The 288,358-nt window shown below is 42.6% G+C and overlaps 1 protein-coding gene across 1 annotated transcript; it reads left to right on the forward strand.

Annotated features, from left to right (window-relative positions):
- Positions 1 to 9,110: 9,110 nt before the first annotated feature.
- Positions 9,111 to 195,587, forward strand: RNF40 (ring finger protein 40). The gene is made up of 17 exons (XM_053694814.1): positions 9,111 to 9,159; positions 9,408 to 9,629; positions 9,749 to 9,867; positions 11,579 to 11,725; positions 11,893 to 11,967; positions 48,815 to 48,934; positions 49,018 to 49,197; positions 50,082 to 50,217; positions 50,293 to 50,414; positions 74,317 to 74,648; positions 88,605 to 88,722; positions 116,322 to 116,471; positions 176,753 to 176,965; positions 177,045 to 177,170; positions 193,678 to 193,818; positions 193,888 to 193,989; positions 195,230 to 195,587. The coding sequence occupies exons 1-17, from the start codon at positions 9,111 to 9,113 to the stop codon at positions 195,404 to 195,406; spliced, it is 2,529 nt and encodes an 842-aa protein (XP_053550789.1). The 3' UTR covers positions 195,407 to 195,587.
- Positions 195,588 to 288,358: the final 92,771 nt, after the last annotated feature.

Consider the following 288,358-nt stretch of genomic DNA (forward strand, 5'->3'; position numbering starts at 1 on the left):
AAAGTGTGTATTAGTTATCTGATAAAGACAATTAGTTAGATATGTAGCAGGGTTACACACGGTCATTATGTTAGTATAAAGTGTGTATTAGTTATCTGATAAAGACAATTAGTTAGATATGTAGCAGGGTTACACACGGTCATTATGTTAGTATAAAGTGTGTATTAGTTATCTGATAAAGACAATTAGGTAGATATGTAGCAGGGTTACACACGGTCATTATGTTAGTATAAAGTGTGTATTAGTTATCTGATAAAGACAATTAGTTAGATATGTAGCAGGGTTACACACGGTCATTATGTTAGTATAAAAGTGTGTATTAGTTATCTGATAAAGACAATTAGTTAGATATGTAGCAGGGTTACACACGGTCATTATGTTAGTATAAAGTGTGTATTAGTTATCTGATAAAGACAATTAGTTAGATATGTAGCAGGGTTACACACGGTCATTATGTTAGTATAAAGTGTGTATTAGTTATCTGATAAAGACAATTAGGTACAGATATGTAGCAGGGTTACACACGGTCATTATGTTAGTATAAAGTGTGTATTAGTTATCTGATAAAGACAATTAGTTAGATATGTAGCAGGGTTACACACGGTCATTATGTTAGTATAAAGTGTGTATTAGTTATCTGATAAAGACAATTAGTTAGATATGTAGCAGGGTTGCACACGGTCATTATGTTAGTATAAAGTGTGTATTAGTTATCTGATAAAGACAATTAGTTAGATATGTAGCAGGGTTACACACGGTCATTATGTTAGTATAAAGTGTGTATTAGTTATCTGATAAAGACAATTAGGTACAGATATGTAGCAGGGTTACACACGGTCATTATGTTAGTATAAAGTGTGTATTAGTTATCTGATAAAGACAATTAGTTAGATATGTAGCAGGGTTACACACGGTCATTATGTTAGTATAAAGTGTGTATTAGTTATCTGATAAAGACAATTAGTTACATATATGTAGCAGGGTTACACACGGTCATTATGTTAGTATAAAGTGTGTATTAGTTATCTGATAAAGACAATTAGTTAGATATGTAGCAGGGTTACACACGGTCATTATGTTAGTATAAAGTGTGTATTAGTTATCTGATAAAGACAATTAGATATGTAGCAGGGTTACACACGGTCATTATGTTAGTATAAAGTGTGTATTAGTTATCTGATAAAGACAATTAGTTAGATATGTAGCAGGGTTACACACGGTCATTATGTTAGTATATAAGTGTGTATTAGTTATCTGATAAAGACAATTAGTTAGATATGTAGCAGGGTTACACACGGTCATTATGTTAGTATAAAGTGTGTATTAGTTATCTGATAAAGACAATTAGTTAGATATGTAGCAGGGTTACACACGGTCATTATGTTAGTATAAAGTGTGTATTAGTTATCTGATAAAGACAATTAGTTTCAGATATGTAGCAGGGTTACACACGGTCATTATGTTAGTATAAAGTGTGTATTAGTTATCTGATAAAGACAATTAGTTAGATATGTAGCAGGGTTACACACGGTCATTATGTTAGTATAAAGTGTGTATTAGTTATCTGATAAAGACAATTAGTTAGATATGTAGCAGGGTTACACACGGTCATTATGTTAGTATAAAGTGTGTATTAGTTATCTGATAAAGACAATTAGTTAGATATGTAGCAGGGTTACACACGGTCATTATGTTAGTATAAAGTGTGTATTAGTTATCTGATAAAGACAATTAGGTACAGATATGTAGCAGGGTTGCACACGGTCATTATGTTAGTATAAAGTGTGTATTAGTTATCTGATAGACAATTAGTTAGATATGTAGCAGGGTTACACACGGTCATTATGTTAGTATAAAGTGTGTATTAGTTATCTGATAAAGACAATTAGGTACAGATATGTAGCAGGGTTACACACGGTCATTATGTTAGTATAAAGTGTGTATTAGTTATCTGATAAAGACAATTAGTTAGATATGTAGCAGGGTTACACACGGTCATTATGTTAGTATAAAGTGTGTATTAGTTATCTGATAAAGACAATTAGTTAGATATGTAGCAGGGTTACACACGGTCATTATGTTAGTATAAAGTGTGTATTAGTTATCTGATAAAGACAATTAGTTAGATATGTAGCAGGGTTACACACGGTCATTATGTTAGTATAAAGTGTGTATTAGTTATCTGATAAAGACAATTAGGTTCAGATATGTAGCAGGGTTACACACGGTCATTATGTTAGTATAAAGTGTGTATTAGTTATCTGATAAAGACAATTAGTTACAGATATGTAGCAGGGTTACACACAGTCATTATGTTAGTATAAAGTGTGTATTAGTTATCTGATAAAGACAATTAGTTAGATATGTAGCAGGGTTACACACGGTCATTATGTTAGTATAAAGTGTGTATTAGTTATCTGATAAAGACAATTAGTTAGATATGTAGCAGGGTTACACACGGTCATTATGTTAGTATAAAGTGTGTATTAGTTATCTGATAAAGACAATTAGTTAGATATGTAGCAGGGTTACACACGGTCATTATGTTAGTATAAAGTGTGTATTAGTTATCTGATAAAGACAATTAGTTAGATATGTAGCAGGGTTACACACGGTCATTATGTTAGTATAAAGTGTGTATTAGTTATCTGATAAAGACAATTAGTTAGATATGTAGCAGGGTTACACACGGTCATTATGTTAGTATAAAGTGTGTATTAGTTATGCTGATAAAGACAATTAGTTAGATATGTAGCAGGGTTACACACGGTCATTATGTTAGTATAAAGGGTGTGTATTAGTTATCTGATAAAGACAATTGGTAGATATGTAGCAGGGTTTACACACGGGTCATTATGTTAGTATAAAGTGTGTATAGTTATCTGAAAAAGACAATTAGGTAAGATATGTAGCATGGGTTACACACGGTCATTGATGTTAGTATAAAGTGTGTAATAGTTATCTGATAAAAGACAATTAGTATAGATTATGTAGCAGGGTTACACACGGTCATAATGTTAGTATAAAGTGTGTATTAGTTATCTGATACAAGAACAATTAGGTACAGAGTATGTAGCAGGGATACACACGGTCATTATGATAGTATCAAGAGTGTATTAGTTTGTCTGATAAAGACAATTAGGTACAGAGTATGTAGCAGAGTTTACACACGAGTCATATGTTAGATATAAGTGTGTATAGTTATCTGATAAAGACAATATAGTTAGATATGTAGCAGGGTTAACCCACGGTCATCTATGTTAGTATAAAGTGAGGTATTAGTTATCTGATAAAGACAATTAGTTAGATATGATAGCAGGGTTACAGCACGGTCATTTGTTAGGTATAAAGTGTGTATTAGTTATCTGATAAAGACAATTAGTTAGATATGTAGCAGGGTTACACACGGTCATTATGTTAGTATAAAGTGTGTATTAGTTATCTGATAAAGACAATTAGTTAGATATGTAGCAGGGTTACACACGGTCATTATGTTAGTATAAAGTGTGTATTAGTTATCTGATAAAGACAATTAGTTAGATATGTAGCAGGGTTACACACGGTCATTATGTTAGTATAAAGTGTGTATTAGTTATCTGATAAAGACAATTAGTTAGATATGTAGCAGGGTTACACACGGTCATTATGTTAGTATAAAGTGTGTATTAGTTATCTGATAAAGACAATTAGTTAGATATGTAGCAGGGTTACACACGGTCATTATGTTAGTATAAAGTGTGTATTAGTTATCTGATAAAGACAATTAGGTACAGATATGTAGCAGGGTTACACACGGTCATTATGTTAGTATAAAGTGTGTATTAGTTATCTGATAAAGACAATTAGTTAGATATGTAGCAGGGTTGCACACGGTCATTATGTTAGTATAAAGTGTGTATTAGTTATCTGATAAAGACAATTAGTTAGATATGTAGCAGGGTTACACACGGTCATTATGTTAGTATAAAGTGTGTATTAGTTATCTGATAAAGACAATTAGTTAGATATGTAGCAGGGTTACACACGGTCATTATGTTAGTATAAAGTGTGTATTAGTTATCTGATAAAGACAATTAGTTAGATATGTAGCAGGGTTACACACGGTCATTATGTTAGTATAAAGTGTGTATTAGTTATCTGATAAAGACAATTAGTTAGATATGTAGCAGGGTTACACACGGTCATTATGTTAGTATAAAGTGTGTATTAGTTATCTGATAAAGACAATTAGGTACAGATATGTAGCAGGGTTACACACGGTCATTATGTTAGTATAAAGTGTGTATTAGTTATCTGATAAAGACAATTAGTTAGATATGTAGCAGGGTTACACACGGTCATTATGTTAGTATAAAGTGTGTATTAGTTATCTGATAAAGACAATTAGTTAGATATGTAGCAGGGTTACACACGGTCATTATGTTAGTATAAAGTGTGTATTAGTTATCTGATAAAGACAATTAGTTAGATATGTAGCAGGGTTACACACGGTCATTATGTTAGTATAAAGTGTGTATTAGTTATCTGATAAAGACAATTAGTTAGATATGTAGCAGGGTTACACACGGTCATTATGTTAGTATAAAGTGTGTATTAGTTATCTGATAAAGACAATTAGTTAGATATGTAGCAGGGTTACACACGGTCATTATGTTAGTATAAAGTGTGTATTAGTTATCTGATAAAGACAATTAGTTAGATATGTAGCAGGGTTACACACGGTCATTATGTTAGTATAAAGTGTGTATTAGTTATCTGATAAAGACAATTAGTTAGATATGTAGCAGGGTTACACACGGTCATTATGTTAGTATAAAGTGTGTATTAGTTATCTGATAAAGACAATTAGATACAGATATGTAGCAGGGTTACACACTGTCATTATGTTAGTATAAAGTGTGTATTAGTTATCTGATAAAGACAATTAGGTACAGATATGTAGCAGGGTTACACACGGTCATTATGTTAGTATAAAGTGTGTATTAGTTATCTGATAAAGACAATTAGATATGTAGCAGGGTTACACACGGTCATTATGTTAGTATAAAGTGTGTATTAGTTATCTGATAAAGACAATTAGGTACAGATATGTAGCAGGTTACACACAGTCATTATGTTAGTATAAAGTGTGTATTAGTTATCTGATAAAGACAATTAGTTAGATATGTAGCAGGGTTACACACGGTCATTATGTTAGTATAAAGTGTGTATTAGTTATCTGATAAAGACAATTAGTTAGATATGTAGCAGGGTTACACACGGTCATTATGTTAGTATAAAGTGTGTATTAGTTATCTGATAAAGACAATTAGATACAGATATGTAGCAGGTTACACACAGTCATTATGTTAGTATAAAGTGTGTATTAGTTATCTGATAAAGACAATTAGTTAGATATGTAGCAGGGTTACACACGGTCATTATGTTAGTATAAAGTGTGTATTAGTTATCTGATAAAGACAATTAGTTAGATATGTAGCAGGGTTACACACGGTCATTATGTTAGTATAAAGTGTGTATTAGTTATCTGATAAAGACAATTAGATACAGATATGTAGCAGGTTACACACAGTCATTATGTTAGTATAAAGTGTGTATTAGTTATCTGATAAAGACAATTAGTTAGATATGTAGCAGGGTTACACACGGTCATTATGTTAGTATAAAGTGTGTATTAGTTATCTGATAAAGACAATTAGTTAGATATGTAGCATGGTTGCACACGGTCATTATGTTAGTATAAAGTGTGTATTAGTTATCTGATAAAGACAATTAGTTAGATATGTAGCAGGGTTACACACGGTCATTATGTTAGTATAAAGTGTGTATTAGTTATCTGATAAAGACAATTAGTTAGATATGTAGCAGGGTTACACACGGTCATTATGTTAGTATAAAGTGTGTATTAGTTATCTGATAAAGACAATTAGTTAGATATGTAGCAGGGTTACACACGGTCATTATGTTAGTATAAAGTGTGTATTAGTTATCTGATAAAGACAATTAGTTAGATATGTAGCATGGTTGCACACGGTCATTATGTTAGTATAAAGTGTGTATTAGTTATCTGATAAAGACAATTAGGTACAGATATGTAGCATGGTTACACACGGTCATTATGTTAGTATAAAGTGTGTATTAGTTATCTGATAAAGACAATTAGTTAGATATGTAGCAGGGTTACACACGGTCATTATGTTAGTATAAAGTGTGTATTAGTTATCTGATAAAGACAATTAGTTAGATATGTAGCAGGGTTACACACGGTCATTATGTTAGTATAAAGTGTGTATTAGTTATCTGATAAAGACAATTAGTTAGATATGTAGCAGGGTTACACACGGTCATTATGTTAGTATAAAGTGTGTATTAGTTATCTGATAAAGACAATTAGTTAGATATGTAGCAGGGTTACACATGGTCATTATATTAGGGACAAAATAAATGTTATATTACACAGAACTAAAGTGTTTATATACGAATCTCTCTAGCGATAAAAACAAGGCACAGATCTGGCAGGGTCACAGAATTATCGCGCAGACCACTGTAACCCTTCTAGAATCTGCTGGTTCCCGCTGGGTAACATTTCTATAAAGCTACTGTTTAGTCTTAGTTACTAAACCCATCTCTTATATATTTATTTACATCCCACCCTTATATGACTTGTATACGTAATGTGCACATCGTCCCCCATATGACTTGTATATGTAATGTGCACATCGTCCCCCATATGACTTGTATACGTAATGTGCACATCGTCCCCCATATGTCTTGTATACGTAATGTGCACATCGTCCCCCATATGACTTGTATACGTAATGTGCACATCGTCCCCCATATGACTTGTATATGTAATGTGCACATCGTCCCCCATATGACTTGTATACGTAATGTGCACATCGTCCCCCATATGACTTGTATACGTAATGTGCACATCGTCCCCCATATGACTTGTATACGTAATGTGCACATCGTCCCCCATATGACTTGTATACGTAATGTGCACATCGTCCCCCATATGACTTGTATATGTAATGTGCACATCGTCCCCCATATGACTTGTATACGTAATGTGCACATCGTCCCCCATATGACTTGTATACGTAATGTGCACATCGTCCCCCATATGACTTGTATATGTAATGTGCACATCGTCCCCCATATGACTTGTATATGTAATGTGCACATCGTCCCCCATATGACTTGTATATGTAATGTGCACATCGTCCCCCATATGACTTGTATACGTAATGTGCACATCGTCCCCCATATGACTTGTATATGTAATGTGCACATCGTCCCCCATATGACTTGTATACGTAATGTGCACATCGTCCCCCATATGACTTGTATACGTAATGTGCACATCGTCCCCCATATGACTTGTATATGTAATGTGCACATCGTCCCCCATATGACTTGTATACGTAATGTGCACATCGTCCCCCATATGACTTGTATATGTAATGTGCACATCGTCCCCCATATGACTTGTATACGTAACGTGCACATCGTCCCCCATATGACTTGTATATGTAATGTGCACATCGTCCCCCATATGACTTGTATATGTAATGTGCACATCGTCCCCCATATGACTTGTATACGTAATGTGCACATCGTCCCCCATATGACTTGTATACGTAATGTGCACATCGTCCCCCATATGACTTGTATACGTAATGTGCACATCGTCCCCCATATGACTTGTATACGTAATGTGCACATCGTCCCCCATATGACTTGTATATGTAATGTGCACATCGTCCCCCATATGACTTGTATACGTAATGTGCACATCGTCCCCCATATGACTTGTATACGTAATGTGCACATCGTCCCCCATATGACTTGTATATGTAATGTGCACATCGTCCCCCATATGACTTGTATATGTAATGTGCACATCGTCCCCCATATGACTTGTATATGTAATGTGCACATCGTCCCCCATATGACTTGTATACGTAATGTGCACATCGTCCCCCATATGACTTGTATACGTAATGTGCACATCGTCCCCCATATGACTTGTATACGTAATGTGCACATCGTCCCCCATATGACTTGTATACGTAATGTGCACATCGTCCCCCATATGACTTGTATACGTAATGTGCACATCGTCCCCCATATGACTTGTATATGTAATGTGCACATCGTCCCCCATATGACTTGTATACGTAATGTGCACATCGTCCCCCATATGACTTGTATACGTAATGTGCACATCGTCCCCCATATGACTTGTATATGTAATGTGCACATCGTCCCCCATATGACTTGTATACGTAATGTGCACATCGTCCCCCATATGACTTGTATATGTAATGTGCACATCGTCCCCCATATGACTTGTATACGTAATGTGCACATCGTCCCCCATATGACTTGTATACGTAATGTGCACATCGTCCCCCATATGACTTGTATACGTAATGTGCACATCGTCCCCCATATGACTTGTATATGTAATGTGCACATCGTCCCCCATATGACTTGTATATGTAATGTGCACATCGTCCCCCATATGACTTGTATACGTAATGTGCACATCGTCCCCCATATGACTTGTATACGTAATGTGCACATCGTCCCCCATATGACTTGTATAGGTAATGTGCACATCGTCCCCCATATGACTTGTATATGTAATGTGCACATCGTCCCCCATATGACTTGTATACGTAATGTGCACATCGTCCCCCATATGACTTGTATATGTAATGTGCACATCGTCCCCCATATGACTTGTATACGTAATGTGCACATCGTCCCCCATATGACTTGTATATGTAATGTGCACATCGTCCCCCATATGACTTGTATATGTAATGTGCACATCGTCCCCCATATGACTTGTATATGTAATGTGCACATCGTCCCCCATATGACTTGTATATGTAATGTGCACATCGTCCCCCATATGACTTGTATACGTAATGTGCACATCGTCCCCCATATGACTTGTATATGTAATGTGCACATCGTCGCCCATATGACTTGTATATGTAATGTGCACATCGTCCCCCATATGACTTGTATACGTAACGAGCACATCGCCCCCCCAGTATGACTTGTATACGTAACGCGCACGTCGCCCCTCCCGTATGACTTGTATACGTAACGTGCACATTGTCCCCCGTATGACTTGTATACGTAACGCGCACGTCGCCCCCCGTATGACTTGTATACGTAACGTGCACGTCGCCCCCCCAGTATGACTTGTATACGTAACGCGCACGTCGCCCCCCGTATGACTTGTATACGTAACGAGCACATGGCCCCCCTAGTATGACTTGTATAAGTAACACCCCCGCCCCCCTCCCCTTCCCCGGTATGACTTGTATACCTAGCGCACACGTCATGGTTTGTTACTTATTGTGCCAGGTCCCTTTATTTTGCAGCCTCCCCAGGTCCACCCCCTGCACCAGCAGCTTCACCTGGGAGCCTCCCTGAGTCCTCGCTTACATTCCTGGCCACACTGGCTCACAGTACCTCAGAGGAGATTGAGCTCCAGCTGCAAGAACGCATGGAGTTCAGCAAACGAGCCGTGTCCTGTGTATTAGAGACATCCAGCAGGTTGCACCGTCGCATGGAGGAGCTTTGCGAGCGCTTACAGAGTGGAGGTGAGATCCAAGGCTTGCGGATAAGGGGGGGGGGCACAATTAAGAGCTGGTGTCAGGACGACCAGATTAGAGCAGGTGGGTGTATTTCACGCACTGATCTTGTCTTCTCTATTTGGCAGACTTTGAACAGCTTGATGAAGTGATTCGGAATTTAAACAAAGATTTGATCAGCGAGAACCACAGATTGCAGGATCTTGCCATAGTGCTGCAAGAGAAACATCACCGCATTTCCCTGCAGGTGAGGGAGAGATCAACATAGTGTCTGTTTACCTGAGGGAGGGAGGGAGGGAGGGACGGACGGAGTGTCTGTTTACCTGAGGGAGGGAGGGACGGATTGTCTGTTTACCTGAGGGAGGGACGGACGGACGAACAGAGTGTCTGTTTACCTGAGGGTGAGGGAGGAACGAATGGAGTGTCTGTTTACCTGAGGGAGGGAGGGAGGGACGGACGGACGAACAGAGTGTCTGTTTACCTGAGGGAGGAACAAATGGAGTGTCTGTTTACCTGAGGGAGGGAGGGACGGATTGTGTGTTTACCTGAGGGAGGGACGGACGGACGAACAAACAGAGTGTCTGTTTACCTGAGGGTGAGGGAGGAACGAATGGAGTGTCTGTTTACCTGAGGGAGGGAGGGACGGATTGTCTGTTTACCTGAGGGAGGGACGGACGGACGAACAGAGTGTCTGTTTACCTGAGGGAGGGAGGGAGGGACGGACGGACGAACAGAGTGTCTGTTTACCTGAGGGAGGGAGGGAGGGACGGACGGACGAACAGAGTGTCTGTTTACCTGAGGGTGAGGGAGGAACGAATGGAGTGTCTGTTTACCTGAGGGAGGGAAGGAGGGAGCTGCTGCCTGCGATTGAGGGAGGGAAGGAGGGAGCTGCTGCCTGCGATTGAGGGAGGGAAGGAAGGAGGGAGCTGCTGCCTGGGATTGAGGGAGGGAAGGAGGGAGCTGCTGCCTGCGCTTGAGGGAGGGAAGGAGGGAGCTGCTGCCTGCGCTTGAGGGAGGGAAGGAGGGAGCTGCTGCCTGCGATTGAGGGAGGGAAGGAGGGAGCTGCTGCCTGCGCTTGAGGGAGGGAAGGAGGGAGCTGCTGCCTGCGATTGAGGGAGGGAAGGAGGGAGCTGCTGCCTGCGATTGAGGGAGTGAAGGAGGGAGCTGCTGCCTGGGATTGAGGGAGGGAAGGAGGGAGCTGCTGCCTGGGATTGAGGGAGGGAAGGAGGGAGCTGCTGCCTGGGATTGAGGGAGGGAAGGAGGGAGCTGCTGCCTGGGATTGAGGGAGGGAAGGAGGGAGCTGCTGCCCGGGATTGAGGGAGGGAAGGAGGGAGCTGCTGCCTGCGATTGAGGGAGGGAAGGAGGGAGCTGCTGCCTGCGATTGAGGGAGTGAAGGAGGGAGCTGCTGCCTGCGATTGAGGGAGTGAAGGAGGGAGCTGCTGCCTGGGATTGAGGGAGGGAAGGAGGGAGCTGCTGCCTGCGATTGAGGGAGGGAAGGAGGGAGCTGCTGCCTGCGATTGAGGGAGTGAAGGAGGGAGCTGCTGCCTGCGATTGAGGGAGTGAAGGAGGGAGCTGCTGCCTGGGATTGAGGGAGGGAAGGAGGGAGCTGCTGCCTGCGCTTGAGGGAGGGAAGGAGGGAGCTGCTGCCTGCGCTTGAGGGAGGGAAGGAGGGAGCTGCTGCCTGCGATTGAGTGAGGGATTGAGGGAGGGAAGGAGGGAGCTGCTGCCTGCGATTGAGTGAGGGAAGGAGGGAGCTGATGCCTGCGATTGAGTGAGGGAAGGAGGGAGCTGCTGCCTGCGATTGAGTGAGGGATTGAGGGAGGGAAGGAGGGAGCTGCTGCCTGCGATGGAGGGAGCGGCTGTCTGTTTGAGGGGGAAAGAGGGCAATAGGGAGTGTATCCCCCTGGAGTGAGGAACAGTCTTCTCTTTCTAATCTAGTCAACATTCTGCTTCCTTAGCACCATGAACTGCAGGACCGCGTCATATCTTCTGAGACTAAAGTGTCGGAGATGGAGCGGTGCATTGAGGACTTGCAGTGGGACATCGAGAAACTGCGCAAACATGAACAAAAGCTAAATCGGCACCTTGCAGAGGCTCTGGAACAGGTAGTCACTGTGCACATGTATTACTGTATAATCATCACTGTTGTCCCCAGGTGTTGTGCTGCATATTGTGGTCACATGGTCTGTTATAATAATGTCACATTTATTGTTAGTGCAGTTGTCACACTGATGCCACCGAGAGATACTCACGTATTGTTTTCTTCCCGTAGCTAAATTCTGGCTATCACGTTTCAGGCAGCTCCGGAAGTTTCCAAGGAGGACAAATCACCCTTAGTATGCAAAAGGTAAAATAGTGCCGGCCATATACGCAGCTCTTTCCATCCCTCTCTTCTTTATTCAGCAGAACCCTCACTGCTGCCCTGCTCTCCCTGCAGAACACACGGCCACCCACTCCTGTCACCCCTCTCTACCCACAGAGCACACTGTCACCCCCTCTCTACCCACAGAGCACACTGTCACCCACTCCTGTCACCCCCTCTCTACCCACAGAGCACACTGTCACCCCCTCTCTACCCACAGAGCACACTGTCACCCCCTCTCTACCCACAGAGCACACTGTCACCCCCTCTCTACCCACAGAGCACACTGTCACCCCCTCTCTACCCACAGAGCACACTGTCACCCCCTCTCTACCCACAGAGCATACTGTCACACACTTCTGTCACCCCCTCTCTACCCACAGAGCACACTGTCACCCCCTCTCTACCCACAGAGCACACTGTCACCCACTCCTGTCACCCCCTCTCTACCCGCAGAGCACACTGTCACCCCCTCTCTACCCACAGAGCACACTGTCACCCACTCCTGTCACCCCCTCTCTACCCACAGAGCACACTGTCACCCCCTCTCTACCCACAGAGCACACGGTCACCCCCTCTCTACCCACAGAGCACACTGTCACCCCCTCTCTACCCACAGAGCACACTGTCACCCCCTCTCTACCCACAGAGCACACTGTCACCCCCTCTCTACCCACAGAGCATACTGTCACACACTTCTGTCACCCCCTCTCTACCCACAGAGCACACTGTCACCCCCTCTCTACCCACAGAGCAGAATGTCACCCACTCCTGTCACCCCCGCTCTACCCGCAGAGCACACTGTCACCCCCTCTCTACCCACAGAGCACACTGTCACCCACTCCTGTCACCCCCTCTCTACCCACAGAGCACACTGTCACCCCCTCTCTACCCACAGAGCACACTGTCACCCCCTCTCTACCCACAGAGCACACTGTCACCCCCTCTCTACCCACAGAGCACACTGTCACCCCCTCTCTACCCACAGAGCACACTGTCACCCCCTCTCTACCCACAGAGCATACTGTCACACACTTCTGTCACCCCCTCTCTACCCACAGAGCACACTGTCACCCCCTCTCTACCCACAGAGCACACTGTCACCCCCTCTCTACCCACAGAGCATACTGTCACCCACTCCTGTCACCCCTCTCTACCCGCAGAGCACACTGTCATCCACTCCTGTCACCCCCTCTCTACCCGCAGAGCACACTGTCACCCACTCCTGTCACCCCTCTCTACCCGCAGAGCACACTGTCATCCACTCCTGTCACCCCCTCTCTACCCGCAGAGCACACTGTCACCCACTCCTGTCACCCCCTCTCTACCCACAGAGCATACTGTCACACACTTCTGTAACCCCCTCTCTACCCGCAGAGCACACTGTCACCCACTCCTGTCACCCCCTCTCTACCCGCAGAGCACACTGTCACCCCCTCTCTACCCACAGAGCACACTGTCGCCCCCTCTCTACTTGCAGAGCACACTGCCACCCACTTCTGTCACCCCCTCTCTACCTGCAGAGCACACTGCCACCCACTTCTGTCACCCCCTCTCTACCTGCAGAGCACACTGTCACACAGTCCTGTAACCCCTCTCTACCTGCAGAGCACACTGTCACACACTCCTGTAACCCCTCTCTACCCACAGAGCACACTGCCACCCACTCCTGTCACCCCCTCTCTACCCACAGAGCACACTGTCACCCACTCCTGTCACCCCCTCTCTACCCACAGAGCACACTGTCACCCACTCCTGTCACCCCCTCTCTACCCTCAGAGCACACTGTCACCCCCTCTCTACCCTCAGAGCACACTGTCACCCACTCCTGTCACCCCCTCTCTACCCGCAGAGCACACTGTCACCCCCTCTCTACCCGCAGAGCACACTGTAACCCACTCCTGTCACCCCCTCTCTACCCACAGAGCACACTGTCACCCCCTCTCTACCCACAGAGCACACTGTCACCCCCTCTCTACCCACAGAGCATACTGTCACACACTTCTGTAACCCCCTCTCTACCCGCAGAGCACACTGTCACCCACTCCTGTCACCCCTCTCTACCTGCAGAGCACACTGTCATCCACTCCGGTCACCCCTCTCTACCTGCAGAGCACACTGTCACCCACTCCTGTCACCCCCTCTCTACCCACAGAGCACACTGTCACACACTCCTGTAACCCCTCTGTATCACCCATCTCTACTTGCAGAGCACACTGCCACCCACTTCTGTCACCCCCTCTCTCCCTGCAGAGCACACTGCCACCCACTCCTGTCGCCCCCTCTCTACCCACAGAGCACACTGTCACACACTCCTGTAACCCCTCTGTATCACCCATCTCTACTTGCAGAGCACACTGCCACCCACTTCTGTCACCCCCTCTCTACCCGCAGAGCACACTGTCACCCCCTCTCTACCCGCAGAGCACACTGTAACCCACTCCTGTCACCCCCTCTCTACCCACAGAGCACACTGTCACCCACTCCTGTCACCCCCTCTCTACCCACAGAGCACACTGCCACCCCCTCTCTACCCACAGAGCACACTGTCACCCCCTCTCTACCCACAGAGCACACTGTCACCCACTCCTGTCACCCCCTCTCTACCCACAGAGCACACTGCCACCCCCTCTCTACCCACAGAGCACACTGTCACCCACTCTCTACCCACAGAGCACACTGCCACCCCCTCTCTACCCACAGAGCACACCGTCACCCACTCCTGTCACCCCCTCTCTACCCACAGAGCACACTGCCACCCCCTCTCTACCCACAGAGCATACTGTCACACACTTCTGTAACCCCCTCTCTACCCGCAGAGCACACTGTCACCCACTCCTGTCACCCCCTCTCTACCCGCAGAGCACACTGTCACCCACTCCTGTCACCCCCTCTCTACCCGCAGAGCACACTGTCATCCACTCCTGTCACCCCTCTCTACCTGCAGAGCACACTGTCATCCACTCCTGTCACCCCCTCTCTACCCGCAGAGCACACTGTCACTCACTCCTGTCACCCCCTCTCTACCCGCAGAGCACACTGTCACCCACTCCTGTCACCCCCTCTCTACCCGCAGAGCACACTGTCACCCACTCCTGTCACCCCCTCTCTACCCACAGAGCACACTGTCACCCACTCCTGTCACCCCCTCTCTACCCACAGAGCACACTGTCACCCACTTCTGTCGCCCCCTCTCTACCTGCAGAGCACACTGTCACACACTCCTGTAACCCCTCTGTATCACCCATCTCTACTTGCAGAGCACACTGCCACCCACTCCTGTCACCCCCTATCTACCTGCAGAGCACACTGTCACCCACTCCTGTTACCCCCTCTCTACCCGCAGAGCACACTGTCACCCACTCCTGTCACCCCCTCTCTACCAGCAGAGCACACTGTCACCCACTCCTGTCACCCCCTCTCTACCCACAGAGCACACTGTCACCCACTTCTGTCGCCCCCTCTCTACCTGCAGAGCACACTGTCACACACTCCTGTCACCCCCTCTCTCCCTGCAGAGCACACTGTCACCCCCTCTCTACCCGCAGAGCACACTGCCACCCACTCCTGTCACCCCTCTCTACCCACAGAGCACACTGCCACCCACTTCTGTCGCCCCCTCTCTACCTGCAGAGCATACTGTCACACACTCCTGTAACCCCCTCTGTATCACCCCTCTCTACCCACAGAGCACACTGCCACCCACTTCTGTCGCCCCCTCTCTACCTGCAGAGCACACTGTCACCCACTCCTGTCACCCCCTCTCTACCCACAGAGCACACTGCCACCCACTTCTGTCGCCCCCTCTCTACCTGCAGAGCATACTGAAACACAGTCCTGGAACTTCTGTGTCGTCACTCTCCCTGCATACCTCCCCTACCCTCCCACCTTGTTTCCTGTTGCTCTTTCTTTCCTAAGATATGAGTCCACAACGTCATCATTTACTAGTGGGAATATCACTCCTGGCCAGCAGGAGGAGGCAAAGAGCACTACAGCAAAGCTGTTAAGTAACACTCCCCTTCCCACAACCCCCATTCATTCTCTTTGCCTTGGTGCATGGAGGAGGTGAAGTTTTGGTGTCTGATGAAAAAAAAAAAATTTTTTCGCTTCAAGCAAGATTTTAAATATTTTAGAAAGCCAAAGTAGGTTTACTCTGTTCTTTCCCTCTTTTCATGGATTGGGTATAGCTGTACTCAACGTCAGTCTCTTCAATAGGGCAGTGGTGGCTTTAAAGCAGTTAGGAACTTGTGAGGTGGGCGTTTTCCTAACATGCTGCTGCCCTGGTACAGAAAGCCAGAGTAGGTTTCTTCCACAGGTCTCTGTGATGAGTGGCGTCCTCTCATACCGTGTGAGCTGTCCTCCTGCTGGACAGCTAGAGGTGCAGGTAAGTGCCTTTTCTTTCTAATGACACGATGAGTCCACGGATCATCTATTTACTAATGGGAATATCACTCCTGCCCAGCAGGAGGTGGCAAAGAGCACCACAGCAGAGCTGTTAAATAGCTCCTCCCTTCCCTCCAACCCTAGTCATTCTCTTTGCCTATGTTAGAGCAAGGAAGTGGTAAAGTTAGGTGTTAGTAAAAGATTCTTCAAGCAAGATTTTATTATTTTTTAAGTAGTGCGAGATTGTGCTGCTGTTATAGGGTGTAGCCGTAGAGCAGTGGTGGCTTTAGAGTAATGGGAACTGGTGGGACATAATTCTCACTGCGCCTCCCATGTAGTTTATGCTGCCCTAACTCTGAAATCCTGAGTAACATTACTCTTTATCTCTTTTTCCACAAGTCCATGTGAGGGAGAGGACCTCTCAAACCTGGTGAGCTGCCTTGCTGTCTGGCAGATTTATGAGGTAAGTGCTAACTTTATTTTCTGGGGAAATAAAAAGAGACTCATTTACAAAGAATGGGACACATACATTATCCTATAGATATAGGAGAATTTAGGCTCAGGTTTCTCGGGGGTTTTCACTGCTCCCGGCGGTTTAACCCCTGAGCTCACGGGTGGAAGGTAAATTTGGAAAAGAGCTCCTTAGTTCCAAGTACAAGAGAAATTTTCTTGGGAACCGTAATAGATTCCTTATCAATGAAGATTTTTCTGAAAGAAGTCAGGAAATCAAAGATTTTTGATTCTTGCCTAGCGCTTCAGTCCTCTCCTCGGCCATCAGTGGCTCAGTGCATGGAGGTAATCGGTCGGATGGTAGCAATGGACATCATCCAGTTCGCCCGTTTCCACCTCAGACCTCCTGCAATTAGACATACTCAGTCAGTGGAACGGAGATTATGCGGATCTGTCTCCACGAATACAGCTGGAGCAGGAGACAAGGGAGTCTCTTCTTTGGTGGTTGTCTCAGGATCATCTTTCCCAGGGAACTTGCTTTGCAGACCCGCTTGGGTGATTGTGACAATAGACGCCAGCCTTCTGGGATGGGGAGCAGTCTGGGGCTCTCTAAATGCTCAGGGAACTTGGACTCGGAGTCTTTTCTGCCCATAAACATTCTGGAGCTGAGAGCAATCTTCAATGCTCTTCTGGCCTGGCCCTCAGTTAGCCTCGGCCCGGTTTATCAGGTTCCAGTTGGACAACATAACTTCAGTGGCTTACATCAACCATCAGGGAGGAACGCGGAGTTCCTTGGCCATGACAGAGGTAGGCAGGCTATTTCAGTGGGCGGAGACCAACAATTGCTGTCTATCGGCGAGCCACATTCCAGGAGTGGACAACTGGGAGGCGGACTTCCTGAGCAGACAGACCTTTCACCCGGGGAAATGGAAACTCTATCTGGAAGGGTTTTCCAGCCTGATTCTCAATTGGGGTCAGCCGGAATTGAATCTCATGGTATCTTGGCAGAATGCCAAGCTTCCTAGGTACGGATCGAGGTCAAGGGACCCTCAGGCTGTACTGATAGACGCCCTGGCGGTACCTTGGAATTTCAGTCTTGCATACCTATTCCCTCCGTTCGCTCTGCTACCTCTGGTCATCGCTCGAATCAAGCAGGAGAAGGCGTCGGTGATCCTCATTGCACTGGCGTGGCCTCGCAGGATTTGGTATGCAGACCTGGTGGACACGTCATCTCTTCCACCTTGGAGACTTCCGTTGAGGAAGGACCTTCTACTTCAAGGGCCCTTCCTTCATCCAAATCTAGTTTCTCTGAAGCTGACTGCTTAAAGATTGAATGCTTAATTTTATCCAAGCGTGGATTTTCGGAATTGGTAATTGAGACCATGATTCAGGCTCATAAACCTATGACTAGAAAGATTTACCACAAGATATGGCGTAAATATCTATATTGGTGTGAATCCAAGGGCTACTCTTGGAGTAGAGTAAGGATTCCTATAATTCTGTCCTTTCTCCAAGAAGGTTTGAAGAAGGGCTTATCGGCATGTTCCCTAATGGGTCAAATATCTGCCTTGTCTTTTTTGTTACACAGACTTCAGGCGGACGTACCAGACGTGCAATCGTTTTGTCAGGCCTTGGTCAGGATCAGGCCTGTGTTTAAACCAGTTACTCCTCCCTGGAGTCTTAATTTAGTTCTTAAGGTTCTTCAAGGGGCTCTGTTTGAGCCTATGCATTCCTTAGATATTAAGCTGTTATCTTGGAAAGTTTTGTTTCTTGTTGCTATTTCCTCTGCTCGTAGAGTGTCAGAGCTCTTGGCATTGCAGTATGAGTCTTCTTACCTTATTTTTCATTCGGATAAGGTATTTTTACGTACCAAATTAGGATTTCTCCCTAAAGTAGTTTCTGACCGGAACATTAATCAGGAGATTGTTGTTCCTTCCTTGTGTCCTAATCCTCCTCCTCAGAAGGAACGGCTTCTGCTCTGTTTGTGGTATTCTCTGGGAAGCGTAAGGGACAGAAAGCTACGGCTACTTCTCTTTCTTTGTGGTTGAAGAGGAGTATTCGCTTTGCCTATGAAACTGCTGGACAGCAGCCTCCTGAGAGAGTTATGGCTCATTCTACGAGGGCTGTTTCCTCTTCCTGGGCATTCAAAAATGAAGCTTCTGTGGAACAGATTTGCAAGGCTGCAATTTGGTCCTCTCTTCACACTTTTTCGAAATTCTATAAATTTGACACTTTTGCCTCGGCTGAGGCTGCTTTTGGGAGAAAGGTTCTTCAAGCAGTGGTGCCTTCTGTTTAGGTTCCCTGTCTTGTCCCTCCCTTATCATCTGTGTCCTCTAGCTTGGGTATTGATTCCCAATAGTAATTAGATGATCCGTGTACTCATCGTGTCATTAGAAAGAAAACAAAATGTATGCTTACCTGATAAATTTCTTTCTTTCTTGAGATGAGTCCATGGCCCGCCCTGTTCTTTAGACAGGTTGTTGGTATGTTATAAATTTCAGACACCTCTGCACCTTGTTGCTTCCTTTCTCTCCTTTACTTCGGTAGAATGACTGGGGTTGGAGGGAAGGGAGGTGATATTTAACAGCTTTGCTGTGGTGCTCTTTGCTGCCTCCTGCTGGGCAGGAGTGATTTTCCCAATAGTAATTAGATGATGCGTGGACTCATCGTGTCAAGAAAGAAAGAAATTTATCAGGTAAGCATAAATTTTTGTTTGTCTTCTGGCACTAGGAGGCTGGCACTGAAGGGGTTAAGGACACCCTGTATTTCGTGTGGGACACTAAATCCTTAAGAAGGATGTTTTATGGCAGTGGGCAGGCACTACAAGTGTATGTGACATGGAGACATACGTTTTAACCTTCACGGCCCAGAGGGGGTTTATGGGGACTCAGTTTAAATTTTATTTGCTTTAAATCTAGAACACTGTTGTTTGTGTGCATCAGAGGTTAATCATACCCATACCCAGAGTCTGTTAGAAGGGCGCGCTCTCTCTTTTAGAGGCGCCATTCCTATGGGGCTGTTTCAGGTGTTCAATTATTTTCCGCTTGTTAAGCGGAGCGGAGTGATTGAGGCTTGATGCATATACGTGCTTCATTTCCTTGCTGCGTTTATGTTCCCGCCTCTTTTCTTCCTCAAAGCAGAGCTGCGCCATTTTTTGGTGTTCGTTAAGGCTAGAATGTATCCCCGCCTCGTTCTCCGGCAGGAGAACGGAGCGGCATTTTAGTTCTAATTGTATTTTTAGCTAATGAAGCAGCTATGTACTCTCTTCGTTAAGAGGCCATTGCTTTAAGTTTAGTACAGCGTTTTCACACGTTTTTCTATAAGCTTATATGTATATGCCATACAGTATTTGTACAGCTTAATAAAGAGTGAATATTTAATTATGTTATATACCACTTAGGTTTAGTGGTAGACATTCAATTGGTCTTGGAACAGGGATATGATTATGGCTCTTGAGGACAAATTGTTGTGGCAAACATTTATGTCCCTTTTATTTTTATAATATTTTCTTTCATGTAAGTGGCAAGAGTCCATGAGCTAGTGACGTATGGGATATACATTCCTACCAGGAGGGGGCAAAGTTTCCCAAACCTCAAAATGCCTATAAATACACCTTTACCTCACTCATACCTTAGTTTTATAAACTTTGCCTCCTTGTGGAGGTGGTGAAGCAAGATATGTTTGATTTTCTTCTGTGATAGGCGCTTCTAAGTATATTGAATCCCAGTTCCTCTAAAAAGTTGTTTGTCTGAGGGATGTGAAGGGAGTATTGCCTGATGATGCCATGTTTTCACCTATGGGAAATCTATTCTAAGGCTCTCTGTAAATCGGTCTCTGCCTCCCTTTTCAGATCGACATTGTACTCCTCTACCATTACCTCTGCTTATATGTTTCACTACTGGTTTGGCTGTCTGCTATATGTTGATGGGTGTCTTCTGGTAAGTATATATCATTTTTGAGACACTCTCCGCTATGTTTTACACTTTCTTATTAAGTTTTAAATGTATATTGTATATATTTTGCCATGAGTCAGGTCTGTGTATTTCCCTTTGCAGTCTTAACAGTTTCAGCATGGATATTATGTTTAGGAGTTTTTTAGACTTGGGGTTCCAGATTACTTGTAAACTTGGAGTCTGTTTTTTCAAATTTTCGTGGGCTTAGCCTCGCGATGAGGCAGAATGTAAATTTTTATTGATGCATTTTTAGCGCGAAATTGCGCCTGCCGTGACGCGAGTTGGGTCATTTCTTGCAGAGTTTTTTTGGCGCAAAGTCACGTTGGTTATGACGCGAGTGGCGTCATCTCTCTTGTTAAAGCTTTGGCTCCAAGTTATTTTTTCTGCATTTGCACCTTTCTTGGCGCCTAAATTTGTTATATTAAGTCTCTCCTTCTTTTGCTCTCTTCTCTCAGTTGTTCTCTGAGGGCTAGGTTGCTTGCTTTTGATTTTTACCTTAATTTTATCATAAGCATTTTTCCCCATTCCTGAAACTGTTACTTTGAGGAAATTGGATATTTTGTTTAAATGTTGTTTTTTCTTTTTTGTTACATTTTGCAAGATGTCTCAAACTGATCCTGTCTCTGATGTTACTGTAGGAACCAAGCTGCCTGAAAACAATTCTACCAAAGCTAAGTGTGTATGTTGTAAATTAGCTTAACTTCTTCTGCTCAAATATGTGGCACTTGTTATGAAAAATTGTTTTATGCCGATAATGTTTCTATAAGTACAAATACATCTACTGTTAAACCTTCACAGTCTAATGCACATGGTATTCCTGTAGAGATAAAAGATTATATTGCTACAGCCATTAAGAAGACTATGACTGCTATTCCACCTTTAAATAAACGTAAAAGGTCTCTCCTAACTTCTCATAAATCTGATGAATTTTGTATTGATCAACGGCATACTGTGAAGTATCTTCTGCTGAGGAGGATCTCTCTGGCTCAGAGGATCCTACAGTCCAAAAGCCAGTATGACTAAAACTTTCTTTATTCCAAAAAATTATGATTATTAAAACATGGCTCATAAAGTGAAAATAAAAATAGACACACACTTTGGACAGACTAGTCTGAAGCGTTTCGGCCCCAAGTGGCTTTATTCATAGACCCGTATTGTCTCTTACAATCTGATTGGTTGTCTCAATACGTGCCCATTTACCTATCCCTAGAGTTAAAGGTATAGTTAACCCTACACATAAGGTTGATATCATATTATTATAGCTAGTTGTATAGCTAGGACCCCAAAATTCTTATAGCCTCTTTAACATAATTCATACAAATATATGTGAGTGTGTATATATATATATATATATATATACAGTGTGTATGTGTGTGTGTATATATATATATATATTTATTTGTGTTAATAATGCACTTACAAGTACAAAACACTGTTTACTGACACAGTGTAGAATCTGTCAGTTTATACTTAGCTAGTCATTACTTTTTTATTATAATCATGAAAGCATGTCATTCGATGGTATCATATTTAATCCGTTACATTATAATGGAGCATTATTCCTAGCAAAGGTATTTTATAAGCAGTCAGCTCTGCTGACCTCCCCACTTATATTATTACATTACTGACAATGTGTTTTCTATAGTAATTATTTCCGCTGTTGTTTATTTGTAATTACAGATGTTCTATTTTTCTATCATTATTTAACCCTATCTGGGTACTGATAATGTTACCCCATTAGAGTGGACCTTTTGGTTACCATCTCTAGACTTAATGTTCTCATTTAAGGTGTTCATTAAATCAATATACTCACTATTTAATTTCTCTGCAATAAAGAACTCAATTACAAAAATGCAAATTCCCTAGGTAGGAGAGTATAGTTAGATTATATTACATAAACAACCTTAATCATTTGTTACATTTTCCATTCACGCTAAAAGAACAACTGGCTATGAGGGAACTTGCTATTGCCAGTAGTTTATTAGATCCCCCTCAATGTTCATACCTAGTGGCCTATGTGTATGGAGTTTGAAGATCCAAAATGCTTCCTTTCTCTTTTTAAGTGTATCCAGTCCACGGATCATCCATTACTTGTGGGATATTCTCCTTCCCAACAGGAAGTTGCAAGAGGATCACCCACAGCAGAGCTGCTATATAGCTCCTCCCCTAACTGCCATACCCATTCATTCTCTTGCAACTCTCAACAAAGATGGAGGTCGTAAGAGGAGTGTGGTGTTTTATACTTAGTTTATTTCTTCAATCAAAAGTTTGTTATTTTTAAATGGTACCGGAGTGTACTGTTTATCTCAGGCAGTATTTAGAAGAAGAATCTGCCTGCGTTTTCTATGATCTTAGCAGAAGTAACTAATATATTCTGAGGAGTGAGGTAACTTCAGAGAGGGAATGGCGTGCAGGTTTTCCTGCAATAAGGTATGTGCAGTTAATATTTTTCTAGGGATGGAATTTGCTAGAAAATGCTGCTGATACCGAATTAATGTAAGTAAAGCCTTAAATGCAGTGATAGCGACTGGTATCAGGCTTATTAATAGAGAGACATACTCTGATAAAAATGTAATATAAAACGTTTGCTGGCATGTTTAATCGTTTTTATATATGTTTGGTGATAAAACTTATTGGGGCATAGTTTTTTTCCACATGGCTGGCTTGAATTTTGCCTAGAAACAGTTTCCTTAGGCTTTCCACTGTTGTAATAGGAGTGGGAGGGGCCTATTTTAGCGCTTTTTTGCGCAGCAAAAATTAGACACAGACATCCAGCTTCTTCCTGCATGATCCAGGACATCTCTGGAGGGCTCAATAGGCTTCAAAGTCGTATTTGAGGGAGGTAAAAAGCCACAGTAGAGCTGTGGCAGTTGTTGTGACTGTTTTAAAAAAAACGTTTTTGTCATTTATTATTCCGTTTTTGGTATTAAGGGGTTAATCATCCATTTGCAAGTGGGTGCAATGCTCTGCTGACTTGTTACATACACTGTAAAAATTTTGTTAGTGTAACTGCCTTTTTTCACTGTTATTTCAAATTTTGACGAAATTTGTGTTTCTTAAAGGCGCAGTAACGTTTTTTTATATTGCTTGTAAACTTCTTTAAAGTGTTTTCCAAGCTTGCTAGTCTCATTGCTAGTCTGTTTAAACATGTCTGACACACAGGAAACTACTTGTTCATTATGTTTGAAAGCCATGGTGGAGCCCCATAGGAGAATGTGTACTAAATGTATTGATTTCACCTTAAACAGTAAAGATCAGTCTTTAAATATAAAAGAAATATCACCAGAAGATTCTGACGAGGGGGAAGTTATGCCGACTAACTCTCCCCACGTGTCAGACCCTTCGCCTCCCGCTCAGGGGATGCACGCTAATATGGCGCCAATTACATCAGGGACGCCCATAGCGATTACCTTGCAGGACATGGCTGCAATCATGAATAATACCCTGTCAGAGGTATTATCCAGGTTGCCTGAATTAAGAGGCAAGCGCGATTGCTCTGGGGTTAGGAGAAATACAGAGCGCTCAGATGCTGTAAGGGCCATGTCTGATACTGCGTCACAATATGCAGATCATGAGGACGGAGAGCTTCAGTCTGTGGGTGACATCTCTGATTCGGCGAAACCTGATTCAGAGATTTCTAATTTCAAATTTTAGCTTGAGAACCTCCGTGTATTGCTTGGGGAGGTATTAGCTGCTCTGAACGACTGTAACACAGTTGCAGTACCAGAGAAATTGTGTAGGCTGGATAAATACTATGCGGTGCCGGTGTGTACTGATGTTTTTCCTATACCTAAAAGGCTTACAGAAATTATTAGCAAGGAGTGGGATAGACCGGGTGTGCCTTTTTCCCCACCTCCTATATTTAGAAAAATGTTTCCAATAGACGCCACTACACGGGACTTATGGCAGACGGTCCCTAAGGTGGAGGGAGCAGTTTCTACTTTGGCAAAGTGTACCACTATACCGGTTGAGGACAGTTGTGCTTTTTCAGATCCAATGGATAAAAAATTGGAGGGTTACCTTAAGAAAATGTTTATTCAACAAGGTTTTATTTTACAGCCCCTTGCATGCATTGCACCTGTTACGGCCGCGGCGGCATTCTGGTTTGAGGCCCTGGAAGAGGCCATCCATACAGCTCCATTGACTGAAATTATTGACAAGCTTAGAACACTTAAGCTAGCTAACTCATTTGTTTCTGATGCCATTGTTCATTTGACTAAACTAACGGCTAAGAATTCCGGATTCGCCATCCAGGCGCGTAGGGCGCTATGGCTTAAATCCTGGTCAGCTGACATGACTTCGAAGTCTAAATTACTCAACATTCCTTTCAAGGGGCAGACCTTATTTGGGCCTGGTTTGAAGGAAATTATTGCTGACATTACTGGAGGTAAGGGTTATACCCTGCCTCAGGACAGGGCCAAAGCAAAGGCCAAACAGTCTAATTTTCGTGCCTTTTCGAAATTTCAAGGCAGGTGCAGCATCAACTTCCTCCGCTTCAAAACAAGAGGGAACTTTTACTCAATCTAAGCAGGCCTGGAAACCTCACCAGTCCTGGAACAAAGGCAAGCAGGCCAGAAAACCTGCTGCTGCCTCTAAGACAGCATGAAGGAACGGCCCCCTATCCGGCGACGAATCTAGTAGGGGGCAGACTTTCTCTCTTCGCCCAGGCGTGGGCAAGAGATGTTCAGGATCCCTGGGCGTTGGAGATCATATCTCAGGGATATCTTCTGGACTTCAAATCTTCCCCTCCACAAGGGAGATTTCATCTTTCAAGGTTATCTGCAAATCAGATAAAGAAAGAGGCATTCCTACGCTGTGTGCAAGACCTCCTAGTAATGGGAGTGATCCATCCAGTTCCGCGGACGGAACAAGGACAGGGTTTTTATTCAAATCTGTTTGTGGTTCCCAAAAAAGAGGGAACCTTCAGACCAATTCTGGATCTAAAGATCTTAAACAAATTCCTCAGAGTTCCATCTTTCAAAATGGAAACTATTCGGTCCATCCTACCCATGATCCAAGAGGGTCAGTACATGACCACAGTGGACTTAAAGGATGCCTACCTTCACATACCGATTCACAAAGATCATCATCGGTTCCTAAGGTTTGCCTTTCTAGACAGGCATTACCAATTTGTAGCTCATCCCTTCGGGTTGGCTACAGCCCCGAGAATCTTTACAAAGGTTCTGGGCTCACTTCTGGCGGTTCTAAGACCGCGAGGCATATCGGTGGCTCCGTATCTAGACGACATTCTGATTCAGGCGTCAAGCTTTCAAATTGCCAAGTCTCATACAGAGATAGTTCTGGCATTTCTGAGGTCGCACGGGTGGAAAGTGAACGAGGAAAAAAGTTCTCTATCCCCACTCACAAGAGTCTCCTTCTTAGGGACTCTTATAGATTCTGTAGAAATGAAAATTTACCTGACGGAGTCCAGGTTATCAAAACTTCTAAATGCTTGCCGTATTCTTCACTCCACTCCGCGCCCTTCGGTGGCTCAGTGTATGGAGGTAATCGGCTTAATGGTAGCGGCAATGGACATAGTGCCATTTGCGCGCCTACATCTCAGACCGCTGCAATTATGCATGTTAGGTCAGTGGAATGGGGATTACACAGATTTGTCCCCTCTGCTAAATCTGGATCAAGAGACCAGAGATTCTCTTCTCTGGTGGTTGTCTCGGGTCCACCTGTCCAAGGGTATGACCTTTCGCAGGCCAGATTGGACAATTGTAACAGATGCCAGCCTTCTAGGTTGGGGTGCAGTCTGGAACTCCCTGAAGGCACAGGGATCGTGGTCTCCAAGATAATTCGCTGGGCAGAGACTCACTCTTGCCACCTGTCAGCAATCCATATCCCAGGCGTGGAGAACTGGGAGGCGGATTTTCTAAGTCGTCAGACTTTTCACCCGGGGGAGTGGGAACTCCATCCGGAGGTGTTTGCTCAATTGATTCTTCGTTGGGGCAAACCAGAGTTGGATCTCATGGCATCTCGCCAGAACGCCAAGCTTCCTTGTTACGGATCCAGGTCCAGGGACCCAGAAGCTACGCTGATAGATGCTCTAGCAGCGCCTTGGTTCTTCAACCTGGCTTATGTGTTTCCACCGTTTCCTCTGCTCCCTCGACTGATTGCCAAAATCAAACAGGAGAGAGCATCAGTGATTCTGATAGCGCCTGCGTGGCCACGCAGGACTTGGTATGCAGACCTAGTGGACATGTCATCCTTTCCACCATGGACTCTGCCTCTAAGACAGGACCTTCTGATACAAGGTCCATTCAATCATCCAAATCTAATTTCTCTGAGACTGGCTGCATGGAGATTGAACGCTTGATTCTATCAAAGCGTGGCTTCTCCGAGTCAGTCATTGATACTTTAATACAGGCACGAAAGCCTGTTACCAGGAAAATCTACCACAAGATATGGAGTAAATATCTTTATTGGTGTGAATCCAAGAATTACTCATGGAGTAAGGTTAGGATTCCTAGGATATTGTCCTTTCTCCAAGAGGGTTTGGACAAAGGATTATCAGCTAGTTCCTTAAAGGGACAGATTTCTGCTCTGTCTATTCTTTTGCACAAGCGTCTGGCAGAGGTTCCAGACGTCCAGGCATTTTGTCAGGCTTTGGTTAGAATTAAGCCTGTGTTTAAACCTGTTGCTCCCCCGTGGAGCTTAAACTTGGTTCTTAAAGCTCTTCAAGGAGTTCCGTTTGAACTCCTTCATTCCATTGATATTAAAATTTTATCCTGGAAAGTTCTTTTTTTGATGGCTATTTCCTCGGCTCGGAGAGTCTCTGAGTTATCTGCCTTACAATGTGATTCTCCTTATCTGATTTTTCATGCAGATAAAGTAGTTCTGCGTACAAAACCTGGGTTTTTACCTAAGGTGGTTTCTAACAAGAATATCAATCAAGAGATTGTTGTTCCATCATTGTGTCCTAATCCTTCTTCAAAGAAGGAACGTCTTTTACATAATCTGGACGTAGTCCGTGCCTTGAAGTTTTACTTATAAGATACTAAAGATTTTCATCAAACATCTACCCTGTTTGTCGTTTACTCTGGACAGAGGAGAGGTCAAAAAGCTTCGGCAACCTCTCTTTCCTTTTGGCTTCGGAGTATAATCCACCTAGCCTATGAGACTGCTGGACAGCAGCCCCCTGAAAGGATTACAGCTCATTCTACTAGAGCTGTGGCTTCCACCTGGGCCTTTAAAAATGAGGCCTCTGTTGAACAGATTTGCAAGGCCGCGACTTGGTCTTCGCTTCACACCTTTTCCAAATTTTACAAATTTGATACTTTTGCTTCTTCGGAGGCTGTTTTTGGGAGAAAGGTTCTTCAGGCAGTGGTTCCTTCCGCTTAATCCCTGCCTTGTCCCTCCCATCATCCGTGTACTTTAGCTTTGGTATTGGTATCCCACAAGTAATGGATGATCCGTGGACTGGATATACTTAACAAGAGAAAACATAATTTATGCTTACCTGATAAATTTATTTCTCTTGTAGTGTATCCAGTCCACGGCCCGCCCTGTCATTTTAAGGCAGGTCTAAATTTTAATTAAACTACAGTAACCACTGCACCCTATGGTTTCTCCTTTCTCTGTTTGTTTCGGTCGAATGACTGGATATGGCAGTTAGGGGAGGAGCTATATAGCAGCTCTGCTGTGGGTGATCCTCTTGCAACTTACTGTTGGGAAGGAGAATATCCCACAAGTAATGGATGATCCGTGGACTGGATACACTACAAGAGAAATACATTTATCAGGTAAGCATAAATTATGTTTTTTGTAGAATTCTGTAATTCTACTGCCTCCTTTAGGGTTAGAAATAATTAAATCTATAACCATCCAGGTAAATGTCTTTACATCTCCTTCATGGTCATAAATAAAATGTTTTGCTGCACCTGTTATTGCCTTACCTCTATCTATATCATTAAGGTGTTCACGGATCCTGACACAGGTCTCCTGTGTCGTACACCCTATATATTGTATTTCACAGTAGGTACAAGTTATCATATATACAGCGTATTCTGATTGACAGTTTGTACAGAAATTACAATCGAAACCTGTTATGTGTATAGTGACTGAAAAACTTTGCTAATTTGTGTATTACATGCTATACAACTGCGTGTCCCGCACTTGTAGTGCCCTTTGCAAGTAAGCCAGCTACTCGGTTTCTTTGGTTTTCTTAATGCACAAGGTGAAACTATGTTCCCCATTGTGATATTCCTTTTGGAGACAAAGCGACAACCCTTGTCGATTACATTCTTAAGTAGTTCATCTGCTTTAAGTATTGGTAAGTTTCTCTTAATGATGTTACACACTTCCCTATATTGATTGGAATAAGTGGTGACAAAAGAAATCTCACTTATCTGTTTATCAGCACTCTTTCTGCTCTTTTTGGGTTTGAGAAGATCCAATCTGGCTATTTTTAGGACCTCCATGTATGCCTTTCTAATTGGCCCATCTGGGTACCCCTGAGCCTTCAACTTGCTCCTTAATACCCTGCTTTCAGCCAGGAACTCAGACTCTTCTGAACAGTTCCTCTTTATTCTTATGAACTGCCCCATAGTCACTCCATAATTAATGTGGCAAGGATGGCAACTCCTGGCATGAAGCAGGGCATTCCCAGTTATTGGTTTGACATATAGTTTACATATAGTGACAAATCACTCTTTTGCCCACGTTATCACCTTCCAATTCAACATCAAGGTAGGCCACCTTATTTTCATTGTATACAGCTGTAAATTGAAGACCCACTCTATTATAGTTCAAATATTCCACAAACTGTTGGCCCTCAACATCAGACCCTGACCATACCAATAGGAGGTTGTCAATGTACTGCTTATATGCAATAACTGATTATCTGTATGGATTAGTATCTGAGTAGACGTGGGACAGCTCCCACCATCCCATTATAGATGTTGGCAAAATCCGGGGCAAATTTTGCCCCCATGGCTGTCCCACGTCTCTGCAGATAGAATGTTATTGAATTCAAAATAATTGTACGTCAACAGAAACCGTAGGGTCCTCAATATGACGGCTTTTAAGTTGTCACCATAATTACTAAACATATTTAGCATAAATTCCATAGCTTCCAACCCTTCTTTATGTGGTATGGCTGAATATAGACCTACAACATCTATAGTTAACCAGCTGTAGTTTGTCATTCCATACAAAACCCTCAGATGTTTTGTATCTTTCAAATAGGAAGGTAATTTCCAGACAATGGGCTGTAGCAGAGATTCTATCTAATTGGAAAGATTTTCAAACAGTGATCCAATCCCTGATATAATTGTGTGTCTTTTGACGTCCGTAATGGACTTGTGGACCTTTGGTAAATGGTGGAAAATTGGTGTTACCGGCTCTTTCACAATCAGATAGGTCAAAGGTCACTTGATCAATCACTCCCAGCTCAAGCCCATTGTCTAGCAAACCCCTAAGATCTCTCCCATAGATCAACGAAGGATTCTACTTCACAGACTGAAACTGATAAATCTACCTTTCTTTTTAAGATTGAATATATTCGTTCTTTATTAAAGGAAGCATTGTTTACTTTGGGTATTGAGGAATCTAGTCCTCTTGATAACAAAAATAGCAAACATTCAAATTCTGTTTTCAAAACTTCTGAGGTTACTCCTGAAGTTTTTCCTATTTCAGACTCTATTTCTCATATGATTACTAAGGAATGGTCTAAACTTGGTGCTTCTTTTAACCCTTCTTCTATGTTTAAAAAACTATATCCTTTATCTGTGGCTAATTTAGAGTTTTGGGAAAAAGTCCCTAGGGTTGATGGGGCCATTTCTACTCTCGCCAAACGTACTACTATTCCTATGGAAGATGATAGTACTTATTTTAAGGATCCTTTAGATAGGAAGATTTAATCCTATCTATTTACATACTGGCTATATTCTTAGACCTGCCATTTCTATGGCTGATGTTGCTGCTGCTTCAACGTTTTGGTTGGACAATTTAGCTCAACAGTTTAATTAGATCCTGAATTGTCTAGCATTGTTCTTTTACTTCAACATGCTAATAATTTTATCTGTGATGCTATATTTGATGTCATTAAGATTGATATTAAATCTATGTCTTTAGCTATTCTTACTAGAAGAGCTTTATGGCTTAAATCTTGGAATGCTGATATGGTGTCTATATCTAGATTACTATCTTTATCATTTCAGGGTAGTAATTTATTTGGTTCTCAATTAGATTCTATTATTTCCACTATCACTGGGGGAAAGGGAGTTTTTCTGCCCCAAGATAAGAAATCTAAGGGTAAATTTAAACTTCCCAATCGTTTTCGTTCCTTTAGTCAGAATAGAGAACAAAAGACCTCTCCTTCCCCTAAGCCCTTTGGCTCTAATTGGAGACTATCTCCAAATTGGAATAAATCTAAGCCTTATAAAAAACCAAATCCAGTCTCTAAGACTGCATGAAGGTGCGGCCATCAAACCAGTTCAACTGGTGGGGGGCAGATTGAAATTATTTCAACACATTTGGACAGTTTCTGTTAAAAATCAGTGGATTCAGAATATTTTTTCTCAGGGGTATTGAATAGGTTTTAGAATAAGACCTCCCATGGGAAGATTTTTTTCTTTCTCATGTTCCAACAAACCCTGAGAAGGCTCAGGTATTTCGGAAATGCGTTTCAGACCTAGAGTTTTCAGGGGCGATTGTTCCAGTTCCTCTGCAGGAACGGGGGTTTGGGTTTTTATTCAAATCTATTCATTGTCCCAAAGAAAGATTCGTTCAGACCAATTCTGGATCTGAAATTTTTAAATTGTTTTGTAAAAGTCCCAACTTTCAAGATGGTTACTATAAGGACTATTCTGCCTTTTGTTCAGCAAGGTCATTTCATGTCCACAATCGACTTACAGGGTGCTTATCTTCACATTCCGATTTATCCAGACCACTATCGGTTTCTTAGATTCTCTTTTCTAGACAAGCATTTCCAATTTGTCGCTCATCCATTTGGCCTAGCGACAGCTCCGAGAATCATTTCAAAGTTTCTCGGTGCCCTTCTATCTTTGTGAGTCTCCTTTATCTGATTTTCCATCAAGATAAAGCTGTTTTGCGGACTTCATTTAAATTTTTCTCCTAAAGTTGTGAATTCTAACACAATCAATAGGGAAATTGTTGTTCCTTCCTTGTGTCCTAATCCTAAGAATACTCTTGAAAGGTCTTTACATTCTTTGGATGTGGTAAGAGCTTTGAAATATTATGTTGAGGCTTCTAAAGATTTCAGAAAGACTTCTAGTCTATTTGTTATTTTTTTCTGGTTCCAGGAAAGGTCAGAAAGCCTCTTCCATTTCCTTGGCATCTTGGTTGAAGCTTTTGATTCATAAAGCTTATTTGAAGGCAGGGAAGTCTCCGCTTCAGAGAATTACAGCTTATTCTACTAGATCAGTCGCCACTTCTTGGGCTTTTAAGAATGAAGCTTCAGTTGATCAAATTTGAAAAGCAGCAACTTGGTCTACTTTGCTTACTTTTACAAAATTTTACCATTTTGATGTGTTTGCTTCCTCGGAAGCAGCCTTTGGTAGAAAGGTTCTTCAGGCAGTTGTCTGTTTGATTCTAGTGCCTTTTGATTTGAGTTTTTTTTTTTAAATTCTTTAAGAAAACTTAATTTTGGATTTAATTTCTCAGCGGATTTAGCTGTTATTTTATCCCTCCCTCTCTAGTGACTCGTGGTTTTCCACATCTTGGGTATTATATCCCATACGTCACTAGCTCATGGACTCTTGCCACTTACATGAAAGCAAACATAATTCATGTAAGAACTTACCTGATAAATTCATTTCTTTCATAGTTGCAAGAGTCCATGAGACCCACCCTATTTTTTGTGGTTATTTTTTTGTATAAAGCACTTTATTTCTCCTGTTAAGTGTAGTCAGTCCACGGGTCATCCATTACTTATGGAATATTTCTCTTCCTAACAGGAAACTGCAAGAGAATTACCCAGCAGAGCTTGCTATATAGCTCCTCCCCTCACCTATCATATTCAGTCATTCTCTTGCAGCCTAACTAAAAAGGAAGCTGTGAGAGATCTGTGGTGTTTTTTTAACTTAGTTTATTTCTACAATCAAAAGTTTGTTATTTTTAAATGGCACCGGAGTGTGCTGTTTATTCTCAGGCAGCATTAGAAGAAGAATCTGCCTGGGTTTCTTTCTATGGTCTTAGCAGACGTAACTAAGATCCACTGGCTGTTTCTCATCTGAGGCGTGAGGTAACTTCAGAGAAGGGGAATAGCATGCAGGGTCCCCCTGCAACAAATGAGGTATGCGCAGTAATTTATTTTCTGAGGAATGGAATTGACTGAGAAAATACTGCTGATACCATTGTAAAGTAAGTTCAGCCTTAAATGCAGCGATAGCGACTGGTATCAGGCTGATGTGTGTGTGTGTGTGTGCACTGAATGTATTTTCTAAGGAATGGAATTGACTCTGAAAATACTGTTAATACTGAAATAATGTATGAGCCTTAACTGCAGTAAAAGCGACTGGTAGCAGGCTTATTAATAATAATACATAGCTTTCAAATGTATGTTTAAAACGTTTACTGGCATGTTAATCGTTTTTTGTGAGGTACTTGGTGATAAAACTTATTGGGGCATGATTTTTACCACATGGCCATTTTTGTTTTCTGCATAGAAACAGTTTCTGAGCTTCCCCACTGTTGTAATATGAGTGGTAGGGGCCTATTTTAGCGCTTTTTTACACAGTAAAAATTCAGTCACAATCTGTCTACTTCATCCTCCATGATCCAGATCGTCTCTAGAGAGCTCAGGGGTCTTCAAAATCCATTTTGAGGGAGGTAATCAGTCACAGTAGTCCTGTGACAGTGTATTTGACTGTGAGAAAAACGTTAATTATATAATTGTTATCCGTTTTTGGGTACTAAGGGGTTAATCATCCATTTGCTGGTGGGTGCAATCCTTTGCTAACTTAATACATTTACTGTGAAAATTTGGTTTCTATAACTATTTTTGATCATTGTTATTTCAACTGTGTTAGTTTTTCTGTGCTTCTTAAAGGCACAGTAACGTTTTTTATATTGCTTGTAAATTAATTTTGAAAAGTATTTCCAAGTTTGCTAGTCTCATTGCTAGTTTGTTTAAACATGTCTGACTCAGATGAATCTCTTTGTTCACTATGTTTAAAGGCCAATGTGGAGCCCAATAGAAATTTGTGCACTCAATATATAGATGTTACTTTAAATAAAAGTCAAACTTTATATGTTAAGAAATTATCACCAGACAACGAGGGGGAAGTTATGCCGACTAACTCTCCTCACGTGTCAGTACCTTCGCCTCCCGCTCAGGAGGTGCGTGATATTGTGGCGCCAAGTACATCAGGGCGGCCCATACAAATCACTTTGCAAGACATGGCTACTGTTATGACAGAAGTACTGTCTAAATTGCCAGAATTAAGAGGTAAGCGCGATCACTCTGGAGTTAGAACAGAGCGCGCTGATAATGGTAGAGCCATGTCTTATACTGCGTCACAATTTGCAGAACATGAGGACGGAGAGCTTCATTCTGTGGGTGACGGGTCTGATCCGGATAAACTGGATTCAGAGATTTCAAATGTTAAATTTAAGCTTGAGAACCTCCGCGTATTGCTAGGGGAGGTATTGGCGGCTCTGAATGATTGTAACACGGTTGCAATTCCAGAGAAAGTATGTAGGCTGGATAAATATTTTGCGGTACCGGTGTGTACTGACGTTTTTCCTATACCTAAAAGGCTTACAGAAATTGTTAACAAGGAGTGGGATAGACCCGGTGTGCCCTTTTCACCACCTCCTATATTTAGAAAAATGTTTCCAATAGACGCCACCACACGGGACTTATGGCAGACGGTCCCTAAGGTGGAGGGAGCAGTTTCTACTTTGGCTAAGCGCACCACTATCCCGGTGGAGGATAGCTGTGCTTTTTCAGATCCAATGGATAAAAAGTTAGAGGGTTACCTTAAGAAAATGTTTGTTCAACAAGGTTTTATATTACAACCCCTTGCATGCATCGCGCCTGTTACTGCTGCGGCGGCATTCTGGTTTGAGTCTCTGGAAGAGACCATTCGCACAGCTCCATTGGATGAAATTATGAACAAGCTTAAAACCCTTAAGCTAGCTAACTCATTTGTTTCTGATGCCGTCGTACACTTAACCAAACTTACGGCTAAGAACTCCGGATTCGCCATTTAAGCGCGCAGAGCGCTGTGGCTTAAATCCTGGTCAGCTGACGTGACTTCTAAATCCAAATTGCTTAATATTCCTTTCAAAGGGCAGACCTTATTCGGGCCCGGCTTGAAATAAATTATTGCTGACATTACGGGAGGAAAGGGCCATGCTCTACCTCAGGACAGGGCCAAATTAAAGGCCAAACAGTCTAATTTTCGTGCCTTTCGTAACTTCAAGGCAGGAGCAGCATCAACTTCCTCCGCTCCAAAACAGGAAGGAGCTGTTGCTCGTTACAGGCAGGGCTGGAAAGTTAACCAGACCTGGAACAGGGGCAAGCAGGCCAAGAAACCTGCTGCTGCCCCCAAGACAGCATGAAGAGAGGGTATCCGGAAACGGATCTAGTGGGGGGCAGACTTTCTCTCTTCGCCCAGGCTTGGGCAAGAGATGTCCAGGATCCCTGGGCGTTGGAGATCATATCTCAGGGATATCTCCTGGACTTCAAAACTTCTCCTCCACGGGGGAGATTTCATCTTTTAAGGTTATCAGCAAACCAAACAAAGAAAGAGGCGTTTCTACGCTGTGTACAAGACCTCTTACTAATGGGGGTAATCCACCCAGTTCCGCGGACGGAACACGGGCAGGGATTCTATTCAAATCTATTTGTGGTTCCCAAAAAAGAGGGAACCTTCAGACCAATCTTGGACTTAAAAATCCTAAACAAATTTCTAAGAGTTCCATCATTCAAAATGGAAACTATTCGAACCATCCTTCCCATGATCCAAGAGGGTCAGTACATGACCACGGTGGACTTAAAGGATGCCTACCTTCACATACCGATTCACAAGGACCATTACCGGTATCTGAGATTTGCCTTCCTAGACAGGCATTACCAGTTTGTAGCTCTTCCCTTCGGATTAGCTACGGCCCCAAGAATCTTTACAAAATTCTAGGATCACTTCTGGCGGTACTAAGACCGCGAGGCATAGCGGTGACTCCGTACCTAGACGACATTCTGATACAAGCGTCAAGTTTTCAAACTGCCAAGTCTCATACAGAGATAGTTCTGGCATTTCTGAGGTCGCATGGGTGGAAGGTGAACGTGGAAAAGAGTTCTCTATTACCACTTACAAGAGTTCCCTTTCTAGGGACTCTTATAGATTCTGTAGAGATGAAAATTTACCTGACAGAGGCCAGGTTATTAAAACTTCTAAATGCTTGCCGTGTCCTTCACTCCATTCCACACCCGTCAGTAGCTCAGTGCATGGAAGTAATCGGCTTAATGGTAGCGGCAATGGACATAGTACCATTTGCGCGCCTGCATCTCAGACCGCTGCAATTGTGCATGCTAAGTCAGTGGAACGGGGATTACTCAGATTTGTCCCCCCTACTAAATCTGGATCAAAAGACCAGAGATTCTCTTCTATGGTGACTCTCTCGGCCACATCTGTCCAAGGGGATGACCTTTCGCAGGCCAGATTGGACGATTGTAACAACAGACACCAGCCTTCTAGGCTGGGGAGCAGTCTGGAATTCCCTGAAAGCTCAGGGATTATGGACTCAGGAGGAGAAACTCCTCCCAATAAATATTCTGGAGTTAAGAGCAATATTCAATGCTCTCCTAGCTTGGCCTCAGTTAGCAACTCTGAGGTTCATCAGATTTCAGTCGGACAACATCACGACTGTGGCTTACATCAACCATCAAGGGGGGAACCAGAAGTTCCCTAGCGATGTTGGAAGTCTCAAAGATAATTCGCTGGGCAGAGTCTCACTCTTGCCACCTGTCAGCGATCTACATCCCAGGCGTGGAGAACTGGGAGGCGGATTTTCTAAGTCGCCAGACTTTTCATCCGGGAGAGTGGGAGCTCCATCCGGAGGTCTTTGCTCAACTGATTCGTCGTTGGGGCAAACCAGATCTGGATCTCATGGCGTCTCGTCAGAACGCCAAGCTTCCTTGTTACGGATCCAGGTCCAGGGACCCGGGAGCGGTGCTGATAGATGCTCTGACAGCCCCTTGGGTCTTCAACATGGCTTATGTGTTTCCACCATTCCCAATGCTTCCTCGTTTGATTGCCAAGATCAAACAGGAGAGAGCTTTGGTGATTCTGATAGTGCCTGCGTGGCCACGCAGGACCTGGTATGCAGACCTAGTGGACATGTCGTCCTGTCCACCGTGGTCTCTGCCTCTGAGACAGGACCTTCTAATTCAGGGTCCTTTCAAACATCCAAATCTAATTTCTCTGAGGCTGACTGCATGGAGATTGAACGCTTGATTCTATCAAAGCGTGGTTTCTCGGAGTCGGTTATTGATACCTTAATACAGGCTAGGAAGCCTGTTACCAGAAAAATTTACCATAAAATATGGAGTAAATATTTACGTTGGTGCGAATCCAAGAGTTACTCATGGAGTAAGGTTAGGATTCCTAGGATATTGTCCTTTCTACAAGAGGGTTTAGAAAAGGGCTTATCTACTAGTTCGTTAAAGGGACAGATTTCTGCTCTGTCTATTCTTCTACACAAACGTCTGGCTGAAGTTCCAGACGTTCAGGCTTTCTGTCAGGCTTTAACTAGGATTAAGCCTGTGTTTAAGTCTGTTGCTCCGCCGTGGAGCTTAAACTTAGTTCTTAATGTTCTTCAAGGCGTTCCATTTGAACCCCTTCATTCCATTGATATCAAGTTGTTATCTTGGAAAGTTCTGTTTTTGATGGCTATTTCCTCGGCTCGAAGAGTCTCTGAGTTATCTGCCTTACATTGTGATTCTCCTTATCTGATTTTTCATTCAGACAAGGTAGTCCTGCGTACTAAACCTGGGTTCTTACCTAAGGTAGTTACTATCAGGAATATCAATCAAGAGATTGTTGTTCCATCTCTGTGTCCTAACCCTTCTTCAAAGAAGGAACGACTTTTGCATAATCTGGACGTAGTCCGTGCCCTGAAATTCTATTTGCAGGCAACTAAGGATTTTCGTCAAACTTCTTCCCTGTTTGTCGTTTACTCTGGACAGAGGAGAGGTCAAAAGGCTTCGATATCTCTCTCTCTTTTTGGCTTCGTAGCATAATACGCTTAGCCTATGAGACTGCTGGACAGCAGCCTCCTGAAAGGATTACAGCTCATTCTACTAGAGCTGTGGCTTCCACCTGGGCCTTTAAAAATGAGGCCTCTGTTGAACAGATTTGCAAGGCTGCGACTTGGTCTTCGCTTCACACTTTTTCAAAATTTTACAAATTTGGTACTTCGTCGGAGGCTATTTTTGGGAGAAGGGTACTTCAGGCAGTGGTTCCTTCTGTTTAATGTTCCTGCCTTGTCCCTCCCTTCATCCGTGTACTTTAGCTTTGGTATTGGTATTCCATAAGTAATGGATGACCCGTGGACTGACTACACTTAACAGGAGAAAACATAATTTATGCTTACCTGATAAATTCCTTTCTCCTGTAGTGTAGTCAGTGCACGGCCCGCCCTGTTTTTACGGCAGGTCTAAATTTTAATTAAACTCCAGTCACCACTGTACCCTATGGTTTCTCCTTTCTCGTCTGCTTTGGTCGAATGACTGAGTATGATAGGTGAGGGGAGGAGCTATATAGCAAGCTCTGCTGGGTAATTCTCTTGCAGTTTCCTGTTAGGAAGAGAAATATTCCATAAGTAATGGATGACCCGTGGACTGACTACACTACAGGAGAAAGGAATTTATCAGGTAAGCATAAATTATGTTTTTTTCCAGTTCCTCTTTTTGTATGCTTTTTACTCCTTCTTTTACACCTAACTTCTTGGCTATGCGTTAAACTAAGGTATGAGTGAGGTGGGAGGTGTATTTATAGGCATTTTGAGGTTTGGGAAACTTTGCCCCCACCTGGTAGAAATGTATATTCCATACGTCACTAGCTCATGGACTCTTGCCACTATGTAAAAAATTAATTTATCAGGTAAGTTCTTAAATAAATTATATTTATTTTTTCTTGAGCCTCTTGTTCCTAAGGACAGATTTCTAGACAGGTTCTTTTGTCTATGCAATTCGGTGCTGCATATATTAGACAAAGCTATGCAATGTACACCTAGTTTGTTGCTCTGAGTCTCATGTCTCCAAGGATGATGCTGTTCCGGCATTGCCACAGCTTTCTCCTTAAACGTCCCAAGCCTCAATGGCGTCACAGGCAGTGCCCTGCGGTTCCTCTCAATCTCCTGGAGGAGTTTATTTGCCTGCAGATTTTCAGCTCAGATATTCTTTGTGATATCTGTAGCTTTATCTGTTTTTTCCTATCCTATTGGGAAAACGCAAGAGGACATTTCAATGTTCAGATAGTAAGGTTCCTGCTCCACATTTTGCTACACAGGTAGCACTCTCTCCTAATCCTGGTAAGGAGAATTTGCTGGTAGTTTTTGAGGGTGAAATCTCAGATCTGGACAGTATAATTCCTTCATCTAATTCTGAAGGGGTGACCTTCAGGTGTATTTTTAAAGGAGGTTTTGGCTACTTGAACGACACCGATACTTCTGTCGTTGTAAACCTTGGAAGTTTTTTAACCCATGAAGTTCCTTCCTATGAGGAAGTGTTTCTAGATGTGTAATGGATATTTTCAAAGGAATAAGAGAAGCTATGGATCCCTTTTTTTTTTTTTTCCCTGTCTCCCGTCCTTGAAGGATTTGCCTGTCGCTGACTCCATTAAAATGCACAGTGCCTCAAGTAGAAGGGAGCTTTTCTACTATGGCTCAAAGAATTTCGATCCCTATAGAGGATAGCTGCTCCTTTACGGATCCATGAACCAGAAGCTGGAGGTTGGTTTGATCGTCTAGGGTTTCATGGAAACTGACGGTTTGTGTTGCCACTGTGTCAAGAGCGGCATCTTTTTGGTGTGATGCCTTGTCTAATTTCTCTTGCTGCCTAGCCCGCGGGGCGTTGTGGCTGAATTCTTGGTCAGCTGAGAAGCCTACCTGTGGCTTAGTGATACAGCCTAGGCTCTGCGAATCTGCAGATTCAGGTTCAATATTCTATTTGTCCAAGACTTGTGTCAACTGGTGTCATATTTAAGGTTACCTCCAAGTCCAAGCTTCTGGTGCTTCCTTAGTGATACCTTGTTTGGACCTGGTCTGGAAGATTTAACTTCTGTCTTACGGGTGGAAGAGGGCCTTTTCTACCTTCCATCAGAGGAATAGACTAAAGGAAAGTCTTCCTTTTCCTTTTACTGCTGGGTCAGTCCAGTCGACTGGGTTACCCAATCAGTCTTGGTCCTGGAGAAAGCAATCTAGCATCTGCAGTACAGGTATGATGAGGCATTCTGGTTCAGGACCTTCCTCCCTGGAAGTGTCAGTTCTAGTTCCGGTAAGGGAACGGGATTGAGGTATTTATTTTCAAGTTTCTCAGAGTACCTTCCTTCAAATAGAATTACATTATCTACAGTGTCTGTTCATGAAACATAGACCTGAAGGATGTGTATCTTTATGTCCTATTCTATGGGATCTTCTTAAGTTCTGAGATTCGCCATCCTAGAAAGACTCTTTCATGTCTCAGGGAGTTGCAGAGGTGTTTTCCTGGACTATATTTGGTCCAGGTGCCATCCTTTCTTCTAGCAAACTCTCTTTCAAGAGGATCTGGTCTCTTCTTCATGGCTCCCTTGTTCCGGCTACAGGGGTGATTTTCTCAGGGACCTTATTAGATTCTTATATATAAGAATATGTCTAGTAGAGGTTAGATAATTTGAGATTTCTTCCTCTTACCTCTTTCTGCAGTCTACTGTTCGTCCAAACAGCAAGCTCTAGTGGTCCGGTAGATAGCTTAACCATCTTGCAACCAGAGGGTTGGGAGTTTGAATCTTGGCTTCTTGGCTATTCGTTAAACTGAATTGTTGGTGTGGTGGGGGGTGTATTTATAGGCATTTTGAGGTTTGGGAAACTTTGCCCCTCATGGTAGGAATGTATATCCCATACGTCACTAGCTCATGGACTCTTGCCAATATGAAGGAAATGAATTTATCAGGTAAATTCTTACATAAATTTGTTTTTTATTATGGACCGCATGGTGTGCTTAGACGTTCAGACAGCGACATACAGATTGCGGTTATGTGTATGACGCTCTGGGACTAGTTAACGCCCAAGAAGGGCGGAGTTATTCTCCCACGCTCCCTGAGCGGGATAAGACTTGCCTTTTTCTTTAACCCTTCTTCTTATGTCCGTGTATAGTTTACCTAGAGTGTGAGTACTGTTTGCTTAATATATTTTAAAGGCACAGTTACACGTTTTGCTTCATCTAATTTAAAGACATAGAGGAACAAGGAGTTCCTTAGTGATGACAGAGGTATCCAGGATTATTCAGTGGGTGGAGTTGAACTCTTGCCATCTGTCTGCGATCTACATCCCAGGAGTGGAAAACTGGGAAGCGGATTTTCTGAGCAGACAAACGTTTCATCCGGGAGAATGGGAACTCCATCCGGAGGTATTTTCCAGCCTGGTACTCGGATGGGGCAGGCCGGAGTTGGATCTCATGGCATCTCGTCAGAATGCCAAGCTTCCGAGATACGGGTCCAGGTCCAGGGATCCTCAGGCCGAGCTGATAGATGCCTTGGCAGTTCCTTGGTCCTTCAAACTGGCTTATGTTTTTCCCCCGTTTGCTCTTCTTCCCCGGGTGATTGCGCGTATCAAACAGGAGAGGGCATCAGTGATTCTTCTCACTCCTGCGTGGCCTCGCAGGACTTGGTATGCCGATCTGGTGGCCATGTCCTCTCAGCCTCCGTGGAAGCTCCCATTGAGGAAAGACCTTCTCATTCAGGGACCCTTCCATCATCCAAATCTAGTTTCTCTGCAGCTGACTGCTTGGAGATTGAACGCTTAATTTTATCTAAGCGTGGGTTTTCGGATTCAGTTATCGATACTTTGATCCAGGAGCGTAAGCCTGTTACTAGAAAGATTTACCATAAGATATGGCGTAAATATCTTTATTGGTGTGAATTCAAGGGCTACTCTTGGAGTAGAGTTAGGATTCCTAGAATTTTGTCCTTTCTCCAAGAAGGATTGGAGAAGGTGTTGTCTGCGACTTCTTTGAAAGGTCAGATCTCTGCCTTATCTGTATTGTTACACACGCGTCTGGCGGATGTCCCAGGCGTACAATCTTTTTATCAGGCCTGTATTTAGACCTGTTACTCCTCCTTGGAGTTTAAATTTGGTTCTTAAAGTTCTTCCAGGGGGTCCGTTTGAACCTATGCATTCCATAGATATTAAGTTATTATCTTGGAAAGTTTTATTTTTGGTTGCTATTTCTTCTGCTCGAAGAGTATCTGAGCTTTCGGCGTTGCAATGTGATCCTCCTTATCTTATTTTCCATTCGGATAAGGTGGTGTTGAGAACCAGACCTGGTTTTCTTCCTAAGGTTGTTTCAAATAAGAATATTAGTCAGGAAATTGTTGTTCCTTCCTTATGTCCTAATCCTTCGTCTAAGAAGGAGCGTCTGTTACATAACCTAGACGTGGTCCGGGCTATGAGGTTTTATTTAGACTAAGGATTTTCACCAATCATCTTCATTGTTTGTTGTTTTTTCTGGGAAACGTAGGGGTCAGCAAGCTACGGCTACCTCTCTTTCTTTTTGGCTGAAGAGTATCATCCGCTTTGCATATGAGACTGCTGGACAGCAGCCTCTTGAACGAATTACGGCTCATTCCACTAGAGCTGTGGCTTCCTCATGGGCATTCAAAAATGATGCTTCTGTTGAACAGATTTGCAAGGCAGCATCTTGGTCGTCTCTTCATACTTTTCCAAATTTTCCAAATTCGATACCTTTGCCTCTTCTGAGGCTGTTTTTGGGAGGAAAGTTCTTCAAGCAGTGGTGCCTTCCGTTTAGGTTCCCTGTCTTGTCCCTCCCTTTTCATCCGTGTACTATAGCTTTGGTATTGTATCCCACAAGTAAGGATGAAATCCGTGGACTCGTCGTATCTTGAAAAAGAAAAGTAAATTTATGCTTACCTGATATATTTATTTATTTTTCGATACGAAGAGTCCACGGCCCGCCTTGTTAATTTAAGGCAGGTTATTATTTTTTGTTAAACTTCAGACACTTCTGCACTGTGGCTTTTCCTTTCTCTTCCTAACTTCGGTCGAATGACTGGGTTGGGAGGGAAGGGAGGAGCTATTTATACAGCTGTTGTGGTGCTCTTTGCCTCCTCCTGTTGACCAGGAGGCATAATCCCACAAGTAAGGATGAAATCCGTGGACTCGTCGTATAGAAAAATAAATAAATTTATCAGGTAAGCATAAATTTCCTTTTTTCCGGATATGGTGAGTTTACGACCCCACACTTAAAATTAAGACAGCTGTTTTTGACTAAACCTCATGCACCTCTACACCGTTTGTGTAATTCTTTTTCTTTTTAAAGACACGATGAGTCCACGGATCATCTTCATTACTTATGGGATATTCACCTCCTGGTCAGCAGGAGGCGGCAAAGAGCACCACAGCAGAGCTGTTAAATAGCTCCTCCCTTCCCTCTCACTCCAGTCATTCTCTTTGCCTACGTTTGTGATAGGAAGAGGTAAAGTGAGGTGTTAGTTTTAGATTCTTCAATCAAGAGTTTATTTTAAAGTAGTGCCAGAGAGTGGTACTTTGTCCTGGGGTGTAGCCTGGTTCCATTTCAGTCTCTAAAGCCACCAAAGCTCTACTGTAGAGCAATGGGAACTTGTGGGACATAATTCTCACTGCGCCTCCCATATTTGTGCTGCCCTATATCCTTCAGTCTGAGGTACTCACTGACTCTGCATTTGCTTCCTTCTCAGGCCAATGTGAGGGAGAGGACCTCTCAAGCTTGGGAACTGCCTTCCTGCCAGGCAGTGATTAAGGTAAGTGCTGCCTTTCTGGGACCTAAGGAGACTCAGTACATTTATTTAAAAATAGCACTATGGAACATAAGGGGTTAATGGTAAAAGCCTTTTTTTGTTGGGACTCTTTTTAAACTTTCAAGCGAAAGTTTTGGGCAGTGACTTATAGCAGGCACTGGGGCTGGACCAAGAGGGTGTGCAATATGTTACATGTGCTTTGTGTCTGGATGCAAATGTGGAACCACCAATCCCCTTCTGTCCTACATGTATTGAAAGGACTGTTAGTTTTAGGGATAACATTTTTACTGAACCAATCTCCTCTCAGGCAGATGTTGTCCAAGAGTCTTCTGATGAGGGTCAATTTATGCCGCAACTTTCTCCCCAAGCGTCCCAAAAATTAACGCCCCCACCAGCAGTGCCCTGCGCTTCAGCTGTAGTCCCTTCTGGGATTTCATTACAGGACATAGCGTCTCTCATGCCTTCCACTACCTCTGATGCCTTGTCTGCCTTTCCCATGTTGCAGGGCAAACGGAAGACCATTCCTGCAGTCAGTAAGGTCTCTGATGCAGTCGTGGCTATTTCGGAAGTCTCTTCTCGCCAATCGGAAGAGGAAGTTAACGTTCTAGCATCTGAAGGTGAAGTTTCAGATTCAGAGGATTTTTTACCTTTGACAGATTTGTAGGTGGTATCCTTTAGATTTAAATTAGAACACCTTCGTCTCTCACTTAGGATGGTTTTAATTACCCTAGATGATAGTGACTCCACAGTGGTGGTCCCCCTCCCAAAGTTTAGTAAACTAGACAGATATTTTGAAGTTCCTTCCTTTACGGATGTCTTTCCAGTTCCCAAGAAAGCCTCTGAAATCATTGCTAAGGAATGGGAGAGACCGGGTATCCCTTTCTCTCCCTCTCATATCTTCAAAGAAGATGTTTCCAATAGCTGATTCCATTAGAGAGGCTTGGCAGACTGTTCTTAAGGTGGAAGGAGCTGTTTCAACCTTGGCTAAGAGAACTACTGTTCCTATAGAGGACAGTTGTGCCTTTAAGGATCCAATGGATACGAAGTTGCAGGGATTACTCAAGAAGATTTATGTACACCAGGGTATGCAGTGGCAACCGGCTGTGTGCATAGCTACCATTACGAGTGCGGCAGCTTATTAGTTTGACGCTCTATCTGAGGCCCTCAGGAGAGAAACTCCCTTGGATGAGATCCAAGACAGGATAAAAGCTTTAACTTGCTAATACATTTATTTCGGACGCTTTCCTTCAAGTTATTAAACTGGGAGCTAAAATTTCCAGTTTCTCTATTTTAGCTTGTAGGGCCTTATGGCTAAAGCCTTGGTCTGCCGATGTTTCATCTAAGTCTAAGCTCTTAGCTATTCCTTACAAGGGGAAAATCTTGTTTGGTCCGGAGTTGAAAGAGATTATTTCTGATATCACGGGAGGTAAGGGTCATCTTCTCCCTCAATATAAGAGAAATAGACAAAAGGGACAACAGAGTAATTTTCGTTCATTTCGAAATTTCAAAGGAAATTCTTTCTCTTCCTCCTCTAAACCAGAACAATATAATACTACTTGGAGACCCAACCAGTCTTGGAACAAGGGTAAACAATTCAAGAAGCCTGCTGTTGAATCCAAAACAGCATGAAGGGCATGCCCCCGATCCGAGACCGGATCTGGTAGGGGGCAGACTTTCCTTCTTCGTTCAGGCTTGGGTTTGGGATGTTCAGGATCCCTGGGCAATAGAAATACTGTATCAGGGATACAAACTGGAGTTCAAAAGCTTTCCTGCCCAGGCAATATTTCTTCTTTCAAGATTATCTGCAAACCAGATAAAGAAAGAGGCGTTCTTACATTGTGTAAGAGACCTCTCCTCCCTGGGAGTAATTATTCCTGTTCCAGTACAGGAACAGGGGCAGGGGTTTTATTCAAATCTGTTTGTGGTTCCCAAAAAGGAGGGAACCTTCAGACCTATCTTAGACCTCAAGAGTTTAAACAAGTTTCTCAGAGTTCCATCATTCAAGATGGAGACTATTCATACCATTCTTTCATTGATCCAGGAGGGTCAATTTATGACGACAGTGGATTTAAAGGATGCATATCTACATGTTCCTATCCACAGAGATCATCACAGGTTCCTGAGGTTTGCCTTTCTGGACAAACACTTTCAGTTCGTGGCTCTTCCTTTCGGCCTGGCCACGGCACCCAGAATTTTCACAAAGGTTCTGGGGTCTCTGCTGGCGGTTCTAAGACCGCGGGGCATTGCAGTGGCACCTTATCTGGACGATGTTCTAATCCAGGCACCATCTTGTCATCTCATACCAACATTGTGCTTTCCTTCCTAAGAACTCACGGGTGGAAGGTAAATCTGGAAAAGAGTTCCTTAATCCCGAAGACAAGGGTGACCTTCTTGGGAACTCTAATCGATTCTATATCCATGAGAATTTTTCTGACAGAGGTCAGGAAATCAAAGATTCTTGATACCTGTCGAGCCCTTCAGTCCACTCCCCGGCCGTCAGTGACTCAGTGCATGGAGGTAATCGGACTGATGGTGGCGGGAATGGACTTCATCCCATTTGCTCGGTTCCACCTCAGGCCTCTGCAGTTGGACATGCTCAGGCAGTGGATTGGAGATTATGCAGACTTGTCTCCTTGAATAACCCTGGAACAGGAGACGAGGGACTCTCTTCAATGGTGGTTGTCTCTGGATCATCTGTCCCAGGGAACCTGCTTTCGCAGACCGTCCTGGGTGATTGTGACATCAGACGCCAGCCTTCTAGGGTGGGGAGCTGTCTGGGGTTCCCTAAAAGCTCAGGGAGTATGGACTCAGGCAGAGTCTGTTCTTCCTATAAACATCCTGGAACTAAGAGCGATCTTCAATGCTCTTCTGGCCTGACCTCAGTTGGTTTCGGCTCAGTTTATCAGATTCCAGTTGGACAACATAACGTCAGTGGCTTACATCAATCATCAGGGACGAACGAGGAGTTCCTTAGCGATGACCGAGGTAGCCAAGATAATCCGGTGGGTGGAGGCCCATTCTTGCCATCTATCAGCGATCCACATCCCAGGGGTGGACAACTGGGAGGCGGACTTCCTGAGCAGGCAGACTTTTCATCCGGGAGAGTGGAAACTCCATCCGGAAGTGTTCTCCAACCTGATTCTCAAATGGGGTCGGCCGGAGTTAGATCTGATAGCATCTCGTCAGAATGCCAAGCTCCCGAGATACGGGTCGAGGTCCAGGGATCCCCAAGCGGAACTGATAGATGCTCTGGTGGTTCCTTGGCTCTTCAGCCTAGCATACCTATCCCCCCGTTTGCACTTCTTCCTCGGGTCATTGCTCGAATCAAACAGGAGAAGCCATCAGTGATTCTCATTGCTCCTGCTTGGCCTCGCAAGATTTGTTATGCTGCTCTGGTGGACATGTCATCTCTGCCACCTTGGAGACTTCTGTTGAGGAAGGACCTTCTAATTCAAGGGCCCTTCCTTCACCCAAATCTAGTTTCTCTGAAGCTGGCTGCTTGGAGATTGAATGCTTAATCTTATCCAAGCGGGGTTTTTCTGATTCGGTCATAGAGACCATGATTCAGGCTCGTAAGCCTGTCACTAGAAGGATTTACCATAAGATATGGCGTAAATATCTCTATTGGTGTAAATCCAAATCTCTGCTTTATCTATTTTGTTACACAAATGTCTGGCAGATGTCCCAGATGTACAATCTGTTTGTCAAGCCTTAGTTAGGATCAGGCCTGTGTTCAAACCAGTTACTCCTCCATGGAGTCTGAATTTAGTTCTTAAAGTTCTTCAAGGGGCTCCGTTTGAGCCTATGCATTCCTTAGATATTTAGTTGTTATCTTGGAAAGTTTTATTTCTTGTTGCTATTTCTTCAGCTCGTAGAGTGTCTGAGCTCTCAGCGTTGCAATACTCTTCTCCTTCTCTTATTTTCCATTCAGATAACGTAGTTTTGCGTACTAAGCTAGGTTTTCTTCCTACGATTATTTCAGATAACAACATTAACTAGGAGATTGTGGTTCCTTCCTTGTGTCCTAATCCTTCTTCTCAGAACGTCTTTTGCAGAATTTGGACATGGTCTGTGCTTTAAAATTTTATTTACAAGCATCTAAGGATTTTCGTCAGTCCTTTTCTTTGTGATTTTCTCTGGAAAACGTAAGGGTCAGAAAGCTACAGCTACCTCTTTCTTTTTGGCTGAAGAGTATCATCCACTTTGCATATGAGACTGCTGGACAGCAGCCTCCTGAGAGAGTTACGGCTCATTCCACTAGGGTTGTTGCTTCCTCATGGGCATTCAAAAATGAAGCTTCTGTGGAACAGATTTGCAAGGCTGCAACTTGGTCCTCTCTTCACACTTTTTCTAAATTCTATAAATTTGATACTTTTGCCTCAGCTGAGGCCGCTTTTCGGAGAAAGGTTCTTCAAGCAGTGGTGCCTTCCGTTTAGCTTCCCTGTCTTGTCCCTCCCTTATCATCTGTGTCCTCTAGCTTGGGTATTGTATCCCATAAGTAATGAAGATGATCCCTGGACTTGTGTCTTTAAAAAGAAAAGAAAATTTATGCTTACCTGATAAATTTGTTTTGTTTTTAGACACGATGAGTCCATGGCCCGCCCTGTTCTTTTAAGACAGGTTGTTAATTATTGTAAACTTCAGACACCTCTGCACCTTGGCTTTTCCTTTCTCTTCCTAACTTCGGTCGAATTACTGGAGTGGGAGGGAATGGAGGAGCTATATATACAGCTCTGCTGTGGAGCTCTTTGCCTCCTCCTGCTGACCAGGAGGCGTAATCCCATAAGTAAGGATGAAATCCGTGGACTCATCATGTCTAAAAAGAAACAAATTTATCAGGTAAGCATAAATTTTCTTTTTTCCATTTTCCTTCGCTGGAATGACTGGGGATTGTGGGAAGGGAAGTGATACTAAACAGCTTTGCTGTGGTGCTCTTTGCCACCTCCTGCTGGCCAGGAGTGATATTCCCACTAGCAATTGACGTTGTGGACTCACCATATCTGGAAAGAAATACATTTATCAGATAAGCATAAATTTTCTTTTTCCGCGTTTCATTTACTGGACTTGTCCTCTTCCCAGTTTGAGATGCTGAATGCAGAGCTTGAACAGAACCAAGAATTGGCCAATAATCGGATGTGTGAGTTGGAGAAGCTGCAAAATGAGCTGCAGTCGGCCGTTCGTCTGAAGGAGAAGCTGAAGGTAAGAGCGAGAGGAGAGCACAGCAGTGATACTGTATATCTGTATGTTCCATCCCTTGTATCTCACTCCTCTCCTTTCTATAGCTGGATCTGCGCACTCTTCCGGAGGAGGCGGTCAGGGGCACTCAGGATTTCCGCTGCCTGCAGTCTCAGTTCTCTCTCCTGTATAATGAGTCTTTACAAGTGAAGACTCAGCTTGATGAGGCCCGGGCACTGCTGCTGAGTACAAAGAATAGCCACCTACGGCAGATAGAGCGCATGGAGGTAAAGGGGTAGTGGGGATCTTTTGGTGAGGTTGGCATTGGGTGTGTATTTCTGGTGACCTCAGGTAGTGGTGCTGATGAGCTGGGGGTGTGACAGAGGGATGTCGCGAAACAGGTGGAATGGCGTCATGGTACTGCTGAGTTCTGATACCATGTTAGGGGGAACCTCATTGTGACATGGCAAGTACGTCACTGGTTGGGAAGTTGTGGGGTGCACGCGCAGGTACGTCACTGGTTGGGAAGCTCAGTGGGGCGCACGGCAGGTGCGTCACTGGTTGGGAGGTTCAGTGGGACTCACAGGCAGGTACGTCACTGGTTGGGAAGCTCAGTGGGGCGCACGGCAGGTGCGTCACTGGTTGGGTGGGTCAGTGGGACTCACAGGCAGGTACGTCACTGGTTGGGAGGGACAGTGGGGCTCACAAGCAGGTACTTCACTGGTTGTGTGGGGCTCATGGGCAGGTACGTCACTGGTTGGGTGGTTCAGTGGGGCTTAGGGGCAGGTACCTCACTGGTTGTGTCAGGCTCACGGGCAGGTACCTCACTGTTTGTGTGGGTCAGTGAGACTCACAGGCTGGTACGTCACTGGTTGGGAGGGACAGTGGGGCTCACAGGCAGGTACGTCACTGGTTGGGAGGGACAGTGGGACTCACAGACAGGTACGTCATTGGTTGTGTGGGTCAGTGGGACTCACGGGCTGGTACGTCACTGGTTGTGTCAGACTCACGGGCAGGTACCTCACTGGTTGTTTGTGGGTCAGTGGGGCACAGGGGCAGGTACGTCACTGGTTGTGTGGGTCAGTGGGGCACATGGGCAGGTGCGTCACTGGTTGGGAGGATCAGTGGGGCTCACAGGCAGGTACGTCACAGGTTGGGCTTTCTTTTGCAGAGCGAGGAATTGTCTGTGCAGAAAAAGCTGCGCACTGAGGTGATTCAGCTTGAGGACACATTGGCTCAGGTGCGCAAGGAGTACGAGATGTTGAGGATTGAGTTTGAACAGAATTTGGCAGCTAATGAGCAAGCAGGTGGGTGAGCGGTAAGTCAGTGAATGACAAGACAGTGTTGGGAGGATTTGAGGTCTCACTTTTACAATCTCACAGGTCCTATTAATCGTGAGATGCGTCACCTCATCGGGAGCCTTCAGAATCACAACCACCAGCTGAAGGGTGATGTCCAGCGATACAAACGCAAAGTACGAGATGCTCAGGGGGAGGTGACAAAGGTACGAGATGCAGCCGCCCCCTTGTATTGCTGTTGTCATGCCTAGTGTAGTGTAAGGAGGACATCCTGATGGCACTTGTCCTCCTACTCACCATAAAAGGGCTACTAGATACCGCACGAGTGAATGAGCTCACATGTAAATGCACAGACTTATAGGTTTGTACGGAAAGGGTTAACTTATGGTTCACAGGTGAGCAGGAGACCAAGCAGGCTTTTGGGATATTTGTCTGATCAGTGGTTGTGCTGCCGGACACTGCACCTCGTGACTAGCTTGTTATTGGGTTAGCACTGCTAGGTTCTCCTGCTTCCCATCTCTACTGAGTTGTCTCTTCCAATACAGTTAATGGTTTCAAAAATTGTTGAATAACGACAATGATGGTGAAATCCACTTATCATAAAAAGACAGAGAATCAATCACTCGTTTAACCTTTTATTTGTATAGCTATAAGGTTTTGCAATGCCAGTTTTCATTTGCAAAAATCAAATACAGAGACACTCTCTCGCAGAAAGTACCATACAACAACTAGCATTACTAAATCAATTCTAATATTGATGTTAACCAATAAAGGAAATGTAGTAAAAACATATACAGGGAAAACAAAAAAAACACTTCACAATGAAAAATGTGACGTCACAAAAAGATCGTTACTGAAAGGACAAAAACTTGTAACACCTTACCAAAGGGCGGCGCCAACTCTGTGTGGAAGGGAGTAGCTGTCATGGATGAAAGTCGGATCTATGCAGTTTTATATTATCCCTTTAATGTGGAGTGTATCCACTATAAACACTTCTAAACCACAACAGCACTCAGGGTTAATGTATTACCAAGCAACGGTATGCACATATAATATCTAAACCCTGTGCTGTAATATAAACATTCAGAGAAATGTATAAACAGTGGCAGGGTTAATATGTTGAGTGTAATCAAATAGTGGATTTGAACATGGTTCTGTCCATGAACCAATAATTGAAATACATATCCCAGTGTATGCTCAAAGTAGCAGTGATGTTTCCAGGCAAAAGTTTCCTTTTCATAGAATGGTCGTGTTGCAAAAGCTTCCAAAAAGCACGAGCAATGATAAGGCTGTAGCAAACCTAGAATCCAGCACGCAAGTGTTCATGAATGAATGCTAATTGAAGGTTGAGGCTGGAAGCAGCATGAGCAATTAGCAACAATGTAGCAGAAATGCTGCGATTTCAAAGGAAACCTTTAATGTTGATAATCCTTCCCCATATCAACTGCACACAACAACAAGGAATATTCCCCCCAGGGTAGTCATTGCCCGAGGCCATGCTGTGATTGGAGGAAGCCGGATTAGTCATTGCTGACATGTGAAGAGAGGATTTCCAGGAGGGGGAAAAAGAAACAAAGGTCATTTAATCAAAACGACTGCTTTGTAAACTTTGATGAATGAAAGTGCCCTGTGTTTAATAGTATTTTTAAAAAATGGGCTTTCATTCACCAAAGTTTACCTTCACTTTAATGTTGATTAATCCTTCCCCATATCAACTGCACACAACAGCAAGGAATATCTCCACAGCTCTGAGGAAGTCCTGAGTGATCCAAGGGATGAAACACGTGTTGGCTTGATCACGTGACGTCACGCTGTGCACGGCTGGTTGGAGAGGTCGATACGGTTTGTGGAGTTTACATTATTTCCAGTTGCTCCATGAGGAATTCTGGATGGTATTAAAGTCCTTGATACAACCCCAGCACCTAGGTATGTGAGGTGGAGGTATTCCTTGTTGTTGTGTGCAGTTGATATGGGGAAGGATTATCAACATTAAAGGTTTCCTTTGAAATCGCAGCATTTCTGCTACATTGTTGCTAATTGCTCATGCTGCTTCCAGCCTCAACCTTCAATTAGCATTCATTCATGAACACTTGCGTGCTGGATTCTAGGTTTGCTACAGCCTTATCATTGCTCGTGCTTTTTAGAAGCTTTTGCAACACGACCATTCTATGAAAAGGAAACTTTTGCCTGGAAACATCACTGCTACTTTGAGCATACACTGGGATATGTATTTCAATTATTGGTTCATGGACAGAACCATGTTCAAATCCACTATTTGATTACACTCAACATATTAACCCTGCCACTGTTTATACATTTCTCTGAATGTTTATATTACAGCACAGGGTTTAGATATTATATGTGCATACCGTTGCTTGGTAATGCATTAACCCTGAGTGCTGTTGTGGTTTAGAAGTGTTTATAGTGGATACACTCCACATTAAAGGGATAATATAAAACTGCATAGATCCGACTTTCATCCATGACAGCTACTCCCTTCCACAGAGTTGGCGCCGCCCTTTGGTAAGGTGTTACAAGTTTTTGTCCTTTCAGTAACGATCTTTTTGTGACGTCACATTTTTCATTGTGAAGTGTTTTTTTTGTTTTCCCTGTATATGTTTTTACTACATTTCCTTTATTGGTTAACATCAATATTAGAATTGATTTAGTAATGCTAGTTGTTGTATGGTACTTTCTGCGAGAGAGTGTCTCTGTATTTGATTTTTGCAAATGAAAACTGGCATTGCAAAACCTTATAGCTATACAAATAAAAGGTTAAAAGAGTGATTGATTCTCTGTCTTTTTATAAGTGGATTTCGCCATCATTGTCGTTATTCAACAATTTTTGAAATACATTATATATGGGTGTGCACCATGTCCTCTAAAGAGAACAATACATAGCTTGTTTCAGTGACTCCTCTTACATTTGCACAGTTAATGGTTTCCTTGTAGCAAAGCCTCATCAGTTGCTCTCCGAGGAAAAAGCTAATAAAGTCGCACAAGATCTGTCTGTGCCTAAATAGGAGCTCATTGCCATTTACACTTTCACTGCACTTCTGCTCCAGAATGTGCTGCTCTGTGTTGCTTAAAGGGACACTGAACCCAAATTTTTTCTTTCGTGATTCAGATAGAGCATGACATTTTAAGCAACTTTCTAATTTACTCCTATTATCACATTTTCTTCATTCTCTTGGTATCTTTATTTGAAATGCAAGAATGTAAGTTTAGATGCCGGCACATTTTCGGTGAACAACCTGGTTTTTCATCCACCAATAAAAAAGTGCTTTCCAGAGTTCTGAACCAAAAAAAGCTTAGATGCATTCTTTTTCAAATAAAGATAGCACAAGAATGAAGAAAAATTTATAATAGGAGTAATTTAGAAAGTTGCTTAAAACTGCATGCTCTTTCTGAACCACAAAAGAAAAAATTTGGGTTCAGTGTCCCTTTGAGGGACATGAAACCCAAAATGTTTTATTTAATGATTCAATTAGAGCAGCAATCTTAAAGGAACATTATACACTAGATTTTTCTTTGCATAAATATTTTGTAGATGATGCATTTATAGAGCCTATAGTTTTTTGGTTTTTTTTAAAAAGTATAGTTTTGCTTATTCATTTCTAATGACACGGTGAGTCCACGGATCATCAGTAATTACTATTGGGAATATCACTCCTGGCCAGCAGGAGGAGGCAAAGAGCACCACGTCAAAGCCGCCAAGCACCACCTTCCCTCCCACAACCCCCAGTTATTCTCTTTGCCTGCGTTGCAAGGAGGTTGTAAAGTTTAAGTGTCTGATAGAAATTTCTTCAATCAAGAATTTTTTATTTTAAAGCAGAGCAGGTTGGCTCTGATCTTTCCTGGGGTTTAGCCGTAGTCCACTTCAGTCTCTTCAGTAGAGCAGTGGTGGCTTTTAAGCAATTGGGAACTTGTGGGGTACAATCCTCACTACGCCTCCCAAACAGTTGTTGCTGCCCTGTCTTGAAAGCCTGAGTAGGATTAATCAGTCTTACTTTGCTTTCCACAGGTCCATGTGAGGAGGTTGCCTCTCAAACCAAGTGAGCTGCCCTGCTGCCGGGCAGTGTTGAATTCAGGTAAGTGCCTAATTTCATTTTCTTGGGTCAGGAGAATATGGCACTTTTACAGTTAATCCTATTTAGGCTTAATGGGATTCATATGGGCCGTTATGCAGGCACTGGGGGCTTGAGGAGTAGAAGCATATTTATTGGTATTGCTGCGGTTATGTGAGTGGTAATTTAAGAGGCTCAGCTCCGGTTTAATTCCGGACTTGGTGGTATGTGTTTTGTATGCTTTACTTCTGTGATGGCTACAGGGAGGCTAATGGCGACCGGGAGTTCAAGTTAGTCACGCCCACGATTAGGAGGGCGGGCTTTTCTGAGGCGGCAAGATAGTGTTGCGCACATCCGGTTTCTCCTTCTGTGCGGTCCAGTATAGAGGGGTTTGTTGCGGCTCTGCTAGTAAGGAACTTGTCGGCTGGTAGCTGCAACTCTGGGTCCGGATCGTTCAAATCTCCTATTTCCGTTTTCCAGCAGGACTGGTAGGCATTGTGCTGAGGTAAAGAGGCTGTCTGAGGTTGCGAGTGAGCAGCTGCTCTGCGGTTGCAATTTTGAATATAAAGTTTCATTTTAAAATTTAAAGTGACAGTAACATTTTTTTTTTTTTATAATTATTTTAAAATTAAATAAAGACATTTTTATTTAATTTGGACCAAGAGGCCCTGCAAAACGTTACATGTAGCTTGTGTTTTGATTCCAATGTTGAACCACCAATCCCTTTTTGTTCCTCATGTATTGAGAGAACATAACATTACAGGGATAGACTTTGATTCTGAGCCATCATTATCTAAGGCAGATGCTGTTCAGGGGTCTCTTGTTAAAGTTATGCTGCAGCTTTCTCCTCAAGTGTCCCAAACATCATTGTCCCCACATGCAGTGCCCTGCGCTCCCTCTCACCCTCCGATTGGAGTTACCTTGCAAGACATTGCTACCCACATATCCTCTGCGGTAACTGATGCCCTGTCTGCTGTTCCCATGCTGCAGAGAAAGTGCAAGAGGAAATGTAAAGGAATGTAAAGGTTTCTGACACATTTGTGGCTATTCCGAATGTTCCCTCTCAGAAGTCTGAGGAGGAAGATACTTTGGTGGCATCTGAGGGTGAAATACAGTGTAATTCATTTTTCTGATGCTGAAGTCGTATCCTTCAGGTTTAATTAAGCTGGAACACCTCTGTTTGTTACTTAAGGAGGTTTTGGCCACCTTGGACGACTCCGACACGACTGTCGTAGTCAATCCTAAGAAGTCTAGTAAGCTAAACAAATACTTTGATGTACCTTCCACGGTGGAGGTTTTTCCTGTACCAGACCGGGCTACAGAGATTATTGCAGAAAGGATGTCAGAGTAATTTTCGTTCCTTTCGAAACCTTAAAGGTAAGCCTTCATCTCTCTCTGCCAAGCAGGAACAGTCCAAGTCTTCCTGGAAGTCCAATCAGTCTTGGAACAAGGGGAAGCAATCTAAGAAGCCTGTTAATGACTCAAAATCAGCACGACGGGTCTGCCCCCGATCCGGGAGCGGATCTTGTGGGGGGGCAGACTTTCTTCGCTCAGGCTTGGGTTCGGGATGTTCCAGATCCCTGGGCGGTGGACATCGTGTCACAGGGATGCAAACTAGAGTTCAAAACCTTTCCTCCCAGGGTAAGGTTTCTGCTCTCAAGATTATCTGTAGACCAGATAAAGAGAGGCGTTCTTACACTGTCCGGGACCTTTCCGTCCTGGGAGTGATAGTTCCCGTTCCAGTACAGAAACACGGTCTGGGATTCTACTCCAATCTGTTTGTGGTTCCCAAAAGAAGAGTGAACTTTCAGACCGATTTTAGATCTCAAGAGTCTAAACAAGTTCCTCAGAGTGCTATCCTTCAAGATGGAAACTATTCATTCCATTCTTCCCTTGGTTCAAGAGGGTCAATTCATGACAACAGTAGATTTAAAGGATGCGTACCTGCATGTTCCCATCCACAGGGATCATCACAAATTTCTGAGGTTCTTGGTTTTTAGACAAACACTTTCAGTTTGTGGCTCTTCCATTCGGGCTTGCCACATCTTCCAGAATTTTCTCAAAGGTCCTGGGAGCACTGTTGGCGGTGCTCCGTTCGCGGGGAATTGCAGTGGCGCCTTATGTGGACGACATTCTCGTTCTGGCGCCGTCTTTTCAACAAGCAAACTCCCACACAGAGATGTTATCTTTCCTGTGCTCACACGGATGGAAGGTGAATTTTGAAAAGAGTTCCTTGATTCCAGCTACAAGGGTAGTGTTCTTGGGAACCATAATAGATTCCTTATCAATGAAGATATTTCTGACAGAGGTCAGAAAGACAAAGATCTTCGACTTTTGTCTTGCCCTTCAGTCCTCTCCTTGGCTGTCAGTGGCCCAATGTATAGAGGTGATTGGTCTGATGGTAGCTACCATGGACATCATTCCGTTTGCCCGGTTCCATCTAAGACCTCTGCAGATCTGTCTCCGTGATTACAACTGGATCAGGCGACAAGAGATTCTCTCCCTTGGTGGTTGTCTCAGGAAAATCTCTCCCATGGAATCTGCTTTCGCAGACCTACCTGGGTGATTGTGACCACTGATGCTAGCCTGCTGGGATGGGGAGCAGTCCAGGGCTCGCTAAGGGCTCAGGGGATATGGACTCTGGAGGAGTCGGTTCTCCCCATAAACATCCTAGTGCTGAGGGCAATCTTCAGTGCTCTTCTGACCTGGCCTCAAGTAGCTTCAGCCTGGTTTATCAGGTTCCAGTCAGACAACATAACTTCAGTGGCTTACATCAACCAACAGGGAGGAAATCAGAGTTCCTTGGCCATGACAGAGGTAGCCAAGATTATTCAGTGAGCGGAGACCCACAACTGCTGTGTATCTGCTATCCACATACCAGGAGTGGACAATTGGGAAGCGGATTTTCCGAGCAGACAGACCTTTCACCTGGGGGAGTGGGAACTCCACCCGGAGGTGTTTTCCAGCTTGATTCTCAAATGGGGACAGCCGGAGCTGGATCTCATGGCATCTCGACAGAATGCCAAGCTTTCGAGGTATGGTTCAAGGTCAAGGGATCCTCAGTCTGTAATGATAGATGCTCTGGCGGTCCCTTGGAATTTCAGTCTAGCATACCTATTTCCTCAGTTCGCTCTCCTTCCATGGGTCATTGTTCGAATCGTTGCTCGAATCAAACAGGAGAAGTCGTCAGTGATCCTCATTGCACCGGCGTGGCCTCGCAGGATCTGCTATGCAGACCTTGTGGAGATGTCTTCTCTTCCACCTTGGAGACTTCCACTGAGGAAGGACCTTCTACTTCAAGGACCCTTTCTTCATCCAAATCTTGTTTCTCTGAAGCTGACTGCTTGGAGATTGAACGCTTAATTTTATCTAAGCGCGGGTTTTCTAATCAGTCATTGAGACCTTGATTCAGGCTTGTAAGCCTGTGATGAGAAAGATTTACCATAAGATTTGGCGCAGATATGTTCTGGTGTGAATCCAAGGGGTTCTCGTGGAGTAGAGTCAGGATTCCTAGAATTTTATCTTTTCTCCAGGAGGGTCTGGAGAACGGTTTGTCTGCGAGTACTTTGAAGGGTCAAATATTTGCCTTATCTATATTGTTACATAAACGCCTGGCGGATGTACCAGATGTGCAATCCTTCTGTCAGGCCTTGGTCAGAATCAGGCCTGTGTTCAAATCTTAACCTTGTTCTTAAAGTTCTTCAGCAGGCTTCGTTTGAGCCTTTGCATTCCTTAGTTATTAAGATGTTATCTTGGAAAGTTTTTTGTTTCTTGTTGCAATTTCCTCTGCTCGTAGAGACTCTGAACTCTCGGCGTTGCAGTGTGAATCCCCTTACCTTATTTTTCATTCGGATAAGGTAGTTCTGCGTACTAAGTTGGATTTCCTTTCTAAAGTGGTTTCAGTTAGGAACATTAAACAAGAAATCGTTGTTCCTTCCCTGTGTCCTAACCCTTCTTCTCATAAAGAGTGTTTATTGCAAAACCTAGATGTGGTGCGTGCGTTGAAATTCTATTTACAGGCAACTAAGGATTTTCGCCAGTCTTCTGCTTTGTTTGTTGTTTTCTCTGGGAAACGCAAGGGTCAGAAAGCTACGGGTACTTCTTTCTTTGTGGCTTAGGAGTATAATTCGTTTGGCCTATGAAACTGTTAGACAGCAGCCTCCTGAGAGAGTTACGGCTCATTCCACGAGGGCTGTTTCCTACTTCTGGACATTCAAAAGTGAAGCTTCTGTGGAACAGATTTGCAAGGCTGCAACTTGGTCCTCTCTACACACTTTTTCAAAATTTTATCAATTTGATACTTTTGCCTCGGCTGAGGCTTCTTTTGGGAGAAAGGTTCTTCAAGCAGTGGTGCCTTCTGTTTAGGTTCCCTGTCTTCTCCCTCCTTTATCATCTGTGTCCTCTAGCTTGGGTATTGATTCCCAATAGTAATTACAGATGATCCGTGGACTCACTGTGTCATTAGAAAGAAAATTAAATTTATGCTTAGCTGATAAATCTGTTTATTTCTTGACACGCTGAGTCCACGGCCCACCTTGTATTTTTCAGACAGGTTTTTTTGTTGTGTAAACCTCAGGCACCTCTGCACCTTGTGTTGCTTCCTTTCTCTCCTTTTCCTGGGGTTGTGGGAGGGGAGATGGTGCTTGGCGGCTTTGCTGTGGTGCTCTTTGCCGCCTCCTTCTGACCAGGAGTGATATTCCCAATAGTAATTACTGATGATCCGTGGACTCGCCGTGTCAAGAAAGAAAGCATTAATTTAGTTTTTTAGTTAAATTTTTTTTATTAACGTAGAAACTGTGCACAGTTCACATCAATTACATATAGTAAGCAGTTGTAGATACAATCACATATCACGTAAACGAGGCACAGACTCAAACTTTTCATTTGAACAGGTGATAACTAGGTATAATCAAAAAACAATTACAATAAATAACGCAATAACAGGAGGGGGTACGTCCAGTCTCGGGGGCCAATTTATAGTGACACCTAAAAAAAAAATGAAAAAAATTGCTCTCTTGAGCTATAGTAGCCTATAAGAAATTAATTAGTTTCCCATAATCACATATTCGCCTCAGGAGAAATAGCTGGAGCTCTGTTATATTCATTCCAGATTGCTTGTATGGCAATAAAGTTTTCTGTATTCCCTTTCTTATAGGCGGAGTATTCTTCCAACTCCAATAGCTCTGAGACCCTATCCTTCCTCATTCCCAGGGAGGGGACATCCCTCGCCTTCCAGTGTCTGGCTATCAGTGTTTTAACACTATTTGTAAATATCCGAAATAGGGGGAGGAGGGACTTTAGCGGAAGTCTGACAGACTTGTTCAGCAGCCATATTAGGGGGTCGGGTGGAATTTGCATATGAAATATTTTCCCTACCTCGTCTATTACCTCGTACCAAAAGTGGTTCAGGCGAGAGCAGCACCACCACATATGGCCCATACCGCTACCCACATGACCACATCTCCAGCATCTATTGTTTGTGCTAGGGTATAGCCGGTGTATTTTGCGAGGCGTTAGATACCAACAGTGTAGGATTTTATAATTAGTTTCTAAAATAGATGCTGAGATAGAGAATTTTTTTAATGTTAATAAAAATGTTAACTGCTGTTTGCGGGAGAATGATCACACCCAGTTCCCTCTCCCACATCTCTATGGAATAAGGCAGGTTGCCTGGTAAAGGCTGGAGGATAATTTTGTAAATGGCAGAGAGAGAGTATCAATTTAGTTTTTTAAATAACATTGTGCTGATTTTCAGACTCCTAACGAAGCCCTAAAGTTTTAGGAGAATACCGACGTATACCTACTCCAGCTTGTTGTGTACCTGTATAGTAGTGTCTATTACATGCAGTTATATGTAAATAGGTATATACTGTCCCTGTATAGTAGTGTCTATTACATGCAGTTATATGTAAATAGGTGTATACTGTCCCTGTATAGTAGTGTCTATTACATGCAGTTATATGTAAATAGGTGTATACTGTGTCTGTATAGTAGTGTCTATTACATGCAGTTATATGTAAATAGGTGTATACTGTCCCTGTATAGTAATGTCTATTACATGCAGTTATATGTAAATAGGTGTATACTGTCCCTGTATAGTAGTGTCTATTACATGCAGTTATATGTAAATAGGTGTATACTGTCCCTGTATAGTAGTGTCTATTACATGCAGTTATATGTAAATAGGTGTATACTGTACCTGTATAGTAGTGTCTATTACATGCAGTTATATGTAAATAGGTGTATACTGTACCTGTATAGTAGTGTCTATTACATGCAGTTATATGTAAATAGGTGTATACTGTCCCTGTATAGTAGTGTCTATTACATGCAGTTATATGTAAATAGGTGTATACTGTCCCTGTATAGTAGTGTCTATTACATGCAGTTATATGTAAATAGGTGTATACTGTACCTGTATAGTAGTGTCTATTACATGCAGTTATATGTAAATAGGTGTATACTGTCCCTGTATAGTAGTGTCTATTACATGCAGTTATATGTAAATAGGTGTATACTGTACCTGTATAGTAGTGTCTATTACATGCAGTTATATGTAAATAGGTATATACTGTCCCTGTATAGTAGTGTCTATTACATGCAGTTATATGTAAATAGGTGTATACTGTATCTGTATAGTAGTGTCTATTACATGCAGTTATATGTAAATAGGTATATACTGTCCCTGTATAGTAGTGTCTATTACATGCAGTTATATGTAAATAGGTGTATACTATACCTTTATAGTAGTGTCTATTACATGCAGTTATATGTAAATAGGTGTATACTGTCCCTGTATAGTAGTGTCTATTACATGCAGTTATATGTAAATAGGTGTATACTGTCCCTGTATAGTAGTGTCTATTACATGCAGTTATATGTAAATAGGTGTATACTGTCCCTGTATAGTAGTGTCTATTACATGCAGTTATATGTAAATAGGTGTATACTGTCCCTGTATAGTAGTGTCTATTACATGCAGTTATATGTAAATAGTGTATACTGTACCTGTATAGTAGTGTCTATTACATGCAGTTATATGTAAATAGGTGTATACTGTCCCTGTATAGTAATGTCTATTACATGCAGTTATATGTAAATAGGTGTATACTGTCCCTGTATAGTAGTGTCTATTACCTGCAGTTATATGTAAATAGGTGTATACTGTCCCTGTATAGTAGTGTCTATTACATGCAGTTATATGTAAATAGGTGTATACTGTACCTGTATAGTAGTGTCTATTACATGCAGTTATATGTAAATAGGTGTATACTGTCCCTGTATAGTAGTGTCTATAACATGGTTATATGTAAATAGGTGTATACTGTCCCTGTATAGTAGTGTCTATTACATGCAGTTATATGTAAATAGGTATATACTGTCCCTGTATAGTAGTGTCTATTACATGCAGTTATATGTAAATAGGTGTATACTGTCCCTGTATAGTAGTGTCTATTACATGCAGTTATATGTAAATAGGTGTATACTGTCCCTGTATAGTAGTGTCTATTACATGCAGTTATATGTAAATAGGTGTATACTGTCCCTGTATAGTAGTGTCTATTACATGCAGTTATATGTAAATAGGTGTATACTGTCCCTGTATAGTAGTGTCTATTACATGCAGTTATAAGTAAATAGGTGTATACTGTACCTGTATAGTAGTATCTATTACATGCAGTTATATGTAAATAGTGTATACTGTCCCTGTATAGTAGTGTCTATTACATGCAGTTATATGTAAATAGGTGTATACTGTACCTGTATAGTAGTGTCTATTACATGCAGTTATATGTAAATAGGTGTATACTGTACCTGTATAGTAGTGTCTATTACATGCAGTTATATGTAAATAGGTGTATACTGTACCTGTATAGTAGTGTCTATTACATGCAGTTATATGTAAATAGGTGTATACTGTCCCTGTATAGTAGTGTCTATTACATGCAGTTATATGTAAATAGGTGTATACTGTCCCTGTATAGTAGTGTCTATTACATGCAGTTATATGTAAATAGGTGTATACTGTCCCTGTATAGTAGTGTCTATTACATGTAGTTATATGTAAATAGGTGTATACTGTCCCTGTATAGTAATGTCTATTACATGCAGTTATATGTAAATAGGTGTATACTGTCCCTGTATAGTAGTGTCTATTACATGCAGTTATATGTAAATAGGTGTATACTGTCCCTGTATAGTAGTGTCTATTACATGCAGTTATATGTAAATAGTGTATACTGTCCCTGTATAGTAGTGTCTATTACATGCAGTTATATGTAAATAGGTGTATACTGTCCCTGTATAGTAATGTCTATTACATGCAGTTATATGTAAATAGGTGTATACTGTCCCTGTATAGTAATGTCTATTACATGCAGTTATATGTAAATAGGTGTATACTGTACCTGTATAGTAGTGTCTATTACATGCAGTTATATGTAAATAGGTGTATACTGTACCTGTATAGTAGTGTCTATTACATGCAGTTATATGTAAATAGGTGTATACTGTACCTATATAGTAGTGTCTATTACATGCAGTTATATGTAAATAGGTGTATACTGTCCCTGTATAGTAGTGTCTATTACATGCAGTTATATGTAAATAGGTGTATTATGTCCCTGTATAGTAGTGTCTATTACATGCAGTTATATGTAAATAGGTGTATACTGTCCCTGTATAGTAATGTCTATTACATGCAGTTATATGTAAATAGGTGTATACTGTACCTATATAGTAGTGTCTATTACATGCAGTTATATGTAAATAGGTGTATACTGTCCCTGTATAGTAGTGTCTATTACATGCAGTTATATGTAAATAGGTGTATTATGTCCCTGTATAGTAGTGTCTATTACATGCAGTTATATGTAAATAGGTGTATACTGTACCTGTATAGTAGTGTCTATTACATGCAGTTATATGTAAATAGGTGTATACTGTACCTGTATAGTAGTGTCTATTACATGCAGTTATATGTAAATAGGTGTATACTGTCCCTGTATAGTAGTGTCTATTACATGCAGTTATATGTAAATAGGTGTATACTGTCCCTGTATAGTAGTGTCTATTACATGCAGTTATATGTAAATAGGTGTATACTGTCCCTGTATAGTAGTGTCTATTACATGTAGTTATATGTAAATAGGTGTATACTGTCCCTGTATAGTAGTGTCTATTACATGCAGTTATATGTAAATAGGTGTATACTGTACCTGTATAGTAGTGTCTATTACATGGTTATATGTAAATAGGTGAGTACTGCCCCTGTATAGTAGTGTCTAATATATGCAGTTCTATGTAAATAGGTGTATACTGTCCCTGTATAGTAATGTCTATTACATGCAGTTATATGTAAATAGGTGTATACTGTCCCTGTATAGTAGTGTCTATTACATGCAGTTATATGTAAATAGGTGTATACTGTCCCTGTATAGTAGTGTCTATTACATGCAGTTATATGTAAATAGTGTATACTGTCCCTGTATAGTAGTGTCTATTACATGCAGTTATATGTAAATAGGTGTATACTGTCCCTGTATAGTAATGTCTATTACATGCAGTTATATGTAAATAGGTGTATACTGTCCCTGTATAGTAATGTCTATTACATGCAGTTATATGTAAATAGGTGTATACTGTCCCTGTATAGTAATGTCTATTACATGCAGTTATATGTAACTAGGTGTATACTGTCCCTGTATAGTAGTGTCTATTACATGCAGTTATATGTAAATAGGTGTATACTGTCCCTGTATAGTAGTGTCTATTACATGCAGTTATATGTAAATAGGTGTATACTGTCCCTGTATAGTAGTGTCTATTACATGCAGTTATATGTAAATAGGTGTATACTGTCCCTGTATAGTAGTGTCTATTACATGCAGTTATATGTAAATAAGTGTATACTATACCTTTATAGTAGTGTCTATTACATGCAGTTATATGTAAATAGGTGTATACTGTCCCTGTATAGTAGTGTCTATTACATGCAGTTATATGTAAATAGGTGTATACTGTCCCTGTATAGTAGTGTCTATTACATGCAGTTATATGTAAATAGGTGTATACTGTCCCTGTATAGTAGTGTCTATTACATGCAGTTACATGTAAATAGGTGTATACTGTCCCTGTATAGTAGTGTCTATTACATGCAGTTATATGTAAATAGGTGTATACTGTCCCTGTATAGTAGTGTCTATTACATGCAGTTATATGTAAATAGGTGTATACTGTCCCTGTATAGTAATGTCTATTACATGCAGTTATATGTAAATAGGTGTATACTGTCCCTGTATAGTAGTGTCTATTACATGCAGTTATATGTAAATAGGTGTATACTGTCCCTGTATAGTAGTGTCTATTACATGCAGTTATATGTAAATAGGTATATACTGTCCCTGTATAGTAGTGTTTATTACATGCAGTTATATGTAAATAGGTGTATACTATCCCTGTATAGTAGTGTCTATTACATGCAGTTATATGTAATTAGGTGTATACTGTCCCTGTATAGTAGTGTCTATTACATGCAGTTATAAGTAAATAGGTGTATACTGTCCCTGTATAGTAGTGTCTATTACATGCAGTTATATGTAAATAGGTTTATACTGTCCCTGTATAGTAGTGTCTATTACATGCAGTTATATGTAAATAGGTGTATACTGTCCCTGTATAGTAGTGTCTATTACATGCAGTTATATGTAAATAGGTGTATACTGTCCCTGTATAGTAGTGTCTATTACATGCAGTTATATGTAAATAGGTGTATACTATCCCTGTATAGTAGTGTCTATTACATGCAGTTATATGTAAATAGTGTATACTGTACCTGTATAGTAGTGTCTATTACATGCAGTTATATGTAAATAGGTGTATACTATCCCTGTATAGTAGTGTCTATTACATGCAGTTATATGTAAATAGTGTATACTGTACCTGTATAGTAGTGTCTATTACATGCAGTTATATGTAAATAGGTGTATACAGTACCTGTATAGTAGTGTCTATTACATGCAGTTATATGTAAATAGGTGTATACTGTCCCTGTATAATAGTGTCTATTACATGCAGTTATATGTAAATAGGTGTATACAGTACCTGTATAGTAGTGTCTATTACATGCAGTTATATGTAAATAGGTGTATACTGTCCCTGTATAGTAGTGTCTATTACATGCAGTTATATGTAAATAGCTGTATACTGTCCCTGTATAGTAGTGTCTATTACATGCAGTTATACGTAAATAGGTGTATACTGTCCCTGTATAGTAGTGTCTATTACATGCAGTTATATGTAAATAGGTGTATACTGTCCCTGTATAGTAGTGTCTATTACATGCATTTATATGTAAATAGGTGAATACTGTCCCTGTATAGTAGTGTCTATTACATGCAGTTATATGTAAATAGGTGTATACTGTCCCTGTATAGTAGTGTCTATTACATGCATTTGTATGTAAATAGGTGAATACTGTCCCTGTATAGTAGTGTCTATTACATGCAGTTATACGTAAATAGCTATATACTGTCCCTGTATAGTAGTGTCTATTACATGTAGTTATATGTAAATAGGTGTATACTTTACCTGTATAGTAGTGTCTATTACATGCAGTTATATGTAAATAGGTGTATACTGTACCTGTATAGTAGTGTCTATTACATGCGGTTATATGTAAATAGGTGTATACTGTATCTGTATAGTAGTGTCTATTACATGCAGTTATATGTAACTAGGTGTATACTGTCCCTGTATAGTTATGTCTATTACATGCAGTTATATCAAAACTGGTGTATACTGTCCCTTTAAAAAAAAAAAATTCTAATTTACTTCTTTCTTTCTAATGACACGGTGAGTCCATGGATCATCATTAATTACTGTTGGGAATCTTACTCCTGGCCAGCAGGAGGGGGTAAAGGGCACCACAGCAAAGCTGTTGAGTATAACTTCCCTACCCACAATCCCCAGTCATTCTCTTTGCCTCTAAGTGCAAGGAGGAGGTGAAGTAATTATGTGTCCTGATTAGGATTCTTCTATCAAGATTTTTTTTATTTTGAAGTCTGGGCAGGATTGCTCTGATCTTCCATCACAATTTGGGTCTAGCTGTACTCCACGTTAGTCTCTTCAGCAGGGCTGTGGTAGCTTTAAATCAGTTAGGAACTTGTAAAGTGGGCTTTGCTGCGTTTCCCTAACATGTTGCTGCCCTGGTATAGAAAGCCTGAGTAGGTTTACTCTGTCTTTCTTTTTACACAGGTCTCTGTGAGGAGCGGCATCCTCTCATACTTTGTGAGTCGTCTGACTGCCGGACGGCTAGAATGCAGGTAAGTGCCTTTTGCTCTTCTGTGGATTCTGGAAGTCTGGCACTGAAGGGGTTAAGACCCTCTGCTTTTAAATGGGACATATCCTTATGGATGCTGGTTTCAGTGGGCAGGCACTTATGCATGAGATTGAGACTTAGGGTTAACATTCTTCATAACAAGGAAGAGGTTAGCTATCTATGGGGCTCAGATATAACCTTTATTTTTTTTATTATTATGTTTATATAGGATCTGTATTCTGGCAGCTCCTTTTATTCTGAATTGACTATGTCAGAGGACGTTAGGAGAGCCCGAATGGTGCCATTTCTAGGGGGCTGCGTTGATGTGCTGGTGTCATTAACAAGAATACTGAGCATGCAGTGTTTTTACTCTTGAACTTCTGCTCCGCTTTTAGAAGCGTTTTAGCTCGGCTGGGCGTGGAAGCTGCACAATTAACAGAGAGAGATTTAGTCGACAGTAAGGTTGACTGTTTAAAAATTCTGTTAGTTTCAGTTGGAGCCTATGCATTCCTTAGATATTAAGATGTTATCTTGGAAAGTTTTGTTTCTTGTTGCTATTTCCTCTACTCAGTTTCAGAGCTCTCGGTGCTACAGTGTTATTCCCCTTATCTTATCTTTCATTTTGATAAGGGGGTTTTGTGTTCTAAGTTGGGTTTCTTGCATAAAGTTGATTTGTTCAAGAATATTAATCAGGAAATAGTTGTTCCTTCTTTGTGTCCTAACCCTTCTTCTTCTCTTAAGGAACGTTTGTTGCATAACCTAGATGTTGTTCGTGCGCTGAAATTCTTTCTGCAGGCGACTAAGGACTGTCGTCAGTCCTCTGCCTTATTTGTTTGTTTTCTTTTTTAAGACACAATGAGTCCACGGATCATCTTTATTACTAATGGGATATTCACCTCCTGGTCAGCAGGAGGAGGCAAAGAGCACCACAGCAGAGCTGTTAAATAGCTCCTCCCTTCCCTCCCACTCCAGTCATTCTCTTTGCCTACGTTAGTGATAGGAAGTGGCAAAGTGAGGTGTTAGTTTTAGATTCTTCAATCAAGAGTTTATTATTTTTAAAGTAGTACTAGATTGTGCTGCTTTGTTCTAGGGTGTAGCCGTAGTCCATATCAGTCTCTACAGTAGAGCTTTTGGTGGCTTTAGAGCAATGGAAACTGGTGGGACATAATTCTCACTGCGCCTCTCATACTGATGCTGCCCTAACACTGAAAAACTGAGGGATTTTACTCAGGACTTTTGTTTATTTACAGGGCCATGGGAGGGAGAGGACCTCCTAAACCTGGGAACTGCCTTGCTGCCAGGCAGAAGATGAGGTAAGTGCTAACTTTATTTCTGGGGAGAGAAGGATCTCAGAAAAAGATTGGGCACTTTATCAAGTTAAACCTCATTAGACTTGGACTTAGTTTCTCCTTTTCTGTTAGGAGACAGTATGGCAGTTGGTATACAGTTACTGGGTGACTTGTGTTTCATCTCCTGGCGGTCTCAGCTAATAATGGAGCCGACAGGGAGTTTTGCCTCGTGTGTTCTTACATTGAGTATGGCAGCGTGGGTTTTCTCTGACAGATAGAGCCTTTGGACTGAACAGTTATTTAAACTGAAGCTGTTGAGTCTGTTTTCTTGCTCAGTGCGAGTGTTTACACTGGATGGGTACAATTTGTCCCTTTGCTCCCGGTGCCTTTGCTTGGCTAATGGCGACCGGGAGATCACATAGGAACTGTGGTTTGTTTGACTGCGCTGCAGTTGAGGAGACTGTTGTTCAGGGTGTAACAGGCTGGGCAGCTGTCCTTTGCTTATGTCACTGTATTCCTTTACACCCTATACTTTTACTTTGCTCAATGGCGACCGGGAGATGACCTGTGAGACGCCCACAAAGGGCGGAGCTTGTAAATGGCGCCTTTGCAGTGCGCACCTCCTCTCCTAGACCTTCCGGTTGTCAGAAGGAGCGGAGGAACTTAAGACGCAGAGGAATGCACCGCGTAGCTGACAATGGAACATGCTTTTTGTCACAATACGCATCTGTAAAAAACTTCAGGGCGACGTCTGCAGCTGCACCTTATAACAAGTGTATTATACTGATATATGTTATGTATACATGACTCACACAAACAACATTTATTATATATTAATATTAAAAGGTTGTTTTTGATTCAACACTTTCCTTCCTAACAAAGAAACGTAATCACAGGGAGACTTTTCTGTCAGAGTGCTTGCGCTTCAGAAAAGCGATACAGTGGGTGCAATGAGTGATAAATAAATCAGGTCTACTCAGTATGTGCTGCTAATTAATGTGAAGAAAGAGACAGCATCAGTACAGACTGTCTGACTCCTTTGCTAGACCAAGCTGTGATAAAGAGGAACATTTGTAGTACTTGAGTTCCTCCTGTACTTAGACAACATTTTATATCCTCATTACAATAAAGTGTTGTAATTATACAGACAATACCGTTGTTATAGGTTGATTCATCACTGTCTATTGTGAGTCAGTTAAAAAAAAAAAAAGTTGCACTTTAAAATTTAAAGTGACGCTACTGTTTGTTATATGTTAATTTTTATTAATAAAAGGTTAAGAATTTATTAATTATTCTTCCATATGTGAGTTTGGGGTACTATGAAAGTGTCCATATCATCTTCAATCACACATGCAGTGCCCTGCGGTTCCTCGCAAACTCCATTTGGAGTTCCTGTATAGGACATCTCCTTTTCTGTCAGGGCGATATATGTTGTGTTGTCTACCTTTCCCATGCTACGGGGAAGACATCTGATGGAATGTTTTTAAGCGGATACAGTGGTAGCTGTTCCTAATATTTCTTCCATGAGCTTGTAGAGGAAGATGTTTCTGTCAAGTTATTTTGTCTTGAACACCTCCATTTTTTATTTTTTAGTTAGGAGGTTTTTTTAGATACCCTGGGACGCCTCCTGTGTAATCTATCCTGGTGCGTCCAGTAGGTTATAAGGAAGAGTAATTTCCAGCTTAGCTCGGAAAACTACTATACCCTTAGAGGATAGTTTGTTTGTTTTTTCTCCGGTCCTATGGACAATCTTAAAAATATACTCCCCTGGATAAGATCCAGGTTAGGATAAAGCTTTAAAATTGGCTAATTCCTTTATTTCTAAATTCTTCACTTCAAGTTATCAAACTGGAGCATAGGTTCAGGTTTTCTCTGTTCCGACTCAGTCTTATGGTTAGAGCCTTGTTCTACGAATATATGCTCTAAGTCTAGGCTTTTAGTGATTCCTTACAAGGGGAAGACCTTGTTGGGACCTGGCTTGACGTAAATAATCTCTTGAAACTTAAAGAATTTTAAAAAAATAAATCAAAATAAATCAAAATAGCCTGCTGTTGAATCAAAGACAGCATGATGGACATGCCCCAGATCTGGGATCGGATCTTGTAGGGGGGAGACTTTCTGTCTTCATTCAAGCTTTGGGTTCAAGATATTTAGGATCCCTGGGCAATAGAAAATAGTGTCCCAGGGATACAATTGGAATTCAAAAATTTTACTCCCAGAGGCAGGTTCCTGCTTTTAGGATTATCTACAGATCAGACAAAAGGAGAGGCGTTCTTATACTGCATAGGAGACCTCTCAGACCTGGGAGTGATTGTTTCAGTTAAATTTTGTATCCCAATCGGATTGTGGTTCTCAAAAAAGAGGGAATTTTCAGACCACTTTTTAGATTTTATGGGTCAAAACAAATTTCTTAGTGTACTGTTCTTCAGGATGGAAACTATTCGTTCCATTCTTCCCTGGGAAGGTTGAGAGTTCGAATCCAGCTGCGGCTGTGTGTTCCACACAGCGAGTCCACTTTCACTGGTGGGTTACAAATATCCTCGCCTAAACCATGATTTGCAGGCTACCGAATTTGTCATAAATCCTCGTGGGTCACTTTATGACAACAGTGGATTTTGAGGATGCGTATCTTCATGTGCCATTCACAAGATTCGTCTCAAGTTCTAGTTTGTTGCTCTTCTTTTCGGTCTTGCCACAGGTTTCAGAGTTTTCACAAAGACTCTGGGATCGCTGTTGGCAGTGCTTTAGTTGCAAGGCATTACAGTGGCGCCCTATCTGGACGACATCTTAGTCCAGGCGCCATCCTTTCAGTGAGCAAGATTTCACACGGACATGGTGTTATCCTTCCCGCGATTTCTTGGGTGGAAGGTAAATACATATATCAATGAAGTACAATGAAGTATCAATGAAGTTTTTCTGACAGGATGTCAGGAGATCAGAGGTTATCGATACTTGTCTAGACATTCAGTCCACTCCTCGGCCTTCAGTGGCTCAGTGCATGGAGGTTATCGGGCTGATGGCGGCTATGGACCTCATCCCGTTTGCTCGGTTCCATCTCAGACCTCTGCAGTTAGGCATGCTCAGGTACGGGATCGGAAATTATACAGATTTGTCTCTTCCAATACTACGGGAGCAGGAGACAAAGGATTTTCTTCAATGGTGGTTGTGTCTGGTTCATCTGTTCCAGGGAACCTGCTTACACAGCCCATTTTGGGTGATGGGATAACAGACGCCAGCCTTCTAGGGTAGGGAGTAGTCTGGGGCTCCCTAAGGGCCCAGGGGGTTTGGACTCAGTCAGAGTCTGTTCTTCCTATAAACGTTCTGGAGCTGAGAGCGATCTACAATGTCTTCTGGCCTGGCCTCAGTTGGCCTTGGTCCAGTTTTTCAGGTTCCAGTCGATTACAATGACGTCAGTGACTTACATCAATCATCAGGAAGGAACGAGGAGTTCCTTAGCGATGACAGAGGTATCCAAATGTATTCAGTGGGCGGAGGCCCATTCTTGTTGCCTGTTGGCGATCCACATCACAAGGGGTGGAACAACTGGGAGGCGGATTTTCTGAGCAATCAAAATACCCGGTGGCTTGGTGGGTAAGCAAGCAGCCTACCAGATGGAAGGCCAGCAGTTTGAATCCAGCCGCTGTCGCCAGGTTTTAGGCAGACTTTTCTTTCAGGAGTGGGAACTCCATCCGGAAGTGTTCACCAGCTTTTTCTTCCGTTTGCTTTTCTTCCTCGGGTCATTGCTCGAATCAAGCAGGAGAGGGCTTTGGTGATTCTCCTAGCACCGGCTTCGCCTTGTAGGATTTGGTGTTGAGATTTGGTGGACATCTCATCTCTGCCACCTTGGAGACTTCCATTGAAGAAGGTCCTTCTAATTCAAGGGCCCCTCCTTCATCCAAGTTTGGTTTATCTGAAACTGACTGCTTGGAGATTGAACAATTAATATTATCCATTCAACGTTTTTCTAACTCGATCATTGTGACCATGTCTCAGGCTAGTAAGCCTGTCTCTGGACAAATTTGTCTTAAGATATGGCGTTAATATCTTTTTTTGGTGTGAATCCATGGGCTTTTTATGGAGTAGAGTTAGGATTCCTAGAATTTTGTCTTTTCTCCAAGAGGGTTTGGAGAAAGGTTTATCGTCCATTTCCCTAAAGGGTCAAATCTCTGTTGTTGTTTATTTTATTCTCAGACATCTGGCAAATGTCCCAGATGTACAATCATTTGGTCAGACCTTGGTTGGGATCAGACCTGTGTTCAATCTGGTTACTCCTCCATGGAGTCTGGATTTAGTTCTCAGAGGCTCTGTTTGAGCCTATGCATTCCTTAGATATTAAGTTATCTGAGAATATTTTATTTCTTGTTGCTCTCTGGTGTAGCTTAGTGGCTAACACTCCTGGTTGAGAGTTTAAATCTTTCCTCGGGTACTGTTCATTTAATGGAAAGTCTCAGAGCTCTCGGCATTACAGGATCAGTCTCCTTATGTTATTTTCCATACAGATAAGGTAGTTCTACGTACTAAATTGGGATTTCTTCCTAAGGTGGTTTTCTGATCGGAACAATAATCAGGAAATTGTTGTTCTTTTCTTGTGTCCTAATCCTTTTCAGAAGGAAAGACTTCTGCACAATTTGGATGTGGTCCGTGCTTTAAGGTTTTATCTTCAGGTGACTAAGGACTATCGTCAGTCTTTTTTGTTTTTTGTGTTTTTTCTCAGGGTAACGCAAGGGACTGAAAGCTACAGCTACTTCTCTTTCTTTTGGCTGAAGAGTATCATACGTTTTGCATATGAGACTGCTGGACAGCAGCCTCCTGAGAGAGTTACAGCTCTTTTCCACGAGGGCTGTTGCTTCTTCGTGGGCATTCAAATATGAAGCTTCTGTGCAACAGATTTGCAAGGCTACAACTTCGTCTTCTCTTCGCACTTTTTCAAAGTTTTACAAATTTGATACTTTTGCCTCGGCTGAGGCTGTTTTTGGGAGAAAGGTTCTTTAAGCAGTGGTGCCTTCCGTTTAAGTTCCCTGTCTTGTCCCTCCCGTATCATCTGTGTACTCTAGCTTGGGTATTGAATCCCATTAGTAATTAAGATGATCTGTGGACTCATCATGTCTTAAAAAAGAAAAGAACATTTATGCTTACCTGATAAATGTATTTCTTTTTTGACACAATGAGTCCACGGCCCGCCCTGTTCTTTTAGACGGGTTATGGGTTGTTGTATACTTCAGACACCTCTGCACCTTGGCTTTTCCTTTCTCTTCCTTAACTTCGGTCGAATGACTGGAGTGGGAGGGAAGGGAGGAGCTATTTATCAGCTCTGCTGTTATGCTCTTTGCCTCCTCCTGCTGACCAGGAGGTGAATATCCCAATTATGATGATCCGTGGACTCATCGTGTCTAAAAAGAAATATATTTATCAGGTAAGCATAAATTTTCTTTTTCTGGGAAACGCAAGGGTCAGAAAGCTTCGGCTACTTCACTTTCCTTTTGGCTGAAGAGCGTTATCCGTTTGGCCTATGAGACAGCTGGACAGCAAGCTCCTGAGGATATCTCGGCTCATTCCACTAGGGCTGTCTCATCTTTTCTGGGCTTTCAAGAATGAAGCTTCTGTGGAACAGATTTGCAAGGCTGCAACTTGGTCCTCTCTTCACACTTTTTCTAAATTCTATAAATTTGTTACTTTTTCCTCGGCTGAGGCTTCTTTTGGGAGAAAGGTTCTTCAAGCAGTGGTGCCTTCCGTTTAGGTTCCCTGTCTTGTCCTTCCCTAATCATCTGTGTCCTCTAGCTTGGGTATTGATTCCCAACAGTAATTGATGATGCTCCGTGGACTCACCGTGTCATTGAAAGAAAACAAAATGATAAATGTATTTCTTTCTTGACACTGAGTCCATGGCCCGCCCTGTTTTTCAGACATTTTTTCTTTGTCATATAAACCTCTGCACCTTGTGTTATTTCCTTTCTCTCCTTTTGCTTTGGTCGAATGACTGGGTATTCTGGGAAGGGAAATGATAATTAACAGCTTTGCTGTGGTGCTCTTTGCCTCCTCCTGCTGGCCAGGAGTGATGTTCCCAACAGTAATTAATGATGATCCTTGGACTCATCGCGTCAAGAAAGAAATACATTTATCAGGTAAGCATAAATTTTATTTTTATCACATTTATTTGTTCTCTTGGTATCCTTTGTTGAAAAGCAAGAAATAAGCTCAAGCGCGTGCACGTGTCTGGTGCACTATTACCTGTATTTCTTTAGATGCTACCTAGGTATCTCTTCAGCACAGAATATCAAGGGAACAGAGCTAATTTGCTAATAAAAGCATATTGTGCTATGTTCTGGCTGAATCACTAAATACACGTTTTGGATTTCATATCCCTTTAAGTTGGTGTTTAGCTTCTGATGGAGTTTCTCTCCCTCTTCATCCAATTGCCTTATTTCTTCCATAGATGCGTTTAGTAATGGGCGGGGGGCCCTGTCCCACTACAGGGGCCGCAGGGGGTGATCAGTCTACAACAGCTGTGAAGGAGGAAGAGACTGATGTGAAGCGAGAGCCTCCTGGTCCCCAGCCCCGAGAGCCTGAAACCCCTGTTACCCCAGAGGTGAAGAAGGAGGAGGAGGAACCGAAGAAAGAGGTAGAACGGAGTAAAACAAAAGAACGTGAGTCTGAGAGAGACAAGGAGCGCGAGAGAGACCGTGAGAAGGAGCGAGACAAGCAGAAATCTGAGGAGAGCAAACGCAAAGATTCTGACATCCTCAAACAGCTGAGAGCTGAGCTCAAGTAAGAAACCTGCAGTGACGTACACAACTCTCTCATACTTGCCCCGTTACCTACTCTAAACTGCTTGTCCCCAAGAGAGCTAGACTCTGTAGGAGATAAATTATTTGTGTTTACTGTGCTGAGGAACTTAGCTGTGGTACCTGCAGCTGGGGCGGTACTAATGCACACAGTATACAGCTGGGGCGGTACTAATGCACACAGTAACTATACAGCTAGGGCGGTACTAATGCACACAGTAACTATACAGCTGGGGCGGTACTAATGCACACAGTAACTATACAGCTGGGGCGATACTAATGCACACAGTATACAGCTGGGGCGGTACTAATGCACACAGTATACAGCTGGGGCGGTACTAATGCACACAGTAACTATACAGCTGGGGCGGTACTAATGCACACAGTAACTATACAGCTGGGGCGATACTAATGCACACAGTATACAGCTGGGGCGGTACTAATGCACACAGTATACAGCTGGGGCGGTACTAATGCACACAGTAACTATACAGCTGGGGCGGTACTAATGCACACAGTAACTATACAGCTGGGGCGGTACTAATGCACACAGTAACTATACAGCTGGGGCGGTACTAATGCACACAGTAACTATACAGCTGGGGCGGTACTAATGCACACAGTAACTATACAGCTGGGGCGGTACTAATGCACACAGTAACTATACAGCTGGGGCGGTACTAATGCACACAGTAACTATACAGCTGGGGCGGTACTAATGCACACAGTATACAGCTGGGGCGGTACTAATACACACAGTAACTATACGGCTGGGGGTTACTAATGCACACAGTATACAGCTGGGGCGGTACTAATGCACACAGTAAGTATACAGCTAGGGCGGTACTAATGCACACAGTAACTATACAGCTGGGGCGGTACTAATGCACACAGTATACAGCTGGGGCGGTACTAATGCACACAGTATACAGCTGGGGCGGTACTAATGCACACAGTATACAGCTGGGGCGGTACTAATGCACACAGTAAGTATACAGCTAGGGCGGTACTAATGCACACAGTAACTATACAGCTGGGGCGGTACTAATGCACACAGTAACTATACAGCTGGGGCGGTACTAATGCACACAGTAACTATACAGCTGGGGCGGTACTAATACACACAGTAACTATACAGCTGGGGCGGTACTAATGCACACAGTAACTATACAGCTGGGGCGGTACTAATGCACACAGTATACAGCTGGGGCGGTACTAATACACACAGTAACTATACAGCTGGGGCGGTACTAATGCACACAGTAACTATACAGCTGGGGCGGTACTAATGCACACAGTAACTATACAGCTGGGGCGGTACTAATGCACACAGTAACTATACAGCTGGGGCGGTACTAATGCACACAGTAACTATACAGCTGGGGCGGTACTAATGCACACAGTATACAGCTGGGGCGGTACTAATGCACACAGTATACAGCTGGGGCGGTACTAATGCACACAGTAACTATACAGCTGGGGCGGTACTAATGCACACAGTAACTATACAGCTGGGGCGGTACTAATGCACACAGTAACTATACAGCTGGGGCGGTACTAATGCACACTGTAACTATACAGCTGGGGCGGTACTAATGCACACAGTATACAGCTGGGGCGGTACTAATGCACACAGTATACAGCTGGGGCGGTACTAATGCACACAGTAACTATACAGCTGGGGCGGTACTAATGCACACAGTAACTATACAGCTGGGGCGGTACTAATGCACACAGTATACAGCTGGGGCGGTACTAATGCACACAGTATACAGCTGGGGCGGTACTAATGCACACAGTATACAGCTGGGGCGGTACTAATGCACACAGTAACTATACAGCTGGGGCGGTACTAATGCACACAGTATACAGCTGGGGCGGTACTAATGCACACAGTAACTATACAGCTGGGGCGGTACTAATGCACACAGTAACTATACAGCTGGGGCGGTACTAATGCACACAGTAACTATACAGCTGGGGCGGTACTAATGCACACAGTAACTATACAGCTGGGGCGGTACTAATGCACACAGTAACTATACAGCTGGGGCGGTACTAATGCACACAGTAACTATACGGCTGGGGCGGTACTAATGCACACAGTATACAGCTGGGGCGGTACTAATGCACACTGTAACTATACAGCTGGGGCGGTACTAATGCACACAGTATACAGCTGGGGCGGTACTAATGCACACAGTAACTATACAGCTGGGGGCGGTACTAATGCACACAGTAACTATACAGCTGGGGCGGTACTAATGCACACAGTAACTATACAGCTGGGGCGGTACTAATGCACACAGTAACTATACAGCTGGGGCGGTACTAATGCACACAGTAACTATACAGCTGGGGCGGTACTAATGCACACAGTAACTATACAGCTGGGGCGGTACTAATGCACACAGTAACTATACAGCTGGGGCGGTACTAATGCACACAGTACTATACAGCTGGGGCGGTACTAATTCACACAGTAACTAACAGCTGGGGCGGTACTAATGCACACAGTAACTATACAGCTGGGGCGGTACTAATGCACACAGTAACTATACAGCTGGGGCGGTACTAATGCACACAGTACTATACAGCTGGGGCGGTACTAATGCACACAGTAACTATACAGCTGGGGCGGTACTAATGCACACAGTAACTATACAGCTGGGGCGGTACTAATGCACACAGTAACTATACAGCTGGGGCGGTACTAATGCACACAGTATACAGCTGGGCGGTACTAATGCACACAGTAACTATACAGCTGGGGCGGTACTAATGCACACAGTAACTATACAGCTGGGGCGGTACTAATGCACACAGTAACTATACAGCTGGGGCGGTTACTAATGCACACAGTAACTATACAGCTGGGGCGGTACTAATGCACACAGTAACTATACAGCTGGGGCGGTACTAATGCACACAGTAACTATACAGCTGGGGCGGTACTAATGCACACAGTACTATACAGCTGGGGCGGTACTAATGCACACAGTAACTATACAGCTGGGGCGGTACTAATGCACACAGTAACTATACAGCTGGGGCGGTACTAATGCACACAGTAACTATACAGCTGGGGCGGGTACTAATGCACACAGTAACTATACAGCTGGGGCGGTACTAATGCACACAGTAACTATACAGCTGGGGCGGGTACTAATGCACACAGTAACTATACAGCTGGGGCGGTACTAATGCACACAGTAACTATACAGCTGGGGCGGTACTAATGCACACAGTAACTATACAGCTGGGGCGGTACTAATGCACACAGTAACTATACGGCTGGGGCGGTACTAATGCACACAGTAACTATACAGCTGGGGCGGGTACTAATGCACACAGTAACTATACAGCTGGGGCGGTACTAATGCACACAGTAACTATACAGCTGGGGCGGTACTAATGCACACAGTAACTATACAGCTGGGGCGGTACTAATGCACACAGTAACTATACAGCTGGGGCGGTACTAATGCACACAGTAACTATACAGCTGGGGCGGTACTAATGCACACAGTAACTATACAGCTGGGGCGGTTACTAATGCACACAGTAACTATACAGCTGGGGCGGTACTAATGCACACAGTAAGTATACAGCTGGGGCGGTACTAATACACACAGTAACTATACGGCTGGGGGCGGTACTAATGCACACAGTAACTATACAGCTGGGGCGGGTACTAATGCACACAGTAACTATACAGCTGGGGCGGTACTAATGCACACTGTAACTATACAGCTGGGGCGGTACTAATGCACACAGTAACTATACAGCTGGGGCGGTACTAATGCACACAGTATACAGCTGGGGCGGTACTAATGCACACAGTAACTATACAGCTGGGGGCGGTACTAATGCACACAGTAACTATACAGCTGGGGCGGTACTAATGCACACAGTAACTATACAGCTGGGGCGGTACTAATGCACACAGTAACTATACAGCTGGGGCGGTACTAATGCACACAGTATACAGCTGGGGCGGTACTAATGCACACAGTAACTATACAGCTGGGGCGGTACTAATGCACACAGTAACTATACAGCTGGGGCGGTACTAATGCACACAGTAACTATACAGCTGGGGCGGTACTAATGCACACAGTAACTATACAGCTGGGGCGGTACTAATGCACACAGTAACTATACAGCTGGGGCGGTACTAATGCACACAGTAACTATACAGCTGGGGCGGTACTAATACACACAGTAACTATACAGCTGGGGCGATACTAATGCACACAGTAACTATACAGCTAGGGCGATACTAATGCACACAGTAACTATACAGCTAGGGCGGTACTAATGCACACAGTAACTATACAGCTGGGGCGGTACTAATGCACACAGTATACAGCTGGGGCGGTACTAATGCACACAGTAACTATACAGCTGGGGCGGTACTAATGCACACAGTATACAGCTGGGGCGGTACTAATACACACAGTAACTATACAGCTGGGGCGGTACTAATGCACACAGTAACTATACAGCTGGGGCGGTACTAATGCACACAGTAACTATACAGCTGGGGCGGTACTAATACACACAGTAACTATACAGCTGGGGCGGTACTAATACACACAGTAACTATACAGCTGGGGCGGTACTAATACACACAGTAACTATACAGCTGGGGCGGTACTAATGCACACAGTAACTATACAGCTGGGGGTTACTAATGCACACAGTAACTATACAGCTGGGGCGGTACTAATACACACAGTAACTATACAGCTGGGGCGGTACTAATGCACACAGTAACTATACAGCTGGGGCGGTACTAATGCACACAGTATACAGCTGGGGTGGTACTAATGCACACAGTAACTATACAGCTGGGGCGGTACTAATGCACACAGTAACTATACGGCTGGGGCGGTACTAATGCACACAGTAACTATACAGCTGGGGCGGTACTAATGCACACAGTAACTATACAGCTGGGGCGGTACTAATGCACACAGTATACAGCTGGGGCGGTACTAATGCACACAGTAACTATACGGCTGGGGCGGTACTAATACACACAGTAACTATACAGCTGGGGCGGTACTAATGCACACCGTAACTATACAGCTGGGGCGGTACTAATGCACACAGTAACTATACAGCTGGGGCGGTACTAATGCACACAGTAACTATACAGCTGGGGCGGTACTAATGCACACAGTAACTATACGGCTGGGGGTTACTAATGCACACAGTAACTATACAGCTGGGGCGGTACTAATACACACAGTAACTATACGGCTAGGGCGATACTAATGCACACAGTAACTATACGGCTGGGGCGGTACTAATGCACACAGTAACTATACGGCTGGGGGTTACTAATGCACACAGTAACTATACAGCTGGGGCGGTACTAATACACACAGTAACTATACGGCTGGGGCGATACTAATGCACACAGTAACTATACGGCTGGGGCGGTACTAATACACACAGTAACTATACGGCTGGGGCGATACTAATGCACACAGTATACAGCTGGGGCGGTACTAATGCACACAGTAACTATACGGCTGGGGGTTACTAATACACACAGTAACTATACGGCTGGGGCGGTACTAATACACACAGTAACTATGCAGCTGGGGCGGTACTAATGCACACAGTAACTATACAGCTGGGGCGGTACTAATGCACACAGTAACTATACAGCTGGGGCGGTACTAATGCACACAGTAACTATACAGCTGGGGCGGTACTAATGCACACAGTAACTATACAGCTGGGGCGGTACTAATGCACACAGTAACTATACAGCTGGGGCGGTACTAATGCACACAGTAACTATACGGCTGGGGGTTACTAATGCACACAGTAACTATACAGCTGGGGCGGTACTAATGCACACAGTAACTTTACAGCTGGGGTGGTACTAATGCACACAGTAACTATACAGCTGGGGCGGTACTAATGCACACAGTAACTATATACAGCTGGGGGTTACTAATGCACACAGTATACAGCTGGGGCGGTACTAATGCACACAGTAACTATACAGCTGGGGCGGTACTAATGCACACAGTAACTATACAGCTGGGGTGGTACTAATGCACACAGTAACTATACAGCTGGGGTGGTACTAATGCACACAGTAACTATACAGCTGGGGTGGTACTAATGCACACAGTAACTTTACAGCTGGGGCGGTACTAATGCACACAGTAACTTTACAGCTGGGGTGGTACTAATGCACACAGTATACAGCTGGGGCGGTACTAATGCACACAGTAACTATACAGCTGGGGCGGTACTAATGCACACAGTAACTTTACAGCTGGGGTGGTACTAATGCACACAGTAACTATACAGCTGGGGCGGTACTAATGCACACAGTAACTATATACAGCTGGGGGTTACTAATGCACACAGTATACAGCTGGGGCGGTACTAATGCACACAGTAACTATACAGCTGGGGGTTACTAATGCACACAGTATACAGCTGGGGCGGTACTAATGCACACAGTAAGTATACAGCTAGGGCGGTACTAATGCACACAGTAACTATACAGCTGGGGCGGTACTAATGCACACAGTAACTATACAGCTTGGGCGGTACTAATGCACACAGTAACTATACAGCTGGGGCGGTACTAATGCACACAGTAACTATACGGCTGGGGCGATACTAATGCACACTGTAACTATACAGCTGGGGCGGTACTAATGCACACAGTAACTATACAGCTGGGGCGGTACTAATGCACACAGTAACTATACAGCTGGGGCGGTACTAATGCACACAGTAACTATACGGCTGGGGCGGTACTAATGCACACAGTAACTATACAGCTGGGGCGGTACTAATACACACAGTAACTATACAGCTGGGGCGGTACTAATGCACACAGTAACTATACGGCTGGGGCGGTACTAATGCACACAGTAACTATACAGCTGGGGCGGTACTAATGCACACAGTAACTATACGGCTGGGGCGGTACTAATGCACACAGTAACTATACAGCTGGGGCGGTACTAATGCACACAGTATACAGCTGGGGCGGTACTAATGCACACAGTATACAGCTGGGGCGGTACTAATGCACACAGTAACTATACAGCTGGGGCGGTACTAATGCACACAGTATACAGCTGGGGCGGTACTAATGCACACAGTAACTATACAGCTGGGGCGGTACTAATGCACACAGTAACTATACAGCTGGGGCGGTACTAATGCACACAGTAACTATACAGCTGAGGCGGTACTAATGCACACAGTAACTATACAGCTGGGGCGGTACTAATGCACACAGTAACTATACAGCTGGGGCGGTACTAATGCACACAGTAACTATACAGCTGGGGCGGTACTAATGCACACAGTAACTATACGGCTGGGGCGGTACTAATGCACACAGTAACTATACGGCTGGGGCGGTACTAATGCACACAGTATACAGCTGGGGCGGTACTAATGCACACAGTATACAGCTGGGGCGGTACTAATGCACACAGTAACTATACAGCTGGGGCGGTACTAATGCACACAGTAACTATACAGCTGGGGCGGTACTAATGCACACAGTAACTATACAGCTGGGGCGGTACTAATGCACACAGTAACTATACGGCTGGGGCGGTACTAATGCACACAGTAACTATACAGCTGGGGCGGTACTAATGCACACAGTAACTATACAGCTGGGGCGGTACTAATGCACACAGTAACTATACAGCTGGGGCGGTACTAATGCACACAGTATACAGCTGGGGCGGTACTAATACACACAGTAACTATACAGCTGGGGCGGTACTAATGCACACTGTAACTATACAGCTGGGGCGGTACTAATGCACACAGTATACAGCTGGGGCGGTACTAATGCACACAGTAACTATACGGCTGGGGCGGTACTAATGCACACAGTAACTATACAGCTGGGGCGGTACTAATGCACACAGTAACTATACGGCTGGGGCGGTACTAATACACACAGTAACTATACAGCTGGGGCGGTACTAATGCACACAGTAACTATACAGCTGGGGCGGTACTAATGCACACAGTAACTATACAGCTGGGGCGGTACTAATGCACACAGTAACTATACAGCTGGGGCGGTACTAATGCACACAGTATACAGCTGGGGCGGTACTAATACACACAGTAACTATACAGCTGGGGCGGTACTAATGCACACAGTAACTATACAGCTGGGGCGGTACTAATGCACACAGTAACTATACAGCTGGGGCGGTACTAATGCACACAGTAACTATACGGCTGGGGCGGTACTAATACACACAGTAACTATACGGCTGGGGCGGTATTAATGCACACAGTAACTATACAGCTGGGGCGGTACTAATACACACAGTAACTATATACAGCTGGGGCGGTACTAATACACACAGTAACTATACAGCTGGGGCGGTACTAATGCACACAGTAACTATACAGCTGGGGCGGTACTAATGCACACTGTAACTATACAGCTGGGGCGGTACTAATGCACACAGTATACAGCTGGGGCGGTACTAATACACACAGTAACTATACAGCTGGGGCGGTACTAATGCACACAGTAACTATACAGCTGGGGCGGTACTAATGCACACAGTAACTATACAGCTGGGGCGGTACTAATGCACACAGTATACAGCTGGGGCGGTACTAATACACACAGTAACTATACAGCTGGGGCGGTACTAATGCACACAGTAACTATACAGCTGGGGCGGTACTAATGCACACAGTAACTATACAGCTGGGGCGGTACTAATGCACACAGTAACTATACAGCTGGGGCGGTACTAATGCACACAGTAACTATACAGCTGGGGCGGTACTAATGCACACAGTAACTATACAGCTGGGGCGGTACTAATACACACAGTAACTATACGGCTGGGGCGGTACTAATACACACAGTAACTATACGGCTGGGGCGGTATTAATGCACACAGTAACTATACAGCTGGGGCAGTACTAATGCACACAGTAACTATACGGCTGGGGCGGTACTAATGCACACAGTAACTATACGGCTGGGGCGGTACTAATGCACACAGTAACTATACAGCTGGGGCGGTACTAATGCACACAGTAACTATACAGCTGGGGCGGTACTAATGCACACAGTAACTATACAGCTGGGGCGGTACTAATACACACAGTATACAGCTGGGGCGGTACTAATGCACACAGTATACAGCTGGGGCGGTACTAATGCACACAGTAACTATACGGCTGGGGCGGTACTAATGCACACAGTAACTATACAGCTGGGGCGGTACTAATGCACACAGTAACTATACGGCTGGGGCGGTACTAATGCACACAGTAACTATACAGCTGGGGCGGTACTAATGCACACAGTAACTATACAGCTGGGGCGGTACTAATGCACACAGTAACTATACAGCTGGGGCGGTACTAATGCACACAGTAACTATACAGCTGGGGCGGTACTAATGCACACAGTAACTATACAGCTGGGGCGGTACTAATGCACACAGTAACTATACGGCTGGGGCGGTACTAATGCACACAGTATACAGCTGGGGCGGTACTAATGCACACAGTAACTATATACAGCTGGGGCGGTACTAATGCACACAGTAACTATACAGCTGGGGCGGTACTAATGCACACAGTATACAGCTGGGGCGGTACTAATGCACACTGTAACTATACAGCTGGGGCGGTACTAATGCACACAGTAACTATACAGCTGGGGCGGTACTAATGCACACAGTAACTATGCAGTTGGGGCGGTACTAATGCACACTGTAACTATACAGCTGGGGCGGTACTAATGCACACAGTATACAGCTGGGGCGGTACTAATGCACACAGTAACTATACAGCTGGGGCGGTACTAATGCACACAGTAACTATACGGCTGGGGGTTACTAATGCACACAGTAACTATACAGCTGGGGCGGTACTAATGCACACAGTAACTATACGGCTGGGGGTTACTAATGCACACAGTAACTATACGGCTGGGGGTTACTAATGCACACAGTAACTATACGGCTGGGGCGGTACTAATGCACACAGTAACTATACAGCTGGGGCGGTACTAATGCACACAGTAACTATACGGCTGGGGGTTACTAATGCACACAGTAACTATACGGCTGGGGGTTACTAATGCACACAGTAACTATACGGCTGGGGGTTACTAATACACACAGTATACAGCTGGGGCGGTACTAATGCACACAGTAACTATACAGCTGGGGCGGTACTAATGCACACAGTAACTATACAGCTGGGGCGGTACTAATGCACACAGTAACTATACAGCTGGGGCGGTACTAATGCACACAGTAACTATACAGCTGGGGCGGTATTAATGCACACAGTAACTATACAGCTGGGGCGATACTAATGCACACAGTAACTATACGGCTGGGGCGGTATTAATGCACACAGTAACTATACAGCTGGGGCGATACTAATGCACACAGTAACTATACGGCTGGGGGTTACTAATGCACACAGTATACAGCTGGGGCGGTACTAATACACACAGTAACTATACGGCTGGGGGTTACTAATGCACACAGTATACAGCTGGGGCGGTACTAATGCACACAGTAACTATACGGCTGGGGCGGTATTAATGCACACAGTATACAGCTGGGGCGGTACTAATGCACACAGTAACTATACGGCTGGGGCGGTATTAATGCACACAGTAACTATACGGCTGGGGCGGTACTAATGCACACAGTAACTATACGGCTGGGGCGGTATTAATGCACACAGTAACTATACGGCTGGGGCGGTATTAATGCACACAGTAACTATACGGCTAGGGCGGTACTAATGCACACAGTAACTATACGGCTGGGGGTTACTAATGCACACAGTAACTATACGGCTGGGGGTTACTAATGCACACAGTAACTATACGGCTGGGGGTTACTAATGCACACAGTAACTATACGGCTGGGGGTTACTAATACACACAGTAACTATACGGCTGGGGGTTACTAATGCACACAGTAACTGTACGGCTAAATAAAGTGACAGAAGTCAGATTGATCAAACCCCTGTAAGCGCGTCATCTATAGGGAATAGCATTTTACATTAAGTATAACTTATAAAGGTAGCACTGTCATCACATGAAATTCCTTTGCTGAGAACAGCAGTGCAAATATTTCACCTGGGACCTGGAGTCTCCACCTTAACCACAGGTGATGCCACATTAGCAGGGTGTAGTTCCAGTTCGTTTCATATAAGGGAGATGGTTTCCTGTAGTTGAGGTTAGTGACATCTGTAGTATCAGTACTGCGTGCACCTGCGTCACTTTTAGCTAAAACCCGGTGGGACTATATAGTGACACATATTTTTCTTAGTATTAGACAAAACCAGGGTTTGGTAATGTTACCTCAAACAGCTGGAAGTCCTGGTCACGGTCACACAACTGGTCTATCGGTTCTGACACAAAGTCTAAGGAAGGCTCTTACCCCCGGCATCACTAAAGCACCTGGCACAGTGCTCCTTAGGTCCCCATAGCATTAATAGTGTGAGGCCTGGGGTTGCCAGCCACTCCTCTAGTAACTACAGAATGGGCATATCAGGCTGACCCTTCACTGCCAACAGAGTTCTAAGGGATTAGGGCAGACATTAGTGTATGTAAAGGGGTGTGCTAGTGTACCTAATGTCTGTGTGACAGGTGTGCTAGTGTACCTAATGTCTATGTGACAGGTGCGCTAGTGTACCTAATGTCTGTGTAATAGGTGCGCTAGTGTACCTAATGTCTGTGTGACAGGTGTGCTAGTGTACCTAATGTCTGTGTGACAGGTGCGCTAGTGTACCTAATGTCTGTGTGACAGGTGCGCTAGTGTACCTAATGTCTGTGTGACGGGTGCGCTAGTGTACCTAATGTCTGTGTGACAGGTGTGCTAGTGTACCTAATGTCTGTGTGACAGGTGTGCTAGTGTACCTAATGTCTGTGTGACAGGTGTGCTAGTGTACCTAATGTCTATGTGACGGGTGCGCTAGTGTACCTAATGTCTGTGTGACGGGTGCGCTAGTGTACCTAATGTCTGTGTGACAGGTGTGCTAGTGTACCTAATGTCTGTGTGACAGGTGCGCTAGTGTACCTAATGTCTATGTGACAGGTGCGCTAGTGTACCTAATGTCTGTGTAATAGGTGCGCTAGTGTACCTAATGTCTGTGTGACAGGTGTGCTAGTGTACCTAATGTCTGTGTGACAGGTGCGCTAGTGTACCTAATGTCTGTGTGACAGGTGTGCTAGTGTACCTAATGTCTGTGTGACAGGTGCGCTAGTGTACCTAATGTCTGTGTAATAGGTGCGCTAGTGTACCTAATGTCTGTGTGACAGGTGTGCTAGTGTACCTAATGTCTGTGTGACAGGTGTCCTAGTGTACCTAATGTCTGTGTGACAGGTGCGCTAGTGTACCTAATGTCTGTGTGACGGGTGCGCTCGTGTACCTAATGTCTGTGTGACGGGTGTGCTAGTGTACCTAATGTCTGTGTGACGGGTGTGCTAGTGTACCTAATGTCTGTGTAATAGGTGCGCTAGTGTACCTAATGTCTGTGTAATAGGTGCGCTAGTGTACCTAATGTCTGTGTGACAGGTGCGCTAGTGTACCTAATGTCTGTGTGACGGGTGCGCTAGTGTACCTAATGTCTGAGTGACGGGTGTGCTAGTGTACCTAATGTCTGTGTGACAGGTGTCCTAGTGTACCTAATGTCTGTGTGACAGGTGCGCTAGTGTACCTAATGTCTGTGTGACGGGTGCGCTCGTGTACCTAATGTCTGTGTGATGGGTGCGCTCGTGTACCTAATGTCTGTGTGATGGGTGCGCTCGTGTACCTAATGTCTGTGTGATGGGTGCGCTCGTGTACCTAATGTCTGTGTGATGGGTGCGCTCGTGTACCTAATGTCTGTGTGACAGGTGCGCTCGTGTACCTAATGTCTGTGACAGGTGCGCTAGTGTACCTAATGTCTGTGTAATAGGTGCGCTAGTGTACCTAATATCTGTGTGACAGGTGCGCTAGTGTACCTAATGTCTGTGTAATAGGTGCGCTAGTGTATCTAATGTCTGTGTAATAGGTGCGCTAGTGTACCTAATGTCTGTGTGACAGGTGCGCTAGTGTACCTAATGTCTGTGTGACAGGTGCGCTAGTGTACCTAATGTCTGTGTGACAGGTGCGCTAGTGTACCTAATGTCTGTGTGACAGGTGCGCTAGTGTACCTAATGTCTGTGTGACAGGTGCGCTAGTGTACCTAATGTCTGTGTGACAGGTGCGCTAGTGTGCCTAATGTCTGTGTGACAGGTGCGCTAGTGTACCTAATGTCTGTGTGACAGGAGCGCTAGTGTACCTAATGTCTGTGTGACAGGTGCGCTAGTGTACCTAATGTCTGTGTGACAGGTGCGCTAGTGTACCTAATGTCTGTGTGACAGGTGCGCTAGTGTACCTAATGTCTGTGTGACGGGTGCGCTCGTGTACCTAATGTCTGTGTGACAGGTGCGCTAGTGTACCTAATGTCTGTGTGACAGGAGCGCTAGTGTACCTAATGTCTGTGTGACAGGTGTGCTAGTGTACCTAATGTCTGTGTGACAGGTGCGCTAGTGTACCTAATGTCTGTGTGACAGGTGCGCTAGTGTACCTAATGTCTGTGTGACAGGTGCGCTAGTGTACCTAATATCTGTGTGACAGGTGCAAGCTTTATAAATAAATGACAAGATTAGAGTAGGGTTTTCTGCCAAATTCTTATGCTCCACTTTTGGTAACGTAATATCATTGTGCCAAGTGACGTGGGTCTGATACATAATGACACGTTTTGTTGCCAAATGGAGAAAGTGATTGTGGGTAACCGCACTGCCTGTTCTCTAGTGCTATGCTCCTCAGCATATGCTCTGTCTACTCTTTCCGTTATACTAATCTGACGCTCTTTCTCTGTTTTGTCATCTCAGGAAGGCGCAGGAGAGTCAGAAGGAGATGAAGCTCTTGCTAGACATGTACAAATCCGCCCCCAAGGAGCAGAGAGATAAAGTGACGCTGATGGCAGCTGAAAGAAAAACCAAAGCAGAGGTCTGTAACGTACTGCAGCTCTATTTAGTACATACTCACATACTCACGTACATACAGCACGCTCACACTGCAGGTCTATTTAGTACATACTCACATACATACATACATACATACATACAGCACGCTCACACTGCAGCTCTATTTAGTACATACTCACGTACATACATACATACAGCACGCTCACACTGCAGGTCTATTTAGTACATACTCACATACATACATACATACAGCACGCTCACACTGCAGGTCTATTTAGTACATACTCACATACATACATACATACAGCACGCTCACACTGCAGGTCTATTTAGTACATACTCACATACATACATACATACAGCACGCTCACACTGCAGGTCTATTTAGTACATACTCACGTACATACATACATACAGCACGCTCACACTGCAGGTCTATTTAGTACATACTCACATACATACATACATACAGCACGCTCACACTGCAGCTCTATTTAGTACATACTCACATACATACATACAGCACGCTCACACTGCAGCTCTATTTAGTACATACTCACTTACATACATACATACAGCACGCTCACACTGCAGCTCTATTTAGTACATACTCACATACATACATACAGCACGCTCACACTGCAGCTCTATTTAGTACATACATACATACATACATACAGCACGCTCACACTGCAGGTCTATTTAGTACATACTCACATACATACATACAGCACGCTCACACTGCAGGTCTATTTAGTACATACTCACATACATACATACATACAGCACGCTCACACTGCAGGTCTATTTAGTACATACTCACGTACATACATACATACAGCACGCTCACACTGCAGGTCTATTTAGTACATACTCACATACATACATACATACAGCACGCTCACACTGCAGGTCTATTTAGTACATACTCACATACATACATACATACAGCACGCTCACACTGCAGGTCTATTTAGTACATACTCACGTACATACATACATACAGCACGCTCACACTGCAGCTCTATTTAGTACATACTCACATACATACATACAGCACGCTCACACTGCAGGTCTATTTAGTACATACTCACATACATACATACAGCACGCTCACACTGCAGGTCTATTTAGTACATACTCACATACATACATACAGCACGCTCACACTGCAGGTCTATTTAGTACATACTCACATACATACATACAGCACGCTCACACTGCAGGTCTATTTAGTACATACTCACGTACATACATACATACAGCACGCTCACACTGCAGCTCTATTTAGTACATACTCACATACATACATACATACAGCACGCTCACACTGCAGGTCTATTTAGTACATACTCACATACATACAGCACGCTCACACTGCAGCTCTATTTAGTACATACTCACATACTCACGTACATACAGCACGCTCACACTACAGCTCTATTTAGTACATACTCACATACATACATACATACAGCACGCTCACACTGCAGGTCTATTTAGTACATACTCACATACATACATAAAGCACGCTCACACTGCAGGTCTATTTAGTACATACTCACATACATACAGCACGCTCACACTGCAGCTCTATTTAGTACATACTCACATACATACATACATACAGCACGCTCACACTGCAGCTCTATTTAGTACATACTCACATACATACATACATACAGCACGCTCACACTGCAGGTCTATTTAGTACATACTCACATACATACATACATACAGCACGCTCACACTGCAGGTCTATTTAGTACATACTCACATACATACATACATACAGCACGCTCACACTGCAGCTCTATTTAGTACATACTCACATACATACATACAGCACGCTCACACTGCAGGTCTATTTAGTACATACTCACATACATACATACAGCACGCTCACACTGCAGGTCTATTTAGTACATACTCACATACATACAGCACGCTCACACTGCAGCTCTATTTAGTACATACTCACATACTCACGTACATACAGCACGCTCACACTGCAGCTCTATTTAGTACATACTCACATACATACATACATACAGCACGCTCACACTGCAGCTCTATTTAGTACATACTCACATACATACATACATACATACAGCACGCTCACACTGCAGCTCTATTTAGTACATACTCACATACATACAAACAGCACGCTCACACTGCAGCTCTATTTAGTACATACTCACATACATACATACATACATACAGCACGCTCACACTGCAGCACTATTTAGTACATACTCACATACATACATACAGCACGCTCACACTGTAGGTCTATTTAGTACATACTCACATACATACATACAGCACGCTCACACTGCAGCTCTATTTAGTACATACTCACATACATACATACAGAACGCTCACACTGCAGCACTATTTAGTACATACTCACATACATACATACATACAGAACGCTCACACTGCAGCTCTATTTAGTACATACTCACATACATACATACAGCACGCTCACACTGCAGCTCTATTTAGTACATACTCACATACATACATACAGCACGCTCACACTGCAGGTCTATTTAGTACATACTCACATACATACATACAGCACGCTCACACTGCAGCTCTATTTAGTACATGCTCACATACATACATACAGCACGCTCACACTGCAGCTCTATTTAGTACATACTCACATACATACATACATACAGCACGCTCACACTGCAGGGCTATTTAGTACATACTCACATACATACATACATACATACATACAGCACGCTCACACTGCAGGTCTATTTAGTACATACTCACATACATACAGCACGCTCACACTGCAGGTCTATTTAGTACATACTCACATACATACAGCACGCTCACACTGCAGGTCTATTTAGTACATACTCACATACATACATACAGCACGCTCACACTGCAGCTCTATTTAGTACATACTCACATACATACATACAGCACGCTCACACTGCAGGTCTATTTAGTACATACTCACATACATACATACAGCACGCTCACACTGCAGGTCTATTTAGTACATACTCACATACATACATACAGCACGCTCACACTGCAGGTCTATTTAGTACATACTCACATACATACATACAGCACGCTCACACTCCAGCTCTATTTAGTACATACTCACATACATACATACAGCACGCTCACACTGCAGCACTATTTAGTACATACCCACATACATACATACAGCACGCTCACACTGCAGGTCTATTTAGTACATACTCACATACATACATACAGCACGCTCACACTGCAGGTCTATTTAGTACATACTCACATACATACATACAGCACGCTCACACTGCAGCTCTATTTTGTACATACTCACATACATACATACAGCACACTCACACTGCAGCACTATTTAGTACATACTCACATACATACATACAGCACGCTCACACTGCAGGTCTATTTAGTACATACTCACATACATACATACAGCACACTCACACTGCAGCTCTATTTAGTACATACTCACATACATACATACATACAGCACGCTCACACTGCAGGTCTATTTAGTACATACTCACATACATACATACAGCACGCTCACACTGCAGGTCTATTTAGTACATACTCACATACATACATACAGCACGCTCACACTGCAGCACTATTTAGTACATACTCACATACATACATACAGCACGCTCACACTGCAGCTCTATTTAGTACATACTCACGTACATACATACAGCACGCTCACACTGCAGGTCTATTTAGTACATACTCACATACATACATACAGCACGCTCACACTGCAGGTCTATTTAGTACATACTCACATACATACATACAGCACGCTCACACTGCAGGTCTATTTAGTACATACTCACATACATACATACAGCACGCTCACACTGCAGCTCTATTTAGTACATACTCACGTACATACATACAGCACGCTCACACTGCAGGTCTATTTAGTACATACTCACATACATACATACATACATACATACAGCACGCTCACACTGCAGCTCTATTTAGTACATACTCACATACATACATACATACATACATACATACAGCACGCTCACACTGCAGCTCTATTTAGTACATACTCACATACATACATACAGCACGCTCACACTGCAGCTCTATTTAGTACATACTCACATACATACATACAACACGCTCACACTGCAGCTCTATTTAGTACATACTCACATACATACATACAGCACACTCACACTACAGCACTATTTAGTACATACTCACATACATACATACAGCACGCTCACACTGCAGCTCTATTTAGTACATACTCACATACATACATACATACATACAGCACGCTCACACTGCAGCTCTATTTAGTACATACTCACATACATACATACAGCACGCTCACACTGCAGCACTATTTAGTACATACTCACATACATACATACAGCACGCTCACACTGCAGCTCTATTTAGTACATACTCACATACATACATACAGCACGCTCACACTGCAGCTCTATTTAGTACATACTCACATACATACATACAGCACGCTCACACTGCAGGTCTATTTAGTACATACTCACATACATACATACAGCACGCTCACACTGCAGGTCTATTTAGTACATACTCACTTACATACATACAGCACGCTCACACTGCAGCTCTATTTAGTACATACTCACATACTCACGTACATACAGCACGCTCACACTGCAGCTCTATTTAGTACATACTCACGTACATACAGCACACTCACACTGCAGCTCTATTTAGTACATACTCACGTACATACATACAGCACGCTCACACTGCAGCTCTATTTAGTACATACTCACATACATACATACAGCACGCTCACACTGCAGATCTATTTAGTACATACTCACATACATACAGCACGCTCACACTGCAAGTCTATTTAGTACATACTCACATACATACATACATACATACAGCACGCTCACACTGCAGCTCTATTTAGTACATACTCACATACATACATACATACATACATACAGCACGCTCACACTGCAGCTCTATTTAGTACATACTCACATACATACAGCACGCTCACACTGCAGCTCTATTTAGTACATACTCACATACATACATACAGCACGCTCACACTGCAGGTCTATTTAGTACATACTCACATACATACATACAGCACGCTCACACTGCAGCACTATTTAGTACATACTCACATACATACATACATACAGCACGCTCACACTGCAGCTCTATTTAGTACATACTCACATACTTGCGTACATACAGCACACTCACACTGCAGCTCTATTTATTACATACTCACATACATACATACAGCACGCTCACACTGCAGCTCTATTTAGTACATACTCACATACATACATACAGCACGCTCACACTGCAGCTCTATTTAGTACATACTCACATACTTGCGTACATACAGCACGCTCACACTGCAGCTCTATTTAGTACATACTCACATACATACATACAGCACGCTCACACTGCAGGTCTATTTAGTACATACTCACATACATACATACAGCACGCTCACACTGCAGGTCTATTTAGTACATACTCACATACATACATACAGCACGCTCACACTGCAGGGCTATTTAGTACATACTCACATACATACATACAGCACGCTCACACTGCAGCTCTATTTAGTACATACTCACATACATACATACAGAACGCTCACACTGCAGCTCTATTTAGTACATACTCACATACATACATACAGCACGCTCACACTGCAGCACTATTTAGTACATACTCACATACATACATACAGCACGCTCACACTGCAGGTCTATTTAGTACATACTCACGTACATACATACAGCACGCTCACACTGCAGCTCTATTTAGTACATGCTCACATACATACATACAGCACACTCACACTGCAGCTCTATTTAGTACATACTCACGTACATACATACAGCACGCTCACACTGCAGCTCTATTTAGTACATACTCACATACATACATACAGCACGCTCACACTGCAGCTCTATTTAGTACATACTCACATACATACATACAGCACGCTCACACTGCAGCTCTATTTAGTACATACTCACATACATACATACAGCACGCTCACACTGCAGCTCTATTTAGTACATACTCACATACATACATACAGCACGCTCACACTGCAGCTCTATTTAGTACATACTCACATACATACATACAGCATGCTCACACTGCAGCTCTATTTAGTACATACTCAGATACATAGATACAGCACGCTCACACTGCAGGTCTATTTAGTACATACTCACATACATACATACAGCACGCTCACACTGCAGGTCTATTTAGTACATACTCACATACATACATACAGCTCGCTCACACTGCAGGTCTATTTAGTACATACTCACATACATACATACATACATACAGCACGCTCACACTGCAGGTCTATTTAGTACATACTCACATACATACATACAGCTCGCTCACACTGCAGGTCTATTTAGTACATACATACATACAGCACGCTCACACTGCAGGTCTATTTAGTACATACTCACATACATACATACAGCACGCTCACACTGCAGGTCTATTTAGTACATACTCACATACATACATACAGCACGCTCACACTGCAGCTCTATTTAGTACATACTCACATACATACATACAGAACGCTCACACTGCAGCTCTATTTAGTACATACTCACATACATACATACAGAACGCTCACACTGCAGCTCTATTTAGTACATACTCACATACATACATACAGCACGCTCACACTGCAGGTCTATTTAGTACATACTCACATACATACATACAGCACGCTCACACTACAGGTCTATTTAGTACATACTCGCATACATACAGCACGCTCACACTGCAGCACTATTTAGTACATACTCACATACATACATACATACATACAGCACGCTCACACTACAGGTCTATTTAGTACATACTCACATACATACATACAGCACGCTCACACTGCAGGTCTATTTAGTACATACTCACATACATACATACATACAGCACGCTCACACTGCAGGTCTATTTAGTACATACTCACATACATACATACATACATACAGCACGCTCACACTGCAGCTCTATTTAGTACATACTCACATACATACATACAGCACGCTCACACTGCAGGTCTATTTAGTACATACTCACATACATACATACAGCACGCTCACACTGCAGGGCTATTTAGTACATACTCACATACATACATACAGCACGCTCACACTGCAGGTCTATTTAGTACATACTCACGTACATACATACAGCACGCTCACACTGCAGCACTATTTAGTACATACTCACATACATACATACAGCACGCTCACACTGCAGCTCTATTTAGTACATACTCACATACATACATACAGCACGCTCACACTGCAGGGCTATTTAGTACATACTCACATACATACATACAGCACGCTCACACTGCAGGTCTATTTAGTACATACTCACATACATACATACAGCACGCTCACACTGCAGGTCTATTTAGTACATACTCACATACATACATACATACAGCACGCTCACACTGCAGCTCTATTTAGTACATACTCACATACATACATACAGCACGCTCACACTGCAGCTCTATTTAGTACATACTCACATACATAGATACATACAGCACGCTCACACTGCAGGTCTATTTAGTACATACTCACATACATACATACATACAGCACGCTCACACTGCAGGTCTATTTAGTACATACTCACATACATACATACATACAGCACGCTCACACTGCAGGTCTATTTAGTACATACTCACATACATACATACAGCACGCTCACACTGCAGCACTATTTAGTACATACTCGCATACATACAGCACGCTCACACTGCAGCTCTATTTAGTACATACTCACATACATACATACAGCACGCTCACACTGCAGGTCTATTTAGTACATACTCACATACATACATACAGCACGCTCACACTGCAGCTCTATTTAGTACATACTCACATACATACATACATACAGCACGCTCACACTGCAGCACTATTTAGTACATACTCACATACATACATACATACAGCACGCTCACACTACAGGTCTATTTAGTACATACTCACATACATACATACAGCACGCTCACACTGCAGGTCTATTTAGTACATACTCACATACATACATACAGCACGCTCACACTGCAGGTCTATTTAGTACATACTCACATACATACATACAGCACGCTCACACTGCAGCTCTATTTAGTACTTACTCACATACATACATACAGCACGCTCACACTGCAGCTCTATTTAGTACATACTCACATACATACATACATACAGCACGCTCACACTGCAGGTCTATTTAGTACATACTCACATACACTACATACAGCACGCTCACACTGCAGGCTCTATTTAGTACATACTCCAACATACATACATACAGCACGCTCACACTGCAGCTCTATTTAGTACATACTCACATACATACATACAGAACGCTCACACTGCAGCTCTATTTAGTACATACTCACATACATACATACAGCACGCTCACACTGCAGGTCTATTTAGTACATACTCACATACATACATACAGCACGCTCACACTGCAGGTCTATTTAGTACATACTCGCGTACATACATACAGCACGCTCACACTGCAGGTCTATTTAGTACATACTCACATACATACATACAGCACGCTCACACTGCAGCACTATTTAGTACATACTCACATACATACATACCGCACGCTCACACTGCAGGTCTATTTAGTACATACTCACATACATACATACAGCACGGTCACACTGCAGCACTATTTAGTACATACTCACATACATACATACAGCACGCTCACACTGCAGGTCTATTTAGTACATACTCACATACATACATACAGCACGCTCACACTGCAGCTCTATTTAGTACATACTCGCGTACATACATACAGCACGCTCACACTGCAGGTCTATTTAGTACATACTCACATACATACATACAGCACGCTCACACTGCAGGTCTATTTAGTACATACTCACATACATACATACAGCACGCTCACACTACAGGTCTATTTAGTACATACTCACATACATACATACAGCACGCTCACACTGCAGCTCTATTTAGTACATACTCACATACATACATACATACATACAGCACGCTCACACTGCAGCTCTATTTAGTACATACTCACATACATACATACAGCACGCTCACACTGCAGGTCTATTTAGTACATACTCACATACATACATACATACATACAGCACGCTCACACTGCAGGTCTATTTAGTACATACTCACATACATACATACAGCACGCTCACACTGCAGGTCTATTTAGTACATACTCACATACATACAGCACGCTCACACTGCAGGTCTATTTAGTACATACTCACATACATACATACAGCACGCTCACACTGCAGGCTCTATTTAGTACATACTCACATACATACATACAGCACGCTCACACTGCAGCTCTATTTAGTACATACTCACATACATAGATACATACAGCACGCTCACACTGCAGCTCTATTTAGTACATACTCACATACATAGATACATACAGCACGCTCACACTGCAGCACTATTTAGTACATACTCGCATACATACAGCACGCTCACACTGCAGCTCTATTTAGTACATACTCACATACATACATACAGCACGCTCACACTGCAGGTCTATTTAGTACATACTCACATACATACATACAGCACGCTCACACTGCAGGTCTATTTAGTACATACTCACATACATACATACATACAGCACGCTCACACTGCAGCTCTATTTAGTACATGCTCACATACATACATACAGCACGCTCACACTGCAGCTCTATTTAGTACATACTCACATACATACATACATACATACATACATACAGCACGCTCACACTGCAGCTCTATTAGTACATACTCACATACATACATACAGCACGCTCACACTGCAGCTCTATTTAGTACATACTCACATACATAATACAGCACGCTCACACTGCAGCTCTATTTAGTACATACTCACACTACATACATACATACAGGCACGCTCCACACTACAGGTCTATTTAGTACCTACTCACATACATCATACAGCACGCTCACACTGCAGCTCTATTTAGTACATACTCACATACATACATACAGCACGCTCACACTGCAGCTCTATTTAGTACATACTCACATACATACAGCACGCTCACACTGCAGGTCTATTTAGTACATACTCACATACATACATACATACAGCACGCTCACACTGCAGCTCTATTTAGTACATACTCACATACATACATACATACATACAGCACGCTCACACTGCAGCTCTATTTAGTACATACTCACATACATACATACAGCACGCTCACACTGCAGCTCTATTTAGTACATACTCACATACATACATACAGCACGCTCACACTGCAGCTCTATTTAGTACATACTCACATACATACATACAGCACGCTCACACTGCAGCACTATTTAGTACATACTCACATACATACATACAGCACGCTCACACTGCAGCTCTATTTAGTACATACTCACATACATACATACAGCACGCTCACACTGCAGGTTTATTTAGTACATACTCACATACATACATACAGCACGCTCACACTGCAGCTCTATTTAGTACATACTCACATACATACATACAGCACGCTCACACTGCAGCTCGATTTAGTACATACTCACATACATACATACAGCACGCTCACACTGCAGCTCTATTTAGTACATACTCACATACATACATACAGCACGCTCACACTGCAGGTCTATTTAGTACATACTCACATACATACATACAGCACGCTCACACTGCAGGTCTATTTAGTACATACTCACATACATACATACAGCACGCTCACACTGCAGGGCTATTTAGTACATACTCACATACATACATACATACATACATACATACAGCACGCTCACACTGCAGGTCTATTTAGTACATACTCACATACATACATACAGCACGCTCACACTGCAGGTCTATTTAGTACATACTCACATACATACATACAGCACGCTCACACTGCAGCTCTATTTAGTACATACTCACATACATACATACAGCACGCTCACACTGCAGGTCTATTTAGTACATACTCACATAATACATACAGCACGCTCCACACTGCAGGTCTATTTTAGTACACTACTCACATACATACAGCACGCTCACACTGCAGGTCTATTTAGTAACATACTCACATACATACATACCAGCACCGCTCACACTGCAGGTCTATTTAGTACATACTCACATACATACATACAGCACGCTCACACTGCAGGTCTATTTAGTACATACTCACATACATACATACATACAGCACGCTCACACTGCAGCACTATTTAGTACATACTCACATACTTACATACATACAGCACGCTCACACTGCAGCTCTATTTAGTACATACTCACATACATACATACATACAGCACGCTCACACTGCAGGTCTATTTAGTACATACTCACATACATACAGCACGCTCACACTGCAGGTCTATTTAGTACATACTCACATACATACATACATACAGCATGCTCACACTGCAGGTCTATTTAGTACATACTCACATACATACATACAGCACGCTCACACTGCAGGTCTATTTAGTACATACTCACATACATACATACAGCACGCTCACACTGCATTACTATTTAGTACATACTCACATACATACATACATACAGCACGCTCACACTGCAGGTCTATTTAGTACATACTCACATACATACATACATACATACAGCACGCTCACACTGCAGGTCTATTTAGTACATACTCACATACATACATACATACAGCACGCTCACACTGCAGGTCTATTTAGTACATACTCACATACATACATACATACATACATACAGCACGCTCACACTGCAGGTCTATTTAGTACATACTCACATACATACATACAGCACGCTCACACTGCAGCACTATTTAGTACATACTCACGTACAGACAGCACACTCACACTGCAGCTCTATTTAGTACATACTCACATACATACATACAGCACGCTCACACTGCAGCACTATTTAGTACATACTCACATACATTCAGCACGCTCACACTGCAGCTCTATTTAGTACATACTCACATACATACATACAGCACGCTCACACTGCAGCACTATTTAGTACATACTCACATACATACATACAGCACGCTCACACTGCAGCTCTATTTAGTACATACTCACATACATACATACATACATACATACAGCACGCTCACACTGCAGTGCTATTTAGTACATACTCACATACATACATACAGCACGCTCACACTGCAGCTCTATTTAGTACATACTCACATACATACATACAGAACGCTCACACTGCAGGTCTATTTAGTACATACTCACATACATACATACAGCACGCTCACACTGCAGCTCTATTTAGTACATACTCACATACATACATACAGCACGCTCACACTGCAGGTCTATTTAGTACATACTCACATACATACATACAGCACGCTCACACTGCAGGTCTATTTAGTACATACTCACATACATACATACAGCACGCTCACACTGCAGGTCTATTTAGTACATACTCACATACATACATACAGCACGCTCACACTGCAGCTCTATTTAGTACATACTCACATACATACATACATACAGAACGCTCACATTGAAGCTCTATTTAGTACATACTCACATACATACATACAGCACGCTCACACTGCAGGTCTATTTAGTACATACTCACATACATACATACATACAGCACGCTCACACTGCAGCTCTATTTAGTACATACTCACATACATACATACATACAGCACGCTCACACTGCAGCTCTATTTAGTACATACTCACATACATACATACAGCACGCTCACACTGCAGGTCTATTTAGTACATACTCACATACATACATACAGCACGCTCACACTGCAGCTCTATTTAGTACATACTCACATACATACATACAGCACGCTCACACTGCAGGGCTATTTAGTACATACTCACATACATACTCACATACTCACGTACATACAGCACGCTCACACTGCAGGTCTATTTAGTACATACTCACATACATACATACAGCACGCTCCCACTGCAGGTCTATTTAGTACATACTCACATACATACAGCACGCTCACACTGCAGGTCTATTTAGTACATACTCACATACATACATACAGCACGCTCACACTGCAGGTCTATTTAGTACATACTCACGTACATACAGCACGCTCACACTGCAGCTCTATTTAGTACATACTCACATACATACATACAGCACGCTCACACTGCAGGTCTATTTAGTACATACTCACATACATACATACAGCACGCTCACACTGCAGGGGTATTTAGTACATTACTCCACATACATACATACAGCACGCTCACACTGCTCAGGCTCTATTAGTATCATACTCACATACATACATCTACAGCACGCTCACACTGCAGGTCTATTTAGTACATACTCAGTACATAATACACGCACGCTCACCCACTGCAGGCTCTATATAGTACATACTCACATACCTTACATACATACAGCACACTCACACTGCCAGGTCTATTTTGTAACATACTCACATACATACATACAGCACGCTCACACTGCAGCTCTAATTTAGTACCATACTCACATACATTACATACATAATACAGAACGCTCACACTGCAGCTCTATCTTAGTACATACTCAACATACATACATACAGCACGCTCACACTGCAGCACTTATTTTAGTACATACTCACATTACATACATACATAAGCACGCTCACACTGCAGCACTATTTAGTACATACTCACATACATACATACATACAGCACGCTCACACTGCAGGTCTATTTAGTACATACTCACATACATACATACATACATACATACAGCACGCTCACACTGCAGCTCTATTTAGTACATACTCACATACATACATACAGCACGCTCACACTGCAGGTCTATTTAGTACATACTCACATACATACATACAGCACGCTCACACTGCAGGTCTATTTAGTACATACTCACATACATACATACAGCACGCTCACACTGCAGCTCTATTTAGTACATACTCGCATACATACAGCACGCTCACACTGCAGCTCTATTTAGTACATACTCACATACATACATACAGCACGCTCACACTGCAGGTCTATTTAGTACATACTCACATACATACATACAGCACGCTCACACTGCAGCTCTATTTAGTACATACTCACATACATACATACAGCACGCTCACACTGCAGGTCTATTTAGTACATACTCACATACATACATACATACAGCACGCTCACACTGCAGCACTATTTAGTACATACTCACATACATACATACCAGCACGCTCACACTGCAGGTCTATTTAGTACATACTCACATACATACATTACAGCACCGCTCACACTGCAGCTCTATTTAGTACATACTCACATACATTCATACATACAGCACGCTCACATACAGGTCTATTTAGTACATACTCACATAACTTAATACAGCACCGCTCACACTGCAGGTCTATTTAGTACATACTCACATACATAAATACAGCACGCTCACACTGCAGCTCTATTTAGTACATACTCACATTACATACCAGCACGCTCACACTGCAGGTCTATTTAGTACATACTCACATACATACATACAGCCCACGCTCACACTGCAAGTCTATTTAGTACATACTCACCATACATACATACAATCACAGCACGCTCACACTACACGGTCTATTTAGTCATACTCACATAACTACATACAGCACGCTCACACTGCAGCTCTAGTAGTACATACTCAACATACATACATAACAGCACGCTCACACTGCAGCTCTATTTAGTACATACTCACATACATACATACATACATACATACAGCCACGCTCACACTGCAGCTCTATTTAGTACATACTCCACATACATACAGCACGCTCACACTGCAAGTCTATTTAGTAATACTCACATACATACATACATACATACAGCACGCTCACACTGCAGCTCTATTTAGTACTTACTCACATACATACATTACAGAACGCTCACACTGCAGCTCTATTTAGTACATACTCACATACATACATACAGCACGCTCACACACTGCAGGTCTATTTAGTAACATACTCCACATACATACTTACATACAATACAGCACGCTCACACTGCAGGTCTATTTAGTACCATACTCCACATACATACATACATACAGCACGCTCACACTGCAGGTCTATTTAGTACATACATACATAACATACATACAGAACGCCTCACACTGCAGCTCCTATTTAGTACATACTCACATATCATTCATACAGCACGCTCACACTGCAGGTCTATTTAGTACATACTCACATACATACATACATACAGCCACGCTCACACTGCAGCTCTATTTAGTACATACTCACATACATACTACAGAACGCTCACACTGCAGCTCTATTTAGTACATACTCACATAAATACATACAGCACCGCTCACACTGCAGGTCTATTTAGTACATACTCACATACTCACGTACATACACGCCACACTCACACTGCCAGCTCCCTATTTAGTACATACTCACATACATACATACAGCACGCCTCACCACTGCAGCTCTATTTAGTACATACTCACATTACATACATACATACAGCACGCTCACACCTGCAGCTCTATTTAGTACATACTCACATACATACATACATACAGCACGCTCCACACTGCAGCTCTATTTAGTACGATATACACATACATACATACATACAGTACGCTCACACTGCAGCATCTATTTAGCTACATACTCACATACATACATACAGCACGCTCACACTGCAGGTCTATTTAGTACATACTCACATACATACATACAGCACGCTCACCACTGCAGGGTCTATTTAGTTACATACTCACATACATACATACATACATCACGCTCACACTGCAGGGGCTATTTAGTACATACTCACATACATACATACAGCACGCTCACACTGCAGGTCTATTTAGTACATACTCACATACAATACATACAGCACGCTCCACACTGCAGCTCTATTTAGTACATACCTCCATCATACATACATTACAGCACGCTCACATGCAGCCTCTATTTAGTACATACTCACATACAATACATACAGCACGCTCACACTGCAGCTCTATTTAGTACATACTCACATACATACATACATACAGCACGCTCACACTGCAGGTCTATTTAGTACATACTCACATACATACATAACATACATACAGCACGCTCCACACTGCAGCTCTATTTAGTACTACTCAACATACATACATACATACAGCACGCTCACACTGCAGCTCTATTTAGTACATACTCACATACATACATACAGCACGCTCACACTGCAGCTCTATTTAGTACATACTCACATACATACATACAGCACGCTCACACTGCAGCTCTATTTAGTACATACTCACATACATACATACAGCACGCTCACACTACAGGTCTATTTAGTACATACTCACATACATACATACAGCACGCTCACACTGCAGCTCTATTTAGTACATACTCACATACATACATACAGCACGCTCACACTGCAGGTCTATTTAGTACATACTCACATACATACAGCACGCTCACACTGCAGCTCTATTTAGTACATACTCACATACATACAGCACGCTCACACTGCAGCTCTATTTAGTACATACTCACATACATACATACAGCACGCTCACACTGCAGCTCTATTTAGTACATACTCACATACATACATACAGCACGCTCACACTGCAGGTCTATTTAGTACATACTCACATACATACATACAGCTCGCTCACACTGCAGGTCTATTTAGTACATACTCACATACATACATACATACATACAGCACGCTCACACTGCAGGTCTATTTAGTACATACTCACATACATACATACATACAGCACGCTCCACACTGCAGCACTCATTTAGTACATACTCACATACATACTTAATACAGCACGCTCACACTGCCAGCTTCTATTTAGTACATACTCACATACATACTACATACATACAGCACGCTCACACTGCAGCACTAATTTAGTACATACTCACATACATACATACATACATACAGCCACGCCTCACCTGCAGCACTATTTAGTACAATCACTCACATACCTACATACATACAGCACGCTCCACATGCAGGTTCTATTTAGTACATACTCACATACATAACAGCACGCTCACAATGCAGGTCTATTAGTACATAATCACCATCACATACAGCACGCTCACACTGCAGGTCTATTTAGTACATACTCACATACATACATACAGCACGCTCACAACTGCAGGTCTATTTAGTACATACTCACATACATAATACAGCACGCTCACACTGCCAGGTCTATTTAGTACATACTCACATACATACATACAGCACGCTCACACTGCAGGTCTATTTAGTACATACTCACATACATACATACAGCCACGCTCACACTGCAGGTCTATTTAGTACTTGCTCACATACATACATACAGCACGCTCACACTTCAGCTCTATTTAGTACTACTCACATACATACAGTACATACATACATACAGCACGCTCACACTGCCAGCTCTATTTAGTACTATACTCACATACATACATACAGCACGCTCACACTGCAGCTCTATTTAGTACATACTCACATACATACATACAGCACGCTCACACTGCAGGTCTATTTAGTACATACTCACATACATACATACAGCACGGCTCACACTGCAGGTCTATTTAGTACATACTCACATACATACATACAGCACGCTCACACTGCAGGTCTATTTAGTACATACTCACGTACATACATACAGCACGCTCACACTGCAGGTCTATTTAGTACATACTCACGTACATACATACAGCACGCTCACACTGCAGGTCTATTTAGTACATACTCACATACATACATACAGCACGCTCACACTGCAGGTCTATTTAGTACATACTCACATACATACATACAGCACGCTCACACTGCAGCTCTATTTAGTACATACTCACATACATACATACATACATACATACAGCACGCTCACACTGCAGCTCTATTTAGTACATACTCACATACATACATACAGCACGCTCACACTGCAGCTCTATTTAGTACATACTCACATACATACATACAGCACGCTCACACTGCAGGTCTATTTAGTACATACATACATACATACAGCACGCTCACACTGCAGGTCTATTTAGTACATACTCACATACATACATACAGCACGCTCACACTGCAGGTCTATTTAGTACATACTCACGTACATACATACAGCACGCTCACACTGCAGGTCTATTTAGTACATACTCACGTACATACATACAGCACGCTCACACTGCAGGTCTATTTAGTACATACTCACATACATACATACAGCACGCTCACATGCAGGTCTATTTAGTACATACTCACATACATACATACATACAGCACGCTCACAATGCAGGTCTATTTATTACATTACATACATACATACATACAGCACGCTCACACTGCAGGTCTATTTAGTACATACTCACATACATACATACAGCACGCTCACACTGCAGCACTATTTAGTACATACTCACATACATACATTCAGCACGCTCACACTGCAGCTCTATTTAGTACATATCACATACATACATACATACAGCACGCTCACACTGCAGCTCTATTTAGTACATACTCACATACATACATACAGAACGCTCACACTGCAGGTCTATTTAGTCACATACTCCACATACATACATACAGCACGCTCACCACTGCAGCTCTATTTAGTACATACTCACATACATACATACAGCACGCTCACACTGCAGGTCCTATTTAGTACATACTCACATACATACATACATACAGCACGCATCACACTGCAGCTCTATTTAGTACATACTCACATACATACATACATACAGCACGCTCACACTGCAGCTCTATTTAGTACATACTCACATACATACATACAGCACGCTCACACTGCTGTCTATTTAGTACATACTCACATACATACATACATACAGCACGCTCACACTGCAGCACTATTTAGTACATACTCACATACATACATACAGCACGCTCACACTGCATCACTATTTAGTACATACTCACATACATACATACAGCACGCTCACACTGCAGCTCTATTTAGTACATACTCACATACAAACATACAGCACGCTCACACTGCAGCACTATTTAGTACATACTCACATACATACATACAGCACGCTCACACTGCAGCACTATTTAGTACATACTCACATACATACATACAGCACGCTCACACTGACAGCTCTATTTAGTACATACTCACATACATACATACAGCACGCTCACACTGCAGCTCTATTTAGTACATACTCACATACATACATACAGCACGCTCACACTGCAGGTCTATTTAGTACATACTCACGTACATACAGCACGCTCACACTGCAGCTCTATTTGTACATACTCACATACATACATACAGCACGCTCACACTGCAGGTCTATTTAGTACATACTCACATACATACATACAGCACGCTCACACTGCAGCTCTATTTAGTACATACTCACATACATACATACAGCATGCTCACACTGCAGGGCTATTTAGTACATACTCACATACATACATACATACATACAGCACGCTCACACTGCAGCACTATTTAGTACATACTCACATACATACATACATACATACAGCACGCTCACACTGCAGCTCTATTTAGTACATACTCACATACATACATACAGCACGCTCACACTGCAGGTCTATTTAGTACATACTCACATACATACATACAGAACGCTCACACTGCAGCTCTATTTAGTACATACTCACATACATACATACATACAGCACGCTCACACTGCAGGTCTATTTAGTACATACTCACATACATACATACATACAGCACGCTCACACTGCAGGTCTATTTAGTACATACTCACATACATACATACATACAGCACGCTCACACTCCAGGTCTATTTAGTACATACTCACGTACATACATACAGCACGCTCACACTGCAGCTCTATTTAGTACATACTCACATACATACATACAGCACGCTCACACTGCAGGTCTATTTAGTACATACTCACATACATACATACAGCACGCTCACACTGCAGCTCTATTTAGTACATACTCACATACATACATACAGAACGCTCACACTGCAGGTCTATTTAGTACATACTCACATACATACATACAGCACGCTCACACTGCAGCTCTATTTAGTACATACTCACATACATACAGCACGCTCACACTGCAGGTCTATTTAGTACATGCTCACATACATACATACATACATACAGCACGCTCACACTGCAGCTCTATTTAGTACATACTCACATACATACATACATACATACAGCACGCTCACACTGCAGCTCTATTTAGTACATACTCACATACATACATACATACATACAGCACGCTCACACTGCAGCTCTATTTAGTACATACTCACATACATACAGCACGCTCACACTGCAGCTCTATTTAGTACATACTCACATACATACATACATACAGCACGCTCACACTGCAGCACTATTTAGTACATACTCACATACATACATACATACAGCACGCTCACACTACAGGTCTATTTAGTACATACTCACATACATACATACAGCACGCTCACACTGCAGGTCTATTTAGTACATACTCACATACATACATACATACAGCACGCTCACACTGCAGCTCTATTTAGTACATACTCACATATATACATACAGCACGCTCACACTGCAGCTCTATTTAGTACATACTCACATACATACAGCACGCTCACACTGCAAGTCTATTTAGTACATACTCACATACATACATACATACAGCACGCTCACACTGCAGCTCTATTAGTACATACTCACATACATACATACAGAACGCTCACACTGCAGCTCTATTTAGTACATACTCACATACATACATACAGCACGCTCACACTGCAGGTCTATTTAGTACATACTCACATACTCACGTACATACAGCACACTCACACTGCAGCTCTATTTAGTACATACTCACATACATACATACAGCACGCTCACACTGCAGGTCTATTTAGTACATACTCACATACATACAGCACGCTCACACTGCAGGTCTATTTAGTACATACTCACATACATACATACATACAGCACGCTCACACTGCAGCTCTATTTAGTACATACTCACATACATACATACATACAGCACGCTCACACTGCAGCTCTATTTAGTACATACTCACATACATACATACATACATACATACATACAGCACGCTCACACTGCAGCTCTATTTAGTACATACTCACATACATACAGCACGCTCACACTGCAGGGCTATTTAGTACATACTCACATACATACATACATACAGCACGCTCACACTGCAGCTCTATTTAGTACATACTCACATACATACATACATACAGCACGCTCACACTGCAGCTCTATTTAGTACATACTCACGTACATACATACATACAGCACGCTCACACTGCAGGTCTATTTAGTACATACTCACATACATACATAAAGCACGCTCACACTGCAGCTCTATTTAGTACATACTCACGTACATACATACATACAGCACGCTCACACTGCAGCTCTATTTAGTACATACTCACATACATACATACAGCACGCTCACACTGCAGGTCTATTTAGTACATACTCACATACATACATACAGCACGCTCACACTGCAGCTCTATTTAGTACATACTCACATACATACATACAGCACGCTCACACTGCAGCTCTATTTAGTACATACTCACATACATACATACAGCACGCTCACACTGCAGCTCTATTTAGTACATACTCACATACATACATACAGCACGCTCACACTGCAGCTCTATTTAGTACATACTCACATACATACATACATACATACAGCACGCTCACACTGCAGGTCTATTTAGTACATACTCACATACATACATACTCACATACATACAGCACGCTCACACTGCAGGTCTATTTAGTACATCCTCACATACATACATACATACATACATACAGCACGCTCACACTGCAGCTCTATTTAGTACATACTCACATACATACATACATACAGCACGCTCACACTGCAGGTCTATTTAGTACATACTCACATACATACATACATACAGCACGCTCACACTGCAGCTCTATTTAGTACATACTCACATACATACATACATACAGCACGCTCACACTGCAGGTCTATTTAGTACATACTCACATACATACATACATACAGCACGCTCACACTGCAGATCTATTTAGTACATACTCACATACATACATACAGCACGCTCACACTGCAGGTCTATTTAGTACATACTCACATACATACATACAGCACGCTCACACTGCAGGGCTATTTAGTACATACTCACATACATACATACATACAGCATGCTCACACTGCAGCTCTATTTAGTACATACTCACGTACATACATACATACATACAGCACGCTCACACTGCAGCTCTATTTAGTACATACTCACATACATACATACAGCACGCTCACACTGCAGGTCTATTTAGTACATACTCACATACATACATACATACAGCACGCTCACACTGCAGCTCTATTTAGTACATACTCACGTACATACATACATACATACAGCACGCTCACACTGCAGCTCTATTTAGTACATACTCACATACATACATACATACAGCACGCTCACACTGCAGCTCTATTTAGTACATACTCACATACATACATACAGCACGCTCACACTGCAGCACTATTTAGTACATACTCACATACATACATACAGCACGCTCACACTGCAGCTCTATTTAGTACATACTCACATACATACATACATACAGCACGCTCACACTGCAGCTCTATTTAGTACATACTCACATACATACATACATACAGCACGCTCACACTGCAGCTCTATTTAGTACATACTCACATACATACATACATACAGCACGCTCACACTGCAGGGCTATTTAGTACATACTCACGTACATACATACAGCACGCTCACACTGCAGGTCTATTTAGTACATACTCACATACATACATACATACAGCACGCTCACACTGCAGCTCTATTTAGTACATACTCACGTACATACATACAGCACGCTCACACTGCAGCTCTATTTAGTACATACTCACTTACATACATACAGCACGCTCACACTGCAGCTCTATTTAGTACATACTCACATACATACATACAGCACGCTCACACTACAGGTCTATTTAGTACATACTCACGTACATACAGCACACTCACACTGCAGATCTATTTAGTACATACTCACATACATACATACAGCACGCTCACACTGCAGCTCTATTTAGTACATACTCACATACATACATACAGCACGCTCACACTGCAGCTCTATTTAGTACATACTCACATACATACATACAGCACGCTCACACTGCAGCTCTATTTAGTACATACTCACATACATACATACATACATACAGCACGCTCACACTGCAGGTCTATTTAGTACATACTCACATACATACATACTCACATACATACAGCACGCTCACACTGCAGGTCTATTTAGTACATACTCACATACATACATACATACAGCACGCTCACACTGCAGCACTATTTAGTACATACTCACATACATACATACAGCACGCTCACACTGCAGCTCTATTTAGTACATACTCACATACATACAGCACGCTCACACTGCAAGTCTATTTAGTACATACTCACATACATACATACAGCACGCTCACACTGCAGCACTATTTAGTACATACTCACATACATACATACATACATACAGAACGCTCACACTGTAGGTCTATTTAGTACATACTCACATACATACATACAGCACGCTCACACTGCAGGTCTATTTAGTACATACTCACATACATACATACAGCACGCTCACACTGCAGGTCTATTTAGTACATACTCACATACATACATACAGCACGCTCACACTGCAGGTCTATTTAGTACATACTCACATACATACATACAGCACGCTCACACTGCAGCTCTATTTAGTACATACTCACATACATACATACATACAGAACGCTCACACTGCAGCTCTATTTAGTACATACTCACATACATACATACAGCACGCTCACACTGCAGCTCTATTTAGTACATACTCACATACATACATACAGCACGCTCACACTGCAGGTCTATTTAGTACATACTCACATACATACATACAGCACACTCACACTGCAGCACTATTTAGTACATACTCACATACATACATACAGCACGCTCACACTGCAGCTCTATTTAGTACATACTCACATACATACATTCAGCACGCTCACACTGCAGGTCTATTTAGTACATACTCACATACATACATACAGCACGCTCACACTGCAGGGCTATTTAGTACATACTCACATACTCACGTACATACAGCACGCTCACACTGCAGGTCTATTTAGTACATACTCACATACATACATACATACATACAGCACGCTCACACTGCAGCTCTATTTAGTACATACTCACATACATACATACATACAGCACGCTCACACTGCAGCTCTATTTAGTACATACTCACATACATACATACAGCACGCTCACACTCCAGGTCTATTTAGTACATACTCACATACATACATACAGCACGCTCACACTGCAGGTCTATTTAGTACATACTCACATACATACATACAGCACGCTCACACTGCAGCACTATTTAGTACATACTCACATACATACATACAGCACGCTCACACTGCAGGTCTATTTAGTACATACTCACATACATACATACAGCACGCTCACACTCCAGGTCTATTTAGTACATACTCACATACATACATACAGCACGCTCACACTGCAGCTCTATTTAGTACATACTCACATACATACATACAGCACGCTCACACTGCAGGTCTATTTAGTACATACTCACATACATACATACAGCACGCTCACACTGCAGGGCTATTTAGTACATACTCACATACATACATACAGCACGCTCACACTGCAGGTCTATTTAGTACATACTCACGTACATACATACAGCACGCTCACACTGCAGCACTATTTAGTACATACTCACATACATACATACAGCACGCTCACACTGCAGCTCTATTTAGTACATACTCACATACATACATACAGCACGCTCACACTGCAGGGCTATTTAGTACATACTCACATACATACATACAGCACGCTCACACTGCAGGTCTATTTAGTACATACTCACATACATACATACAGCACGCTCACACTGCAGGTCTATTTAGTACATACTCACATACATACATACAGCACGCTCACACTGCAGGTCTATTTAGTACATACTCACATACATACATACAGCACGCTCACACTGCAGGGCTATTTAGTACATACTCACATACATACATACAGCACGCTCACACTGCAGGGCTATTTAGTACATACTCACATACATACATACAGCACGCTCACACTGCAGATCTATTTAGTACATACTCACATACATACATACATACAGCACGCTCACACTGCAGCTCTATTTAGTACATACTCACTTACATACATACAGCACGCTCACACTGCAGCTCTATTTAGTACATACTCACATACATACATACATACAGCACGCTCACACTGCAGCTCTATTTAGTACATACTCACTTACATACATACAGCACGCTCACACTGCAGCTCTATTTAGTACATACTCACATACATACATACATACAGCATGTTCACGCTGCAGGTATAATTATATTCACGTGTATACAGAGCGCTCACGCTGCAGGTATAATTATATTCACGTGTATACAGAGCGCTCACGCTGCAGGTATAATTATATTCACGTGTATACAGAGTGCTTACGCTGCAGGTATAATTATATACACGTGTATACAGAGTGCTCATGCTGCAGGTATAATTATATACACGTGTATACAGAGTGCTCATGCTGCAGGTATAATTATATTCACGTGTATACAGAGTGCTCACGCTGCAGGTATAATTATATTCACGTGTGTACAGAGCGCTCACGCTGCAGGTATAATTATATTCACGTGTATACAGAGTGCTCACGCTGCAGGTATAATTATATACACGTGTATACAGAGAGCTCAAACTGCAGGTATAATTATATACACGTGTATACAGAGCGCTTACGCTGCAGGTATAATTATATTCACGTGTATACAGAGTGCTTACGCTGCAGGTATAATTATATTCACGTGTATACAGAGCGCTCACGCTGCAGGTATAATTATATACACGTGTATACAGAGCGCTCACACTGCAGGTATAATTATATTCACGTGTATACAGAGCGCTCACGCTGCAGGTATAATTATATTCACGTGTATACAGAGCGCTTACGCTGCAGGTATAATTATATTCACGTGTATACAGAGTGCTCACGCTGCAGGTATAATTATATTCACGTGTATACAGAGTGCTCACGCTGCAGGTATAATTATATTCACGTGTATACAGAGTGCTCATGCTGCAGGTATAATTATATTCACGTGTATACAGAGAGCTCACGCTGCAGGTATAATTATATTCACGTGTATACAGAGCGCTCACACTGCAGGTATAATTATATTCACGTGTATACAGAGCGCTCACGCTGCAGGTATAATTATATACACGTGTATACAGAGCGCTCACGCTGCAGGTATAATTATATTCACGTGTATACAGAGCGCTTACGCTGCAGGTATAATTATATTCACGTGTATACAGAGCGCTCACGCTGCAGGTATAATTATATTCACGTGTATACAGAGCGCTCACGCTGCAGGTATAATTATATTCACGTGTATACAGAGTGCTCACGCTGCAGGTATAATTATATTCACGTGTATACAGAGCGCTCACGCTGCAGGTATAATTATATACACGTGTATACAGAGCGCTTACGCTGCAGGTATAATTATATTCACGTGTATACAGAGCGCTTACGCTGCAGGTATAATTATATTCACGTGTATACAGAGCGCTCACGCTGCAGGTATAATTATATTCACGTGTATACAGAGTGCTCACGCTGCAGGTATAATTATATTCACGTGTATACAGAGTGTTCACACTGCAGGTATAATTATATTCACGTGTATACAGAGCGCTCACGCTGCAGGTATAATTATATTCACGTGTATACAGAGTGCTCACGCTGCAGGTATAATTATATTCACGTGTATACAGAGCGCTTACGCTGCAGGTATAATTATATTCACGTGTATACAGAGCGCTCACACTGCAGGTATAATTATATTCACGTGTATACAGAGTGCTCACGCTGCAGGTATAATTATATTCACGTGTATACAGAGCGCTCACACTGCAGGTATAATTATATTCACGTGTATACAGAGCGCTCACACTGCAGGTATAATTATATTCACGTGTATACAGAGTGCTCACGCTGCAGTTTTAATTATATTCACGTGTATGCAGAGCATGATGCTAGCATGTTTGTCCCATTTATTTTCTTTCCGACTGTGGCGCTAGTAAATATCTGTCAATATTTTGTGTTCATTTGCACCAGGAGGGTGGATGCGCGTACTGATCATTCATAAAACACTTTACTGTGTCTGGCAGGTGGAGGAGCTTCGTGCTCGAGTACAAGCCCTGGAGGAGAAAGATCGGCGAGAGAGGAAGAAGTTGGCCGATGAGGAGGCTCTGAGGAAGATCAAATTAGCCGAGGAGCAGATAGAACATCTACAGCGGAAACTTAGTGCTACCAAACAGGTGAGATAAAACTGCTAGAGAGGGCGATGGTGGCTTTGTGTATAGCTAATGTGCGCATAACGGCAGCTGCTCCCTCGGTATATGTTTGAGCCCTTGCTTCACTTGGCTCCCTGTAGGAACCTAACCGTGTGCTAGGTCTGTGCTAATGAGTGTAAAGCCCAGGTTATCTGCTGTTGCAGGGGAAGGAACATCTGGTGGGACAGTGAATTGCTGAGGGTGTCTCTGTGCTGCCTAATAAACCTATAGGAGAAGGTTCCAGTGTCAGCAGCAGGATTAGGTTAGGAGTTTAACAGCCTTTGTAGCTCCCACAGCTACTGTGACACAGAGTTATATTTGTTATTATTTATTGCACTATCCCCTCAGGTGTTGTGACTGAGCGACTACTGCATCATGTGTGATATTCATTTTATGCTGAACTGCTGTAAAATCAAGAGACTGTCAGTTTTTTTTTTTTCCTAATTAGAAAGAGTCCACAGCTGCATTCATTACTTTTGGGAAATAAGAACCTGGCCACCAGGAGGAGGCAAATACACCCCAGCCAAAGGCTTAAATACTCCTCCCACTTCCCTCATCCCCCAGTCATTCTTTGCCTTTCGCCCCAGGAGGTTGGCAGAGAAGTGTCAGAATTTGGTTTGTCTCCTATGGAGGAAACTACTCTTCGCAATGGGACAGGAGTTTTAAGTAGCGCTATAAGCTTCTCAGTGAGGGCCTGGGTGAAAGTTAGAGTCCGGAGATGCAGAGGGAGCTTCCCTTTGCGACACCATCCCCGACTCATATTAACAGCTCCTACAGCAATCAGCGTTGACGATGCTGCTTTCTACTGCTTTCTTTCATGTAATTGGTAAGAGTCCATGAGCTAGTTACGTATGGGATATACAATCCTACCTGGAGGGGCAAAGTTTCCCAAACCATAAAATGCCTATAAATACACCCCTCACCACACCCACAATTCAGTTTTACAAACTTTGCCTCCTATGGAGGTGGTGAAGTAAGTTTGTGCTAAGATTTCTACGTTGATATGCGCTTCTCAGTATTTTGAAGCCCGATTCCTCTGAGTTCAGTGAATGTCAGAGGGATGTTAAGGGAGTATCACCTATTGAATGCAATGGTTTTCCTCACAGGAGATCTATTTCATAGGTTCTCTGTTATCGGTTGTAGAGATTCATCTCCTACCACCCTTATTCAGATCAATGATATACTCTCATATTCCATTACCTCTGCTGATAACTGTTTCAGTACTGGTTTGGCTATCTGCTATATGTAGCTGGGTATCTTTTGGTAAGTATGTTTCATTTACTTAAGACACTCTCAGCTATGGTTTGGCACTTTTATGTATTAATATAAAGTTCTAAATATATGTATTGTGCTTATATTTGCCATGAGTCAGGTTTATGTATATTTCCTTTTTGCAGACTATTCAGTTTCATATTTGGGAAAAAACATATTTCTCCTGTTAAGTGTGGTCAGTCCACGGGTCATCATTACTTCTGGGATATTAACTCCTCCCCAACAGGAAGTGCAAGAGGATCACCCAGCAGAGCTGCTATATAGCTCCTCCCCTCTACGTCACACCCAGTCATTCTCTTGCACCCAACTAATAGATAGGATGTGTGAGAGGACTGTGGTGATTATACTTAGTTTTTATATCTTCAATCAAAAGTTTGTTATTTTAAAACGGCACCGGAGTGTGTTGTTCCCTCTCAGGTAGAATTTGAAGAAGAATCTACCTGAGTTTTTTGTATGATTTTAGCCGGCGTAGTTAAGATCATCTTGCTGTTCTCGGCCATCTGAGGAGTGAGGTAAACTTCAGATCAGGGGACAGCGGGCAGGTTAACCTGCAAAGAGGTATGTAGCAGCATATTATTTTCTGAGGAATGGAGTTGACTGAGAAAATACTGCCTATACCGATATAATGTAAGTTCAGCCTTAAATGCAGTAGTAGCAACTGTTATCAGGCTGTCATGTATGTATATTTACACTTCAGTATTCTGGGGAATGGCACTTCACTGGGATAATACTGTATGCATAAGACTCTTAGCCTAACTTGCAGTGGGAACGACTAGCAACAGGCTTTCTAATGACATTTCATTTATTTGATGTTAAACGTTTTGCTGGCATGTTAAATCGTTTAATTATCTGAGGTACTGGGTGAAAAATTGTTTTGGGCACTGTTTCTTCTGTTAAGTGTGATCAGTCCACGGGTCATCATTACTTCTGGGATATTACTCCTCCCCAACAGGAAGTGCAAGAGGATTCACCCAGCAGAGCTGCATATAGCTCCTCCCCTCTACGTCACTCCCAGTCATTCTCTTGCACCCAACGACTAGATAGGATGTGTGAGAGGACTATGGTGATTATACTTAGTTTTATATCTTCAATCAAAAGTTTGTTATTTTAAAATAGCACCGGAGTGTGTTATTACCTCTCTGGCAGAGTTTGAAGAAGAATCTACCAGAGTTTTGCTATGATTTTAGCCGGAGTAGTTAAGATCATATTGCTGTTCTCGGCCATCTGAGGAGTGAGGTAAACTTCAGATCAGGGGACAGCGGGCAGATGAATCTGCATAGAGGTATGTAGCAGTTTTTATTTTCTGACAATGGAATTGATGAGAAAATCCTGCCATACCGATATAATGTCATGTATGTATACTTTACACTTCAGTATTCTGGGGAATGGTACTTCACTAGAATTACACTGTAAGAAATACATAAAGCTGTTTAATAACTAGAGATTATGTTTAACGTTTTTGCTGGAATGTAAAATCGTTTTCATTTGCTGAGGTACTGTGTGAATAAATGTTTGGGCACTATTTTTCCACTTGGCAGTTGCTTAATCTGTTTTTCTGACAGTTTCTGTTCTCCCTCACTGCTGTGTGTGAGGGGGAGGGGCCGTTTTTTGGCGCTTTTACTATGCATCAAATATTTCAGTCAGCAACTCATTGTATTCCCTGCATGATCCGGTTCATCTCTACAGAGCTCAGGGGTCTTCAAAACTTATTTTGAGGGAGGTAATTTCTCTCAGCAGAGCTGTGAGAATTATAGTTTGACTGAGATAAAAAACGTTTATTCTGTAATTTGTTTCCTGCTTTCAGAATTTGTTATCTTTGCTAATGGGATTAAACCTTTGCTAAAGTTGTGTTGTTTACAAGGATTGAGGCTATAACTGTTTCAATTTATTAATTTTCAACTGTCATAGATCTTCTGTGCTTCTTAAAGGCACAGTACGTTTTAATACTATTCTAATTGAATTGTATTTCCAAGTTGCAAGTTTATTTGCTAGTGTGTTAAACATGTCTGATTCAGAGGATGATACCTGTGTCATTTGTTGCAATGCCAAGTGGAGCCCAATAGAAATTTATGTACTAACTGTATTGATGCTACTTTAAATAAAAGTCAATCTGTACAAATTGAACAAATTTCACCAAACAACGAGGGGAGAGTTATGCCGACTAACTCGCCTCACGTGTCAGTACCTACATCTCCCGCTCAGAGGGAGGTGCGTGATATTGTAGCGCCGAGTACATCTGGGCGGCCATTACAAATCACATTACAGGATATGGCTACTGTTATGACTGAGGTTTTGGCTAAATTACCAGAACTAAGAGGTAAGCGTGATCACTCTGGGGTGAGAACAGAGTGCGCTGATAATATTAGGGCCATGTCAGACACTGCGTCACAGGTGGCAGAACATGAGGACGGAGAACTTCATTCTGTGGGTGACGGTTCTGATCCAAACAGACTGGATTCAGATATTCAAATTTTAAATTTAAACTGGAAAACCTCCGTGTATTACTAGGGGAGGTGTTAGCGGCTCTGAATGATTGTAACACAGTTGCAATACCAGAGAAAATGTGTAGGTTGGATAAATATTTTGCGGTACCGACGAGTACTGAGGTTTTTCCTATACCTAAGAGACTTACTGAAATTGTTACTAAGGAGTGGGATAGACCCGGTGTGCCGTTCTCACCCCCTCCGATATTTAGAAAAATGTTTCCAATAGACGCCACCACAAGGCACTTATGGCAAACGGTCCCTAAGGTGGAGGGAGCAGTTTCTACCTTAGCTAAGCGTACCACTATCCCGGTGGAGGATAGCTGTGCTTTTTCAGATCCAATGGATAAAAAGTTAGAGGGTTACCTTAAGAAAATGTTTGTTCAACAAGGTTTTATATTGCAACCCCTTGCATGCATTGCGCCGATCACGGCTGCAGCGGCATTCTGGATTGAGTCTCTGGAAGAGAACATTGGTTCAGCTACTCTGGACGACATTACGGACAGGCTTAGAGTCCTTAAACTAGCTAATTCATTCATTTCGGAGGCCGTAGTACATCTTACTAAACTTACGGCGAATAATTCAGGATTCGCCATTCAGGCACGCAGGGCGCTGTGGCTAAAATCTTGGTCAGCTGATGTTACTTCTAAGTCTAAATTGCTTAATATACCTTTCAAAGGGCAGACCTTATTCGGGCCCGGGTTGAAAGAGATTATCGCTGACATTACAGGAGGTGAAGGCCATGCCCTGCCTCAGGACAAAGCCAAAGCCAAGACTAGACAGTCTAATTTTCGTTCCTTTCGTAATTTCAAAGCAGGAGCAGCATCAACTTCCTCTGCACCAAAACAGGAAGGAGCTGTTGCTCGCTACAGACAAGGCTGGAAACCTAACCAGTCCTGGAACAAGGGCAAGCAGACTAGGAAACCTGCTGCTGCCCCTAAAACAGCATGAATTGAGGGCCCCCGATCCGGGATCGGATCTAGTGGGGGGCAGACTTTCTCTCTTCGCCCAGGCTTGGGCAAGAGATGTTCAGGATCCCTGGGCGCTAGAGATAATATCTCAGGGATACCTTCTGGACTTCAAATACTCTCCTCCAAGAGAGAGATTTCATATGTCAAGATTGTCAACAATCCAGACAAAGAAAGAGGCGTTTCTACGCTGCGTACAAGAGCTCTTGTTAATGGAAGTAATCCATCCAGTTCCACGATCGGAACAGGGACAGGGGTTTTACTCAAATCTGTTTGTGGTTCCCAAAAAAGAGGGAACTTTCAGACCAATCCTGGACTTAAAGATCCTAAACAAATTCCTAAGAGTTCCATCGTTCAAGATGGAGACTATTCGGACAATTTTACCTATGATCCAAGAGGGTCAATACATGACCACTGTAGATTTAAAAGATGCTTACCTTCACATACCGATTCACAAAGATCATTATCGGTACCTAAGGTTTGCCTTCCTAGACAGGCATTACCAGTTTGTGGCTCTTCCATTCGGATTGGCTACAGCTCCAAGAATCTTCACAAAGGTTCTGGGTGCTCTTCTGGCGGTACTAAGACCGCAGGGAATCTCGGTAGCTCCATACCTAGACGACATTCTGATACAAGCTTCAAGCTTTCAAACTGCCAAGTCTCATACAGAGTTAGTGCTGGCATTTCTAAGGTCACATGGATGGAAGGTGAACGAAAAGAAAAGTTCACTCGTTCCCACTCACAAGAGTTCCCTTCCTGGGGACTCTTATAGATTCTGTAGAAATGAAGATTTACCTGACAGAGGACAGGCTAACAAGACTTCAAAGTGCTTGCCGCACCCTTCATTCCATTCAACACCCGTCAGTGGCTCAATGCATGGAGGTAATCGGCTTAATGGTAGCGGCAATGGACATAGTACCCTTTGCACGCTTACACCTCAGACCACTGCAACTGTGCATGCTAAGTCAGTGGAATGGGGATTACTCAGACTTATCCCCTTCTCTGAATCTGGATCAAGAGACCAGAAATTCTCTTCTATGGTGGCTTTCTCGGCCACATCTGTCCAGGGGGATGCCATTCAGCAGACCAGACTGGACAATTGTAACAACAGACGCCAGCCTTCTAGGTTGGGGTGCCGTCTGGAATTCTCTGAAGGCTCAGGGACAATGGAGTCAGGAGGAGAGTCTCCTGCCAATAAACATTCTGGAATTGAGAGCAGTTCTCAATACCCTCCTGGCTTGGCCCCAGTTGACAACTCGGGGGTTCATCAGGTTTCAGTCGGACAACATCACGACTGTAGCTTACATCAACCATCAGGGAGGGACAAGAAGCTCCCTAGCTATGATGGAAGTATCAAAGATAATTTGCTGGGCAGAGTCTCACTCTTGCCACCTGTCAGCAATCCACATCCCGGGAGTGGAGAACTGGGAGGCGGATTTCTTAAGTCGTCAGACTTTTCATCCGGGGGAGTGGGAACTTCATCCGGAGGTCTTTGCCCAAATACTTCGACGTTGGGGCAAACCAGAGATAGATCTCATGGCGTCTCGACAGAACGCCAAGCTTCCTCGTTACGGGTCCAGATCCAGGGATCCAGGAGCAGTCCTGATAGATGCTCTGACAGCACCTTGGGACTTCAGGATGGCTTACGTGTTTCCACCCTTCCCGTTGCTTCCTCGATTGATTGCCAGAATCAAACAAGAGAGAGCATCAGTGATTCTAATAGCACCTGCGTGGCCACGCAGGACTTGGTATGCAGACCTGGTGGACATGTCATCCTGTCCACCTTGGTCTCTACCTCTGAAACAGGACCTTCTGATACAGGGTCCCTTCAAACATCAAAATCTAACTTCTCTGAAGCTGACTGCTTGGAAATTGAACGCTTGATTTTATCAAGACGTGGATTTTCTGAGTCAGTTATTGATACCTTAATACAGGCTAGGAAACCTGTTACCAGAAAGATTTACCATAAGATATGGCGTAAATACCTATATTGGTGTGAATCCAAAGGTTACTCTTGGAGTAAGGTTAGGATTCCTAGGATATTGTCTTTTCTACAAGAAGGTTTAGAAAAGGGTTTATCTGCTAGTTCATTAAAGGGACAGATCTCAGCTCTGTCCATTCTGTTACACAAACGTCTGTCAGAAGTTCCTGACGTCCAGGCTTTTTGTCAGGCTTTGGCCAGAATTAAGCCTGTGTTTAAAACTGTTGCTCCACCATGGAGTTTAAACCTTGTTCTTAATGTTTTACAGGGCGTTCCGTTTGAACCCCTTCATTCCATTGATATAAAGTTGTTATCTTGGAAAGTTCTATTTTTAATGGCTATTTCCTCGGCTCGAAGAGTCTCTGAATTATCAGCCTTACATTGTGATTCTCCTTATTTGATTTTTCATTCGGATAAGGTAGTCCTGCGTACTAAACCTGGGTTCTTACCTAAGGTAGTTACTAACAGGAATATCAATCAAGAGATTGTTGTTCCTTCTTTATGCCCAAATCCTTCTTCAAAGAAGGAACGTCTACTGCACAACCTGGATGTAGTCCGTGCTCTAAAATTTTACTTACAGGCAACTAAGGAATTTCGACAAACGTCTTCTCTGTTTGTCATTTACTCTGGGCAGAGGAGAGGTCAAAAAGCTTCCGCTACCTCTCTTTCTTTTTGGCTTCGTAGCATAATTCGTTTAGCTTATGAGACTGCTGGACAGCAGCCTCCTGAAAGAATTACAGCTCATTCTACTAGAGCTGTGGCTTCCACTTGGGCCTTCAAGAATGAGGCCTCTGTTGAACAGATTTGCAAGGCTGCAACTTGGTCTTCGCTTCATACTTTTTCCAAATTTTACAAATTTGACACTTTTGCTTCATCAGAGGCTATTTTTGGGAGAAAGGTTCTTCAGGCAGTGGTTCCTTCTGTATAAAGAGCCTGCCTATCCCTCCCGTCATCCGTGTACTTTTGCTTTGGTATTGGTATCCCAGAAGTAATGATGACCCGTGGACTGATCACACTTAACAGAAGAAAACATAATTTATGCTTACCTGATAAATTCCTTTCTTCTGTAGTGTGATCAGTCCACGGCCCGCCCTGTTTTTAAGGCAGGTAAATATTTTTTAATTTATACTCCAGTCACCACTTCACCCTTGGCTTTTCCTTTCTCGTTGGTCCTTGGTCGAATGACTGGGAGTGACGTAGAGGGGAGGAGCTATATGCAGCTCTGCTGGGTGAATCCTCTTGCACTTCCTGTTGGGGAGGAGTAATATCCCAGAAGTAATGATGACCCGTGGACTGATCACACTACAGAAGAAAGGAATTTATCAGGTAAGCATAAATTATGTTTTTTTTCCACTTGGCGGTCGTTTTATTTAATTTAAGACAGTTTACTGATCTTCCTCACTGTTGTGTGTGAGGGGGAGGGGCCTATTTTGGCGCTTTTGCTACGCATCAGAAAATTCAGTCACAAGTCTGTTTTCTTCCCTGCATGATCCGGTTCGTCTCTACAGAGCTCAGGGGTCTTCAAAAGTTATTTTGAGGGAGGTAATCACTCACAGCAGACCTGTGAGTTTGTGCTTTGACTGTGATAAAAAACGTTATATTCTGTACATTTTTTCTGCTATTTAAGGGTTTGTTATCCATTACTAATGGGGGCAATCCTTTGCTAAATTGTGTTTTTACCGGAAAGAATTTGATGTTATAGTTTCTCCGGTTTATTGTTTTCTCAACTGTCATAACTTTCTTCTGTTAAGTGTGATCAGTCCACGGGTCATCATTACTTCTGGGATATTACTCCTCCCCAACAGGAAGTGCAAGAGGATTCACCCAGCAGAGCTGCATATAGCTCCTCCCCTCTACGTCACTCCCAGTCATTCTCTTGCACCCAACGACTAGATAGGATGTGTGAGAGGACTATGGTGATTATACTTAGTTTTATATCTTCAATCAAAAGTTTGTTATTTTAAAATAGCACCGGAGTGTGTTATTATCTCTCTGGCAGAGTTTGAAGAAGAATCTACCAGAGTTTTTGTTATGATTTTAGCCGGAGTAGTTAAGATCATATTGCTGTTTCTCGGCCATCTGAGGAGAGGTAAACTTCAGATCAGGGGACAGCGGGCAGATGAATCTGCATAGAGGTATGTAGCAGTTTTTATTTTCTGACAATGGAATTGATGAGAAAATCCTGCCATACCGATATAATGTCATGTATGTATACTTTACACTTCAGTATTCTGGGGAATGGTACTTCACTAGAATTACACTGTAAGAAATACATAAAGCTGTTTAATAACTAGAGATTATGTTTAACGTTTTTGCTGGAATGTAAAATCGTTTTCATTTGCTGAGGTACTGAGTGAATAAATGTTTGGGCACTATTTTTCCACTTGGCAGTTGCTTAATCTGTTTTCTGACAGTTTCTGTTCTCCCTCACTGCTGTGTGTGAGGGGGAGGGGCCGTTTTTTGGCGCTTTTACTATGCATCAAATATTTCAGTCAGCAACTCATTGTATTCCCTGCATGATCCGGTTCATCTCTACAGAGCTCAGGGGTCTTCAAAACTTATTTTGAGGGAGGTAATTTCTCTCAGCAGAGCTGTGAGAATTATAGTTTGACTGAGATAAAAAACGTTTATTCTGTAATTTGTTTCCTGCTTTCAGAATTTGTTATCTTTGCTAATGGGATTAAACCTTTGCTAAAGTTGTGTTGTTTACAAGGATTGAGGCTATAACTGTTTCAATTTATTAATTTTCAACTGTCATAGATCTTCTGTGCTTCTTAAAGGCACAGTACGTTTTAATATTATTCTAATTGAATTGTATTTCCAAGTTGCAAGTTTATTTGCTAGTGTGTTAAACATGTCTGATTCAGAGGATGATACCTGTGTCATTTGTTGCAATGCCAAAGTGGAGCCCAATAGAAATTTATGTACTAACTGTATTGATGCTACTTTAAATAAAAATCAATCTGTACAAATTGAACAAATTTCACCAAACAACGAGGGGAGAGTTATGCCGACTAACTCGCCTCACGTGTCAGTACCTACATCTCCCGCTCAGAGGGAGGTGCGTGATATTGTAGCGCCGAGTACATCTGGGCGGCCATTACAAATCACATTACAGGATATGGCTACTGTTATGACTGAGGTTTTGGCTAAATTACCAGAACTAAGAGGTAAGCGTGATCACTCTGGGGTGAGAACAGAGTGCGCTGATAATATTAGGGCCATGTCAGACACTGCGTCACAGGTGGCAGAACATGAGGACGGAGAACTTCATTCTGTGGGTGACGGTTCTGATCCAAACAGACTGGATTCAGATATTTCAAATTTTAAATTTAAACTGGAAAACCTCCGTGTATTACTAGGGGAGGTGTTAGCGGCTCTGAATGATTGTAACACAGTTGCAATACCAGAGAAAATGTGTAGGTTGGATAAATATTTTGCGGTACCGACGAGTACTGAGGTTTTTCCTATACCTAAGAGACTTACTGAAATTGTTACTAAGGAGTGGGATAGACCCGGTGTGCCGTTCTCACCCCCTCCGATATTTAGAAAAATGTTTCCAATAGACGCCACCACAAGGGACTTATGGCAAACGGTCCCTAAGGTGGAGGGAGCAGTTTCTACCTTAGCTAAGCGTACCACTATCCCGGTGGAGGATAGCTGTGCTTTTTCAGATCCAATGGATAAAAAGTTAGAGGGTTACCTTAAGAAAATGTTTGTTCAACAAGGTTTTATATTGCAACCCCTTGCATGCATTGCGCCGATCACGGCTGCAGCGGCATTCTGGATTGAGTCTCTGGAAGAGAACATTGGTTCAGCTACTCTGGACGACATTACGGACAGGCTTAGAGTCCTTAAACTAGCTAATTCATTCATTTCGGAGGCCGTAGTACATCTTACTAAACTTACGGCGAAGAATTTAGGATTCGCCATTCAGGCACGCAGGGCGCTGTGGCTAAAATCCTGGTCAGCTGATGTTACTTCTAAGTCTAAATTGCTTAATATACCTTTCAAAGGGCAGACCTTATTCGGGCCCGGGTTGAAAGAGATTATCGCTGACATTACAGGAGGTAAAGGCCATGCCCTGCCTCAGGACAAAGCCAAGACTAGACAGTCTAATTTTCGTTCCTTTCGTAATTTCAAAGCAGGAGCAGCATCAACTTCCTCTGCACCAAAACAGGAAGGAGCTGTTGCTCGCTACAGACAAGGCTGGAAACCTAACCAGTCCTGGAACAAGGGCAAGCAGACTAGGAAACCTGCTGCTGCCCCTAAAACAGCATGAATTGAGGGCCCCCAATCCGGGATCGGATCTAGTGGGGGGCAGACTTTCTCTCTTCGCCCAGGCTTGGGCAAGAGATGTTCAGGATCCCTGGGCGCTAGAGATAATATCTCAGGGATACCTTCTGGACTTCAAATACTCTCCTCCAAGAGAGAGATTTCATCTGTCAAGATTGTCAACAATCCAGACAAAGAAAGAGGCGTTTCTACGCTGCGTACAAGAGCTCTTGTTAATGGGAGTAATCCATCCAGTTCCACGATCAGAACAGGGACAGGGGTTTTACTCAAATCTGTTTGTGGTTCCCAAAAAAGAGGGAACTTTCAGACCAATCCTGGACTTAAAGATCCTAAACAAATTCCTAAGAGTTCCATCGTTCAAGATGGAGGACTATTCGGACAATTTTACCTATGATCCAAGAAGGTCAGTACATGACCACTGTAGATTTAAAAGATGCTTACCTTCACATACCGATTCACAAAGATCATTATCGGTACCTAAGGTTTGCCTTCCTAGACAGGCATTACCAGTTTGTGGCTCTTCCATTCGGATTGGCTACAGCTCCAAGAATCTTCACAAAGGTTCTGGGTGCTCTTCTGGCGGTACTAAGACCGCGGGGAATCTCGGTAGCTCCATACCTAGACGACATTCTGATACAAGCTTCAAGCTTTCAAACTGCCAAGTCTCATACAGAGTTAGTGCTGGCATTTCTAAGGTCACATGGATGGAAGGTGAACGAAAAGAAAAGTTCACTCGTTCCACTCACAAGAGTTCCCTTCCTGGGGACTCTTATAGATTCTGTAGAAATGAAGATTTACCTGACAGAGGACAGGCTAACAAGACTTCAAAGTGCTTGCCGCACCCTTCATTCCATTCAACACCCGTCAGTGGCTCAATGCATGGAGGTAATCGGCTTAATGGTAGCGGCAATGGACATAGTACCCTTTGCACGCTTACACCTCAGACCACTGCAACTGTGCATGCTAAGTCAGTGTAATGGGGATTACTCAGACTTATCCCCTTCTCTGAATCTGGATCAAGAGACCAGAAATTCTCTTCTATGGTGGCTTTCTCGGCCACATCTGTCCAGGGGGATGCCATTCAGCAGACCAGACTGGACAATTGTAACAACAGACGCCAGCCTTCTAGGTTGGGGTGCCGTCTGGAATTCTCTGAAGGCTCAGGGACAATGGAGTCAGGAGGAGAGTCTCCTGCCAATAAACATTCTGGAATTGAGAGCAGTTCTCAATGCCCTCCTGGCTTGGCCCCAGTTGACAACTCGGGGGTTCATCAGGTTTCAGTCGGACAACATCACGACTGTAGCTTACATCAACCATCAGGGAGGGACAAGAAGCTCCCTAGCTATGATGGAAGTATCAAAGATAATTCGCTGGGCAGAGTCTCACTCTTGCCACCTGTCAGCAATCCACATCCCGGGAGTGGAGAACTGGGAGGCGGATTTCTTAAGTCGTCAGACTTTTCATCCGGGGGAGTGGGAACTTCATCCGGAGGTCTTTGCCCAAATACTTCGACGTTGGGGCAAACCAGAGATAGATCTCATGGCGTCTCGACAGAACGCCAAGCTTCCTCGTTACGGGTCCAGATCCAGGGATCCAGGAGCAGTCCTGATAGATGCTCTGACAGCACCTTGGGACTTCAGGATGGCTTACGTGTTTCCACCCTTCCCGTTGCTTCCTCGATTGATTGCCAGAATCAAACAAGAGAGAGCATCAGTGATTCTAATAGCACCTGCGTGGCCACGCAGGACTTGGTATGCAGACCTGGTGGACATGTCATCCTGTCCACCTTGGTCTCTACCTCTGAAACAGGACCTTCTGATACAGGGTCCCTTCAAACATCAAAATCTAACTTCTCTGAAGCTGACTGCTTGGAAATTGAACGCTTGATTTTATCAAGACGTGGGTTTTCTGAGTCAGTTATTGATACCTTAATACAGGCTAGGAAACCTGTTACCAGAAAGATTTACCATAAGATATGGCGTAAATACCTATATTGGTGTGAATCCAAAGGTTACTCTTGGAGTAAGGTTAGGATTCCTAGGATATTGTCTTTTCTACAAGAAGGTTTAGAAAAGGGTTTATCTGCTAGTTCATTAAAGGGACAGATCTCAGCTCTGTCCATTCTGTTACACAAACGTCTGTCAGAAGTTCCTGACGTCCAGGCTTTTTGTCAGGCTTTGGCCAGAATTAAGCCTGTGTTTAAAACTGTTGCTCCACCATGGAGTTTAAACCTTGTTCTTAATGTTTTACAGGGCGTTCCGTTTGAACCCCTTCATTCCATTGATATAAAGTTGTTATCTTGGAAAGTTCTATTTTTAATGGCTATTTCCTCGGCTCGAAGAGTCTCTGAATTATAAGCCTTACATTGTGATTCTCCTTATTTGATTTTTCATTCGGATAAGGTAGTCCTGCGTACTAAACCTGGGTTCTTACCTAAGGTAGTTACTAACAGGAATATCAATCAAGAGATTGTTGTTCCTTCTTTATGCCCAAATCCTTCTTCAAAGAAGGAACGTCTACTGCACAACCTGGATGTAGTCCGTGCTCTAAAATTTTACTTACAGGCAACTAAGGAATTTCGACAAACGTCTTCTCTGTTTGTCATTTACTCTGGGCAGAGGAGAGGTCAAAAAGCTTCCGCTACCTCTCTTTCTTTTTGGCTTCGTAGCATAATTCGTTTAGCTTATGAGACTGCTGGACAGCAGCCTCCTGAAAGAATTACAGCTCATTCTACTAGAGCTGTGGCTTCCACTTGGGCCTTCAAGAATGAGGCCTCTGTTGAACAGATTTGCAAGGCTGCAACTTGGTCTTCGCTTCATACTTTTTCCAAATTTTACAAATTTGACACTTTTGCTTCATCGGAGGCTATTTTTGGGAGAAAGGTTCTTCAGGCAGTGGTTCCTTCTGTATAAAGAGCCTGCCTATCCCTCCCGTCATCCGTGTACTTTTGCTTTGGTATTGGTATCCCAGAAGTAATGATGACCCGTGGACTGATCACACTTAACAGAAGAAAACATAATTTATGCTTACCTGATAAATTCCTTTCTTCTGTAGTGTGATCAGTCCACGGCCCGCCCTGTTTTTAAGGCAGGTAAATATTTTTTAATTTATACTCCAGTCACCACTTCACCCTTGGCTTTTCCTTTCTCGTTGGTCCTTGGTCGAATGACTGGGAGTGACGTAGAGGGGAGGAGCTATATGCAGCTCTGCTGGGTGAATCCTCTTGCACTTCCTGTTGGGGAGGAGTAATATCCCAGAAGTAATGATGACCCGTGGACTGATCACACTACAGAAGAAAGGAATTTATCAGGTAAGCATAAATTATGTTTTTTTTTCTGTGCTTCTTAAAGGCACAGTACGTTTTTCATATTATTTGTAAATTGCTTTGAAAAGTATTTCCAAGTTGCTAGTTTAATTGCTAGTGTGTTAAACATGTCTGACTCAGAGGAATATCTCTGTGCTATATGTGCTAAAGCCAAAGTGGAGCCCAATAGAAATTTATGTACTAATTGCATTGATGCTACTTTAAAGGGCCATAATACCCAAATGTTTAAACACTTGAAAGTGATGCAGCATAGCTGTAAAAAGCTGATTAGAAAATATCACCTGAACATCTCTATGTAAAAAAGAAAGATATTTTACCTCAAAAGTTCCTCAGTAGCCACCTCCCATTGTAAAGGATTTCTAAGCAGCATTTTAGTGTGTTTGTCCTGGGACATCTGAAGGGACTAGCATCGTGCACTCTCATATTATTTCACCAATCAGGTAAAGGAAGCTTACTATGAAATCTCATGAGAGTTAAGTCAAATCTCATGAGATCACAGTAAGAGTTCATGACCTCAGCACTGCTGATGCTGATTGGCTGCTGTTCATTTCTTAATTTTTTTAAATTTGTTTACCTGCAGCTGGAAGCAGCCGAGTATAACTTTTTACACAGAACTTACTCTGCTGAGCTGAGGAGATTGTGAGGTAAAATATCTTCCTTTTTTACATAGAGATGCTCAGGTGATATTTTCCTGTCAGCTTTTTACAGTTATACTGCATCAGTTTCAAGTGATTTAGCATATGAGTATTATGTCCCTTTAAATAAAAGTCAATCTGTACAAATTGAACATCATTCACCAAACAACGAGGGGAGAGTTATGCCGACTAACTCGCCTCACGTGTCAGTACCTGCATCTCCCGCTCGGGAGGTGCGTGATATTGTAGCGCCGAGTACTTCAGGGCGGCCATTACAAATCACATTACAGGACATGGCTAATGTTATGACTGAAGTTTTGTCTAAATTACCAGAACTTAGAGGTAAGCGTGATCACTCTGGGGTGAGAACAGAGTGCGCTGATAATATTAGGGCCATGTCAGATACTGCGTCACAGTATGCAGAACATGAGGACGGAGAGCTTCATTCTGCAGGTGACGGTTCTAATCCCAATAGAGTGGATTCAGACATTTCTAATTTTAAGTTTAAGCTCGAAAACCTCCGTGTACTGTTAGGGGAGGTATTAGCAGCTCTGAATGATTGTAACACCGTTGCAATTCCAGAGAAATTATGTAGGCTGGATAGATACTATGCGGTACCGGCGAGTACTGACGTATTTCCTATACCTAAGAGGCTTACAGAGATAATTACTAAGGAGTGGGATAGGCCCGGTGTACCCTTTTCCCCCCCTCCTGTATTTAGAAAAATGTTTCCAATAGACGCCACCACACGGGACTTATGGCAGACGGTCCCTAAGGTGGAGGGAGCGGTTTCTACTCTGGCTAAGCGTACCACTATCCCGGTGGAGGATAGCTGTGCCTTTTCAGATCCAATGGATAAAAAATTAGAGGGTTACCTTAAGAAAATGTTTGTTCAACAAGGTTTTATATTGCAACCCCTTGCATGTATTGCGTCTGTCACGGCCGCGGCCGCTTTTTGGTCCGAGTCTCTGGAAGAGACTCTTGACTCAATAACTATAGATGAGATTTCAAACAAGCTTAAGACACTTAAGCTAGCTAATTCATTTATTTCGGATGCCGTAGTACATTTAACTAAACTTACGGCTAAGAATTCCGGATTCGCCATTCAGGCACGCAGAGCACTGTGGCTAAAATCCTGGTCAGCTGACGTTACTTCTAAATCTAAATTACTTAACATACCTTTCAAAGGGCAGACCTTATTCGGGCCCGGGTTGAAAGAAATTATCGCTGACATTACAGGAGGTAAAGGCCATGCCCTGCCTCAAGACAGAGCCAAACCTAAGGCTAGACAGTCTAATTTTCGTTCCTTTCGTAATTTCAAGGCAGGAGCAGCATCAACTTCCTCTGCACCAAAACAGGAAGGAGCTGTTGCTCGCTACAGACAAGGCTGGAGACCTAACCAGTCCTGGAACAAGGGCAAGCAGGCCAGGAAACCTGCTGCTGCCCCTAAGACAGCATGAATTGAGGGCCCCCGATCCGGGAACGGATCTAGTGGGGGGCAGACTTTCCCTCTTCGCCCAGGCTTGGGCAAGAGATGTCCAGGATCCCTGGGCGTTAGAGATCATATCTCAGGGATATCTTCTGGACTTCAAATCCTCTCCCCCAAAAGGGAGATTTCATCTGTCAAGGTTGTCAACAAACCAAATAAAGAAAGAGGCATTTCTACGCTGTGTACAAGATCTTTTACTAATGGGAGTGATCCATCCGGTTCCGCGGTCGGAACACGGACAGAGGTTTTTCTCAAATCTGTTTGTGGTTCCCAAAAAAGAGGGAACCTTCAGGCCAATCTTGGATTTAAAGATCCTAAACAAATTCCTAAGAGTTCCATCGTTCAAAATGGAAACTATTCGGACAATCCTACCCATGATCCAAAAGGGTCAGTACATGACCACAGTGGATTTAAAGGATGCTTACCTTCACATACCGATTCACAAGGATCATTACCGGTATCTAAGGTTTGCCTTCCTAGACAGGCATTACCAGTTTGTAGCTCTTCCATTCGGATTGGCTACGGCTCCAAGAATCTTCACAAAGGTTCTGGGTGCTCTTCTGGCGGTACTAAGACCGCAAGGAATTTCGGTAGCTCCGTACCTAGACGACATTCTGATACAAGCTTCAAGCTTTCAAACTGCCAAGTCTCATACAGAGTTGGTACTGGCATTTCTAAGGTCGCATGGATGGAAGGTGAACGAAAAGAAGAGTTCTCTCTTTCCACTCACAAGAGTTCCCTTTTTGGGGACTCTTATAGATTCTGTAGAAATGAAGATCTACCTGACAGAAGACAGGTTAACAAAGCTTCAAAATGCATGCCGTGTCCTTCATTCCATTCAACACCCGTCAGTGGCTCAATGCATGGAGGTGATCGGCTTAATGGTAGCGGCAATGGACATAGTACCCTTTGCACGCCTACATCTCAGACCGCTGCAATTGTGCATGCTAAGTCAGTGGAATGGGGATTACTCAGATTTGTCCCCTACTCTGAATCTGGATCAAGAGACCAGAAATTCTCTTCTATGGTGGCTTTCTCGGCCACATCTGTCCAGGGGGATGCCATTCAGCAGGCCAGATTGGACAATTGTAACAACAGACGCCAGCCTACTAGGTTGGGGCGCTGTCTGGAATTCTCTGAAGGCTCAGGGACCATGGACTCAGGAGGAGAGTCTCCTGCCAATAAACATTCTGGAATTGAGAACAGTTCTCAATGCCCTTCTGGCTTGGCCCCAGTTAACAACTCGGGGGTTCATCAGGTTTCAGTCGGACAACATCACGACTGTAGCTTACATCAACCATCAAGGAGGGACAAGAAGCTCCCTAGCAATGATGGAAGTATCAAAGATAATTCGCTGGGCAGAGTCTCACTCTTGCCACCTGTCAGCAATCCACATCCCGGGAGTGGAGAACTGGGAGGCGGATTTCCTAAGTCGTCAGACTTTTCATCCGGGGGAGTGGGAACTTCATCCAGAGGTCTTTGCCCAAATACTTCGACGTTGGGGCAAACCAGAGATAGATCTCATGGCGTCTCGACAGAACGCCAAGCTTCCTTGTTACGGGTCCAGATCCAGGGATCCGGGAGCGGTTCTGATAGATGCTTTGACAGCACCTTGGACCTTCGGGATGGCTTATGTGTTTCCACCCTTCCCGATGCTTCCTCGATTGATTGCCAGAATCAAACAGGAGAGAGCATCGGTGATTCTAATAGCGCCTGCGTGGCCACGCAGGACTTGGTATGCAGATCTAGTGGACATGTCATCCTGTCCACCTTGGTCTCTGCCTCTGAGACAGGACCTTCTGATCCAGGGTCCCTTCAAACATCAAAATCTAATTTCTCTGAAGCTGACTGCTTGGAAATTGAACGCTTGATTTTATCAAAACGTGGTTTTTCTGAGTCAGTAATTGATACCTTAATACAGGCTAGGAAGCCTGTTACCAGAAAGATTTACCATAAAATATGGCGTAAATACTTATATTGGTGCGAATCCAAAAGTTACTCATGGAGTAAGGTTAGGATTCCTAGGATATTGTCCTTTCTACAAGAAGGTTTAGAAAAGGGTTTATCCGCTAGTTCCTTAAAGGGACAGATTTCAGCTCTGTCCATTCTTTTACACAAACGTCTGTCAGAGGTTCCAGACGTTCAGGCTTTTTGTCAGGCTTTGGCCAGGATTAAGCCTGTGTTTAAAACTGTTGCTCCACCATGGAGTTTGAACTTAGTTCTTAATGTTTTACAGGGTGTTCCGTTTGAACCCCTTTATTCCATTGATATCAAATTGTTATCTTGGAAAGTTCTGTTTTTAATGGATATTTCCTCGGCTCGAAGAGTCTCTGAGTTATCTGCCTTACATTGTGATTCTCCTTATCTGATTTTTCATTCAGACAAGGTAGTTCTGCGTACTAAACCTGGGTTCTTACCTAAGGTGGTCACTAACAGGAATATCAATCAAGAGATTGTTGTTCCATCTTTGTGTCCTAATCCTTCTTCGAAGAAGGAACGTCTTCTACACAATCTAGATGTAGTCCGTGCCCTGAAATTTTATTTACAGGCAACTAAAGATTTTCGACAAACGTCTTCCCTGTTTGTCGTTTATTCTGGTCAGAGGAGAGGTCAAAAAGCTTCTGCTACCTCTCTCTCTTTTTGGCTTCGTAGCATAATACGTTTAGCTTATGAGACTGCTGGGCAGCAGCCTCCTGAAAGAATTACAGCTCATTCTACTAGAGCTGTGGCTTCCACTTGGGCCTTTAAGAATGAGGCCTCTGTTGAACAGATTTGCAAGGCTGCAACTTGGTCTTCTCCTCATACTTTTTACAAATTTTACAAATTTGACACTTTTGCTTCTTCGGAGGCTGTTTTTGGGAGAAAGGTTCTTCAGGCAGTGGTTCCTTCCGTATAAAGAGCCTGCCTGTCCCTCCCGTCATCCGTGTACTTTAGCTTTGGTATTGGTATCCCAGAAGTAATGATGACCCATGGACTGACCACACTTAACAGGAGAAAACATAATTTATGCTTACCTGATAAATTCCTTTCTCCTGTAGTGTGGTCAGTCCACGGCCCGCCCTGTTTTTTATGGCAGGTCTAAATTTTTAAATTATACTCCAGTCACCACTGCACCCTTTGGCTTCTCCTTTCTCGTTGGTTCTCGGTCGAATGACTGGGTGTGACATAGAGGGGAGGAGCTATATAGCAGCTCTGCTGGATGATCCTCTTGCACTTCCTGTTGGGGAGGAGTTAATATCCCAGAAGTAATGATGACCCGTGGACTGACCACACTACAGGAGAAAGGAATTTATCAGGTAAGCATAAATTATGTTTTAGGAAAATATTTTTCTTACCTGGGGTTTAGTCTTTTTTTCAAATTGACTGCTTTTTCTCTAAATTTTCGCGGGCAAAATTAGGCTCGCAAGGCGCAAAATGCTGATGTTTATTGCATCTTTCTTGGCGCGAAGGTACGTCCAGTGGCGTAAGTTCGTCAATTCCTTGTACAAGGTGCGTCTGCAATGACGCGAGTGTGTCATTTCCGGATGTTGTTAGCACCAAAAAATGTTCAGTTTGCGTTGTGCGTCATACTTGGCGCCAAATAATTTCATTATTTAAAACCCCATTCCTATGTGCCTCTTTCCTTTTTCTATGTCAGAGGGCTATGCTGTTTGCATTTTTTTCCCATTCCTGAAACTGCCATATAAGGAAATTGATCATTTTGCTTCATATGTTTTTTTCTCTTACATTTGCAAGATGTCTCAATCTGATCCTGTCTCAGAAACAACTGTTGGAACCCTGCTGCCTGATTACAGTTCTACCAAAGCTAAGTGTATCTGTTGTAAATTTGTGGAGATTATATCTACAGCTGTGGTATGTAATAGTTGTCATAAGCTTTTACCTGCAGAGAATGTATCCATCAGTAATAGTACAATGCCTGTTGTTCCTTCAACATCTAATGTACATGATATCCCTGTGAATATAAAAGATTTTATTGCTGATGCAATTCAGAAGGCTTTGTCTGCTATCCTGCCTTCTAATAAACGTAAAAGGTCTTTTAAAACTTCTCATAAAGTTGATGAATTTTCAAATGACCGACAACATACTGAATTATCCTCCTCTGATGAGGATCTATCTGACTTTCATCCTACCTGTCAGTTTCATATCTGGGAAATTTTTAAAACAAATGTATTTCATACTTGGGGTATAGTCTTTTTTTCATTTGACTGTCATTTTAAATTTGCGGGCGGAATTAGGCTCGCAAGGGCGCAAAATGCCAAACTATATTGCGCCATTTTTGGCGCAATATTCTTTTGGCGCAAAGTTACGTTCGATGACGCAAATTCGTCATTTCCGCCGAATCCTTTCACAAGGTTGCGTCTTCAATGACGCAAGTGTGTCATTTCCGGATGTTGTTAGTGCCAAAAAAAATTCTGTTTGTTTGTGCGTCATACTTGCCGCCAATTATTTTCATTATTTTAAACCCCATTCCTATGTGCCTCTTGCATTTTTTTTCTCTATCCTAGGGCTATGCTGTTTGCATTTTTTTTCCCATTCCTGAAACTGCCATATAAGGAAATTGATAATTTTGCTTTATATGTTGTTTTTTTCTCTTACATTTGCAAGATGTCTCAAATCTGATCCTGTCTCAGAAATCACTGTTGGAATCCTGCTGAATGATAACAGTTCTACCAAAGCTAAGTACATTTGTTGTAATCTTGTGGAGATTATATCTCCAGCTGTGGTTTGTAATAAGTTGTCATGATAAACTTTTACATGCAGAGAATGTGTCCATCAGTAATAGTACAGTGCCTGTTGCTGTTCTTTTAACATCTAATGTACAAGATATACCTGTGAATTTATAAGAATTTATTGCTGATTCTATTCAGAAGGCTTTGTCTTCCATCCCGCCTTCTAATAAATGTAAAGGTCTTTTAAAACTTCTCATAAAGTTGATGAAATTTCAAATAACCAACAACATACTGAATTATCCTCCTCTGATGAGGATCTATCTGATTCAGAAGATCCTTCCTCAGATATTGACACTGACAAATCTTCTTATTTATTTAAAATGGAGTACATTCGTTCTTTGTTGAAGAAGTGTTGATTATATTGGATATTGAGGAGACTAGTCCTCTTGATATTAAAACTAGTAAACGTTTAAATTCTGTTTATGAACCTCATGTGGTTATTCCAGAGGTTTTTCCAGTTCCTGATGCTATTTCTGATATGATTTCTAAGGAATGGAATAGGCCTGGTACTTCTTTTATTCCTCCTTTAAGGTTTAAAATATTATATCCTTTGCCAGCAGTTAGATTGGAGTTTTGGGAAAAGATCCCCAAAGTTGATGGGGCTATCTCTACTCTTGCTAAACGTACTACTATTCCTACGGAAGATAGTACTTCTTTTAAAGATCCTTTAGATAGGAAACTTGAATCTTATCTAAGGAAAGCTTATTTATTTTCAGGTCTTCTTCTTAGGCCTGCAATTTCTTTGGCTGATGTTGCAGCTGCTTCAACTTTTTGGTTGGAAACTTTAGCGCAACAAGTATCGGATCATGATTTGTCTAGCATTGTTAACTTGATTCAACATGCTAATAATTTCATTTGTGATGCCATTTTTTGATATCATCAAAATTGATGTTAAATCTATGTCTTTAGCTATTTTAGCTAGAAGAGCTTTGTGGCTTAAATCTTGGAATGCTGATATGACTTCTAAGTCAAGATTGCTATCTCTTTCTTTTCAAGGTAATAAATTATTTGGTTCACAGTTGGATTCAATAATTTCACCCGTCACTGAGGGAAAAGGGAGTTTTTTTGCCTCAGGATAACAATCTAAGAGAAAATCTAAAGCTTCTAACCGTTTTCGTTCTTAAATAAGGAACAGAAACCTAATTCTTCCCCCAAGGAATCTGTTTCCAATTGGAAGCCTTCTTCAAATTGGAATAAATCCAAACCATTTAAGAGATCAAAGTCAGCCCCCAAGTCCGCATGAAGGTGCGGCCCTTATTTCAGCTCAGCTGGTAGGGGGCAGATTAAGATTTTTCAAAGATGTTTGTATCAATTCCGTCCAAAATCATTGGATTCAGTATATTGTCTCTCAGGGGTACAGAATAGGATTCAGAGTAAGACCGCCTGTGAGAAGATTTTTTTCTCACACATTCCAGCAAACCCAGTTAAGGCTCAGGCTTTCCTGAAGTGTGTTTCAGACCTGGAGTTATCTGGGGTAATCATGCCAGTTCCGTTTCAGGAACAGGGTCTGGGGTTTTATTCAAATCTATTCATTGTCCCAAAGAAAGAAAATTCATTCAGACCAGTTTTGGATCTAAAAAATTTGAATTGATATGTAAGAGTACCAACTTTCAAAATGGTGACTATAAGGTCTATTCTGCCTTTTGTTCAGCAAGAGCATTATATGCCCACAATAGACTTACAGGATGCATATCTTCATATTCCGATTTAATACAGATTGCTTTCAGTTCCTGAGATTCTCTTTTCTAGACCAGCATTACCAATTTGTTGTTCTCCCTTTTTGGCCTAGCGACAGCTCTAAGAATCTTTTCAAAGGTTCTTGGTGTCCTACTCTCTGTTATCAGAGAGTGGGGTGTTGTGGTGTTTCCTTATTTGGACGATATCTTGGTACTTGCTCAGTCTTTACGTTCTGCAGAATCTTACAAAAATCAACTACTGTTTCTTCGAAGTCTGGCCACTTCCATTAAGGCCAGACTTTCTATCTCAAGGTCCGTTTTTCCATCAGGATCTCAAATCATTTATATTTAAAGGTATGGAAATTGATCGCTTAGTCATAGAGGTTTTTCTGACTCCGTGATTAATACAGGTGGCCCTCGTTTTACAACGGTTCAATTTACGCCGTTTCAGAATAATAACCTTTTTTTCCAGTCATGTGACTGCTATTGAAAAAGCATTGAGAAGCAGTGCATTTATTAAAATAGCCAGTAGGTGGAGCTGTCCGCTTGTGTTGCAGCAAAGCCAAGCAAGCTGAAATTAATCAGTTTAATCAGACCTGAGCTATCGAGCAGATTTCAAAGGAACAAGATCTTCCTGTCTATAAATCAGTCCAGATTGGAATGCATAGAAAGAACTGTTTGCAGAAAAATGCAAGTGAAGTCTGTGTTGTGTGATTATTTTATTAGGTTCATAATGCTGTTTAGCAAATGTTTTTGTTCATTTAACTTAGTTTAATTATATATTCTGTGCTGTGTGATTATTTTATTAGGTTTATAATGCTGTTTAGCATTTAGTCTTCATTTCAAAGCTTTAAAAATAATGTATTAGGTGTTACTTATGACAATTTGGAGAGGGTCCTGGAACCTATCTCCCTCACTTCCCATTGACTTACATTATAAACTGTGTTTCAATTTACAACGGTTTCGATTTACAACCATTCCTTCTGAAACCTAACCCCGGCGTAAACTGAGGGCTACCTGTACTATGTTGCAGGCTCGGAAATCTGTTTCTAGAAAGATTTATTATCGAGTTTGGAAGACTTACATTTCATGGTGTTCTTCTCATAAATTCTCTTGGCATTCTTTTAGAATTCCTAGAATTTTACAGTTTCTTCAGGATGGTTTGGATAAAGGTTTGTCTGCAAGTTCCTTGAAAGGACAAATCTCTGCTCTTTTTGCTTTATTTCACAGAACAATTGCTAAACTTCCTGATATTCATTGTTGTGTGCAGGCTTTGGTTCGTATCAAGCCTGTCATTAAATCAATCTCTCCTCCTTGGAGTCTTAATTTGGTTTTGAAGGCTTTACAGGCTCCTCCGTTTGAGCCTATGCATTCTTTTGACATTAAACTACTTTCTTGGAAAGTGTTGTTTCTTTTGGTCATCTCTTCTGCTAGAAGAGTTTCTGAATTATCCGCTCTCTCTCTTGTGATTCTCCTTTTCTGATTTTTCATCAGGATAAGGCAGTTTTGTGGACTTCTTTTAAATTCTTACCTAAGGTTGTGAATTCTAACAACATTAATAGAGAAATTGTTGTTCCTTCCTTGTGTCCTAATCTTAAGAATTCTTTGGAGAGATCTTTACATTCTTTGGATGTGGTGAGAGCTCTGAAATATGTTGAAGCTACTAAAGATTTCAGGAAGACTTTGTTACGTGTTGGTTTCAGGAGGGGGGTGTCAGTTCAGGACTGGGCATCGGGCACACCATACCAGCTGGAAATCAGTACTTATCTGTTCAGGACGTCCAGGAGAATAGATTTCAGACCACGCAGCTATGATTCCAAAAGCTATTCTGTTTATTGCAAATTGAAAGGCACTGTTTTATAGCCAAGAGTTACAGCACATAGGTTTAACAAGTGACGTATTCATAATTACATCATTTCACATAGTATTTCTATAAGAACAAAGAAACTCATAGAAAAGGAGTGTTAGGGAGTCATTTCTACAGAAATACCAAACTTCAGATAACAGTAACTGGGCCTCCTAGCCCAGCACAAATCACAGCCATTTGACATCTTGTAGAGATAACAATGCATCCAAGCACATCGTCAGGGTCATTCTCAGGGCTATTATATCTATGCAAGTCTCCCTAACATCAGCATATTTCTTACTACATAATAAACCACTATAATAAAAGATTCATTACCCAAGATGGATGCCTAAGACAAAATGGCGGCGAAGAACAAGATGGCGCTAGTCATGCTAACAATAATTCCTAACATACCACTCTTTTATTTTAACAGAATAACACAAAAATAGACAGGCGCAGAAAATTAGTAAAGCCTTTAACAACAGTATAAGCTTAATACTATGGTAACAGGACTCTATGTGAGAATACTATACAGCAAAATATTCATATGTAGTGGTATAATTTTATAGGCTAATAGGGCACAATTTGTCACTGCACATAGGTGCGGTCCCTCCAATACTCTCCGTTCACCTCCCAGCATCCCCAAACTACTGGGCTATCTGCACAACCAGCCCCCCATCTACCCCCAAACAACGCTGCATCTCTTATTTCTCCACCTGCATTGCTAGCAACCCCCAATATTTCCAACAGTTCCTTTCTCCACAGTAAAGCATGACATGCAAACAGCACAACTGTCTCTAGGTGGCCTCTGATCACTTTTTAAGAACAGCCTTTGTCCTCTTAGAGCGCTTCACCTTCCTCAGACACTTTGCTATACTACAGTTCTCCAACAGTTCATTTGCAGTAGGGGTGCTTATCCAGTGTTCTTCCGCAGGGAGATGCTGGAAATCTGATGGTTTGTTCATGGGGTAGACAAGGCAGCCAGTGGATACCCATGGCAAGCAGACACTCAAGTCACAGGGAGTCTATGAAGGAAACAGAAACAGCACAAAATGAGTACACACCCCAATACAATCACAATTATGTCCAAATAAAACTTCTTTCATCTTTTTTTGTAAGCATCACAATTCCTTTAGCTTAACTCATCCTATGTCATTTAAAACCAAGAAAAAACATTGTGGATATATAATACAAACTAAATACATTGATACTTTACAGAGAATAATTCACAGCTTCTCTATACAATTTAAATGATACTTCATGAATATTAAGCAAGTGAAAACTGCTAAACTTCATCAAGAGGCTGCATGGCTATACTAAAACTTATTTATGAAAAATAAAACAGTCAATAAAAACATTTTCTCTCAAATGAATTTCTTTACACGGTTACTTTGAACTACTAAAAGTAAAAGAACCTAGTGTTGCTTTATTCTGCACAGCTACTATCTATAATGTTTATAATTCTCCAACTATGATCCTAATAGTCAACAATCTCATCTGATATAAACATTTAATAGTTTACTAATTATTTTATGCAACCTAAATTCTCTCACACTCCTGTATGAGGAAAGAATACAATCATAACATCATTTAAAACTACAAAATCTCTTAAAGGTAAACACTTCTGTATGTAGTAAGAATGTTGTATCCAGGCGCCAACAATGGAGGCTAAGGTTAAAATATTATGTTTATTCTAGACAATGCTGATGTGGTTGTAATGTTAAAAAATAATTAAAATGTATTAAAACACTTTAAATAACAGATACAGGTTAAAATCTAGTTAGAAACGCAAGGATCCTCGCTAAAATATGTTAAAAACAATAAGGTCAAAAACAATATCTATAATCTTTACAATCTTACACTTTCTACAGGGTAATTATATAAATAAATTCCAACAATATTGTTTGTGAGTGAGAGCTTGCGCTCCACACTGTGGATATGGACTTCGTCCAAGTGATATAGGTGTGCTTAAAAATGAGCAAAAAATAAGCAAAAAATAAGCAAAAAATATATATATATCTCAATCTTGTGAAAAATAAAACAACAGTCCTGTGAACAAATTAAATGTCAATCCTGTGAAGAAAAAAATCCTGTGAAGAAATAACTGTGAAATGAGAGTCAATCCAATTGAGAAACTCCACTCCTGTGTAGATAACAATCAGTTCTTGTGTGAAAGATTTCCAGAACAACGTGATATGTGTTGCAAACAAAAAAATGAGAAAAATATAGAAAAAATGTAAGAAAAAATGCTCTTTAGAGACTGAGCTCTAAGTAATACGCAAAAGTAAAAATACAGTCTCAGTCTCTAAAGAGCATTTTTTCTTACATTTTTTCTATATTTTTCTCATTTTTTTGTTTGCAACACATATCACGTTGTTCTGGAAATCTTTCACACAAGAACTGATTGTTATCTACACAGGAGTGGAGTTTCTCAATTGGATTGACTCTCATTTCACAGTTATTTCTTCACAGGATTTTTTTCTTCACAGGATTGACATTTAATTTGTTCACAGGACTGTTGTTTTATTTTTCACAAGATTGAGATATATATATATTTTTTGCTTATTTTTTGCTTATTTTTTGCTCATTTTTAAGCACACCTATATCACTTGGACGAAGTCCATATCCACAGTGTGGAGCGCAAGCTCTCACTCACAAACAATATTGTTGGAATTTATTTATATAATTACCCTGTAGAAAGTGTAAGATTGTAAAGATTATAGATATTGTTTTTGACCTTATTGTTTTTAACATATTTTAGCGAGGATCCTTGCGTTTCTAACTAGATTTTAACCTGTATCTGTTATTTAAAGTGTTTTAATACATTTTAATTATTTTTTAACATTACAACCACATCAGCATTGTCTAGAATAAACATAATATTTTAACCTTAGCCTCCATTGTTGGCGCCTGGATACAACATTCTTACTAGATTCACCCTAGGTGGCAGCTAGGTACCACCAATCCGGGCACATAAGGTTTAGTCGGCGCTGAGATACACATACACAAACACTTCTGTATGGTAAGATAAATCCTTTCTTTGACAAACATCTGGAATTACCAAATTCAAATTGCAAGTACCATACCAATTAATAAAAGGGAAACAAAATACATTTGTTTTCATAACATAGCTCCAATAAGAGCCATGGCATGTAGAAAATATACTATCAATATGACTATAATTATGCTACTCCCTAAACAAATATTTCTCTGTCTAATTAAAGGGACAGTCTAGGCCAAAATAAACTTTCATGATTCAGATAGAGCATGTACTTTTAAACAATTTTCCAATTTACTTTTATCACCAATTTTGCTTTGTTCTCTTGGTATTCTTAGTTGAAAGCTTAACCTAGGAGGTTCATATGCTAATTTCTTAGACCTTGAAGCCCACCTCTTTCAGATTGCATTTTAACAGTTTTTCACCACTAGAGGGTGTTAGTTCACATATTTCATATAGATAACACTGTGCTCGTGCACGTGAAGTAATCTGGGAGCAGGCACTGATTGGCTAGACTGCAAGTCTGTCAAAAGAACTGAAAAAAGGGGCAGTTTGCAGAGGCTTAGATACAAGATAATCACAGAGGTTAAAAGTATATTGTTATAACTGTGTTGGTTATGCAAAACTGGGAAATGGGTAATAAAGGGATTATCTATCTTTTAAAACAATAAAAATTCTGGTGTAGACTGTCCCTTTAATATAAACTTCTAGCTGAGACATGTCCTCATTATGTTCCACAGGGTGGAGGGTCTAAAATATTCTGATATATTTAAGCATTTTCTTTAAATTATAAAGGTGCAAACATATGTTCTATACTCAATGGGCCATTCAATAGGTTACAATACTGCAAAGTTTAGACTTACACTTATCTAAAGGGTTACACTTTTCTGCAGACAAAACTATATGACTTCTTATAAGTAATGTGATCAACAAAAAATAACACCAATACAATAACATACAAAACAAGAAATATAAGTACACGAGTTAAAACAATACTCCCCTAATTTAATTGGTTGACCCTGTAACAGCATAACAGGTCCTCCATATCAACCGGCAAGGCACAGTCCAGAGAAGGATAGTCTTTATGTTCTGACGACACACATCAGAGGAGACAGTCATGGATTACATAGAGTCCAGTTCTGGGGCTGGTACCAGCATGCAAAGCAAAGAATGGATCCAAAGATAGTTCAGCAACTTTTACTGCAGTATGGTGGTTAAAACAAGCTTGACAAAAGGTATTTTATCTTCATCTTTTCTTTCTTTAAAGGTTTACTTGCATTCAATCTTCAATCTTTTGAAGAGTGCACTTATGGAATTTTATCTGTACAGATTTTACCTAAATATGGAAAACTCAAAAATAATTCAGTTAGTGTCTTTAATCTCTGGATACAGCTGCATGATCTCATCCTGCAAATACAAATATAGTGTTAAGAACCAAATTTTAGGCATCTGAAATATGAGAGCAAAACAAAACACAGAAAGACAATGAAGAGATAGAAGCCACCAGGGAGGGAAAAAGGAGTGGGGTATGAGTATACAGGCTACGACCGGGGTGGCCATCAAGGTAGATGATGTCCGTGGCCAGATTCCCAATGAAGGAAAGTTCTAGACAATCCTAGGGACGTAGTGCATCCTGCATAGGGATAAGGCAGGGAAATTTAGGGCACAGCTGGTGGTTAGGCAATAACATTGTAAGAGGAGATAAAAAACGTTTTAGGTTCACCTTCTTACCTAAAAACAATCACCCCTATCATATAAAGATACTCATCAATACTTCCCCCTTGTTTGCGTGAAACATCCCATGTGGCACGCAAACACAACATAAGAAACTAAAAGACAAATTATGCACTCCACTCATGCATGCAGAATACAATTCTCAAATAGCAAGCAAAATCAAATACACCTCACTATTCAATATGCTATCCATACAGCACGCTCCCACACGCAGTCCCGAAAAATAAAAACACAACATTCTCTTAGAAAACACTTAAACCAATTGTCCATTTTACAAAACAAAACATGAACAGCCGACACAAACTTTTAACAACCAGAATTAACCTGAAATTCAACACATATACTTACATTTACTGAAACACAGCACTGAAAAATCCTACATTCTAGCAAAACTCTACAAATAATTAAAATCCTATAACAACTTTCTATGCCCTAGATTTGTAAGTTCTACCATGCACAATACTATGAGGTCACACTAATAATGCAATCACTTACAACAGTTGCATATTTACAAATAAAATCCCTAACCATAAATTTACAAAAGAACACACAAACACCTAAGTATCCAATTTTGGGAATAATTAGATAATAATGATACAGCCACTGTTCTATATAGCTCCTGCTCGCATGCACCATGCAAATCCACTGTTAAAGGGACATTTTAGTATAAATTTAACTTTCATTATTCAGATAGGACTTTTAATTTTAATCAACTTTCCAATTTACTTTTATCATCAAATTTTTCTCTTGGTATTCTTAGTTTAACCCCTTAATGACCACAATGCACCCTGTATGTGACTGGTCGTTAAGGTTTTTTTCAGGACATAATAGCACAAGTCTAGCAAGAACACGCTATTAATGCCCTCCCTCCAGCAGGCTTTGTAAAATAGAGAAGTCTCAACGCTGGTGGCAAGACCACACTATAAAACAATCAAGTCCCAAAAAAAAGGCCAGTGACATACAGGGTACGTCGCTGGTCCCCAAGGGGCCAAACTAAACATAGGTAGGCTCATATGCTAATTTCTAAGCCTTTGAGGGCTGCCTCTTATCACATTCTTTTTAAATCTCTTTCCAACACAGAGAGACAAAATACACGTGGGCCATATAGATAACACTGTGTTCAGCCAAGATCCAGCACAAAACAATGCTAAATTTAAGACAATAGACCATAAACAGTCACAGTCATGTGACCAGGGAGCTGGAAGAATGCCCCTAGACACAAGGCAACTACAGAGGCAAAAAGCATACCAATACAACTGTGTTGGCCATGCAACACTGGGGAATGGGTAATAAAGGGATTATCTATCTTTAAAACAATAACAATTATATGGTAGACCGTCCCTTTAAGTAAATCAGGTGTGGCACAAATAATTTGTGAAAAGCTGCTAGAATCCAGTCTATACTTTTACATAACCAAAATTTTAATAACACAATTATTTGATTTAACTTTGTTTATAATTTGATATTCACCATTCTGCAGCTCTCTAGCCAAATGTAACAAATGTATATAACAAAAAAAATAAAATAAGCTCTCTTCAAAAAATAATAATAAAATTTCCCCTTTAAATTATTCCCAATGAGTCATTGGACTTACTTATAATAAAAATGTATACTGACATTCATTAAATAGCCTAAGCAAGCATAACAACACACTCACACTGGGATGCAGGCTAGTTAAAGGGACATTTTACTCAAATTAAAAATTATCTTTAATTGAAACTGCTGACACAGTATATATAAATATACTAGTGTTAGGCTTACAGTAAACCTCATTGTCTTCTCTGTAAATATTTCCTTAAAATCTCAGATTTTATATCAGTTTGCCTGTATCCCTTTAAATATTTTCACTCCTCTGTTTGTCTTTTTTTTTCCGCTAGTCTCACAGATCTCAACACTAAGATTGTAGACAACTTATCAATTCAGTTTGCATTACAGAAAGAATTCAGTTACACTGCAAAATAAATATCTGCTAACTAAATGGCAGATTTAAAAAGAATAATACAAAGAAAGGTCCCAAAAAAATATATTTTGCAAACTACTAATACAGTGTTATTGCTGCTCCTGAACTCCTTTCACATGAGTGAACTGGTCCTTTAAATAATAAAATGACAATTTTCTAGAAACATAGAAACATAGATATTGACGGCAGATAAGAGCCATAGGCCCAGCAAGTCTGCCCGACCTTACCTAACAGTATAAACTTATCTAGTTCGTAGGATAGCCCTATGCTTGTCCCATGCATTTTTAAAGTCCCCCACAGTGTTTGTTGCTACTACCTCTTGAGGAAGTTTATTCCATAAATCAATCACTCTTTCTGTAAAGAAGTGCTTCCTCAAATTACTTCTGAATCTACTACCCTTTAGCTTGAGCTCATGACCCCTTGTTCTTGAATTTTCCATTTTATGTAAAATACCCACAGCCTCAGTTTTACTAAACCCTTTAATGTACTTGAAAGTTGCTATCATATCACCTCTTTCCCTTCTCTCCTCTAAGCTATACATATTTAGGTCATTGAGCCTATCCTGGTAAGTTTTATTTTTTAGACCATGTACCATTTTGGTAGCCCTCCTTTGCACAGATTCAAGTTTGTTAATATCCTTCTGAAGATATGGTCTCCAGAACTGCACACAATACTCAAGATGAGGCCTAACTAATGATCTATAAAGTGGCATAAGAACTTTACTATTTCTGCTGCAAATACCTCTACCAATACATCCAAGCATTCTGCTAGCCTTACTCGCTGCATTACTACATTGTTTACTAAGTTTTAAATCATCTGAAATAATAATTCCCAAGTCCTGTTCCTCGTCTGTAACAGTCAGTAAAGTGTCATTGAGTCTGTAATTAACATTTGGATTTTTCTTCCCTAAATGCATTATTTTACACTTTGCTGTGTTAAACTTTAGACCCCAGTCATTTGTCCAATCCTCCAATTGTTGTATATCACTTCTCATTTTGTCTACCCCCCCTGGAACATCCACTCTGTTGCAAATTTTTGTATCATCTGCAAAGAGACATACTTTCCCCTGTAGCCCTTTGCTGATATCGCAGATAAATATGTTAAACAAAACAGGCCCCAGAACTGACCCCTGAGGAACACCACTAGTAACAGCCCCCTCTGCTGAATGAACTCCATTTACTAAGACACTTTGTTTTCTGTCCTTAAGCCAGCATTCCACCCAGTTCACAATTTTTGAATCTAGACCAAGGTGATATAGTTTGTGAATACGTTTATTGTGTGGGACGGTGTCAAATGCTTTGCTGAAATCTAGATATGCTACATCAACTGCTCCTCCCTTGTCTAATACTTTTGTTACATAATCAAAGAAGTCAATTAGATTAGTCTGACATGATCTCCCTGAAGTAAAACCATGCTGATTTTGGTCCTCTAAATTGTTTGTCTTTATGTAAGTCATAATTCTTTCTTTTAAGAGGCTTTCCATTAATTTCCCTACTACTGAAGTTAAACTAACTGGCCTGTAGTTGCCAGATTCTTCTCTACTGCCCTTTTTATGAAGGGGTATTACATTTGCTATTCTCCAATCATCTGGGACAGCTCCTGTTAATAGTGACTGATTAAACAGATCAGTTAATGGGACAGTTAGCACTGATCGAAGTTCTTTTAAAACCCTTGGATGAATATTATCAGGACCCACTGCCTTTGTAACATTTATTTTTGATAATGCTAACAAAACCTCATCCTCTGTAAAAAGATTACTGTTAAGCTTGTTTCTATTTTGCGTTGTCTACGCACTGAGCTCTGATTTTACAGACAAACAATTCAACCCATTACAATTTACTTCATATATACACAAACTTGCAAATGCAACTTCTCCTACATTTTAAACTATTCAGCTTGTATCACAAGTCATTACAAATACATTAATATAAAACAATTTTACAGTACACTGTCCCTTTAAGGACTAACCATTTATCATGTAACAAATCCTTTAATTAGTTTCCTTGCTTCCTTGCAAAAACAATATATTTATATGCTGCATCAGGTGGACAGTTTTTTTTTTTATTTGCATACAACAAATATCACTTAAAACTAAAACTGCTTATTAATAACACACATATTTAAAACATGCTTATGACTTTAAAGTTGTAACAATAAGACTTCAAAATACCTCATTACGTCATTTTTACAGCGATACACACACACACACAAGCTCAGATCATCTCGCATACCAGCAATTCACTCCCCCTTTTTCCTTTCCTCCGGAAAACAAATATTCAAAATAACATACCAAAGACACATAAAACACAATAAGATCAACTTTCCACCAAATTTACAATGTATTTGAAAAGTCCCCGAAATCGTAAGGAATGGCCATCTCCCCACGATTTGAGAAACATTTCAAAACAGGATAAAAAACATCCTCCGTTCCTTTTTTATTTTTTTATTTATTTATTTATTCTGTTGATCTAAGCAACTCTTTGACACATAATACTAGACACATAACACATGACACATCCAAATATACAAAATTTCCTTTTCATTACTGCAAACAAAAGAAAGAAAAAAATTATACTTAACGGAGCTGCTGTAACAGTTTTTTTTATATTTCTCTTCACTGACTCTACACATCTGCTCACTGACAGATTTTTTTATGATCCACCCCTCCCTTTCTAGAGTGGGTGCCTTTCTGCCTGAAATATTTCTGTTTTTTTTGGGGTTTTTTTTAACAGTTTGTTAACCGTTTTGTAGACATTACAAATGCAATAACATTTTCCTCTTCTCTGTGCATTATTAACAATATTTGGCTATGAGCAGACCCCACTTTTCTTTAACAACACAAAAAGAGCAGCAGTAATAAAATGCACAGTCACTTAATATATATTTTAAGCACAAAACAGCACAGCAATTATATAGCAATAAAAAGCAAGCAAGCAAACTAATTGGTATCCAATTTCCAGTGATAGGTAACAAAAATCTACTATAGGAATGCATAGGGACAACTTCAACAAAGCGATGCCAATTTGCCCGGGGAACTTAACTTAAAAACCTACCGTCAAATTGCATGCTAACTTAACTTGCGCGCTTACCAGACAGGACTACAATACCTGTCATAAACTAGCACAGGACTATTAACCTGTCTAGAACTAGCACAGGACTATTAACCTGTCTAGAGGGATTTATCACAAGTGCCGAGACAGGACTCAAACCTTCGCACAAACCCTGCTTCTTTCTTTAATGCAGGAATCCCTTTTTTAACCCGTTATCATATATTACCAACACCTATTACAAAAAATAAAACCAACTAAATTTAGGTTCAGATTCACAGAGGGAAAGCAGAGTAAATAAACACTGATCCACTCACCCCGTGTAAACCCCACAAGCTGACACCAAAAACTGTTACGTGTTGGTTTCAGGAGGGGGGTGTCAGTTCAGGACTGGGCATCGGGCACACCATACCAGCTGGAAATCAGTACTTATATGTTCAGGACGTCCAGGAGAATAGATTTCAGACCATGCAGCTATGATTCCAAAAGCTATTCTGTTTATTGCAAGTTGAAAGGCACTGTTTTATAGCCAAGAGTTACAGCATATAGGTTTAACAAGTGACGTATTCATAATTACATCATTTCACATAGCATTTCTATAAGAACAAAGAAACTCATAGAAAATATAATTGGAAGAAAAGGAGTGTTAGGGAGTCATTTCTACAGAAATACCAAACTTCAGATAACAGTAACTGGGCCTCTTAGCCCAGCACAAATCGCAGCCATTTGACATCTTGTAGAGATAACAATGCATCCAAGCACATCGTCAGGGTCATTCTCAGGGCTATTATATCTATGCAAGTCTCCCTAACATCAGCATATTTCTTACTACATAATAAACCACTATAATAAAAGATTCATTACCCAAGATGGATGCCTAAGACAAAATGGCGGCGAAGAACAAGATGGCGCTAGTCATGCTAACAATAATTCCTAACAGACTTCTAGTCTATTTGTTATCTTTTCTGGTTCTAGGAAAGGTCAGAAGGTTTCTGCCGTTTCTTTGGTTTCGTGGTTAAAGCTTTTGATTCATCAAGCCTATTTGGAGTTGGGTCAGGCCCGCCTCAGAGAATTACAGCTCATTCTATTAGATCAGTTTCCACTTCCTGGGCTTTTAAGAATGAAGCTGCAGTTGATCAGATTTGCAAAGCTGCTACTTGGTCTTCTTTACATACATTTATTAAATTCTACCATTTTGATGTACTTGCTTCTTCGGAAGCAGTTTTTGGTAGAAAAGTTCTTCAGGCAGCTGTTTCAGTTTGATTCTTCTGCTTTTAATTTAAGGTTTTTTCTTTCATTTATGAGAATAAACGTATATTTTGGGTTGTGGATTAATTTTTTCAGCGGAAATGGCTGTTTTTATTTTTATCCCTCCCTCTCTAGTGACTCTTGTGTGGAGTTCCACATCTTGGGTATTGCTATACCATACATCACTAGCTCATGGACTCTTGCCAATTACATGAAAGAAAACATAATTTATGTAAGAACTTACCTGATAAATTAATTTCTTTTATATTGGCAAGAATCTATGAGGCCCACCCTTTTGTTTTATGGTGGTTATGATTTTTTTGTATAAAGCACAATTATTTCCAAATTCCTTTGTTGATGCTTTATTACTCCTTTCTTTATCACCCCACTACTTGGCTATTCGTTAAACTGAATTGTGGGTGTGGTGAGGGGTGTATTTATAGGCATTTTGAGGTTTGGGAAACTTTACCCCTCCTGGTAAGATTGTATATCCCAAACATCACTAGCTCATGGACTCTTGCCAATATGAAAGAAATTAATTTATCAGGTAAGTTTTTACATAAATTATGTTATTTATTTAAAATGGAGTATATTTGTTCCTTGTTAAAAGAGGTATTGATTACATTGGATATTGAGGAAACGAGTCCTCTTGATGTTAAAACTAGTAAATGTTTAAACTCTGTTTATAAACCTCCTGTGGTTACTCCAGAGGTTTTTCCAGTTCCTGATGCTATTTTTGATATGATTTCTAAGGAATGGAATAGGCCTGGTACTTCTTTTATTCCTTTTTCAAGGTTTAAAAAATTGTATCCTTTGCCAGCAGTTAGTTTGGAGTTTTGGGAAAAGATCCCCAGAGTTGATGGGGCTATTTCTACTCTTGCCAAACGTACTACTATTCCTATGGCAGATAGTACTTCCTTTAAGGACTCCTTAGATAGGAAACTTGAATCTTATCTAAGGAAAGCTTATTTATATTCTGGCTATCTTCTCAGGCCTGCCATTTCTATGGCTGATGTTGCAGCTGCATCAACTTTTTGGTTGGAAAGTTTAGCGCAACAGGAAACAGATCCTGATCTGTCTAGCATGTTGTTAGCTTGCTTCAACATGCTAATCATTTTATCTGTGATGCCATTTTTTATATCAAAATTGATGTTATATCTATGTCTAGCTATTTTAGCTAGAATAGCTTTGTAGCTTAAATATTCGAATGCTGACATGGTATCTAAATCTAGATTACTATCTCTTTCTTTCCAAGGTAATAATTTATTTGGTTCTCAGTTGAATTCAATTATTTCAACTGTCACTGGGGAAAGGGAGTTTTTTTTTGCCTCAGGATACAAGACCTAAGGGTAAATCTAAAGCTTCTAACCGTTTTCGTTCCTTTCGACATAATAAGGAACAGAAACCCAATCCTTCCCCCAAAGAATCTGGTTCCAATTGGAAACCTTCTTTAAAGGGACAGTATACACTCATTTTCATATAACTGCATGTAATAGACACTACTATAAAGAATAATATGCACAGATACTGATATAAAAATCCAGTATAAAACTGTTTAAAAACTTACTTAGAAGCTGTCAGTTTGGCTCTGTTGAAAAGGTAGCTGGAAAGCCCACTGCAAGTGGCAAATAAGACACTCCCCCCCTCCCCCTTCTTTTGCATATGAAAAGACCCTTTACACAAACAGGAGCAAGCTGGAGTAGGTAGTCGAGCGTATTCACATAAAACTTTGGGGCTTGGTTAGGAGTCTGAAAATCAGAGCAATGTTATTTAAAAATAAGCAAAACTATACATTAATTTAAAAAAAAAACTATGGGCTATATAAATAGATTATCTACAAAACATTTATGCAAAGAAAAAATGAGTGTATAATGTCCCTTTAAGTTTAAATAAATTCAAGCTGTTTAAGAAACCAAAGCCAGCCCCCAAGTCTGCATAAAGGTGCGGTCCTCATTCCAGCTCAGCTGGTAGGGGGCAGATTAAGATTCTTTCAAAACATTTGGGCAGATTCTGTCCAAAATCAATGGATTCAGAGTATTGTCTCTCAAGGGTACCGAATAGGATTCAGAGTAAGACCTCCTGTGAGAAGATTTTTTTCTCTCACGCATCCCCGCAAATCCAGTAAAGGCTCAGGCTTTTCTGAAGAGTGTTTCCGACCTGGAGCTTTCAGGGGTAATCATACCAGTTCCGTTTTAAGGAACAGGGTCTGGGGTTTTATTCAAAATTTTTCATTGTCCCAAAGAGAAAATTCATTCCGGCCAGTTGTGGATCTGAAAATTTTGAATCATTATGTAAGAGTGCCAACTTTCAAAATGGTGACTATAAGGACTATTCTGCCTTTTGTTCAGCAAGGGCATTATATGTCCACAATAGACTTGGGACAGGATGCATATCTTTATATTCCTATTCATCCAGACCACTATCAGTTTCTGAGATTCTCTTTTCTAGACAAGCATTACCAATTTGTCGCTCTTCCATTTGGCCTAGCAACAGCTCCAAGAATCTTTGCAAAGGTTCTCGGTGCTATACTCTCTGTAATCAGAGAGCGGGGTATTGCAGTGTTTCCTTATTTGGACGATATCTTGGTACTTGCTCAGTCTTTACGTTCTGCAGAATCTCACATGAATCAACTAGTGTTGTTTCTTCAAAAGCATGGTTGGAGGATCAATTTACAAAAAAGTTCTTTGATTCCTCAGACAAGGGTCACCTTTTTAGGTTTCCAGATAGATTCAGTGTCCATGACTCTGTCTCTAACAGACAAGAGGCGACTAAAATTAGGTTCAGCTTGTCTGAACCTTCAGTCTCAATCATTCCCTTCAGTAGCTATGTGCATGGAAGTTTTAGGTCTCATGACTGCAGCATCGGACGCGATCCCCTTTGCTCGTTTTCATATGAGACCTCTCCAGATTTGTATGCTGAACCAATGGTGCAGGGATTATACAAGGATGTCACAATTAATATCCTTAAATCCCAATGTTTGTCTTTCTCTGACTTGGTGGTTAGATCACCATCGTATAATTCTAGGGGCCTCTTTCGTTCATCCAACCTGGACTGTGATCACAACAGATGCGAGTCTTTCAGGTTGGGGAGCTGTTTGGGGATCTCTGACATCATAAGGGGTTTGGAAATCTCAAGAGGCGAGATTACCAATCAATATTTTAGAACTCCGTGCTATTTTCAGGGCTCTTCAGGTTTGGCCCCTGTTGAAGAAAGAACCGTTCATTTGTTTTCAGACAAACAATATCACAACTGTGGCATATTTCAATCATCAGGGTGGGACTCACAGTCCCCAAGCTATGAAAGAAGTATCTTGGATACTTCTTTGGTCGGAATCCAGCTCCTGTCTAATTTCTGCAGTACATATCCCAGGTATAGACAATTGGGAAGCGGATTATCTCAGCCGTCAGACTTTACATCCGGGGGAGTGGTCGCTCCATCCAGATGTGTTTTCTCAGATTGTTCAGATGTGGTGTCTTCCAGAAATAGATCTGATGGCTTCCCATTTAAACAAGAAAGTACCCAGGTACCTTTCTAGGTCCAGGGATACTCAGGCAGAAGTGGTGGATGCGTTAGCAGTTCCTTGATTTTACCAACCTAAAGTATTAATAGCGTATCTCTGAGGGGGTTCTGTGTGTATCACTCCTTCAGTATACGTACATCAGCAGCGCAGTATGAATAGTGTATCTGTTAGAGGGTTCTGTGTGTATCACTCCTTCAGTATACGTACATCAGCAGTGCAGTATTAAAAGCGTATAACTTCAGTATACGTACATCAGCAGCGCAGTATTAATAACATATCTCTGAGAGGGTTCTGTGTGTATCACTCCTTCAGTATACGTACATAAGCAGCGCAGTATGAATAGCGTATCTGTTAGAGGGTTCTGTGTGTATCACTCCTTCAGTATACGTACATCAGCAGCGCACTATTAATAGCGTATCTCTGAGAGGGTCCTGTGTGTATCACTCCTTTAGTATACGTACATCACCAGTACAGTATTAATAGCTTATCTCTGAGAGGGCCCTGTGTGTATCACTCCTTCAGTATACGTACATCAGCAGCGCAGTATTAATAGCGTATAACTTCAGTATACGTACATCAGCAGCACACTATTAATAGCGTATGTCTGAGAGGGTTCTCTGTGTGTATCATTCCTTCAGTATACTACATCAGCAGTGCAGTATTAATAGCATATCTGTGAGAGGGTTCTGTGTGTATCACTCCTCCAGTATACGTACATTAGCAGCGCAGTATTAATAGCGTATAACGTCAGTATACGTACATCAGCAGCGCAGTATTAATAGCGTATCTCTGAGAGGGCCCTGTGTGTATCACTCCTTCAGTATACGTACATCAGCAGCGCAGTATGAATAGCGTATCTCTGAGAGGGTTCTGTGTGTATGACTCGTTCAGAATACACACACCAGCGCAGTAATAATAACGTATCTCTGAGAGGATTCTGTGTGTATCACTACTTCAGTATACGCACATCAGCAGTGCAGTATTAATAGCGTATGTCTGAGAGGGTTCTCTGTGTATCACTCCTTCAGTATACGTACATCAGCAGCGCAGTATTAATAGCGTATCTCTGAGAGGGTTCTGTGTGTATCACTCCTTCAGTATACGTACATCAGCAGCGCAGTATTAATAACATATCTCTGAGAGGGTTCTGTGTGTATCACTCCTTCAGTCTACGTATATCAGCAGCGCAGTATTAATAGCATATCTCTGATTGGGCCCTGTGTGTATCACTTCTTCAGTATACGTACATCAGTACCGCAGTATTAATAGCGTATCTCTGAGAGGGTTCTGTGTGTATCACTCCTTCAGTATACGTACATCAGCGGCGCAGTATTAATAGCGTATCTCTGATTGGGCCCTGTGTGTATCACTTCTTCAGTATACGTACATCAGCACCGCAGTATTAATAGCGTATCTCTGAGAGGGCCCTGTGTGTATCATTCCTTCAGTATACGTACATCAGCAGCGCAATATTAATAGCGTATCTCTGAGAGGGCCCTGTGTGTATCACTCCTTCAGTATACGTACATCAGCAGCGCAGTATGAATAGCGTATCTCTGAGAGGGTTCTGTGTGTATGACTCGTTCAGTATACGCACACCAGCGCAGTAATAACGTATCTCTGAGAGGATTCTGTGTATATCACTCCTTCGGTATACGCACATCAGCAGCGCAGTATTAATAGCGTATGTCTGAGAGGGTTCTCTGTGTATCACTCCTTCAGTATACGTACATCAGCAGCGCAGTATTAATAGCACATCTCTGAGAGGGTTCTGTGTGTATCACTCCTTCAGTATACGTACATCACAGCGCAGTATTAATAACATATCTCTGAGAGGGTTCTGTGTGTATCACTCCTTCAGTATACGTATATCAGCAGCGCAGTATTAATAGCGTATCTCTGATTGGGCCCTGTGTGTATCACTTCTTCAGTATACGTACATCAGTACCGCAGTATTAATAGCGTATCTCTGAGAGGGTTCTGTATGTATTACTCCTTCAGTATACGTACATAAGCAGCGCAGTATTAATACCGTATCTCTGAGAGGGTTCTGTGTGTATCACTCCTTCAGTATATGTACATTAGCAGCGCAGTATTAATAGCGTATAACTTCAGTATACGTACATCAGCAGCGCAGTATTAATAGCGTATAACTTCAGTATACGTACATCAGCAGCGCAGTATTAATAGCGTATCTCTGAGAGGGTTCTGTGTGTATCACTCCTTCAGTATACGTACATCAGCAGCGCAGTATTAATACTGTATCTCTGAAAGGGCCCTGAAGTTATGGTGCAACTTCAACAGGGCTCATGAAAAGTATACGCTTTAGGATATTCAGCTGTATTCTTCGTTGCTTTTTTTTTCATTATTTGTTAACTGCATACAAAATAACTTTGCAGTTTAAAATTTAAAGCAACAGTATTTTCAGTATTTCCTGTTAGTTCATCCGTTGTGATTGGATACAAATAAAAAGAAAAAAATATTCTATTCCCTTAGAGGATAGTTTGATGCGTTGTCTGAGGCTTTTAGTCAGTAGTTTTCCTGGATATGATCCAGGATTGAATAAAGCTTTCAATTGGTTAATTCCTTTATTTCAATTGCTTCCCTTCCATTATCAAACTGGGAGCATAGGCGATTCTGTTCCAGCTCTTGGAACTTTTTGGTTAGAGCCTTGTTTTACGGATTGTGTTCTTAGACTAGGATTTTGGTGAACACATAGCCTGCTGTTGTATTAGAGACAGCACGGGGAAAATGCTCCGGTCCAGGATTGGGTCTTGTAGGGGGCTGACTTTCACTCAACTTTTTCACTCAAGTTTGGTTTCCAGCTCAAATGTTTTTCTCTCTGAGGCAGTTCCTGCTTTCCAGTTTGTCTGAGGGTCAGACAAAGGGAAAGACATTCTTACACTGCATAAGAGACCTCTCAGACCTGGGAGTGGTTGTTCCAGTTTTAATACTGGTACAGGATCTGGGGTTGCAGGTCGTGTTGTGGTTCCCAAAAAAAGGGGCTTTTAAGACCATTTTTAATGAAGGGTTCTGTCCTTCAAGATGGAATCTATTAATTGTTCCATTTCTTCCCTGATCCTAGAGGGTCAATTTATATCAACGGTGGATTAGGGGTTAAGTGCCTTCATGTGCCGTTCACGAGACTCGTCTCTAGTTCTAGGGTTTGCCTTTCTAGTCAAACACTTCCTGTTCGTGGTCCTGCCTTTCGGTCTGGCTACAGTTCCGAGTTCTTCCGTAGGCGCCCTATCTGACTAATATCTTAGTCCAGGTGTCATCCTTACAGCAAGCAAGATTTCTACGGACATGAGGTTATTCTTCCTGTGACCTCACGGGTGTAAGGTGACTTTGGAAGAGTGTTCCTTAGTCCCAAGCTCAAGGGTTGCTTTCTTGGGAATCATGATGATTTCCATATCAATGAAGATTTTCTGACTGAGGTCAGGAAATCAAGACATTTCTGGTCTAGCCCTTCAGTCCACTTCTCGCCTTCAGTGGCTCAGTACATAGCGGTATTCGTCCTGCTGGTAACGGCAATGGAATTTAGCCGGTCAGATGGCTCAGCATACTAGGGCACTGGGGCTGGGCTCTGTAACAACCTGAGGGTTGCAGGTCAATCCTCGGTGAGGTCCACTCAACCTTTCATCCTTCTAAGGTTGATAAATTGAGCAGCGCCTTGTGTCACTTAAATTTCCGTTTGTTTGTTCCACCTCAGACCTATGCGGTTAACCATACTCAGGCAATGGAACGAACGGAGATTATTCAAACTTGTCTCCTCAAATAACTCTAGATCAGGAGACAAGGGACTCTTTTTCTATGATAGTTGTCTCTGGACTCTAGCGGAGTCTGTTCTTTTTATTGACTTCCTGCAACTTAGAGCGAGCTTCAATGCTCTTCTGGTCTGGCCTCCGTTGACTTCGGACCAGTTTCTTTCTTGCTATCTGTCAGCGTTCCATATCCCAGGGGTGGACACTTGAGAACCGGATTTTCTGAGTAATCAGATTTTTCATCCAGGTGGGATCTCCATCCGGGAGTATTCTCCAACCTGATTTTCGACTAGGGTTGGCCGGAGTTGGATCTCTTGGCATCTTGTCAGCCTGCCTGTTTTTTGAGATACAGGTCCAGGTTCAGGGCCCCCAGTCCGAGCTGATAACTGCCTTGGCAGTTCTTTGGTCCTTCAGCCTAGAATGTCTATTTCCCCCGTTTGTGCTTCTTTGCCGGGTGATTGTTCAACTCAAATAGGAGAAGGCATCAGCGATTCTCCTCGCTTCTGCGTGGCCTCGCAGGATTTGGTATGATGATCCAATGATCATGTCATCTCTGTGATCTTGGGCACTTCTGTTGAGGAAGGACCTTTTCTTCAGGGTCCCTTCTTCTGTCCAAGTCTAGGTTCTCTGAGGCTGATTGTTTGGTGATTGGACGCTTGATCCTATACTAGCGAGGTGTTTTAGATTTTATCTTAGATACCTTATTTCAGGCATGTAAGCCTGTAACTAGGAGGGTTTTCCATAAGATAGGGCATATATGTCTTTATTGGTGTGAATCCAAGGGTTACTCATGGAGTAAAGTTGGGATTCCCAGGAATTTGTATTTTCTTCAAGGAAGGGTTTTTCAGCGAGTTCCCTAAAGGGTCAGATCTCTGCCTTATATAATTTGTTACTCCAGCGTCTGGCAGATGTCCCAAACGTTCAATCCTTTAGTTAGGCTCTGATTAGAGTCAGGCCTGTGTTTAACCAGTTGCTCCTCCATGGAGTTTGACTTTAGTTTTTGAAGTTCTTCAAGGGGTTCTGTTGAACCTATGCATTCCATAGATATTAAGTTGTTATCTTGGAAAGTTTTATTTCTTGTTGCCATTTCTTCTGCTCGAAGAGTGTTTGAGATTTCGGCATTACCATATAATTCGTCTTGCCTTATTTTTCTTTTGGATAAGGTGGTGTTATGTTCTAAACTTGGTTTTCTTCCTAAGGTTGTTTCTGGCAAGAACATCAATTAGGAAATTGTTATTTCCTTGTGTTCTAATTTTTCTCTCAGAAGGATAGTCTTCTGCAGACGTAGTTTATCGTCTTTTCTGTTTGACATTTTTTATAGAAAACATAGGGGTCAGGAAGCTCCTTCTTTCTTTTTGGATGCAGAATATCATCCGTTTTACATATGAGATTGCTGGACCACAGCCTTCTGAAAGAGTTTCGGCTCCTTCCACCTGGGCTGTTGCTTGCTCGTGGACATTTTAACAAAATGCTTCAGTTGAGCTGATTTGCAAGGCTGCGACTTGGTCTTCTCTTCCAATTTTTTCTAAATTTTTCAAATTTGATATCTTTGCTTCGGCTGAGAATGTTTTTGGGAGAAAGGTTCTTCAAGCAGTGGTGCCGTTAGGTTCCCTGTCTTGTCCCTCCCTTTTCATCCGTGTACTATAGCTTTGGTATTGTATCCCACAGTAAGGATGAAATCCGTGGACTCATCGTATCTTGAAAAAGTAAAGGAAATTTATGCTTACCTGATAAATTTATTTCTTTTTCGATACAATGAGTCCACGGCCCGCCCTGTTCTATTGAGACAGGTTATTATATTTTCGTTAAACTTCAGACACCTCTGCACCTTGGCTTTTCCTTTCTCTTCCTAACTTCGGTCGAATGACTGGAGTGGGGGGGAAGGGAGGAGCTATATATACAGCTCTGCTGTGGTGCTCTTTGCCTCCTCCTGCTGACCAGGAGGCGATATCCCATAAGTAAGGATGAAATCCGTGGACTCATCGTATCGAAAAAGAAATAAATTTATCAGGTAAGCATAAATTTCCTTATCTCTGAGAGGGCCCTGTGTGTATCATTTCTTCAGTATACGTACATCAGCAGCGAAGTATTAATAGCGTATCTCCGAGAGGGCCCTGTGTGTATCACTCCTTCAGTATACGTACATCAGCAGCGCAGTATTTATAGCGTATCTCTGAGAAGGTTCTGTGTGTATCATTTCTTCAGTATACGTACATCAGCAGTGCAGTATTAATAGCGTATCTCTGAGAGGGTTCTGTGTGTATCACTCCTTCAGTGTACGTACATTAGCAGCTCAGTATTAATAGCATATCTCTGAGAAGGTTCTGTGTGTATCATTTCTTCAGTATACGTACATCAGCAGCGCAGTATTAATAACGTATCTCTGAGAGGGCCCTGTGTGTATCACTCCTTCAGTATACGTACATCAGCAGCGCAGTATTAATAGCTTATCTCTGATTGGGCCCTGTGTGTATCACTCCTTCAGTATACGTACATCAGCAGCGCAGTATTAATAGCGTATCTCTGAGAGGGTTCTGTGTGTATTACTCCTTCAGTATACGTACATCAGCAGCGCAGTATTAATACCGTATCTCTGAGAGGGTTCTGTGTGTATCACTCCTTCAGTGTACGTACATTAGCAGCGCAGTATTAATAGTATATAACTTTAATATACGTACATCAGCAGCGCAGTATGAATAACGTATCTCTGAGAGGGCCCTGTGTGTATCACTCGTTCAGTATACGTACATCAGCAGCGCAGTATGAATAGCGTATCTGTGAAAGGGTTCTGTGTGTATCACTCCTTCAGTATACGTACATCAGCAGCGCAGTATGAATAGCGCATCTGTTAGAGGGTTCTGTGTGTATCACTCCTTCAGTATACGTACATCAGCAGCGCAGTATTAATAGCGTATAACTTCAGTATGCGTACATCAGCAGCGCAGTATTAATAACATATCTCTGAGAGGGTTCTGTGTGTATCGCTCCTTCAGTATACGTACATCAGCAGCGCAGTATTAATAGCGTATCTTTGAGAGGGCCCTGTGTGTATCACTCCTTCAGTATACGTACATCAGCAGCGCAGTATGAATAGCGTATCTCTGAGAGGGTTCTATGTGTATGACTCGTTCAGTATACATACAGCAGCGCAGTAATAATAACGCATCTCTGAGAGGGTTCTGTGTGTATCACTCCTTCAGTATACGTACATCAGCAGCGCAGTATTAATAGCGTATCTCTGAGAGGGCCCTGTGTGTATCACTCATTCAGTATACGTACATCAGCAGTGCAGTATTAATAGTGGATCTGTCAGAGGGTTCTGTGTGTATCACTCGTTCAGTATACGTACATCAGCAGTGCAGTATTAATAGTGTATGTGTGAGAGGGTTCTGTGTGTATCACTCCTTCAGTATACGTACATCAGCAGCGCAGTATTAACATATCTCTGAGAGGGCCCTGTGTGTATCGCTCCTTCAGTATACGTACATCAGCAGCGCAGTATTAATAGCGTATCTTTGAGAGGGCCCTGTGTGTATCACTCCTTCAGTATACGTACATCAGCAGCGCAGTATGAATAGCGTATCTCTGAGAGGGTTCTATGTGTATGACTCGTTCAGTATACATACAGCAGCGCAGTAATAATAACGCATCTCTGAGAGGGTTCTGTGTGTGTCACTCCTTCAGTATACGTACATCAGCAGCGCAGTATTAATAGCGTATCTCTGATTGGGCCCTGTGTGTATCACTTCTTCAGTATACGTACATCAGCAGCGCAGTATTAATACCGCATCTCTGAGAGGGTTCTGTGTGTATCACTCCTTCAGTATACGTACATCAGCAGCGCAGTATTAATAGCGTATAACTTCAGTATACGTACATCAGCAGCGCAGTATTAATAGCGTATCTCTGAGAGGGTTCTGTGTGTATCACTCGTTCAGTATACGTACATCAGCAGTGCAGTATTAATACCGTATCTCTGAGAGGGTTATGTGTGTATCACTCCTTCAGTATACGTACATCAGCAGCGCAGTATTAATAGCGTATAACTTCAGTATACGTACATCAGCAGCGCAGTATTAATAGCGTATCTTTGAGAGGGTTCTGTGTGTATCACTCGTTCAGTATACGTACATCAGCAGTGCAGTATTAATAGTGTATGTGTGAGAGGGTTCTGTGTGTATCACTCGTTCAGTATACGTACATCAGCAGTGCAGTATTAATAGTGTATCTGTGAGAGGGTTCTGTGTGTATCACTCCTTCAGTATACGTACATCAGCAGCGCAGTATGAATAGCGTATCTCTGAGAGGGTTCTGTGTGTATGACTCGTTCAGTATACATACAGAAGCGCAGTAATAATAACGCATCTCTGAGAGGGTTGTGTGTGTGTCACTCCTCCAGTATACGTACATCAGCAGCGCAGTATTAATAGCGTATCTCTGATTGGGCCCTGTGTGTATCACTTCTTCAGTATACGTACATCAGCAGCGCAGTATTAATACCGTATCTCTGAGATGGTTCTGTGTGTATCACTCCTTCAGTATACGTACATCAGCAGCGCAGTATTAATAGCGTATAACTTCAGTATACGTACATCAGCAGCGCAGTATTAATAGCGTATCTCTGAGAGGGTTCTGTGTGTATCACTCGTTCAGTATACGTACATCAGCAGTGCAGTATTAATAGTGTATCTGTGAGAGGGTTCTGTGTGTGTCACTCTTTCAGTATACGTACATCAGCAGCGCAGTATTAATAGCGTATCTCTGATTGGGCCCTGTGTGTATCACTTCTTCAGTATACGTACATCAGCAGCGCAGTATTAATACCGTATCTCTGAGAGGGTTCTGTGTGTATCACTCCTTCAGTATACGTACATCAGCAGCGCAGTATTAATACCGTATCTGTGAGAGGGTTCTGTGTGTATAACTCCTTCGGTATAGGTACATTAGCAACGCAGTATTAAAAGCGTATCTCTGAGAGGGTTCTGTGTGTATTACTCCTTCAATATACGTACCTCAGCAGCGCAGTATTAATACCGTATCTCTTAGAGGGTTCTGTGTGTATCACTCCTTCAGTATACGTACATCAGCGCAGTATTAATAGCTTATCTCTGAGAGGGTTCTGTGTGCATCACTCCTTCAGTATACATACATCAGCAGCGCAGTATGAATAGCGTATCTCTGAGAGGGTTCTGTGTGTATCACTCCTTCAGTATACATACATCAGCAGCGCAGTATTAATAGCGTATATCTGAGAGGGTTCTGTGTGTATCACTCCTTCAGTATACATACATCAGCAGCACAGTATGAATAGCGTATCTGTGAGAGGGTCAGTGTGTATCACTGCTTCAGTATATGTACATCAGCAGCGCAGTATTAATAGCGTATCTCTGAGAGGTTCCTGTGTGTATCACTCCTCCAGTATACGTACATCAGCAGCGCAGTATTAATAGCGTATCTCTGAGAGGGTTCTGTGTGTATCACTCCTTCAGTATACGTACATCAGCAGCGCAGTATTAATAGCGTATCTGAGAGGGTTCTCTGTGTATGACTCCTTCAGTATTTGTACATCAGCAGCGCAGTATTAATAGCGTATCTCTGAGAGGGTTCTGTGTGTATCACTCCTTCAGTATACGTACATCAGCAGCGCAGTATTAATAGCGTATCTCTGAGAGGGCCCTGTGTGTATCACTCCTTCAGTATACGTACATCAGCAGCGCAGTATTAATAGCGTATCTCTGAGAGGGTTCTGTGTGTATCACTCCTTCAGTATACGTACATCAGCAGCGCAGTATTAATAGCGTATCTCTGAGAGGGTTCTGTGTGTATCACTCCTTCAGTATACGTACATCAGCAGCGCAGTATTAATAGCGTATCTCTGAGAGGGTTCTGTGTGTATTACTCCTTCAGTATACGTACATCAGCAGCGCAGTATTAATAGCGTATCTCTGACAGGGCCCTGTGTGTATCACTTTTTCAGTATACGTACATCATCAGCAGTGCAGTATGAATAGCGTATCACTGAGAGGGCCCTGTGTGTATCACTCCTTCAGTATACGTACATCAGCAGCGCAGTATTAATAGCGTATCTGAGAGGGTTTTCTGTGTATGACTCCCTCAGTATTTGTACTTCAGCAGTGCAGTATTAATATTGCATCTCTGAGAGGGCCCTGTGTGTATCACTTTTTCAGTATACGTACATCATCAGCAGTGCAGTATTAATAGCGTATCTCTGAGAGGTTCCTGTGTGTATCACTCCTCCAGTATACGTACATCAGCAGCGCAGTATTAATAGCGTATCTCTGAGAGGGTTCTGTGTGTATCACTCCTTCAGTATACGTACATCAGCAGCGCAGTATTAATAGCGTATCTGAGAGGGTTCTCTGTGTATGACTCCTTCAGTATTTGTACATCAGCAGCGCAGTATTAATAGCGTATCTCTGAGAGGGTTCTGTGTGTATCACTCCTTCAGTATACGTACATCAGCAGCGCAGTATTAATAGCGTATCTCTGAGAGGGCCCTGTGTGTATCACTCCTTCAGTATACGTACATCAGCAGCGCAGTATTAATAGCGTATCTCTGAGAGGGCCCTGTGTGTATCACTCTTTCAGTATACGTACATAAGCAGCGCAGTATTAATAGCGTATCTCTGAGAGGGTTCTGTGTGTATCACTCCTTCAGTATACGTACATCAGCAGCGCAGTATTAATAGCGTATCTCTGAGAGGGCCCTGTGTGTATCACTCCTTCAGTATACGTACATCAGCAGCGCAGTATTAATAGCGTATCTCTGAGAGGGCCCTGTGTGTATCACTCCTTCAGTATACGTACATCAGCAGCGCAGTATTAATAGCGTATCTCTGAGAGGACCCTGTGTGTATCACTCCTTCAGTATACGTACATCAGCAGCGCAGTATTAATAGCGTATCTCTGAGAGGGCCCTGTGTGTATCACTTTTTCAGTATACGTACATCATCAGCAGTGCTTTGAGTTCAAGCTACACATAATTAACCCCTTCTTAGCTAAATCCTGAGGTTTTCGTGACACCTCCCCCAATAAGAGACACAAAAGGGGGTGGCTACGAGCCACTCCTGATGCGTATCAAAGGGAGCTTCCCCTTGCGGTGAGAACACCATTGCCAGACAGATTGCACATAGCAGTTTTGGCAGCAGGATGCCCTCCTTTTAAAAGTGAAACACTAGTTGCTCTACCCAACTGATTGAATATATTGCAGGGCCCCTCCCATGCAGCCTCTAGTTTGTTCTGTCTCATGGGCGTGAGTACAAGAACATTATGGACCATCTCACACACTCCCTCTCTGGCAGTAGAATCCTGCAACTGTGTTATGGTGCGAATACCGCATCTCTGGGTTTTGCAGGTACCTCCCCAATAAGGCTTGCATCTTATCCATGAATAACACATCATCCCCTGTTACAGAGGTGCCTGTGAAACCTAGTGTCTTGCTACCTATGGTGTGCTCTCTAAACATATTGTGTGCTGTCAGTTGCTGCTTAACTACCATGGGCTCTTGCCCTCCCACTGGAGTAGAATTCCTGTACTCCTGCACTCTGTTATGGTTGGTAGGGGGTTGACTAACTGCCCCCCTCCTCCTCACTGTGGGTTCTAACTGCTGAGCCTGCTGGGGACACTGATGCTGCACATCTATCAGTGTATTTGCTGAATGGCACTGTGGGGCTGTGTAAATACACTTCTCTGTACTCCTCCCCCCTGTGCCTGCAGTCTGTGTCAGTCTCTGTCTCCTAGCCTGTGTAGTCTTTTTGTAGGTCACAGCTGAGGTTACTGGGGTCTCTGTCACCCACAATCTTTCACACTCACTCTGGGGGTCCCTCAAATAGTATCCTGTACCCTCCTCCCCCACACACTCTGAAATCTGTGGCTTTGCTGCTTCTGTCATAGAGTGGGCTAGCTTGCCCCCCTGCTCTCTCTCACAGTCAGTCTGCCACTTTGCATCCTCACACAGAATCTGGGATCCTTTTGACACTGGTGCAGACAAGCACACATCTTCCTTCTGTCATTTATCCCAACTATTGTGTCTTCTCACAGGGAATGGAATTGGCCCTGGCACAAACTGGCACACATCATTCAGCGGCCCAGTCATTCTCTCCCCCGTCAATCTCACCTCCTTCTATAGAATCCACTGATTCAATCACAGGCAGACACGCACCCCTCATCTGCCTTCTCTCACAGACAGTTTCTCCCTGTACAGCTAAACTTGGTTCAGGCACAGACAGACCCACACAGTCTATCTGCCTTTCTCCCCCATCAGTCTCACCCTGTACAGCTAACGCTAATTCTGCCGATACTGCTGGTTTAAGTACAGGAAGACACACACCGTCTGTCTGTCGTTCTCCCCAGTCAGTCTCTCCTCTTACAGATTCACCTCTCAGCACAGACACCCCCAGTTCAGGCACAGCCCTGCGCACACATGCACTCTGTCCTCCCTCCTGGTCATAATGTCTCTGAGCATTTTTACACACAGACCTTTCCACATATGGGTCTGCAACTAATGTCACTAGGTCACATGTAGCATTGTCAGGCACATAAAGAGATAACAATCTACCCAAATCAGTACCCAGTAAAACATCATTAGGAATATTTTCAGATACCCCCACTTTTCTTAAACCTCTCCCAACTTCCCAATCAATATATACACGTGCCATAGGCACTGCAAGTTTCATTCCCCCAATCCCTTTAACTGCTAGAGTCTTTCCAGGTATAATGTTCTCAGAGTTCACTAGCTTTGGACGCACCATATTCACTTCTGCACCCGTGTCCCTTAGCCCCAAGGTTACCTTGTCTCCAACAGTCACAGGTTGCAAGTTCTCATGGTTGTTTTCCTCTGGACAGGTAACAAACAAAACAAATGCTGGTACTTCTGAGGGATTACTCCCTCCAGCTGATTGCCCCAAGTTAATCCTCTCTGGGCAAGTGGAGCTGATGTGGCCCACTTTGTTGCAAGCAAAACATCTGTGGGTATCCCCCTGCCCAGATGCAGCACTCGCCCCTCCTTTCCCAGAGGGAGCAGACACACTGGATAAAGGCACAGCAGGTTTTGTGAAGGGGGGTCATGCAGTAGCTCCTTTACAGGTGGATCCCCCCTTAGAAAAGGATTTCCTCCCATTCTCTGGAGACCTGTTAGCTGTGTAAAAATCAGCCAGCTCGCCAGCTTCCAATGCTGTTATGGGCTTCCGATCTAAAACCCATTCTTGAACTCCGGCTGGGCACAGCTGCATAAATTGCTCCTTCACAATCAAATCTTCCAGCTCCTCCATAGTGGCAACTTTTAATCCTCTGACCCACTGTTTAAAGGCTGTCATCAAGTTCCCAACAGCTGTAGTATAGCTCTCTGACAAACCTTTCTGCAGAGAACGGAATTTCTTCCTGTACACCTCAGGAGTAAGATTATATCTTCTCTGCAGTGCAGCTTTAATGGAATCATAGTCCTGATCAAACTCTGGGGGTAGGTCAGCAAACTCCTCCAGTGCAGGACCTTTCAGGCCAGGGGTAAGGTACTTGGCCCACTGCTCCCTTGGCAACTGGAACTGTCTGCAAACTTTCTCAAAGCTACGCAGGAATACATCCACATCTCCATCTTTCTCCAGGGTGGGAAAATTCTCTGCACGCACTCTGGGAGCAGGTGGGTCTCTAGGTTCACTAACAACAGGGGAGACCGTCCCTCTCTCCAACCGTGCAAGCTGTAGCTGATACTCTCTCTCCGCCTCTCGTTCAGCAGCCTTTCTTTCAGCTGCCAAAGCCTCTCTCTCTCTCAGCTGCCAGAGACGCCTGTCGTTCAGCAGCCTGTCTTTCATAAAACTTTGTAATCAGTTCCATGCACAAACTTGCATCCACTGAGCCAATATGTTTAAGAACAGTTTGCAAATAACAGTCCAATGGATCTCCAGATCCTGATGAATCACTGCCCACAGCTGCAGACATCTCTGCTGAGACTTCAACTGGTGTGATTTGGCTGTTATCATATTCAACAAGAGCTTGTATAAGTAAATCTTTGTTCTTTGAACGTGTTGGAATATCCCGCTCCTGGCATAGCAGCATAAGTGCCTCTTTAGATCGCTGCTCGTATGCCTCCATAGCAAAAATAAAATAGAAAAGAAAAACAGAGAATAGGGAAGGGGACTGTTTTGCAATGTGTGATTATATATTGCACTGAGTTTTAGCCTTTGGAAATTGTAAGAAACAATTTCTTTTAGTACCGGGATTTTCACACTAGCAAATCCACAAACACTAAAATCTAATAAAAAAATGTATCTACACCGCTGCCCACCAATTTGTGACGAACCAAGGTTATCCAGCCCTGCGCCAGTCACTTATTTGGCACAGAAAGGGTTATCAGCCCCCTTTTTCTATCACCAATAGGTCACAATCTAGCCACACCAGGCAAGCTTGTGATTCAGTTTAGTGGGTGCAAGGGTTAACCACACTCCCCTAGTCTGTACTAGACGTAAGAGAAATGCCCAAAACTCCCTTTTTAATGCCACCCACAATAAACTATCAATCCTATAGCTCCAATACTGCCACAACTTAAAATTTATTAAAGGGAAAATCCTAAGAAAAATCCCAGACTTTACACATGAACTCTAGAAATACAATTTAGCAGAAAATAACCTAAATTATACAGTTCTAATATTCCAGTCTCTTTCAGTAACGTGGTTCAATTATTAGACAAAGGCCAAACTTAATAAAGGAATTATTTATTATGCTAAAAATATTATGCACAATGCATTATTAATAAAAAGTTGTTACAAATAAAATTACACACGCAAACAGTGTTTTAAAATAAAAAGGAGAAAAATAACAGACCTAATACTTCACTAGCTTATGAGTCTGCCCCCAGGGAGATGGGCAAGAAGAAAAGTTGTCACTCACGCTGCAGCAAACAGCCTCCCATGTAGAATGAACAATTTCAGTGTTAACACCCAAGACCCTTATACTTTTTTTCCCTTAGATCAAGTTGCTTGACCACACCCTCCTGGGCAGGCTAAGAAAACCCCCCTGTCTTTATGACCTTCAATAGACTAATTTCTTGCCTGAAATTATACAATCCATTATAAGTCCTGCTAGGTAAGACATTTCTATATTTACATATCTAGAACATTTTAGTTTTATTGGGAGAATCGGTTTGATATCAAATATGCCGTAGGTTGTCATATTTACCTTCCTTTAAGGTTATAACAGTTTTAACACACATATGTACATAATATACCAGTGTCCTTTCAGTTACCGATGAAGGGCCTGTTTTGCATCAGGCATTCTTTTTTTTTTTTTTTTTTTTAAATCTTTTTATTAAGTTTTTTTCACACAAACATTGAACATTAAAAGGACACAAAAAGAAAGTAAAGTAAATCTCATTACCAGCATTACACTTTTACCTTAATTAATACCGTACAATGATAGTATTCCAACATACATATCATATTATCATCATCTTATTACAAAAATTACTTCATTATCTTTAATTATCCTTGGTGCCTTACAAAAATAAATTTTACATCACATTATACAGTGTATGACAAAGAAAATTTTAAATTATAATTACCTAACATAGAATATTCTTCAAGTGCTATCAATTTTATACGGGGAGAGAGAGAGAAAGACAACAAACAGAAAAAAAACAAAAAAACAAAAGGGATGGGGAAGGAAAAATCACTCTTTGGATGACGAGCCTTTGGATGGCGAGCCTTGTCGTTACATTACACCCCAAATTGGGTTAGATCTATCCAGTGATAGGGTAGTTCACCCTCTAGTACTAGAGAAAGAAATATTGAAGAGTTCTGAAATCTAGCAATAAATTGGTGTTGCAGCGGTGCTGGCCAGGCACTTATATATTTTTTCCACTTTGCAAAGAAAGCTCGGTAATGTATTTCCGAGTTGAATTTAGTATCATATGATTCAATTGTCATTTGTAAAGTTAATAAGTTTACTAGTTCGGGGATGGTAGGAATCTTTGGTGTTTTCCACTCTCTGAATAGTTGATTTCTAACTGCTATTATGATAAAATTGATAAAGAGTTGTTCTCCTTTACTTCTCCTTTCTGAGTCTAGCATAAAAATCAGTCGAAAAGTTATGATAATTTTTTTTTCGAGATATTTATTTAGCCAATAATTAACTTTTCTCCAATATTGGTTAATTTTCGGGCATGCCCATATACAATGAATGATATCTGCCATTTCTTCTTTACATTTAAAGCAACAACTTGTTTGTCTAGTCTTTGAGATCTTATATAGCCTATATGGGGTTAGATAGTAATTATTAAGTAATTTTATTTGGGCTTCTCGCCAACTTATATTACTAGTTGCTTGTGATGAAAGAGAGATACTCTTTTCTATCTCCTGCTCTGTTATATTAGGAATTATTTTCATTATATTTTCTTTGAGTTCTCTTATATTATTTTGGCCTGACTTTATAGTTAAAGATTTATACCAATAAGACGATGATCGTCGGCCTATCTCATACAGTTTAATTCCATCAGGAATCTCCTTAGCACCCCACTCAAATCCACTTGTTCTGCACACTTGGCTAGCATAATTCCTTATCTGAAGATAAGCATAGAAGTTCTTGGCCGAAAGGGCATATCTACTGGATAGATTTTCAAATGACTGTAATGTCTTGCTATCATCCTGAAAGAGTTGGGACACATAGACAAGTCCCTTCCTTTCCCATTCTGAAAATACCAAATCCCAGATTCCTGGTGTAAAGTCGGGGTTACCTTTAATAGGGAGCAAATGTGATGACCTTGGGTTGTGTCCCAATTCCTTACAGTACTTCTGCCAAGCATTTATAATATTGACAAAAGTCAGACTATATGCAATGTTACTTGGTAACTTCTTCACAGGACAATGTAGTAAAGCTCTCAAATCAAATGGTTTGACGAGCTTTGTTTCTATATCATAATAAGTCACATAGTTTGCTTCTGTTACCCAGTCTACCGCAAATTTTATCATACAGATCCAATTATAGTATTCTATGTTTGGCAGTGCTAATCCCCCATATTTTTTAGGCTGTGTTGATCTATTCCTTGATATTCTAGGCCGACTCTTTCCCCAAATAAACAGTGAACATGCTGTATAAAACCTTTTAGTATCTTGCTTAGTAATAAATAAAGGGAGATTATGTAATAAATACAAGATCCGTGGAAAAAAAATTGTCTTTATTAGCATAATCTTAGCGGAAATCGATAGATAGTATAATTTCCAATTTTTCATCTCATCTGCCATTTTGATAAATATATCCTCAAAATTGAGCTTATACCATTCGCTTGGATTTTTTGAGATTTTAATTCCCAGATATTTCATATTATCCGCTTCTTTAAAGACATGCGGAAAATTACTATTCGGAGTCTTATGAATCCACAAAATCTCAGATTTTATTGGGTTAATTCTGTAGCCAGAAAAAGTACTAAAACGGTTAATTAACTGCATAGATTGGGGAATACTATATCTTGTATCGCTTAGGTACAGCATAAGGTCGTCTGCATAGAGAGATAGAATAACATTCTGATCTCCCAAGGCTATACCTTTTAATTCCTGTCTAAGCCATATTGCCAGTGGTTCTAATGACACATTAAATAAGAGGGGTGACAAGGGGCATCCTTGCCTCGTGCCCCTCTGTAATGTAATATACTGTGATACAAGACCATTAACTAATACTTGCGATCTTGAGTTTTTATATATATTTCTGAGCATATTGACTATACAACCAGAAAACCCAAAATTTTCAAGCGCCAAAAACAGATGTTCCCATATAATTGAATAAAAAGCCTTCTCGGCATTTAGCATAACTAACGCAAGGTCTGTCTTTATCTTATTTTTCTCTCTTTTTTTATTATAATAATTATCTATAGTCAGTAATACTTTCCTAATATTACGCGCTACATTTCTTCCTGGTATAAATCCTGTCTGGTCGCTGTGAATTATTGTTCCAATAACTTTTTTAAATCTTTGGGCAAGTATTGCCATCAACAATTTATAGTCATTATTTAGGAGGGATATGGGTCTATATCCGCCTGGATCTTCTGGATCTTTACCTTTTTTATATATTCGTGTTATAATTGAGTCTGAAAAATATGGGGAGTTCATCTGACTTTCACAGAGATAATAGTTAAATAATCGGGTTAAGGTAGTTGTTACCTCTTTAGTTAAAAAATTTATAGAATTCGGCGGGTAGCCTATCTGGGCCAGGGGCTTTATTCTGTTTCATAGCATTAATTGCCTTTTCACATTCTTCAATTGTTATTGGCTGGTTAATCATCTTTAAATAGTCATCAGTAATTTTTGGTAATTTAATATTCTGCCAGAACTTTTCTTGCTCTAATTCATCTATCTTTACCTTTGAATAGATTCTTTTATAATATTTATGGAATATATCACAGATTTCAGTGGTTTGGGTACATTTTCGCTCTCCATCTCTAATGCTTGTTATTATATTTTTATTTTTCCTAATTTTATATATTCTTGCTAAATGCTTGGCAGTAGTGCCTTGGAATCCTTGATAGCGAGCTCTATTTTTTAAATCTTCTAATGACCAGGCTTCCCTCATGAAAAGCTCCCTAGCTTCTTTAGCTTGCATGTATTTATTCCAATGAGTATTATTCGGCTCACTCAAATATCTCCTGTATGCATTTTTGAGTTGGTTAGCAAGTTGGGTCTCTTGTTGTTTATATTTCTTTTTTTCCTTGATCATGTGTGCTTTTATCTCGCCTCTCAGGACAGTCTTTCCTGCCTCCCAGAAAGTTTCTATTTTATGTAAATACCCCATATTATTTCTATAATATTCTCTCCAGGCTTCCACCAACCAATTTCTAAATTGTGTATTGTTTGACATGTAATTTGGAAAATGAAAAATGTTATTATTCTTACCCCTAGAAGGAGAACTCTGTAATTTTATACTCACTATCGCATGATCCGACAGGGTGATTTCCGAGATTTGTGACTCAACATCCAGAGATAGCAGTCTCTCTTCTAGCAAAAATAAATCTATTCTAGAAAAGTTTTTATGTGATTTTGATTCACATGTATAGTTGCGTGTATCAGGATGTTGTATTCGCCATATATCTTTTAAATTTAAAATTTTGCAGAAGTCCCTAAAAAATTTAGCTTCCCTTGCATAATATCTTGGCGAACTCAATCTGAACCTGTCTATCTCCGGGTGTTGAGTCATATTAAAATCTCCGGCTATCACTAAATTACGGTCCAAATATGGAATCAGCTTATTCTTAATTTTATTCCAGAACTGAACATCGAGTTCATTTGGTCCATATAAATTACAAAGTGTCCAGAGTTTATTATTTACTTCTATTTGTGTAACAATATATCTACCGGATGGATCTAGATCCTGGTTTATAATCTTATAGCTAAGGTTCTTCTGGAATAAAATAGCCACGCCACATTTCCTACTATTACATGGAGTGGCCAGCACCTCTGCAATCCATCCAACCTTTAGATTATCAATTTCAGCTGCCTTTAGATGCAATTCTTGCAAAAAGATTATATCAGGTTTCTGTTTTTTAAGCTGCTTCAGAATATTCTTTCTTTTAATTGGAGACGTTATCCCTCCCACATTCCATGATATTAGTTTGAGCTCAGAAATCATTTCTAGTTTTGTATATTCTCATATCTTTTATCACAGGGGGGGTGGAGGGGAGCATAAAGAGAAGAAAAAACAAAAACAACAACAAAAAAAAATTCTCTCCCCGTATAGAAAGCAATTATATTCAGGTAACACTTTTTTGTCTTCTTTTTGGTTACCTGTAGCACTTTAAAAATATAAACAAAATTAAAAACATTTAATTCGTACTCCTTGCATCAGGCATTCTATTGACAGCCTAAGCCATAAACTTTATCCTGTGTATCTCTGAGACTAAGAGCTTGAGTGGCTTTATGACTCAATGCATACACAATAACATTTGGTGGGGCTATTTAGGAAACTCCTGGCAGTTCAAAGAAAACACAAGTTACAATTCTTCTTGAAAACAAATAACTGTTTTGAGTTCAAGCTACACAGAATTAACCCCTTCTTAGCTACATCCTGAGGTTTTCGTGACAGACACTGAACCCAAATTTTTTCTTTTGTAATTCAGAAAGAGCATGCAATTTTAAGCAACTTTCTAATTTACTCCTATTATCAATTTTTCTTCATTCTCTTGCTATCATTATTTGAAAAAGAAGGCATCTAAGCTTTTTTTTGGTTTCAGTACTCTGGACAGCACTTTTTTATTGGTGGATGAATTTATCCACCGATCAGCAAGGACAACCCAGGTTATTCACCAAAAATGGGCCGGCATCTAAACTTACATTCTTGCATTTCAAATAAAGATACCAAGAGAATGAAGAAAATCTGATAATAGGAGTAAATTAGAAAGTTGCTTAAAATTTCATGCTCAATCTGAATCACGAAAGAAAATTTTTGGGTACAGTGTCCCTTTAATAGCTTATATCTGAGAGGGTTCTGTGTGTATCACTCCTTCAGTATACGTACATCAGCAGCGCAGTATTAATAGCGCATCTCTGAGAGGGTTTTGTGTGTATCACTCCTTGAATATACGTACATCAGCAGCGCAGTATTAATAGCGTATCTCTGAGAGGGTACTGTGTGTATCACTCCTTCAGTATATGTACATCAGCAGCGCAGTATTAATAGCGTATCTCTGAGAGGGTACTATGTGTATCACTCCTTCAGTATATGTACATCAGCAGCGCAGTATTAATAGCGTATCTCTGAGAGGGTTCTGTGTGTATCACTCCTTCAGTATACGTACATCAGCAGCGCAGTATTAATAGCGTATCTCAGAGAGGGTTCTGTGTGTCGCTCCTTCAGTATACGTACATCAGCAGCGCAGTATTAATAGCGTATCTCTGGGAGGGTTCTGTGTGTATCACTCCTTCAATATACGTACATCAGCAGCGCAGTATTAATACCGTATCTCTGAGAGGGTTCTGTGTGTATCACCCCTTCAGTATACGTACATCAGCAGCGCAGTATTAATAGCGTATCTCTGAGAGGACCCTGTGTGTATCACTCCTTCAGTATACGTACATCAGCAGCGCAGTATTAATAGCGTATCTCTGAGAGGACCCTGTGTGTATCACTCCTTCAGTATACGTACATCAGCAGCGCAGTATTAATAGCGTATCTCTGAGAGGGCCCTGTGCGTTTCTTTCCCTGCTGAACTCATACAGCAGTATGCTCCTGAAAGAGTACTGTGCATGTTCCCCCATATATTACACCTCAGCAGCGCAGTTTAATACTTGTGCCTTTTGCAGGAAGAAGAGGCTCTGCTCTCAGAGATGGACGTGACAGGCCAGGCGTTTGAGGATATGCAGGAGCAGAACATCCGCTTGATGCAGCAGCTACGAGAGAAAGATGACGCAAACTTCAAACTCATGTCTGAGAGGATTAAATCCAACCAGATACACAAACTGTTAAAGGAGGAGAAGGAGGAGCTGGCGGAACAAGTCCAGGGGCTAAAGACGCAGGTGCGTAATTTGACAGATGTTACTGGTAGACACCTGCTGCATGCCTGCGTCACAGCTCTGTCTGTCACTGTCTTGCTAGGTGGATGCACAGCTGCTGCAGGTTCAGAAGTTGGAGGAACGGGAGAGGCTGCTACACACCTCGCTGGCTGCTATAGAGAAGGAGTTGGCCCTACGGATCCAGGCCCTGGAGCTGCATAAGAGGAAGGTGAGTGTCTGACCAGCTGTCTGTCTGTGCAGTCACTAGGTGTCTGACCAGCTGTCTGTCTGTGCAGTCACTAGGTGTCTGACCAGCTGTCTGTCTGTGCAGTCACTAGGTGTGTGACCAGCTGTCTGTCTGTGCAGTCACTAGGTGTCTGACTAGCTGTCTGTCTGTGCAGTCACTAGGGGTCTGACCAGCTGTCTGTCTGTGCAGTCACTAGGTGTGTGACCAGCTGTCTGTCTGTGCAGTCACTAGGTGTGTGACCAGCTGTCTGTCTGTGCAGTCACTAGGTGTCTGACCAGCTGTCTGTCTGTGCAGTCACTAGGTGTCTGACCAGCTGTCTGTCTGTGCAGTCACTAGGCGTGTGACCAGCTGTCTGTCTGTGCAGTCACTAGGTGTGTGACCAGCTGTCTGTCTGTGCAGTCACTAGGTGTGTGACCAGCTGTCTGTCTGTGCAGTCACTAGGTGTCTGACCAGCTGTCTGTCTGTGCAGTCACTAGGTGTCTGACCAGCTGTCTGTCTGTGCAGTCACTAGGGGTCTGACTAGCTGTCTGTCTGTGCAGTCACTAGGTGTGTGACCAGCTGTCTGTCTGTGCAGTCACTAGGTGTCTGACCAGCTGTCTGTGCAGTCACTAGGTGTCTGACCAGCTGTCTGTCTGTGCAGTCACTAGGTGTGTGACTAGCTGTCTGTCTGTGCAGTCACTAGGTGTGTGACCAGCTGTCTGTGCAGTCACTAGGTGTGTGACCAGCTGTCTGTGCAGTCACTAGGTGTCTGACCAGCTGTCTGTCTGTGCAGTCACTAGGTGTCTGACCAGCTGTCTGTCTGTGCAGTCACTAGGTGTGTGACCAGCTGTCTGTCTGTGCGGTCACTAGGGGTCTGACCAGCTATCTGTCTGTGCAGTCACTAGGTGTCTGACCAGCTGTCTGTCTGTGCAGTCACTAGGTGTGTGACCAGCTGTCTGTGCAGTCACTAGGTGTCTGACCAGCTGTCTGTCTGTGCAGTCACTAGGTGTCTGACCAGCTGTCTGTCTGTGCAGTCACTAGGTGTCTGACCAGCTGTCTGTCTGTGCAGTCACTAGGTGTCTGACCAGCTGTCTGTCTGTGCAGTCACTAGGTGTCTGACCAGCTGTCTGTCTGTGCAGTCACTAGGGGTCTGACTAGCTGTCTGTCTGTGCAGTCACTAGGTGTGTGACCAGCTGTCTGTCTGTGCAGTCACTAGGTGTGTGACCAGCTGTCTGTCTGTGCAGTCACTAGGTGTGTGACCAGCTGTCTGTCTGTGCAGTCACTAGGTGTCTGACCAGCTGTCTGTCTGTGCAGTCACTAGGGGTCTGACTAGCTGTCTGTCTGTGCAGTCACTAGGTGTCTGACCAGCTGTCTGTCTGTGCAGTCACTAGGTGTGTGAGCAGCTGTTTGTCTGTGCAGTCACTAGGTGTCTGACCAGCTGTCTGTCTGTGCAGTCACTAGGTGTCTGACCAGCTGTCTGTCTGTGCAGTCACTAGGGGTCTGACCAGCTGTCTGTCTGTGCAGTCACTAGGTGTGTGACCAGCTGTCTGTCTGTGCAGTCACTAGGTGTGTGACCAGCTGTCTGTCTGTGCAGTCACTAGGTGTGTGACCAGCTGTCTGTCTGTGCAGTCACTAGGTGTCTGACCAGCTGTCTGTCTGTGCAGTCACTAGGGGTCTGACTAGCTGTCTGTCTGTGCAGTCACTAGGGGTCTGACCAGCTGTCTGTCTGTGCAGTCACTAGGTGTGTGACCAGCTGTCTGTCTGTGCAGTCACTAGGGGTCTGACTAGCTGTCTGTCTGTGCAGTCACTAGGGGTCTGACTAGCTGTCTGTCTGTGCAGTCACTAGGTGTGTGACCAGCTGTCTGTCTGTGCAGTCACTAGGTGTGTGACCAGCTGTCTGTCTGTGCAGTCACTAGGTGTGTGACCAGCTGTCTGTCTGTGCAGTCACTAGGGGTCTGACCAGCTGTCTGTCTGTGCAGTCACTAGGGGTCTGACCAGCTGTCTGTCTGTGCAGTCACTAGGTGTCTGACCAGCTGTCTGTCTGTGCAGTCACTAGGTGTCTGACCAGCTGTCTGTCTGTGCAGTCACTAGGTGTGTGACCAGCTGTCTGTCTGTGCAGTCACTAGGTGTGTGACCAGCTGTCTGTCTGTGCAGTCACTAGGTGTCTGACCAGCTGTCTGTCTGTGCAGTCACTAGGTGTCTGACCAGCTGTCTGTCTGTGCAGTCACTAGGTGTCTGACCAGCTGTCTGTCTGTGCAGTCACTAGGTGTCTGACCAGCTGTCTGTCTGTGCAGTCACTAGGTGTCTGACCAGCTGTCTGTCTGTGCAGTCACTAGGTGTCTGACCAGCTGTCTGTCTGTGCAGTCACTAGGTGTCTGACCAGCTGTCTGTCTGTGCAGTCACTAGGTGTCTGACTAGCTGTCTGTCTGTGCAGTCACTAGGTGTGTGACCAGCTGTCTGTCTGTGCAGTCACTAGGTGTGTGACCAGCTGTCTGTCTGTGCAGTCACTAGGTGTCTGACCAGCTGTCTGTCTGTGCAGTCACTAGGGGTCTGACTAGCTGTCTGTCTGTGCAGTCACTAGGTGTGTGACTAGCTGTCTGTCTGTGCAGTCACTAGGTGTCTGACCAGCTGTCTGTCTGTGCAGTCACTAGGTGTGTGACCAGCTGTCTGTGCAGTCACTAGGTGTGTGACCAGCTGTCTGTCTGTGCAGTCACTAGGGGTATGACCAGCTGTCTGTCTGTGCAGTCACTAGGTGTGTGACCAGCTGTCTGTCTGTGCAGTCACTAGGTGTGTGACCAGCTGTCTGTCTGTGCAGTCACTAGGTGTCTGACCAGCTGTCTGTCTGTGCAGTCACTAGGTGTCTCACCAGCTGTCTGTCTGTGCAGTCACTAGGGGTCTGACCAGCTGTCTGTTTGTGCAGTCACTAGGTGTCTGACCAACTGTCTGTCTGTGCAGTCACTAGGGGTCTGACCAGCTGTCTGTCTGTGCAGTCACTAGGTGTCTGACCAGCTGTCTGTCTGTGCAGTCACTAGGTGTGTGACCAGCTGTCTGTCTGTGCAGTCACTAGGCGTGTGACCAGCTGTCTGTGCAGTCACTAGGGGTCTGACCAGCTGTCTGTCTGTGCAGTCACTAGGGGTCTGACCAGCTGTCTGTCTGTGCAGTCACTAGGTGTCTGACCAGCTGTCTGTCTGTGCAGTCACTAGGTGTGTGACCAGCTGTCTGTCTGTGCAGTCACTAGGTGTGTGACCAGCTGTCTGTCTGTGCAGTCACTAGGTGTGTGACCAGCTGTCTGTCTGTGCAGTCACTAGGTGTGTGACCAGCTGTCTGTCTGTGCAGTCACTAGGTGTGTGACCAGCTGTCTGTCTGTGCAGTCACTAGGTGTCTGACCAGCTGTCTGTCTGTGCAGTCACTAGGTGTCTGACCAGCTGTCTGTCTGTGCAGTCACTAGGTGTCTGACCAGCTGTCTGTCTGTGCAGTCACTAGGTGTCTGACCAGCTGTCTGTCTGTGCAGTCACTAGGGGTCTGACTAGCTGTCTGTCTGTGCAGTCACTAGGTGTGTGACCAGCTGTCTGTCTGTGCAGTCACTAGGTGTGTGACCAGCTGTCTGTCTGTGCAGTCACTAGGTGTGTGACCAGCTGTCTGTCTGTGCAGTCACTAGGTGTGTGACCAGCTCTCTGTCTGTGCAGTCACTAGGTGTCTGACCAGCTGTCTGTCTGTGCAGTCACTAGGTGTCTGACCAGCTGTCTGTCTGTGCAGTCACTAGGTGTCTGACCAGCTGTCTGTCTGTGCAGTCACTAGGTGTCTGACCAGCTGTCTGTCTGTGCAGTCACTAGGTGTCTGACCAGCTGTCTGTCTGTGCAGTCACTAGGGGTCTGACTAGCTGTCTGTCTGTGCAGTCACTAGGTGTGTGACCAGCTGTCTGTCTGTGCAGTCACTAGGTGTGTGACCAGCTGTCTGTGCAGTCACTAGGTGTCTGACCAGCTGTCTGTCTGTGCAGTCACTAGGTGTCTGACCAGCTGTCTGTGCAGTCACTAGGTGTCTGACCAGCTGTCTGTCTGTGCAGTCACTAGGTGTCTGACCAGCTGTCTGTCTGTGCAGTCACTAGGTGTCTGACCAGCTGTCTGTCTGTGCAGTCACTAGGGGTCTGACCAGCTGTCTGTTTGTGCAGTCACTAGGGGTCTGACCAACTGTCTGTCTGTGCAGTCACTAGGGGTCTGACCAGCTGTCTGTCTGTGCAGTCACTAGGTGTCTGACCAGCTGTCTGTCTGTGCAGTCACTAGGTGTGTGACCAGCTGTCTGTCTGTGCAGTCACTAGGCGTGTGACCAGCTGTCTGTGCAGTCACTAGGTGTCTGACCAGCTGTCTGTCTGTGCAGTCACTAGGCGTGTGACCAGCTGTCTGTGCAGTCACTAGGTGTCTGACCAGCTGTCTGTCTGTGCAGTCACTAGGTGTCTGACCAGCTGTCTGTCTGTGCAGTCACTAGGGGTCTGACTAGCTGTCTGTGCAGTCACTAGGTGTGTGACCAGCTGTCTGTCTGTGCAGTCACTAGGTGTGTGACCAGCTGTCTGTCTGTGCAGTCACTAGGTGTCTGACCAGCTGTCTGTCTGTGCAATCACTAGGTGTCTGACCAGCTGTCTGTCTGTGCAGTCACTAGGTGTCTGACCAGCTGTGTGTCTGTGCAATCACTAGGTGTCTGACCAGCTGTCTGTCTGTGCAGTCACTAGGGGTCAGACCAGCTGTCTGTTTGTGCAGTCACTAGGTGTCTGACCAGCTGTCTGTGCAGTCACTAGGTGTCTGACCAGCTGTCTGTCTGTGCAGTCACTAGGTGTGTGACCAGCTGTCTGTCTGTGCAGTCACTAGGCGTGTGACCAGCTGTCTGTGCAGTCACTAGGGGTCTGACCAACTGTCTGTCTGTGCAGTCACTAGGGGTCTGACTAGCTGTCTGTCTGTGCAGTCACTAGGTGTGTGACCAGCTGTCTGTCTGTGCAGTCACTAGGTGTGTGACCAGCTGTCTGTCTGTGCAGTCACTAGGTGTGTGACCAGCTGTCTGTCTGTGCAGTCACTAGGTGTGTGACCAGCTGTCTGTCTGTGCAGTCACTAGGTGTGTGACCAGCTGTCTGTCTGTGCAGTCACTAGGTGTGTGACCAGCTGTCTGTCTGTGCAGTCACTAGGTGTGTGACCAGCTGTCTGTCTGTGCAGTCACTAGGTGTGTGACCAGCTGTCTGTCTGTGCAGTCACTAGGTGTGTGACCAGCTGTCTGTCTGTGCAGTCACTAGGGGTATGACCAGCTGTCTGTCTGTGCAGTCACTAGGTGTCTGACTAGCTGTCTGTCTGTGCAGTCACTAGGTGTCTGACCAGCTGTCTGTCTGTGCAGTCACTAGGGGTCTGACCAGCTGTCTGTCTGTGCAGTCACTAGGGGTATGACCAGCTGTCTGTCTGTGCAGTCACTAGGTGTCTGACCAGCTGTCTGTCTGTGCAGTCACTAGGTGTCTGACCAGCTGTCTGTCTGTGCAGTCACTAGGTGTCTGACCAGCTGTGTGTCTGTGCAATCACTAGGTGTCTGACTAGCTGTCTGTTTGTGCAGTCACTAGGTGTCTGACCAGCTGTCTGTGCAGTCACTAGGTGTCTGACCAGCTGTCTGTCTGTGCAGTCACTAGGTGTGTGACCAGCTGTCTGTCTGTGCAGTCACTAGGTGTGTGACCAGCTGTCTGTCTGTGCAGTCACTAGGTGTGTGACCAGCTGTCTGTCTGTGCAGTCACTAGGTGTGTGACCAGCTGTCTGTCTGTGCAGTCACTAGGTGTCTGACCAGCTGTCTGTCTGTGCAGTCACTAGGTGTCTGACCAGCTGTCTGTCTGTGCAGTCACTAGGTGTCTGACCAGCTGTCTGTCTGTGCAGTCACTAGGTGTGTGGCCAGCTGTCTGTCTGTGCAGTCACTAGGTGTGTGGCCAGCTGTCTGTCTGTGCAGTCACTAGGTGTCTGACCAGCTGTCTGTCTGTGCAGTCACTAGGTGTGTGACCAGCCGTCTGTCTGTGCAGTCACTAGGGGTCTGACCAGCTATCTGTCTGTGCAGTCACTAGGTGTCTGACCAGCTGTCTGTGCAGTCACTAGGTGTCTGACCAGCTGTCTGTCTGTGCAGTCACTAGGGGTCTGACCAGCTGTCTGTCTGTGCAGTCACTAGGGGTCTGACCAGCTGTCTGTCTGTGCAGTCACTAGGGGTCTGACCAGCTGTCTGTCTGTGCAGTCACTAGGTGTCTGACCAGCTGTCTGTCTGTGCAGTCACTAGGTGTCTGACCAGCTGTCTGTCTGTGCAGTCACTAGGGGTCTGACTAGCTGTCTGTCTGTGCAGTCACTAGGGGTCTGACTAGCTGTCTGTCTGTGCAGTCACTAGGGGTCTGACTAGCTGTCTGTCTGTGCAGTCACTAGGTGTCTGACCAGCTGTCTGTCTGTGCAGTCACTAGGTGTCTGACCAGCTGTCTGTGCAGTCACTAGGTGTGTGACCAGCTGTCTGTCTGTGCAGTCACTAGGGGTCTGACCAGCTGTCTGTCTGTGCAGTCACTAGGTGTGTGACCAGCTGTCTGTCTGTGCAGTCACTAGGGGTCTGACTAGCTGTCTGTCTGTGCAGTCACTAGGCGTGTGACCAGCTGTCTGTGCAGTCACTAGGGGTCTGACCAGCTGTCTGTCTGTGCAGTCACTAGGTGTGTGACCAGCTGTCTGTCTGTGCAGTCACTAGGTGTGTGACCAGCTGTCTGTCTGTGCAGTCACTAGGTGTGTGACCAGCTGTCTGTCTGTGCAGTCACTAGGTGTGTGACCAGCTGTCTGTCTGTGCAGTCACTAGGTGTGTGACCAGCTGTCTGTCTGTGCAGTCACTAGGGGTCTGACCAGCTGTCTGTCTGTGCAGTCACTAGGTGTCTGACTAGCTGTCTGTCTGTGCAGTCACTAGGTGTGTGACCAGCTGTCTGTGCAGTCACTAGGTGTCTGACCAGCTGTCTGTCTGTGCAGTCACTAGGTGTGTGACCAGCTGTCTGTGCAGTCACTAGGTGTCTGACCAGCTGTCTGTCTGTGCAGTCACTAGGTGTGTGACCAGCTGTCTGTCTGTGCAGTCACTAGGTGTGTGACCAGCTGTCTGTCTGTGCAGTCACTAGGTGTCTGACCAGCTGTCTGTCTGTGCAGTCACTAGGTGTCTGACCAGCTGTCTGTCTGTGCAGTCACTAGGTGTCTGACCAGCTGTCTGTCTGTGCAATCACTAGGTGTCTGACCAGCTGTCTGTCTGTGCAGTCACTAGGGGTCTGACCAGCTGTCTGTCTGTGCAGTCACTAGGTGTCTGACCAGCTGTCTGTGCAGTCACTAGGTGTCTGACCAGCTGTCTGTGCAGTCACTAGGTGTCTGACCAGCTGTCTGTCTGTGCAGTCACTAGGTGTGTGACCAGCTGTCTGTCTGTGCAGTCACTAGGCGTGTGACCAGCTGTCTGTGCAGTCACTAGGGGTCTGACCAACTGTCTGTCTGTGCAGTCACTAGGGGTCTGACTAGCTGTCTGTCTGTGCAGTCACTAGGTGTGTGACCAGCTGTCTGTCTGTGCAGTCACTAGGTGTGTGACCAGCTGTCTGTCTGTGCAGTCACTAGGTGTGTGACCAGCTGTCTGTCTGTGCAGTCACTAGGTGTGTGACCAGCTGTCTGTCTGTGCAGTCACTAGGTGTGTGACCAGCTGTCTGTCTGTGCAGTCACTAGGTGTGTGACCAGCTGTCTGTCTGTGCAGTCACTAGGTGTGTGACCAGCTGTCTGTCTGTGCAGTCACTAGGGGTATGACCAGCTGTCTGTCTGTGCAGTCACTAGGTGTCTGACTAGCTGTCTGTCTGTGCAGTCACTAGGTGTCTGACCAGCTGTCTGTCTGTGCAGTCACTAGGTGTCTGACTAGCTGTCTGTCTGTGCAATCACTAGGGGTCTGACCAGCTGTCTGTCTGTGCAGTCACTAGGGGTATGACCAGCTGTCTGTCTGTGCAGTCACTAGGTGTCTGACCAGCTGTCTGTCTGTGCAATCACTAGGTGTCTGACCAGCTGTCTGTCTGTGCAGTCACTAGGGGTATGACCAGCTGTCTGTCTGTGCAGTCACTAGGTGTCTGACTAGCTGTCTGTCTGTGCAATCACTAGGTGTCTGACCAGCTGTCTGTCTGTGCAGTCACTAGGTGTCTGACCAGCTGTCTGTCTGTGCAGTCACTAGGTGTCTGACCAGCTGTCTGTCTGTGCAGTCACTAGGTGTCTGACCAGCTGTCTGTCTGTGCAGTCACTAGGTGTCTGACCAGCTGTCTGTGCAGTCACTAGGTGTCTGACCAGCTGTCTGTCTGTGCAGTCACTAGGTGTGTGACCAGCTGTCTGTCTGTGCAGTCACTAGGTGTGTGACCAGCTGTCTGTCTGTGCAGTCACTAGGTGTGTGACCAGCTGTCTGTCTGTGCAGTCACTAGGTGTCTGACCAGCTGTCTGTCTGTGCAGTCACTAGGTGTCTGACCAGCTGTCTGTCTGTGCAGTCACTAGGTGTGTGGCCAGCTGTCTGTCTGTGCAGTCACTAGGTGTGTGGCCAGCTGTCTGTCTGTGCAGTCACTAGGTGTCTGACCAGCTGTCTGTCTGTGCAGTCACTAGGTGTGTGACCAGCCGTCTGTCTGTGCAGTCACTAGGGGTCTGACCAGCTATCTGTCTGTGCAGTCACTAGGTGTCTGACCAGCTGTCTGTGCAGTCACTAGGTGTCTGACCAGCTGTCTGTCTGTGCAGTCACTAGGGGTCTGACCAGCTGTCTGTCTGTGCAGTCACTAGGGGTCTGACCAGCTGTCTGTCTGTGCAGTCACTAGGGGTCTGACCAGCTGTCTGTATGTGCAGTCACTAGGTGTCTGACCAGCTGTCTGTCTGTGCAGTCACTAGGGGTCTGACTAGCTGTCTGTCTGTGCAGTCACTAGGGGTCTGACCAGCTGTCTGTCTGTGCAGTCACTAGGGGTCTGACTAGCTGTCTGTCTGTGCAGTCACTAGGGGTCTGACAAGCTGTCTGTCTGTGCAGTCACTAGGTGTCTGACCAGCTGTCTGTCTGTGCAGTCACTAGGTGTCTGACCAGCTGTCTGTGCAGTCACTAGGTGTGTGACCAGCTGTCTGTCTGTGCAGTCACTAGGGGTCTGACCAGCTGTCTGTCTGTGCAGTCACTAGGTGTGTGACCAGCTGTCTGTCTGTGCAGTCACTAGGGGTCTGACTAGCTGTCTGTCTGTGCAGTCACTAGGCGTGTGACCAGCTGTCTGTGCAGTCACTAGGGGTCTGACCAGCTGTCTGTCTGTGCAGTCACTAGGTGTGTGACCAGCTGTCTGTCTGTGCAGTCACTAGGTGTGTGACCAGCTGTCTGTCTGTGCAGTCACTAGGTGTGTGACCAGCTGTCTGTCTGTGCAGTCACTAGGTGTGTGACCAGCTGTCTGTCTGTGCAGTCACTAGGTGTCTGACCAGCTGTCTGTCTGTGCAGTCACTAGGTGTGTGACCAGCTGTCTGTCTGTGCAGTCACTAGGTGTGTGACCAGCTGTCTGTCTGTGCAGTCACTAGGGGTCTGACCTAGCTGTCTGTCTGTGCAGTCACTAGGTGTCTGACTAGCTGTCTGTCTGTGCAGTCACTAGGGGTCTGACCAGCTGTCTGTCTGTGCAGTCACTAGGTGTCTGACCAGCTGTCTGTCTGTGCAGTCACTAGGTGTGTGACCAGCTGTCTGTCTGTGCAGTCACTAGGTGTTGACCAGCTGTCTGTCTGTGCAGTCACTAGGTGTGTGACCAGCTGTCTGTCTGTGCAGTCACTAGGTGTCTGACCAGCTGTCTGTCTGTGCAGTCACTAGGTGTCTGACCAGCTGTCTGTCTGTGCAGTCACTAGGGTGTCGACTAGCTGTCTGTCTGTGCAGTCACTAGGGGTGTGACCAGCTGTCTGTGCAGTCACTAGGTGTCTGACTAGCTGTCTGTCTGTGCAGTCACTAGGTGTGCTGACCAGCTGTCTGTCTGTGCAGTCACTAGGTGTGTGACCAGCTGTCTGTCTGTGCAGTCACTAGGTGTCTGACCAGCTGTCTGTCTGTGCAGTCACTAGGTGTCTGACCAGCTGTCTGTCTGTGCAGTCACTAGGGGTCTGACCAGCTGTCTGTCTGTGCAGTCACTAGGTGTCTGACCAGCTGTCTGTCTGTGCAGTCACTAGGGGTCTGACCAGCTGTCTGTCTGTGCAGTCACTAGGTGTGTGACCAGCTGTCTGTCTGTGCAGTCACTAGGTGTCTGACTAGCTGTCTGTCTGTGCAGTCACTAGGTGTCTGACTAGCTGTCTGTCTGTGCAGTCACTAGGTGTCTGACCAGCTGTCTGTCTGTGCAGTCACTAGGTGTCTGACCAGCTGTCTGTCTGTGCAGTCACTAGGTGTCTGACCAACTGTCTGTCTGTGCAGTCACTAGGTGTCTGACCAGCTGTCTGTCTGTGCAGTCACTAGGTGTCTGACCAGCTGTCTGTCTGTGCAGTCACTAGGTGTCTGACCAGCTGTCTGTCTGTGCAGTCACTAGGGGTCTGACCAGCTGTCTGTCTGTGCAGTCACTAGGTGTGTGACCAGCTGTCTGTCTGTGCAGTCACTAGGTGTGTGACCAGCTGTCTGTCTGTGCAGTCACTAGGGGTCTGACCAGCTGTCTGTGCAGTCACTAGGTGTGTGACCAGCTGTCTGTCTGTACAGTCACTAGGTGTGTGACCAGCTGTCTGTCTGTGCAGTCACTAGGTGTGTGACTAGCTGTCTGTCTGTGCAGTCACTAGGTGTGTGACCAGCTATCTGTCTGTGCAGTCACTAGGTGTCTGACTAGCTGTCTGTCTGTGCAGTCACTAGGTGTGTGACCAGCTGTCTGTCTGTGCAGTCACTAGGTGTGTGACCAGCTGTCTGTGCAGTCGCTAGGGGTCTGACCAGCTGTCTGTCTGTGCAGTCACTAGGTGTCTGACCAGCTGTCTGTGCAGTCACTAGGTGTCTGACCAGCTGTTACTAGGTGTCTGACCAGCTGTCTGTGCAGTCACTAGGGGTCTGACCAGCTGTCTTTCTGTGCAGTCACTAGGTGTCTGACCAGCTGTCACTAGGTGTCTGACCAGCTGTCACTAGGTGTCTGACCAGCTGTCACTAGGTGTCTGACCAGCTGTCACTAGGTGTCTGACCAGCTGTCACTAGGTGTCTGACCAGCTGTCACTAGGTGTCTGACCAGCTGTCACTAGGTGTCTGACCAGCTGTCACTAGGTGTCTGACCAGCTGTCACTAGGTGTCTGACCAGCTGTCACTAGGTGTCTGACCAGCTGTCACTAGGTGTCTGACTAGCTGTCACTAGGTGTCTGACCAGCTGTCACTAGGTGTGTGACCAGCTGTCTGTGCAGTCACTAGGTGTGTGACCAGCTGTCTGTCTGTGCAGTCACTAGGTGTGTGACCAGCTGTCTGTCTGTGCAGTCACTAGGTGTGTGACCAGCTGTCTGTGCAGTCACTAGGTGTCTGACCAGCTGTCTGTGCAGTCACTAGGTGTCTGACCAGCTGTCTGTCTGTGCAGTCACTAGGTGTCTGACCAGCTGTCTGTCTGTGCAGTCACTAGGGGTCTGACCAGCTGTCTGTCTGTGCAGTCACTAGGTGTGTGACCAGCTGTCTGTCTGTGCAGTCACTAGGGGTCTGACCAGCTGTTTGTGCAGTCACTAGGTGTCTGACCAGCTGTCTGTGCAGTCACTAGGGGTCTGACCAGCTGTCTGTTTGTGCAGTCACTAGGTGTCTGACCAACTGTCTGTCTGTGCAGTCACTAGATGTCTGACCAGCTATCTGTCTGTGCAGTCACTAGGTGTCTGACCAACTGTCTGTCTGTGCAGTCACTAGGGGTCTGACCAGCTGTCTGTGCAGTCACTAGGTGTCTGACCAGCTGTCTGTGCAGTCACTAGGTGTCTGACCAGCTGTCTGTGCAGTCACTAGGTGTCTGACCAGCTGTCTGTGCAGTCACTAGGTGTCTGACCAGCTGTCTGTGCAGTCACTAGGTGTCTGACCAGCTGTCTGTGCAGTCACTAGGTGTCTGACCAGCTGTCTGTGCAGTCACTAGGTGTCTGACCAGCTGTCTGTGCAGTCACTAGGTGTCTGACCAGCTGTCTGTGCAGTCACTAGGGGTCTGACCAGCTGTCTGTGCAGTCACTAGGGGTCTGACCAGCTGTCTGTTTGTGCAGTCACTAGGTGTCTGACCAACTGTCTGTCTGTGCAGTCACTAGATGTCTGACCAGCTATCTGTCTGTGCAGTCACTAGGTGTGTGACCAGCTGTCTGTCTGTGCAGTCACTAGGGGTCTGACCAGCTGTCTGTCTGTGCAGTCACTAGGTGTCTGACTAGCTGTCTGTCTGTGCAGTCACTAGGTGTGTGACCAGCTGTCTGTCTGTGCAGTCACTAGGTGTGTGACCAGCTGTCTGTCTGTGCAGTCACTAGGTGTCTGACTAGCTGTCTGACTAGCTGTCTGTCTGTGCAGTCACTAGGTGTGTGACCAGCTGTCTGTCTGTGCAGTCACTAGGTGTCTGACCAGCTGTCTGTCTGTGCAGTCACTAGGTGTCTGACCAGCTGTCTGTCTGTGCAGTCACTAGGGGTCTGACCAGCTGTCTGTGTGTGCAGTCACTAGGTGTCTGACCAGCTGTCTGTTTGTGCAGTCACTAGGTGTCTGACCAGCTGTCTGTCTGTGCAGTCACTAGGTGTGTGACCAGCTGTCTGTCTGTGCAGTCACTAGGTGTCTGACTAGCTGTCTGTCTGTGCAGTCACTAGGTGTCTGACTAGCTGTCTGTCTGTGCAGTCACTAGGTGTCTGACTAGCTGTCTGTCTGTGCAGTCACTAGGTGTCTGACCAGCTGTCTGTCTGTGCAGTCACTAGGTGTCTGACCAGCTGTCTGTCTGTGCAGTCACTAGGGGTCTGACCAGCTGTCTGTCTGTGCAGTCACTAGGGGTCTGACCAGCTGTCTGTCTGTGCAGTCGCTAGGGGTCTGACCAGCTGTCTGTCTGTGCAGTCGCTAGGGGTCTGACCAGCTTTCTGTCTGTGCAGTCACTAGGTGTCTGACCAGCTGTCTGTGCAGTCACTAGGTGTCTGACCAGCTGTCTGTGCAGTCACTAGGTGTCTGACCAGCTGTCTGTGCAGTCACTAGGTGTCTGACCAGCTGTCTGTGCAGTCACTAGGTGTCTGACCAGCTGTCTGTCTGTGCAGTCACTAGGGGTCTGACCAGCTATCTGTCTGTGCAGTCACTAGGTGTCTGACCAGCTGTCTGTGCAGTCACTAGGTGTCTGACCAGCTGTCTGTGCAGTCACTAGGTGTCTGACCAGCTGTCTGTGCAGTCACTAGGTGTCTGACCAGCTGTTACTAGGTGTCTGACCAGCTGTCTGTACAGTCACTAGGGGTCTGACCAGCTGTCTGTCTGTGCAGTCACTAGGTGTCTGACCAGCTGTCACTAGGTGTCTGACCAGCTGTCACTAGGTGTCTGACCAGCTGTCACTAGGTGTCTGACCAGCTGTCACTAGGTGTCTGACCAGCTGTCACTAGGTGTCTGACCAGCTGTCACTAGGTGTCTGACCAGCTGTCACTAGGTGTCTGACTAGCTGTCACTAGGTGTCTGACTAGCTGTCACTAGGTGTCTGACTAGCTGTCACTAGGTGTGTGACCAGCTGTCTGTCTGTGCAGTCACTAGGTGTGTGACCAGCTGTCTGTGCAGTCACTAGGTGTGTGACCAGCTGTCTGTCTGTGCAGTCACTAGGTGTGTGACCAGCTGTCTGTCTGTGCAGTCACTAGGTGTGTGACCAGCTGTCTGTGCAGTCACTAGGTGTGTGACCAGCTGTCTGTGCAGTCACTAGGTGTCTGACCAGCTGTCTGTCTGTGCAGTCACTAGGTGTCTGACCAGCTGTCTGTCTGTGCAGTCACTAGGGGTCTGACCAGCTGTTTGTGCAGTCACTAGGTGTCTGACCAGCTGTCTGTGCAGTCACTAGGGGTCTGACCAACTGTCTGTTTGTGCAGTCACTAGGTGTCTGACCAACTGTCTGTCTGTGCAGTCACTAGGTGTGTGACCAACTGTCTGTCTGTGCAGTCACTAGGGGTCTGACTAGCTGTCTGTCTGTGCAGTCACTAGGTGTGTGACCAACTGTCTGTCTGTGCAGTCACTAGGTGTCTGACCAACTGTCTGTCTGTGCAGTCACTAGGTGTGTGACCAACTGTCTGTCTGTGCAGTCACTAGATGTCTGACCAGCTATCTGTCTGTGCAGTCACTAGGTGTCTGACCAACTGTCTGTCTGTGCAGTCACTAGGGGTCTGACCAGCTGTCTGTGCAGTCACTAGGTGTCTGACCAGCTGTCTGTGCAGTCACTAGGTGTCTGACCAGCTGTCTGTGCAGTCACTAGATGTCTGACCAGCTATCTGTCTGTGCAGTCACTAGGTGTCTGACCAACTGTCTGTCTGTGCAGTCACTAGATGTCTGACCAGCTATCTGTCTGTGCAGTCACTAGGTGTCTGACCAGCTGTCTGTCTGTGCAGTCACTAGGTGTCTGACCAGCTGTCACTAGGTGTCTGACCAGCTGTCTGTGCAGTCACTAGGTGTCTGACCAGCTGTCTGTGCAGTCACTAGGTGTCTGACCAGCTGTCACTAGGTGTCTAACCAGCTGTCACTAGGTGTCTGACCAGCTGTCACTAGGTGTCTGACCAGCTGTCACTAGGTGTCTGACCAGCTGTCTGTCTGTGCAGTCACTAGGGGTCTGACCAGCTGTCTGTCTGTGCAGTCACTAGGGGTCTGACCAGCTGTCTGTCTGTGCAGTCACTAGGGGTCTGACCAGCTGTCTGTCTGTGCAGTCACTAGGTGTCTGACCAACTGTCTGTGCAGTCACTAGGTGTCTGACCAGCTGTCACTAGGTGTCTGACCAGCTGTCACTAGGTGTCTGACCAGCTGTCTGTCTGTGCAGTCACTAGGGGTCTGACCATCTGTCTGTCTGTGCAGTCACTAGATGTCTGACCAGCTGTCTGTCTGTGCAGTCACTAGGGGTCTGACCAGCTGTCTGTCTGTGCAGTCACTAGGGGTCTGACCAGCTGTCTGTCTGTGCAGTCACTAGGGGTCTGACCAGCTGTCTGTCTGTGCAGTCACTAGGGGTCTGACCAACTGTCTGTCTGTGCAGTCACTAGGGGTCTGACCAGCTGTCTGTCTGTGCAGTCACTAGGGGTCTGACCAGCTGTCTGTCTGTGCAGTCACTAGGGGTCTGACCAGCTGTCTGTCTGTGCAGTCACTAGGGGTCTGACCAGCTGTCTGTGCAGTCACTAGGGGTCTGACCAGCTGTCTGTTTGTGCAGTCACTAGGTGTGTGACCAGCTGTCTGTCTGTGCAGTCACTAGGTGTGTGACCAGCTGTCTGTCTGTGCAGTCACTAGGTGTCTGACCAGCTGTCTGTCTGTGCAGTCACTAGATGTCTGACCAGCTGTCTGTCTGTGCAGTCACTAGGTGTCTGACCAACTGTCTGTCTGTGCAGTCACTAGGTGTCTGACCAGCTGTCTGTCTGTGCAGTCACTAGGGGTCTGACCAGCTGTCTGTGCAGTCACTAGGTGTCTGACCAGCTGTCTGTCTGTGCAGTCACTAGGGGTCTGACCAGCTGTCTGTGCAGTCACTAGGTGTCTGACCAGCTGTCTGTGCAGTCACTAGGGGTCTGACCAGCTGTCTGTCTGTGCAGTCACTAGGGGTCTGACCAGCTGTCTGTCTGTGCAGTCACTAGGTGTGTGACCAGCTGTCTGTCTGTGCAGTCACTAGGTGTCTGACCAGCTGTCTGTCTGTGCAGTCACTAGGGGTCTGACCAGCTGTCTGTCTGTGCAGTCACTAGGTGTCTGACCAGCTGTCTGTCTGTGCAGTCACTAGGGGTCTGACCAACTGTCTGTCTGTGCAGTCACTAGGGGTCTGACCAGCTGTCTGTCTGTGCAGTCACTAGGGGTCTGACCAGCTGTCTGTCTGTGCAGTCACTAGGTGTCTGACCAGCTGTCTGTCTGTGCAGTCACTAGGGGTCTGACCAGCTGTCTGTTTGTGCAGTCACTAGGTGTGTGACCAGCTGTCTGTGCAGTCACTAGGGGTCTGACCAGCTGTCTGTTTGTGCAGTCAATAGGTGTCTGACCAACTGTCTGTCTGTGCAGTCACTAGGTGTCTGACCAGCTGTCACTAGGGGTCTGACCAGCTGTCTGTCTGTGCAGTCACTAGGTGTCTGACCAGCTGTCTGTGCAGTCACTAGGTGTCTGACCAGCTGTCTGTGCAGTCACTAGGTGTCTGACCAGCTGTCTGTGCAGTCACTAGGTGTCTGACCAGCTGTCTGTGCAGTCACTAGGTGTCTGACCAGCTGTCACTAGGTGTCTGACCAGCTGTCAGTCTGTGCAGTCACTAGGTGCGTGCTGTTGGGGGGGGGGGGGTCCGTTTGCTTGTTTGGTTGTGTGCCTAGTCTGCCCATTGTATAATTGTATGGTTATCTTGCACTGCCTGTCTGGTTATTGATCATAGGCTGTAGAAGCGGCACAGCTGTCTGAAGACCTGAAGGTCCAGCTGGAACACGTTGTGAGCACTCTGAAGGACACTCAGAATTTTGTCTGCGACAATCGCACTGCAAAGGAAAAGGAGTCGTTCAGTTTAAAGAGAGCACAGGTATGTGGGGTGAGGGTGGTATTGTCGGTTGTGCTCTGTGTCGGCTTCTCACACTTGTTATGTCTTCAGGAGGAAATCTCTCGACTGCGTAGGAAGTTGGAGAAACAGAAGAAGTTAGAGGTGTATGCGGATGCAGACCAGATCCTCCAAGAGGAGATCAAGGAATATCGGGTAAGTGGCTTCCTCTGTATTGTTTATATTGCATCACTGCTGCTGATCTGGGCTACATGCTCCCAACATAAGATTGTGACACTGCTTTATTAGACTCACAACCAAGACCTCAGATTACAAGCATGCTCACATGCCCACAACAGAAACCTCCGATCACAAGCATTCCCCCACATGCCCACAACTGAGACCCCTGATCACAAGCATGCCGACAACTTAGACCTCCGATCACAAGGATGCCCCCCATGTCCACAACCGAGACCTCCGATCACAAGCATGCCCCCTCATGGCCACAACCGAGTCCTCCGAACACAAGCATGCCCCCACATGCCCACAACAGATACCCCTGATCACAAGCATGCCCACAACAGATACCCCTGATCACAAGCATGCCCACAACAGATACCCCTGATCACAAGCATGCCCACAACAGATACCCCTGATCACAAGCATGCCCACAACAGATACCCCTGATCACAAGCATGCCCACAACAGATACCCCTGATCACAAGCATGCCCACAACAGATACCCCTGATCACAAGCATGCCCACAACGGATACCCCTGATCACAAGCATGCCCACAACGGAGACCTCAGATTACAAGCATGCCCACAACCGAGTCCTCTGATCACAAGCATGCCCACAACCGAGTCCTATGATCACAAGCATGCCCCCATGCTCACAACAGAAACCTCCGATCACAAGCATTCCCCCCATGGCCACAACTGAGACCTCCGATCATAAGCATGCCCACAACTGAGACCCCTGATCACAAGCATGCCCACAACTTAGACCTCCGATCACAAGGATGCCCCCCATGTCCACAACCGAGACCTCCGATCACAAGCATGCCCCCTCATGCCCACAACAGATACCCCTGATCACAAGCATGCCCACAAGATACCCCTGATCACAAGCATGCCCACAACAGATACCCCTGATCACAAGCATGCCCCCAGCAACTCCTTTATCTATATACCCATAACACGTGGCACCAGACTATAAGTTTGTCTCTGGAAACTGTGATCTTAAAGTTCCTGCTGCTGTTACCAAGCTTATGTGACTTACAAAAATAGAGTTCTCGCTTTGGGATGGGGGAGGGAGTGCTGGGTGTGGCAGCCGAGCTGTTACTAGCGATGGCAAATGTCTTTCTTTATATTTAATTAGTAAAACCAATGCCCCCAGCAGCATGTGATACGATCTGGTTATTGCCCAGATGGTAACTGTCTGTTTCCTCCCCAGGCCCGTCTCACCTGTCCATGCTGTAACACCAGGAAGAAAGATGCTATTCTCATAAAGTGTTTTCATGTTTTTTGCTTTGAGTGTGTGAAGACTCGATACGACTCGCGGCAGCGCAAATGCCCCAAGTGTAACGCAGCCTTTGGAGCACATGACTTTCACCGGATATATTTTAATTAGGAACTGTGGTGTCCTCCACAGCTGAAAAACTGAGCCACTTATGCCTATATTTAATAATCTCCCATGTGGGAGATCCCTTACCCACCCTTACTGGGACAACAAGGACCAAGAACAGGAGAATGTCTGTCTGTTTTTTGTGGACAATAAAGAGACCAATATGGGGCCCTGGCTTTATTTAAAACCACTGTTACCACCTCTTTGTATCATCTGTATCTTTTGACGTGGACAGAGCATGTCTTATGGTAGCCAGACACCAAGTACCCACCTGTGTGTTATGTGTAGTTGTAGTGTGTGACTTGTCAGATGCATAGGTTCCGTGTAAGTGTGACATGGCAGATTCATACATGTACTCTGTGTGAATAGTGACTAGTGTGGCAAGTGACGCCTGCACGCTTGTAAGTGGCGATTAGCGTGCCGGGTGATGCCCGAGCGCTTGCAAGTGGCAATTAGCGTGCCGTGGTTTGCTTGCATGTGAGAGGCAACTAGCATGCCATGAGACATGTCTGAGGGATATGTATATTTACAAGATTACTGTGTATAAGTAGTTACTAGTGTGCAATCAGACATCTGTGAGTAGTGACTAACGTGCCATCAGACACCTGTGGGTAGTGACTAACGTACTATATTGTGTGTCTGGAGATATGTATATTTACATGATTAGTGTGTGAGTTGTGACTATCGGACACCTGCGAGAATTGACTAGCGTGCCCTAGGACGTGTCTGGGGATATGTATATTTACATGATTAGTGTGTGAGTTGTGACTATCGGACACCTGCGAGAATTGACTAGCGTGCCCTAGAACGTGTCTGGGGATATGTATATTTACATGATTAGTGTGTGAGTTGTGACTATCGGACACCTGTGAGAATTGACTAGCGTGCCCTAGGACGTGTCTGGGGATATGTATATTTACATGATTAGTGTGTGAGTTGTGACTATCGGACACCTGTGAGAATTGACTAGCGTGCCCTAGGACGTGTCTGGGGATATGTATATTTACATGATTAGTGTGTGAGTTGTGACTATCGGACACCTGCGAGAATTGACTAGCGTGCCCTAGGACGTGTCTGGGGATATGTATATTTACATGATTAGTGTGTGAGTTGTGACTATCGGACACCTGTGAGAATTGACTAGCGTGCCCTAGGACGTGTCTGGGGATATGTATATTTACATGATTAGTGTGTGAGTTGTGACTATCGGACACCTGTGAGAATTGACTAGCGTGCCCTAGGACATGTCTGGGGATATGTATATTTACATGATTAGTGTGTGAGTTGTGACTATCGGACACCTGTGAGAATTGACTAGCGTGCCCTAGGACGTGTCTGGGGATATGTATATTTACATGATTAGTGTGTGAGTTGTGACTATCGGACACCTGTGAGAATTGACTAGCGTGCCCTAGGACGTGTCTGGGGATATGTATATTTACATGATTAGTGTGTGAGTTGTGACTATCGGACACCTGTGAGAATTGACTAGCGTGCCCTAGGACGTGTCTGGGGATATGTATATTTACATGATTAGTGTGTGAGTTGTGACTATCGGACACCTGCGAGAATTGACTAGCGTGCCCTAGGACGTGTCTGGGGATATGTATATTTACATGATTAGTGTGTGAGTTGTGACTATCGGACACCTGCGAGAATTGACTAGCGTGCCCTAGGACGTGTCTGGGGATATGTATATTTACATGATTAGTGTGTGAGTTGTGACTATCGGACACCTGTGAGAATTGACTAGCGTGCCCTAGGACATGTCTGGGGATATGTATATTTACATGATTAGTGTGTGAGTTGTGACTATCGGACACCTGTGAGAATTGACTAGCGTGCCCTAGGACGTGTCTGGGGATATGTATATTTACATGATTAGTGTGTGAGTTGTGACTATCGGACACCTGTGAGAATTGACTAGCGTGCCCTAGGACGTGTCTGGGGATATGTATATTTACATGATTAGTGTGTGAGTTGTGACTATCGGACACCTGCGAGAATTGACTAGCGTGCCCTAGGACGTGTCTGGGGATATGTATATTTACATGATTAGTGTGTGAGTTGTGACTATCGGACACCTGCGAGAATTGACTAGCGTGCCCTAGAACGTGTCTGGGGATATGTATATTTACATGATTAGTGTGTGAGTTGTGACTATCGGACACCTGTGAGAATTGACTAGCGTGCCCTAGGACGTGTCTGGGGATATGTATATTTACATGATTAGTGTGTGAGTTGTGACTATCGGACACCTGTGAGAATTGACTAGCGTGCCCTAGGACGTGTCTGGGGATATGTATATTTACATGATTAGTGTGTGAGTTGTGACTATCGGACACCTGTGAGAATTGACTAGCGTGCCCTAGGACGTGTCTGGGGATATGTATATTTACATGATTAGTGTGTGAGTTGTGACTATCGGACACCTGCGAGAATTGACTAGCGTGCCCTAGGACGTGTCTGGGGATATGTATATTTACATGATTAGTGTGTGAGTTGTGACTATCGGACACCTGCGAGAATTGACTAGCGTGCCCTAGGACGTGTCTGGGGATATGTATATTTACATGATTAGTGTGTGAGTTGTGACTATCGGACACCTGTGAGAATTGACTAGCGTGCCCTAGGACGTGTCTGGGGATATGTATATTTACATGATTAGTGTGTGAGTTGTGACTATCGGACACCTGTGAGAATTGACTAGCGTGCCCTAGGACGTGTCTGTGGATATGTATATTTACATGATTAGTGTGTGAGTTGTGACTATCGGACACCTGTGAGAATTGACTAGCGTGCCCTAGGACGTGTCTGGGGATATGTATATTTACATGATTAGTGTGTGAGTTGTGACTATCGGACACCTGTGAGAATTGACTAGCGTGCCCTAGGACGTGTCTGTGGATATGTATATTTCTTTCCAATGGCATAGAGAGTCTAAGAATCCATTCTAATTACTAGTGGGAATTCAACTCCTGGCCACCAGGAGGAGGCAAAGAACACCCCGGCAAAGCTTTAAGTATCCCTCCCACTTCCCATAATCCCCAATCATTCTTTGCCTTTGTACATCATGGAGGTGTGCGAAGATGTTGTCTGAAGAAAATGAATCCTTTAATGGGTAGTTTCCCTGCAAGCAATGGTTGGGGTTATTCTGTGTCTATGTAATCCTCTTTAGTAAGAGTTATGGTGGCTATTAGCTGTTGGTGGTCGGCAGGTTAGTAATTGCTTTTCTTCCAACTTTTATGCTAACCCTTATATAGAAAACCAAGGTTGGTTACTCTACTTTTCTCTTCAGGTCCCTGTCAGAGGTTGTCTGACTCTGTCATAACTGAGATGCTGTACCTGCCCTGCAGCTGAATCCACTGTAAGTGCTTTTTGCCTTCTAGGTTAGGATATGGCACTTTTGGAGGTTAATTGCTTTAAGTGGAAGTAAGGGGACTTCAATATCTCTTCATATTGGAGATATTGCTTTCCAATGGCATGGAGAGTCCACGAATCCATTCCAATTACTAGTGGGAATTCAATTCATACTTCCCATAATCCCCAGTCATTCTTTGCCTTGAACATCGGAAGGATGTGCGAAGATGGTGTCTGAAGATATTTAATCTTTTAATGGGTACTTTTCCCTGCAAGCACGGATTGGGGGCTATGCTGTGTCCATGTCAATCTCTTTAGTAAGAGTAATCTTGGCTTTTAGCAGTTAGAATGCGGCAAGGTTGTATTTGCTTTACTTCTAACATCAATGCTACCCCTTTATAGAAAGCCAGGGTTGGTTACTCTGTTTTTCTTGTCTACAGGTCCGTGTCAGACGTTGGTTCTCTCTGTCACACCTAAGACACTTTCCTGTCCTACACTGCAGCTGAAGCTCCAGGGTCCCTGTCAGGAGGAAGCTTTTTCTGGCACACCGGGGGCTGCTGAGAAAGCTGCAAGACTGGTAAGTCCCTGATTTCCTTATCCCTCCATGACCTGGTAATCGTGTGGTCTGAGGGGGGCTTTACAGCTAAAGGGGGGACTTTTGCTATTTCTCATATTAACAGCTCCTACAGCAATCAGCGTTGACGATGCTGCCTTCTACTGCTTTCTTTCATGTAATTGGCAAGAGTCCATGAGCTAGTGACATATGGGATATACAATCCTACCAGGAGGGGCAGAGTTTCCCAAACCTCAAAATGCCTATAAATACACCCCTCACCACACCCACAATACAGTTTTACAAACTTTGCCTCCTATGGAGGTGGTGAAGTAAGTTTGTGCTAAGATTTCTACGTTGATATGCGCTTCTCAGCATTGTTGAAGCCCGATTCCTCTCAGAGTACAGCGAATGTCAGAGGGACGTGAAGGGAGTATCACCTTTTGAATACGATGATTTCCCTAACGGGGTCTTTTTCATGGGTTCTCTGTTATCGGTCGTAGAGATTCATCTCCTACCTCCCTTTTCAGATCGACGATATACTCTCAAATTTACCATTACCTCTACTAAAGAACTGTTTTAGTACTGGTTTGGCTATCTGCTATTTGTGGATGGGTGTCTTTTGGCAAGTATGTTTTTATTACTTAAGACACTCTCAGCTATGGTTTGGCACTTTATGCAATTTATATAAAGTTCTAAATATATGTATTGTACTTATATTTGCCATGAGTCAGGTTCATGTATTTCCTTCTGCAGACTGTCAGTTTCATATTTGGGAATATAAACACTTTAAGAAAATTTGTTTCTTACCTGGGGTTTAGTCTTTTTCAATTTTGACTACTTTTGCATTTGCGGGTATTAGGCCAGCGGGTGCGTCAAATGTTAGACTTTATTGCGTAATTTTTGGCGCGAACTTTTTTGGCGCGGGAAATTACGTTTTCTCCAACATTGGTGTGTCCGGTCCACGGTTTCATCCTTACTTGTGGGATATTCTCTTCCCCTACAGGAAATGGCAAGGAGAGCACACAGCAAGAGCTGTCCATATAGCCCCCCCTCTGGCTCCGCCCCCCAGTCATTCTCCTTGCCGCTCTGAACAAGTAGCATCTCCACGGGGATGGTGAGGAGTTTGTGGTGTTAGTTGTAGTTTTTATTTCTTCTATCAAGAGTTTATTTTAAAATAGTGCCGGTTTGTACTATTTACTCTACAACAGAAAATGAACATTTCTGTTAAAAGAGGAGTATGATTTTAGCAGCAGTAACTAAAATCAGTTGCTGTTCCCACGCAGGACTGTTGAGCCCAGAGAACTTCAGTTGGGGGGAACAGTTTGCAGACTTATCTGTTTCAGGTACGATTAGTCATATTTCTAACAAGACATGTTAATGCTAGAAGACTGTCAGTTTTTCCCTTAGGGGATCGGTAAGCCATTTTCTTAGATTCATAACAGATTAAGGCTTATAAATGGGCTCTATACTGGTTGACACTATTGTGGGCTAAATCGATTGGTTTATATCTGATTTATTGGACATTTAGTGTGTTTTTTTTGTGTTATAAAAGCACTTTTGGGAACGTTTTTTTCGCCTGGCATCTAGTTAGACTACTACTTCAGTCAGAAAGGCCCCTTCACTCTGGTAATGCAGATGAAGGATGCCCCGTTTTCGCGCCTCAATTGCGCAGTTTATTTCCTTGGCAGTGCATGCAGCTTCATTTGAGGGTCCTGTGGGTAAAGAAAATGGACTCAGGAAGGTTTATTTCAGTGCTGAATCACTTTAAGGGAAGGTAAAAAGCCGCAGCAAGGCTGTGGCAGTGATTGTTGTGTGATAAAATTGTTTATTTGAACAAATAGCTCCGTTTTGCTCATTTTAAAGGTTAAAGTCTTGAAACTTGGTGTGCAATACTTTCAAGGCACTAGGAATCTGGGGTGCAAATTTTGTAAAAATCGGTCATTGCCTTCATAGTTTTTCAAACTTTCAGAAATAAAGTGTGCTTGTTTATTATTTAAAGAGACAGTAACGCTTTTCTTTAAAAACGTTTTTATTGCATTATTAGCCTGCCATATTCTGTCTAACATGTCTGCACCTTCAGATAGCTTATGCTCTGTATGTATGGAAGCCAAGGTGGTTCCCCCTATTAATGTTTTGTGCAAATTGTGTCATAGCGTCCAAACAAAGTAAGGACAGTACTGTCACATTTAATAAGATTGCCCAGGATGATTCTTCATGTTAAGGTAGTGGGGATAGTTTATCATCCTCTCCTTCTGTGTCAACACCAGTTTTGCCTGCGCAGGCGATACCTAGTACATCTAGCGCGCCAATGCTGGTTACTATGCAGCAATTAACTGCAGTGATGGATAATTCTATAGCAAATCTATTATCCAAACTGCCATCCTATTCTAGAAAGCGTGATTGCTCAGTTTTTAAATACAGAAGATGAGCAGGTTAGCGCTGAGGACAATTTATCAGTTGTTCCCTCACATCAATCTGAGTGAAAAATTCAGGGTTTGCTATAGTGGCGCACAGAGCGCTTTAGCTAAAATCCTGGTCGGCGAATGTGTCGTCCAAGAATAAATTGCTTAATATTCCTTTCAAGGGTAAAACCCTATTCGGGCCGGAATTGAAAGAGATTATTTCAGACATTACTGGTGGAAAGGGACATGCCCTCCCACAAGATAGGCCTTTTAAGGCTAAGAACAAATCTAATTTTCGTTCCTTTCGCAATTTCAGGAACGGACCAATTCCTAACTCTGCGGCCTACAGACAAGAAGGCAACACTTCCCAACCTAAACCAGCATGGAAACCATTGCAAGGTTGGAACTAGGGTAAACAGGCCAAAAAGCCTGCTGCTGCTACCAAGACAGCATGAAGGGGTAGCCCCGATCCGGGACCGGATCTAGTAGGGGGCAGACTCTCTCTCTTTGCTCAGGCTTGGGCAAGAGATGTTCCGGATCCCTGGACACTAGAATAGTCTCTCAGGGATATCTTCTAGAATTCAAGGAACTTCCTCCAAAGGGAAGGTTCCACATGTCTCGCTTATCTTCAGACCAGATGAAGAGACAGGCATTCTTACACTGCGTAGGAGACATAGTAAAGATGGGAGTGATACACCCAGTTCCAATAACGGAACAAGGAAGATTTTTCCAACAATCCAGGAGGGTCAATACATGACTACCGTGGATTAAAAGGATGCGTACCTGCATATTCCTATCCACAAAGATCTCCATTAGTTCCTGAGGTTCGCCCTCCTGGAAAGACAGTTTGTGGCTCTTCCATTCGGTTTAGCCACTGCTCCCAGAATTTTCACAAAGGTGCTAGGGTCCCTTCTAGCGGTATTAAGACCGAGGGGCATTGCTATAGCACCTTATCTAGACGACATTCTAACCCAAGCGTCGTCTCTTTCCAAAGCAAAGGCCCATACAAGACATTGTTCTGGCCTTTCTCCGATCTCACGGGTGGAAGGTGAACGTAGTAGATTCTATGGAAATGAAGATCTTCCTGACAGAGGTCAGAAAATCAAAACTTCTGAGCGCTTGTCAAGTTCTTCACTCTATTCTGCAGCCTTCCATAGCTCAGTGCATGGAAGTAATAGGATTAATGGTCGCAGCGATGGACATAGTTCCTTTTGCTCGAATTCATCTAAGACCATTACAACTGTGCATACTCAAACAGTGGAATGGGGATTATGCAGACTTGTCTCCCTAGATTCAAGTAGACCAGGTAATCAGGGATTCTCTCCGCTGGTGGTTGTCTCAGGATCACCTGTTTCAGGGAATGAGTTTCCGCAGACCAGAGTGGGTCATCGTCACGACCGACGCCAGTCTCTTAGGCTGGGGTGCTGTCTGGGACTCTCTGAAAGCTCAAGGTCTATGGTCTCGAGAAGAGTCTTTTCTTCCGATAAACATTTTAGAACTGAGAGCGATATTCAATGCGCTCCTGGTTTGGCCTCACCTGACAAAGGTCAAATTCATATGGTTCCAGTCGGACAACATGATGACTGTAGCGTACATCAATCATCAGGGAGGAACAAAGAGTTCCTTGGCGATGAGAGAGGTATCCAAGATCATCAAATGGGCGGAGGATCACTCCTGCCATCTATCTGCAATTCACATCCCAGGAGTAGACAACTGGGAGGCGGATTATTTGAGTCGTCAGACTTTCCATCCGGGGGAGTGGGCACTCCACCCGGAGGTCTTTGCCCAGTTAACTCAACTATGGGGCATTCCAGATATGGATCTGATGGCGTCTCGTCAGAACTCCAAGGTTCCTCGATACGGGTCCAGATCCATGGATCCCAAGGCGACACTAGTGGATGCATTGGTGGCGCCTTGGTCGTTCAATCTAGCTTATGTGTTTCCACCGTTCCCTCTCCTTCCCAGGCTTGTAGCCAGGATCAAACAGGAGAAGGTATCTGTGATTCTGATAGCTCCTGCGTGGCCACGCAGGACTTGGTATGCAGACCTGGTGAATATGTCATCGGCTCCACCATGGAAGCTACCTTTGAGACAGGATCTTCTAGTACAAGGTCCATTCGAACATCCAAATCTAGTCTCTCTGCAACTGACTGCTTGGAAATTGAACGCTTGATTCTATCTAAGCGTGGGTTTTCAGATTCAGTTATAGATACTCTGATTCAGACCAGGAAGCCTTTGACTAGGAAAATTTACCATAAGATATGGAAAAAATATATCTGTTGGTGCGGCTCCAAGGGATACTCTTGGAGTAAAATTAAAATTCCGAGGATACTTTCCTTTCTCCAAGAGGGTTTGGATAAAGGTTTGTCAGCTAGTTCTCTAAAAGGACAGATATCTGCTCTGTCTGTTTTGTTGCACAAACGTCTGGCAGCCGTACCAGATGTACAGGTGTTTGTACAGGCTTTAGTCAGAATCAAGCCTGTCTACAGACCTTTGACTCCTCCATGGAGTCTAAATTTAGTTCTTTCAGTTCTTCAAGGGGTTCCGTTTGAACCCTTACATTCCAAAGATATTAAGTTACTATCTTGGAAAGTTCTGTTTTTGGTTGCTTTTTCTTCTGCTAGAAGAGTTTCTGAATTGTCTGCTTTGCAGTGTGTTCACCCTATCTGGTATTCCATACAGATAAGGTAGTTTTACGTACAAAGCCTGGTTTTCTTCCAAAAGTGGTTTCCAACAGGAATATTAACCAGGAAATAGTGGTTCCTTCTCTGTGTCCGAATCCAGTTTCGAAGAAGGAACGTTTGTTACATAATTTAGATGTAGTTCGTGCTTTGAAATTCTATTTAGAAGCAACGAAGGATTTCAGACAGACATCTTCTTTGTTTGTTGTCTATTCTGGTAAGAGGAGAGGACAGAAAGCTACTGCTACCTCTCTTTCCTTTTGGCTGAAAAGCATCATCCGATTGGCTTATGAGACTGCTGGACGGCAGCCTCCTGAACAATTTACAGCTCATTCTACTAGAGCTGTGACTTCCACATGGGCCTTCAAGAACGAGGCTTCTGTTGATCAGATCTGTAGGGCAGCGACTTGGTCTTCCCTGCATACTTTGCCAAATTTTACAAATTCGATACTTATGCTTCTTCGGAGGCTATTTTTGGGAGAAAGGTTTTGCAAGTAACCTGACTTGTTCCCTCCCTTCATCCGTGTCCTAAAGCTTTGGTATTGGTTCCCACAAGTAAGGATGAAACCGTGGACCGGACACACCAATGTTGGAGAAAACAGAATTTATGTTTACCTGATAAATTTCTTTCTCCAACGGTGTGTCCGGTCCACGGCCCGCCCTGGTTTTTTAGTCAGGTTTGAAAAATTTCTTTCTTTATACACTACAGTCACCACGGCACCCTATAGTTTCTCCTTTTTCTCCTAACCGTCGGTCGAATGACTGGGGGCGGAGCCAGAGGGGGGGCTATATGGACAGCTCTTGCTGTGTGCTCTCCTTGCCATTTCCTGTAGGGGAAGAGAATATCCCACAAGTAAGGATGAAACCGTGGACCGGACACACCGTTGGAGAAAGAAATTTATCAGGTAAACATAAATTCTGTTTTTTGACGCAACTTTGTAATTTCCGGCGTCATACGTGACGTCGAGACCTTTCACACGGCGGCGTCATTAGTGACGCAAGTGTGTCATTTCCGGTCATTTTTGGCGCCAAAAAAGTTTACGTTACGTTGGCGTCATACTTGGCGCCAATTTTTTCATTATTTCAATACCCCATGCATGTTTGCCCCCTGCTTTCTTCTATGAAGAGGCCTATGCTTTTGCATTTTTTACCATTCCTGAAACTGTCATTTAAGGAAATAGATAATTTTGCTTTATATGTTGTTTTTTCTTTTTCATTGAGCAAGATGTCCCAATCCGATCCTGTCTCTGAAGTTTCTGCTGGAACATTGCTGCCTGACGTCGGTTCTACCAAAGCTAAGTGCTTTTGTTGCAAAATTGTAGAAATTATTCCACCGAATGTCATTTGTAATAGTTGTCATGATAAACTTTTACATGCAGATAGTGTTTCTATCAGTAATAGTACATTGCCAGTTGCAGTTCCTTCAACTTCTAATGTGCATGATATACCTGTAAATTTCAAAGAATTTGTTTCTGAATCTATTATGAAGGCTTTGTCTTCATTTCCACCTTCTAATAAACGTAAAAGGTCTTTTAAAACTTCTCATTTAGCTGATGAAATTTCAAATGACCAACAACATAATAATTCATCCTCTTCTGATGAGGATCTATCTGAAACAGAAGATCCTTCCTCAGATATTGACACTGACAAATCTACTTATTTATTTAAAATAGAGTATATGCGTTCTTTATTAAAAGAAGTGTTAATTACTTTGGATATTGAGGTAACCAGTCCTATTGACGTTCAGTCTAATAAACGTTTAAATGCTGTTTTTAAACCTCCTGTGGTTTCCCCAGGTGTTTTTCCCATTCCTGAGGCTATTTCTGATATGATTTCTAGGGAATGGAATAAGCCAGGTACTTCCTTTGTTCCTTCTTCAAGGTTTAAGAGATTGTATCCTTTACCAGCAAAATCTATAGAGTTTTGGGAAAAGATCCCCAAAGTTGATGGGGCTATTTCTACTCTTGCTAAACGTACCACTATTCCTATGGAAGATAGCACTTCCTTTAAGGATCCTTTAGATAGGAAGCTTGAATCTTATCTAAGGAAGGCCTATTTATATTCAGGTCATCTTCTCAGACCTGCTATTTCTTTGGGTGATGTTGCGGCCGCATCAACTTTCTGGTTGGAAAATTTAGCGCAACATGAATTGGATTCTGACATATCTAGCATTGTTCGCTTACTGCAACATGCTAATCATTTTATTTGTGATGCCATTTTTGATATCAAAATTGATGTTAGATCCATGTCTTTAGCTATATTAGCTAGAAGAGCTTTGTGGCTTAAATCTTGGAATGCTGATATGACATCTAAATCTAGATTACTATCTCTTTCTTTCCAAGGTAATAATTTATTTGGTTCTCAGTTGGATTCTATTATTTCAACTATCACTGGAGGAAAAGGAGTTTTCTCTTGTTAAGTGTATCCAGTCCACGGATCATCCATTACTTAAGGGATATTCTCCTTCCCAACAGGAAGTTGCAAGAGGATCACCCACAGCAGAGCTGCTATATAGCTCCTCCCCTAACTGTCATATCCAGTCATTCTCTTGCAAGCCTCAACCAAGATGGAGGTCGTAAGAGGAGTGTGGTGTTTTATACTTAGTTTATTCTTCAATCAAAAGTTTATTTTTAAATGGTGCCGGAGTGTACTGTTTATCTCAGGCAGTATTTAGAAGAAGAATCTGCCTGCGTTTTCTATGATCTTAGCAGAAGTAACTAAGATCCATGGCTGTTCTCACATATTCTGAGGAGTGAGGTAACTTCAGAGAGGGAATGGCGTGCAGGTTTTCCTGCAATAAGGTATGTGCAGTTAATATTTTTCTAGGGATGGAATTTGCTAGAAAATGCTGCTGATACCGAACTAATGTAAGTAGTAAAGCCTTAAATGCAGTGATAGCGACTGGTATCAGGCTTATTAATAGAGATGCATACTCTTATAAAAATGTAATATAAAACGTTTGCTGGCATGTTTAATCGTTTTTATATGTATTTGGTGATAAAACTTATTGGGGCCTAGTTTTTTTTCCACATGGCTGGCTTGAATTTGGCCTAGAAACAGTTTCCTTAGGCTTCCCACTGTTGTAATATGAGTGGGAGGGGCCTATTTTGCCGTTTTTTTGCACAGCAAAAATTACAGACACAGACATCCAGCTTCTTCCTGCATGATCCAGGACATCTCTGGAGGGCTCAAAAGGCTTCAAAGTCGTTTTTGAGGGAGGTAAAAAGCCACAGTAGAGCTGTGGCAGTTGTGACTGTTTGAAAAAAAAAAAGAAAAGAAAAAACGTTTTTGTCTTTTATTATTTTTCGGGTATTAAGGGGTTAATCATCCATTTGCAAGTGGGTGCAATGCTCTGCTAACTTGTTACATACACTGTAAAAATTTCGTTAGTGTAACTGCCTTTTTTCACTGTTATTTCAAATTTTGACAAAATTTGTGTTTCTTAAAGGTGCAGTAACGTTTTTTATATTGCTTGTAAACTTGTTTAAAGTGTTTTCCAAGCTTGCTAGTCTCATTGCTAGTCTGTTTAAACATGTCTGACACAGAGGAAACTACTTGTTCATTATGTTTGAAAGCCATGGTGGAGCCCCATAGGAGAATGTGTACTAAATGTATTGATTTCACCTTAAACAGTAAAGATCAGTCTTTAAATATAAAAGAAATATCACCAGAAGATTCTGACGAGGGGGAAGTTATGCCGACTAACTCTCCCCACGTGTCAGACCCTTCGCCTCCCGCTCAGGGGATGCACGCTAATATGGCGCCACTTACATCAGGGACGCCCATAGCGATTACCTTGCAGGACATGGCTGCAATCATGAATAATACCCTGTCAGAGGTATTATCCAGGTTGCCTGAATTAAGAGGCAAGCGCGATTGATCTGGGGTTAGGAGAAATACAGAGCGCGCAGATGCTGTAAGGGCCATGTCTGATACTGCGTCACAATATGCAGATCATGAGGACGGAGAGCTTCAGTCTGTGGGTGACATCTCTGATTCGGGGAATCCTGATTCAGAGATTTCTAATTTTAAATTTAAGCTTGAGAACCTCCGTGTGTTGCTTGGGGAGGTATTAGCTGCTCTGAATGACTGTAACACAGTTGCAGTACCAGAGAATTGTGTAGGCTGGATAAATACTATGCGGTACCGGTGTGTACTGATGTTTTTCCTATACCTAAAAGGCTTACAGAAATTATTAGCAAGGAGTGGGATAGACCGGGTGTGCCTTTTTCCCCACCTCCTATATTTAGAAAAATGTTTCCAATAGACGCCACTACACGGGACTTATGGCAGACGGTCCCTAAGGTGGAGAGAGCAGTTTCTACTTTAGCAAAGCGTACCACTATCCCGGTTGAGGACAGTTGTGCTTTTTCAGATCCAATGGATAAAAAATTGGAGGGTTACCTTAAGAAAATGTTTATTCAACAAGGTTTTATTTTACAGCCCCTTGCATGCATTGCGCCTGTCACGGCCGCGGCGGCATTGTGGTTTGAGGCACTGGAAGAGGCCATCCATACAGCTCCATTGACTGAAATTATTGACAAGCTTAGAACACTTAAGCTAGCTAACTCATTTGTTTCTGATGCCATTGTTCATTTGACTAAACTAACGGCTAAGAATTCCGGATTCGCCATCCAAGCGCGTAGGGCGCTATGGCTTAAATCCTGGTCAGCTGACGTGACTTCGAAGTCTAAATTACTCAACATTCCTTTCAAGGGGCAGACCTTATTCGGGCCTGGTTTGAAGGAAATTATTACTGACATTACTGGAGGTAAGTGTCACACCCTTCCTCAGGACAGGGCCAAAGCAAAGGCCAAACAGTCTAATTTTCGTGCCTTTCGAAATTTCAAGGCAGGTGCAGCATCAACTTCCTCCGCTTCAAAACAAGAGGGAACTTTTGCTCAATCTAAGCAGGCCTGGAAACCTAACCAGTCCTGGAACAAAGGCAAGCAGGCCAGAAAGCCTGCTGCTGCCTCTAAGACAGCATGAAGGAACGGCCCCCTATCCGGCGACGGATCTAGTAGGGGGCAGACTTTCTCTCTTCGCCCAGGCGTGGGCAAGAGATGTTCAGGATCCCTGGGCGTTGGAGATCATATCTCAGGGATATCTTCTGGACTTCAAAGCTTCCCCTCCACAAGGGAGATTTCATCTTTCAAGGCTATCTGCAAATCAGATAAAGAAAGAGGCATTCCTACGCTGTGTGCAAGACCTCCTAGTTATGGGAGTGATCCATCCAGTTCCGCGGACGGAACAAGGACAGGGTTTTTATTCGAATCTGTTTGTGGTTCCCAAAAAAGAGGGAACCTTCAGACCAATTTTGGATCTAAAGATCTTAAACAAATTCCTCAGAGTTCCATCTTTCAAAATGGAAACTATTCGGACAATCCTACCCATGATCCAAGAAGGTCAGTACATGACCACAGTGGACTTAAAGGATGCCTACCTTCACATACCGATTCACAAAGATCATCATCGGTTTCTAAGGTTTGCCTTTCTAGACAGGCATTACCAATTTGTAGCTCTTCCCTTCGGGTTGGCTACAGCCCCGAGAATCTTTACAAAGGTTCTGGGCTCACTTCTGGCGGTTCTAAGACCGCGAGGCATAGCGGTGGCTCCGTGTCTAGACGACATCCTGATACAGGCGTCAAGCTTTCAAGTTGCCAAGTCTCATACAGAGATAGTTCTGGCATTTCTGAGGTCGCACGGGTGGAAAGTGAACGAGGAAAAGAGTTCTCTATCCCCACTCACAAGAGTCTCCTTCTTAGGGACTCTTATAGATTCTGTAGAAATGAAAATTTACCTGACGGAGTCCAGGTTATCAAAACTTCTAAATGCTTGCCGTGTTCTTCACTCCATTCCGTGCCCTTCGGTAGCTCAGTGTATGGAGGTAATCGGCTTAATTTTAGCGGCAATGGACATAGTGCCATTTGCGCGCCTTCATCTCAGACCGCTGCAATTATGCATGCTGAGTCAGTGGAATGGGGATTACACAGATTTGTCCCCTCTGCTAAATCTGGATCAAGAGACCAGAGATTCTCTTCTCTGGTGGTTTTCTCGGGTACACCTGTCCAAGGGTATGACCTTTCGCAGGCCAGATTGGACAATTGTAACAACAGATGCCAGCCTTCTAGGTTGGGGTGCAGTCTGGAATTCCCTGAAGGCACAGGGATCGTGGACTCAGGAGGAGAAACTCCTTCCAATAAATATTCTGGAGTTAAGAGCGATATTCAATGCTCTTCTGGCTTGGCCTCAGTTAGCAACACTGAGGTTCATCAGATTTCAGTCGGACAACATCACGACTGTGGCTTACATAAACCATCAAGGGGGAACCAGGAGTTCCCTAGCGATGTTAGAAGTCTCAAATATAATTCGCTGGGCAGAGTACCACTCTTGCCACCTGTCAGCAATCCATATCCCAGGCGTGGAGAACTGGGAGGCGGATTTTCTAAGTCGTCAGACTTTCCATCCGGGGGAGTGGGAACTCCATCCGGAGGTGTTTGCTCAGTTGATTCATCGTTGGGGCAAACCAGAGTTGGATCTCATGACGTCTCGCCAGAACGCCAAGCTTCCTTGTCCATGGACCCAGAAGCGACGATGATAGATGGTCTAGCAGCGCCTTGCTTCTTCTACCTGGCTTATGTGTTTCCACCGTTTCCTCTGCTCCCTCGACTGATTGCCAAAATCAAACAGGAGAGAGCATCAGTGATTCTGATAGCACCTGCGTGGCCACGCAGGACTTGGTATGCAGACCTAGTGGACATGTCATCCTTTCCACCATGGACTCTGCCTCTAAGACAGGACCTTCTGATACAAGGTCCTTTCAATCATCCAAATCTAATTTCTCTGAGACTGACTGCATGGAGATTGAACGCTTGATTCTATCAAAGCGTGGCTTCTCCGAGTCAGTCATTGATACTTTAATACAGGCACGAAAGCCTGTTACCAGGAAAATCTACCACAAGATATGGAGTAAATATATTTATTGGTGTGAATCCAAGAATTACTCATGGAGTAAGGTTAGGATTCCTAGAATATTGTCTTTTCTCCAAGAGGGCTTGGACAAAGGATTATCAGCTAGTTCCTTAAAGGGACAGATTTCTGCTCTGTCTATTCTTTTGCACAAGCGTCTGGCAGAGGTTCCAGACGTCCAGGCATTTTGCCAGGCTTTGGTTAGAATTAAGCCTGTGTTTAAACCTGTTGCTCCCCCGTGGAGCTTAAACTTGGTTCTTAAAGTTCTTCAAGGAGTTCCGTTGGAACCCCTTCATTCCATTGATATTAAACTTTTATCTTGGAAAGTTCTGTTTTTGATGGCTATTTCCTCGGCTCGGAGAGTCTCTGAGCTATCTGCCTTACAATGTGATTCTCCTTATCTGATTTTTCATGCAGATAAGGTAGTCCTGCGTACCAAACCTGGGTTTTTACCTAAGGTGGTTTCTAAAAAGAATATCAATCAAGAGATTGTTGTTCCATCATTGTGTCCTAATCCTTCTTCAAAGAAGGAACGTCTTTTACATAATCTGGACGTAGTCCGTGCCTTGAAGTTTTACTTACAAGCTACTAAAGATTTTCGTCAAACATCTACCCTGTTTGTCGTTTACTCTGGACAGAGGAGAGGTCAAAAAGCTTCGGCAACCTCTCTTTCCTTTTGGCTTCGGAGCATAATACGCCTAGCCTATGAGACTGCTGGACAGCAGCCCCCTGAAAGGATTACAGCTCATTCTACTAGAGCTGTGGCTTCCACCTGGGCCTTTAAAAATGAGGCCTCTGTTGAACAGATTTGCAAGGCCGCGACTCGGTCTTCGCTTCACACTTTTTCCAAATTTTACAAATTTGATACTTTTGCTTCTTCGGAGGCTGTTTTTGGGAGAAAGGTTCTTCAGGCAGTGGTTCCTTCCGCTTAATCCTGCCTTGTCCCTCCCATCATCCGTGTACTTTAGCTTTGGTATTGGTATCCCATAAGTAATGGATGATCCGTGGACTGGATACACTTAACAAGAGAAAACATAATTTATGCTTACCTGATAAATTTATTTCTCTTGTAGTGTATCCAGTCCACGGCCCGCCCTGTCCTTTTAAGGCAGGTCTAAATTTTAATTAAACTACAGTCACCACTGCACCCTATGGTTTCTCCTTTCTCTGTTTGTTTTCGGTCGAATGACTGGATATGACAGTTAGGGCAGGAGCTATATAGCAGCTCTGCTGTGGGTGATCCTCTTGCAACTTCCTGTTGGGAAGGAGAATATCCCATAAGTAATGGATGATCCGTGGACTGGATACACTACAAGAGAAATAAATTTATCAGGTAAGCATAAATTATGTTTTTTTGCCTCAGGATAAAAAACCTACGGGTAAATCTAAGGCTTCTAACCGTTTTCGTTCCTTTCGTCAGAATAAGGAACAAAAACTCAATCCTCCTCCCAAGGAATCTGCTTCCAGTTGGAAGCCTTCCTCAAATTGGAATAAATCCAAGCCATTTAGGAAACCAAAGTCTGCCCCTAAATCCGCATGAAGGTGCGGCCCTCATTCCAGCTCAGCTGGTAGGGGGCAGATTAAGGTTTTTCAAGGATTTTTGGATAAAATCTGTCCAAAATCATTGGATTCAGAGCATTGTCTCTCAAGGGTATCGAATAGGATTCAAAGTAAGACCTCCTGTGAGAAGATTTTTTCTCACACATTCCTGTAAATCCAGTAAAAGCTCAGGCTTTTCTGAAGTGTGTTTCAGATCTGGAGTCTTCAGGGGTAATCATGCCAGTTCCTCTTCAGGAACAAGGTTTGGGGTTTTATTCAAACCTATTCATTGTACCAAAGAAAGAAAATTTGTTCAGACCAGTTCTGGATCTGAAAATTTTGAATCGTTGTGTAAGAGTACCAACTTTCAAGATGGTGACTATAAGGACTATTCTGCCTTTTGTTCAGCAAGGACATTATATGTCCACAATAGACTTGCAGGATGCATACCTTCATATTCCGATTCATCCAGAACACTATCAGTTTCTCAGATTCTCTTTTCTAGACAAGCATTACCAATTTGTTGCTCTTCCATTTGGCCTAGCAACAGCTCCAAGAATCTTTTCAAAGGTTCTGGGTGCCCTACTATCTGTAATCAGAGAACAGGGTATTGCGGTGTTTCCTTATTTGGACGATATCTTGGTACTAGCTCAGTCTTTACATACTGCAGAATCTCACACGAATCAACTAGTGTTGTTTCTTCGGAAACATGGTTGGAGGATCAATTTACCAAAAAGTTTCTTGATTCCTCAGACAAGGGTCACCTTTTTAGGTTTCCAGATAGATTCAGTGTCCATGACTCTGTCTCTAACAGACAAGAGACGTTTAAAATTGATTGCAGCCTGCCGGCGCCTTCAGTCTCAGTCATTCCCTTCAGTGGCTATGTGCATGGAAGTTTTAGGTCTCATGACTGCAGCATCAGACGCAATCCCCTTTGCTCGTTTTCACATGAGACCTCTACAGCTTTGTATGCTGAATCAATGGTGCAGGGATTATACAAAGATATCACAATTAATATCCTTGAATCCCAATGTACGACACTCTCTGACATGGTGGATAGATCACCATCGTTTGGTTCAAGGGGCTTCTTTCTTTCATGTAATTAGCAAGAGTCCATGAGCTAGTGACGTATGGGATATAGATTCCTACCAGGAGGGGCAAAGTTTCCCAAACCTCAAAATGCCTATAAATACACCCCTCACCACACCCACAAATCAGTTTTACAAACTTTGCCTCCTATGGAGGTGGTGAAGTAAGTTTGTGCTAGATTCTACGTTGATATGCGCTCCGCAGCAGGTTGGAGCCCGGTTTTCCTCTCAGCGTGCAGTGAATGTCAGAGGGATGTGAGGAGAGTATTGCCTATTTGAATTCAATGATCTCCTCCTACGGGGTCTATTTCATAGGTTCTCTGTTATCGGTCGTAGAGATTCATCTCTTACCTCCCTTTTCAGATCGACGATATACTCTTATATATACCATTACCTCTACTGATTCTCGTTTCAGTACTGGTTTGGCTTTCTACTACATGTAGATGAGTGTCCTGGGGTAAGTAAGTCTTATTTTCTGTGACACTCTAAGCTATGGTTGGGCACTTTTATATAAAGTTCTAAATATATGTATTCAAACATTTATTTGCCTTGACTCAGGATGTTCAACGTTCCTTATTTCAGACAGTCAGTTTCATATTTGGGATAATGCATATGAATAAATCAATTTTTTTCTTACCTTAAAATTTGACTTTTTCCCCTGTGGGCTGTAAGGCTCGCGGGGGCTGAAAATGCTTAATTTTATTGCGTCATTCTTGGCGCAGACTTTTTTGGCGCAAAAAAAATTTCTGTTTCCGGCGTCATACGTGTCGCCGGAAGTTGCGTCATTTTTTTACCTTTTTTGCGCCAAAGGTGTCTGCGTTCCGGATGTGGCGTCATTTTTGGCGCCAAAAGCATTTAGGCGCCAAATAATGTGGGCGTCTTTTTTTGGCGCTAAAAAATATGGGCGTCACTATTGTCTCCACATTATTTAAGTCTCATTATTTATTGCTTCTGGTTGCTAGAAGCCTGTTCACTGGCATTTTTTCCCATTCCTGAAACTGTCATTTAAGGAATTTGATCAATTTTGCTTTATATGTTGTTTTTTCTATTACATATTGCAAGATGTCCCAGATTGACACTGAGTCAGAAGATACTAATGGAAAAACGCTGCCTGGTGCTGGATCTACCAAAGTTAAGTGTATCTGCTGTAAACTTGTGGTATCTGTTCCTCCAGCTGTTGTTTGTAATGAATGTCATGACAAACTTGTTAATGCAGATAATATTTCCTTTAGTAATGTTACATTACCTATTGCTGTTCCGTCAACATCTAATACTCAGAGTGTTCCTGTTAACATAAGAGATTTTGTTTCTAAAACCATTAAGAAGGCTATGTCTGTTATTCCTCCTTCTAGTAAACGTAAAAGGTCTTTTAAAACTTCTCATTTTTTAGATGAATTTTTAAATGAACATCATCATTCTGATTCTGATAATGGTTCCTCTGGTTCAGAGGATTCTGTCTCAGAGGTTGATGCTGATAAATCTTCATATTTATTTAAAATGGAATTTATTCGTTCTTTACTTAAAGAAGTCTTAATTGCTTTAGAAATAGAGGATTCTGGTCCTCTTGATACTAAATCTAAACGTTTAAATAAGGTTTTTAAATCTCCTGTAGTTATTCCAGAAGTTTTTCCTGTCCCTGATGCTATTTCTGAAGTAATCTCCAGGGAATGGAATCATTTGGGTAATTCTTTTACTCCTTCTAAACGTTTTAAGCATTTATATCCTGTGCCATCTGACAGATTAGAATTTTGGGACAAAATCCCTAAAGTTGATGGGGCTGTCTCTACTCTTGCTAAACGTACTACTATTCCTACGGCAGATAGTACTTCCTTTAAGGATCCTTTAGATAGGAAGATTGAGTCCATTCTAAGAAAAGCTTACTTATGTTCAGGTAATCTTTTTAGACCTGCTATATCTTTAGCGGATGTTGCTGCAGCTTCAACTTTTTGATTAGAAGCTTTAGCGCAACAAGTAACAGATCATAATTCTCATAGCATTGTTAATCTTCAACATGCTAATAACTTTATTTGTGATGCCATCTTTGATATCATTAGAGTTGATGTCAGGTATATGTATCTAGCTATTTTAGCTAGAAGAGCTTTATGGCTTAAAACTTGGAATGCTGATATGTCTTCTAAGTCAACTTTGCTTTCCCTTTCTTTCCAGGGTAATAAATTATTTGGTTCTCAGTTGGAGTCTATTATCTCAACTGTTACTGGAGGGAAAGGAACTTTTTTACCACAGGATAAAAAATCTAAAGGTAAATTTAGGTCTAATAATCGTTTTCGTTCCTTTCGTCACAATAAGGAACAAAAGCCTGATCCTTCACCCACAGGAGCGGTATCAGTTTGGAAACCATCTCCAGTCTGGAATAAATCCAAGCCTTTTAGAAAACCAAAGCCAGCTCCCAAGTCCACATGAAGGTGCGGCCCTCATTCCAGCCCAGCTGGTAGGGGGCAGATTACGATTTTTCAAAGAAATTTGGATCAATTCAATTCACAATCTTTGGATTCAAAACATTGTTTCAGAAGGGTACAGAATTGGCTTCAAGATAAGGCCTCCTGCAAAGAGATTTTTTTCTTTCCCGTGTCCCAGTAAATCCAGCGAAGGCTCAAGCATTTCTGAAATGTGTTTCAGATCTAGAGTTGGCTGGAGTAATTATGCCAGTTCCAGTTCTGGAACAGGGGCTGGGGTTTTATTCAAATCTCTTCATTGTACCAAAGAAGGAGAATTCCTTCAGACCAGTTCTGGATCTAAAAATATTGAATCGTTATGTAAGGATACCAACATTCAAAATGGTAACTATAAGGACTATTCTGCCTTTTGTTCAGCAAGGGCATTATATGTCCACAATAGATTTACAGGATGCATATCTGCATATTCCGATTCATCCAGATCACTATCAGTTTCTGAGATCTCTTTCCTAGACAAGCATTACCAGTTTGTGGCTCTGCCGTTTGGCCTAGCAACAGCTCCAAGAATTTTTACAAAGGTTCTCGGTGCCCTTCTGTCTGTAATCAGAGAACAGGGTATTGTGGTATTTCCTTATTTGGACGATATCTTGGTACTTGCTCAGTCTTCACATTTAGCAGAATCTCATACGAATCGACTTGTGTTGTTTCTTCAAGATCATGGTTGGAGGATCAATTTACTGAAAAGTTCATTGATTCCTCAGACAAGGGTAACCTTTTTAGGTTTCCAGATAGATTCAGCGTCCATGACTCTGTCTTTGACAGAAAAGAGACGTCTAAAATTGATCTCAGCTTGTCGAAACTTTCAATCACAATCATTCCCTTCGGTAGGTCTTATGACTGCTGCATCGGACGCGATCCCCTTTGCTCGTTTTCACATGCGACCTCTTCAGCTCTGTATGCTGAACCAGTGGTGCAGGGATTACACAAAGATATCTCAATTAATATCTTTAAAACCGATTGTACGACACTCTCTGACGTGGTGGACAGATCACCATCGTTTAGTTCAGGGGGCTTCTTTTGTTCTTCCGACCTGGACTGTAATTTCAACAGATGCAAGTCTGACAGGTTGGGGAGCTGTTTGGGGGTCTCTGACAGCACAAGGGGTTTGGGAATCTTAGGAGGTGAGATTACCAATCAATATTTTGGAACTCCGTGCAATTTTCAGAGCTCTTCAGTCATGGCCTCTTCTAAAGAGAGAATCGTTCATTTGTTTTCAGACAGACAATGTCACAACTGTGGCATACATCAATCATCAAGGAGGGACTCACAGTCCTCTGGCAATGAAAGAAGTATCTCGAATACTGGTATGGGCGGAATCCAGCTCCTGTCTAGTTTCTGCGGTTCATATCCCAGGTATAGACAATTGGGAAGCGGATTATCTCAGTCGCCAAACGTTACATCCGGGCGAATGGTCTCTTCACCCAGAGGTATTTCTTCAGATTGTTCAAATGTGGGGACTTCCAGAAATAGATCTGATGGCTTCTCATCTAAACAAGAAACTTCCCAGGTATCTGTCCAGATCCAGGGATCCTCAAGCAGAAGCAGTGGATGCATTGTCACTTCCTTGGAAGTATCATCCTGCCTATATCTTTCCGCCTCTAGTTCTTCTTCCAAGAGTAATCTCCAAGATTCTGAAGGAATGCTCGTTTGTTCTGCTGGTGGCTCCAGCATGGCCTCACAGGTTTTGGTATGCGGATCTTGTCCGGATGGCCTCTTGCCAACCGTGGACTCTTCTGTTAAGACCAGACCTTCTGTCGCAAGGTCTTTTTTTTCCATCAGGATCTCAAATCCTTAAATTTGATTCTTAGTCAAAGAGGTTTCTGTGACTCTGTGATTAATACTATGTTACAGGCTCGTAAATCTGTATCTAGGAAGATATATTATCGAGTCTGGAAGACTTATATTTCTTGGTGTCTTTCTCATCATTTTTCCTGGCATTCTTTTAGAATTCCGAGAATTTTACAGTTTCTTCAGGATGGTTTGGATAAAGGTTTGTCTGCAAGTTCCTTGAAAGGACAAATCTCTGCTCTTTCTGTTCTTTTTCACAGAAAGATTGCTAATCTTCCTGATATTCATTGTTTTGTACAAGCTTTAGTTCGTATAAAACCTGTCATTAAGTCAATTTCTCCTCCTTGGAGTTTGAATTTGGTTCTGGGGGCTCTTCAAGCTCCTCCGTTTGAACCTATGCATTCATTGGACATTAAATTACTTTCTTGGAAAGTTTTGTTTCTTTTGGCCATCTCTTCTGCTAGAAGAGTTTCTGAATTATCTGCTCTTTCTTGTGAGTCTCCTTTTCTGATTTTTCATCATGATAAGGCGGTGTTGCGAACTTCTTTTAAATTTTTACCTAAGGTTGTGAATTCTAACAACATTAGTAGAGAAATTGTGGTTCCTTCATTGTGTCCTAATCCTAAGAATTCTAAGGAGAGATCATTGCATTCTTTGGATGTAGTTAGAGCTTTGAAATATTATGTTGAAGCTACTAAGACTTTCCGAAAGACTTCTAGTCTATTTGTTATCTTTTCCGGTTCTAGGAAAGGTCAGAAGGCCTCTGCCATTTCTTTGGCATCCTGGTTGAAATCTTTAATTCATCATGCTTATGTCGAGTCGGGTAAAACTCCGCCTCAAAGGATTACAGCTCATTCTACTAGGTCAGTTTATACTTCCTGGGCGTTTAGGAATGAAGCTTCGGTTGATCAGATTTGCAAAGCAGCAACTTGGTCTTCTTTGCATACTTTTACTAAATTCTACCATTTTGATGTGTTTTCTTCTTCTGAAGCAGTTTTTGGTAGAATAGTACTTCAGGCAGCTGTTTCAGTTTGATTCTTCTACTTATAATTTCAGTTTTTTTCATTATAAGATTTAAACTTTATTTTGGGTGTCGATTATTTTCAGCGGAATTGGCTGTCTTTATTTTATCCCTCCCTCTCTAGTGACTCTTGCGTGGAAGATCCACATCTTGGGTAGTCATTATCCCATACGTCACTAGCTCATGGACTCTTGCTAATTACATGAAAGAAAACATAATTTATGTAAGAACTTACCTGATAAATTCATTTCTTTCATATTAGCAAGAGTCCATGAGGCCCACCCTTTTTTGTGGTGGTTATGATTTTTTTGTATAAAGCACAATTATTCCAATTCCTTATTTTTTATGCTTTCGCACTTTTTTCTTATCACCCCACTTCTTGGCTATGCGTTAAACTGATTTGTGGGTGTGGTGAGGGGTGTATTTATAGGCATTTTGAGGTTTGGGAAACTTTGCCCCTCCTGGTAGGAATGTATATCCCATACGTCACTAGCTCATGGACTCTTGCTAATATGAAAGAAATGAATTTATCAGGTAAGTTCTTACATAAATTATGTTTTTGTTCGCCCAACCTGGACTGTGATCACAGATGCGAGTCTTTCAGGTTGGGGAGCTGTTTGGGGGTCTCTGACAGCACAAGGGGTTTGGAAATCTCAAGAGGCGAGATTACCAATAAATATTTTAGAACTCCGTGCAATTCTCAGGGCTCTTCAGTTCTGGCCTCTATAAAAGAGAGAACCGTTCATTTGTTTTCAGACAGACAATATCACAACTGTGGCTTATGTCAATCATCAGGGTGGGACTCACAGTCCCCAAGCTATGAAAGAAGTATCTCGGATACTTGCTTGGGCGGAATCCAGCTCCTGTCTAATCTCTGCGGTACATATCCCAGGTGTAGACAATTGGGAGGCGGATTATCTCAGCCGCCAGACTTTACATCCAGGGGAGTGGTCTCTCCATCCAGATGTGTTTTCTTAGATTGTTCAGATGTGGGGGCTTCCAGAGATAGATCTCATGGCCTCTCATCTAAACAAGAAACTTCCCAGATACCTGTCCAGGTCCAGGGATGTTCAGGCGGAAGCAGTAGATGCGCTGACACTTCCTTGGTGTTATCAACCTGCTTACATCTTCCCGCCTCTAGTTCTTCTTCCAAGAGTGATTTCCAAAATCATCATGGAACAGTCTTTTGTGTTGCTGGTGGCTCCAGCATGGCCACACAGGTTTTGGTATGCGGATCTGGTTCGGATGTCCAGTTGCCCGCCTTGGCCACTTCCATTACGGCCGGACCTACTATCTCAAGGTCCGTTTTTCCATCAGGATCTCAAATCATTAAATTTGAAGGTATGGAAATTGAACGCTTAGTTCTAAGTCATAGAGGTTTCTCTGATTCAGTGATTAATACTATGTTACAAGCTCGTAAATCTGTCTCTAGGAAGATTTATTATAGAGTTTGGAAGGCTTACATTTCATGGTGTTCTTTTCATAAATTCTCCTGGCATTCTTTTAGAATTCCTAGAATTTTGCAGTTTCTTCAGGATGGTCTGGATAAGGGTTTGTCTGCAAGTTCCTTGAAAGGACAAATCTCCGCTCTTTCTGTTTTATTTCACAGAAAAATTGCTATACTTCCTGATATACACTGTTTTGTACAGGCTTTAGTTCGTATTAAGCCTGTCATTAAGTCAATTTCTCCTCCTTGGAGTCTTAATTTGGTTCTGAGGGCTTTACAGGCTCCTCCATTTGAACCTATGCATTCTTTGGACATTAAACTACTTTCTTGGAAAGTGTTGTTCATTTTGGCTATCTCTTCTGCTAGAAGAGTTTCTGAGCTATCTGCTCTTTCTTGTGAGTCTCCTTTTCTGATTTTTCATCAGGATAAGGCAGTTTTGCGGACTTCTTTTCAATTTTTACCTAAGGTTGTGAATTCTAACAACATTAGTAGAGAAATTGTTGAAACTTTTGATTCATCAAGCTTATTTGGAGTTGGGTCAAACCCCGCCTCAGAGAATTACAGCTCATTCTACTAGATCAGTCTCTACTTCATGGGCTTTTAAGAATGAAGCTTCAGTCGATCAGATTTGCAAAGCAGCCACTTGGTCCTCTTTGCATACATTTACTAAATTCTACCATTTTGATGTATTTGCTTCTTCGGAAGCAGTTTTTGGTAGAAAAGTTCTTCAGGCAGCTGTTTCAGTTTGATTCTTCTGCTTTTGATTTAAGTTTTTTTCTTTTCAAAGTGAAAATAACTTATTTTTTGGGTTGTGGATTATTTTTTCAGCGTAATATGGCTGTTTTTATTTTATTCCCTCCCTCTCTAGTGACTCTTGAGTGGAAGACTCCACATCTTGGGTATTGATATCCCATATGTCACTAGCTCATGGACTCTTTTTATGGTGGTTATGATTTTTTTGTATAAAGCACAATTATTTCCAAATTTCCTTTGTTGATGCTTTCTACTCCTTTCTTTATCACCCCACTGCTTGGCTATTCCTTAAACTGAATTGTGGGTGTGGTGAGGGGTGTATTTATAGGCATTTTGAGGTTTGGGAAACTTTGCCCCTCCTGGTAGGAATGTATATCCCATACGTCACTAGCTCATGGACTCTTGCCAATATGAAAGAAATGAATTTATTAGGTAAGTTCTTACATAAATTATGTTTTTATTACTTAGGGGGCAGGAATATGAAGTGAAGATGAAGGCTTCACTATTATGCACTCTGATTATTCGGGCGACAGAGTCTCTGTTAACTTCATTGAGAGGCATAGCTCGCTGTTGTCTGTGAATTTAGATCTCTAGCATCCAGTGCAGTTCTACTGGTAACAGAGGTACGGGCCATGGATCTATCTCTCCTAAAGTAGTGTGAGATTGTGCATGCTGCATGGCAAAGACGGTAGCTAGAGTGGCCCCAATAAGAGCTTTAACGGCAATCCGAGAAGTAACTGTTGGTTTACAGCTAATCTGTGTTCGTTATGAGGCTCTATGAATAGGCAGTGTTAATCCTTCCTATTCCCTCGAAAAAAAGTCTGGTCTCTATGGTTACAGATTTATCCTAATGTTACCGTATGTGGGGCTTATATTCAGGATTTCTGTATGTGGGGCTTATATCAGGATCTCCAGTGCATACTTGGTTAACACTGGAGCCCCTGTTTATGTGTATGGGTATTAAGTTTTTATTTATCCTTGTGAGACCATGCGGCCGCAGTCCTCTTAAGCTTCTACCCTCCCCTGCGGCGCTAATCACTTCTCTATAACACAGTATAGTCAACGCCATTTTTGAGTTTCTATGCGTCTCTTCTGGCGCGCTTTTATTAAGCGACTCAGTAATATACGCCAGCACTTCCGGTGTTCTATCTCGAACTCCAATACATCGAAAACTCCAATCTGACGTCACTTCCGGTGATTTAATACATCTGATTGGTACGTGTCTCAGTGAGTGACAGGATTCACAACCAATCTGATAGGCACTGTAATTGAGTATCTTCACTATCTATTTTGCCTCTGCCTGGGGGTTGACGGTGCGCCCCCCAGACAGAGGCAAAAACAGATAGTAAAAATAGAAGTCACCGGAAGTGAAATCAGATTGGAGTTTTCGAGGAATTGAAGTTCTCGACAGACACTGGAACTTCTTTATAGTTTTAGGATGGCAGCCATTTCTGTGTGATAAGAATCCTATCCTCAGAGAGATCAGGTTCGTTCTGCATTGCTGGCAAGCATTTTAACTAAGAGTTCTGTTTAAATGCAGATGTTTTCTAGGGACATAGATATAGATGTTTTGGGATATGAAGATATGATGGTAGACTGACTTTTTTTTCTTTTGCAAGATGTACCGATTCATCCTAACTTGTGAGATATTGTCCTTCCTGACAGGAAGTAGCAAAGAGAGCACCACAGCAGAGCTGTCTATATAGCTCCCCCCTTAACTCCACCCCCCAGTCATTCTCTTTGGTGGCTCTAAGCAGGAAGGGTAAAGAGAAGATGTGTTAAACTGTTAGTTTTATTTTATCTTCAATCAAGTGTTTTTATTTTTAAATGGTACCGGTGTTGTACTATTTACTCTCAGGCAGGACATAGATGAAGATTTCTGCCTGGAGGATGATGATCTTAGCATTTGTAACTAAGGTCCACTGCTGTTCCCACAGAAGATGAGGAGTATAGGACAACTTCAGTGTGAGGAACAGTTTCTTGCTATACAGCAATGAGGTATGTTCAGTTATATTTCTTTCATGTAATTAGCAAGAGTCCATGAGCTAGTGACGTATGGGATATACATTCCTACCAGGAGGGGCAAAGTTTCCCAAACCTTAAAATGCCTATAAATACACCCCTCACCACACCCACAAATCAGTTTTACAAACTTTGCCTCCTATGGAGGTGGTGAAGTAAGTTTGTGCTAGATTCTACGTTGATATGCGCTCCGCAGCAGGTTGGAGCCCGGTTTTCCTCTCAGCGTGCAGTGAATGTCAGAGGGATGTGAGGAGAGTATTGCCTATTTGAATGCAATGATCTCCTTCTACGGGGTCTATTTCATAGGTTCTCTGTTATCGGTCGTAGAGATTCATCTCTTACCTCCCTTTTCAGATCGACGATATACTCTTATATATATATATACCATTACCTCTGCTGATTTTCGTTTCAGTACTGGTTTGGCTTTCTACAAACATGTAGATGAGTGTCCTGGGGTAAGTAAGTCTTATTTTCTGTGACACTCTAAGCTATGGTTGGGCACTTTTTTAATAAAGTTCTAAATATATGTATTCAAACATTTATTTGCCTTGACTCAGGATGTTCAACATTCCTTATTTTCAGACAGTCAGTTTCATATTTGGGATAATGCATTTGAATCAATCATTTTTTCTTACCTTAAAAAATTTGACTTTTTCCCTGTAGGCTGTTAGGCTCGCGGGGGCTGAAAATGCTTCATTTTATTGCGTCATTCTTGGCGCTGACTTTTTTGGCGCGAAATTTTTTTTCTGTTTCCGGCGTCATACGTGTCGCCGGAAGTTGCGTCATTTTTGACGTTCTTTTGCGTCAAAAGTGTCGGCGTTCCAGATGTGGCATCATTTTTGGCGCCAAAAGCATTTAGGCGCCAAATAATGTGGGCGTCTTATTTGGCGCTAAAAAATATGGGCGTCACTTTTGTCTCCACATTATTTAAGTCTCATTATTTATTGCTTCTGGTTGCTAGAAGCTTGTTCACTGGCATTTTTTTTCCCATTCCTGAAACTGTCATTTAAGGAATTTGATCAATTTTGCTTTATATGTTGTTTTTTCTATTACATATCGCAAGATGTTCCACGTTGCAACTGAGTCAGAAGATACTTCAGGAAAATCGCTGCCCGGTGCTGGAGCTACCAAAGCTAAGTGTATCACTTTTGGTATCTGTTCCTTCAGCTGTTGTTTGTATTAAATGTTATGACAAACTTGTTAAAGCAGATAAAATTTCCTTTAGTACTGTTACATTACCTGTTGCTGTTCCGTCAACATCTAATACTCAGAGTGTTCCTGATAACATAAGAGATTTTGTTTCTAAATCCATTAAGAAGGTTATGTCTGTTATTTCTCCTTCTAGTATACATAAAAGTCTTTTAAAACTTCTCTTTTTTCAGATGAATTTTTAAATGAACATCATCATTCTGATACTGATAATGGTTCTTCTGGTTCAGAGGATTCTGTCTCAGAGGTTGATGCTGATAAATCTTTGTATTTGTTCAAGATGGAATTTATTCGTTCTTTATTTAAAGAAGTATTAATTGCATTAGAAATAGAGGATTCTGGTCCTCTTGATACTAAAACTAAACGTTTAAATAAGGTTTTTAAATCTCCTGTAGTTATTCCATTAGTGTTTCCTGTCCCTGATGCTATTTCTGAAGTAATTTCCAGGGAATGGAATAATTTGGGTAATTCATTTACTCCTTTTAAAACGTTTTAAGCAATTATATCCTGTGCCATCTGACAGATTAGAGTTTGGGACAAAATCCCTAAGGTTAATGGGGCTGTCTCTACTCCTGCTATATTTTTAGCGGATGTTGCTGCAGCTTCAACTTTTTGGTTAGAAGCTTTAGCGCAACAAGTAACAGATCATAATTCTCATAGCATTTATTATTCTATAACATGCTGATTATTTTATTTGTGATGCCATCTTTGATATCATTAGAATTGATGTCAGGTATATGTCTCTAACTATTTTAGCTAGAAGAGCTTTATGGCTTAAAACTTGGAATGCTGATATGTCTTCTAAGTCAACTTTGCTATCCCTTTCTTTCCAGGGTAATAATTTATTCGGTTCTCAGTTGGATTCTTTTATCTCAACTGTTACTGGAAGGAAGGGAACTTTTTTACGACAGGATAAAAAATCTGAGGTAAATTTAGGTCTAATAATCGTTTTCGTTCCTTTCATCACAACAAGGAACAAAAGCCTGATCCTTCATCCTCAGGAGCGGTATCAGTTTGGAAACCATCTTCACTTTGGAATATATCCAAGCCTTATAGAAACCCAAAGCCAGCTCCTAAGTCCCCATGAAGGTGCGGCCCTCATTTCAGCTCAGCTGGTATGGGGCAGTTTACTTTCTTTTCAAAGAAATTTGGATCAATTCCGTTCACAATCTCTGGTTTCAGAACATTGTTTCAGAAGGGTACAGAATTGGCTTCAAGTTAAGGCCTCCTGCAAAGAGATTTTTTTCTTTCCCGTGTCCCAGTAAACCCAGCAAAGGCTCAAGCATTTCTGAAATGTGTTTCAGATCTAGAGTTGGCTGGAGTAATTATGCCAGTTCCAGTTCTGGAACAGGGGCTGGGGTTTTTTCTATCTCTTCATTGTACCAAAGAAGGTTAATTCCTTCAGACCAGTTCCGGATCTATCAATATTGAATCGTTATGTAAGGATACCAACATTCAAGATGGTAACTGTAAGGACTATCCTGCCTTTTGTTCAGCAAGGGCATTATATGTCTATAATAGATTTACAGGATGCATATCTGCATATTCCGATTCATCCAGATCACTTTTAGTTTCTGAGATTCTCTTTTTTAGACAAGCATTACCAGTTTTGTGGCTCTACCGTTTGGCCTAGCATCAGCTCCAAGAATTTTTACAAAGGTTCTCGGTGCCCTTCTGTCTGTATTCAGAGAACAGGGTATTGGTATTTCCTTTTTTGGACGATATCTTGGTACTTGCTCAGTCTTCACATTTAACAGAATCTCATACGAATCGACTTGTGTTGTTTCTTCAAGATCATGGTTGGAGGATCAATTTACCAAAAAGTTCATTGATTCCTCAGACAAGGGTAACCTTTTTAGGTTTCCAGATAGATTCAGTGTCTATGACTCTGTTTTTGTCAGACAAGAGAAGTCTAACACTGATATCAGCTTGTCAAAACCTTCAGTCACAATCATTCCCTTTGGTAGCCTTATGCATGGAAATTTTAGGTCTTATGACTGCTGCATCGGACGCAATCTCCTTTGCTCATTTTCACATGCGACCTCTTCAGCTCTGTATGCTGAACCAATGGTGCAGGGATTACACAAAGATATCTCAATTAATATCTTTAAAACCGATTGTACGACACTCTCTGACGTGGTGGACAGATCACCATCGTTTAGTTCAGGGGGCTTCTTTTGTTCTTCCGACCTGGACTGTAATTTCAACAGATGCAAGTCTTACAGGTTGGGGAGCTGTGTGGGGGTCTCTGACGGCACAAGGGGTTTGGGAATCTCAGGAGGTGAGATTACTGATCAATATTTTGGAACTCCGTGCAATTTTCAGAGCTCTTCAGTCTTGGCCTCTTCTGAAGAGAGAGTCGTTCATTTGTTTTCAGACAGACAATGTCACAACTGTGGCATACATCAATCATCAAGGAGGGACTCACAGTCCTCTGGCTCTGAAAGAAGTATCTCGAATTCTGGTTTGGGCGGAATCCAGCTCCTGTCTAATCTCTGCGGTTCATTTCCCAGGTATAGACAATTGGGAAGCGGATTATCTCAGTCGTCAAACGTTGTATCCGGGCGAATGGTCTCTTCACCCAGAGGTATTTCTTCAGATTGTTCAAATATGGGAACTTCCAGAAATAGATCTGATGGTTTCTCATCTAAACAAGAAATTTTCCAGGTATCTGTTCAGATCCCGGGATCCTCAGGCGGAGGCAGTGAATGCATTATCACTTCCTTGGAAGTATCATCCTGCCTATATCTCTCCGCCTCTAGTTCTTCTTCCAAGAGTAATCTCCAAGATTCTGAAGGAATGCTCGTTTGTTCTGCTGGTAGCTCCAGCATGGACGGATTCTTTTTCGGATGGCCTCTTGCCAACCGTGGGCTCTTCCGTTAAGACCAGACCTTCTGTTGCAAGGTCCTTTTTTCCATCAGGATCTCAAATCTTTAAATTTAAGGGTATGGAGATTGAACGCTTGATTCTTGGTCAAAGAGGTTTCTCTGACTCTGTGATTAATACTATGTTACAGGCTCGTAAATCTGTATCTAGAGAGATATATTATAGAGTCTGGAAGACTTATATTTCTTAGTGTCTTCTCATCATTTTTCCTGGCATTCTTTTAGAATTCCGAGAATTTTTTACAGTTTCTTCAGGATGGTTTAGATAAAGGTTTGTCCGCAAGTTCCTTGACAGGACAAATCTCTGCCCTTTCTGTTCTTTTTCACAGAAAGATTGCTAATCTTCCTGATATTCATTGTTTTGTACAAGACTTGGTTCGTATAAAACCTGTCATTCAGTCAATTTCTCCTCCTTGGAGTTTGAATTTGGTTCTGGGGGCTCTTCTAGCTCCTCCTTTTGAACCCATGCATTCATTTGGACATTAAACTTTTTTCTTGGAAAGTTTTGTTTCTTTTGGCCATCTCTTCTGTCAGAAGAGTCTCTGAATTATCTGCTCTTTCTTGTGAGTCTCCTTTTCTGATTTTTCATCAGGATAAGGCGGTGTTTCGAACTTCTTTTGAATTTTTTCCTAAGGTTGTGTATTCTAACAACATTAGTATAGAAATTGTGGTTCCTTCATTATGTCCTAATCCTAAGAATTCTAAGGAGAAATCATTGCATTCTTTGGATGTTGTTAGAGCTTTGTAATATTATGTTGAAGCTTCTAAGTCTTTCCGAAAGACTTCTAGTCTATTTTTCATCTTTTCTGGTTCTAGAAAGGCCAGAAAGCTTCTGCCATTTCCTTACAGCTCATTCTACTAGGTCAGTTTCTACTTCCTGGGCGTTTAGGAATGAAGCTTCGGTTGATCAGATTTGCAAAGCAGCAACTTGGTCCTCTTTGCATACTTTTACTAAATTCTACCATTTTGATGTGTTTTCTTCTTCTGAAGCAGTTTTTGGTAGAAAAGTACTTCAGGCAGCGGTTTCAGTTTGAATCTTCTGCTTATGTTTTCATTAAACTTTATTTTGGGTGTGGATTATTTTCAGCAGGAATTGGCTGTCTTTATTTTATCCCTCCCTCTCTAGTGACTCTTGCGTGGAAAGATCCACATCTTGGGTAGTCATTATCCCATACGTCACTAGCTCATGGACTCTTGCTAATTACATGAAAGAAAACATAATTTATGTAAGAACTTACCTGATAAATTCATTTCTTTCATATTAGCAAGAGTCCATGAGGCCCACCCTTTTTGTGGTGGTTATGATTTTTTTTGTATAAAGCACAATTATTCCAATTCCTTATTTTATATGCTTTCGCACTTTTTTCTTATCACCCCACTTCTTGGCTATTCATTAAACTGATTTGTGGGTGTGGTGAGGGGTGTATTTATAGGCATTTTAAGGTTTGGGAAACTTTGCCCCTCCTGGTAGGAATGTATATCCCATACGTCACTAGCTCATGGACTCTTGCTAATATGAAAGAAATGAATTTATCAGGTAAGTTCTTACATAAATTATGTTTTTCTGCAGAGACTGTGTTAACTCAGAAAGGCTGACAGTGTCCCCATTAGAGGAAGATAAGCAGTAATGCTAGTGTTATCAGAGGTTTTTACTAGCTTGCATAAAGGGTTAATTTTTTGTGGGCACTCAGTTTGTTATGTGAATTTGGGACAAACGTTTTTGTGTCTGGGAGTAACGTTTTCTGGGACATTTGTTTGAGGGTTCTTTGGGGTTGTTTATAACCCACATGGCTTTCAGGCAGGGTTTGTTAGTTTTGTGTAGGCCCCGTCTGAGGGACTAATTGAAGCTTAAACCCCATATTATCACTTCTTAAGGGCAGGTAGGGCCACAGCAGAGCTGTGGCAAGGTGCTTTAGGGGTTTTTAACCGGTTTTAGACAATTATCAATCCGTTTTTTTTCATTTGGGGGTCTATTGCTTTTTTACTTGTGGTGCAATCCTTCTAAAGCTTAGTGGGTACACTGTTAAAATTTCGGAATTTTTGAAGCAATTTTAACCTGTTTTGCAGTTTGTATGCCTTTTTTTCTCTTAAAGGTACAGTACCGTTTTTGCAAATTGTGTTTTTTTTCATTAAATAAAGTGCTTTCCAAGCTTGCTTGCTTCATTACTAGCCTGTTAAACATGTCTGACATTCAGGAAACTCATTGTTCAATTTGTTTAGAAGCCATTGTGGAACCCCCTCTAAGAATGTGTCCCAATTGTACTGATATGTCTATAAATTGCAAACAGCATATTTTGACTTATAAGAATTTGGCATTAAATGATTCTCAGACAGAAGGAAATCAGGTTTCGCCATCTAGTTCTCCTCAAGTCACAACCAGTTACGCCCGCACAAGCGACGCCAAGTACTTCTAGTGCGTCTAATTCTTTCACCTTGCAAGATATGGCTTCAGTTATGAATACTACCCAAACCTGTTGATGATACCTAGGTATCCAATTGTAGGGGGCGCTATTCACATATATTAGTTAACAAAATTTGATGTGCAACAAAACAATAATAAATCTCAAACCATACACTTGGTGGAAATAACTTAGCTGGATTATTTGCCTCAGCTATGTAACATGTACTGATACTCAATATAGTCCTGAAATCTTTAAGAAATTCTTTTGGTAAAGTCCAGGTATGGTTGGTAGTATGATATTCACACTTGATAGAAGGCTTGATGGGCAGCTCCTCTTATAACAAACAAAGCAACCGAACATCTGTGGAAATTAATCACAAAGAAAAGAGGGCGCCTCCTAGTGCAATATGGCAAGATAATAAACAAAAAATAGAATTTGTGCAAGAAAAATACTCACAAAATAAGCAGCACCTATGTGCTGATTGGGGCACAGTTATGAATACTACCCTCAGAGGTTTTATCTAAACTGCCAGGGTTGCAAAGGAAGCGCAGTAGCTCTGGGTTAAGAACAAATGCTGAGCCTTCTGACGCTTTAGTAGCCATATCTGATATTCCCTCACAATGTTCTGAGGTAGGGATGAAGGATTTGCTGTCTGAGGGAGAGATTTCTGATTCAGGAAAGATGTTCCCTCAGACAGATTCAGATATTACGGCATTTAAATTTAAGCTAGATCACCTCCGTTTATTGCTCAGGGAGGTTTTAGCTACTCTGGATGATTGTGACCCTATTGTCGTTCCAGAGTAAAATGGACAAATATTTAGAGTTTCCTGTTTACACTGATGTTTTTCCGGTCCCTAAGAGGATTTCGGACATTGTTACTAAGGAGTGGGATAGACTAGGTATTCCGTTCGCTCCCCCTCCTGTTTTTAAGAAAATGTTCCCCATTTCTGACACCATAAAGGACTCATGGCAGACGGTCCCTAAGGTGGAGGGAGCTATTTCTACTCTGGCTAAGCGTACAACTATACCTATTGAAGACAGTTGTGCTTTCATTGATCCTATGGATAAAAAGTTAGACGGCCTCCTAAAGAAAATGTTTGTTCATCAGGGTTTTCTTCTTCAACCTATAGCGTGCATTGTTCCGGTAACCACTGCAGCTGCTTTTTGGTTTGAGGCTCTAGAAGAGCCTCTTCAGATGGAGACCCCACTGGATGATATTTGGGACAGAATTAAGGCCCTTAAGTTGGCTAATTCTTTTATTACAGACGCCGCTTTTCATCTTGCTAAGTTAGCAGCAAAGAATTCAGGTTTTGCCATTTTAGCGCAAAGAGCGTTATGGCTTAAGTCCTGGTCAGCTGATGTGTCATCTAAATCTAAGCTTTTGACCTTCCCTTTCAAAGGTAAGACCCTATTCTGGCCTGCACTGAAAGAGATCGTTTCAGACATCACTGGAGGGAAGGGTCATGCCCTCCCTCAAGATAAGTCAAATAAGACAAGGACCAAACAAAATAATTTTCGTTCCTTTCGAAACTTTAAGGGTGGTCCCGCTTCCTCTTCCCCAGAGGGGAACTTTGCTCAATCCAAGCCAACCTGGAGACCTAACCAGGCTTGGAACAAGGGTAAAGAGGCCAAAAAGCCTGCTGCTGCCACTAAGACAGCATGAAGGGGTAGCCCCCGATCCGGAACCGGATCAAGTAGGGGGAAGACTTTCTCTCTTTACTCAGGCCTGGGCAAGAGACGTTCAGGACTCCTGGGCAGTAGAAATTGTAACCCAGTGGTATCTCCTAGATTTCAAAGGTTCTCCTCCAAGGGGGAGATTCCATCTTTCTCAATTGAGCAGAAAGAGAAGGGCGCCTCCTAGTGTAGCCAATTTTTATAAAGAGTATAATGCAAAAGTAAGCATACTCACAATGTGTGAAGGCAGAGATAATGCCTAGGTGAACGGTCTGGGAACTTCACAGTGTCCCAGCTGACTGTGCACTATGCTGAGGGCTGCTCCTCCCAAACGCAGAAAGTGTATCTGTAATCTGGAAATCAAGAGAGAAAACAAAGAGGGCGACCCCTAGTGCAGATCAATATTGAACCAGTAATGAATATCTGCTACTGCTTGCGAATGGATACTCACAGAAAGTATTGCACCCTATAGTGCAAATGTAGCATACTAGGAATATTATGGTGTCCTAGTGCACATATCCACCAAGAAAGCACTGTCGTGATGTGAGATGAACTTCAAGTATATCAGGATGATGAAAAAGCAGAGAACTCCAGTATCGATATAAAAATGTTTAATTAAAAAATACACAGATCTACAATGACATCTGTAGTAAAATTGCAACGCGTTTCTAAGCGCTAACCACGCTTTTTCCTCAGGCAAATGATCATTTGCCTGAGGAAAAAGCGTGGTTAGCGCTTAGAAACGCGTTGCAAGCGCTAACCACGCTTTTTCCTCAGGCAAATGATCATTTGCCTGAGGAAAAAACGTGGTTAGCGCTTAGAAACGCGTTGCAATTTTACTACAGATGTCATTGTAGATCTGTGTATTTTTTAATTAAACATTTTTATATCGATACTGGAGTTCTCTGCTTTTTCATCATCCTGATATACTTGAAGTTCATCTCACATCACGACAGTGCTTTCTGGGTGGATATGTGCACTAGGACACCATAATATTCCTAGTATGCTACATTTGCACTATAGGGTGCAATACTTTCTGTGAGTATCCATTCGCAAGCAGTAGCAGATATTCATTACTGGTTCAATATTGATCTGCACTAGGGGTCGCCCTCTTTGTTTTCTCTCTTGATTTCCAGATTACAGATACATCTTTCTCAATTGTCTGTAAACCAGACAAAAAGAGGCGTTCTTACGCTGTGTAGAAGGCCTTTTTACCATGGGAGTGATCTGCCCAGTTCCGAAAACAGAACAGGGGTAAGGTTTCTACTCCAATCTGTTTGTGGTTCCCAAAAAAGAGGGAACCTTCAGACCAATTCTAGATCTCAAGATCCTAAACCAATTCCTAAGAGTTCCATCCTTCAAGATGGAGACAATTCTGACTATTTTACCAATGATCCAGGAGGGTCAATATATGACTACCGTGGATCTAAAGGATGCGTATCTACACATTCCTATCCACAAAGATCATCACCAGTTCCTCAGGTTTGCCTTTCTGGACAGGCATTACCAGTTTGTGGCTCTTCCCTTCGGGTTGGCCACGGCGCCAAGAATCTTCACAAAGGTGCTAGGGTCCCTTCTGGCGGTCCTAAGACCGAGGGGCATAGCAGTGGCGCCTTATCTAGACGACATTTTAATTCAAGCGTCGACTTTCCAACTTGCCAAGTCTCACACGGACTTAGTGTTGGCCTTTCTAAGATCTCATGGGTGGAAGGTGAACGTGAAAAAGAGTTCTCTTATTCCTCTCACAAGAGTTCCATTCCTGGGAACTCTGATAGATTCGGTGCACATGAAAATATTTCTGACGGAGGTCAGGAAATCAAAGATTTTAACCACCTGCCGAGCTCTTCATTCCATTCCTCGACCGTCAGTGGCTCAGTGTATGGAGGTAATCGGACTTATGGTAGCGGCAATGGACATAGTTCCGTTTGCTCGCTTGCATCTCAGACCACTGCAACTATGCATGCTCAAACAGTGGAATGGGGATTATGCAGATTTATCAAGAGACCAGAAACTCTCTTCTTTGGTGGTTGTCACAGGATCACCTGTCCAGGGGAATGTGTTTCCGCAGGCCAGCATGGGTTATTGTGACGACGGACGCCAGCCTACTGGGCTGGGGTGCAGTCTGGAATTCCCTGAAAGCACAGGGTTTGTGGACTCTGAAGGAGGCCCTCCTACCGATAAATATTCTGGAATTAAGAGCGATATTCAATGCTCTTCAGGCGTGGCCTCAGCTGGCTTCGGCCGGATTCATCAGGTTTCAGTCGGACAACATCACGACTGTAGCTTATATCAATCAGGGGGGAACAAGGAGTTCCTTGGCGATGATAGAAGTTTCCAGGATAATCTGATGGGCAGAGACTCACTCTTGCCATCTGTCAGCGATCTATGTCCCAGGGGTGGAGAACTGGGAGGCATATTTTCTAAGCCGTCAGACTTTTCATCCAGGGGAGTGGGAGCTCCATCCGGAGGTGTTTGCTCAACTGATTCAGCTATGGGGCACTCCAGAATTGGATCTGATGGCATCTCGTCAGAACGCCAAACTTCCTCGTTACGGATCCAGGTCCAGGGATCCTCAGGCAGTACTGATAGATTCTCTAGCAGTACCTTGGTCGTTTAACCTGGCTTATGTGTTTCCACCATTCCCTCTCCTTCTGCGTCTGATTGCCAGAATCAAACAGGAGAGAGCTTCAGTGATCTTGATAGCACCTGCGTGGCCACGCAGGACATGGTATGCAGACCTGGTGGATATGTGATCTCTGCCACCATGGACTCTGCCACTGAGATGGGACCTTTTGATTCAAGGTCCATTCAAGCATCCAAATCTAATTTCTCTGCAACTGACTGCTTGGAGATTAAACGCTTGATTTTATCAAAGCGGGGTTTCTCCGAGTCGATCATAGATACCTTGATTCAGGCTCGAAAGCCTGTCACCAGGAAGATCTATCATAAGATATGGCGTAAATATCTTTTTTTGGTGCTAATCCAAAGGCTACTCATGGAGTAAGATCAGGATTCCTAGGATTTTGTCTTTTCTCCAAGAAGGATTGGAGAAAGGATTGTCCGCTAGTTCCTTAAAGGGACAGATATCTGCTTTGTCTATTCTGTTGCACAAGCGTCTGGCAGATGTCCCAGACGTTTGGGTTTTTTGTCAGGCTTTAGTTAGAATTAAGCCTGTGTTTAAACCTGTTGCTCCGCCATGGAGTCTAAATTTAGTTCTTAAAGTTCTTCAGTGGGTTCCGTTTGAACCCATGCATTCCATAAAATTCTATCTTGGAAAGTTCTGTTTCTAGTTGCTATCTCTTCAGCTCAAAGAGTTTCTGAACTATCTGCATTACAATGTGACTCGCCTTATCTTGTTTTCCATGCTGATAAGGTGGTTTTGCGTACCAAACCTGAGTTCCTCCCTAAGGTTGTTTCTAACAGGAATATCAATCAGGAGATTGTTGTTCCTTCTCTGTGTCCTAATCCTTCTTCTAAGAAGGAACGTCTGTTGCACAACTTGGACGTGGTTCGTGCTTTGAAGTTTTACTTGCAAGCAACCAAATATTTCCATCAAACATCTTCTTTGTTTGTTGTCTATTCTGGAAAACGTAGAGGTCAAAAGGCTACGGCTACCTCTTTCCTTTTGGCTGAAAAGCATCATCCGTTTGGCTTATGAGACTGCTGGACAGCAGCCTCCTGAAAGAATTACAGCTCACTCCACTAGAGCGGTGGCTTCCACATGGGCTTTTAAAAATGATGCTTCTGTTGAACAGATTTGTAAGGCTGCGACTTGGTTTTCGCTTCATACCTTTTTCAAATTTGATACTTTTGCTTCTTCGGAGGCTATTTTTGGGGGAGAGGTTTTGCAAGCAGTGGTGCCTTCCGTTTAGGTTCCTGTCTTGTCCTTCCCTTCATCCGTGTCCTAAAGCTTTGGTATTAGTATCCCACAAGTTAGGATGAATCCGTGGACTCGGTACATCTTGCAAAAGAAAACAAAATTTATGCTTACCTGATAAATTTCTTTCTTTTGCGATGTATCGAGTCCACGGCCCGCCCTGTCTATTCAAGACAGATAGTATTTTTTATGTAAACTTCAGTCACCTCTGCACCTTATAGTTTCTCCTTTTCTTCCTTGGCCTTCGGTCGAATGACTGGGGGGTGGAGTTAAGGGGGGAGCTATATAGACAGCTCTGCTGTGGTGCTCTCTTTGCTACTTCCTGTCAGGAAGGACAATATCCCACAAGTTAGGATGAATCCGTGGACTCGGTACATCGCAAAAGAAAGAAATTTATCAGGTAAGCATAAATTTTGTTTTTTTATGTTATTCAAAAGACTGGTCCCTACTTTTGCTGTATTTCCCTATATTTCTGCAGTATCCTCGTTTCTGCTACCATCTAGTGGATCTTTTTTTTACTGCACCTTATGAATTTTCACTTTTTCTGTATCCTCATTAGATACTGATATCTAGACACAGACATGTATCTATTATTTTGTCCTTGTATAATTGTTATGCACTCTATGTTGTTCAAGTCAGGTGTATGTATCGCTGTAGGGGATGACAGGGGTATATGTACTCATATACCTTTCTCCTGGTATTTGTATTTCTTTCTAATGACACGGTGAGTCCACGGTTCATCTCTAATTACTATTGGGAATATCACTCCTGGCCAGCAGGAGGAGGCAAAGAGCACCACAGCAAAGCTGTTAAGTATCACCTCCCTTCCCTCCAACCCCAGTCATTCTCTTTGCCTACATTAAAAGCAAGGAGGTGGTAAAGTTTAGGTGTCTGAAAGAAGATTCTTCAATCAAGATTTTTTTACAGCAGAGCAAGTTTGTTCTGCTCCTTCCTGGGGTTTAGCCGTAGCCCATGTCAGTCTCTTCAGTAGAGCAGTGGTGGCTTTTAAGCAATTAGGGAACTTGTGGGGTATAATCCTAACTGTGCCTCCCAAGTAGTTGTTGCTGCCCTATCCTGAAAGCCCGATTAGGATTATTCAGTCTTTCCTAATATTTCCACGGGCCCATGTGAGGGAGATGACCTCTCATTCCATGTGAGCTGCCCTGCTGCCGGACAGATTGATCTTCCGGTATGTGCCTAGTTTTATTTTCTTGAATAGGACAAGAGGAGAATATGGCACTTTATCAGTTAAATACTATTTTTTGGGACGTTAAACACTAATCCTGTTTAGGGTTAATAGGACTTATGTTGGCAGTATATGCAGGCACTGGGGACGTTAAAACTTTTGGAGAGGCTCAGATGTGTTTTATTTGTTACGGTTTAATTCCGGATTTTATGGGACAAGAGTCGGTGTGTTTTTCTGTGTGACAAGGCTCCGGCATTGATTGTAATGGCGGCCGGTCCCTTTCTAGTTAGAAACGCCCATGAATGGGGCAGGCGATTTCTCTGAGGCGGCAATTTAGTGTTGTGCGCTTTTCCAGAGCATTTTCTGTTCCGTTCTGGAGTGTTATTTACTACGTCTCTGCTAGTAGAGGAGTTGTTTTCTCTCCGGAATCATCGCAGCCATTTTGAACAGCTAGATTTTGAGTCCGGATCGTATTTGGTGTTTAATCTGGTTTTACAGGAGGACAGGCAGGTGCCTCAGCAAGCAGTGCTGAGGTGAGAAGGCTGTTTGAAGCTTATAGTGAACTGCTGTTTAGCGGTAGTTAAAGTATAAAGGAAAATAAATTTTACTTTTAAAATTAAAGTGACAGTAACGTTTTTTTGGTGTTATTATTTTTTCTAAATAAATAAAGCAGTTGCGTTTGTTTTGTTTGAACATTCATTAGGTAAATATGGATCAAGAGGCCCTGCAAAACATACCTGTAGCTTATGTTTTGACTCTAATGTGGAACCCCCAATCAATTTTTGTTCCTCATGTATTGAAAGAACATTAAATTACAGGGATAGACTTTTTTTTAATTCTGAGCCATCATTAGCTCAGGCGGATGCTGTTCAGGGGTCCCTTGTTCAAGATATGCCGCAGCTTTCTCCTCAAGTGTCCCAAACTTTGTCTACACATGTAGTGCCCTGCTCTTCCTTTCTCACTCCGGTTGAAGTTACGTTGCAAGACATTGCTACCCACATATCTTCTGCGGCAACTGATGCGCTGTCTGCTTTCTCCATGCTGCGGGGAAAGCGCAAGAGGAAATCTAAGGAATCAGTGAGTAAGGTTTCTGACACAGTTGTGGATATCCCGGTTGTTCCTTCCCAGAAGTCTGAGGAGGAAGATACTTCGGTAGCATCTGAAGGTGAATTTTCAGAATTTCAGTGTAATTCCTTCTGCTGATGCTGAAGTTGTATCCTTCAAGTTTAAGCTAGAACACCTCCGGTTGTTACTTAAGGAAGTTTTGGCCACCTTGGACGACTCTAACATACTGGACTACTTAGGATTAACTTCGACAGTCATGTTAAACAAATACTTTGACGTTCCTTCCTCGGTGGAGGTTTTTCCGGTTCCAGACCGGGCTACAGAGATTATTGCCCGGGAATGGGAGAGACCGGGTATCCCTTTTTCTCCATCCCCAACTTTTAAGAAGATGTTTCCAATAGCTGACTCTATCAAGGAATCTTGGAAGACGGTCCTCAAGGTGGAAGGGGCAATTTCCACTTTAGCTAAGAGAACCACTATTCCCATGAGGATAGCTGTTCCTTTAAGGATCCTATGGATAAGAAGTTGGAGGGTTACTAATAAAGATGTATGTACACCAGGGTTTACAATGTCAACCTGCGGTGTGTATTGCTACCATCACCAGTGCGGCGGCATACTGGTTTGATGCGTTGTCTGAATCTATTCAGACAGATACTCCCCTTGAGGAGATTCAGGATAGGATCAAGGCTTTTAAGTTGGCCAATTCCTTTATTACGGATGCTTCCCTACAAGTTATTAAGTTGGGATCAATTATTTCTGGTTTTGCAGTACTGTCCCTGCAGAGCTTTATGGTTGAAATCATGGTCTGCGAATGTGTCATCTAAGTCTAAGCTTTTGGTGATTCCCTACAAGGGTAAGACCTTGTTTGGGCCAGGATTGGCTGAAATTATTTCAGACATTACGGGAGGTAAGGGTAATTTCCTCCCTCAGGATAAGAGGAATAAGCAGAAGGGACGTCAGAATAAACTTCCTCTGCCAAGCAAGAACAGTCCAAGCCTTCCTGGAGGTCCAACCAGTCTTGGAACAAGGGGAAGCAATCTAAGAAGCCTGTTAGTGACTCAGTCAGCATGATGGGTCTGCCCCTGATCCGGGACTGGATCTTGTGGGGGGCAGACTCTTTATTCGCTCAGGCTTGGGTTGGGGATGTGCCGGATCCCTGGGCGGTGTCCCGGGGATACAAACTAGAGTTCAAAACTTTTCCTCCCAGGGGCAGGTTTCTGCTCTCCACATTATCTGTAGACCAGATAAAGAGAGGCGTTCTTACACTGTGTCCAGGACCTTTCCGACCTAGGAGTAATAGTTCCTGTCCCAATGCAGGAACAGGGTCTGGGATTCTACTCCAATCTATTTCTGGTTCCCAAAAAAGAGGGAACTTTCAGACTAATTTTAGATCTCAAGAGTCTAAACAAGTTCCAAAAGGTACCGTCTTTCAAGATGGAAACTATTCGTTCCATTCTTTCCTTGGTTCAAGAGGGTCAATTCATGACAACGGTAGATTTAAAGGATGCATACCTACATGTTCCCATCCACAGGGATCATCACAAGTTACGCCTTTCTAGACAAACACTTCCAGTTTGTGGCTCTTCCATTCGGCCTTGCCACAGCTCCCAGAATTTTCTCAAAGGTCCTGGAAGCCCTGTTGGCGGTGCTGCGGTTGTGGGGCATTGCAGTGGCACCTTATGTGGACGATATTCTGGTCCAGGCGCCATCCTTTCATCAAGCAAGCTCCCACAAGGAGATGTTATCTTTTCTACGCTCCCATGGATGGAAGGTGAATTTGTGAAAGAGTTCCTTGATACCAGCTACAAAGGTAGTGTTCTTGGGAACCATAATAGATTCCTTATCAATGAAAATATTTCTGACAGAGGTCAGAAAGACAAAGATCTTCGACTCTTGTCTTGCCTTCAGTCCTCTCATTGGCCGTCAGTGGCCCAATGTTTGGAGGTAGTGGGTCTGATGGTAGCTGCCATGGACATCATTACGTTTTCCAGATTCCATCTCAGATCTCTGCAGTTATGCATGCTCAAACAATGGAACGGGGATTATGCGGATCTGTCTCCACGTTTACATCTGGATCAGGCGACAAGAGATTCTCTTCCTTGGTGGTTATCTCAGGAACATTTCTCCCAGGGAACCTGCTTCTGCAGACCTTCCTGGGTGATTGTGACTACGGATGCCAGCCTGTTTGGATGGGGAGCAGTCTGGGGCTCACTAAAGGCTATGGGGACTTGGACTCGGGAGGAGTCTGTTCTCCCCATAAACATTCTAAAGCTGAGGGCAATCTTCAATGCGCTTCTGGCCTGGCCTCAGTTAGCTTCAGCCCAGTTCATCAGGTCCCGGTTGGACAACATAACTTCAGTGGCTTACATCAACGATCAGGGAGGAACTCCGTGTTCCTTGGTCATCACAGAGGTTGCCAAGATTATCCATTGGGCAGAGACCCACAACTGCTGTCTATCTATCCACATTCCAAGAGTGGACAACTGGGAAGCGGATTTTCTGAGCAGACAGGCCTTTCACCCGGGGGAGTGGGAACTCCATCCGGAGGTGTTTTCCAGCTTGATTCTCAAATGGGGACAGCCGGAGCTGGATCTCATGGCATCTCAACAGAATTCCAAGCTCCCGAGGTATGGGTTGAGGGATCCTCAGGCTGTACTGATAGATGCTTTAGTGGTCCCTTGGAATTTCAGTCTAGCATACCTATTCCCTCCATTCGCTCTCTTTCCTCGAGTCATTGCTGGAATCAAACAGGAGAGGACATCGGTGATCCTCATTGCATCGGCATGGCCTCTCAGGATTTGGTATACAGACCTAGTGGAGATGTCATCTCTTCCACCTTGGAGACTGCCATTGAGGAAGGACCGTCTACTTCAAGGGCCCTTCATCCAAATCTTGTTTCTCTGAAGCTGACTGCTTGGAGATTGAACGCTTAATTTTATCTAAGCGTGGTTTTTCTGAGTTGGTCATTGAGACCATGATTCAGGCTCGTAAACCTGTTACCAGAAAGATTTACTATAAGATTTGGCGTAGATATCTGTATTGGTGTGAATCCAGATGTTTCTCTTGGAGTAGATTTCGGATTCCTAGGATTTTGTCTTTTCTCCAGGAAGGTCTGGAGAAGGGATTATCTGCTAGTGCCTTGAAGGGTCAAATATCCGCCTTGTCTATTTTGTTGCAACGTCTGGCGGATGTACCAGATGTACAATCTTTCTGTCAGGCCTTGGTTAGAATCAGGCCTGTGTTCAAACCTGCTACTTTGCCTTGGAGTCTTAACCTTGTTCTTAAAGTTCTTCAGCAGGCTCCGTTTGAGCCTATGCATTCCTTAGATATTAAGATGTTATCTTGGAAAGTTTTGTTTCTTGTTGCAATCTCTTCTGCTCGTAGAGTCTCAGAACTCTCGGCGTTACGGTGTGAATCCCTTTACCTTATTTTTCATTCAGATAAGGTAGTTCTGCGTACTAAGTTAGGATTCCTCCCTAAAGTGGTGTCGGATAGGAACATTAATCAAGAGATTGTTGTCCCCTCTTTGTGTCCTAACCCTTCTTCTCATAAAGAGTGTCTGCTGCACAACCTAAATGTGGTGAGTTCCTTGAAATACTCTTTATAGGCGACTAAGGATTTTTGCCAGTCTTCTGCTTTGTTTGTTGTTTTCTCTGGGAAACGCAAGGGTCAGAAAGCTACGGCTACTTCTCTATCTTTGTGGCTGTACAGTATAATTTGTTTGGCCTATGAGACTGCTGGACAGCAACCTCCTGAGAGAATCACGGCTCATTCCACGAGGGCTGTTTCCTCTTTCTGGGCATTCAAAAATGAAGCTTCTGTGGAACAGATTTGCAAGGCTGCAACTTGGTCCTCTCTACAAACTTTTTCCAAATTCTATAAATTTGATACTTTTGCCTCGGCTGAGGCTTCTTTTGTGAGAAAGGTCCTTCAAGCAGTGGTGCCTTCTGTTTAGGTTCCCTGTCTTCTCCCTCCTTTATCATCTGTGTCCTCTAGCTTGGGTATTGATTCCCAATAGTAATTAGATGATCCGTGGACTCACCGTGTAATTAGAAAGAAAACTAAATTTATGTTTACCTGATAAATGTATTTATTTCTTGACACGGTGAGTCCACGGCTCCCCCTTTTTTATTTAGACAGGTTTTTTTCTGTTATAAACCTCAGGCACCTCTGCACCCTGTGTTACTTCCTTTCTCTCCTTTTTCCTTTGGTCGAATGACTGGGGTTGGAGTGATGGAAGGTGATACTTAACAGCTTTGCTGTGGTGCTCTTTGCCTCCTCCTGCTGGCCAGGAGTGATATTCCCAATAGTAATTAGAGATGATCCGTCGACTCACCATGTCAAGAAATAAATAGATTTATCAGGTAAGCATACATTTCGTTTTCCCCTTATTTCTGCTGTGCATATGTCTCTGGTATTTCATACATGCTTCTTGGTTAAACATGTAATATCCTGAGGACTATTTTTTGTAGTTATTCTTGTCCTCTTTCTCTTTGGGAGAATGGAACTTCTCAGTAAAGAGACTGTTTTCATGAGTGTGATTAATTCTTTTCTTGGTGAATGATTTGTCACTCTAGCTGTTTGAGTTCAACAGTGCAGGTGTTTTCCTTTGATTGTGCCTATTATAACGTCACTCTTATAAAACTGGAGTGTATTTATATAGGATCTCCCTCTTGTTTGTGACCTCTCATGAGGTCTGTGCCTGAGATATAGCATAAATTTAGGGATTATTTTCTGTGTTTTGATTTATCCCTACCTTTTAAATCTAGTATCTCTGAATTCTATTTTAACAGAATATCTGCTTGTCCCTTTTTGGTCTTCCAGACATTTTCTATAATCCTATATTTCGGGAGTAAATATATGATGGACAGTATCATATACATATTTATCTTTTGCCCTTGTGCATATTAAAAGATGTTCATAGGGATATCAATTTTATTTCTGTTCTTTCTGCAGTATTAATGTATACGGGGGATGAGTATAAGCATCATCTGCTTATTTTTTATGTGAATAATTCTAAATGTGTGTTTTGGAATTTTATTTTTCATGGTTTATCTTTCCTTTATGAAGTAAAAAATAGGATGGAGATTGCTATAAGCATTCTATTTGCTTATTTTAATCCTTTTCTGCTGTGCAGGTATATGTTTAATTTTAGATATATCCTTCTCTTTCAATAGAAGAGACAAACTTTTTGCATAAAGGTCTATGTTCCCTGGGAGAGGAATAGGATCAATGATTCTATTCAAATTTTTTGTGGTTCCCAAAAAAGAGGGAACTTTCCGTCCCATTTTAGACCTAATGTGTCTCAATAAATTTCTCAAGGTTACATCCTTCAAAATGGAGACTATTCGTTCCATTCTGCCTGGAGGGTCAGTTTTTGTCTAACATCGATCTGAAGGATGCGTATATTTATGTTCTCTTTCTCTGGGAACATCTCCAGTTTCTGCTTTTTTGGACAAACATTTCCAGTTTGTTGCCCTTTTCTTTAGTCTGGCTATGGTTTCTCTAATCTTTACACAGGTTCTAGGGGCTCTCTTGACAGTGGTCAGATCTCAGGGAATAGCAGTGGCACATTACCTAGACGTCATATTGGTTAAGCGCCATCTTTTCAGCTAGCAAAATCTCATACAGAGATGTTGTGGTCTATTTTACATTCCCAGGGTGGAAGGTGAATCTGGAATGGGGTTCCCTAGTACTAGATACCAGGGTGTGTTTCTTGGGAAGAATACAGATTGTCTACCCATGTAGATTTTTCTGACAAGTGTCAAACAACCCAGACTTCTTTCGTTTTACCTTTCTCTTCAGTCCTCTGTTCCGTCCATCAGTGGCTCAGTACAGGGGGGTATTTGGTCCGACGGTTGCTTCTATGGACATCATTCCATTTGCTTGGTTCCATCTGAGACCTCTACAGCTAATGCATGCTCAGTTTATGGAACGTAGTCCTCTCAGATCTATCGTAGAGGATAGCTTTGGATCTCTAACGAGAGACTTGTTTGGTTTTCACAGGACCTTATCTGTCTCAGGGTACTTTTTTCCTGAGAACTTTCTGGGTGAATGTGAACACGAACGACACCCTGTCAGGCTCAGGGGCTTTGGTCTCGAGAGGAGTCTTCTCTTCCCATAAGCATCATAGAATTAGTTGTCATCAATGCTTTATGCCTGACCTCAACTAGTTTTGTATGGTTTATCAGATTCCAATCGGGCAGTATCTACCACCAGGGTGGAACTCTGAGTTCTTTAGCAATGAAGTTGTCCTGCATTATTCAGTGGGCGGAATTTCATGATTGTCTATCTGCCATCCATATTCCTGGGGTGGACAACTGGGAAGCAGATTTTCTGAGCAGACAAACTTTTTTTTTTCCCGGGGAGTGGGTTCTCCATCCGGAGGTATTCTCCATGATAACCCTCATGTGGGGGTCTGGAGTTCGATCTGTTGGCGTCACGTCGAAACACCAAGCCTCTAAAGTACGGGTCAAGATCAAGAGGTCCTCTAGCCGATCTGATCGATAAGCTAGCGGTGTCTTGAATCTTCGGTCAAACATTCCTGTTTTCTTTATTTGCTCTCCTTTCACAAGTCATTGCTCGTTTCAATCAGGAGAGAGTGTCTGTAATTCTAATAGCTCCTGCCTAGCCTTACAGGATCTGGTTCACGGATCTGGTGAGGAGGTCATCTTTTCCACCTTGAAGGTTTCCTCTGACGAAGAACCTTCTTCAGGGTCCTTTCCTTCTCCCAAATCTAGATTTTCTGAAGCTGATGGTTTGGAGTTTGAATGCCTTAATTTTGGCTAGTCATGGCTTTTCTGAGAAGGTCTTTGAGCCTATGCTTTAGGCTTGTATGCCGGTTGCTCGTAGGTTTTACCATATGGTATGGCGTATATACAGTACCTTTATTGGTATGAATCAAAAGGTTTTCTCCTGGAACAGGGTCTCAGAGCGATCTTCAATGCTCTTCTGGCCTCAGTTGGCTTCGGCCCAGTTTATCAGATTCCAGTCGGACAACATATCATCAGTGGCTTACATCAATCATCAAGGGGGAACAATGAGTTCCTTAGAGATGACCGAGGTAGCCAAGATAATATGGTAGGCGGAGGCCCATTCTTGCTATCTGTCAGCGATCCACATCCCAGGGGTGGACAACTGGGAGGCGGACTTTCTGAGCAGGCAGACTTTTCATCCGGGAGAGTGGGAACTCCATCCGGAAGTGTTCTCCAACCTGATTCTCAAATGGGGTCGGCCGGAGTTAGATCTCATGGCATCTCGTCAGAATGCCAAGCTCCCGAGATACGGGTCGAGGTCCAGGGATCCCAAGGTGGACACAATGAGTCCACGGCCCGCCCTGTTCTTTTAGACAGGTTATTAATTATTATAAACTTCAGACACCTCTGCACCTTGGCTTTTCCTTTCTCTTCCTAACTTCAGTCGAATGACTGGAGTGGGAGGGAAGGGAGGAGCTATTTAACAGCTCTGCTGTGGTGCTCTTTGCCGCCTCCTGCTGACCAGGAGGTGAATATCCCATAAGTAATGAAGATGATCTGTGGACTCATCGTGTCTAAAAAGAAACAAATTTATCAGGTAAGCATAAATTTTCTTTTAGACATATATGCAATTATTTCTCCTCGGAGCACGGTTTTTGCCAATTCCCAAAATATTTTTTTTGGGAGATATTCTATATTTATTTTATAAAATATTTTTTATTGAGGTTTCTTAAAGAAAATACAAACAAGCAAAACATAGGGCATACAAATACGCCATAACATTTGAAAAATTATACATAAGATGTGTTTCAAAGCAGAAATATAGCATGTGGTGTGCCAGCAAGTAGACATAACATCTGCCATTATGAAACTATATTTAGATCGTATAGAAACAATACCTCAATTTAAAGGGTAAGGGGGATATGTTAATAACACACTTGTAATAAACTCAAATAAACAGAATTAGGAGATTCATATGGGGTCTGTGCCCCTAGGCTTAACCAGTAAGCCATATGAGTAGGGGGGGGGGTCAAACTAATAATGGCCATATTTTATAACTATGACATATTACTTCCCAGGCCACTCAGAAACATCACATGGATATGTATATAAAAATAAAATATGGGAAAAATACAAAACTTGGGTATATTATAGTTCAGTATTGTCATAGAGGGTGGTGAAGGATGGGGGATATCCATAGCCACTATATAACACTATAAAAAATAAGGAAATTTTCTAGGGAATCTACGTTCCTATGTTTACTTAGTAAACTAACCCCCCCCCCCCCAAAAAAAGGGGGGGGCGGAGCTGGGGTTGTAATAAATCTGAATCCATAACAGCGGTGATATATAGTATGGTCTTAACTTACTACCGTTTAGATACAGTGCTTTAACTCTATGATTAAGAGAGACACGCTAATCTCAACCATTATTAAGGCTATGAGCTGGGTATCCATATGATCTGAGAGCTGTTTGTGGCAAATACATAAGCATGTTATATATAAAAAAAAAAAGTCCGCTTAAGCCTTATGATAGATCTAATATGTCCAATAGGAGTATCCCTCTTTCGGTAGCCTGTCATAAACAAGTTTAAGGGATCTAATATCTGAGGGGTATCCAAGAACCTCACATAGGGGAGTAGCTGTGTGGTGTATATAACCGACATGTCTATAGGTATCTCAAACACCGCGCACCTATTTAGCTCAATAAGACTATAAATAGGTTATCGGCCAATAAGAGGACACAGTAGGGAATATTCAATAGATATGAAGCATAGAGGGCCTCTCTCGGACCCTTAGGACTATAATATGGCGTTAATGATACAAAACATGTAATCGCCGGAAGACCAGAGAATATAATCAAATTTGTGGTTCTCAGCAATATGTCACCTTAACGTATTCTATGTCTTAGCGCTGTGACTAAGGGGAGCATATATAAAAATTATAAAATGGAACTAAAAGCCTTATCCAAGTGCTATAGGCATATAAAGCTAATGTCTAGATATATTGTAGTTGCATTATGAGAGGTAAAATTACTATGGTGCATATCAGGTGGAATCTAACTAGTACGTCGCCAGACTATCTGCCTCACAATATCCTATAGGCTAGAGGCGACATAGCATTTGAACAGGGTGTCTCCATGTGAGCTACCCCCCAACATGTCAAGAGTATACATACTGATGGGCTAACCTGGCGCCTAGGGTAGCCCGATAAATAATTTTGTACTTACTCCCACTTAATTTAAAATACTATACAGCACTGAATAGATAGAGAGCATTGGAAGTGAAGTATTTTGCAGTTTGATCGTTTCCAACAAAATGAGAATCGCATCTTTACCTTCAGATAGAAAAGCAAAGTTCTGGATATAACCTATACCATATCATAAGCTGTAACAAATGGGAATATGCAGGTGATAATATATGCACACACAGAAAAGAATACGCTACTTTTGTCAATGCACATAACCAAGCAGTAGTGGCATACATTCCTAAATAAATATGAGGCAGCTTAATCTATTCCAAGTATCTTAAGTAGATGAGATGAGACCATTTAAGCCACCCCTCTATACATAAATATCTAACTAATTTATAATCCTAGTCTTAATCAGATATTCACTTGTACACGTATTAGAGAGAACTATATATTAACAATAAAGCTTGAGTAGGGGAGTTTAGAACAGAACAGCATGTTAAATTAAATGCAGAACAATCGAAACAGTAAACTATTTGGGACTCAGTTAATATAACAGCCTTCGGCACTTGGAGAGAGCTGAGGCATAAGTGCATTGGGAAGTGTCTAACAGTAATTTACAGCTACGGTGTCATGGCAGCAACAAAAAGCAAATTTATCTACAATTAACCATTTCAGCATTACAGACTGAAACGCATCTTAGACTATTATAGTGTAGGTAAAATGCTATATATTATAACGTTTCAAACATTACCCAACATCTAATTAGCAGTCTATCCACACTGCATCTGTTTCATATAAAGTCACAAGTCTGTGTTTTCTGACTTCTTCGTCGTCATGGGGGGTAACCATAATTAGAAGACTGTTACTATCAAATGGTGTGTAACCCCTTACATGAGAAGCAAAGTTTCTTAGACAAAACACCGGAGCCACCAGTTTGGGTTGACAGTCTCCTTAGCCTCAGCAGAACCCTGCGTATGCAGGGAAGTAAGCGCAACACACAGAGCTGTCCCTCAGACTCTCCACACACATCTGAAGAGTAAAAAGCCCAGAATATGTGAGCAATATAGACAGAGCATACGATTGTCAAGTCTGAAATAAAATAAACCTAGCATTAGTTTAGGGATCTCCCCTTCGTGTATCATCTAAGTAGGCAGACTGTGGTCAAATAGCTGTGCAAGCTTAAAGTTAGTCCTGTAGACACAGACCCACCTGGGTCCCACAATGGCATCTGTTGCATCGGCTTTGAACCTAGAAGAATTTGCCCCTTGACAACAATAGGCGTCGTTCTCGATCCATCAAGTTGGAGCCAGGAATCATCTACCTTCCTCAACCAGTGCTTGTAGAGGAGAGGAGCTCCGTTTGCGAAGCTCTCAGAATCAGACTGCGTCACATTCAGCGACCATGCGTGCCGCTTCCCCTGTGCCGATGATTCAAGATTCTCAGGCCCGTAGGAAAAACCTCTTCCCTGCGCAGGAACCCCTATCGGTCTATATTCTCCATCATGATCAGTAAGAACACACGTAAACCTCGGGGTGCTCACAGGCGGCGTGAGAGGGGGATCTCTGCATACTGTGGTTAAAAGTCCTAAGCCATAATTGCTCTCAGTGAGCAGTGTAGAGGCATCCGGCTCATTAACCCTTCGTGGCAGTGATGCTGTTCTCTCTTGTCTCTCAGCGCATCTAGTCTCCATTAAAATGCCCGCATGTGGGGTTTTGTGTAGTAGACGCTGAAGTTGAACCAGCATGTCCCTTCTGAATTCTGCCAGTTCGGTTTGTATTGCCACGTGGAGGTCTTCCATGTTGCCGTTCTGTATAGTGGTGTATGGGCGCCTTGGCCAATTGTATAATCCCAAATTTCTTTCTTACTTAGGTCACTGCAATATTGGTATAAGTGTCTGAGGATTTTTAAGTAAATTAGAGCTTATACGCAACAAATATCCCCAGATATAATAACTTTGAGCAGGGAGCTCTCTGCAGACACGTCTGATCTCTTCGGCAGCTGACTCCGCCCCCGATATTCTATATTTAGCCTTTTAAATTCACTCCATTGATGAGAGCCAATTCCTAAAATTTACATTCGATTGTAAATAGGATGGGAAGAAAAACGCCCCAACTTGTCTTTTTCCAGTTAGGGGCTATTTGAATAGTTAGGGAAAAAGTCTGAAAGAAATATATCAAGGATTTCAGTGGAGATTTCAGCACTCAGTAGAGATTCTTGTATCAAAAATAAATCAATTCTTGAAAACATTTTAAATGCTCTTGATTCGCATTAATAAGCTCTTTCATCTGGGTGCTGGAGCCTCCAAATATCTTTAAGTTTTAGATTTTTAGCAAGATTAGAGATCGATTTGGTCTCCTTTTAAATATCTTTTTCTATTTAGAGTACTCAGTCGATCTAAATATGGGTTAAAAACACAATTAAAATCTCCTATAATTAGCTGTGAATCTGAAAAGTTTATTAAGCTAGCAAATAATTTATCGCAAAAAGTGGGCTAGATACTTAAAAATCCAGATTTTTATTAAACAGGCAAGCCATCCTTCTCTTCTTTCCTACCCCCGGGACCGAGATCACGTCTCCTATCCATCCTGTCCGCATTTTGTCTGCTTCCAAATTATTTAAATGCATTTCTTGTAGAAACACATCATCAGGGGAGAGTTTCTTGAGGTGTTTGATAATTCTTTTTCTTTTAATAGGGGATGTTATCCCCCCCTACGTTCCATGACAAGAACGTAACTAAATACTTCATGGTGATTTAAAAAATATGTTCATATGGGCAGGTTGCGTATTGTGATAAAGTAACGGAGGGGGGAGCGAAGGGAGAAAAAAAAAAAGAGAATTAAAACTTAACTTACAATCCGGTGGTTGTATTTAGACTTTAGTACTATCAATAAATTGTTTCACTCTTCTTTGTCAATTATGACTACTTTACAATTATGTCAGATTTTTATTTTAGCTGGATATATCATAGTGGCCTTATATCCTAGGTCAATTAATTGTGTACACAAGGGAGCAAATATTCACCTTTTGCTAGAAGTTTCAGCGGAGAAATCCTGAAAAATCAGGGCCCGGTTTTGCTCAATGTTGAGCGGCATATGTTGACGATATAACGTCAGAATTTTTTGTTTGTCCTGAAATTTCAGGTATCTCACTATAATAGGTCTTTTTGATGGCATTAGATTATTTTTAGATTTAAGAGATCCTAATCTATGTACCCTTTCTATAGTAAGTGGGAGAAGATCTGGCACCCCTACTATTTTAAGATTGTTTCTTCATGATCTATCCTCTAATTCCGCTAATCAGGACTGTAATAATTGTATCGTTTTAGATTGTTCATCTATTGAGTCTTGTTGAGATTGTTGTACTTCATCTGTATCTGAGATTCTACATTCTAAGTCTAATAGTCTGTTAGAAATGTTTTAACCTCATTTGTAAGAGAGCTGATATCTTTTTTTTTAAGCCCTTTGAATTGAGGTGTAAAAATATCTGAAATTTGTTTAAGAAGGGAATCAGTATCTATATAAGTGGTATTGTTGGGTGATTTATCTTCAGCGCCTAGGTCGGTACTACCATAACTGTTTCTCAATTTCTTATCCCTAGGTTTTGGAGGCATATTAGGTGGCGCTGCTTTGTTGGCCAATAGAAACTGGTCCATTCACTAGAGGCCTAAGATGACTTGAGGGAAATAGGGGGTTAAGTGATGGTGAACGTCAGGGAACAAAGTGAAATTAGTGAATAGTAATAAGATCCAATAGTGATACGTATAGGATTTAAATTTGTGTGAAAAAGCTAGTACTACATGTTGTGTGAACAACTATGTATGCATATACAATTCTTTAAATCAATCTATAGCCCAGATTTTGTGTAACGAGTGCAAAAAAGCATAATTTAGTGAATAAATCTTGAATCTAATCCAAGATTGGGGAATAGTGTAAATGTACCCTAGTGACAAAGTAGACAAAAAAGGGTGTAATATAAAGTACAGTCCCTCTATTAGTATAAAAAAGAAAGAAAATTGCCTTCTCAGTGTCTTATCAACCAGAATAAACAGCCTCAATTCCTAAGCAGGAATATACTTCAAATCACTGAGTATGTATGTGTATATATATATATATATATATATATATATATATATATGTATATATATATATATGTGTGTGTGTGTATATATATATATATATATATATATATATATATATATATATATATATAGAGAGAGAGAGAGAGAGAGAGAGAGAGAGAGAGAGAGAGAGAGAGAGAGAGAGAGAGATTTTTTTTAAAAAGGGAGTGAATTTTAAATTAGTACGATATTAAACAGGTTCACATACTAGAACTGTTATTTATACAGAAAAGAGCAGATAATGGTTATTTATAAGCAATATAAATGTTATAGTAGTTCCTAGTAGATTATTTCTTAGAAGAAAAAGCCTCTTCAAAAATAGTTAATATGTTAAATTGGGTTTAAAGTTTTGTCTTCTTAGAAATACATAGGTACCAGTGGAGCAAACCGCATTTACCAACAAATATGCCTGAACTCAGACAGTATTATGCATTTTCACAGGTTAATATATACAGATATTAGTTCTTTACAGATAATATAGAATATCATAGCATTTAGTTATATGCGTCTCAAAAAACCTCTGATGTATGGGTCTCCAAGGTGTTACTGCAAGAAAACCAGGAATACCCAAATCTTGTAGTTTCTGTAATAAATCCTGTAGTTATTAATGTGATGTGTCCCAAAAATCTGTGAAAAAACAAAGCGCAAACAGACTCAAGTGTATATTGATAAGGCGCAAAGTACCACGCTAATGTATTACACTTACAGTGTTGAAAGTTTAATCAGGCGTTTTTTAAAAAACATCAAGGATCCAGATGTATCATGCAGAAACAATAAAAACAATGTCAGTCCATAAAACTGTATTTCATCCTACCTCTTGAGAAAGACCGCACGCTAGCGGTTGAAACGCGTTCGGGTTAAATTTGGACTATCTGAGGACCCGTAGTGCTCTGTGGAAGAATTTACTGGCACCTGATACTTTGATACGGACATTGCTACCAGAGCCGCGACTACGGAAGCCAGCAAGGATTTGAACTATCCTGTTCTGTGACGACTATCCTGAGGGACTTGCACAGTTTTATGGACTGACATTGTTTTTATTGTTTCTGCATGATACATCTGGATCCTTGATGTTTTTTAAAAAACACCTGATTAAACTTTCAACACTGTAAGTGTAATACATTAGCGTGGTACTTTGCGCCTTATCAATATACACTTGAGTCTGTTTGCGCTTTGTTTTTTCACAGATTTTTGGGATTCTATTATACTCCGGGAGGCACGCAGGACACCACCGGTAAAGCAGCAGCAGCAGCAGGTCTCGTATTTAATTTTATTCATTTTCATTGTGGTTTTCTTGTTGCTTTTCATTTTTGGGAAGCATTAGTGTATAATTTGCAGCATTTTGTATTATTATTTTTTACTTTCAGTTTATATGTACTGTAAGTTTAACATTGTAAACTCAACTTTTTAGTGTTTTACATCATCACTGATTTTTGTTTGTAATCATTGTTTTAATCTATGTGGTATTGATCATCCTCCATCAGTAGTTAGCGCTGTTCAATTTGTGTATTTTCTATTAATGTGATATGTGTCTCATAAAGCCAAACAAAGGGGCTTCTAGTTACTCAGTTTCCGTGAGACACAGGTGACTCCTTTGAAGCACAGCAGAATTTTTCACTGCCCTCTGCTAGCTTATGGACAGCGATAATAATAATAGAGAATTTCCAAGTTTTCAGCAGATGGTAGAACTCCCTGTACCACCATAAAATGCCCCCCTTCCAATTATGGGTGATGGGGCGAATATGTGTTCTTATCTAGGATATGCAGAATAGAAAAAAAAATAGACAAGTCTTGTAGTTCCAAGCAGGGGAGCTTTCAGTATTAATAAAGTTGCTCGAGTTTCATAAAAAGCAAGTGTTTTCTTAGAATTTAACGAAGCTGTTAACTACCCTCTGCTGGATTAGAAGTAGCCGAACTGACAAATAAGATACTTTCAGACAGAGTCTCTTTTCAAAGATAATAACACTCACAGTGAAAATTCCCCTTTGAATTATAAGGTTTTAAAGTGGAGAGCAAATAAATTTGTCTGCGATATATAGGGACTTAATAGAAAAACCATACCTCAATATTTCAAGCAAAAGGGTTCTTAGTATTGATAATGTGATTTCTTTTTAATGACACGATGAGTCCACGGATCATCTAATTACTACTGGGAATATCACTCCTGCCCAGCAGGAGGCGGCAAAGAGCACCACAGCAAAGCTGAAAAATATCACCTCCCTTCCCTCCCACCCCAGTCATTCTCTTTGCCTACGTTAGAGCAAGGAGGTGGTAAAGTTAGGTGTTGGAAAAGAAGATTCTTCATGCAAGATTTTATTATTTTTTAAGTAGTGCAAGATTGTGCTGCTTTGTCCTAGGGTGTAGCCGTAGTCCATATCAGTCTCTTCAGTAGAGCAGTGGTGGCGTTAGAGCAATGGGAACTTGTGGGACATAATTCTCACTGCGCCTCCCATATACTGATGTTGCCCTAACCCTGAAAACCTGAGGGATATTACTCAGAACTTTCTTTTGTTTCACAGGTCCATGTGAGGGAGAGGACCTCTCAAACCTGGGAGCTGCCTTGCTGTCAGGCAGAATATGAGGTAAGTGCTGGCTTTATTTTCTGGGGGTAGGAAGAACTCAGAAAAAGTTGGGCACTTTATTTCTTAAAATGGGACAGACCTCATTGGAATTAGGCTCTTTATAAGAGGCATATATTCTCCTAGGGACATAGGAGACACTATGGGCATCTTAGAAGCAGGCACTGGGGCTGAATTTAATGTGGTGGTTTCACATCTCCCGGCGGTTTCATAACTTATAATAGCCGACCGGGAGATTACTTATTGGCACGCCCACGATGGGCGGTACTAGAGGAAGCGGCAATTGATTGCGCACCTTTTCTGTTCACTTCCCGCTTCATTGTAGGGTGAAGTTGTACATCTTCCGGTCATACTACGCATTTTCTGATATATATGCGTGTTTAAAACCGGAGACAGACTTCTGCAGCTGCTGCTAGGTTCCGGTTGTGTTCGTGAGGAAACGGCTCCTGCTCAGAGGAAGGTAGGCACCTCAGCAAAGTACTGCTGAGGTGTAGAGGTGTACTGCAGGGTTATTTAAGCATTTTAGCCTCTCTACACTTAAAATGATAAAAGGAATAAAAAAGTTACAGTTTGTTTTTTTATGTTTTTGACTTTTAGTAATAAAATTTAATCTTTTTATGATAAATTGATTTATTGTGAGTCAAGATGGACCAATAGACTCTGCAAGGTGCAAACTGTTCTTTGTGTTTTGAATCCAATGTGGAACCACCAATCCCTTTCTGTTCCTCGTGTATTGATTGAACTTTAAACTATAGGGATAGAATTTTTTCTGAGCCAACATTTTCTAGAGGATGCTGTCCAGGAATCTAATGACAATGTTCAATATATGCCGCAGCTTTCTCCTCAAGCGTTCCAAAAATGTTTACCGCCCACATAAGCAGTGCACTGCGCTTCCTCTCTAACTTCTTCTGGAGTTACTTTGCAAGACATCGCTTCTCTCATGTCTTCTGCAGTCTCTGATGAGTTTTCTGCTTTCCCAATGTTGCAGGGAAAGCGTAAGAGGAAAAACAGACATTCAGCAAGCGAGGTTTCTGATGCAGTTGTTGCTCTTTCCAATGCCCCCTACCAGAATCCTGAGGAGGAGGACACCTTAGGAGCATCTGAAGGTGAAATTTCAGATTCTGACAGTGTAATTCCTCTTGCTGATATTGAAGTTGTATCCTTCAGATTTAAAGGGCCACTGTAAGTAAATATTTTCTATGCCTGTTACTAACTAACTACCCCAAATACGCTTTTTATCAATAGCATTTCATTAACATATCTCTACCGTATATCAGAAATCTTGTCTGCAAATTTAATTGTTTTCCAAACCCACTCTGTGGGTATCCTTTGCTCTGTACCAATCCGTTTACAATACCTAGGTTTCAAAATGGCGCTTTAAACACAAAGTTATTGGTTTAAGTATTTTGAACATGCAGTGCTGAAAATAGTGGGCAGGATAACGTGACATCATCGGCGAATAAAAGATATAACTTTTAGAACGTTATGAAACTTCGTTTTGGAGAAAATATAGGTCAGTAGGTTTTAATTAATGTTTATTAACTTTAATATGTTAGTTGTTTAGCTTAAAAATTATAACAGAAAGTAATCCTTTAAGCTAGAACACCTCCGTCTGTTACTCAAGGAGGTTTTAGCTACTTTGGACGATAGCGACACCACGGTCGTAGTCGATCCTAATAAATCCAGTAAGATAAACAAATATTTTGAAGTACCTTCCTTGGTGAAGGTTTTTCCTGTCCCAGATCGAGCTACTGAGATCATTGCTCAGGAATGGGAGAGACCGGGTATCCCTTTTTCTCTATCTCCTATTTTAAAAAGATGTTTCCCATAGTGGACTCTATTAAGGAATCTTGGCAAACAGTCCCCAAGGTGGAAGGGGCTGTGTCCACTCTGGTCAAGAGAACTACTATTCCCATAGAGGATAGTTGTGCCTTTAAGGATCCTATGGATAAAAAATTAGAGGGGTTACTCAAGAAGATGTATGTACACCAGGGGTTACAATGGCAACTTGCGGTGTGCATTGCTACCGTCACTAGCGCGGCGGCTTATTGGTTTGATGCCTTGTCTGATGCTATCAATACAGACACTCCCCTTGATGAGATTCAGGATAGGATAAAAGCTCTTAAGTTAGATAATTCTTTTAATCCTGATGCTTCCCTACCGGTTATCAAACTAGGAGCAAAAATATAAGGTTTTGCTGTTCTAGCCCGCAGAGCCTAATGGTTAAAACCTTGGTCTGCGGATGTGTCATCCAAGTCTAAACTTTTGGCAATACCTTACAAGGGAAAGACCTTGTTTGGACCAGGATTAACAGAAACCATCTCTGATATTATGGGAGGGAAGGGTCATCTTCTCCCTCAAGATAAGAGAAACAAGCAAAAGGGACGTCAGAGTAATTTTCTTTCCTTTCGTAATTTCAAGGGAAATTCTTCCGCTTCCTCCTGCAAGCAAGATCAGTCTAAACCTTCCTGGACATCCAATCAGTCTTGGATTAAGGGAAAACAATCCAAGACGCCTGCTATTGAAACAAAGACAGCATGAAGGGCCTGTCCCCGATCCGGGACCAGATCTTGTTGGGCGGCAGGCTTTCCTTCTTCGTTCAGGCTTGGGTTCGAGATGTGCAGGATCCCTGGGCTGTGGACATAGTGTCCCAGGGATACAAGCTAGAGTTCAAAAGTTTTCCTCCCAGAGGCAGGTTTCTGCTTTCAAGATTATCTGTAGACCAGACAAAAAGAGAGGCGTTCTTACATTGTGTAAGAGACCTCTTCGACCAGGGAGTGATAGTTCCTGTTCCGATACAGGAACAGGGTCTGGGGTTTTATTCCAATCTGTTCGTAGTTCCCAAAAAAGAGGGAATTTTCAGGCCAATTTTAGATCTCAATAGTCTAAACAAATTTCTCACAGTACCGTCCTTCAAGATGGAAACTATTCGTTCCATTCTTCCTTTGGTCCAAGAGGGTCAATTTATGACAACAGTGGATTTAAAGGACGCGTACCTGCATATTCCCATTCACAGGGATCATCACAAGTTTCTAAGGTTTGCCTTTCTAGACAAACACTTCCAATTCGTGGCCCTTCCTTTCGGTCTTGCCACAGCTCCCAGAATTTTCTCAAAGGTTCTGGGATCTTTGTTGGTGGTGCTCCAATTACGGGGCATTGCAGTGGCGCCCTATCTGGACATTATTCTGGATCAGGCGCCATCCTTTCAACAAGCAAGGTCCCACAAGGAAATGTTATCCTTCCTGCAAACTAACGGATGGAAGGTAAATTTGAAAAAGAGCTCCCTAGTTCCAATTAAAAGGGTAATTTTCTTGGGAACCATAATAGATTTCCTATCAATGAAGATATTTCTGACAGAAGTCAGGAAATCAAAGATTTTCGATTCTTGTCTAGCGCTTCAGTCCACTCCTCGGCCATCAGTGGCTCAATGCATGATGGTAATCGGGCTGATGGTGGCGGCAATGGACATCATCCCGTTTGCCCGTTTCCACCTCAGACCTCTGCAGTTAAACATGTTCAGTCAGTGGAACGGAGATTATGCAGATTTGTCTCCACGAATTCTTCTGAAGCAGGAGACAAGGGATTCGCTTCAATGGTGGTTGTCTCAGGATAATCTCTCCCATGGAACCTGCTTTCGCAGACCCTCTTGAATAATTGTGACAACAGACACCAGCCTTCTGGGATGGGGGGGCAGTTTGGGGTTCCCTAAAGGCTCAGGGAGTTTGGACTCAGTCGGAGTCTGTTCTTCCTATAAACATTCTGGAGCTGAGAGCGATTTTCAATTCTCTTCTTGCCTGGCCCCAGTTAGCCTTAGCCCAGTTTCTAAGGTTCCAGTCGGACAACATAACTTCAGTGGCTTACATCAATCAGCAGGGAGGAATGCAGAGTTCCTTAGCGATGACAGAGGTAGCCAAGATAATTTGGTGGGCGGAGTCTCACTCTTGCTGTCTGCCGGCGATCCACATCCCAGGGATGGACAACTGGGAGGCGGACTTCCTGAGCAGGCAGACCTTTAATCCGGGGGAGTGGGAACTCCATCCGGAAGTGTTCTCCAGCCTGATTCTCAAATGGGGTCAGCCGGAGTTGGACCTTATGGCATCTCGACAGAATGCCAAGCTTCAGAGGTACGGATCAAGGTCCAGTGATCCTCAGGCTGTACTGATAGACGCCCTGGCAGTACCTTGGACCTTCAGTCTAGCATACCTATTTCCTCCGTTTGCTCTTCTTCCTCGAGTCATTTCTCGAATCAAGCAGCAGAAGGCGTTGGTGATCCTCATTGCACCGGCCTGGCCAAGGACCTTCTACTTCAAGGGCCCTTCCTTCATCCAAATCTAGCTTCTCTGAAGCTGACTGCTTGGAGATTGAACGTTTAATCTTGTCCAAGCGGGGGGCTTTTCATAATCAGTCATAGAGACCATGATCCAGGCTCATAAACTTGTAACTAGAAAGATCTACTACAAGATATGGCGTAAATATCTTTATTGGTGTGAATCCAAGGTCTACTCATGGAGTACAGTTAGGATTCCTAGAATTTTGTCTTTTCTACAAGAGGGCTTGGAGAAAGGATTATCGACAAGTTCTCTAAAGGGTCAAATATCTGCCTTGTCTATTTTGTTACATAAACGTCTGGCGGATGTACCAGACGTGCAATCTTTTTGTCATGCCTTGGTCAGAATCAGGCCTGTATTTAAACCAGTTACTCCTCCTTGGAGTCTTAATTTAGTTCTGAATGTTCTTCAAAGGGCTCCGTTTGAGCCTATGCATTCCTTAGATATTAAGTTGTTATCTTGGAAAGTGTTGTTTCTTGTTGCGATTTCTTCTGCTCATAGAGTGTCAGAGCTTTCGGCATTGCAGTATGAGTCTCCTTATCTTATTTTCCATTCGGATAAGTTAGTTTTACGTACAAAATTGGGATTTCTTCCTTAAGTAATTTCTGACCGGAACGTTAATCAGGAGATTGTTGTTCCTTCCTTGTGTCCTAATCCTTCTCAGATGGAACGCCTTGTGTCCTAATCCTTCTCAGATGGAACGGCTTCTGCACAATTTAGATGTGGTACGTGCTCTAAAATTCTACCTACAGACGACTAAGGACTTCGTCAGTCTTCTGCCTTATTTGTGTTTTTTTCGGGAAAACTTAAGGGACAGAAAGCCACGGCTACTTCTTTCTTTTTGGCTGAAGAGTATCATACGTTTTGTCTATGAGACTGCTGGACAGCAGCCTCCAGAGAGAGTTACGGCTCATTCCACGAGGGCTGTTGCTTCCTCATGGGCATTCAAAAATGAAGCTTCTGTGGAACAGATTTGCAAGGCTGCAACTTGGTCCTCTCTTCACCCTTTTTTAAAGTTCTATAAATTTGACACTTTTGCCTCGACTGAGGCCGCTTTTGGGAGAAAGGTTCTTCAAGCAGTGGTGCCTTCCGTTTAGGTTACCTGTCTTGTCCCTCCCTTATCTGTGTACTCTAGCTTGGGTATTGATTCCCAGTAGTAACTAGATGATCCGTGGACTCATTGTGTCATTAAAAAGAAAAAAAAAATGTATGCTTACCTGATAAATGGATTTCTTTTTTTGACACGAGTCCACGGCCCGCCCTGTTCAATAGACAGGTTGTTGGGTTATTATGAAGTTCAGACACCTCTGCACCTTGTTACTTCCTTTCTCTCCTATACTTCGGTTGAATGACTGGAGTGGGAGGGAAGGGAGGTGATATTTATCAGCTGTGGTGCTCTTTGCCGCCTCCTGCTGGGCTGGAGTGATATTCCCAGTAGTAATTAGATGGTCCGTGGACTCATTGTGTAAAAAAAGAAATACATTTATCACGTAAGCATACATTTTCTTTTCTAAAGTTCCATAAGAAACACATGGTGATTTTTTTCTTTTAAAGTTTAACCATGCTGTTCACTTCCCTCTGCTAATTTATAAACAGCAATAGTATTGAGGAGACTTTGCAACAGATATTCACAAACTCTGTAGGCACAATATAAGCTTCCCTTCCACTTATAGATATTGAAGTTAAGGCAGATGTATTTATCTGAGCATTTGGAGCGTCTTAGCCATGTCACTTCCTCAGCAATTTTTATCTTGGTTGCTTGACTTACTCCGCAAACGATTGCACAGAACTTGCTTCACAAGCTTTCGGACATTAGTCAGGTAGGTAGAGGCAAAACTCCTATCCCATTCATGGGAGACGAGAAGGAGCGATGTGACCCGCACCCTCCTATCTCCCGTGGCACAGCGGGGTCCTGGGAGTTTTAGCCGCCACTTCTCCTTCCTGCTGTTTGCTTGCAAGGGTCTCGAGTGGGGAGTAGACAGCCCGGGAATGGCAGCTCCAAAAATACAGCTGACTTGCCTCACGGGGGGCTTGTATTCAGGGAAGTCCTGTGTTATATCCTTTCTCCTTGACAAGCCTACCATGGATCATGGCTCCAGCGACTGATCCTGGGTGGCTTTAGAAACTTCCAGCCGAAAGTACAGGCATAGAGGTCTCCCTCCATGGGTGAGGTGGCCTGGTGAGAATGCTCACCACTGGCAGGTACAGCTTGCGGGAGGGTGTGGTGGAGTTCGAACAACAAGGATGCTAACATTTGTGCCAACTACAACTCCTCCCACTCCGGAAGTATCGTTATGGATTTCTCTGTCAAACAAATCGCTATTTATTTTTAATAATATTCGCTATTTTTAAAGGTACAGGAAAAGTTAGCGGTGCTACGCTAATCCTTGTACACTCTGTCTAATTTAGGGATCAAAGGTTCATCAGGCAGCTTGGCTTCTTGAACCTCTACAGTAGACAGAACCTCCTTTAGAAGAAAACATAAGTGTTCAATTTTAAATCTAAAGGCTGGCTCCTCCGCAGTCAGAGGCCTAGAGGTAGCAGACTCCGATCCAGAAATTTCATCTTCTGAAGACTGAGTGACCCATCCTAAGATACCTGAAAATCAGACAAATCAAGCAAATCTCTAGATGTCCCCTGGACCGGATAGCTATGTTTTATCTTTCGCTTGTGTTTAGCAGGGCGAGGTAAAGCACTAAAGACCTCAGACACCGCCGTCTTTAACGGGGGGTAAAGTCTGGTGGTAAAAGGCTCCCTCCAGACGGAGGATCAGGCGTGCTATGGGAAGCTGCTTGAGATAATTGATGGGTAAGCACCTTGCGGGACGGCAAGTCCTCAGAGATGGACGGCTCAGGGGTTAACCTTCTTAGACAAAATAACCTTGTTGATGCATATGGAACATAGTTGAGTGGGTGGGCACACCAAGGCCTCCTCACAATATAGACAGGCATTACTACTGGAGTAGAGGGAGTATCCTCAAGCATATCAGGATTCTCCATAGCTTGCGCTAACAGTAGGATACAAATAAATAAAACTTTTATTTTTCTCAAGAAATGGCCCCTAAATACCCTCATGACTGGGGCACTCGCCACCTCCTAGACCCAGGCACCCAGAGAAGAAGCGACCTATCCGACAGCTAGCTCGGTCAGGAAAGAGAAAACGAAAATGTAACCACACCCAGTCACATGGTTCGCAATGCAGGACTGCCCCTGCCATGAGAAAAAGTGTGCCAATGCTATCAAGCTGCACAGCGTTCAAACTAAAATACCTGTATGTTCCGATACCGCATAAAGGTCTATGAACCACAAAGCAAAAAAAAATCTCCCACACAAAGCAGCATAAATCAAAGAAACGCATTTGATTAATCCCCACTGTTCAATAACCTCCCTCAGGAGATATTAACCCATGATTCTATAAAGATAAAAGGAGTCACACTGTGACCCTGTCTTCAGCAATTTCACATAAGTAAAAATGTAAACAATCTTACCAGAATCCGTGCTGTGACACAGAAACACAGCCTCTCAAGTGTGACGGTCTTGTAGCATCGCTCCTGACATGGACTTGAGCAGACAGTGAAACTCGTCAACACTGGTTGCTTAAGGAGCTGTTAGCAGGCAGTCTGGATGGGTTTGCAGGAAGACTCTCCCTGCATCTCTAGACTCTAACTTTCGTCATTGCTCTCACTGAGAGGCTGACAAGACTACTTAAAACTCCAGTTCTATAGCGAAAGGCAGATAACCTTCCTAAGGAACTACTCCGAAATCTTCTGACACTTCTCTGCCACCCTCCTGTGACGAAAGGCAAATAATGACTGGGGGATAGGGGAAGTGGAAGAGGTATTTAAGCCTTTGGCTGGGGTGTCTTTGTCTCCTCCTGGTGGCCAGGTTCAGTATTTCCAAATAGTAAGGAATGATGCCGTGGACTCTCCTTGTATTAAAAAGGAAAAAACATATTTTCAAAATGTTTGCGTTTTTCAAGATGGCTGCCACACCATATGACCAACACTTTCAACATGAACAGATGTAACTCTAGGTCACTATATGGTTATACAGCAAAATTTCACAGCTTTAACATACGTGGTTGCAAAGGAAACACATTTTCAAATATTTTGCATAAGCCAGTATGGCTACCACAGCTTGTTACCAATTCCTTCAACATGAACAACTGACTCTAGGTCACAATATAAGGTTATACAGCAAGTTTCACAGTTCTAACATAAGCGGTTGCAGAGAAAATAGATTTTCAAAATTTTTGCGTAAAACAAAATTGCTGCAAGATCATATAATATACAGCCTCCATATTATAAACAATAGTTCTCACCATAGATGTCAATAAACATGGCAAAAATAAAGCATTTTTGTAAAAACATTTTTTTGTTTTATTATTAATTAAAAAATATCATTAAAGGGACACTGTACCCAAATTTTTTCTTTCGTGATTCAGATTGAGCATGAAATTTTAAGCAACTTTCTAATTTACTCCTATTATCACATTTTCTTCATTCTCTTGGTATCTTTATTTGAAATGCAAGAATGTAAGTTTAGATGCCGGCCCATTTTTGGTGAACAACCTGGGTTGTCCTTGCTGATTGGTGGATAAATTCATCCACCAATAAAAAAGAGCTGTCCAGAGTACTGAAACCAAAAAAAAGCTTAGATGCCTTCTTTTTCAAATAATGATAGCAAGAGAACGAAGAAAAATTGATAATAGGAGTAAATTAGAAAGTTGCTTAAAATTGCATGCTCTTTCTGAATTACAAAAGAAAAAAATTGGGTACAGTGTCCCTTTAAGCATTTTTGAAAAATTCAAAATGGCTGCCAAACCACATGGCCTATCAACTTCACTTGAACAAATCTGAATGTTAGTCATAAGATAACTCTATAAAGAAAATTTCAAGTCTGTTCCATAAGCAGTTTCGGTGAAGATTTTTGTAGTTTTAAAAAAACAGCACATATGGAAAAAAATGGCCGCCCCACCGTGTAATGTATGGCTTTCATATTGCAGATACTAATGCTCACTATAGACCCCTACAATCTGCTGACGTTTCATGAAAATTTGCAAATGTTTTATTTCACGAAGGCGACTGCACAATGCAAACTTTGACCGCAATATTGTCTTTAAGGGTTATGACTATGTGTAATCATGTGTCTATTACACTGTAATATTGTTAAATATTGTAAAACTAATGCATAAAGTGCAAATTTACGCAATTAAACAACGATAAAAAAGGTTGTCTCGCGGCAGCCATGTTAATTATGGAAAAATTGCAGTTTGAACAAACTAGAACCTTGCAAGGAGCATATGTGCAAAATTGCGCTTCATTGCACTAAGCGGTTTAAGAGAAGATGTTTGAAGATTTTTGCAAAATGCAAGATGGCTGCCACATCATGTGACCGAGGCACTTCTGTTGAGCAATGGCAAATCTAGGTCATAGTAGCACTGAGCACACCAAGTTTTAAAGTTGTAACATAAGCAGTTTCAGAGCTGAAGAATTGTAAGCGTTTGTCAAATTAGTCGCAAAAAGCAATATGGCTGCTAGAGCATGTGACTTATGACTGCAATGTTGCATAAGATGTAGCAGAGCAATAGGCTGTACAAGCATACCTGATTTCAAGAGCTTTGCATTAGCAGTTCAAGAGTTATGAGCAATAGAAAAAAACGGCAGAATAATAAAAATAATAATCCTGACAATAATAATAGGTTGTCCAGCAACTTTGTTGCTTGGCCACCTAAATAAAAAGTATTACTGTAGCAGAGGAGAGATGTAGATTGTGTCAACCAGTATGCACAATGTCAGCCTTCTACTAACCCCTGTGCCTGCAGCAACACTTGTGAAAGTTGATTATGATCAGATTCCGGATCTACCATACAAATAGGGCCACTGTAACCGTCATAGGAGTTCTGGGCAGGGCTGTTTGCTTCACCTCAAAAGCCAGAAAAAGGAGTGGGATCTGGGACAGGGCACACACAGTCACACTCACACACGTCTTGGCTCTCTCTTCTTGAATCTTGATTCCTGCCAGTCCTACTGGGAAGCCTCCAAGTCACGTGATGTGACTGACTGAGCAGTGAACACTCTGACATGTCACACTCTAGCAGACTGGTACCGCTCATTGGCTCCCGAGGCTGCTATAGAGAGCAGCCTCTATTGGGAGCGTATGGGCCATGAAGAGCGACACCATTGGATGGTGCTGGCTCTCACAGCTCATACAAACTGTGCAATAATGGAGGGCAGCTGAACGGCTCACTGCCTCTCCTTTATTGCACAACATGGATTGATTGCTTCATGGCGGCCAACGGGGGAACCTTGGGGGGTGGGGCTTACACTAGGGGGGAAAAACGGACACATTTTTTTCTTTACACCTATGACGCCTCACCTGCCTCCTATGAGGGCAAGTCACTGGTTATTAGGATGGGATACTTGCTATAATCACTCTCCCGCTATACAGCTACAGGTTCCAGGCTGAAGTAGGTCCTTTTGGAGGAGATACCCAGTCGGGGTACCCGGAGTCAGTCACAGGATCCTTTTGTTTTTTTAATGTGTTTTGAGGAAACATATTTCTTCTCATCTATCACACACTGCTCACTTTGCGTGTTCGTTTTTTCTTTCCAATGGTATGGAACTGTAAGGGGAACTTTGTAGGACTGGATACACATCACCAATAAGTATTCTAACCCTCAGCTGAAGCAGAGCATTGCACCTGATGCAAGATCTTGGGAACAGACTGTCAGTCCACACAAATGAAAGTATAACAACTGTTCTGTTTATTGCCCACCCACAATGCGGTTATATAGTTTACATCACAAACATCGTCAATTAACACAGAGGGGCTTCATACATGCCTCTTATTGCAATATACTCAGTGGAAAATAACACTTGAGAAAAACAATTGTTTATGCAAAAGGCAAGAGAACTCAGACATTTGTCCTTGATATACGATAACAAGAAATATATTGAGACCATGTTGATACTATCAAGCAAGAGCCAATGTCTATAGACTAAGGTTGAGAATAACAAAAGCAAGTATATTGAGAACAACAATAGTTCAGTGTAAGCTTAGAAATGCTGACAAGATACAAAAGTGACAAGATGGAGGCAGTTTGGTTATACATCCTAACATTGCCCCCTTTTATTCTAACAGAATAACATACAATAAAACAGCTATATAAATGGCACAGGGAATTTGTAAACCTATCAACAAATCTATGTAAATACTGTACACTTATTGCTATAATTGCTAACCGTAATAAAGACTGAATAGGCTACAGTTTATCACTGCATATTAGTACGGTCTCTCTAATACTCTCCGTCTACCTCCCAGAATCCCCAAACTACTGGTCTATCTACACAAAGACCCAACCAGCTCCCGATCTACCCCCAAACAACACTGCATCTTTATTTTTCAACCTGCATAACTAGCATCCCAAAATAGCATCAACACTTTCCTGCTCCTATGCACTCTCCACAGTGAAGAATAATCATGGGAACAGCACAAGTATCTCTGGGTGCCCTGTTATCACTTTAAGAACAGTCTTTGTCCTCTTACAGCTCCACCTCCCTCAGACACTGTGCTTCAATATCATAGTCCATTTGCAGTTGGGGTGCTTTGCACATGAGAAAGTGTCCAACAGCAGGTACATGCTAGAAGTACGATGGTTTGTTCATGGGGTAGACAAGGGAAGCGGTTGGATCCTCATAGCAATAAACAGTCGAGTCAGGAGTCTAAGAAGGAAACTAAACAGCACAAGATGAGCGTGAACTCTGATACAACCACAATTATTGTGATCTTGTTTCCCGAGAGTTCAAGCCCTGCTCAGATTCAGACCTGTTGCTCCTCCTTGTTTTTCGTGTTCTGTAGCAGACTCTGTTGAGCCTATGCATTCTGCTGATGTTGCACTGTTGTCTTGGAATGTTTTGTTGGCTATTTCTTCTGCTCGCTGAGTTTCAGAATTATCTGCTTTACACTGTGAGCCCTTGTTTCATTTTCACGCCGATAAGGCTGTTTTACGTACCAAACTGGAATTTCTTCACAAGGTGGTCTCGGTCTGCAATATCGGGAGATTGTAGTTCCTTCCTTTGCTCCTAATCCTTCTCAGAAGGAACGTTTCTTTCACAACCTGGATGTGGTTAGTGCCCTAGACTAAGTTCAATCTCCAGGCTACCAGGGATTTTAGACAATCTTCTTCCTTGTATGCTCAGGTAGGCGGAAGGGTCAAATGGCCACTGCAACTACTTTTTCTTTTTGGTTGAGGACTGTCACTAGTTTGGCCTATGAGGAAGCTGGACAGCAGCCTCCTGAGAGGTTTACAACTCTCCCTACCAGTACTGTTTCTTCTTCCTGGGCTTTTAAGAACTAAGTTTCCATGAAACAAATCTATAAGACCACTTGGTCCTATTTGCATATCTTTTTCAATTTTTCGAATTTGATATTTTGGCCTCAGCTGAGGATTCTTTTGGGAGAAAGATGCTTCCAGCGATGGTGCCTTCAGTTTAAGTCTGCCTGCCTTTAGTTCTCCCCCCTGTCCATTCTGTGTCCTCTCTGGCTTGGGTATTGGTTAACCAACAGTAATTGAATAGAATCATGGACTCTCCATGCCATTGGAAAGAAAACAAAATTTATGCATACCTGATATTTGATTTTCTTTCCTGGCATGGAGAGTCCACGACCCGCCCTTATCTAATTTTTTAAGGCGGCATTTATTTTTACAACCTTCAGGCACTTCTATATCCCCTGTGTTTCTCTCTCAGCTGAATGACTGGGGATTATGGGAAGTTTGAGGGATACTTAACCCCTTAATGACCACAGCACTTTTCCATTTTCTGTCCGTTTGGGACCAAGGCTATTTTTACATTTTTGCGGTGTTTGTGTTTAGCTGTAATTTTCTTCTTACTCATTTACTGTACCCACACATATTATATACCGTTTTTCTCGCCATTAAATGGACTTTCTAAAGATACCATTATTTTCATAATATCATATAATTTACTATAAAAAAAATGATAAAATATGAGGAAAAATGGAAAAAAAACACACTTTTTCTAACTTTGACCCCCAAAATCTGTTACATATCAAAAACCACCAAAAAACACCCATGCTAAATAGTTTTTAAATTTTGTCCTGAGTTTAGAAATACCCAATGTTTACACGTTCTTTGCTTTTTTTTGCAAGTTATAGGGAAATAAATACAAGTAGCACTTTGCTATTTCCAAACCATTTTTTTTCCAAAATTAGCGCTAGTTACATTGGGACACTGATATCTTTCAGGAATCTCTGAATAGCCATTGACATGTATATATTTTTTTTAGTAGACATCCCAAAGTATTGATCTAGGCCAATTTTGGTATATTTCATGCCACCATTTCACTGCCAAATGCGATCAAATACAAAAAATCGTTCACTTTTTCACAAATTTTTTCACAAACTTTCGGTTTCTCACTGAAATTATTTACAAACAACTTGTGCAATTATGGCATAAATGGTTGTAAATTCTTCTCTGGGATCCCCTTTGTTCAGAAATAGCAGACATATATGGCTTTGGCGTTGCTTTTTGGTAATTAGAAGGCCGCTAAATGCCACTGCACACCACAAGTGTATTATGCCCAGCAGTTAAGGGGTTAATTAGGGAGCTTTTAGGGAGCTTGTAGGGTTAATTTTAGCTTTAGTGTAGTGTAGTAGACAACCCCAAGTATTGATCTAGGCACATTTTGGTATATTTCATGCCACCATTTCACCGCCAAATGCGATCAAATTAAAAAAAAACGTAAAATGTTTCACAATTTTAGGTTTCTCACTGAAATCATTTACAAACAGCTTGTGCAATTATGGCACAAATGGTTGTAAATGCTTGTCTGGGATTCCCTTTGTTCAGAAATAGCAGACATATATGACTTTGGCGTTGCTTTCTGGTAATTAGAAGGCCGCTAAATCCTGCTGCGCCTCACACATGTATTATGGCTAGCAGTGAAGGGGTTAATTAGGGAGTTTGTAGGGAGCTTGCAGGGTTAATTTTAGCTTTAGTGTAGAGATCAGCCTCCCATCTGACACATCCCACCCCCTGATCCCTCCCAAACAGCTCCCTTCCCTCCCCCACCCCACAATTGTCCCCGCCATCTTAAGTACTGGCAGAAAGTCTGCCAGTACTAAAATAAAAGGGTTTTTTTAAAAAAAAAAAAAAAAAAAAAATTTTTGTGTAGGATCCCCCCCTTAGCCCCCAACCTCCCTGATCCCCCCCAAAACCGCTCTCTAACCCTCCCCTCTGCCTTATTGGGGGCCATCTTGGGTACTGGCAGCTGTCTGCCAGTACCCAGTTTGCAATAAAAAGTGCTTTTTTTTTTTTTTCTGTAGTGTAGCTTCCCCAACCCCCCCCCCCCCCACAGACAAACCCCCACCACCTTGCTGATCGTATTTTTTTTTTTTTTACATTTTTTACATTTTTTATTTTCAGCATTTTCTGTAGTGTAGCGGTTCCCACCCGCTCCCTCCCCGTGCACGCCCCCAGCCCACGATCCCGCCCCCCTTCACATAACCAGGGCCATCGATGGCCGCCACCCGCCTCCCAGTCCGGCTCCCACCCACCAACGCAGTAAGCCACCGATCTCCGGTGCAGAGAGGGCCACAGAGTGTCTCTCTCTGCATCGGATGACTACAAAAGGTTATTGCAGGATGCCTCCATATCGAGGCATCACTGCAATAACCGGAAAGCAGCTGGAAGCGAGCAGGATCGCTTCCAGCTGCTTTCCACACTGAGGACGTGCAGGGTACGTTCTCAGGTGTTAACTGCCTTTTTTCTGAGGACGTACCCTGCACGTCCTCAGTCGTTAAGGGGTTAAAGGGACACTGAACCCAAATTTTTTCTTTCGTGATTCAGATAGAGCATGCAATTTTAAGCAACTTTCTAATTTACTCCTATTAGCAAATGGTCTTCATTCTCTTGGTATCTTTATTTGAAATGCAAGAATGTAAGTTTAGATGCCGGCCCATTTTTGGTGAATAACCTGGGTCATTCTTGCTGATTGGTGGATAAATTCACCCACCAATAATCAAGTGCTGTCCAGTGTCTGAACCAAAAATTATTTGGCTCCTTAGCTTAGATGCCTTCTTTTTCAAATAAAGATAGCAAGAGAACTAAGAAAAATTGATAATCAGAGTAAATTATAAAGTTGCTTAAAATTGCATTCTCTATCTGAATCACAAAAGAAAAAAAATGTGGGTTCAGTGCCCCTTTAAGCTTTGCTAGGGTGTCTTTGCCGCCTCCTGCTGGCCAGGAGTTGAATTCCCAACAGTAATTGGAGACAAGAGACATTAATACTATGTACTATACTACACTAATATCTGATCATGCAGCGGTTTTATAGCCATTATGAGACTGCGTCTATAAAGTGTGGGTTAAGCTTATTTAGGTTGTACTACCATAATAATCCCCTTAATATCAGTTAAAGGGATTGTAAACCCCAAAATGTTCTTTTATGATTCAGATAGAACATAGAATTTTAAACAAATTTACAATTTAATTCTATTTTCAAATTTGCTTCATTCTCTTGTTATCCATTGCTGAAGGGACAGCATTGCACTACTGACAGGAAGCTGAAGCTATCTATTTAGCCAATCACAAGAGACAAATGTGTGCAGGCACCAATCAGCAGCAGCTCCCACTAGTGTATGATATGTGCGTATTCATTTTTTAACAAGGGATACTAAGAGAACAAAGCACATTTGAAAATAGAAGTGAATTTAAAAGTGTCTTAAAATGACCGACTCTATCTGAATCGTGCAAGTCTAATTGTGACTTCCCTATGCCTTTAGCATGACTCTCTCAATGATATATAGTGGCTGTTCAATAACTAGTAACCGCTCCACCTGAGTGCCAAGCAACACTATTGTAGTATTAAAAACAACAGAGCTGCCCGCTCCCCTTCCTATGTCCCGCCGGATCCCCAGCTTTATCAGGTAGTAAATCAATTCTGTCTCAATTAGGCAACAAGCCATTCGAGAGGATAATGTAATAAAGTCCAGAGACAGAAGATGGGTAACACAAAAGGAAATCAGTGTAACTAACACCATTTGCCTGAAGGGCGGCTAGTATGGTTACACTGTGCTATCTGATGGATGTTGTAGCTAAGCGCATTGCATGGCTTTTAACCCTTTCATGACATAGGCAATTGTTCAAGTTCTGAACGTAAACGAAACCGTGAATTTCAGCTATACGTCTTTTCAACCAGAATTTACCCCTTTCACATTAAGTGCCCCCACACTAATTATATATTGTTTTTTAGAGGACAGATAGAGCTTTCTTTTGGCATAAAAGATTTATTTCTCAACTATAATTTTATATAAAAAAAATGAAAGTAAGTGTGAGAAATGAAGAAATTTGAAGCTTTCCAAATGATTTTATTGTGAATATCATCATCCTGATATATGTTACTTCAATAAAACACCCATACTTGTGTTAAGCGATGTCCCATGAGTAGAAGGATACCCCCCATGTACAGGTTTTCTGAGATTTCTGGAATTTACAAGGCCCAACATACGGCCTTCCCATTTACATAGAAATCTGGCACATTCATTTTCTGGGCTTAAGTTGCCTTTCATACATTATAGCAGCCCAGGAATGAAAATGACCCCATCATGGCATACCATTTAAAAAAGTAGACACCCTAGGGTATTCCAAAAGGGCCATGTCACGTCTTTTTGTGAAGCCGCTTAGTCACAACACCTGGCCAAATGTAGTGGTCATTTTTTGTTGTATGCGTTTTTTACACAAACACTGCACTTTGGCTGTTTCTGTCATCAAGCTTTCATGTTTTACTGCTATAAAACACACATATTTGTGTTTGTCAATGTCCTACGAGTACAACAGTACCCCCATGTACAGGTTTTACGGGGTTTACAGGAGTTACAGGGCCAAATATGGGGTCTGCCCATTTCAGTCTTTATGCATGGAAATTTGGCACCTTAATTTTCGGTGCCTATGTCCTTTTTGAGACATTATAGCAGCCCAGGAATGAAAATTACCCCATCATGGCATACCATTTTCAAAAGAAGACACCCAAGGGTATTCCAAAAGGGCCATGTCATATCTTTTTGTGAAGCCCCTTAGGCATAACATCTGGCCAAATGTAGTGCTCATTTATTTTTAATGCGTTTTTTGAACAAACACTGCACTTTGGCTGTTTCTGTCATCAAGCTTTTATGTTTTACTGCTATAAAACACACATATTTGTGTTTGTCAATGTCCTACAAGTACAACAGTACCCCCCATGTAAAGGTTTTATGGGGTTTACAGAAGTTACAGGGCCAAATATGGGGTCTGCCCATTTACATGAAAATTTGGCACATTCACCTTCTGGGCCTATGTCCTCTTTGAGACATTATAGCAGCCCAGGAATGAAAATAACCCCATCATAGCATACAATTTACAAAAGTAGACAACCAAGGGTATTCCAAAAGAGCCATGTCACAACTTTTTATGAAGCCCCTTAGTCACAACACCTGGCCAAATGTAGTGGTCATTTTTTTTGTATGCGTTTTTTGCACAAATACTGCACTTTGGCTGTCTATGTAATCAACCTTTTATGTTTTGCTGCTATAAAACACACATATTAGGGTTTGTCAAGGTCCTACGAGTAAAACAGTACCCCCCATGTACAGGTTTTATGGGGTTTACAGAAGTTACAGGGCCAAATATGGGGTCTGCCCATTTCAGTTTTTATGCATGGAAATTTGGCACCTTAATTTTCTGTGCCTATGTCCTCTTTGAGACATTATAGAAGCCCAGGAATGAAAATGACCCCATCATGGCATACCATTTTCAAAAGAAGACACCCTAGGGTATTCCAAAAGGGCCATGTCACATCTTTTTGTGAAGCCCCTTAGGCATAACATCTGGCCAAATGTAGTGGTCATTTTTTGTTGTATGCGTTTTTTACACAAACACTGCACTTTGGCTGTTTCTGTCATCAACCTTTTATGTTTTGCTGCTATAAAACACACATATTTGTGTTTGTCAATGTCCTAAGAGTAAAACAGTACCCCCCATGTACAGGTTTTATGGGGTTTACAGAAGTTACAGGGCCAAATATGGGATCTGCCCATTTACATGGAAAATTGGCCCATTCATTTTCTGGGCCTTTGTCCTCTTTGAGACATTATAGCAGCCCAGGAATGAAAATGACCCCACCATGGCATACCATTTATAAAAGTAGACAACCCAGGGTATTGAAAAAGGACTATGTTTAGTCTTTGTTTGTAGCCACTTAGTCACAACATCTGGCCAAATGAAATGTTCATGTTTTAGTTTATCACAAAAACACTGCCTTTTTGCTGTTTATATCATCCTTTTATGTTTTACTGCTATAATACACCCATCTTTGTGTTCAGCGATGTCCCATGAGTACAACAATACCCCCTATGTACAGGTTTTATGTGGTTTCAGGAAGTTACAGCGCCCAATATAGGGTCTGCCAATTTGCATGGAAATTGGGCACATTGATTTTATGGACCTTTGTTGCCTTTGAGACAGTATGGCAGCGCAGGAATGAAAATTACCCCATCATGGCATACCATTTGCAAAAGTAGACAACCCAGGGTATTGAAAAAGGACTATGTTTAGTCTTTTTTTGTAGCCACTTAGTCACAAAACCTGGTCAAATTTAGTGGTCATATTTTTTTATTTGCCTTTTTTCTATTTAGATCAACATCATTATATTTTTTACTGCTATAATACACCCATATCTGTGTTCAGTGATCACCCATGAGTGCAACAATACCCCCTATGCACAGGTTTTAGGAAGTTACAGGGCCCAATATAGGGTCTGCATAGAAATTTGGCACATTGATTTTCTGGCCCTATGTTGCCTTTGAGACAGTATGGCACCCCAGGAATGAAAATGACCCCCCTCATGACATACCATTTGCAAAAGTGGATAACTCAGGATATTCTAAAAGGAGTATTTTAGTTGTTTTGTATAACTTATAATGGCCTTAGAGTGGATGGGCTTAACATATAAAGGGACAGGACAAGGTCAGGGGATTTATGAAGTTAGGAATACAGAATAATAAAATAAAATAAATTAGGAACACATACAGGTTGCTTTCAAATTAAAAGTTTAACTCTGTGTGATATATTCGAAAGCAATCAGTGATAGAGAGGCCAGGTTGAGAGGGGCAGTCAGGGCAATGGTAACTAGAATCCCTCCTCCCTCCTTTTTTATAGCAGACTCTGCATCTTTTCTGGGGTGTTAATTTGCAGGCAGTGGGGGGAATCCTAGTGGGAAAATGCCTGCCACAGAGTCGCTCGACATTTTCAGATTGAACAGTGGGAGGATTAGGGGTCTGGTTAAACAAAATATCAGATGTTACATTTAACACAAATTACAAAAAAGTATAAGTTTTCCCTGTGCCTGTTTTTTTGTACAGCACATATGCATTATATACTGCGATCTGCATAATATAAAAAGCTACTTTTTTGTACAGCACATAGGCATTATATACTGCGATCTGCATAATATAAAAGGCTACTTTTTTGTACAGCACATATGCATTATATACTGCGATCTGCATAATATAAAAGGCTACTTTTTTGTACAGCACATAGGCATTATATACTGCGATCTGCATAATATAAAAGGCTACTTTTTTGTACAGCACATAGGCATTATATACTGCGATCTGCATAATATAAAAAGCTACTTTTTTGTACAGCACATAGGCATTATATACTGCGATCTGCATAATATAAAAGGCTACTTTTTTGTACAGCACATATGCATTATATACTGCGATCTGCATAATATAAAAGGCTACTTTTTTGTACAGCACATATGCATTATATACTGCGATCTGCATAATATAAAAGGCTACTTTTTTGTAAAGCACATAGGCATTATATACTGCGATCTGCATAATATAAAAGGCTACTTTTTTGTACAGCACATAGGCATTATATACTGCGATCTGCATAATATAAAAAGCTACTTTTTTGTACAGCACATAGGCATTATATACTGCGATCTGCATAATATAAAAGGCTACTTTTTTGTACAGCACATATGCATTATATACTGCGATCTGCATAATATAAAAGGCTACTTTTTTGTACAGCACATATGCATTATATACTGCGATCTGCATAATATAAAAGGCTACTTTTTTGTAAAGCACATAGGCATTATATACTGCGATCTGCATAATATAAAAGGCTACTTTTTTGTACAGCACATAGGCATTATATACTGCGATCTGCATAATATAAAAGGCTACTTTTTTGTACAGCACATAGGCATTATATACTGCGATCTGCATAATATAAAAGGCTACTTTTTTGTACAGCACATAGGCATTATATACTGCGATCTGCATAATATAAAAGGCTACTTTTTTGTACAGCACATAGGCATTATATACTGCGATCTGCATAATATAAAAGGCTACTTTTTTGTACAGCACATATGCATTATATACTGCGATCTGCATAATATAAACAGCTACCTTTTTGTACCAAGTTCTAGTTTTTCTTTGAATTAGATATGGCTGCAGGCACCGGTCAGCTCAATCTACCTCCCATGTTTTTGTTGTACTCCACAATGCACTTTGGCTTTAGGATCTGTGCAGATCTTCCCTTCAGACACTGGCACTGTAGCTTCATCGTGCATTGTGGAGAGCATGTACACATCTTTTTTTATCAGTGTACCGAAGGGCCAGTAGCTCATTGTGGCGTAAAGCTGACGTTGTGCCCTTACTTTTTTTTTTCCATATGTCAGCTTCTGGGGGAAACCTTTGCGATTTTTTTCTTGTTGTGCCACAGGCCACGGTTTCAAAATAAAATAAAAATTTTAATAGCTCTGTGCTGGTGTAAAAATCATCGAGCCATAAATGGTACCCTTTATTTAGCAGGGGTAGTAGGAGATCCCACACAATTTTCCCACTTGTGCCAACTGAATCTGGGCAGCCAGGTGGATCCAAGTGGCTATCCTTTCCCTGGTAGATGCGAAATGCCCAGGTATACCCAGTACTGCATTCACAGAGCTTCTAAAATTTTACCCCATAGCGGGACCTCTTGGATGGTATATATTGCTTGAAAAGCAATCTCCCCTTAAATTTCATGAGGGACTCATCAATGCAAATGTCCTGCTCAGGTACATAAACTTCTTTAAATTTTTGGGACAGGTGGCTTATCAGGGGCCTTAGCTTATATAACCTGTCATGCAGGGGGTCATTTTTGGGGGGGGCACTTGGTATTATCATTAAAATGGAGAAACTGCAGCAATTGTTCATATCTGTCCCTCTTCATAACCCCTGGAAAAAGAGGGGTAGCCAGGATGGGGTTCTGGCTCCAGTATGAACGAATGCTGGGTTTCTTCACAATCCCCATTATTAATGTCAGGGCCCAAAACTTTTTAATCTCTGGTATGTCAGTGGGGTGCCAGGTATTTTTTCTGACATACAGAGATTGGGGATTTTTGGACAGATACTGGCTGGCATATAAATTTGTTTGAGCAACTATATGCTCAAACATGGTATCTGTCAGAATCAGGGACATATAGTTTATTGGCTCACATACTGCAACATCACTTGTGATGCCAGGAGTCTCAGTAAATTCTGGCATTTTTGGGGCAGTGAAATTTGGGGGTATCCAATTTTGGTCATTTGTGCGATGCCTCCTTTTAGGTGGCGGGCAGGGAGCACCAGCATCAGATGTATCACTCAGGGGCCCTATATCTGATGTCGTAAGGGTTGCGCTGTCAGACAGAGCAGAGAGGGTTTCACTCCCTGAATCTGCAGCAAGAATGGCATAAGCCTCTTCTGCTGAATAGCGTACCATAAGGGATTTTTTTTCAATACAAATTCCCACTTCACCTTCCCCAAAATCCCACTAAACCACCCCAATTACCACCTCCCAATTACCACCCACCTATTCCCTCAGATTTTTTTTTTAAAAAAAAAATTATGATTTTTTCTTTATATATATTTTTTTTTATAAACAAAAAAAAAAAAAAAGGAACTGGGAACAGCAGGGAAGGGGTTAATAATAACTAAAGATCCCCACAAATAACAGGCTGATCACTGTAATATTAGGCTGATCACAGTAGCAGCTCTGTGATCAGCAGCATATATATATATATATTGTATTTATATATTTTTTTTTATATTTTTCCCCTCTCTAGCACTACAAACACTAAACTGTTTTCCTCTCTCTCTCAGATCGCACTGAGAGCAGAGAGGAAGCAGATACACTTGTAACAGCCAATGATTCCACTCATTGGCTGCTACAGTGTTACAGGGGACAATCGATACACCCCCTCCATGCCGATTGGATCCTGGGGGAGTGCCAGAGGTGCTAGGCACATCCCCCAACCAGATCCATAACAAACAAAATATCGGAGGGAGCACAGGAGCTGAAAACCGTTATGCCGTTCTATTCCGTCATAACGGCTCTAAAGCCCAGTGTAATTATGACGGAATGGAACGGCATAACGGCGTTAAAAGGTTAACAATTCTCCTGCTCTCTCTTGCAAGAAACAATCAATTCAGCATTAAAATCAGAATCTTCAGCAGAGCACCTCTCTCTGCCAATGAACGAGGCAAAGAACTACTGGGAGGAATCTTTCAATGGTCTGTCTGGGTGTCTCTGCCTCCTCCTGGTGACCAGATGAAGTATTTTCCCATAGGTAATTTGTGGACTCTCATTGCCATTAGAAAAAAAGCCTAAATCTGTATAGTTTAGATGAGAGAAGGGATTAATATATGATGGCAACTTCCAAATATATTAAAAGGGACTTAGTGAGGCTGAGCATATTTTTATTTTATAAAAATTCAAGAATAAGGAGGTCACATGATCTCCATCTGAAGGGTAAGTAGATTCAGGAGGTTTTTTTGTTTTACATTAAGGGTGATTGATTCACAGAATAAAACCTCCACAAGCGGCAGTAATGACAAATACTGTGGGGGACCTTAAGAATGCCTGGGATTACGCACAAGGCTATCCTATGTACCAACTGATGCCTGGGATTACGCACAAGGCTATCCTACGTACCAGCTGATGCCTGGGATTACGCACAAGGCTATCCTACGTACCAACTGATTCCTGGGATTACGCACAAGGCTATCCTACGTACCAACTGATGCCTGGGATTACGCACAAGGCTATCCTACGTACCAACTGATGCCTGGGATTACGCACAAGGCTATCCTACGTACCAACTGATGCCTGGGATTACGCACAAGGCTATCCTACGTACCAATTAGGGCTGCAACTAACGATTATTTTCATAATCGATTAGTTGGTAGATTATTTTTTCGATTAAATTAAAAAAAAATAACAAAACCTATAAAAAAAAAAAAACACAACAAAAACACTCAACAATATACCATTTGTAAAAAAAATATAATTTAATGAAAAAGTAATCATGTATGTACACAGTCACAATGTCATATTATTTTTTGTCTCTATCCCAACTTGTTTTAGGTCCCTTTAAGACACTTTTTAATAATGTACTTCTATTAAAAAAACACTCTTTTAAAGTCACACTTTTGGGGGAACAAGATCCAACTGACAATGTGCACAGGTGGGTACTGGGTAGGAGTAGATGTTAAATCATGACTGTAGGGTGGGAGGGATTTAATTGGATACTGTTTGATTTTTTTGTTTTCTTTCCTGTTTGCTGATTTCACTGTGTGTTCACCCCCGTGTCTAACCCTAAGTTCCATGTATATGGCGGTTTATTTAACCATTAACTTGCAACTTTGCAAGAGAGAGGTAATGCTTCTTGGCTTTAGACTCTAGAGAATCAGAAAAAAAACCTTTACTGATCGGTAGTACATTTAGTTATAGCTGCTAGTGGTTATTATTGATTCATTTATTTGATATTAGCTCAGCTGTAGCTGGCCGCCACTTGACAACGTTGTTTATTACAGCTGCTAATGAATTGCTGACTGGCAAAAAGAACATTATTATTAATAGTCATTTGGAGTCAGTTTTATTTTTTTGTATCCCCACACTTCTCTTGGCTTTGAGTAATTGAGTAGATAAAAAGGAAATGTATGCTTACCTGATAAATTTATTTCTTTTACAATATAACGAGTCCACAGTTTTCATCCTTACTTATGGGATTACGCCTCCTGGTCAGCAGGAGGAGGCAAAGAGCACCACAGCAGAGCTGTATATATAGCTCCTCCCTTCCCTCCCACTGCAGTCATTCGAAGAAAGGAAAAGCCAAGGTGCAGAGGTGACTGAAGTTTAACAAAAATAACGACCTGTCTTAGAAAATGACAGGGTGGGCCGTGAACTCGTCATATCGTAAAATAAATAAATTTATCAGGTAAGCATAAATTTCCTTTTCTTTTACAAGATATGACGAGTCAACGGATTTCATCCTTACTTATGGGATACAATACAAAAGCTATAGGACACGGATGAAAGGGAGAGACAAGACAGGAACCTAAACGGAAGTCACCACTGCTTGAAGAACATTTCTCCCAAAAACAGCCTCGGACGAGGCAAAAGTATCAAATTTGTAAAATTTGGAAAAAGTGTGAAGAGAAGACCAAGTTGCAAATCTGTTCAACAGAAGCATAATTTTTAAATGCCCATGAGGAAGCCACAGCCCTAGTAGAATTAGCCGTAATTCTTTCAGGAGGCTGCTGTCCAGCAGTCTCATATGCCAAACGGATGATACTCTTCAGCCAAAAAGAAAGAGAGGTAGCCGTAGCTTTCTGGCCCCTACGTCTTCCAGAAAAAACAACAAATAATGAAGATGATTGATGAAAATCTTTAGTCTCCTGCAAGTAAAACTTCAGGGCACGGACCACGTCCAAGTTATGTAGCAGACGCTCCTTCTTAGAAGAAGGATTAGGACACAAGGAAGGAACAACAATTTTCCTGATTAATATTCTTATTAGAAACAACCTTAGGAAGAAAACCAGGTTTGGTACGTAACACCACCTTATACGAATGAAAAATAAGATAAGGAAAATCACATTGTAATGCTGAAAGCTCAGAAACTCTGCCAGCAGAAGAAATAGCAACCAAAAATAAAACTTTCCAAGATAACTTAATACCTATGGAATGCATAGGTTCAAAGGGAACACCTTGAAGAACATTAATAACTAAATTCAAACTCCAAGGAGGAGCAATTGGTCTAAACACAGGCCTGATTCTAGTCAGAGCCTGACAAAAAGATTGAACATCTGGAACATCTGCCAGACGCTTGTGTAGCAAGATAGACAAAGCAGAAATCTGTCCCTTTAAGGAACTTGCTGACAACCCTTTCTCCAATCCTTCTTGGAGAAAATATAAAATCCAGGGAATCCTAACCCTACTCCATGAGTAGCCCTTGGATTCGCACCAATAAAGATATTTACGCCATATCTTATGGTAAATTTTTCTAGTTACAGGCTGAACCAAGGTATCGATGACTGAATCAGAGAACACTCGCTTAGATAAAATCAAGCATTCAATCTACAAGCAGTCAGCTGCAGAGAAACTAGATTCGGATGATGGAAGGGTCCCTGAATGAGAAGGTCCTGCCTCAATGGAAGCTTCCACGGTGGCAGAGAGGACATGTCCACCAGATCGGCATACCAAGTACTGCAAGGCCACGCAGGAGCGATGAGAATCACTGAAGCCCTCTCCTGTTTGATCCGCGCAATCACCCGGGGAAGGAGAGCAAACGGTGGAAACACATAAGCTAGGTTGAACGACCAAGGCATCTATCAGTTGGGCCTGAGGATCCCTGGATCCGTATCTCTGGAGCTTGGCATTCCGAGATGCCATAAGATCCAGTTCCGATCTGCCCCATCTGAGGATCAGGGTGGCAAAGACCTCCGGATGGAGTTCCCATTCCCCCGGATGAAACGTCTGTCTGCTAAAAAAATCCGCTTCCCAGTTGTCCACTCCTGGGATGTAGATTGCTGACAGATAGCAAGAGTGAGCCTCCGCCCACCGAATTATCTTGGATACTTCTGTCATCGCTAAGGAAATCCTTGTTCCTCTCTGATGATTGATGTAAGCCACAGTCGTGATGTTGTCCGACTGAAACAGGATGAACTTGGCCAAAGCCAACTGAGGCCAAGCCTAAAGCACATTGAATATTGCTCTCAATTCCAGAATATTGATTGGAAGTAGAGACTCCGACTGAGTCCACACACCCTGAGCCTTCAGGGAATTCCAGACTGCACCTCAACCTAGTAGACTGGCGTCCGTTTTCACTATCACCCATGAGGGTCTGCGGAAGCACGTCCCTTGGGACAGATGATCCGGCGACAACCACCAAAGAAGAGAGTCTCTTGTCTCCTGATCCAGATCTATCAGAGGAGACAAATTTGCATAATCTCCATTCCACTGCCTGAGCATGCTCAGTTGTAGAGGTCGGAGATGAAAACGAGCAAACGGAATGATGTCCATAGCCGCCACCATCAATCCAGTTACCTCCATGCACTGAGCCACTAATGGCCGAGGATTGGACTGTAGGGTTCGGCATGTATTCAGAATCTTTAACTTTCTGACTTCCGTCAAAGAGATTTTCATGGATACAGAGTCTGAGTTCCCAGGAAAGGAACCCTTGTCTGTGGAATTAATGAACTCTTTTCTAGATTCACCTTCCACCTGTGAGTCCTTAGAAAGGATAGAACCATGTCTGTATGAGACTTTGTCAGCTGATAAGAGGACGTCTGGATCAGAATATCGTCCAGATAAGGCGCCACTGCAATACCCCGTGGTCTGAGAACCGCTAGCAGCGACCCTAGAACCTTTGTGAAGATCCTGGGTGCCGTGGCCAACCCGAAAGGAAGGGCCACGAACTGAAAATGTTTGTCCAGAAAGGCAAACCTCAGGAACTGGTGATGATCTCTGTGGATAGGAACATGAAGATATGCATCCTTTAAAGGGACACTCAAGTCAAATTTAAACTTCATGATTCAGATAGAGCATGCAATTTTAAACAACTTTCCAATTTACTTCAATTAACAAAATGTGCACAGTCTTTTTATATTTAGACTTTTTGAGTCACCAACTCCTACTGAGCATGTGCAAGAATTCACAGCATATACATATATGCATTTGTGATTGGCTGATGGCTGTCACATGATACAGGGGGAGTGGAAATAGACATAACTTTGCAATTTATTTAACAAAAATCTGCTTCTCATTTGAAGTTCAGACTAAGCGCTATTGCATTGTCTTCTTATCATGCATTTGTTGATTATGCAAATCTACTGTATTGACTGGTCCTTTAAGTCCACGGTAGTCATATATTGACCCTCCTGGATCAATGGAAGAATTGTCTGAATAGTCTCCATCTTGAAGGATGGGACTCTGAGAAACTTGTTTAGACTCTTGAGATCTAAAATGGGTAGGAACGTTCCCTCTTTTTTGGGAACCACAAAAAGATTTGAGTAAAACCCCTGCCCCTGCTCCTGTATTGGAATGGGACAAATAACTCCCATAGTGGAGAGGTCTTTTACACAACGTAAGAACGCCTCTCTTTTTATCTGGTCTGCAGACAACCGTGAAAGAAGAAACCTTCCCCTTGGGAAGGAATTTTTGAACTCCAGCTGATACCCTTGAGACACGATTTCCAGTGTCCAGGGATCCTGAACGTCTCTTATCCTAGCCTGGACAAAAAGAGAAAGTCTGCCCCCTACTAGATCCGGTCCCGGATCGGGGGCCGCCCCTTCATGCTGTTTTGGGAGCAGCAGCGGGCTTCTTGGGTTGTTTACCCTTGTTCCAAGCCTGGTTGGGTCTCCAGATGGACTTGGTTTGTGCAAAATTCCCTTCCTGTTTAGCAGAAGAAGGGACTCCCTTGAAATTTCAAAAGGAACGAAAATTACTCTGTTTACCCCTCTGTTTAGCTGTTTTATCCTGAGTTAAGAGATGACCCTTTCCTCTCGTAATGTCAAAAAAGATTTCTTTCAAGTCAGGCCCAAACAGGGTCTTTGCTTTAAATCAAAGCTTTTGGCTATTCCTTTCAGAGGACACATCCGCAAACCAAGATTTTAACCATAAAGCTCTTCGCGCTAAAATGGCAAATCATGCATTCTTAGCTGCCAGCTTGGCGAAAAACTTATGTGATTCGGAGTTCACCACTCCTAGAACCTTCAGCGTCAGCCCACACATGAAAGGGTTAAAATAGTGTAAATTTCTACCACACCCCACATTTTCATTAATCCATAATGATAGCAGCCTTCTCTGTTTATCCCCAGCCATATCCTGCTCTGAGATATAATAGGGCACAGACATTGGTCAGCTTATAGAGAGACACAGTCCTTTCTGAGGTACCAAGTGTCACAGAAATAAAGACTGCACATACCTCCATGTTGAGTAACAACATGACTCGTCCCCCCACTGCAAAAGGTCCTTCATCTCCTCCAGGAATCTGTGGGAACAAACTGGATCTTAGATAAAACTTGCTAAGACCATATTCATCAGGGCAGCCCTCCTTGGGAGTCACAGAGGAGGGATGTAATCTGCACAGACTCTATAGCTGTACCCTGAGTAAAATAGTACACACTGGCACCATTTGAAAATAAACTCTTGATTGAAGAATCTAAACTAACACCTCACTTTACCTCTTCCTATCATTAACACAGGCAAAGAGAATGACTGGAGTGGGAGGGAAGGGAGGAGTGTGTATATATATATATATATATATATATATATATATATATATATACACACACACATACATACATACATACATACATATACATATACACACATACATACACACACACAGCTCTGCTGTGGTGCTCTTTGCTTCCTCCTGCTGACCAGGAGGTGTAATCCCATAAGTAAGGATGAAATCCGTGGACTCGTCATATCTTGTAAAAGAAAACAGTGAGGCCAGAGCTTATGGCTTATATCCCCTTGGCTCCCAGCAAGTTACTTGATCCGGACCAACCCTTGGCCCCTCCCCTTCCATGCGATCCGGTGTACGTGAGCTCCCCACACCCCATGCGATCTTCTGAACAGACAGATTTTATATTAAAAAGATCACCTGCTAATTGTGACTGCATACAACACCTCTGTGACTGCTTCTGTAACTGTTAGGATCGTACAGGAGTGTGAGGAGATCGCAGGCACCAGATGGAAGGGGAGGGGCTAAGGGGAGGATATGGATCAAGTAACTTGCTGGGAGCCAAGGGGAGATAAGCCATAAGCTCTGGTCTCACTGTTTTGCATGCTCGCGCTTCTCTTGGCTAAGTTGGCTTTGAGTTAGATAAAAACACTAGTGAGACCAAAGCTTATGTCTTATTTCCCCTTGGCTCCCAGCAAGTTACTTGATCCAGACTCTCCCCTTCCATCCGGTCCAGTGCCCACAATCTCCTCACACCCCTGTGCGATCAGTTACAGAAGCAGTCACAGCAGTGTTGTAAAAACAGTGAGACCAGAGCTTATGTCTTATCTCCCCTTCATTCAAGCAGCTGTAATAAGCAATTTTAAGTCAAGTGGCAGCCAGCTACAACTAATATCTCCCTCCTCCATAGCCCCCCTCACCAGTGTGCATAATTGCCGATATCTGCTAGTTATTACCCACCTTGCAACAAATAGTTGAAACTTGAAAGAAGTCTAAGTCTATCGCACACTATGGATATTTTTCCCTTCCCTCACGTCTTCTCTGATCTCTTCTCTGCAATGGACACGCCTTCTCTAGTGTGGCTGCGCGCAAGCAGCTCAACTAATCGATAATGAAAATCGTTGACAACTATTTTCATTATTGATTATTATCAACCAAGTCGAATAGTTGTTGCAGCCCTAGTACCAATTGATGCCTGGGATTACGCATAAGGCTATTCTACGACTAGATACAAAGGGTGTTGAAAATAAATCACCCCCCTTGAAATTAAGCATTTTGTTGCTTTGCAGTCTGAAAGACATTTTTTTGTTTATCCAGTTGTAATTACTCAGCGCAACTTATAACATCCAAGTGAAATTTATAACACCAACATGACAGGCAAAAATAGACAATTCAAAAACAGAATCACTGAGTTGGAAAAAGGATCACCCCCTTGTATCAGTATTTTGTTGAACCACCTTTTGCTTCAATTACAGCCTTTAGTCCGTTAGGATTTGTCTCTGCTAACTTTGCACATCTAGACTGTTCAATATTTGTCCACTCTTCTTTGCAGGACTGCTCCAGTTCCATTACATTTGATGGTTCATGGACAGCAGTCTTCAAGTTATGACAGATATTCAATGGGGTTTAAATCTGGGCTCTGACTAGTCCATGCAAGGACATTCACCTTTGTCTCCTTCAACCACTGTGTGGTCATTTTTGCTGTGTGCTTTGGGTCATTATCATGTTGGAAGGTAAACCTTCTTCCCATTGACATTGCCAGCAGGTTATTCCTCAAGGAAAGGACGGTATTTTGCCCCACACATTCCTTCTACCCTGACAAGTGCACCAGTGCCTGCTGCAGAGAAACACCCCCATAACAGGATATTACCACCTCCATGCTTTACTGTAGGTATGGTGTTATTCGGATTGTGAGCTGTACTGGATTTCCTACAGACATATCGTTTGGTGTTATGGCCAGATGAGACCTTTTTCCATGTGGCCTCAGAATCTCCTAGGTGTGATATGGCAAAGCTCAGTCATGACTGCATGTGGCCTTTCTTGAGGTGTGGCTTTTTTCTTGCATCCCTCTCATACAAGACACATTTGTGGAGAATTTGTGATATTGTTGTCACATGCACACAATGACAATTCTTTATCATAAATTACTGCAACTGCTTCAGAGCTGCTGTGGGACTCTTGGTAGCCTCTCTGACCAGTTTCCTCCTGGCTCTTTCATCCAGTTTGGAGCGACGCCCTGATCCAGAGAGGGTCTGTGTTGTACCAAATACCTTCTACTTCTTAATAATAGACATCTAGGAATTGATAAAGAATTTGATCTTGTCTTGTATCCATCTCCTGACTAGTTCCTGTCCACAACATTATCCCAGAGATCTTTTGACAGTGACTTGCCACTCATAGTTGATTGTTTGCTTCAGCTGGACTACCAGGGACTGAGATGCTCCAGGAAAGCTCCTTTCATGGTGAGATAATCAATAAGCCCACAGCTGATCACAGTTGAAGGTCAAATGGCTTTGAGTGTGCCGTTGAGGTGATTACCTACACCTGATTGAGTTCACAAGTAATTTTAGGAGGCGGTGATCCTTTTTCCAAATCAGTGGTTCTGTTTTTGTATGGCCTTTATTTTTGCCTGACATGTTGGTGTTATATTTTTCACTTGGATGTTATAAGTTGTCCAAAGTACAGAATGATGTCCCAAATACCGGTAAGTATAAAAAGTTCCAATCTTTATTTTCAGGCATATAAAAACCGCAAGCGGTACAGTCCAGCAACAGCACAAACTGACCAAGATAAAACACATCAAGAGGGAGAGAAGCTGTGCTTCTCATGCAGCAGACATGTTTGGTGCTTACCAAGCACTTGTTCACTGCTTAAAGGAGCAGCAGCTGCCTTCCGCTTAAATAGGCTACAGCTGTGGCTAAATTTAAAGATACATAACACATACTTGCATTTAGAAATTTAAAATAGTTATCTCCCTCATACAATGTGTATAACTTATATAAATATATATGCATCTAACTAGTATAGGATTACAGTAGAATTGATAGACATATATGATACTTTGAATAGTAGTTACACTGTGATTACAAAATATTCTAATATTAAGAAAAGGATTTGATTCATGAAATAGCAGAACTTATTAATCTTAACTAATGTCCTTATTAATCAAAACAGGTAATACTACAATATGCCCATCTATGCTCTATAAATAGATTTAATCATATACACACAAATCCCTATATGCATAGATCTATATCTCTCCTTAGGTTTAGACCATGGGGCATAGACGTATTTAAAGTGAATATCCAATAAACCTCTCTTAGATTAAGTTTATTTTGTCTATTGCCCCCTCTTCTCCATCGTGGAATATGGTCAATACCTTGCAAGGACAAGAGTGACGCATCAGAATTATGAAATGTTTTAAAATGTCTTGCAATAGGGGTGTCAGATTCTGGATCCTCTATAGAATGCACATGTTCAAGGAACCGTTCTTTTAGGGGTCTTTTGAACACCCTCCGCATGTCAGAAGATAAATGGTATGTGTAGTAGCACATGTTATGTAAAACTTGTATTTTTCCAGTTTTAGAAGAGGTAAAAAATTCACCCTCATTCACAGATTCACAAGTTTTACATATTCTGTGTCTACATTTAAAAAAACCTTTTCTTTGTTTAAGCCAGCAGTTCTGTTTTAATCTAGGTAGATCAGAAGGTGAAACATAATTGCCCAAAGTTTTTTCTCTTTTGGAGATAAATTGGCAACCTTCACTGACTATCCCTTTAAGGATTGGGTCAGTGTTTAGAATCGGTAAGGATTCCCTTATTATTTCACAGATTTTATTGTATTCAAGGCTATAAGTTGTAATAAACTTAGGTTTGCCTATCTCCAAGTGATCTTTATTTTTCTTTTTGTATTGCAATAGTTTGGCCCTCGGTATAGTATCTACCTTTTTTCGTGCTTTGTCTAGGGTAGTTTCATTATACCCTCTTTCCTTTAGTCTCTGAATAATTATGTCAGCTTGCCTCTTATAATTACTTTCATTTGTACAATTTCTCTTAGCCCTAATATATTGACCTTTAGGGATCCCTTGTAAAGTATGCCTAGGATGACAAGAATTAAAATCAAGGATAGTGTTGCCTGCTGTTACCTTCCTGTATAGATCAGTCTCTATTACTCCTGTATCAGTATTGCCAATGATGGTTATATCCAAAAAATTAATTCTATCTTTACTATGTTCACCCACCAATTTGATGTTATGGTCATTGTCATTAAGATATGTACAGAAATGATCTACTGTGCTATCCGCACAGTCCAAAATGAATATCAGGTCATCAATGTATCTGGCAAAAAACACTATGTTATGCCGATAGGGGTTCCTATCTCCAAAGACGTGGAAAAGCTCCCACCATCCCATAAAGAGATTGGCGTAGCAGGGGGCAAATTTGGCCCCCATAGCAGTTCCACGTCTCTGGAGATAGAAACCCCCATCGAACATAAAGAAATTGTGAGACAATAGATATTCAATGGAATTTAACAGAAACTGTTTAGTCGCAGGGTTAAATTTACTTTTGTTGTTTAAAAAGTAGTCTATTGCATGTAAACCTTTTACATGTGTAATTGAGGTGTATAGGGATGCCACATCCACCACCAGGAATCTATAATTAGATTTCCATTCCACAGTCTCAAGTTTTAAAATCAAAGAGGTAGTGTCCTGTATGAAACTAGAGAGTGCCTTGACAATTGGTTGAAGAAAGCTATCAATCAGATCTGAAAGGGGTTCGTTTAAAGAGTTAATGCCGGCTATTATAGGGGAGGTCCAAAAGACCCCTAAAAGAACGGTTCCTTGAACATGTGCGTTCTATAGAGGATCCAGAATCTGACACCCCTATTGCAAGACATTTTAAAACATTTCATAATTCTGATGCGTCACTCTTGTCCTTGCAAGGTATTGACCATATTCCACGATGGAGAAGAGGGGGCAATAGACAAAATAAACTTAATCTAAGAGAGGTTTATTGGATATTCACTTTAAATACGTCTATGCCCCATGGCCTAAACCTAAGGAGAGATATAGATCTATGCATATAGGGATTTGTGTGTATATGATTAAATCTATTTATAGAGCATAGATGGGCATATTGTAGTATTACCTGTTTTGATTAATAAGGACATTAGTTAAGATTAATAAGTTCTGCTATTTCATGAATCAAATCCTTTTCTTAATATTAGAATATTTTGTAATCACAGTGTAACTACTATTCAAAGTATCATATATGTCTATCAATTCTACTGTAATCCTATACTAGTTAGATGCATATATATTTATATAAGTTATACACATTGTATGAGGGAGATAACTATTTTAAATTTCTAAATGCAAGTATGTGTTATGTATCTTTAAATTTAGCCACAGCTGTAGCCTATTTAAGCGGAAGGCAGCTGCTGCTCCTTTAAGCAGTGAACAAGTGCTTGGTAAGCACCAAACATGTCTGCTGCATGAGAAGCACAGCTTCTCTCCCTCTTGATGTGTTTTATCTTGGTCAGTTTGTGCTGTTGCTGGACTGTACCGCTTGCGGTTTTTATATGCCTGAAAATAAAGATTGGAACTTTTTATACTTACCGGTATTTGGGACATCATTCTGTACTTTGGATTACTTGCTTCTTTGCATATGGGACGGATGCGCTGCAGTTCCTTTGCCGGATTACGTGATTTGACGTCATCCCCACTCTCCTGTGTGCCGAAAACCGGAAGTACTGCCTTATGTGGTGAGGGAGGAAAGAGCGCACTGCTGGTTTGTTTGT

The sequence above is a fragment of the Bombina bombina genome, chromosome 11 (assembly GCF_027579735.1).
Source record: "Bombina bombina isolate aBomBom1 chromosome 11, aBomBom1.pri, whole genome shotgun sequence".
In the NCBI taxonomy this organism is placed as follows: Eukaryota; Metazoa; Chordata; class Amphibia; order Anura; family Bombinatoridae; genus Bombina; species Bombina bombina.

Coding starts and splice junctions, on each gene's coding strand:
- RNF40 (XM_053694814.1), top strand. CDS start 9,111: ATGACTTGTATACGTAACGTGCACATTGTCCCCCGTATGACTTGTATA. Junction 50,218..50,292: donor GGCAGCTAATGAGCAAGCAG/GTGGGTGAGCGG, acceptor ACAATCTCACAG/GTCCTATTAATCGTGAGATG. Junction 50,415..74,316: donor CTCAGGGGGAGGTGACAAAG/GTACGAGATGCA, acceptor TTTCTTCCATAG/ATGCGTTTAGTAATGGGCGG.